The sequence below is a fragment of the Saimiri boliviensis genome, chromosome 21, assembly GCF_048565385.1.
Source record: "Saimiri boliviensis isolate mSaiBol1 chromosome 21, mSaiBol1.pri, whole genome shotgun sequence".
In the NCBI taxonomy this organism is placed as follows: Eukaryota; Metazoa; Chordata; class Mammalia; order Primates; family Cebidae; genus Saimiri; species Saimiri boliviensis.
Window position 1 is genome coordinate 3,488,300 of NC_133469.1, and position 282,378 is coordinate 3,770,677.

A 282,378-nucleotide genomic window follows, 5' to 3' on the forward strand; every position below is an offset into this window, starting at 1 on the left:
ATCAAAATGAAAATGGAAGTAGAGGCAGAAGAAGGCAGTGCTGGGATGTGAGAAGGATTCAGCTCACCAGTGTGGGCTGTGAAGGTGGAGGGAAGGGTACGTCAACCAAGAAATGGGGGCAGCCTCTAAAAGCTGAAAGACGGGAGGGATTCTCTCCAGGAGCCCCCGGAAAGGGACACAGCCCTGCAAGCATCTTGATTTGAGTCAGCGAGGCCCGTGTTAGACTTCTAACCTTCAAACCCGCAGAGAATACACTTCTGTTGATTGAAGCTATTACGTTTGTAGTTATGTGTTACAGCAGCTGCAGAAAATTGACACTGAACGGCAGGTCCTAATGGCTTCGCTGGTGAATTCCAGCACACGCTTCTTTTTTCTTGTTTGAGGTAGAGTGTCACTCCGTCACCCATGCTGGAGTGTAGCGGTGTGTTCTCGGCTCACTGTAGCCTTCTCCTCCCAGGTTCAAGCAATTCTCCTGCCTCACCCTCCAGAGTGGCTGGGATAACAGGTAAGTGCCACCATACCTGGCTGGTTTTTGTGTTTTTAGTAGAGACCCAGTTTTGCCACGTTCCCCAGGTTGGTGTGGAGCAATCCACCTGCCTCATCCTCCCACAGTGCTGGGGTTACAGGCAGGAGCCACCACTCCGGCATCCAGCACATATTTAAGGAAGAAATAATGTAACCGTTGGTCCTATAGAAACAGGAAGGGAGGGAGGGAGGAGAGAGCAAAAGAGAGAGGGGAGGGAGGGGAGGGGAGGGGCCGTCCGTGTGGAAGACGCTGGGGAGTCTACGAAGCCCACCCAGGACTTGGCTCCAGGGAGGAAGCTTTGAATTGGCGAAGAGAGTGTCCCAGGAACGCTGAAAGGGACAAGAGCTTCAGGAGCTGCCTCCACCCTGCAGGCCACCAAGGATGCCGAATTGTTGAGTTGCTTTAAGGCAGACCGAGCCTGGCTTCCCTACAAAGGCGAGGCTTGTTCTGCTGAGAAACCGGAGAGCAGCGATTGAAGGGAGATTGCTGGAGGGACTGCCAGGCCACCGACCTCGTGGCTGATCCCACTCCCCGGTACAGGGTGTTTGGGCTGAGCGCAGGGGCTCCCTGCCAGGTTCTGCACGGGAGGGGCGGGGAGGGGCGGCCGTGAGGCCAGAGCCGTTCCCACGGGGAGGGGGGACTGACCGTCCCCAGGACGAGGGCCCACTTCGCGGTGGGTGGTCCTGCAGAGATCATGCTCTCTGGCACCCGCCGCCTGAGGCGCAGACCCTCACAGGCAGGCAGCCGGCCCACCCGGAGCCCCTGAGCAAGGAGGGCCGGAGGTTCCGGGCTCAAGGGAGGCCGTGGGATGTGCGCTGCTCCAGGAGCCCCAAACCTGAGATCCGCTTTGTGAAAGACGCTTCTATTGAGCTACCGAGAGGAGAGGGGAGGCCTCCAGCTCCAGCTCCCAAGTTCCGGGCTCCACTGTTACAACCTTGGCCACACCAAACAGCAGAAACAGCTTCTGGGGCTGGTTTTCCTGGCCTGGAAGGTCGGGAAACCAAAGAGTGGAGACTGAACTCCGGTCCAACTCCCATCCGCACCCCAGCGCCGAACCCACGGCCTAGCACCCACGGGGCACCCAGCAAACGCTCCTCAGATGGAACCAAAGACTCAGCCCCTGTGGCCAGTGGGAGCTGGTCCAGCTGAAGACAGAAGGCGGCCTGGCTTTCCCCTGGGACGAGTAGTGGGAGCAGATGAATCTTGGCTGCAGCCTGAGCCAGTGGGACAGGGCCAGGAGGCTGGCAGCTCTTTGCTAGAGTTTCCACTCCTCCAGCCCAGCCTGGCAAGGCTGCCCACTGCCCAGGCCTGGGTCTCCTCCCGCAGCGAGCCTGCCAGATCCTGTCAACACGGGTATAGCAGCCGCAGACGGTCAGCTGGACAGCAGGCACAGCCACCAACCCGGGGCGCGAGCCACTCACGCCTCTCCTGCCCTCTTCCCTAGAGTCTGGGCGCAAGAGGAGGAGGCTGCCTCTTGGTGGCTCTGGAAGAGGCTGCCCACTGCCAAAGCCCTCCCTCCAGGGACCACCAGGAGCAGCCCTGTGGGTGGACACCTTGGACCTATCCCTGATTGCAGCGAGACAGAACACATGGCATGGGAGTCCGGGGCAGTTCAGTAAGGAGGCTGGGAGGGATTGGTGTGGGGTTTGGACTTGTGCTGGGCTGTTCTCCTTCTGGGGCTCTAAGAGAGACTCTGGTCATTTCTGGCTTCCAGAGGCGCCTGCATTCCTCGGCTTGTGGCCGCTTCCTCCAGCTTCAAAGCCACAGAGGGGGAATCTTCCAGTCTCTCTGTTTCCATTGTCATTTCACTCTTTTCTCTGGTCCTCCTGCCCACTTCTTACAAGGACCTTGTGGTGAGGCGAGGCCCCCTCAGAGAACGCGGCACCTTCTCCCTGCCTCAAGACCCTGATTCACTTCTGCAGGTTCCCTCCCAGCATGAGAAGTGCGTGAGGCCAGATACTCACAGGCTCCAGGGATCAGGACATGGACTGCCTTGAGGAGAGGGCCGTGATTCTGCCTAACACAAAGGTGTGGCCCTGGGTGAGTCACTGCACACTGTTGGGCCTGTCTCCCTGACTACAGTGACAGGGGACAGGGTGGGAGTCCCGGGTGCCCCCCAGTCACAGAGCCCTTGGACACGTCAGGTCTTCACTCAGTCCTTCAGTGGCACCAAAGGCCCTCTTGCCTAGGCCACACAGGGCCGTGGTGGGAGGTCCTCAGAATCCCCCCGTCGGAGAACTGCATTTCAGACAGGGCCTTAGATTCACAAAGCTCTCTGCTTAGGTGCAGGCAATAAACAAAGGCTCGTTCACCATGTCTTCATGGCTCCATCCACCCGTGGATAGACAAATACATGAAATATAAATTTGTTGCTGTAAATAGATGTTTGGTGCCACCCAGAAAAATCGGCACTGAGACAAAGGATCTTTCAGCAACCCAATTTTTACTTCCTGGACTGCAGGAAGGGACCCTCATTAACCATCTTGCCACAGAGTACAATGAACAAAGGAAAACACACACATTTATCCCTTACGCATTTGGGGTCGTCCTCACTGCTGTGTCTGCTCTCCGCTGGCTGGAGCCAGACCTCACAATCTAAACTAAATCCCGACTGGCTAACAACTTACAACTTTTCTAAACAGGTAAAAGCAGTGGAGAGCTGGGACAGGCCTGTGAGCACGTCCAGCACAGAGATCTTGGGTAAAGTACAAGGACACAGAATGTACCACGTGCCTGGAAGCATGGCGTGTCCAACGGCTACAGAGGACAGGGCTTCACAGAGTTATTAGCACACTTATTCTTTTTTTTTTGAGACAGAGTCTCCAGGCTGGAGTGCAGTGGCACAATCTTGGCTCACTGCAACCTCTGCCTCCCAGGTTCGAGTGATTCCCTTGCCTCAGCCTCCCGAGTAGCTGGGATTACAGGCTCGAGCCACGACACCTGACTAATTTTTTTTGTATTTTTATTTAGAGACGGGCTTTCACCATTTTGGTCAGGCTGGTCTCAAACTCCTGACCTTGTGATCCGCCTGCTTGGCCTCCCAAAGCGCTGGGATTACAGGTGTGAGCCACCGAGCCCAGCCAGCACACATATCCTTTAACAAGAAAGGAAACTTTAAAAAGGAATTTTTCTCCTTTCCACACTTGTAAAATTAGCGAGAGCAACGGTGGCCACTTCAGGAGCAAGGAGCCTGGGGTCCCTTGAGAAGGGACTCAGCCTTGGTATTGGAGTTACAGGGCCTGTGCCCTCTCCCCTCGATATACCGCCATGGTGCCCCTCACCCTCAGGTGTCAGGACGGTCCTGGCATGCGGTGAGTGCTGGCCACGTCTGCTCACTCAGAGAAGAAGGGAAGGAAATGTGAGGTCAGGCCGCCACTGTGGCTGGGGCAGGGGCTTCGCCTGAGCCTCCCGGCAGCTTCCCACAGCCTCACGTGACTGAGCAGCAGAAGCTGGGGTTTCCTGCCGGCCCCGGAGACGCGCTCAGCTCTCACGGTGTGGCAGGGAGGAAGAGATCGATGAGCTCGTGGTCACTGCCCAGAGCCATGACAGGCATCTACGTGCCTTCTAGGGGTCCAGGCCTCAGCTGCCTTCTGGGCCACCTGAGGCGCCTTCATCTTGACCCCAGTCCTGGGCCCCTCAGAGAAGAGCTCAAAACCCTCCAAAAGCCAGCATCATGTGCTTCAAGCCAGGGAGGATCACCTGAGGTCAGGAGTTCAAGACCAGCCTGGCCAACATAGTGAAACCCCATCTCTACTAAAGATATACAAAATTAGCCGGGCGCGGTGGCTCAAGCCTGTAATCCCAGCACTTTGGGAGGCTGAGGCGGGTGGATCACGAGGTCAAGAGATCGAGACCGTCCTGGTCAACATGGTGAAACCCCGTCTCTACTAAAAATACAAAAAATTAGCTGGGCACGGTGGCGCGTGCCTGTAATCCCAGCTACTCAGGAGGCTGAGGCAGGAGAATTGCCTGAACCCAGGAGGCGGAGGTTGTGGTGAGCCGAGATCGCGCCATTGCACTCCAGCCTGGGTAACAAGAGTGAAACTCCGTCTCAAAAAAAAAAAAAAAAAGATATACAAAATTAACCGGGCACGCTGGCAGTCGCCTGTAATCCCAGCTACTTGGGAGGCTAAAGCAGAATTGTTTGAACCCAGGAGACAGAGGTTGCGGTGAGACGAGATCGCACCATTGCACTCCAGTCTGGGCAACAAGAGTGAAACTGTCTCAAAACACACACACACACACACACACACACACACACACACACACACACACAGATTCCTTAACGTGAATTCCTGAAACATGCAAACCCACGCGTGTCCACCCAGGGCGCCCGGACTCCTGCCGTCCTGCTGCCCCTCCCTCGCAGCGTCTGCATTTGGACGCAAACCGCGTGTTCACCCTGGCTAGCCCTCCGCCTCCGCAGCCCTGCCATGGCGGCTCCAAGCTCAGCTCCACCACCTATGAGCTGTGTGGCCGTGAGCAAATTACTTCACCTCTCTGTGCCCCCAGACACCTGAGTTCTTAAATGAGGATGAGGCGATCTCCCACTTCATAGGTTCTTGCAGGAGTTAAATGGGGCAGTGCTTATGGAGCACCACCATGCCCCTGGCACACAGCAAGTGCGTGGTAGCCATCAGTTACCCTATGGCTACAGCTGGTGTTATTCTCAGGGACCTTACACCCCAAGTTAGGAAGGAGGGGGTCTCTCCACACCTAACTATAAGCAACCCCAAATCTCTCCTTGGGAGGTCACAGAGGGTACCAGGGGACTGGATACTCAAATCCCAGGTGTGCTGGGCAAGCCTGGCAAGCTGGGCCTCCCTTGGTGTCACTTCCGGCCTCAAGGGCAATGGTTTACTGAGACGACGCCCTCAAGGTAGGTGCGCAGAGCCCTGCTTCCCTTCCCCTGTGCTTGGAGAACCAGGCTCCTGAGAGGCCAGGCACGACGATCTAGGCTCCTTTTGTTCCCTGCAGAGGTCAGAGGGCAGCAGACGACACCCACATGGCCAATGTGGGGGCATGGGCGATCTGTCTGGGCTACAGTCTGAGCTGCCGCGTCCTCTGACGGGGCTCCATCCCCCACCGGGGCTGCCTCGTGTTCTGGCAGGAAATGGGAGACAGGATTGTTTCATAGAAGGAAAAATTTGCAATCAGACTCCATCGATATTAAAAACTTACGCTTTGCGAATACATCATGAAGAGGACAGAAAGATTGCCGGGCAAGGTGGTGCACACCTGTGATCCCAGCATTCTCGGAGGCCGAGGTGGGTGGATCACGAGGTCAAGAGATTGAGACCATTCTGGTCAACATGGTAGAACTCTGTCTTTACTAAAAATACAGAAAAAAAATAATAAGCTGGGTGTGATGGCACAAGCCTATAGTCCCAGCTACTCGGAAGACTGAGGCAGGAGAATCGCTTGAACCCGGAAGACGGAGGTTGCCGTGAGCCAAGGTTGCACCACTGCACTCCAGCCTGGCGACACAGTGAGACTCTGTCTAAAAAAAAAAAGAAAGAAAATGAAAAGACAAGCTACAGACTAAGAAAGTATTTGCAAACCAACTCTCCTTTTTTTTTTGAGACAGGGTCTCACTCCTGTCACCCAAGCTGGAGTACAGTGGCGTGATCTCAGCTCCTGAGACCTCGACTTCCCGAGCTCAGGTGATTCTTTCACTTCAGCCTCCAGAGTAGCTGGGACGATAGGCGTGCACCACCACACTCAGCTAAGTTTTCATATTTTCCTTTCTTTGAGACAGCGTCTTGCTCTGTCACCCAGGATGGAGAGCAGTAGCACAGTCTGAGCTCACCGCAACCTCCGTCTCTCGGGTTCAAGCGATCCCCCCGCCTCAGCCTCCCCAGTAGCTGGGACTCCAAGCGACCACCACCATGCTAGGGAATTTTTGTATTTTTAGTAGAAACAGGGCTTCATCATGTTGGCCAGGCTGGTCTTGAACTCCTGAACTCAGGTGATCCACTCGCTTCGGCCTCCCAAAGCGCTGGGATTACAGGCGTGAGCTATGGTGCCCAGCTTAATTTTTGGTATTTTTAGTAAAGACAGAGCTTCTCCTTATTGCCCAGGCTGGTCTCAAACTCCTGGGCTCAAGCAATCCCCATGCCTTGGCCTCCCAAAGTGCTAGGATTACAAGAGTGAGCTACCATACCTTGCCAAGTACTCTTAAAAATCAACTTTTTCGCCGGGCGCGGTGGCTCAAGCCTGTAATCCCAGCACTTTGGGAGGCCGAGGCGGGTGGATCACGAGGTCAAGAGATCGAGACCATCCTGGTTAACATGGTGAAACCCCATCTCTACTAAAAATACAAAACAAAAATTAGCTGGGCATGGTGGCGCGTGCCTGTAATCCCAGCTACTCAGGTGGCTGAGGCAGGAGAATTGCCTGAACCCAGGAGGTGGAGGTTGCGGTGAGCCAAGATCGCGCCATTGCACTCCAGCCTGGGTAACAAGAGCAAAACTCCATCTCAAAAAAAAAAAAAAAAAAAAAAAAAATCAACTTTTTCTCTGTCAACTGCTCATAGGGTTAAAAAAAATTTTCAATGAACATTTTTAAAAAAAACAAATCAAATTAGAAAATGGGAAAAAAAGCCCTAAACAGACCTACCACTGGCAGGATTTACAGATGGTAAATAAGCTCGTAAGATCGTTCTGAATCTTCCACATCCGTAGCCATTAGAGGAAGGCAGATTAAAACCATGAGATCTCACCACACATCTATCAAACACAGGGGCAAGAGGAAACACTGGTAAGGACTCAGAGAAACCGGATCGCCCAAGCTTCGCTGCTGGGAAGGCGCACAGTCACTCTGGAAAACAGTTTGGCAGTTTCTTAAAAATCTAAACATGTGACTCCCATACGACCCAGCAATTACACTCGTGGGCACTTTTCCCAGACAAATGAAAACTTATGTTCACACAAAAACCTGTACACAAATGTTTATGGCAGCTTTATTGGTAATAGCCCCAAACTGGGAATCCACCCAGATAGCCTTCAACAAGTGAATGACTAAAGAAATTCTGACTCACCCGTACCGTGGAACAGCCGCCATCGCAACAACACGGAGGTAACTTCGGACTCTCAGAGCAACTTGGAAGGATCTTCAGGGAATTATGCTGAGTGAACAAGGCAATCTCAAAAGGTAACCTACCGATGACTGCATTTATGCAACATTCTTGAAATGATAAAATTACACAAATGGAACCAATCAATGCTTGCCGGGGAACGGGGAGATGAGCCCATGAAAAGTCCACAGGAGGCGTCCTTTGCCGATGGACTCTTCTGTGTCTTGATGGCATCTATGTCAATAGCCTGGTTGGGATGCTGTAGCATAATTTTGCAAGATTTTACTCGAGGAGAAAACGGGACCCAAGACATCTGTCTTTCCTTTCCCTTCCTTTCTTCCCCCGGCTCCAACCCTTTCCAGAGTCTCGCTCTGTTGCCCAGGCTGGAGTGCAGTGGCACAATCTCGGCTCGTTGCAACCTCCAACTCCCGAGTTCAAGGGATTCTCCTGCCTCAGCCTCCCCAGTAGCTGGAATTAAAGGCACCTGCCACCATGCCTGGCTAATTTTTGTGTTTTTAGTAGAGACAAAATTTCACCATGTTGGACTAGGCTGGTCTCAAACTCCTCAGGTGATCCTCCTGCCTTGGCCTCCCAGAGTGCTGGGAGTATAAGCGTGAGCCACTTCGCCAGGCCTGTATTATTTTCTTATAACTGCATGTGAATCTACAATTATCTTAAAATAAGAAAGTTCGGGCCAAGCATGATGGCTCACACCTGTACTCCCCACACTTCGGGAGGCCGGGGCAGGCAGATCACCTGAGGTAAAGAGTTCGAGACCAGCCTGGCCAACACAGTGAAACCCCATCTCTACTAAAAATACAAAAGTTAGTTGGGCGTGGTGGCAGGTGCCTGTAGCCTCAGCTACTTGGGAGGCTGAGGCAGGAGAATCACTTGAACCTGAGAGGCAGAGGTTGCAGTGAGCCATGATTTCACCACGGCACTCCAGCCTGGGCAACAGAGCAAGACTCCATCTAAAAAAAAAAAAAAAAAAAAAAGTGTAAGTATAAGAGGGAGGAAGGAAGGAAGGGGGTCCTAGTGGTCACACAGCAAGAGGCCAGATTAGACCATCTCAAAGTCCCTCCAAGGCCAGGACATCCCTCATGGCAACACAGGGCTCAGAAGACCTCCACCTCCTTCTGGCACCTCTGGGTTCCCGTTTCCAGCCCTTCCCCAGTTCCTGATCCAGGCACTGTTGGTCTGGACGCCACCCAGAGACTTCAGGCCCCTCTGTCCAGATGCCGTCCCCTCACTGTGGGGTGCCCCATCCTGCTCTCCAGGCAGGGCTCACTCCGAGGGCCCTGTGGACCCCAACAGAGCGCCTGGAGCCTGTCTGGCCACTTGCCGTCCTGGAATCTGGTCACCAGGAAGGCTGGCCACCTGACCTGTCTCATGTCCACACTGTTTCTGGAGGCTGAGTGGCTGAGCCTCAAACAAACATGATGATGGAAGGGACAAGCAGGCTTTACAACTGAAGATGGACACAAACATTTGCACGATTGCTTTTTTTTTTTTTTTTTTTTGAGACGGAGTGTCACTCTGTCACCCAGGCTGGGGTTCAGTGGCACAATCTCGGCTCACTTTAACCTGCACCTCCTGGGTTCAAGCGATTCTCCTGCCTCAGCCTACTTGAGTAGCTGGGACTACAGGTGTGTGCCACCACGCCCGGCTAATTTTTGTATTTTTAGTAGAGACTGGGTTTCACCATGTTGGTCAGGCTGGTCTCGAACTCCTGACCTTGTGATCTACCCGCCTCAGCCTCCCTAAGTGCTGGAATTACAGGTGTGAGCCATCGCACCCAGCCTACAACTGCATCCGAAAACATTAAAACAATCACTGCACCCACAGACAATAACCACGGCCTGGCCCCGGTACAGAACCCCTTGGCTTCCACCCGGCACTGAGTGTCAATCCTGCCAGGGATTCCTGGTACAGACACCACAGCCACATGTCAACGGAGAAGGACTCAAGCAGGGTGAGGCCGTCTAAGCGAAGAGCGAAAAGCAGCTCTTTTCGAGACACTGGGGTGCGGGGTGCGGGGTGCGGGGTGCGGGGTGCGGGGTGCGGGGTGCAGGATGTGGGGTGTCGGATGTCTGCCCCAGGGCAGTTCTTCTCAGACGTCACACAACTTCGGAACCACCCAGGAGGCTGATTGGAATCCTGGGCCCGACGCCGAGCTTCGCTTCTGCAGGTCCGGGGTGAGGCCGGGCACTCTGCCCGCGCTCCGAGTCCCGCCGCCTGCCCCCGCGCCCCGCTCCGCCCGCGGCCGGACCCCACCCCGGGACGGGGACTGGGTCTCCTCTGTCCTCCCGGCTTCTGGCGCCCAGCTCGGGTCGAGGTCTGGGGAGGGGACGCTCAATGAACGTTTGCGGCGCGCCGAGGGGTGGGTGAGGGCGTCACGGGCTGATGCGGGCCGCCCCGGCGGGCATCGCCCACGGCCTGCGCAGCGCTCCGGGGAGGGGCCGGGAGGGCGCCCAGCGCCAGCCCCAAGCTCGGGTGGGCTCGGGTGGGCGGGGCGGGGCGGGGCGCAGGCTCGAGGGGCGGGGCGCGGCGGGGCGAGGCGGGGCGGGGCGGGGCGGGGCGCGGCGGAGCGGGGCTGGGCGAGGCGGGGCGGGGCGGGGCGCGGCGTGCTCGAGGGGCGGGGCGGGGCGGAGCGAGGCGGGGCGGGGCGGGGCGGGGCGGGGCGCGGCGGAGCGGGACGGGGCGCGGCGTGCTCGAGGGGCGGGGCGGGGCGGGGCGGGGCGGGGCGGGGCGGGGCGCGGCGGGGCGCGGCGGAGCGGGACGGGGCGCGGCGTGCTCGAGGGGCGGGGCGGGGCGGGGCGGGGCGCGGCGGAGCGGGACGGGGCGCGGCGTGCTCGAGGGGCGGGGCGGGGCGGGGCGCGGCGGGGCGCGGCGGGGCGCGGCGTGCTCGAGGGGCGGGGCGCGGCGGAGCGGGGCGGGGCGCGGCGTGCTCGAGGGGCGGGGCGCGGCGGAGCGGGGCGGGGCGCGGCGGAGCGGGGCGGGGCGCGGCGGAGCGGGGCGGGGCGCGGCGGAGCGGGGCGGGGCGCGGCGGAGCGGGGCGGGGCGCGGCCTCCGCGGCCCCTTCCCCCGGCCCTGGGCTCCGGCTCCGGCTCTGCGCGGTGGCAGCGGCGGCGGCGGCGGCGGCGGCGGCGGCGCGGGGACCGAGGTGAGCAGCGGCGACGGGAGGCCGGGCGGGAGAGGGGACCGCGTGGCTGGGGTTGGGGGGCGGCACGCGCGCCCCTGCGGAAGGGGTGCCCGGGGCGGTGCCGGCGGCGCGGTGCGCGCATGTGTGTGTGTGCGCGCGCGCAGCCGACTGCGGGGCCCTGGGGTGGGGTTGGGGTCGGACGGGAGCTGCGGGGCAGCGGCGGCCCCGTTGGATGGGGGTCCAGCCTCTCCCACCCCCAACCCCCGGGACCTCCCGAGCTCTTCTCTCCCAGCCTCTCGCGCGCACCCCCCGCCCCGCCCCCTTCTCTCTATCTCTGAGTTTGTCCCCGTCTCTATGGGGGCGTCTCTGTCCTTCCGCCCTGTGTCCCCATCTTCTTCCCCAACACCGCTCTCTCCCCAGGAGAGCTCTCCCCTCCCTCGACATTGCCCCCCTTAGCAAACAAAGATGGTCGAGGGTGGGGGACCCTTCCTTTCGGAGCCCTGCCCTGGCCCAGCCTGTGACCCCCACTCCTCTGGCCTCTGGCCTGGGCCTCCAGCCACTTCCTGGCTGGTAGCGGGCCCTGCAGAGTGGGTGGGGGCAGGCGGAGTCAACAGGCGGGCCCCAGGGCAGAGGGTCCAGGGCTGGAGGCTTAGGGGTCTGTAGGGTCAGACCCTGGGGAGACACCCTCGCCACCCCTTGGCAGGTGGCCAAGGGCCTGCACCTCTGACCCAATCAGATGGATTTCTGGACCCTGTTCTCCTGAGCAGAGCCTGGCGCTTTCTAAGATTTTTTTTCCCCCTAGAGCCAAGGCCGAAGGTTGGGAGTGGGTCGCGGGTCCAAAGGTCACAGGAAGTGGCCTCCACTTCCCTACCAGTGGCTTGGGTGGGAGTGACATCTGTGGACAGAGGCCCTGAGGACCGTGCAGGTGCCTCCCTGCAGGGCGATTAGTGATGCTCGTGGAGGGTGGTGAGGTGAGTCCCGCTCCCTGGACTGGATCCGGAGGCGGGAGCGCGCCGCCCTGTGGCCCCTCGGGCCCTCTACACTGGGCGCAGCCTGGAGAATCCTGGGGGCTCTCCAAGTGAGGCCCTGGACCCCCAGATCATCCTCTTGATGACAGTGCTTGATAAAATGCCAATTCCTGGCCGCATCCTGAGCGGCCAAGGGGCCCCAGGCCTCTGCATCCTCGGAGTCCTCCATCCTCGTTCTGATGCGCATGCAGGCGTGAGCACCGCTGGGTGGGCACGGGGACGAAGCCATCTGCCTCCCTCCGGCTGTCGGGCAGCGAAGAGGACCAGGAAGGGCCCAGCCTGGGGTCTACAGCTTTGCTGTGTCCCTGGGCCAGCCACCCCGCTTGGAGCCCCAGTCACCCAGCAGCCGGAGGAGGTATGACCTCCCCAGGGGACTGGAATTGGAAGCCCTTTGTTTAAACTGTGGGGCGGGGATTGCTTCGAAGTCAGGCAGGCCTGGGTCAGGATCCCGGCTCCAGCACCGGCTGGCTGTGTGGCCCTGGGCCAGTCACGTTGCTTCTCTGGTCCCTGGGTTACTCAGCTGAAAACTGGGAAGTGTCGTATTACCCCCCTGCATCCACCCACCCACAGAGGCCATCAGGGACGTCCACAGAAGTTCGGTGCCCCGCATCACAAGCACAGGGTGTGAGCAGGTCAGCCATGGGAATGGCTGGCACGTCTGTGTCTTGGCTGTTTTAACTGGGTGGTGATGGGGACACTCATGTGGACTTAATTCCTCATCAGCAGGGAAAGCAGCCTGTACAGAAACATTTGTGAGCTGATGGGTTTTTTTGTTTCTAATGGATGTCTTAAAAGGCCTGGGGACGGTAACGCAGAAGCGCCTGGCAGAGGCAGGCAGCGTGGGGTGGTGCCAGCTTTCCTTCTCACACCCAGCAAGCCAGGGCGCAGATACCAGGAGGGGCGGGTGATGAGAAGGAAGGAGGAATGCCAGGCCCTCTCCGGGTACCCCTTGTTGTGGACATTTCTGGACATGAACAAAACCATCTTCTGGGACATCTGTGAGAAGAATAGAGCTCTCATGAGACTCCCGTAGAGGAGGAGACTCACTCGTTCATTCATGAAGACCTTCTCCAGGCCCAGCAGATGGCAGGGAGGGCTCCTCAAGACAGAAAGACCCACACAGAAATGGGCAGGGTACTGATGCCAAGTGAATGTGCTGCTATCCAGGTCAGATGGCAGTGTGGGTCACCCACAGGCTCAGACAGCAGGGTCAGGGTGTCCTGCTTCAACACTCTCATCCTTAACCCCAGGAGGAGCCACAGGGGGCCAACGCTGAGTAGGCCCAGCCATCTCTTGGATTAGAGGCAAGAAATGTGAATCAGAATCCTGGGCCATTATGAAGACATGGTTTAGCTGAACAAAGAGGTGGCTTCTTGGTGACAAGACAAGCCCTTATTTTTTTTTTTTTCTTTTAACCACATCTCTCTTTTTCCTTGTGTCTTAAAATTGAATCTTGTTGGGAACCCCCTAGTGGCATAGGGGCTTGGAAGTCTGGTGAGCATGTTTCTTGGTGACCTCAGAAACCCTCAGTCTCGGCCGGGCGTGGTGGCTCACACCTGTAATCCCAACACTTTGGGAAGCTGACGCGGGTGGATCACCTGAGGTCGGGAGTTTGAGACCAGCCTGACCAACTTGGAAAAACCTCATCTCTATTAAAAAACGAAATTAGCTGGGCATGGTGGCATATGCCTGTAATCCCAGCTACTTGGGAGGCTGAGGCAGGAATATCTCTTGAACCCGGGAGATGGAGATTGTAGTGAGCCAAGATCACGTCATTGCACTCCAGCCTGAGCAACAAGAGTGAAACTCTGTCTCAAAAAAAATGAAGAAGAAAGAAAAGGAAAGAAAGTGGGGGGAGAGAGAGAGGGAGGGAGGGAGGGAGGGAGGGAGGGAGGGAGGAAGGAAGGCCGGCCTCCATCTCAGAGCGCAGCCCTGGTGCTGCTACCCAGTGGCTTGGCTGCAGACCCTCAGACTCTCTGCATTCACAGGGCATCGGGAGCTTCTGGCGTCCCAGCACCGGGAGCCTTCGGGAGCCAGGGAGAAGGGGAAGGCTGGGGATGCCAGAGTCAGGGCTGCCCCCGCTCTCTGAGCTTCGGTTCTCTTGTTGCAAGGTGCGGATTGGAAGCAACAGCTTGGGTGACCGACGGGGTGGGTTCTGGAGCCAGCTGCCTGGGTTGGAATCCGGCCCCACCTCTCAGGAGGTCTTGGCAAGTTACTTACCCTCGGTCTGCCTCTATTTCTTCGTCGATAAAACAGTGATCGCTGGAGCACCCGGGGGCTGTAGCTTGCTCTGAGAGTTAAGGGACTTCATGTCAGGCGCTTAGAACAGTCCCAGTTAGGAGGGTTCCCTGAGCCGTGTAAAGTCGCGATGGCTTTACCAAGATGACCACGTGGTCTTGCTATAGTGGCATGCTCTTCTAGTGGCATCATCTTGTGGTGTGTGTTATTTTTTACGGATTTTTGTTTTGTTTCTGTTTTGTTTTTGAGACGGAGTCTAGCTCTGTTGCCCAGGCTGGAGTGCAGTGGCACCATCTCACCTCACTGCAAATTCTGCCTCCCGGGTCCAAGAGATTCTCCTGCCTCAGCCTCTCAAGCAGCTGGGACGACAGGTACGTACGACCACGTCCTGCTAGTTTTTGTATTTTTAGTAGAGACAGGGTTTCACCGTATCGGCTAGGCTGGTCTTGAACTCCTGACCTCGTGATCCACCTGCATCGGCCTCTCAAAGTGCTGGGAGGTGCATAGGCTTCCGGTGCTGTGGTCTTGTAGCGTCGTGATCCTGTAATAAGCCTGCCTGGGCATCGGCCGTGGCGTCACTATTAATGTTCTGGTTGGGGTGCCCTAAGGGCACAGGCAGTGAGGTGAATGAATACAGTGCTCATTCTGGGCCTGGCACAAGGAAGCCCTCAACAGATGCCTGTGCCCCTCTTTCCCTGCCCCAGAGAAGTAGGGACAGAGATATAGAGTTTGCTATTGGGTTGCAGCCATACCCATAGGCTGAGTCAAATGGGGATAGGGCAGGGCCAGGTCCCTGTTTGAAAGATGTCAAGATGGCCAGGCACAATGGCTCACACCTGTAATCCCAACACAGGAGGGAGCCGAGGCAGGCGGATCACAAGGTCAGGAGTTCGAGACCACCCTGACTAACGTGGTGAAACCCTGTCTCTACTAAAAATACAAAAAAAAAAAAAAAAAAAAGAGTCAGGCATGGGGGCAGCTGCCTGTAATTCCTGCTACTCGGGAGGCTGAGGTAGGAAACTGTTGAACCCAAGAGGAGGAGGAGTTTCAGCACTCCAGCCCAGGCAACAGAGTGAGATTGTCTCAAAAAAAAAAAAGTTTACCTACGTGCCCTCATTTAACCCTCTGAGGGCCCTCTGGAGTCACTGTCCTGTTATGATCCCACCGTCCAGATGAGGAAGGAGGAACACAAGGCTATCAGTGTCTTGTCCAAGGTCACCTGCTGGTAAGGCATTTGGGTCTGATTTAGATGAACAGAAAGCCGTCCATTGTGGCTGCTTCTTGGTAGCTAGACACAGGGCTCCCTGCTTGATTATTCTCAGTAACGGGGAACTCACTACCCTCTAAGCCTCCATGACTGTTAGTTTAGGGCTCGGGTAGGTGGTGGTGATGGTCCCTGGTGAATAGACCCCATGTGGAAAGGGAAGACGAGGAGACCATCCTGAGCGTGGCTTTGGCCTCGCTGCGTTGGAGGGGCCGGGAGGTCTACCCATGCCCGGGAGAGGGTGGGCCCACGTTCCGCCTCGTGCCTTCCACACGCCAAACCTGAGGCTGCGAGAGGAGAAAGATGCTCCCCAAAGTGGGCCTGCAGCAGCTGCTCAGAGAGCCTCGGGGGGGGACAAACCCTGTTTCTAAGGGAAACTTTCAGTATGAAACGGACGTCGCCCTGTTGGACGGCGCGTGGAGAACGGGCCCTGGTTCCGCCTGCAGCCTGGCCCCTCCAGATTTGTCCTGTCGCACGGTGTCATGGCACACCAGCCTACAGTTCTCGGGTTCTGCGTCCTGCTTCTTCCGTTTTTCTTTTCTTTCTGCTTTTGTTTTAGACAGCGTCTCGCTCTTTCGCCCGGGCTGGAGTGCAGTGGTGCGATCTCTGCTTCCTGGTAGCTGGGACCACGGGCACGCACCACCACAGCCTGCAAATTTTTTTATTTGTTTCTTGTTTTTTGGTTTTTTTTAGCAGAAACGGGGTTTTGCAGCCAGGCGCGGTGGCTCATGCCTGTAATCCCAGCATTTTGGGAGGCCAAGGCGGGCAGATCGCCTGAGGTCAGAAGTTTGAGACCAGCCTGGCCAACTTGGTGAAACCCTGTCTCTATTAAAAAAAAATGCAAAAATTAGCAAGACGTGGTGGTGTGCGCCTGTAATCCCAGCTACTCGGGAGGCTGAGTCAGGAGAATCACTTGAATCTTGGGGGCAGATTTTGCAGTGAGCCTAGATCACGCCACTGCCCTCCAGCCTGGGCGACAGAGCCAGACTCCATCTCAAAGAAAAAAAAATGGGGTTTTGCCATGTTGCCCAGGCTGGTTTTGAACTCCTAGGCTCAAACCACCCTCCTGCCTTGGCCTCCCAAAGCGCTGGGCTACAGGCGTGACCCACCACGTTCGGCCTCTCCTGCTTTTTTCATGCCATGTAATATTATGAGCGTCTTCCCTGTCTGTAAGCAGCCCAGGAGCTTGGGTGCCGTCACGATGGGTTTTTAGCGGCTACTCAGTGTCTCTCCGGTGGATTTTCCGTGGGGCCTCTTTCAGTGGGGAGCCGGCTTTCAGTGGATATGCACAATGATGTGAAAAGCTGTGTGACCCCAGGCAGGGCTCTCGCCCTCTCTGCATCTCAGTTTCCTGCTCCACTAGCAAATGAGAGGAGCAAGAAGCAACCCACATCCCAGGGGTTCTGGGAGGAGTAAGCAAGGACATGGGATGTGACGCGCCCAGCGTGTGGCGGCCGGGCGCGGGGCTCACACCTGTCATCCCAGCACTTTGGGAGGCTAAGGCGGACAGATCACTTGAGCCCAGGAGTTTAAGCCCAGCCTGGGCAACATAGTGAGACCCAGTCCCTGCTAAAAGTACAAAAGATGAGCCGGGCGTGGTGGCACGCACTTGTGGTCTTAGCTACTCGGGAGGTTGAGGTGGGAGGATCCCCTGAGCCCGGGAGGTCAAGGCTGCAGTGAGCTGTGATTGTGCCACTGCTTTGCAGCCTAGACAACAAAGTGAGACCCTGTCTCAGGAAAAAAAAAAGAAGAAGAAGAAAGGAAGGAAGGAGGGAGGGAGAGAAAGAGAGACAGAGAAAAGAAAGAAGGAAAGAGGGAAGGAAGTAAGAAAGGAAGGACAGACACAGTCATCAGCAGAAAGAGGAATCCAGGAAAGCTTCCTGAAGGAGGTGTTAAGGAGAGGAGAGGGGAGGGGAGGGGGAAAGAGAGAAAGAAAGAAAGGAAAGAAGAAAAGAGAGTGAGAGAGAACAGACAGTCACACAGCAGAAAGGGGGGATCAGGAATGCTTCCCGGAGGAGGTGGCGGTGGTCCTGGGCCAGCAGAATGGTGGGGGGGGCGTGTTGACTAGGCCAGTGGGCAGAAGACTGGTGTTCCGGGGGGGTGAAGAGGAGGAGGGGCGCTGTCCAAAGGGCTGGCAGTCAGCCCAGCACCCAGCGCAGGGCGGAGCAGAGTGTGGGTGGGGCTCAGGGGCGTGTGCTGAGCTGACCTGAAGTCATCGGGGCTGGGACGAACCCTGTGGGCTCTGACCTCACCCTGCACCTTGGCCCCGGGCATTTCCTTCTGTCTGGGCAGGAAGGGGTGCTCTGTGGGCTTGGAGGCTGCAGGCACCTTCCACGGGACTCTGTGAGCCCTGATAAAATATTCATCAGCCAGCAGCCGCACGGGGTGCAGACGGGGGCCGCTCCCACCCAGCCTGCAGCCTGAGTTCTGCTGAGTCACCGGGGAGCCCAGTGAGCCACCTGCCCTCGAGCTCCTGGGCCCCCTCTGCCCTTTGGCCATGCGAACGCCTCCTAATGTGTAAGCCATTAGGGCATCCATCGAGCTTCGTGCTGAGAAGGGCTTCAGAGCTGGTTCCCAGGAGGGTGTGGAGCCCAGCCAGGGGTGCAGGGCGGAGGAGGACAGTGGGCCGGGATCCCGCCTGTGCCCACCCTGGCAGCGTCCCTCCTCCTGAGTCCTCTCAGCGCCCAGCAAGGTAGGTCCTCTCTGCGTCTGGGCTTGGCGGTGGGGACGCCTAGGTGTGGAGGGGGCCGCGGCGTCGGGTCACAGCCCTTAGTGGCCGAGTGGAGATTTGGCCCCGGTCTGTCCGACGCCAAGGCCCTGCCCTGGAGGGCCCCCACTCCGTTTCAGCCCTGCCTCGTGTCTGTCCGCCCTGATGTGACACCGTGCTGTGACTTTGGGTTTGTGCTTTTGACTTTCAGAGCAGCAGCAGATGGCCATTTCCGAGCAGGGCTTCAGAGCCTCTTGTTCACTCATTCATAAAAAGGGTTCTGGGTGCACTGGCCACAGGCTGGCGCTCAGGGCTCCGGGGACCAGTGGGGAATGTGTCAGATGGACTTGCCCTGGTCCATGGACCTGCCTCACCACCTAAGGAAACTGTTGGCTCTCATTCTGCAGGGCCTCCTGAGGACTCTCTGAGCCCCCTAGGGAACGTGCCCACTGTAGTGGGTGGCCTGGACAGTACTGTCCTCCAAACACAGATGTGTAGGGGGGCAGGGCTATGGAGAAGACTTTGGTGGATTAGTTCACCCCGGGAAGGGTTCTGCAGGATGAATAGAAGTTGGCCAACCAGACCAGGCTTAAGGGAAGATCATCCCAGACTCAGTGAAGGGTGAGTGTGTGCGTGTGACCTGAGCCTGGTCTCTAAGGACAGCAGCGTCCACCAGGAAGCCGGCCTCTGCCTTCATTCACTCAGGAGGCTTCAGGAGGCCCCTGGGTCCCCTGCCCCTCCTCTCAGACACTGTGGCAGCTGATGCCCAGGCTCCCTACAAGAAGCTGGGAGCTTCTAACCACGTGGCCACCCTCCTGCCTTACCCCTGCATGAAGCCCTGGAGAGCCCCTTCCTGTCGTCTGCCTCTTGAGTCTGGGGAAATCCCCATGGGCCAAGCCAGTGCCTGGGGAGCGACAGAGTTTGTAGTGGAGATAGTCACCCCCCTTGAGGGCCACCTGGCAGCCCCCGCTCCTAAGGAAGAGGCTTCTTGCCTCGGCCCCCACCCCATCTGCCACCCACGCCCAGAACCACAAGACAGAGGGCCCGACCTGGGTTACTCAGAACCAGAAACTGCCGCGAAGATCTGAATGAAGAGCCCCCTCGGGGGACAGGGCCAAGTGGCTGGGCAAAGCTGTCCTCCCACGCCCAGTGCCCCCAGGAGGGCGGGGGGAGGGGGAAGCCAGGAGGCCGTGTCCACGCTGCCAGCCCGCCCCGCCTCATGTCCGACAAAGGGCAACTCATGGACCCTTGAGGACCCCCCAAGGCAGGTCCTCTAGCCGGCCTCAGATACAGTCCCTCTGGGGTCCCAAGCCCCCTGGCTGCAGAGTCACCCCCCCTCCCCTCCCCATGGCTCGTTAGCTGCATCCCGAGCCTCAGTTTCCCCGTCAGTAAGATGAGAAACCTATTCCTGAGCCAACCAGGGGATGGAAGCAGCTTCTGCAGATGAGCAGCTGTGTCGGCCCCGTCCTCTTGACAGGCTTCATGGATGGCTGGAAAGCGCCATCCCCAGCCTTTGTCAGAAGCCCTAGCTCAAGGACAGTGGCCGGGCCCCCTCATGGGGGTTGGTTTCATTGGCTCTGACTGCAGTGACAGGTGGGGTGTGTCCCCCAGACTGGGTTGGGTCAGCAAAACCAGGACTTCCTGAATTGATTGAGGGTCCAGGAGGGCCCAGGCCAGAGGGGCAGGCTGAGGAGGGGTCTGGGGCTTTTCAGTTAAACAAGCCACCTGAGCTGGGCACGGTGGCTCACGCCTGTAATCCCTGCACTTTGTGAGGCTGACGTGGGTGGGTCACCTGAGGTCAGGAGTTCAAGACCAGCCTGGCCAACAGGATGAAACCCCGTCTCTACTAAAAATACAAAAAATTAGCTGGGCGTGGTGGTGCACACCTGTAATCGCAGCTCCTCAGGAGGCTGAGGCAGGAGAATTGCCTGAACCTGGGAGGTGGAGGTTGCAGTGAGCGGAAATTGTATCGCTGTCCAGCCTGGGCAACAAGCAAAACGCCGTCTCAAAAAAAAAAAAAAAAAAAAAAGCTACCATGACCACCCCAACCTCAGGGCCTGAGCTGTGGGTCCAGTGGGGCCAGGAACTGGAAGCCAGGCTGACCCAGCCTCAAGAGTGGTAGAAAATGTGCTTGTTATGGCCAGGCATGTTGGCTCACGCCTATAATCCCAGCACTTTGGGAGGCCGAGGTGGGGGTGAATCACCTGAAGTCGGGAGTTCGAGACCAGCCTGGCCAACATGATGAAACCCTGTCTCTACCGAAAAAATACAAAAATTGGTGGGTGCCTGTAGTCCCAGCTACTTGGGAGGCTGAGGCAGGAGAATCGCTTGAACCCAGGAGGCGGAGGTTGCAGTGAGCTGAGATCTTGCCCCTCCATCCTGGGCTACAGAGCAAGACTCAGTCTCCAAAAAAAAAAAAAAAAAAGAAAGAGACAGAAAATGTGCTGGCGATGATGGGGAAGGGCAAAGAGCACAGCGAGGGGGCGGTCAGGAGGCCCGAGGCCACCTCCCACCTGCACCCCAACTGCCTGTGCCACCTGGCATCACCCAGCGTGCACCCAGCCCCTGGCCCCTGCCCAGGGCACCGTTGTGAGGGGCAGACAGTGGGTGTGGGTGCAGGGCACAGGGCCGGCTGCGGCCATCATCCACCGCAAGAGGGGCAGCCCCTTCCTGTCGCTCTGCTCTGGGCCCCGCTTGGCCCTGCTGGGTGAGGCCATCCTTGCAGGCCCGGGTGAGATGTCACCTCTGGAGGCTCAGGCCTCCTCCCTCTGCAGGCCTCCCTTGCCTGCCCTCCCGTGGCTCTCTGGGACTCAGGCCCTGGCACGCGGCCGGTGCTCCTGGAGCGCGGGACTTGTGCGGTGCAGGGCGGGGGTGCTGTGGGAAGCCTGTGGCTCCGGAGTCCCAGCTGGGCTCCCGTCTCAGCCCTGGCACTGGGCTCCCGTCTCAGCCCTGGCACTGGGCTCCCGTCTCAGCCCTGGCACGCGTGCACCCTGCAACCCGGCAGGTCAGCTTTCCCTCAGAGCCTCCGGTTCCTCTTCTGAAAAACGTGGGCCGCCCTGCGCGTGTGTCGTTAACCCCATGCTTGGGGACCGTCCTGCCCGGCCGGTGACCTTGTTGCAGGACGAGCCGCTGACAGGACCCCTCAGACGCTGCAGTAAGGAAGAGCCTTTACTCAGCTGCCTGTGGAGCACCCGCAGACTCGCGTCCAGAAAGCCAGCTCCCCGAAAAGCAGTTTCTCTCCTTTTTAATTTAATTTTATTTATTTATGTATTTTTAAGACAGAGTCTCTCTGTCACCCAGGCTGGAGTGCAGGGGCGTGATCTCCGCTCACGGCAGCCTCTGCCTCGGGTTCTAGCGGTTCTCAGCTAGTTTTTGTGTTGTAGTAGAGACGGGGTTTCATCACACTGGTCAGGCTGGTCCTGAACTCCTGACCTCAGGTGAGCCAGCCGCCTCGGCCTCCCAAAGTGCTGGGATTGCGGGCCTGAGCCACCGCGCCCGGCCCGTTTTTCTTTCTAAAGATGTACAACCCAAGGGGCAGCAGAGGAAAGACCGTGTCCTCGCTCCTCGGCCGGACATCTGACCTCACAGTCTGTGGCTTTCGTTGATTTGCTCATCTCCGTGGGAGGGGAAGAGTCACAGAAGTGGAGCAAAGGCAGCCCCAGCCGGGGAGGTCTGGCGGGGACCGCTGACTCAGGCAAGGTCCTTGGGCGGTAAGAACAGCTGCAACCTTGTCAGGGCTGGAAGAGAACTTGGATGCCAGTTACGGAGAGGGGGATTATTTCCCAGTGCCCGGGCCCTGCTGCCCTCAGGCTGGTGGGTCAGCGTCTGGGCTGACTACCCACCTGAACTCTGTGCTGTCTTCTCTGCCCTCCCGTCTTCCGAGATGGTCTCCTCTCTGAACCTTACACGTCCCACCTCTGCGCAGTACCTCAGTCTTGCCATCTGTAAAATGGGCAGCAGGGACCGAATGAATAGAGCCAGACCCTATCATAAAACACACAAGAGGCTTTCTCCTCTGTCTGGAATACAGCTAGGTGTATTTAACCACAAAAATAATGTTTTCCTCCCCAACCCGAAGTCTGTGGATGTTCCATGGCTTCTCCCTCAGCTTCTCCTTAAGGTGGGAGCCCTGCCCTTTCAGGGAAGGCAGTGAAAGGCACACTCAAGCCACTGTGACTGCCAGGCGTGGGCTGCGGTGCCTGACACCCTCCCAGACATGCCCAGGCACCACTAGCTGGAGTTGCTCAGAGCTTTTTTTTTTTTTGAGACGGAGTTTCACCCTTGTTGCCCAGGCTGGAGTGCAATGCTCAATGGTGTGATCTTGGCTCACTGTGACCTCTGCCTCCTGGGTTCAAGTGATTCTCCTGCCTCAGGCCTCCCGAGTAGCTGAGATTACAGGTGCGCACCACCACACAGGGCTAATTTTGTACTTTTTTTTTAGTAGAGACAGGTTTCTCCATGTTGGCCAGGCTGGTCTCGAACTCCTGACCTCAAGTGATCCACCAGCCTCGGCCTTCCAAATGCTGGGATTATAGGCACGGGGCACCAAGCCTGGCCCCAGAGCATCTACACAGAATACCGAGCACCAAGGGAGGAACCAGGAATCAAAGTTGAGACTGCAGGATGCTCCTCCTGCCTAGCTTTGTCTCCTTCTAACCCAGATAGTGCCCGGAAAGATGGTTCTGCTTGCAGGCCCTGTGCCCAGGGCCCTGGCTTCCATGGTACTTTTCCTTCTCCCTGGGGGAGCACCATGATGATACCACCCATCAGAAGTTCCCCTATTAGGGCCAGGTGCAGCGGCTCACACCTGTAATCCCAGCACTCTGGGAGGCCAAGGCGGGCAGATCACTTGAGGTCAGGAGTTCCAGAGTAGGCTGGCCAACATGGTGAAACCCCGTCTCTATTAAAAATACAAAAATGAGCCGGGTGTGCTGATACACACCTGTAATCCCAGCTACTTGGAGGCTGAGGCACAAGAATCCTTGAACCCGGGAGACAGAGGTTGCTGTGAGCCGAGATCTCACTGGAGTGCACCGTACTCCAGCCTGGGTGTGAGACTGTTTCAAAAACAAAGGAAGAAAGAATTTCTCCTATTGTGCACCTGGCTTTTACAACATCTTGTTCTATTCTTGTGGGGTTTTCTTGGTTTTTTGTTTGTTTGTTTTGAGACAGGGTCTCGACCGGGCGTGATGGCTCACGCCTGTAATCCTAGCACTTTGGGAGGCCGAGGCGGGTGGATCACCTGAGGTCAGGAGTTCAAGACCAGCCTGGCCATCTTGGTGAAACCACATCTTAAAAAAAGAGAGAGAGAGAGAGAGAGAGAGAGACAGGGTCTCGCTGTGTCGCCCAGGCTGGGGTGCAGTGGCGTGAACTCCCAGGTTCAAGAGATTCTCCTGCCTCCGCCTCCCGGGTAGCTGAATTACAGACGCACGCCACCATGCCCTGCTGAATTTTGCACTTTCAGTAGAGACGGTGTTTTGCCATGTTGACCAGGCTGGCCTTGAACTCCTGACCTCAGGTGATCCACCCGCCCTCAGCCTCCCAAAGTGCTGGGATTGCAGGCGTGAGCCACCACACCCAGCCTATTCTTGTATTTTTGATTCCTTCTTTTACGTCTTTAATTGTGTGAAGCAAATTTAATTGTACAACCTCTTTCCAATCGTGTCTGCGGAATTGCCTCCTGGTGTGTGGGTGTTGCTCTGTCCCTCCCTCAGGGTGGTCTGTTCCTGTGTGCTGTGTAATTTGGGATCATCAATTTATCTCCAGCAAGACTTTATCTGTGAGAATCGTAGCTCACAGCCATGCCTCCCAGAGCATGTTAATTGTTACCGATGTAGAACATTCCTACATCCTTCTGGGGTATGTGTGATATTTCGACCCCTGCACACATTGTATAGTGATTCAATCGAGTAATTGGGAAAGCCATTACTTCAAACATTTATCTTTTCTTTGCTTTTTTTTTTTTTTTTTTTTTGACAGAGTTTTGTTCTTGGGGACCAGGCTGGAGTACAATGGCAGGATCTCGACTCACCACAACCTCCGCCTCCCGGGTTCAAGCCATTCTCCTGCCTCAGCCTCCCAAGCAGCTAGGATTACAGGCACGTGCCACCATGCCTGGCTAATTTTGTATTTTTAGTAGAGACGGGGTTTCTCCATGTTGGCGAAGCTGGTCTCAAACTCCTGACCTCGGGTGATCCACCCGCCTCAGCCTCCCAACGTGCTGGGATTACAGCTGTGAGCCGCTGCGCCCGGCCCTTCTTTGCATTTGGAACCTTGCAATTCTTCTAGCTACTTTGAAATATATAATAAATTATTGTTAATGACAATTTCCCTATCCAGAGCATTTTTTTTTTTTTTTTTTTTTTTTTTTTTTTTTTTTTTTTTTGAGACGGAGTTTCGCTCTTGTTACCCAGGCTGGAGTGCAATGGCGCGATCTCGGCTCACCGCAACCTCCGCCTCCTGGGTTCAGGCAATTCTCCTACCTCAGCCTCCTGAGTAGCTGGGATTACAGGCACGTGCCACCATGCCCAGCTAATTTTTTGCACTTTTAGTAGAGACAGGGTTTCACCATGTTGACCAGGATGGTCTCGATCTCTCGACCTCGTGATCCACCCGCCTCGGCCTCCCAAAGTGCTGGGATTACAGGCTTGAGCCACCGCGCCCGGCTCCAGAGCATTTTTATAATTGCTCTCCCGAGCAGCCTAGGGCTGTCACGGGCCTGGGGCCACTTTCGGGAGCTTTATAAATTTCAAACCCAATCCTAGGCGAGGCTGACCCATGGCTAGAGGTTCTCGGGAGAATGGCATTTTTTCCTACCTCAAGCTCAGGAGGAGTCAGACAAGTTGTCTTGTCATCTCGTATTGTCAGTGGGTAGATGTTTTTCTAGGCTGCATTTTATTAAGATTGCAACCCCTTGAGCCAGGCATGGTGGCACGCCCCTGTAATCCTAGCTACTTGGGAGGCCGAGGAAGGAGAATTGCTTGAACCCCAGAGGCGGAGGCTGCGGTGAGCCGAGAGCACACCATTGCACTCCAGCCTCAGTTACAGAGCAAGACTCCGTCTCAAAAAAAAAAAAAACGGTTGCAACCCCTCGAGCCCTCTGGCATCCTATGGAGAACTCAGTTTCGCCTCTCAGCATCCCACTTGCTTTGTGCCTGATTGCCTGGCTGCTGTCATGGTGTAAGAACCCCTCTGTCTCAACACCCTCTCTCCAGCCCACAAGGCTGCCACAGTTTCACTTAATGTTTGAGTTTTTTGTTTGTTTGTTTTGTTTTGTTTTGAGACAGAGTCTCGCTCCCTCACCCAGGCTGCAGTGCAGTGGCACCATCTCAGCTCAACTTCCGCCTCCCAGGTTTGAGCAACTCTCTCGTCTCAGCCTCCTGAGTAGCTGGGACTACAGCAGGTGCCTGCCACCTGCCCAGCCAACTGTTGTATTTTTGGTAGTGACAGGGTTTCACCTTGTTGGTCAGGCTGGTCTCAAACTCCCGACCTCAGGTGATCTACCCACCTCGGCCACCCAAAGTGCTGGGATTACCGGTGTGAGCCACCACGCCCAGCCTGAGTGTTTAGTTCAAAATATTTTCCTAGCTGGGTGCGGTGGCTCACACCGGTAATCCCAGCACTTTGGCAGACCAAGGCGGGCAGGGGGTGATAATAAATGGGAGGGTTATTATTATATTGCCTTCATGACATGAAGATCAAGAGGCTGGGCAATTCAGAGAACTGGAAAACCTGAAGTTTTCCAGTTGAAGTCAGGGGTTCTAGACCAGCCTGGCCAACATGGTGAAACTCTGTCTCTACTAAAAATACAAAACTTGGTCAGCCGTGGTGGTGGGCACCTGTAATCTCAGCTACTCAGAAGGCTGAGGCAGAAGAATCACTTGAACCCGGGAGGCGGAGGTTGTAGTGAGCCAAAATCACACCACTGCATTCTAGCCTGGGTGACAGAGCAAGACTCTGTCTCAAAATAAGTACATAAATAAACTCCTGCAATGTTACTATTATACTATTTAGAGTTCAATTAGTAGAGCGTAATAGTTAAGAACACAGACTCTACAACCAAACTGCTTAGGCTTGAAACCAGCAAAGGGAATGGTCAGTTTCTTTGTCTGTGAAATGGGCGGCGAAACAGCCAACCACGTGGGATTGCTGCCATTCTAGAAGGCTTGATCCGTGAAGGCAGTGAGAATATCACTCCATATGTGTAACTGCACACGTCAAGCCCCGTGCTGGCCTTCGGTAATATCAGTATTAAATGTACTATTACATCTTCTATGTGGTCGAGCTCAGTGGCTCACGCCTGTAATCCCAGCACTTTGGGAGGCCAAGGTGGGTGGATCACTTGAGGTCAGGAGTTCGAGACCAGCCTGGCCCGCATGGTGAAACCCCATGTCTACTAAAAATACAAAAATGAACCAGGCATGGTGGTGCATGCCTGTGATCCCAGCTACTCGGGTAGCTGATACAGGAGAATTGCTTGAACTGGGAAGTGGAGGTTGCAGTGAGCCAAGATCTGTCCACCACACTCCAGCCTGGGCAACAGAGCAAGACTCTATCTCAAAAAAAAAAAATGTTTTTAATGTGGTATTTCATCATATGTCTTACACGTTATAATATTATAATATAAATATGTATCTTAAGGGGAGTTATAATGTCATCATGCTGGCTCCTGATGTTCCTTACTTTCTTACAAGCTTGATTGTAGAAGACGTTTATAATTTCATTTTTTTTTGAGATGGAGTTTTGCTCTTGTGACCCAGGCTGGAGTGTAATGACACGGTCTCGGCTCACCGCAACCTCCACCTCCTGGGTTCAGGCAATTCTCCTGCCTCAGCCTCCTGAGTAGCTGGGATTACAGGCACGTGCCACCATGCCCAGCTAATTTTTTGTATTTTTAGTAGAGATGAGGTTTCACCATGTTGACCAGGATGGTCTCGATCTCTCGACCTCGTGATCCACCCGTCTCGGCCTCCCAAAGTGCTGGGATTACAGGCTGAGCCACCGCACCCAGCCCTATAATTTCTTATCTAGCATTTCTAAGACATAGGCAGGAAGGGCATTTTCAGGTTTTCCAGGTCTCTGAATTGCCCAGCGTCTTGCTCTTCATGTGATGAAGGCAATATAATAATAACCCTCCCATTTATTACCACTTCTTACCGGGACCTTACCAAACCTGACCACCTACGTCCAGTCATTCTGCTAAACCCCAGGCCACCTTCGGCGTTCTGAGGAAACCAGCCGAGCCACCTGCGGGCTTGGTGTCTCATCTTCCCATCTGTACACATCTTTCATCCCTTATCAGACACCCCCAGGGCCAGATGTGGCTTGGGATAATCCCTGCAGCATCTGGGCGGCAGGTGGGAACCACACTCCGGAGACTCTCTGCAGCCAGATTATCCGAAAGGGGTAAACAGAGACTCTAAGTAGCCGCCCTTAGGGACCAAGTGTGCTCAAGGGCTGAGCTCCGTGCAGGCTGGGGCTTCACCTTTGGATTTCACACCATGGAAGTCACAGGGCTTGGGCAGAGGGGCCACGGAAAAGTGATGGGGACGGGAGCTCATGTCAGAAGTCTGGTTTGGTTTTGTTGAGATGGAGTCTTGCTCTTTCGCCCAGGCTGCAGTGCAGTGGCACCATCTCAGCTCAACTTCCGCCTCCCAGGTTTGAGCAACTCTCCCGTCTCAGCCTCCTGAGTAGCTGGGACTACAGCAGGTGCCTGCCACCTGCCCAGCCAACTTTTGTAATTTTGGTAGTGACGGGTTTTCACCTTGTTGGTCAGGCTGGTCTCAAACTCCCGACCTCAGGTGATCCACCCGCCTCGGCCACCCAACGTGCTGGGATTACAGGTGTGAGCCACCACGCCCAGCCTGAGTATTTAGTTCAAAATATTTTCCTAGCTGGGTGCAGTGGGAATAGGCCTTCCTGCCTCCCAGCGCTGTTTGGAAGAGCAATGAAAGAATGAGTGAAAAAGCGCCGCCTAAGCCCCCAGATCCCACACACCCCAAATCCTTCCGCAAGCCCACGCCCGTCTCCTCCTCCTCCCGGGGCTGTGTCAGGCCGGGCTTCACGTCGCAGCGTGAACTCTGACACCCCAAGTGGCATTCCTTCCCTCCGAGGGTCATCAAAGAAAAGGCTGCCAGCCAAGCCGGTGCCTGGGAAAGGATACAGGCGGGAAGTCAGCTCTGCTGCCTGCCCTGGGGAGCCTCAGTTTGCAGGTCCGCACAGTGGGGACATTCCCGGGGCCTGCCTGGCAGGGTGGCTGCAAACAGGAAGGTTAGGAAGTGCATGAGCTCGGCCAGGCGCGGTGCCTCAGACCTGGAATCCTGGCACTTTGGGAGGCCGAGGCGGGCAGATCACTCGAGGTCAAGAGTTCGAGACCAGCCTGGCTAATATGGTGGAACCCCGTCTCTACTAAAAATACAAAAATTAGCCAGGTGTGGCGGCGGGCGTCTGTCGTCCCAGCTACTCAGGAGGCCGAGGCAGGAGAATCGCTTGAACCCAGGAGGCGGAGGTTGCCATGTTGGGGTGGGACCTTTCCCCATCTGGACATGGGGTTTCCTGGAGGTCAAAGCCAGAGCCCAAGAGGGCATGGGCTCTGTTTGGGGAAAGGCAACATGTTTGTGTCCTGGGACTGCCGTAAACAGTGACCGTAGGCCAGGCGGCTTATAACAGAATTTCGTCCGCTCACAGTTCTGGAGGCTGAAAGTCTGAAAGCAGGTGTGTTGGAGGCCAAGGCCGAGGTGGTTGGGTTGCTTGATCCCAGCAGTTCCAGACCAGCCTTGGCAACATAGCAAGACCCTGTCTCTACCAAAAATATAAACTAGTCACGTGTGGTGGCGTGTGTCTGTAGTCCCAGCTACCAGGGAGGCTGAGGTGGGAGGATCACCTGAGCCCAGGACGTCAAGGCTGCAGTGAGCCATGATCCCACCACTGCACTTCAGCCTGGGTGACAGAGTAAGACCCTGTCTCAAAAAAAGGCCAGGCGTGGTGGCTCACACCTGTCATCCCAGCACTTTGGGAGGCTGAGGTGGGCAGATCACCTGAGGTCAGGAGTTTGAGACCAGCCTGGCCAACATGGTGAAACCCCATCTCTACTAAAAATACAAAAATTAGCCGGGCATGGTCGCGGGTGTCTGTCATCCCAGCTACTTGAGGAGGGCTGAGGCAGGAGAAACGCTTGAACCCAGGAGGCAGAGATTGCAGTGAGCTGAGATCACACCACTGCACTCCAGCCTGGTGACAGAGTAAGACTCCGTCTCAAAAAAAAAGAGAAAAGGTGGCTGCTGGCCTGGCATGGTGGCTTATGTTTGTAATCCCGGCACTTTGAAAGGCTGAGGCAAGCGGATCACTTGAGGTCAGGAGTTCAAGACCAGCCTGGCCAACATGGTGAAACCCCATCTCTACTAAAAATACAAAAAAATTAGCCAGGTGTGGAGGCAGGCACCTGTAATCCCAGCTACTCGGGAGGCTGAGACAGGAGAATCACTTGAACCCGGGAGGTGGAGTTTGCAGTGAGCTGAGATCGCACCACTGCCCTGTAGCCTGGGTGGCAGAGCAAGACTTCATCTCAAAAATAAAAGGAAAGATGACTGCTATCCCTGCACAGACACTCTGTGCTGGGTCACTGCCAGACACCCACGGTCCTCATTAGTGTAGGGAGGAGCCTGCCCACCTGAGTTTGAATCCTGGCCCAACTGTGAGACCTAGAATAAGTCACCTAACCGTTCAGAGCCCCAGCTAACCCACCTGTAAACTAGGATGATGGGAGTAGCTGCCTGCCTTGGAGTGCTATGGAATGCAAGGGTGGATGCCCCTCACCGGCCCATAATGAGTGCTCACTAGCCCCAGGAGGTATGCGGTCTTATCTCCCCACTCCAAGGACAAAGAGCCTGAAGCTAGACAGAGAAGGAATTGTAGATAGCAACCTAAATAACAAGCAGAGGCCAGGCGCTATGGCGCATGCCTATAACCCCAGCACTTTAGGAGGCTGAGGTGGGCAGATCGCCTGAGGTCAGGAGTTCAGAACCAGCCTGGCCAACATGGTGAAACCTGTCTTTACTAAAAATACGCAAATTAGCTGGGTGCAGTGGTGCATGCCTGCAGTCCCAGCTACTCGGGAGGCTGAAGCAGGAGAATTGCTTGAACCCGGGAGGTGGAGGTTGCAGTGAGCCAAGATCATACCACTGCACTCCAGCCTGGGCGATAGAGTGAGACTGTCTCAAAAAATAACAATAAAATAACAGGCAGAGAAGAGCTGTCTGCAAGAAAATGATATTTCTTCGGGAATCGGGCATTGCGGTGGGAATGCATGTACCACGGTAAACCATGTGTGTGTTCAGGGATCTGAAGGAAGACAGAGGTTTTTAAAAGAAAAAGGAGGAGGATGACATTGTTTTGAGATTATTATCCCTGGATGTGAAGATCAGTAACAAGGGTGGCACCAGCCTGAGGCTGGACAGGCAGTTCCTGAGCAGATGTCCTTGCAGAGGAATTTTGGTTATGGTTGCTATGGCCTTTGTGCAAGGTTGTGGTTTTTGTAGAGCCTTTTGTGATCACTCTCTCTCTCTCTCTTTTTTTTTTTTTTTCTAAGTGACAGGGTTTCTCCATGTTGACCAGTTTGGTCTCAAACTCCCAACCTCAGGTGATCCGCCTGCCTCGGCCTCCCAACGTGTGCCCAGCCTGTCAGGGTTTTTAAAACACAAGTGACTCCATTTAGATTCTGACAACTTTTTTTTTTTTTTGAAATGGTGTCCAGCTCTCTCAACCGAGGCTGGAGTGCAGTGGCACGATCTCAGCTCACTGCAAGTCCGTCTTCAGACCTCAAGGCGGACATAAACAGATTGATTGATTGATTTTGAGGTGGAGTCCCACTTTGTCACCCAGGCTGGAGTACAATGGGCGGATCTTGGCTCACTGTAACTGCCACCTCTGGGGTTCAAGCGATTCTCCTGCCTCACCCTCTCAAGTAGCTGGGACCACAGGCATGTGCCACCACACCCGGCTAATTTTTTGTATTTTTGGTAGAGACAGGGTTTCACGGTGTTGGCTAGGGTAGTCTTGAACTCCTGACCTCAAGTGATCCACTCTCTTCAGCCTCCCAAAGTGCTGGGATTACAGGCCTGAACCACCGCGCCTGGCCAGGATGTGAACATATTAGAGCCAGGATGGGACGGTGGGCTCACCTCATGGTGGCAGGGACTGTGTCTTTCTTGTCCCTCTCTGTATTCCCCACGCAGCCTCAGTTTCCCTATCCATGAAATGGAAATAATAACAGTTGATCCTGGCTGCAGGGCCACCAGAGGGGAACATTTTCTCTATAGGAACTTGAGAGAGGAGGAGCCCGCCCAGCTGTCGGCGCACCCACCCTAACCTGGCACAAGGGCGTCTCTACTGGATTCTCCCATTAGTGAAACACAATACATCTTGCTTCTGACGGGCCTCACACCCTACCTGCCCTGGGCGCTGACTGGCCACAAGGCCTTGGGACCGTCGCTGAGAATCGGTGCACAGAGAGGGAGGGGCCTTGCCTATTTGGGGCTGGAGTCACCGCGGGTGCCCTGGGCTCTCGGAGTGTAGCAGCCCTGACTCCAGAATCTCCTGCCATGCGACCGCCCCAGCAGTGGTCCCCAGGCCCTTGGTGTGCCCGGTGACCGCGTGAATGTTTTCTGTGCCCTCGTAGGGCAGTGGCGTCATCCTCCTCGCCTACCCCGGGGACGGGATGGGACGTGCCTGGATGGCAGAGACCGTGGGGACAGAGCCAGGCAATCTCCACGACTTCCTGTGCCCGGCACGTTGCCAGGCCTCTCCCCCAGTTGTCCAGGACTGACCAGGCTGCCCCTCCCGGTGCCAGAGGGACTTTCTCGGGTCGGCTTTGAGGGAACGCCAGGCTTTGCCACCAGGGGGCAGAAGTGCCCCTCCAGAGCGGGCAGTGCCCGGGACGCGGGCAGGGCGCGGACAGCTGAGATCAGCACCCGACGGATGGCAGCGCCCCCGGAGAGTGGGCAAGCTGGAGGCTATCTGTGTCTCCGGCTCGGCCGGCCGGGCTCCAGCCTCAGCTCCGCCACGTGCTGACTCGGACCTTGGACAGGAGCCTTGGCCTCCCTAAGCCTCCGGTTCTGTCTGTAAAATGGGACTGGTCTCCCACTGGACGGCCTTGTGGGGACAAGATGGGGCAGTAGGTTTAGTGGCCGCCTGTACCCTGCCTCCAGTGCCCCTCCCTGGGCCCCGAACTGGCCCCTTCAGGACTACGCTGTCTGCCCCCTTCGGTTGGCTGGTGTCCCAGAGGTCACGATGTCACTTGTATTGCTGGTGGACTAGAGCTCAGACTCCTGGGGTCATGAACTGTCCAGACTTACTGGTCCGTTCTGGTCCCTGGGTGTCCAGTGGTTAGTCTGTGAGTGAGGGGCTGAGCCAGGCTTAGGGGTTTCGGCCCTTCAGAAGGGTAGTTCTGAGGATATTGGGGTCCCCCTTGGTGACCAGGGTCCGCTACTGGCTCCCTACACCCCACTGGCCAGGGGATTTTGGAATGAGTTTGGGTGCTGGGGAGGAGAGGATGTGGTTGATGCCATCGGGCCTGGCACCTTCCTGGAGCGGGAGTCACTCTGGTGGCTTTGGGGGTGTGTGAATGAGTCCGGAGTGGGGGTCACTCTGGTGGCTTTGGGGGTGTGTGAATGAGTCCGGAGTGGGGGTCACTCTGGTGGCTTTGGGGGTGTGTGAATGAGTCCGGAGTGGGGGTCACTCTGGTGGCTTTGGGGATGTGTGAATGGGTCCGGAGTGGGGGTCACTCTGGTGGCTTTGGGGATGTGTGAATGGGTCCGGAGTGGGGGTCACTCTGGTGGCTTTGGGGATGTGTGAATGGGTCCGGAGTGGGGGTCACTCTGGTGGCTTTGGGGATGTGTGTGAATGAGTCTGGAGTGGGGGCACTCTGGTGGCTTTGGGGACATATGAATGTGTCCGTTTGTCTCTCATTTCCTTAGCGGAGGGGCATTTCCCTCCCCTGGATCTCAGACACAAATGAGTCCTGCCCAGGGGACCCCTCTGCAATACAATTTCTGGATTCCCCAGCCCCCTCATCAGACCCGGAAAGCCCCGTAAGTGAGAGTCGGTCTGGGTGGGCACCCGGAGTCCTGGGGCCTGCTGTCACGCGGGACTCAGGCCCCGCAGGCTCGTCATCTGATGATTCCAGGGTGGCCAGAATCCGGGTTTCTGTGTCAATCTCTGTTGTAAAATGTTGGCTACATGCAGTTTGGTTTTTTGGGGTTTTTTTCCCTCCAACACTGCAGACCACACAGAACACACTTAGGGGCTGGACTCCGCTCTTCGTTCCCTGATTGTCCCCTCCTCTGAGGGTTTGTGACAGCTCTGTCCCCTCCTGGCCTCTGCCTGAGCCGCCCCCCCCCCCACTCCTGGCGCTGGGCTCCTGGGCGGAGACGATTTTACACATCTGTGGCGGGGGCCAGCGAGAGGTTACAGCTAATTCCTCAGCGCTGACTAGAGGTGCCTTTTTTGAAAGATAGCTTTAAAATTCCTCAGCCATCCCCACCTCCGGAATTTCTGGCTGGTCACTTCTCCCAGATGCCTGCGGCATTCCAGCCCCCGCCAGCCCCGCTTCCCTCCTCCCGCCTCCCACCTCCGGCGCCCATTTCTCCCTGATTTCTGACCCCAGGCAGTCAGGCCTCCCTCCCTCTCTGGAGCCGGCCCGTCCTGCCAGCCATGCCCTGCCCTTGGCCAGCAAGCTCTTCCCACAAGGCTCGGCTGAGCCCACAAAGCCAGCCCCCTCCCGAGAGCCCGCCTCCAGCATGGGAAACATTTCATCCCGTCCGGATCCCATCGGGCTCTGCTTTGCTGTGTTGGAGCTGGTTTTTTTTTTTTTTTTTTTAAAGAGTCTCACTCTGTTTCCCAGGCTGGAGTGCGGTGGTGCGATCTCAGCTCACTGCAACCTCCGCCTCCCGGGTTCAAGCGATTCTGCTGCCTCCACCTCCCGAGTAGCTGGGGCTACCGGCAGGTACCACCACACCCGGCTAATTTTTTTGTATTTTTCGTAGAGACTGGGTTTCACAGTGTTAGCCAGGATGGTCTTGATCTCCTGACCTCAAGATCTGCCTGCCTCAGCCTCCCAAAGTGCTGGGATTCCAGGTGTGAGCCACCGCACCCGGCCTAGCCTGGGCACTTTTGTGAGTCATTTTCACCAATGTGGTCCAGTGTAATCCCTTTACCCATGAGATAAATGTTCATCCATCCATTAAATCAAGTGTCTGTGAAGCACCCGTTCTGCGCTAGGCACAGGACTGTAGCAGCCAACGAGGTAGGTTATGCTATGCTCCTGGTTAGCATAGCACAGGATGGGAAGAAAGTCATCTGGTGGCAAGAGGACAATCCCTGAGCCTAACTGAGAGTGAGGGCGGTCAGGGACAGGGAGTGCTGACTTCTCTAACTTCTGTGAAGGACGTTCTGGGAGCGGGGAGGGACCTGCAGCCGGAGGGCAAGCAGGTCTCAGAGGCCCCTCTGAGGAGTCGCGGGCCTGGGCTGATCCTCGGTTTTCATTCTTTTCAGAGACAATTCAGTACCTGCTTTAGTTATTTTATATGTTTCCTTTTATACCGATAAGGTGGGGAATCCTCGTCTGGCTATGAAGTTTGGTTTGAGATCTAAGGTACAGTGTTCCCGTGAGTTTGAGAGCACGGGCTGGGTGCAGTAGCTCATGTCTGTAATCCCAACACTGTGAGTGGCCAAAGTGGGAGGACTGCTTGAGTCCAGTAGTTTGAGACCAGCCTGGGCAACATAGCAAGACCCTATCTCTATTTAAAAAATTAACCACCGGGCGCGGTGGCTCAAGCCTGTAATCCCAGCACTTTGGGAGGCTAAGGCAGGTGGATCATGAGGTTGACAGATCGAGACCATCCTGGTCAACATGGTGAAACCCCGTCTCTACTAAAAATACAAAAAATTAGCTGGGCATGGTGGCGCGTGCCTGTAGTCCCAGCTACTCGGGAGGCTGAGGCAGGAGAATTGCTTGAAGCCAGGAGGCGGCGGTTGCGGTGAGCCGAGATCACACCATTGCACTCCAGCCTGGGTAACAAGAGCAAAACTGCGTCTCAAAAAAAAAAAAAAAAAAAAAAAAAAAAAAAAAACAGGGGGCCGGGCGTGGTGGTTCACACCTGTAATCCCAGCACTTTGGGAGGCTGAGGTGGGAGGATCACCTGAGGTCAGGAGTTCGAGACCAGCTTGGCCAACATGCTGAAACCCCATCTCTACTAAAAATACAAAAATAAAAATAAAAATAAATAGCCTGGCATGGTGGCGGGTGCCTGTCATCTCAGCTACTCGGGAGGTTGAGGCAGGAGAATCGCTTGAACCTGGGAGGTGGAAATTTGCAGTGAGCCAAGATCGCGCCATTGCACTCCAGCCTGGGCAACAAGAGCAAAACTTCATCATAAAAAAAAAAGAAGAAAAAGAAAAGCAGCCAGGCATAGTGGCACCAACCTGGTAGTCCCAGCTGCTCGGGAGGCTAAGGTGGGAAGGTTGCCTGAACCCAGGAGGTCAAGGCTGCAGTGACTGTGATGGTGTCACCGCTGCATTCAATCTGGGCCACAGAGTGAGAATCTGTCTCAAAAAGAAAAAGAAAACATGTCCCGCACTTGACAGTGTATAAAGCAGCTGTTGCTGCCGGTGGCGTGAACCGACCCATCCGTCGTCTTTACTGATGAGCGAGTTTGTGTGTTTACGGCTCTGTCTCCCGAAGACGATGCTATTTGTGCCTGGAACACAGGAGGTGCTCAGGAGACACTGGTTGATTTGCACTAAACAAAGACTCTTCACAAGGCTCTCTTCCATTTTATTTTATTTATTTATTTTTGTTTTATTATTATTATTATTATTATTGAGACTGAATTTCCCTCTTGTTGCCCAGGCTGGAGTGCAGTGGGGCAATCCCTGTCACTACGACCTCTGCCTCCCAAGTTCAAGCGATTCTCCTGCCTCAGCCCCCCTGTAGCTGGGATTACAGGCACCTGCCACCCACCACGCCTGGCTAATTTTGTATTTTCAGTAGAGATGGGGTTTCTCCACATTGGTCAGGCTGGTCTTGAACTCTGGACCTAAGGTGATCCACCCACCTGGGCCTCTTACATTTTCTATGGGGCTCTCCCAGCTCCTGGAGCTATCACTGTTGCCCCCTATCTGATGGAAGGGTCTGGCAAGCCTTGTGGGAATCCCAGAAGCTGCGGACTGAGGAGGGCCCTGTGCAAAGGGCCGGACGCTCCGTGTGGTGAGGCTCAGGTGTGCCATTTGTTGATTGCACAATGTTGGGCAAGGTATTTCACCCTGTGAGTCTCAGTGTCCTCAGCTGGAAAATGGGGAGACGAACCTCTGCCTGACCGAAGTAGCTCGTGTGAGATCCGCCATCTACAGGTGCTCTACAAAGCAGGCGGGAACACCAGCTGTGCCCTCCTTCACCGGGCTCGCTCTGCTCCCCCCGCAGGGACGCGGGAGACTGCTTGGTTTCCCCATCCAAGAGACCTGGGGTGGCGGACAAGTAGCAAACCCTTTCCTTCTTCAACCCGCCACTCCCGCAGATCCTCCGGGCAGCCAGGCAATGCCGAGGTCCTGCCCGAGGGGGTCTCGGCAGAGCCCGGGTGGCGTGGGTTCTTGAGCCGAGGTGCCTCTACCCAAAGTCCTCATGAGAACTGGGGGGCCGGGGGGTGCAGCCTGTGTTCAGGTGAGGGGTACCGGGGCACCTCTGTGGCACAGCCTTGGAGAGGGACGTGGAGGGAGAGACCACGGGGGTCGCTGGACATCGTGTGGGTGCGACCGCAGTGCTGGGCGGGGGGCGGCGCTTGGGCTCGGGCCGGGCGCCGTCTGCGTGTTGGTTTCCTGTGGACACGTGGGGCCCTCGGAAGGGGGAGGAGGGTGAGCGCGACCCCAGAGGGCGCGGCGTCGGGGCAGCCCAGGCCGCGGAGACGCCGGCCCCGCCCCTTGTGCACGCCCCCTCGCCGGAGGCCCCGCCCCTTACACGCGGCCTCGCCGGAGGCCCCGCCCCTTGTGTGCGCCCCCTCGCCGGAGGCCCCGCCCCCCGCACACGCCCCTCGCCGGAGGCCCCGCCCCGCCCACCATGCCCCGCCCCCGCCCCGGTCCCGCCCCCGGTCTCCGTTTGCGCCGGGCCGGAGTGGCCGCGCGCGTGGCGTTCCGCGCCGAGCGGCCCCGTGCAATGATTAACCCGGCGGGGCGGCCGGCGCGGGACCGGGGGCGGAGGCGCGGGGCCGGGGCGGGACCCCGCGGGGCCGCTCGGCTTCCTGCTCTCGCCCGAGTTTCCGCGTAGAGGGCGCAGCGCCGGCCCGGGGCCCTCGGCGCGGCGTGGCGCAGGGCGCGGCGCGGGGCGCGCGGGTCACCATGAGGACTCTCCGCAGGTTGAAGTTCATGAGTTCGCCCAGCCTCAGTGACCTGGGCAAGAGAGAGCCGGCCGCCGCGGCGGACGAGCGGGGCACGCAGCAGCGCCGGGCCTGCGCCAACGCCACCTGGAACAGGTAAGGCCGCGCCCTCCCGGCCCGCCCGGGGTCCCGGAGCCGGGGGAGGGGGCCCGCGAGCCTGTCCGCGGACGGCGGGCCGCCCCGAGCCGGGAACGGCGCCCCACAGTTGGCGGAGAACTCGCTCCTCCGGAGCGCGGCGGGCCTGGAGCGAAGTTGGGTGCCGCGTGGTTCCAGAGCACGGGGCCGGGAGCGAGGCCCAGAAGCGCCGCGCGGTGGGCGGCGGGGTGGGCCTGGAACTCGCGTGCCCGCCTCCCACCCGGGCTCTTTCCACGTCCCCACTCCGGTGCTCGTGACAACCCGGGAGGTTAACGGAGCAGGAAGTATTTTTCCCGTTTCGCAGTTGAGCACGGGAGCCCCGGGCGCAGTGGGTGGGTCGCTCGGGCTTCCTGTGTCTCTTGGAGGTTCCTTACGCTTTCCCTGGATAGGCCTCCTGTCCTCCGGCCGTCAGCAGGGGTGCGGCGCCGCGCGGCGGGCCGTGGGGGACCCTCCTCCGGGGGTGACTCCCGGACAAGCAGGGGCCCGGGAAGCCCCCTCCCCCAGCGGTGTTTGAGGAGCGAGGCTGGGATCCGGGAAAGAGAAGGCTGATTTAGTGGAACTCCCCAGCGGCTGTGCTCTCTAGGAAAATGGGGGCCAGGGGAAAGTGAGGCAGGCTGTTTGGGGAGGCTGCGGACGCTGCCCCCTCACCCCCACACCTGGCAGTGACATCTTGCCAGATGCTCCCCCGGCTGTGGTCTCGGCCACCAGGAACCCGGCTGACACGTTTTTTTCAGTTCATTGAATGCATTGTGAGCGTCATGGTGGGTGCAGGGCTGCCGGCGAGACCCTCTGCAAACATCTTGTCTTCTGTCTCTGAGTCGCAGACTGCTCGAGAGCTGGCTCTTGCCTGCCTCTGTTTCCCTCTCCATCAGTGGATATTTGCCTTCCTCCCTATGGGGAGGGCTGGGGTGGGAACGGTGAGGGAAAGACTCCTGTTGGGAAATCTCACTGACCCAGCGACTGCACGGTGTCTGAAGAGTTGTGTTCTCCGCCTGGCACAGCGGCTCACACCTGTCATCCCAGCACTTTGGGAGGCCAAGGCGGGAGGATTACTCGATCCAGGGAGATCGAGGCTGCCACGAGCCCGCTGGTGCCACTGCACTCCAGCCTGGGAGACAGCAAGTCCCTGTCTCAAAAACAAAGAAGAGAGAGAGAGTCCTGTTCTGGGCCTCCAGTATTGCAGTAAAAGCCGTCTCTCTCTTTGTTCTCTGCTGTGATTTAGAGGAAAGAGCTAAACAGACTTATTCCAAATCCCAACTCTGCCCCTTCCCTACTCCGTGGTCTTAAGCAAGTCACTTCATGTCTGTGCTCCTCAATTTCCTTATCCATAAAACGGGTTGATAACAGTGCCCACCTCACGGGGCTGCTGTAGGGATGAAATCTGACCATGCAGAATCAAGCCCTCAGCACAGTCCTTAGCACACAGTAGGTCCTCTGTACCTCACAGCTCAAGCCCAGACTCACGCAGGAGACCCGTGTCAGGGTGTCCCTGTAGGGTTGGCATTTGGAGGGCCCTACAGGAGTCAGCCAGTTCCTGAGCACCCACCCACAGCCACTGGTGAGCTCCCTCCCACCCCCGAGCTGGTGCATCGTGCTTCAGGTCCCCAGATAGGTGGGGGCACTGGCTGGGTGCTGGCTCTGAGGGCTTACACACTGCCCTCACCCCACCTTTTGTGACCCTGGAGTGGGCTCTGAGTCTCAAGTGTCTTCTCAGAGCTCAGGGAGGCCTTGCAGGGAGAGTCTGCCTGAGTCCCTCCGTCCAGATTTCACTCAGCAGCCTGGCAGAGTGCAGAGAAATGCCAGCCCCTCCCCGTGGCACTTGCCAGGCTCTGGGTCTGGGTCTCCCAGCCCTTAGGCCCGTGTCAACTCCAAGTGCCCCGGCACAGCCATTTCTTGCACTCCTTTTTTTTGGGTGGGGGGGAGATGGAGTTTTGCTCTTGTTGCCCAGGCTGGAGTGCAATGGCCCGATCTCAGCTCACCACAATCTCCGTCTCCCCGGTTCAAGCGATTCTCCTGTCTCCGCCTCTGGAGTAGCTGAGATTACAGGTACCTGCCACCACACCCAGCAAATTTTTGTATTTTTAGTAGAGATGGGATTTCGCCATGTTGAGCAGGCTGGTCTCGAACTCCTGACCTAAGTCAGTCTGCCCACCGTGGCCTCCCAAAGTGCTGGGATTGCAGGCGTACACCCAGCCTCCTGCACTCCTCTTATGGGCCAGGTCCTGGGCCAGCCCCGTTCACCCTTAACTGACTTTGCCACTCTTACAGCCCAGCGGGGGAGGTATTCCCAGCATCCCCTACCGAGAGGTGCAGAAGGGCAGAGAGCACCCAGGAGACCCGCCCAGGTCACCCGTCACCTGCACAGGAAGCAGCAGAGCCTTGAGCCCTGGCTGTGCTCCCCAGCAGCTGTGGGAGATAGAAAAGAAGGCAAAGCACCTTCCCCAGCCCAGGCCCTGCGTAGAAACCGTGAGGGCCAGGGCACCCCTGCTGGTACCTGGCTGGCTGCTTCTGCTCCTAGCAGGGCCCCACAGGACAACAGGTCTGTGCTGTGCTGGGTTGGGTGCAGCTGCCCTTCTGTGGGGCCTGGCTTTCTAAGCTGTGGGCTCATTGTGAGTCCAGGATACACCCCATTCTATCTATGTGACCGTGTTAGCTTCCCAGAGCTGCTGTAACAAAGGATCACAAACTTGGTGGCCTAAAACAGCAGAAACGTGTTCCCTCACAGTTCTGGAGCCAGACTCTGAAGTCCAGGGGTCACAGGGCTGCGTCCCATCAGAGGCTCTAGGGGAGGAGCCTTCCCGGATTCTCGAAGCTTCTGGTGGCTCCTTGGCTTGTGGCTGCGTGGCTCCAATCTGTGCCTCCCCTTCATTTGCATATTGAAGTCTGCCTCTCCTTTCTCTCTCTCTTTTTTTTTTTGAGATGGAGTCCTGCTGTGTCACCCAGGCTTGGCTCACTGCAACCTCTGCCTCCCAGGTTCAAGTGATTATCCTGTCTCAGCCTACGAGTAGCCGGGATTACAGGCACCTGCTACCACACCCGGCTATTTTTTGTATTTTTAGTAGAGATGGGGTTTCACCGTGTTAGCCAGGATGGTCTCGATCGCCTGACCTTGTGATCTGCCTGCCTCGGCCTCCTAAAATGCTGGGATTACAGGCATGAGCCCCCACACCTGTTTTTGTTTTTTGAGGTTTGTTTTTGTTTTGTTTGAGACAGAATCTTGCTTTGTCACCCAGGCTGGAGTGCAGTGGCATGATCTCGGCTCACTGTATCCTCCATCCCCACAGGTTCGAGCAGTTCTCCTGCCTCAGCCTCCCGAGTAGCTGGGATTACAGGCACCCACCACCATGCCTGGCTAATTTTTGTATTTTTTAGAGAGACTAGTTTAGTTTCACCTTGTTGGCCAGGCTGGTCTCGATCTGACCTCAGGCAGTCTACCCACCTCGGCCTCCTGAAGTTCTGGGATTACAGGTGAGACCCACCACACCCAGCTCCCTCTCCTTTCTCTTGTAAAAACGCTGGGTACTGCATTTAGGGCCCACCCTAAGTCCAAGATGACTTCATCTCCAGATCTTTAATTAGACTCCAGAGAGTTGCTGGAATTACCCCTGCAAAGACCCTATTTCCAGGTCAGGTGTGAGGCTTGCTCTGTCATAGGAATTGAATCTAAGTCATTGATCCATTCATTCATTGACTGCTGGCACTGGGCTGTCCAGGGCATAAATTCAGCAGAGAATAGCCTCCTGGAGCTTAGAGTTCCCAGAGGGAGGCGCTGGTAAATAAACAGAGAGGCGAGTAGCCGGAGGTGGGCTTGGTATGGGAAGATGGTGAGCCGGGCACTCGAGGGCTGAGCGCTTTGCCGGGGCCCGCCTTCCACTCTTTCCTCCAGGGATGTTGATTCTGTAGGCAGGAAATGTTTGGTTTTTTTTTTTCTTTTGAGACAGGGTCTTGTTCTGACACCTGGGCTGGAGTACAGGGGCACAATCATGGCTCACAGCAGCCTCGACTTCCCAGGCTCCAGCGATCCTCCTACCTCAGCCTCCCAAGTAGCTGCAGGTGTGTGCCACCACTCCTGGCTAATTTTCCTTCTTTTTTTTGGTAGAGGTAGGGTTTTGCCATGTTTCTCAGGCTGATCTCGAACTCGTGAGCTCAGGCACTCCACCCACCTCAGCCTCCCAAAGTGCTGGGATTACATGCATGAGCCACTGCACTCAGCCCAGGAAATGCTTGTAAGGGAACTGTGGATGCCAGGCTGGCCTCCCTAACAGAACCTGAACCGGGACCCCAGAGCTTGTTTCCTGAGTGCCCACTCCTCATCTCTCGGTGAGGTTTTGCCCCCAGCCCATGACAGGTCTGCCACCCAGTGCCAAGGCTGCAGAGACATGTCCCCATCGGGCTCTCCCAGGTGGGTAGGGTGACAGATAAAGACTCGAAGGCTGACCTGCCACTCCCCCTGCCCCCCATCCTAATCCCCTTCCTCCCTCTCTCCCTCCGTTCTCAAGGCCCCTTGTCCCTGTTCCCTGCCGGCTCCCAGGCAGCTCCGGGTCGCTCCTCACTGGGTCTGGCCCCTGCACCCCTGTGGGGCCTCGAAGGCCGCGCTCCTGGGCTGCGGGGCCAGGCAGGCTGTGCTTCACATCTTCCGCCTGGAGGAGGAGGCGGGACATGAGTGGCCTCGGGTGTGTGCCCTGCAGGCAGAGCTGAAGTAGCCCCGGGGGAGGGCCTGTGTGGAGAAGGGCCTGCGCCAGCCTCAGGAGCTGGAGCATGAGGGTGTCCAGCTTGGAGGCTCCGGCGGGGACAGGCGGCGCAGTGACCCCCCGGGCCCTAGCTGTTAACATGCCCTCCATGGGCTCTGTGCTTGTGCCCTGGGCCTGGCCCCAGCCTCTGTCTCCTGGCACCCGAATTCAGGAGTTCAGGGGATGCACCTTGCCATCCCTTCCTGCCCCTCCCAGCCCCAGAGGCTCAAGAGAAACTCCCAAAAGATGCCCGAGATCCAGAGCAGGCCCCAAAATGCCACGAGGGCACATGGGGGTGCCCAAGCCCTCTGAGCCAGCACCCCGCCAGTTGCCCTCACCTCTGGGATCCCCGTCAGGGCCGACCACTGCAGGACACCCCTGCTGGGCGTAGGAGGAGCTCCCCCAGCCCCACCCCTGCAGTCCGTCCCAACACAAGCCCCTCCATGTGTTTGGGCTGGAGGGCCTCAACTGTGATGGGATGCTTCCTTCATGCCAGGCCTGCGTCTCCCAAAAGCTTGAGGCTTTAGAGAGCTGGGCCCACCTCCCCCTTGAAGTGGAGGCACAGGCAGGCAGGAGCCGTGCCGGGCCCCCAGACGCCCGCTTGGCGCAGAGCAGGCGATGTTTCACTCCACACAAATCCACCTCCAGGCTAGGGTGACTGTCTTCAGCTTACAAATAGGGAAGCCGATGCCAGAGGAGGAAGGGAACTCGATCAGGATCCATTGCTAATGTCAGGGTCTGGGGTCTGAACCCAGGTCTGACATGGGGCCAGGACACAGGGATACCCGAGGGTGCACGTCCTGGCTGGGGCCAGGGCGAGGTGGGTGTTGGTGGCAAGAGCTGGCTTCCATAGCTAGGATCGGAGCACGGGGCAGGACCCTAAGGGACCCTGTCTGCACCCTGCTGGTCCTGGACAGGAGCCAGCTGAGGCCGTGACCACTCCAGCCACCCGCCCCAACCCTGCCTCTGTTTCTCCCCAAGCAACACCGTTCCACATTCACAGCAAGGGTACTACCTACACCCCGGTCTGTGCTGGGTTCTATGGATGACGTTTCATCCCCACAGCAACCTTTAAGGTGAGCTCAGTGCTCCCATTTTTCAGATGAGCAAACTAAGGTTCAGAACTGAGGCTCAGAACAGGGCAGCTGGGCGCGGTGGCTCACACCTGTAATCCCAGCACTTTGGGAGGCCGAGGCCATAAATCACCCGAGGTCAGGAGTTCAAGACCAGCCTGGCCAAGACGGTGAAACCCATCTCTACTAAAATTACAAAAATTAGCCAGGCGTGGTGGCAAGCGCCTATAGTCCTAGGTAGTCGGGAGGCTGAGGCAGGAGAATCGCTTGAACCCAGGAGGCAGAGGTTGCAGTAAGCAGAGATCTCGCCGTTGCACTCCAGCCTGGGTGACAGAGTGAGACTCTGTCTCAAAAAAAAGAAAAAAGAAAAAAAAAACAAACGGTACAGGGACTGCCCAGGTGAGCTGGGGCGGAGGCTGGGACTCAACCAAGGTCTCACAGGACGCACCTGCCCTCGGGGGCCTCTGAAGGCCAGAGGATGCTGGCTGAAGCCTCAGGCTGGATGGGGGTCTGGGACAGTGAGGGGCCCCGAGTTCGGCTCCCCACCACCCCTGCCTGCTTGCTCTGGGTCCCGAGCTCCCTGCCCCTCGGAAGCAGCCTGGATGTGATGGGCCTGTCTCTTGCCCTGGTTCCCAGAACCTGTGAATTTAAAGCTTTATGTGTTGAAAAGGACATTGTAATCACAAGGGGCTGCGTAAGGGTGGGGGGGGGGGTAAAGAGACGGAGTTGCAGTGACGAGGGCAGAGAGTTTGGAAGGTGTCACGCTGCTGGCGGTGAAGATGGAGGAAGGGGCCCCAAGCTAAAGAGTGTGAGCACCTCTGGGAGCTGGAAAAGGCAGGGACAGGTATTTCTCCCCCTTGCTGAGCCTCCAGAAGGAACAGCCCCACCAACACCTTGACTTTAGCCCAGGGAAACTGATTTAGAACTTCCCGGCCAGGCGCAGTGGCTCATGCCTATAATGCCAGCACTTTGGGAGGCCCATGCAGGCACATCACCTGAGATCAGGAGTTCGAGACCAGCCTGGCCGACATGGTAAAACTCCGTCTCTACTAAAAATACAAAAATTAGCAGGGCGTGGTAGTGCACGTCTGTAATCCCCGCTACTTGGGAGGCTGAGGCAAGAGAGTTGCTTCAACCTGGGAGGCGGAGGTTGCGGTGAGCCGAGATTGTGCCACTCCAGCCTGGGTGACAGAATGAGACGCCATCTCAAAAAAGCAAACAGAAAAAAGAACTTCCGACCTCAGAACCGTGAGGGACTGAATTTGAGTTGCCGTCAGCCACTGAGTCAGGCATAATTTGTTCCAGTGGTCACGGAAACCCACACCCTGAGCAACTCTCTTTCCCTCGAGTGTGTGTGTGTGGGGGGGGCATGCCACTCCGACCCCCACTCACAGCCCCTCCCCACCCTGCCTCATGCTGGGGAGGGGAGCGTGGAGGTGGGATGTGAGCCACAGGGGCCGGAGGGTGGGCAGGCAGCTGCAGGAGGCGGAGGACTCACCACTGTCCCCCTCCAGGGCCTGTTTCGGGCAGGTGGGGCGGAGCCTGGCTTTGCCATTTGGGCCTAGATACCCCCACACAGCCCGACGGTGGCCCTAGCCAGGGTGGCCACAGGCAAGTGCCCCCAGATCAGCCCCTAGGGCCTCAGCCGTTCCTCTTCAGGCCAAGCCCCAGCGGCAGCCCGTCTCAGCCCCGTCTCAGCGCTGCCAGGCGCCCTGGAGCCTCCCCAAGGGTCCCGCCCTTCTCTCCTCCCCTGCCCCCGCCCAGCGCTCGGGAGGTGCTGACCCCCCTGCTGGGACTTGGCCTGGCCCTCCTGAGATGGGGAGCCCTGCCCCGGAAGGGCTCTGCCTGCTCGGGCTGGAGGACTTCCTAGAGGAGGCAGTCCACGTCTGGAGAAGGGAGGTCACGGGCCATTTCCACTCAAGGCCGCATCCAGAAGCCATGGCAGAGTCCCCTGTGGTTTCCAGGGGACACTGACACGTGCCCCAGTGGGCCTCTCTTTGCTGACAGGAGGGGCAGCTGGGGTTTCGCTTCTGTTTTGGGAGATGCTGGGTCACATGAGGGCCTCCTACCCTGGCCATCCTTCCTCTGTCCCCGAGTGGCCCGCAGCGAGTCTTGTTTACCAAACACCCTGACCTCTCCCGAGGGTTGGGGTGGGGTGGGGAGGAGCAGAGGTCCTGAGCCCCCGGGGGTGGGGGAGGGGCCTCTGCGGGTACCAGCCTCTGAGTCTGGACACGTCCCTCTGCGTCTTCTGGTGTAACTTGGGGGCTGGTGGTTAGACACTGAGAAGCCACAGAGTAGGTGGGCCCAGGCCGGGTGTGGGCAAGGTGTAGAGGTGAGCCCCTCCCTAGAGCAGGGCAGGGCAGGGCAGGGAGGGCGTGCTGAGCTCACAACACCCCGGGGGCAGGGCTGTCCCGAGAAGTCCATTGTCCGGAGGGACACGGAACCACCGAGCGGTTAGGTGACGTGGCCGAGTTACCGGGCCGGGAAGCGTAGTGCTGGGGTTCCAACCCAGGCCTGCACCCTGGACTGACCTGCGGATGGGAGGAAGGTCGGGGTCCGCAGAGGGAGCGGGCGGGCGCGGGGAGTGTGGCTCGGGGGACAGACGACAAGGCGGGGAGCCCGAGGGGTGCTCAGATCTCTGCGCGGGGAGGGCGCGTCCGGGGGCTCGCAGGCGGGTGTCCCCTGACGGGCTCACTGGGTTCTGCTCTGTGCAGCCGGAGTGTGCCAGGCGGGGCACGGGGAGGTCAGCCATAAGCCTAAGAGAAGACGGTGGTCAGAGCAGCTGGCTGTCCGCACAGCCGTGAGGGAGGGCGGTGGAGGGACAGCCTCTGGCAGCGGGGACACTGGGACGGAGGTCCCCGGCGGGAAGAGGCCAGCGCGGCTCCAGGGGCCTCGAGGGATGGTGAGGAGGGTGGTGTGAGTGACGCCAGAGGCCCCGTGGTACAGGGTCACCTCAGGCAGGGCTCCCAGAGTGGGCTGGAGCCCCCCGGAGGTTTAATGAACAGGAAGGAAGGACGTGGGCAGCCCAGGGCAGGTCACGGAGGACAGCAGGGCCAATGCCAGCCTTGGACGCTCCGGCAGCCCTGGCTACACCCCCGTCGCCTCTGCGTGACTTGGGTCCCACAGTGGTGCCACCATCCGCTTTAAGGGAGGCCTGGGCCGCGGGGGAGAACTCAGGAAGGCGACCCTGAACCTCCAGCTGGGGTCTGGGGATAGTGGCCAGGAGTCCCGCCACCCCCCATGCCCCAGAGGCCCTCCCGGCAGATGCAGGGCTGGGTGGGGCTGGCCCGGGCATCTCCACTAGCTCCTACCCACCCAGCAGCTGCCACGGGGCTGGGAGCGCATCTGCAGCCGTCAGAATTCCGGGTGGCTGCCATCGGAACAGCTGGTTTCCTAGCGGACTTCCCTCCGGAGTTTCAACTTTTTTTAAGTCTGAAAATGAGGGGGCGGGCAGCTCTACGGTGACATAGTTGTAGGGCTGGGGACACCTTAGGGCTTCTCACAGCGTCATCCCAGCCAGGAGGGGTGACCGGCCACCAACCTCTCCCCTGGGCCGGGGGCTCATCCTTCCCGCTCTCTGGGGGTGGCGCAGTCACTATTCTCAATTTAGCGAGAGGAAACAGGCGGTAGAGAGGCTGCGTCCCCAGCCACGGGACTAGGGAGCGTTTCGGTGCAGTCGGGCACCCCAGGCCAGCGTGATCTTGGCCGGTGCCCGCTGAGAAGCTGATGAAGCCCTCGGCAGCGCTGGGTCTCAACCTGCCACTGGGCAAGGCCAGGCAGCAGCTGTGGAACCTGGCACAGCCCCCGCGCTGCCCACAGCCTCCTGGAAGCATGTGGACTATGAAGCCTGTGACCTAGGCCTGGCTCCGTGTGGGGACGCTGCCCAGGAGAAGGGGCACAGGGGAGTTCGTGTGCACAGGGTCCAAGATGCCGGCTGCTCTGTGACCTCCGGCAGAGGACCTAGCCACTTGGGCCTTGGTTTTCTTATCTGCAAAATGGGTGCCCAGTCACAGGGAAGGGTGGAGTTGAAGCAGATGGAAACGGTGGGAGCGTGGTGGCGGCTGCCCGCTGTGCGGTGTGGGCAGCCGTCCCCTCCCAGGTGAGAAGTGTGATGCCGGTCTGCATGGGAGCCTGAGAGCTGCAGCCACATCCTGGATGGGAGGTGCCTGTGCCACCCAGACCTGGGTCTCACCCTGAGGACCTCTGGCCAGCAGTAGGTACTCGTGACCCGGAAACTGAATCAGCAAAGTTCTGGCAGGAAGAGGAGGGAGTCCTAGGGTTTCTTGGGGACGATGGCCTCTGAGTCAAGAGGAGTCGCTGCTTGACTGTAGACGGGAAGGAGAAGGGCCTTCCAGACAGGAGGGGCGGCACAGACTGAGACCCAGACACGGGCCGGGCGCGTGGCTCCCACGGGCAGCCCCAGCACTTCGGAAAGCTGACCCGGGCGATCCCGAGGCTCCGGTGTTGGGAGCCGTCCCGGCCAACATACTGCAACCCTGTCTACTACATAACGATCAGAGACGAGTCAGTCGGCCGACCACGCGTCAACACGAGGTTTCCCCCTGACAAGTTTTGTAAAAATACAAAAAAATCAGCCGGGTGTGGTGGCGCGTGTCCGTAGTCCCAGCTACTCAGGAGGCTGAGGCCGGAAAATCGCTTGAACCCGGGAGGCGGAGGTTGCAGTGAGCCGAGATCGCGCCACGGCACTCCAGCCTGGGCGACAGAGAGACTCCGTCTCAGAAGCCAAAAAACGCCCAGAAAGGTGGCACTGCCCAGAGGCTCCGGCTGTGTGGGGCAGAGCGCAGGATACCGGGGAGGGAGGACCTCAGGCCGCAGAGGCTGGGCGCCGTGGGGGGCGGCGAGAGGCCGGCTCGTGTCATCGGAGGTCCAGGCAAGCCAGGAAGGGGTGCAGGGAGAGCCCTAGGAGGCGAATGGGCCAGACTTCAGGGTCGGTTGGATTTGGAGGGTGAGGGAGGTGAGGGTGAACTTGCACCAGATGCTCACCAAGCTTCTGCCCTGAGCCCGGGACCGTACAGAGCCTCGGCACACGGGGCCTGAACTCGGAGGCTGACACACGTGGAGACGGGTCGATCAGCTAACCACGCCAACTCGAGCTCCCCACTGACAAGTGCCGACCAAGCCAATGGCGGCTTCTCCTTTGAGGGAAGGAACTGGGGACGTGCAGGTCGGAGCTGGCGGGGAGCCGAGCGGAGGCAGGGGCACATGCAGGGGTCCCGTGGCTGGCGGCTGCGTCCCCAGCCCAGCTGGGTGCAGGTAGTACCGGGTGTGGAGCTCTCCGGGAGGCGTTAGCAGGGGGCCTGGCCCAGGGGCACCGTGAAGCTCATGGGGAGCTTCAGACCGGGGAAGCAGCAAACTCCAGCCTACAGGCCAAATGCGGCCCACGGCTTGTTTTTGTAAATAAAGTTTTATTGGGACATTGCCGCGCACATACCTTTGTCTATTTGCTACAGCTGTATGGGTTGGTTCGTTTTGTTCATGTTTTAGAGTAACAGTTCTTACTGTGTTGCCTAGGCTGGTCTCCAACTCATGGCCTCAAGTGATCCTCCTGCCTCAGTCTCCCACGTGCTGGGATGATAGGTGTGAGCCACCAATCCGGTCTTGGCTTTTTGTTTGTCCTGTTTTTGTTTTTGTCTTCCAAGACGGAGTCTGGCTTTGTTGCTCGGGCTGGAGTGCACTGGAGCCATCTTGGGTTACTTAGTCCCCTGAGTAGCAGGACTACAGGCACGCGCTACCGCCTCCGGCTCGTTTTGGGGTTGTTTGGTTTTTTGGTTTGAGACAGCGTTTCGCTCTTGTTTCCCAGGCTGGAGTACGGTGGCACAATCTCTGCTCACAGCAGCCTCCACCTCCCGGGTTCAAGGGATTCTCCTGCCTCAGCCTCCTGAGCAGCTGGGATTACAGGCGCCCACCACCATGCCCAGCTACCTTTTTTTTTTCTTTTTGTATTTTTGATAGAGACGAGGCTTCTCCATGTTGGTCAGGCTGGTCTCGAACTTCTGACTTCTGGTGATTTGCCCACCTCAGCCTTCCAAAGTGCTGGGATTACAGGTGTGAGCCAGCACGCCTGTCCTCATTTTTGTATTTTTAGTAGAGACAGGGTTCTGCCATGTTGGCCAGGCTGGTCTCGAACTCTTGACCTCAGGTCATCCACCTGTCTTGCCTTCCCAAAGTACTGAAATTATAGGAGCGAGCTACCATGCCCAGCCTGTTTTTGGATTTTGTAGAGATGGGGTCTTGCTCTGTTGCCCAGGCTGGTTTTGAACTCCCAGCCTCAAGCAGTCCTCCTGCCTTGGCCTCCCAGAGTGTTGGGATTACAGGTGTGAACCACCGTCCCCCGCTGCCACAGTTACTTCCCTTCACAGCAGTCAAGTTGAGCAGCTGTAGCAGAGACTGGTGACCCATGAAGCCCAAAAGATTTGCTTTCTCTCCGTCTGCAGAAAGCATTCGCCAGCTCAGAGAGTTTTAACAAGCAGGGACAGGAAGCATGAGGGAGTCGGGAGCTCCGCAGCTGGCTAGGGACGCAGTGATGCTCCTGAACTCGGGTGCCCATGGAGGTGGAGAGGGCAGCAGTCCACAGGACCCACAGGACCTGGATGTGCTGGGGGTGGGAGAGGTGCCGGGGGGTTCATGGTTTCTGGCCTCGGCAGGGCGGGCTTAAGAACCCAGAATGGAAGCAGAGCCGGCTGAGTTTGGCCACACAGTGTGTGTGCAGAGGGGATGGGGGCGAGGTCCCGGGGTGGTGACCAGGAGGCCCCTGTTGATACCGACTGGGCTCCAGCGGGGCCAGGCCGGGGGTGCAGGGCCTCGGAGTTGGCATGGGTATCAACAGGGTCCTCCAGTGATGGCGATCCTGCTCTTCTAAGAGAGAGGGAAAGAGGAACGGGGTTCTGATGGTCAGCCCGGGGGCCCCCAGACCTGGGGACTGCAGTGTTCTCTTCCCTGTGCCCGCAGCATCCACAACGGGGTGATCGCCGTCTTCCAGCGCAAGGGGCTGCCCGACCAGGAGCTCTTCACCCTCAACGAGGGCGTCCGGTGAGTGCCTGTCCCACCTCGGGCCGGGGTTCCTGAGCCGTAGAGAGGGCTAGACCCGGAGTCAGAGGCCCCGGCCAGGCCCCTGACCCACCGGCCACACCTGGGCTTCCTCCCAGAGGCCATCTGTCAACAGGAGAGCGAGAAGTTAGCAGGGGCCACATGAGACCAGGATGTGGCTTCCCGAGCTGCCATATGGGCCGTGACCTCTGCCCCCCACTTCAGGCCTGGTGGGCCTGCGCCCCCACCCTCCAGAGAAAGGTCTTGAAGGGGAAGTGGGGTGGGGCCTGGACAGCAGCTGGAGATGTCGCCCACGGCCCCCACCAGTGCGGGGCATCATGAAGGATATTTATTCTGTGAAAGAGGAAGGACCCACCTGCCTAATGACGGGAGTGTCATTCCCGGAAAAGCACGTCCAGCCTGCCAAACGCCGCTGTTTCCTGTGACTAGCCGGGAAGTGAGGATCGCGAGCCGCGGGCTGGACGCACACCCGCTGAGCTGCTGCCCCGAGCCAGGTGGCGGGAGCTTCAGGGGAGCCTACGGTTGCCGTTTGTAGTGGAGGAGGCCAGAGCTCGGAGAGGTCAAGAGACTCGCCCCAGGTCACACAGCTGCTCCAGGGAGGCGGTTCCCAGCTGAGCTGTTTCCCTTGGCCCTGACCCTGTTACCTTGTCCCTGTGTCAAAAGAATGCTGGACCTTGTCCTTGTGTCAGAAGAATGCTGGCAAAATAGGCAGTCCCCCTTTCCCTTGTTATTCAGGAGGAGAGTCAGTGGCCAGGCCAGATTGTCACACGTAGGCACCCCACTCCACCCTGTGTGCCGGAGCTGAAGGGGCCCTTACATGTGGGTCAGCTGAGGCCCAATACATGCCACTCGCTCAGGGTATCCTGCTTGTCTCTGGCTCATGTGGCCAAGACAGGGGTGGGGCTCCAGGAACTCATTTTCCTGAGGATCCTCTGCTTGCGAAATAGGAGCCTAAAGGATCTGCTGGGGGTTTTGGGGTTGGGTTTGGGTTTGGGTTGGTTTTTGAGACAGGGTCTCACTCTTGCCCAGGCTGGAGTGTGGTGGTGCAGTCTCAGCTCACTGCAACCTCCGCCGTCTGGGCTGAAGCGACTGTCCCACCTCAGTTTCCTGAGTAGCTGGGACTACAGGTACGTCCTACCACGCCTGGCTAATGTTTTATTTTTTGTAGAAAGAGGAGTCTCATTACCCAGGCTGGTCTGGAACTCCCGGACTCAAACCATCCTCTAGGGATGCTGACCTCCGGCCTCTCAGTGTTGGAATTAAAGGTGTGAGCCACCATCCCCGCTAGCTGCGTGTTTGAACAACCATAGAAGGAATTATTTTTAAAGTTATAACCCAGCGGTAGGCGCCGTCCCCAGCTTCGGACACCCTTCTCCCCTGACCCTCCTTGGTGTGAACAGCATTGGTAATTGGCTGATTCTTGCTGCTGCTCTCCATGGGGCTGACTCAGAGCAGGCGGCCTCCCCAGGAGTATACATGGGGGCGCGGGCACCGAGAAGCTGCCCTGGGCCTCAGTGTCCCCTCACCAGCCCCAGGCTTCTACCCAAGAAAGGGGTAAAAATCGGGTATTGTGTAGGACTTTGAGTTGCTGGGCAGTTAGGTTATTTGGAGCAACTTCTTTTTATCCAGTTCAGAATTAAGTGCTGGAATGTTTAAGTCATAGTACCAGGGTTTTTACTAAAGCCTTGCTCTGTCCGAGCCTTGGATCAGGAGTTTCCACACCAAACCCATCCACGGCCTGGTGCAGTGGCTCATGCCTGTAATCTCAGCACGCTGGGAAGCCTAGGTTGGGGGATTACTAGAGACCAGGAGTTTGAGACCAGCCTGGGCAACATAGCAAGACCCCTTCTCTATTAATAAGTATTAACTTTTTTTTTTTTTTTTTTTTGAGGCGGAGTCTTGCTCTGTCGCCAGGCTAGAGTGCAATGGCGTGATCTTGGCTCACTGCAACCTCCACCTCCCAGCAATTCTCCTGCCTCAGCCTCCTGAGTAGCTGAGATTACACAGGTGCACACCGCCATGCCTGTAGAGACGGGATTTCACATGTTGGTCAGGCTGGTCTCAAACTCCTGACCTCATGATCCACCCACCTCAGCCTCCCAAAGTGCTGGGCTTACAGGCATGAGCCACCATACCCGCCCTGTATTAACGTTTTTTTAAAAATACTCATCCACTCTTCACTGCAGCACTGAGGAGTGGATGCCTTGTTATCTCCATTTTACAGAGGAGAGACTGAGGCACAGAGCAATTGATCAAGGTCACAGGGCTAATAGTGGATAGAGCTGGAGCCCAGGCCCCTGACTTCAGGGCCCTCAGGTTGTTCAACCCTTCACCCTACCCTGGCTCTTCCCAACGATGTGGCCACATTAAGTTAAATGACTTTAGCTTGCACGGAGTGGCTCACCCGGTAATCCCAGCGCTTTGGGGGGCCCTGGCGGAGGGATTGCTTGCATTCAGGAGTTCAAGACCAGCCTACGCAACGTAGCGAAACCCTGTCTCTACCAAAATACAAAAAATTAGCTGGGCAACAAGAGCAAAACTTAATCTAAAAAAAAAAAAGAAAAGAAAAGAAACTGAGTCTTGATCTGTGGCCCAGGCTGGAGTGCAGTGGGGCAATCTCGGCTCACTGCAACCTCCACCTCCCAGGTTCAAGTGCTTCTCATGCCTCAGTCTCCCGAGTAGCTGGGATTACTGGCATCCGTCACCACACCTGGCTAATTTTTATATTTTTAGTAGAGACAGGGTTTCCCCGTGTTGGCCAGTCTGGTCTTGAACTCCTGACCTCAAGTGATCTACCCGCCTCAGCCTCCCAAAGTGCTGGGGTTACAGGGCTGAGTCACCACACCTGGCCTCATTTCTCTTAGGTTCATACACCTAGCAGTGGAGTTGCCGGGTCCCTTGATAATTCTGTGGTTAGTCTTTTTGGGTCACTCTCGCCTTTCCCACAGCAGCTGCACCGTTTCACTGTCCCACTTAGCAGGGTCTGAGCAGGTATGAGAGTTCAGTTTCTCCGTGTTCTCACCAACCCTTGTTAATTTCCAGTGCTTTCATTCCGAGAAGTGGCGTCTGTCTGTGGTTTTGATTTGCGTTTTCCTGATGACTGGTGATGTAGAGTATCTCTCCAGGTGTTCACTGGCCATTTAGATACCTTCTTTGGAGAACTGTCTGTTCCCACCCCTTGCCCATTTTTCATTTGGGTTGTCTTTGTGTTGTTGAGCTAGGAGAGTTCTTTCTGTGTTCTGGTTCTAGACTCTCCTTAGATACTGGTCTGCAAATCTTTCCTCCCATCCCTTGAGCTGTCATTTCACTTCCTTCCTGTGTCCTTTGAAGCACAAAAGGTTTTCATCTGGATAATGTTCAGTTGTCCAGCAATTTTCTAGATCTCTTCTTTAATCACCTTTCTTTCTTCTTCTTTTTTTTTAAAGATGGGGTTTCTCCACGTTGGCCAGGCTGGTCTTGAACTCCTGACCTCAGGTGATCCACCCACCTCGGCCTCCCAAAGTGCTAGGCTTACAGGCGCAAGCCACCGCGCCCGGCCTACCTTTCTTTCTTCTAAGGTACAGAAATGGGCACACGTTGCTTCATTCTTATGCCACCACACCTGGCAAATATTTATATTTTTAGTAGAGACAGGGTTTCATCGTGTTGGCCAGGCTGGTCTTGAACTCCCAACCTCAAGTGATCTACCCACCTCAGCCTCCAAAAAAAAAAAGTCTTTTTTCTTTTTTTTTTTTTTTTTTTTTTTTTAAAGAGACTGGGTCTCAATCTGCTGCCCAGGCTGGAGAGCAGTGGCGTGAACATAGCTCACTGCAGCCTGCAACTCATGGGCTCAAGTGATCCTCCTACCTCGGCCTCGTGAGCAGCGGGAACTGCAGGTGCCCAGCACCAAGTCCAGCTAATTTGTTTTATTTTTTGTAGAGATGAGGTCTTGCTGTATTACCCAAGCTGGTCTCAAACTCCTGGGCTCAAGTGATCCTCTGCCTCAGTGTTGGGATTATAGGCATGAGCCACTGCACCTGGCTGAGAAAACAAGAAAAAAATCTTAATGATTAAGTCACTCTCCGTCCAGAGGGCTGCTGGTTTAAGGACCCAAGCATTTTTTTTTTTTTTTTTTTTTTTTTTTATGAGACGCAGTTTCGCTCTTGTTGCCTAGGCTGGAGCACAATGGCGCAATCATGGCTCACCCAACCTCCGTCTCCCGGGTTCAAGCAATTCTCCTGCCTCAGCCTCCCAAGAAGCTGAGTTTACAGGCATGTGCCACCACACCCAGGTAATTTTGTGTTTTTAGTAGAGACAAGGTCTCTCCATGTTGGTCAGGCTGGTCTTGAACTCCTGACCTCAGGTGATCTGCCCACTGGGACTTCCCAAAGTTCTGGGATTATAGGCGTGAGCCACCGTGCCCAGCCCACAAGCCTCTTTTTATCTTGATGGCTTTGGATAATATTATCCCTAACAATGTCATGATGCGACCCACCCTCTTAGATGGAATCTGAGGCCCCGCCACTTGTGCTCAGTTATGAAGGCCGTTCCCCCTGTGCTCAGTGGCCTGGGCTGCTGTTGCCGCCTGTGTTGTGCCAGGGTGTCCATCTGGGGCAGCCTCTCTTCCAACGTCCCATGTGGCTGATACTGGTCTGTCTTGGACGGTGAGAAGTGCATCTGAGTCCTCAGGGTGGTGCAGGAGCTCATGGCCAGGAGCTCGGCCACTTGCTCTGGTCCCTGCAAGGCCTCTCCTACTGGCTCCTAGCCAAGTCGCAGATGCTCTGTCCCTGCTCAGCTCCAGCACCAGGTCCTGCTGGCGCGGCTGCTCCCAGGAAGCAGCAAACCCCGTGAACGGGTGTCCCAGCCTCTGCCTTCGGACCCCACAGCTGTCTCTCTTGAGGCTGACGTCCCAGGTGACACCCAGCCTGTCCCCTCTGTCACCTGCTAGCCCCTGGGGGCCCGGGATTTGCTGCAGCTTCATCCCCTGGGCTCCCCTCCTGTGATCTGAGGATACCCATGGCCCCTCTTCTCCCTCCCTGGCATGGTTTTTCTTTATTCCCAGCAGGCATGGGGCTGGCTTGGGGTTTCCCTTAGGGTGTGGTCCCAGCCCTCGTTCAGCTCAGCTCCGGCCATGCGGCCTTGCCTGCAGCCTGTCAACAGCGGGTCTCATGTTCAGGGCAGAGGTGCTGTTTGAATTTAAACTGCTTGACTGTTAAGTTTCCCACAATGCCGGAATGGGCAGGCCGTCGTCTCATGTCCTATAGGAAGGATGCCTGTTTTTAATGCTCAGGACTAGGGCTCCAACCTTGAGTTTCCTGGTCCACCCTTTGACTTCATCATTGCACTCCCAGAGCCTCCGTCTCCCCAGCTCTGGAATGAACATGGTTCACATCTTGCAGGGCTTTTGCATGGCTGGAGCTGCTGTCCCACCCCTCCCCTGCCTGGAAGGGGCCTCACAGGTCAGGAACGAGGGCATTCCAAGTGCTGGCAGCTGCCAGGTGGAAGTCACCTGTCCATTTAGCATTCGTTGTGAGCACCATCCACCTGCAGGCTTGAAAGGTGGAGGCGGCGGGCGGCAGCATTCCTAGCCAGAGACAGTGAGGCCCGAACTGGCCGCTCATCCTCAGCCTGTGGTCAGTTCAGATCTGAGGCTGTGTCTGTGCTCTCACTGGGGTCCGGGACTGTTGGTGGGCTTAGTACAAATGCACGGATGCTCAGCCAGTCGTGCCCCTCACCCGGGCCCAGAAAAAGGAGTGGGCTGAGTCCATTCAGTGTGAGCTGCTGGCTGAGAGGAACATCACAGGAGGCAAGGGGAGCCCGAGGGGTGGCCGGTGGATCGGAGCCACCCCAGGTAGGGCTTCATTAGGGCCACTCCGGGATTTCCAGCCCTTGGGAGCTGAGGGGCCTCTTGGTCCTGAAGAAGACATTTATTCATTTATTCCTTCATCAGCATTCACGCCCATACTCATCATGGGCGGGGAGAGGGCGAAGAAGGCTTTTCTGGGCTCCAGCTGCTGCAGATCCCGGCTAACCCCCAGGACCCTCTGTTACAGATGGAGGGTGTCTGGGTTCTTGGCCCTTTGAACAAAGAATTGGACAATACACACAAAGAAAGCAAGGAAATAATTAAGCAGCAAAAGCAGAGATGTCTTGAAACAGAAAGCACACGCCACAGAATAGGAGCAGGCCAAGCAAGCGGCTCAAGGGCCTAGTTGCAGAATTCTCTGGGGTTTAAATACCCTCTAGAGGTTTCCCATTGGTTACTTGGTGTACACCCTATGTAAATGAAGTAGTGGCCTGCAGTCAGTCTGATTGGTCGTGGAACGCGACCAATCAGAAGCTGAAGTGAAGCACCCTGTGCGAATGTTCGATTGGTCGTGGAACGCAACCAATCAGAAGCTGAAGTGAAGCACCCTGTGCGAATGTTCGATTGGTCGTGGAACGCAACCAATCAGAAGCTGAAGTGAAGCACCCTGTGCGAATGTTCGATTGGTTGTGGAACACGACCAGTCGTTTTACTGTTTGGTTATAACCAGATAGAGAAATGAAAAAGACTGTATGGTAAAATGAATAGGGCACTACAATTTAAAACGTTGGGGCCAGGTGCAGTGGCTCACACCTGTAATTCCAGTACTTTGGGAGGCCAAGGCGGGTGGATCACTTGAGGTCAGGAGTTCGAGACCAGCCTGGCCAACTTGGTGAAACCTCCATCTCTACTAAAAAATACAAAAATCAGCCGTGCCGGTGGTGCACGCCTGTAGTCCCAGCTACTCGGGAGGCTGAGGCAGGAGAATCACTTGAACCCAGGAGGTGGAGGTAAGATTTCTGGTGTACTTGTTGGGAGTCATGTCGAGGGCCTCCGCGCTGACAGTGCCCGTGTGCTTTCAGCCTGGCTGGTGTGGAATGTGATGCTCCTGTTCTCTCGGGCCCTGGAGGTGTGCAGGGAGGGAAGGAGGAATTGTCAGCATTGAGTGTAAAGGACAAGAGTCAGATCTCAGCGCTGGCATGTCCCATGTGGCCCTGGTCTGGTCTCTTGACCTCTGCGAGCCTCTCTCACCTCCCCTGCAGTAATAGGGGAGCTCCAATTCATACCTGCAGCTGGGTTGGTGACTGAATGAGCTTCCCTGGCATAAAGAGGAGACGCTTGGGAAGAAGCTCTGCAGGGGGAGAGAGGAGGAGCCCTTGGCATCGGGGATTTGGGCAGGTGGAAGGCGGGAACAAACCAGGCGTTGCAGGCCCAGCCCCGCCAGGTGTCTCTCCAGAAGGTGTGAGACACAGAGGCCACTGTTGTCCCTCTGAGGACCCCTCGGCTTGCTCTGCTGTGAAAGGGATGCAGGGACCTAGTTGATGAGCCATAGCTGCGTCCCATGGAGGCCTGGGATGTGTGACCCAGCCCCTGCAGGTCTGGATGGGTGGGATTTGTCCACTTCCCATGTTTTTGGGCTGAGCAGGCTGGTCTCCCGCTGCCCAGGAGGCCCCTACCCCAGTCCCTGGGTCTCCCATCCAGTGCCCTGGGGTCTGGGACTCACTCTTGTCTCCCTTCCCACCCACAGGCAGCTGCTGAAGACAGAGTTGGGGTCCTTCTTCACGGAGTACCTGCAGGTAAGTGGGTCTAGCCCCAGCCAGGCTGGGCCTGCCTGACGAGCCGGCCAGAGAGCACCGGGGTTCGCCTGTGCCTGGGGGTGTGGTGGGCCGGCTCTTCTGCTGTCTTCCTGTGGTTCCAAGGACCTGCCTGGGTCCCTGTCTAGCCACGTGGATTGTTGTGGGGGTTAAATAATAAGACATGCTCTATTGCCCAGGCTGGAGTGTAACAGCGTGATCTCAATTCACTGCAGCCTCCGCCTCCCGGGTTCAAGCGATTCTCCTGTCTCACCCTCCCCAGGTGCTGGGATTACAGGCACCCACCATCATGCCCAGCTAATTTTTGTATTTTTGTAGAGACAGGGTTTTGCCACGTTGGCCAGACCAATCTTGAACTCCTGACCTCAAGGCAATCCGCCCGCCTCAGCCTCCCAAAGTGCTGGGATTACAGGCGTGAGCCACCGCGCCGGGCTAAGGCACAGTGAATTGTTAGCTCTGTGCCTGGCACATGATTGCCTCCCACTGGTTGTAATTATGTCCCTCCCCCCAGACCCCCAGGATGTCATTCTAGGTTTGGGGCGTGCGTGGCCCCAGTGACCTGAGCTGCATGGTGGTGATGGTGGTGGTTGTGCCATCAGCATCACCCACAGCGTCTGTCGCGGGTGCTCAGCAGCTCACCTTTGCTGCGCCCCATCCGGCCAAAAGGCCTGCACTGTCAATGCACACACAGGCAGTATGGTGGAACGTGGCACTCAGAGAGGTGATGCCACCTGCCTGAGGTCACACAGGGAGAAAGGGCAGCCAGTGAGGCCTGGCCCAGTGCCCCTTCACCTGTCAGGGCTGCCATGGTGCTCAGGGCCCTGCTCACTGCAGGGACATCTCGTGCAGGCTGGGAGCGAGGCACCTACCTTGCCCATTGGGTGGGATGAGGATGTGCCTGTGGTCCTTCAAATCATACTGTTGTAGGGGTTTTTAAAAAACATTGGCCAGGTGCAGTGGCTCATGCCGGTAATCCCAGCACTTTGGGAAGCTGAGGCAGGTGGCTCGTGAGGTTAGGCGTTCCAGACCAGCCTGGTCAACATGGTGAAACTCCATCTGTATTAAAAAAAGAAATAGAAAAATTAGCTGGGCCTGGTGGCAGGTGCCTGTAATCCCAGCTGCTCAGGAGGCTGAGGCACAATTGTTTGAACCCAGGAGGTGTAGATTGCAGTGAGCCGAGATCACGCCACTGCACTCCAGCCTGGGTGACAGGGCAAAGCTCCGTCTCAAAAAAAAAAAAAAAAAAAATTGTTCTTTAACAGCTTTATTGAGGTATAATTTACGTGCCATACGATTCACCTATTTAAAATGTACAATTTTTTTTTTTTTTTTTTTTTTTTTTGAGACGGAGTTTCGCTCTTGTTACCCAGGCTGGAGTGCAATGGCGCAATCTCGGCTCACCGCAACCTCCGCCTCCTGGGTTCAGGCAATTCTCCTGCCTCAGCCTCCTGAGTAGCTGGGATTACAGGCACGCGCCACCATGCCCAGCTAATTTTTTTTGTATTTTTAGTAGAGACGGGGTTTCACCATGTTGACCAGGATGGTCTCGATCTCTTGACCTCGTGATCCAACTGCCTCGGCCTCCCAAAGTGCTGGGATTACAGGCGTGAGCCACCGCGCCCGGCCTGTTGTGTCTTTTGAGACAAGGTCTTGCTCTGCTGCCCAGGCTGTTGGGTGTGACAACGGCTCACTGCAACCTCAACCTCCCGGGCTCAAGAGATCCTCCCACTTCAGCCTGCCGAGTAACTGGGACCACAGGCACGTGTCACCACCCCTGGCTAATTTTTCAATTTTTTGTAGAGATGGGGTCTTACTCTGTTGCCCAGAGTCTAGTCTTGAACCCCTGGGCTCAAGCGATCCTCCTGTCTCGGCCTCACAAAATGCTGGGATTACAGGTGTGAGCCACTGCGCCTGGCCAGTTTTTACCATATTCACAAAACGGTACAACCATCACCCCATCTAATTCTGAGACTTTTTCATTACGCCAAAAAGAAACCCTGCACCCATTAGTAGTGTCTGCCCTTACCCCCCGCTTAGCACGAGGCAGCCGCGCACCCACGGTCTGTCTCTGCATTTGCCAATTCTGTACATTTCCTTTTTTTTTTTTTTTTTTTTTTGAGCTGGGAGTCTTGCTCTTGTCGCCCGGGCTGGAGTGCAGTGGTGTAATCTCGGCTCACCACAAGCATCTCCACCTCCCGGGTTCAAGCAGTTCTCTTGCCCCAGCCTCCCAAGTAACTGGGATTACAGGCATGTGCCACCACACCCGGCTGATTTTAGATTTTTAGTAGAGACAGGGTTTGTTCATGTGGTTCAGGCTGGTCCCAAACTTCCAGCCTCAGGTGATCTGCCCACCTCAGCCTCCCAAAGTGCTGGGATTGCGAGCCACCGCGCCTGGCCAGTTTCGTACATTTCGTATCAGCGACACCACACGGCGTGCCGACTTATCTGGACTCTCACTTAGCACCAAGTTCTTTCTCGCTTCGTTTTTTTGATGTGGATGGGCCGCATTTTGTGGTCCATCATTTCATTGCTGGACACTTGGATTGCTGAGACCACACACATGGTTCTCAGCTGAGCCGCCCTAGGCAGTGTGCACAGGGTCCCTGAGGTGGGGTGCAGCTGGTGGGCCCAGCCTTTGGTCACCAGAGTCCTCTCTTGCTGCAGAGTTCTTTCTTCACTGTGGGACATGCCAGGCATCCTCCTGCCCAGCTGAGCCTAGTGCAGGGGGCTCTAGGATCTGCCCACCTGGTGGGATGTCCCTGTGGCCACCTCCCGTCTCGTGACAACCCGGGGTTGGGTTGGGTCAGTTGTTGCCCCCGGGTGAGCCGACACTCAGGCCCTGCGGCAGGTGAGCTGCGGGAACTCGCTCAGTCTCCCCCCGCTTTAAGCCTCAGCTGCTCGCTGGTGGACGGACTCTTGGGGGCCCTGCCGGCCAGGACACCCCAGGGCACCCACCCACAGGGGCGGTGACAGCCCCTCTGTGTTTACCTTCAGAACCAGCTGCTGACAAAAGGCATGGTGATCCTTCGGGACAAGATCCGCTTCTACGAGGGTGAGTTCGGGCCTCATGATGGCGGGGCTCTGGGTGCGAGGTATGGCTCTCTGGTCTGGAGGGCTGAGAAGGGCCACAAATAGCCTCAGGGCAGCAGGGCCGGGACCCCTACCCAGAGGGGACCCTGGGGGAGAGTCTGCCCCTCAAACTTGCTGGAGCCCAGGAGGGCTGCGAGATGTCAGGGAGAGGTTCCCCGCTTCCAGGGGCTTCCGGCCCCAGTGAGTCCTGTCCCCGAGGCCTGGGAGAGGCCCGTCCAGGTCTTTGGGTGTCGGAGGAGAAGCATGTTAGGGCTGAGGTCACCAACACTCACAGAGGAGTGGACAGGAGCCGTGCTCTGGAGGGATCCCCAAGCTGAGCCTGGCCATGGGGGACTCAGCTGAGTTTCCTCTGTTGGCTCACAACCACCCGCTGGGGCCTTCGGGTCATTGTTCCTAAGTGGGAGGGCACAGTGATGATCAGTGATTTGCCCACGGCTACAGTGCACGTCAGGGGTGGAGGCGGGACTCAAAGCCAGGTCTGCCTGGCCTTAGGGCACATACCCTTCGGCCTTCTCAAGGCCCTGGGGTCCCCGCCGGCCTCACTGTGCTGCTTGGGCTCCCTGTGGCCAAGAGCCTCGGGCAGCCCAGGTGTGGGCCTTGCAGGAGTGAGCTGTCCCGGGAGCAGGGTCCGGCGACGGGGGCCGCTCCACTCCGCGGAGGCTGCTTTGCCCGGGCTGAGCAGAGCGCCCAGCCCCGTGCTGGGATCGGGCCTGCGCTGTGCCCGTGTGTTGAGCACCGGTGCGCTGGACACCAGGCGTGTGCGTCCTCTCTGCCGGACCGTCCCGAGGGTTTCACATCTAACTCGTGACTTCCACAACCCTGTGCAGAGCCACCGTTGTTAGCACCGCTGAACGTGTGGGGGAGGTGAGGCACGGCGTCCTGCCTGGGCCACATGGCTGCTCCGTGGCAGAGCCAGGGTGCCACGCAGGCCACACTCTTCACTCTGCTGACCCTGGGAAGAAGGGCTGTTAGCCCAGTCCACAGAGGAGGACACAGGCCCGGCGGCCTCGCACGTTCTGGCTGAGCCTGGAGCTGCCTGTGGCGGTCCGTCCTCCCCCCCACTGCACCTGTTGAGTGCGGCCAGCCAAGACGGGAACACTAGGAAGGCTCTGAGAACCATCAGACGGCTGGGGAGACACAGGAGGTCTGGGACGGCTTCCTGGAGGAGGCAGCATCCAGGCTGGCAGGACAGGGCTGTGAGCTTTTGGCACCAGAGGAAGATGCCCGCCCACGCCCCTCTCCTGACATGGCACATTCCGACAGTGCCTGGGCTTCCCACCAGGTCTGGCCCAGGGGAGCCGGGGCTCTTGGAGAAGGGAGCTTTGTGTGGCTTGAGTGGAGCTCGGCCCAGAGCAGCCAGGTCTGCCAGCCCTCCCAGCAGAAGGGGCAGAGGGCAGCCCTGGGAGGCCCCGCCTAGGAGCCCAGCATCCCCTCCCACCTCACCAGCCCTGACTGGCCTCCCCAGGCCTCAGGGACGGGCACTGAGCTCTAGGCTGGGAGTCCAGGGCCCTGACCTGCAGTTCCTTGTAGCTGCGGACCCAGGGTTTCCTCTCCGGCCTCGGTATCCCTGTCGTAGCAACGTGAGGCTGAACAGGCTCGGTCCATGTCAGTGCTCCGTCCGTGCCAGGCCCAGGGGTGGAGGAGACCCAGGCCCTGCCCTATCGGGTCTCACCGCCCAATTAGGGACACAGACACGGACCAGAGGGTGACAGTCCAGTGTGACGAACGTCATTGTGAAGGAACGTCCTGGGGAAGGAAGGGTTTATCCCACCTTGGTGGTCAGAGAGGGCTGCATGGAGGCAGCGGCCCTTGAAAGTAGGGCCTGAAAATGTGGTCTGTTGAGGGGGATGTCTGGCCCCTTTCGGCCCGCATGCAGTGGTGCCATAGCCAACTCCACTCCCTAGTGGGCGGCCTCAGGAGCGCCCGCTTCCTGCCCCCCGCCCCTGCGTGGGTTCCGGTGGGAGCTCTTCCCCTGGAGCCTGCTCCTTGCAGCTGTCCCTGCAGAGCGTGTGACTGCCAGAGGGGGTCAAGGCTCCCCATGGGGCAACCCCAGGACCTTGCCCCCTGCCCATTCTCAGCCTCCAGCGAGGCCTTGGACTTCAGCCCCTGGACAGAGCAGGTCCTAGAAATGGAGATCCTGGAGAGCAGCCCGGAGGTGGAGGGTCCCCTCCCTCGGAAGGGGAGGAAGGCTGGGCCGAGGCTGGGGTTGTGGTTTGACGGCCTCTGCGTGCGGCGTAAGGGAATCGCCTCCAGCTGCGGCCGGGCAGCTCTGGGGAGGAGCTCGTAGGCCTCTGCCGGGCCCTGGGATCTGCCGTCGCTCATCCGCCGGGGAATCCGAGCCCAGTGTGGGTCACGTGGCCCAGCCGTGCTGCCGGCAGCCCTGCACACTTGCCTCCGCGCCTGTGCCTCAGCCGTCCCCGCGCCAGACACCCCTGACCTGTGCCACCCAGCTCGTGGCTTTTGTCACGGCCCCGTGGTTCGCACTGTTCCTGGGTCTCCCGATGGGCTGAGACTGGCGTGTTCATTTCCAAGGCCTGCACAGGTACCTCAGCACTTGGATAAAGAAAGAAAGGCGGGTGGATCACAAGGTCAGGAGTTGAAGACCACCCTGGCCAATCTGCTGAAACCCCCGTCTCTACAAAATGGACAAAAATTGGCCATGCATGGTGGCAGCCACCTGTAATCCCAGCTCCTCGGGAGGCTGGGGCAGGAGAATCACTTGAACCCAGGAGGCGGAGGCCGCAGTGAGCCGAGATCGCACCATTGCACTACAGCCTGGGCGACAGAGTGAGACTCCATCTCAAAAAACAAAAAGGAGAGACGGACGCTGGCCTGCGTCCACAGTGAGAACCCCAGGGTGGGAGCCGGCGCGGAGCCGAGGCTACTGCGGGCCACTCGTCTGCACCATCGGCCCCTGCTGCTGCCGGGCTGGAGCCAAGACACGGCGCCCACCCCTGTCCCGTCCCGGCGGCAGCCGACGCCCGGCGCTGTTTCATCTCGGCTTTCAGCCTGCCCACGTGGGGACATGTATCATGCCTGTCAGAGCGGATGCCACTGACTCCGCCTGGAGGAACTTCCTGGGGTTGCCCCATGGCCCCGACTAACCCTGGCCAACCCCACTGCCCCACAGAGGGGCCCCCACAGGGCAGTTCCTGGCTTCTCGTCTCCCTGTGGCTCCGGCTGGGACAGAGATTCTCTTTTACAACATCTGCTTTCCACAGCATTTCCGCCCCGTGGGCTGGAGGACGGGCTGGACGCAGCAGAATGCGGGCCTGGCCAGCGCCCAGAGCCACCCCCAGGCCAGCCCGGGACTGAGCCGGCTCTCTTCCCGCCGCGGCAGCGGAGGGGAACTGAAGGGACTGTGGGAGCACAGCTCGGTGGGGCGGTGAGCATCCGCCTGTCCCGGGCATTCCTGCTGGCCCCCGGTGCCCTCGGAGCCAGGTGTGGGCTGCCCAGGGCAGAGGGCTGGCCACCTGGCTGGGAGCCAAAGATGGGGCCCAGTCCGGCTCGCCCCCAGCCCGCTTAGCCCCTGGGGCTGCCCCTGGCTGGGTCCTGCTCCTAGTGCCCTCGAACCTGGGGGCTTTCAGGAGTGGGGACAGGGCCCAAAGAGTGAGGGAAAGAGGCAAAGGTCCCTGTTCAGCTTCTGCGTTGCCACGGAAACCTCGAAGAAGTTCTGGCTGGGGGTGCAGCCTGAGAGACGGCCGGCAACTCAGGCACCCACACCAAGCTCTCTCTCACCAGTTGCTCGTCTGGCTTCCGGGGAACAGCAAAGGCCTTGGGGACATGTCCTGGGACTGCATCCCTGGACCCAGCAGCCATCATCCCAGCTCCGCTCGGTCCAGGCAGAAAGGCCAAGGGTTCTGCACGCCGCCCCTCCCACCGGAGCCCAGAGCCGGGTCGGGCAGCCGTCCCCCTCCCACAAGGCTCACTCGCCCAGTGGATGGCACCATTCCTCCCAGAGCCAGCAGAGCTCGTGCCAGTGTCTGCTGCCTACACACCTTCAGGGGTTCACCTGTCACAATGTGTCCCCACACCATTCAATCTGGCAAGCCCAGCTCCTGTAGCCAGCTTGGGTCACACAGGACCCTCCTGCAGGAAGCCCTCCTGGCCTGACCCTCTGCACCCTCTCCTCCCTTGGACGTGGTGCTGCTATTGGAAGTGGTTTCTGTGGCTCCACAGACAGCCTGGGCTGGGCTGGTCCTCCCAGCCGCGGACCGCGGTGCACCCTTTGCTCGGAGGCTCAGCCTCTGTCTGCTCGGTGGGGGTCGGGCACTCCTAGCCACTGCCCTTATGATCCTGTTCAATGTCCCACTTCCCTGCCATGTGATGGATGGACAGCCGTTTGGGTCCCCAGTGCCCAGCATCAGGGCTGGCACAGAGTAAGTGCTCTGTGAATGTTTGCTGGAGGGGCAAGCAGGGTGGGGGAAGGAGGGACGGGGCCGGTGGGTAGGTGAACTCAGTGCTTAGCCAGGTCGTTAGGAGGATCTGATGAGACTAGGACATGTCCTGCCAGGCGTACCTGTTGGGGGGCTCTCACCTGTGCCGGGCGTACCCGTGTGTGTCTCACCTGTGCCAGGGGTATCTGTGTGTGTCTCACCTGTGCCGGGCATACCTGTGTGTGTCTCACCTGTGCCAGGGGTACCTGTGTGTGTCTCACCTGTGCCGGGCTCACCTTATGGGTCTCACCTGTGCCGGGCACACCTGTGGGTCTCACCTGTGCCAGGCGTAGCTGTGCGGGTCTCACCTGTGCCGGGCACACCTGTGTGGGTCTCCCCCATCTGGGTCTCCCCTGTGTGGGTCTCACCTGGGCCAGGTGTACCTGTGTGGCTCTCACTTGTGCGGGTCTGGTATGTGATAAGGCCTGGGAGATGCCCGCTGTACCTTAGTCTCATTTTCATGCCCTCAGCTCTGGGAGGCTGACCCCATTACCTCCGGATTTTATAAACGGGAAGACTGAGGTTAAGCACTGGGCCCAGGACCACAGAACTGCTGAGCTGTGAAGCCGGATGTCGACCTTGGGCAGGTGCTTCCAGGGGCCTAAGCCCAGGCCCTCTGCTCCTGCGCCTCCAACACCCCATTCTGGGGGAGTTGAGGCGTCTGCTGGAGCCAGTTCAGGCCGGGTGGTGACGGCCCCCATGCCCACAGGACAGAAGCTGCTGGACTCGCTGGCAGAGACCTGGGACTTCTTCTTCAGTGACGTGCTGCCCATGCTGCAGGCCATCTTCTATCCAGTGCAGGTGGGCGCCTCAGCCTGGGGAGGGAGCCCAGTGCCCCTGCTGTGCCCACCCTGGTCTCACTCTAAGGAGACAGCTGCCAGGCTCAGGGACACACGCACGTGCTCTCCCCTGCGCTGCCCTCCCCTGTCCTGCCCTCCCCTGTGCTGCCCTCCCCTCCCCTGCCCTGCCCTCCCCTGCCCTGCACTGCCCTCCCCTGTGCTGCCCTGCCCTGCCCTGCCCTGCACTGCCCTGCCCTCCCCTGCCCTGCCCTCCCCTGCGCTGCCCTCCCCTGCGCTGCCCTCCCCTGTCCTGCCCTCCCCTGCGCTGCCCTCCCCTCCCCTGCGCTGCCCTGCCCTCCCCTGCCCTCCCCTGCCCTGCCCTCCCCTGTGCTGCCCTGCCCTGCCCTGCCCTGCACTGCCCTCCCCTGCCCTGCCCTCCCCTGCGCTGCCCTGCCCTGCCCTGCCCTGCGCTGCCCTCCCCTGCCCTGCCCTCCCCTGTGCTGCCCTCCCCTGCCCTGCCCTCCCCTGCGCTGCCCTCCCCTGCCCTGCCCTCCCCTGCCCTGCCCTCCCCTGCGCTGCCCTGCCCTCCCCTGCCCTCCCCTGCCCTGCCCTCCCCTGTGCTGCCCTGCCCTGCCCTGCCCTGCACTGCCCTCCCCTGCCCTGCCCTCCCCTGCGCTGCCCTCCCCTCCCCTGCCCTGCACTGCCCTGCCCTCCCCTGCCCTGCCCTCCCCTGCGCTGCCCTCCCCTCCCCTGCCCTGCACTGCTCTCTCTGGGCCACCCGAGCTGCTCAGAGCCTGTTTCCACCCCTACAAGCTACAGATATGGACGCCTCCCTCCCTGTGAATCCTCCAGCAGCCAGGCACAGAACAGGGGCTCTGTGACAGTAACCCTTTCCCTGCCAGAGGAAACTGAAGGGATCCACTGTCCTTGGGACAGGGTCATCTGGGGAGAATGGGGTCAGGGGGCCTGAGGGCCAGCAGGTCTCTTCCCCCGTGGGGTCCCAGGGCTGGGAGAGGTGAGGACACGTGTCACCACAGCAGGTGGCGTGGGGCGCCTTCTGTCCGCAGGGCAAGGAGCCGTCAGTGCGTCAGCTGGCCTTGCTGCACTTCCGGAACGCCATCACCCTCAGCGTGAAGCTAGAGGACGCGCTGGCCCGGGCCCACGCCCGCGTGCCCCCCGCCATCGTGCAGATGCTGCTGGTGCTGCAGGTGGGTGCCGTGGGCACGGGGTTGGGCATGGGGACCGGGCTCAGCTCCCCACTGCCAGAGCATGAGACGAGGAGTTAGGGGCACAGACTTAAGGGGGGTCCAGTCAGAGGAGAAACCTGTGAGGGCGAGGCACAGAGCAGCCGGTCAGAGCTGTGGGTTAGGGAAGAGCACAGGCCGCAGACCTGCTCCTCCTGCTCATAAGGCTGAGCCTTTACCCCCTGGGCCAGTCAGCCTGGGGCTGTGCCCACCCCAACACACACATGTGCACGCACATGCACACACTACACACATGCACGCATACACTAGACGTGCATACACTACACACGTGCACACACTACACACATGCACGTACAGTGGCCCTGTCGTTTCTGTCCAGAGGGCTTTCGTCAGCGGGCCCAGCTCTGGGGAAGACACTCCGAGAGCTGTTAGCCCCCCCTTACAGCAGGTGGGGAGAGGGTGCCTGCCCCAGATCGGGGAGTGGGGGTCCCCAGCGGCGTCCACCACAAGCCAGGGGTTTCCGCACACAGCCCTTCCCCAGCACTACGCTTCACCGTTGGCCAGCTCGTCTCACTGTCGCAGGACCCTGCAGGCACCACCGGCCACCCCATTTTACAGATCGGGAAACTGAGTGCTTGCTGGGAGCTAATAAGGGTAGGAGCCTGGCTTTCGCACGTGCAAAGTCCTATTTATTGTTCTGGATCCCCATGAAGATCTTTTTTTGAGACGGAGTTTCGCTCTTGTTGCCCAGGCTGGAGTGCAATGGTGCGATCTCGGCTCACCGCAACCTCCGCCTCCTGGGTTCAGGCGATTCTCCTGCCTCAGCCTCCCGAGTAGCTGGGATTACAGGCACGCGCCACCACGCCCAGCTAATGTTTTGTATTTTTAGTTTAGTAGAGACGGGGTTTCACCATGTTGACCAGGATGGTCTCGATCTCTTGACCTCATGATCCACCTGCCTCGGCCTCCCAAAGTGCTGGGATTACAGGCTTGAGCCACCGTGCCCAGCCCCCCCACCTTTTTTTTATTTTTGTCTTGTTGCCCAGGCTGGAGTGCAGTGGCGTGATCTCGGCTCACTGCAGCATCGGCCTCCCGGGTTCAAGCTATTCTCCTGCCTCAGCCTCCCGTGGGATTACAGGCATGCGCCACCGTGCCTGGCTAATTTTGTATTTTTTTTTAGCAGAGATGGGATTTCTCCATGTCGGTCAGGCTGGTCTCCAACTCCCGACCCCCGGTGATCCGCCTGCATCAGCCTCCCAAAGTGCCGGGATTATAGGCGTGAGCCACCACACCTGGCCTCCTTGAAGATCTTTTAAAATCAGGGTTTCTGGGAACACTGGGGACACTCACGGCAATCACAGCAAGGAAGGGACGGCCAGTGTGGATCCGTGCAGGGCAAGGCTGCCCTGGGAGGCGGAAGAGCCCCCCGCCTGCCTCTGGGAGTTGAGAGTGTGTAGGCCGGGCCTGGCTGGGTGGAAGCGGGGACGCTTGAGAGACTCTGCTCTCTCAGCTTCAGTTTCCCCGTCTGTGTGACAGACGAAGACCTCCGCCCTGGCAGGACAGGCGAGGACAGGGTCATTCACAACCAACTCACTGCTCCTATAGGCAGACAATTCCACAGACACATGGGGTCCCCTGCGTGATTGTGGGTGACCTTACTGAGGGCCCCTGTGGAGTCCCACCCACTGCTTGTTGAAACACAGACCAGGACCTAAGAGCCTGTACCAGCCGTGCAACCCAGAAGTTCAGGCAACTCTGCTGACCTCCCTCCCTGCCTGGAGAGGCCTCCCACGCCCATCCCAGTAACCTCTGGCTGGCCAGATTGTCACTTAGAATTCTACCTGGGTGCGGCTGGGCACGGTGGCTCACACCTGTAATCCCAGCACTTTGGGAGGCTGAGGCGGGTGGATCATGAGGTCAAGAGATCAAGACCATCCTGGCCAACATGGTGAAACCCCATCTCTATAAAAAGTACAAAGAATTAGCTGGGTGTGGTGGCGCGCACCTGTATTCCCAGCTACTCGGGAGGCTGAGGCAGGAGAATCGCTTGGACCCGGGAGGCGGAGCTGCGATGAGCCGAGATCGCGCTACTGCACTCCAGTCTCAAAAAAGAGTTCTGCCTGGGGCGTCCTGTCCCTGAACCACCCGACAGCCTCTTGAGGTTCATTTGTTAGCTCATTCATTCACTCATTTATTCTCTGTCAATGAGTGCAAGCTCTTGCTGTAAGTGGGCTTTCTCCGGCCTTCGGCAGGGTGCTGGGGTCCCAGGAGGCGGGAGGCAGAGGACAGGCTGTCTGGTAGGTGGGACATATGGCTGAGAGCCTGGGCCACCAGGTTCAGGTGCATCACCCCCCGCCCCCCACCCCGCTGTCCTGCAGGGGGTGCACGAGTCCAGGGGAGTGACCGAAGACTACCTGCACCTGGAGACGCTGGTCCAGAAGGTGGTATCGCCATACCTGGGCACGTACGGCCTCCACTCCAGCGAAGGGCCCTTCACCCACTCCTGCATCCTGGGTAGGGGTCCACCTGGGCCTTGAGCTGGGGTGGGGGGTGATCACGGACGCGGACCATTGTGAACAGATGGACAGACTGGAGCCCCACGGCTGGGCCGTGGCGGAACCAGGGTCTCACTCCAGGGTAGTTCTCAGCTGTGGCAGCCCCCAGCCCGCCACGTGCGTTGGGCGGTGATGTGACCACACCCCGGAGAGCCCCACGGGGACTCTGCATCTCCTAGGAGGCCCTTCCGTGTGCGGACTTGAACGTCAGAAGTTGGCCGGGATGAGTGCTCAGAACGTGCAAATGCCTGAGGACTCCTGGCTCCCGTAGGGAACCCAGGCTGAGGGGGGACTCGGGCTGGGGGTGGGCAGGCTGAGCCCTGTGGGCTGCGTCCGGAGGCTGCCACTCCGGCACAGCTGGCCACGTTGCTCCCTTGACGAGGGCCTCTGGGTTCCTGTAGCAATGTCCCTTCATTACCTGCTCCGCACCAGCCCGAGGCCACCTCTCTCCCCTCCAGCAGGGGAGGCCGACCAGTGAGTCCTCTCCACACTCGCCGCCAGCTGGAGGCTGGTAGCCTCCCAGGCAGAGGGGACAGAGCTGGTGCAAGGCCCACTTGGGACTAGGCCCCCTCATCCAGAAGGGCTCCCCTAGCCACCTGCTGGCGTAAAACCCGCCCACCAGTATGCCTCAGCTCAGACAGTGCCCCGGCCGCCGAAGAGCTTTGAGGCACCGGGGTCGGTGCCCTCGCCCGGGAAGGGCCCCCGAGTCGCTCGTGTGTGCTGCCTGCCGCCAGGTGGCCACTCTTGGAACTGCAGAATCCTGAATGGGAGCCTGAACCCTGCCCCACACCCGGCCTGAGCCACCGCCTCCTGCCCAGATGACCCAAGGGGCCTCCTCTCCAGGTCCCCACGTCTGCCTGTGTCCCCCGAAGCCTATTCCTCTCCATACTACAGCCAGTGAGGTCTGTTTACTGCTGCCCGGCCACAGGTTCCCCGGGATCTGGCCCCATGGCTCTCCTGTGGTGGGCTTTTTGACTCCCCCACCCCCTTGGACACCAGCTCTAGTGGGGCAGGGGCCACGCCGGCCTGGGGAAGTGCAGGCGTCCAGCGGGTGCCAAGGTCCGTCTACTTCCACCAGTGGGGAAACTGAGGCACGGGGTTACAGAACTTACCTGGAGTCAAACACAGGTCGCTGTCAGGGTGCAGGTTCAAACCCAGGCGTTTGACTTGAGATCCTGCGTGTTCAGGGCTGGGGCTGGATGGAGAAGACAGACTGGACCCTGAGTTAGTGTCCGGGTGCTTGGCGGCGGGAGGCCTGCCGGCTGGGCCCCCACCCCCGGAAGCTGCCCCTGCCCAAGGACGAAGTGGCAGCAGGGAGCAGGTGCTCAGCCGGGCGGGGACGTTCAGGTGGCCTCTGGCGTGTGACGGTGTCCGCGTCTCTCCCCAGAAAAGCGCCTGCTGTGCCGCTCCCGCTCGGGGGACGCGCTGGCCAAGAACCCGGTGGTGCGTTCCAAGAGCTACAACACGCCGCTGCTGAACCCGGTGCAGGAGCACGAGGCGGAGGGCGCGGCGGCCGTTGGCACCGGCGTCCGCAGGCACTCCGTGTCCGAGATGACGTCCTGCCCCGAGCCCCAGGGCTTCTCCGACCTGCCCGGCCAGGGCCCCGCCGGAGCCTACAGGTCCTCCCCCGTGCCCCACTCAGGGCCATGCCCCAGCAGACTGCACCCCACGACCCAGCCCCCCGAGCAGGGCCCGGATCCCACCCGCAGCCCGCTGCCCGGCTCCAGCCCCGAGAACCTGGTGGACCAGATCCTGGAGTCCGTGGACTCCGATTCCGAAGGGATTTTTATTGACTTTGGCCGGGGCCGGGGGTCCGCCACGTCCGGCTTGGGGGGCCCCGGGGGCCGGCAGAGCGTCGTGTGAGGCCTCACGGCCGGCCTGGAGTTTTTACTGACACAGCCCCTTGGGGGGGGGTGTCCACGTGGTGTGTGTGCGCGTGGGACTTTTTTACTCTGTCCGGCCCCTCCAGCCGCCGGCCTGGCCGCGGTGACCTCGTACTCCTGTCTGTGTTAGGAATCCCGTCAGCCTCCCTTGCTCGGCCCAGGTCTGTGTCAGGCATGTGAGTCAGTGTTACCTGGGGACCCGGGTCCGGGACGGGGTCGGCCCCTCACTCCTGTGCTCCCCCTGCCCCGGCCCTCTGTGTCCACACCCGCCCACGGAGAATGTGAATGCAGGGGGCTCTACCCACGAGGGACCCCGGACCCCGGACTGACCAGACTCCAGCACACCTGCCTTCTCCTGCCTGGGGTGGCCATGGGGATGGAGAGGGGCGGAATAAAACCTGTGACCCCTCCTGTCCGCAGTGCCTGCCCTGAAGACCCCCGCTCAGGGTGTTCGCCCTCAGGCTTTGCTCCCTCCTAGGGAGCCCAGCTTCCCAGGGGCAGACCCGTGCCTGGTGTCCGGACGTCCCTTCCTTCCGCTACACGACGGGAGGCCCGAGAGATGATGGAAGGAAGGGCTGGGATGTCAGGGAGTGGGGCTGGCCCTGACTTTGCCCCTGTCGGGAATGGAGGGGAGGGAGGGAGGAGGGGGGATGGAGGCGGGACCTGTCAGCCCCTCCCGTGCTACAGAAGCGCCCAGGCAGCCTGCGGGGTGGGGTGACCTGCTGGAGGCCACCTGGCCGGGGAGGGACAAGCAGACACCTGCCCTCGCCACCCCTGCAGCCTCACTGCCTGAGACACTTTCCCCGAGCCTCAGGTGGTCAGGGCACCCCCTCAGCCGCAGCGGGCAGGGCCCACTCCCTGTCCCCCCATCAGTGGGGCTCAGTTACTGTTTCTGAGAGCCACAGCGAGCTCAGCACCGCAGGCACCCCAACTTTCAGGGGGGAGCTGAGCCTGGCGCAGGCTTCCCTGGCCACCCCACTTTTTAAAAGCATCAGGCAGTGTGGCCTCCGTGGGGAGAGGGTGTGGGGGTCTCTAATGGCGGGCACCTTTCCACACCCCGTTCACCTGCTTATCCGCCACCACCACACCCTTCCAAGTGCCCGCCTCTCGTGGCATTGATTTTCTTGGGGTGGGGAAGGAATGCTGAGCAAATGAAGGGCAGGGGACCCGTTGTGGGCAGGAGGACATCACCCGGCCCCTGAGTCACAGCTAGAGCTGGCCCAGGCTGTCTACTGGCAAAGCCTTGTGGATGGAGTTTTCCCTTGTGGTGGGAGAAGCAGTCCAGGCACCCCTGCTTCTGCTCAGGACAGGGTGCGTGGAGGTGGAGGCAGGGGGAGCTCCAGCTTCCTGACTCCGCTGAGCCTCAGCTTTGTGGTCTGTGATATGGGTGCATACCAACCCCGTGGAGCTCTCTGAAGCTACTCTGGGAACGGGTACTCTGCCCCAGGCAAGGCTCAGCGGGGCACGTAGGGGAGCAGGAGCAGCCTCAGGCCCTGGGCCTAGGGGTCGGGTGGGCATCGCACAGGAAGCCAGAACCTGGTCTGAGAACCCCACTGCCAGGCTGATGGGGCTGAGATCCCTCAACCAACCTCTTTGGCTCCTGGCTCCATCATGGAGCCTGGGGTGGGGAGTGGTGGGTGACCGTTAGCAGCGGGTTCCCAGAGGCCACTTGGAGGCAGAAGGAGCAAAAATCAGAAGCCGGGGCAGGGTGTTGCTGTCTGGGCTCTGTCCACACGAGGGTGCTAGACCCCCTGTTCTCCCCGCTGAGTGGTGGGGGCTCCATCATGGGGGGGGGGGGGGTCAAGCATCCCTGGCCCCTGGATGCTGCCGGGCCTGGGGTGGCTCAGGGACTGGTGGTCTCTTCTGGCTTGCACTTGGGCCCAGGGAAAGGTGGTCCCTGAGCTCTTGGTCCTCCTGCCCCGGGGCAGGAGGGGAGGCCCTTGGACGGCAGCCAGCAGTGTCCCCACCCACAGATGAGGGGCTGCAGCCCAGGAGAGTGGGTGCTGGCCCTGGGCCCTGCAGAGTTCAGGGGTCTCAGTGGGGGTCCCAAGGAGATGAGAAGACTGCAGTCCCACCCCCGGAAAGCAGCAAGCAGCAGCCCAGCAGGAGGCTGAGAGAGAGAGAGAGAGAGTGTGTGTGTGTGTGTGTGTGTGTGTGTGTGAGAGAGACCCAGCCTCGTTCCCAAAGATGTCTGAGGTCATCTGCATTCAGACATCTTATAAATTGGTAAACTATCAATGAAGTCCAGGGACGGTGGCTCACTCCTGTAATGCCAACACTTTGAGAGGCTGAGGTGGGTGGATTACCTGAAGTCAGGGGTTTGAGACCACCCTCGCCAACATGATGAAACCCCGTCTCTACTAAAAGTACAAAAAAAAAATTAGCCTGGCATTGTGGTGCACACCTGTAGTCCCAGCTACTCAAGAGGCCGAGGCAGGAGAATCGCTTAAACCCAGGAAACAGAGGTTGCAGTGAGCTGAGATCGCACCGCTGCACTGCAGCCTGGGCAACAAGAGTGAAACTCCGTCTCAAAAACAAGAAATGCAGTTACTAACCCCATCAGACATTATGTGTGGGAAAAGGCAAGAACGGGATATTTTCTTTTACTTATTTATTTTGAGACAGGGTCTCTGTTGCCGAGGCTGGGAGGGCAGTGGTGTGATCATAGCTCACTGCAGCCTCGACCTCCCAGACACGAATGATCCTCCCACCTCAGCCCCCCAAGTAGCTGGGACCACCGGCTCGTGCCATCAAAGCCCGGCTAATTTGTTTATTTTGTAGAGACAGAATCTCCCTATGTTGCCCAGGCTGGGCACAAACTCCTGGGCTCAAGAGATCCTCTTTCTTGAGCCCAAAGCCTCCCAAAATGCTGGGATTATACCAAGTCCAGCCTTATTTATCTTTTTTCCTTTTTTTTTTTTTTTTTTTTTTAATGAGACGGAGTCTCACTCTGTCACCTGGGCGGAGTGCAGTGGTGCGATCTCAGCTCACTGCAACCTCTGCCTTCTGGGTTCAAGGGATTCTCCTGCCTCAGCCTCCCAAGTAGCTGGGACTACAGGCATGTGCCACCACGCCCAGCTAATTTTTGTATTTTTAGAACACACGGGGTTTTACTGTGTTGGCCAGGCTGGTCTCAAACTCCTGACCTCAGGTGATGCACTTGCTTCAGCCTCCCATAATGCTGAGATTACAGGCGTGAGCCGCCGTGCCCGGCCCTTCCTTATCTTTTAAGGAATAGAGTGACTCAGGAAAGAGACATGGGGACCGTGCGCTCCGGGCTCGCATCCTGCTTGGTCTTCAAGACATCCTCCCGGAGAGCTGCACCTTGTCACAAAGTCAGGACTTGGTGAAATTATGTTGCTGGGCGTGGTGGCGCATGCCTGTAACCCCAGCTACTCGGGAGGCTGAGGCAGGAGAATCGCTTGAACCCGAGAGTCAGAGGTGGCACTGAGCTGAGATCATGCCACTGCAGTCCAGCCTGAGTGACAGAGGGAGACTCCGTCTCCAAAAAAAAAAAAGAAAGAAAGAAAAAAGTAATAGCTCACAGCTAGGCACGATGGCGTACACCACTAAATCTAGCACTTTGAGAGGGCGAGGTGGGAGGACCGCTCGAGCTTAGGACGTGGAAACCAGCCTGGGCAACAGGGTGAAACCCTGTCTATAAACAGTATTTTAAAAATTGGCGGGGTGTGGTGGCACGTGCCTGTAGTTCCAACTACTCTGGAGGCTGAGGTGGGAAGATCACGTGAGTCTGGGACGTTGAGGCTGCAGTGAGCCATGATCACGCCACTGCACTGAAGCCTGGCCAACCCAACCAGACCCTGTCCCCTGCTCTCCCCACCCACCGCCGAAAGAAGAAAGTTGGTCTATAGTTAAGACTTCTCGGTCTATCCCCAAAAACATTGAAAGCAGGATCTGGAAGAGACACTTGGCACACCAGCGTCCACAGCAGCGTTCCTCACAACAGCCGAAGGGTGGAAGCCACCAAGCACCCGTCGTCAGCTGAATGGATAAGCGATGTGGTCATCCACACAAGGGAACATTCTCCAGCCTCAAAAAAGAACGGAGTCCGGACACGTGCTACAGCATGAAGACAAAACCCTGGCCGGGTGTGGCGGCGCACACCTGTCGTCCAAGCACTTTGGAGGCCAAGGCGGGTGGATCACCTGAGGTTGGGAGTTCAAGACTAGCCTGACCAACTTGGTGAAACCCCGTCTTTATTGAAAAAAAAAAAAAAAAAAAGTTAAAACCCTGATGTGAAGTGAAAGAAGCCAGACGCGTGAGACCACATGCTGGATGGTTCCGTTCCTCTGAGGTGTTCAGAACAGGTAAAGCCACAGGGACAGAGGGTAGAGCGCTGGTCGCAGGCCCTGGGGAGGGCGTTTAGGGAGTCGTCGATGGGATTTGAGTTTAGTTTTGCCGATAAGAGTTCTGGAGATTGGTTCCACGACGATCCGAATGAACTTTACTGAACTGTACACTTTATTATGTGGGTTTTACCGCAGTAAACACAGACAAAAAGAAAGTGGGAAGAAGGTGGAGAGGGGAGGAGGACGGGAGTGGGGGACGGACGGACGGACGGACGGACGCAGCTGTTGGCTGTTGGGAAGAACGTTGCTGTGAACACCGGTGTGCCAATACCTCTTTGAGATCCCGCTTTCAGGCCGGGCGCGGTGGCTCTCGCCTGTAATCCTAGCACTTTGGGAGGCCGAGGTGGGTGGATCACCTGAAGCCAGGAGTTCAAGACCAGCCCGGCCATCATGGTGAAACCCCATCTTTAAAAAAAAAGAAAAAAGAAAAAGAGATCTTGCTTTCAGTTCTTTTGGGTATAGACCCAGAAGTCTTAATTATAGGCCAACCTCCCTCCCCCACCCCACCAGCAGGGACAGCGTTGTCTCGCTCTATTGCGAAGGCTGCAGTGCAGTGGCGTGGCCGTGGCTCCGGGCCACCGTGCAGTGGCGTGATCGCGGCTCACTGCAGCCCTCAACCTCCTAGACTCAAGTGATCCTCCCACCTCAGCCTCTAGAGTGCTTGGGACTACAGACACGTGCCACCACACCTGGCTAAATTTTTTAATAAGGAAGGGAAAGAGGGACGTAGGAAAGAAAGGCAAGGGAAGGGGAAGGAGAAGGGAAGTAAGGGAGGGAGGGAGGGGGGGAAGGGGAAAGCAAACGGAAGGAGAGAGGAAAAGGCAGAGGTGGCAGTGAGCCAGGATGGCACCGGGACGGTTCCTTGCAGCTGCTTTCCTTAGGGAGCATGGACTGCTGCTCTGGGCCCCTCTGCCGAGACGAGTGGAGGGACACAGCGCTGCAGCAGGGCGGCCATGGTCCCCAACTCCAGGACTGTCCAGCGGTAAAGTAGGCGGCAGCCTCAGAAATGCTGGGAGGAGTGGGCAGGCCGCTGGGGGACAGGAGCCCCTGCCAGGGATGCAGCTGGCACAGACTGGAGGTGAGCCCCTAAGAATCGTGATGCTCTTCCCGGCCCTCATGTCATTGGGGTGGTGATGTGACCAGCCCTAGCGGAAGTGATGCAGGGCGCTTCAGCAGCCCAGCAGAGGCCCTCCAGGACTGTCCCCGCTCTGCCACGGCGGTTGGCAGTGTCCCAGGCAAGCCTGCAGCATGGAAGTGCAGCTATAGGCCGGGCGAGGTGGCTCACACCTGTCATCCCAGCACTTTGGGAGGCCGAGTTGGGCAGATCACGAGGTCAGCAGTTCGAGACCAGCCTGACCAACATGGTGAAACCCCGTCTCTACTAAAAATACAAAAATTAGCCGCACGTAGTGTTGCACACCTGTTATCCCGACTCAGGAGGCTGAGGCAGAATTGCTCGAACCAGGGAGGTGGAGGTTGCAGTGAGCCTGCACTCCAGCCTGGGCAACAGAGCAAGACTCTGTCTCAAAAAAAAAAAAAAAAGTGTGGCTGTGGTGGCGGTGGAAGGCCGTGTGATTGAGACGTGCTTGTTGCTCGGCACAGCCAGACTTGACTGGATGCCACACTCCTGTGTCCCAGTATTCTAGAATCGTGGAGTCCTCGAGTCGGGGGAAGGCTATCATGGGCTATTTCCTTGTAGGTTTTATGCGTGTAATACACCTTCATGGGCAAAGCCAGGTCTGCCACGGTCTGACCCTAAATCGGGCACTGTGTGACACTGGGCAGGTCACCCATCTCTAGCCAGGATCGTCCCAGCTGTGAAGTGACCCCGGCCGGTTCTTTGCCTGTGTGTGCCCTGTGGACTCACATGCAGAGCAGGGCTGTTAAGAGTGTAAGCTCCACCGGCCGGGCGCGGTGGCTCAAGCCTGTAATCCCAGCACTTTGGGAGGCCGAGGCGAGTGGATCACGAGGTCAAGCGATCGAGACCATCCTGGTCAACATGGTGAAACCCCGTCTCTACTAAAAATACAAAACATTAGCTGGGCATGGTGGCACGTGCCTGTAATCCCAGCTACTCAGGAGGCTGAGGCAGGAGAATTGCCTGAGCCCAGGAGGCGGAGGTTGCGGTGAGCCGAGATCGCGCCATTGCACTCCAGCCTGGTAACAAGAGCAAAACTCCGTCTCAAAAAAAAAAAAAAAAGAATGTAAGCTCCAGACACCAGACATCTCTGACGAAGGAGCTCTGTGCACGGGACAGGCACCGGGCAGACGCGTACTTACTGGGTTTTGACCCGAACGCGACAATGGCTTAATAATAAACGGATGATTTTAGCCCCAGAACCCTTCCCCTCATCGACTGATGGGTTTGCAGAGCGCTCAGAACTGCTCTCACGGGCTGTAAAAAGCTGTAAAAATGTAAACTGTCATCAACGGCATCTGCGAGAGGAATTTCTCATGGTGACATTTCTCTTCTCACTGCGGGGATTCGCGTCAGCCTGGGTTTGGCCGGGAGGAGGCCCGGGGGCTGGAAAATACGAGGACAGGGGAGCAGGCGGGCTCCTACCTGCAGGCGGCCGAGGCAGACACGGACGAGGTTATTGCAGAATGTCGCCGGCTCCCAGGGCTGTCAGGAGGTGGGAGAGCCAGGCCCACGTCCAGGACCAGTGTCCCAAATCGCCTTGCACGACAGCGGGCCTGATGGGAACCCAGCACCGCAGCCACTGCTCCGGGAAGGCTCCCACCGCACAGCGGGGCTCCCTCAGATACTCCCACAGCACAGATGCTCCCACCGCACAGCGAAGGCTCCATCCTGTGGGGATGCTCCCACAGCACAGATGCTCGCATCACACAGAGAAGCGTCCATCATACAGGGATGCTCCCTTTGCGCAGATGCTCCCCACAGAGGTGCCCATCATTTGGGGATGCTCCCGCTGCACAGACACTCCCATTGCACAGTTGCTCCCCAGGCAGGTGCCCATCCCATAGGGATGCTCCCACGGCACAGATAATCTCATTGCACAGATGCTCCCACCACACAGAGGCTTCATCATATGGGGATGATTCCACTGCACAGCTGCTCCCCACGCACAGGCTCCATCACGCAAGGATGTCCCCACTGCACCGCTGCTCCCCCTGACACAGAGACGCCCCGGTTACACTGGACCGAGCCCAACTGCCACCAGCACCAGTGCTCACTGTGTCGCAGTCACTTCACTTTGTAGCCACTGTGTCCTCCCTCGCTACCCAAGCCTGGCATTGCCAAAGCCACCCTCTCCTGGTTACGAATTCTAGGGCAGCCTCCTGTCTTAGGGTGGACATCACAGTGGTGCAGCCTGTACTGTCCGGGCCCTGGTGGCAAAGGAGCCGGGTAAACCCGTCGTCAGGCCACCTTGGGGCTGTGAGATGTCTGTAAGGTCGGGAGTGCCAATATGGTAAAGGCACCGGAGGGGTGGGGAGGTCGGTGCACAAGATTGGCACCCACCCTGCTGTCAACCAGAGGAGCAGGAGCATGGCCTCCTCAGTGGCGAATCAAGAGAGGTTTTCATTATTAGACCCAAAGATCCCAGAGAACACGGTGGAGAATGCAGGCATCTTCAGTTTGCAGGGGGTACTAACCACACATTGCATTCGCTCTGACACGGGACCAGGGCGAGGGGTAGACCCGCAGGGGTCAGGTGTTAAGCACGTTCTGAATGAAGAGACCACCTAAACAGGCTTTGTGTGAGCAGCAAGGCTGTTTATCCACTCGGGTGCGAGCAGGCTGAATCTGAAAAGAGGGTCAGTGAGCGTGGTGGGATAGGAGCTGGTTTTCTAGGGTCAGCTTAGGCAGTGGAAAGTTACAGTTCAGGGTGGTTTTTGCAAGCTGGGGGGGTTGTCACAGGGGCCAATGTCACAAGGTTAGCTTATCAGTTGAGGCAGGAACGATGGCAGCTTGTCGCAGGGTTGGTTAATCAGGTGCTGCAGGAACTAGCGATTCTTCCTCTTTTGCAGTTTTCCTGTTGCCTCGGACTTTCCGGCTCCAGGAGACCATCTGGAGGTGTACGTGCGGGTCACAGGGCTCGCCAAGGCCTAACTATGGTGTAGCCCATGGTGCTGTCAGTTCAAAGGACTTTGCATCAGGGAACCTGGCTGGAGTTCTGGGCCTGGATACACGGAGAAAGCAAGCCCCGTAATCAACTGGCTCCCAGGATCCTGGCCCGTAAAGGGAGAGGGTTGGAAGATAATCTTCTATGTCCCTTTTGCCCTAACCCGGCAGTCATACCCCCCAGAGGGGGCAATGGTGGGGGTGGGTAATGTTGGCTTCATGGTTTTAATAAGGTTAAAAGCAGGCCAAGTCTTAGCTCAAGCAGCTGGCAGGCTGAGTTAATTTGGGAGAAAACAAATGTGAAGCCCAAAAGCTTGGACACAGATCTTTTATTCATTCCCTCCTCCTTGAAATTCTTCATCCCCAAGCGCTTATTAATGTGGAATTTGCTGCTTGCGGAAGAACCAACCCTCTGACTTCATAAACGTTAGTAAGAGCAAATTTAATAAAGCTGAGAATAATACCATTCAGAGGTAATGCCTTTATTTTGCATGATGATTCTTTCTTTTCTATTGCAAGGCGTTTGAAATGCAACGGGTTATTGTGATAGCAACAAAAGGCAATGGCTAACTGGTTGATTACTGATGAAACAGTGCTTGGGAAAAACAGAAGAAAACTGGAAAAGGGAGCCAGCCCTGTTGCAGAGCGCTTTGTATTCGTTTCTCCTTTGAGTGTGAATGTCGGAACACACCTGCATTCTTTGCCACACAATCATTCAGTATTGTTGCTTTATTGTATGTATTTTAATGTCGCTAAGCTACGGTTGTGAAATTTGTATGAGATTTTCACAAAACACAAATGCAAGGAGGGTGGTCTATTCCCCCGACATCTCTTAATACTGTGAAATTATTCTGCCAGCCGTAGAGCGACGAGGGGGTGTTTTCCTTTACTCCAGTCCAAAGTCGCTTTTTACAGAAACTCTGCAAATTGTCCCCCTTTCACGAGGGCCTGATCTTACACCGGTAATACAAAAGAGGTTGACGTTCCACAAGAGGAAAAGAGAGCCCTTCACCAGCGCCAGATGAAAGCCATCAAGTGTGTGTACATTGCTGGAATAAGACATGGTGACTTCCTTGTCCTGTTCGGAGAGCAGTGAACTGTTTGATGTTATTCGCGTCCAATCGTACTGAATACTAAATGCATTAATAAAGAGATCTTCCAAACCGGCTTTGTGTGGGCAAGAAGGCCGTTTTATTTCTCACTTGGGTGCAAGCGGGCCAAATCCGAGAAAGGACAGGGGAAGGGGGTAAGGTGGGAATTGGCTTTATAGGTTGGGGTAGTTTTTTGTTTTTGTTTTTGTTTTAAAGACGGGGTTTCACCATGTCGGTCAGGCTGGTCTTGAACTCCCGACCTCGGGTGATCCGCCCGCCTTGGCCTCCAAAGTGCTTGGATAACAGGTGTGAGCCACCACGCCCGGCCTTGGGGTAGTTTTTTTGGGGGGGGCGCGGGTGTTGCAGGGTAAGATCAGTTACAGCGGTGTGGGGTAGAGCAAGGAGTACACGTGACCACAAGTTCAGTTACAATGGCGGGTCGGGGTGAAGCCGAAGAGCCGTTCAGATGGCAGGATGGGTGAGAGGTAACGCATATTATCATAAGAACAGTTAAGGGCCGGGCGCGGTGGCTCAAGCCTGTAATCCCAGCACTTTGGGAGGCCGAGGCGGGTGGATCACGAGGTCAAGAGATCGAGACCATCCTGGTCAACATGGTGAAACCCCGTCTCTACTCAAAATACAAAAAATTAGCTGGGCATGGTGGCACGTGCCTGTAATCCCAGCTACTCAGGAGGCCGAGGCAGGAGAATTGCCTGAACCCAGGAGGCGGAGGTAGCGGTGAGCCGAGATCGCGCCATTGCACTCCAGCCTGGGTGACAAGAGCGAAACTCCGTCTCAAAAACAAGTAAAAATAAAAAAATTAAAAACGGGGAAATGGACCAGCAAGACAGTGCCCGCCCCAGACAGGGGTGCCTGGTGGGAGGGGGACGCAGCCCGGGCGGGAATCGGGGCTCCCCGGGTGCGCGGTGCGAGGGGCTCCTGAGCGCGCGTGCGCCGCCGGCCCCCGCCCTGTTACCCCCGCCCCCCACACCCAGGTGGACCCCGGGTCGGCCCTGGCACCTGGGGCTGCGTTCCCGCCAGGTGGCCCGGGCGGAGGGGCGGGGCGGGGCGGGGCCTGCCCGGGAGCCACGTCCGGGGCGGGCCCGGCGAGCGGAGGACCCGGCGCTGCAGGTGGGGCCGGCGGGGTCCGCGGCCGGGTAAGGCGGGCGCCCGCGGGGGGAGCGCGCAGGGAGGGAGCCGGGCCCCGGGTGGGGCGGCGCGCGCGGGGACGAGGGGCCCGTGGCCGGGGTGGGGACGCCCAGGCGGGCGCGACGCCACGTGCGGCCCTGGGGAGGGCGCGCAGCCTCCGCGTCCCGGCGGACTGCAGACCCCCTCCCTCCCCCGGGTTTCCCTCCCCGCCCCCCGCCCCGTCGGGTCCCCCCTCGCCCGGCGCGCCTCCCCGCGCCCTCGCCTCTCTCTGCCCGTGTTTTGCTCGGGTCCGGTCGTGATTCGTTCGTGTTTATGTTGCAACGGAAAACACTCGGGGTAATGGATAATGAGCAGCAGGGTGAGAATGGACGGAATGAGGAGGAGGGAGGGTTTGCTTAGGCTGCGGCCATGGAGGCTGACGTTCGGGTCTGTGAGCTGGGCTTTGGTGTAGACCTTTCCCGTCTCCTTAGGTCTGGTAGAGGCGAGGCCAGATTCTGGCCTGTGAACGGGCTTGAGCGGGGCTGAGCGGGGACTTGTGGCTGAATGCAAACCTGGTATAGGGGAGAAGCCTGTCGTGGGTGCTTCAGTTGAAGGACGTTAGTGACAAGGTGAAGCTCTGTGGCTGCTGAGAGGCCTGACTCAGGTGGTCACACCCAGGGCTGTGAGCTTTCCGTAGAGGGGGCTAGTTTTTTTGGGGGGCGAAGCTGACTGTGTCAGCTCCAGTGCTCCCTTGGGGTCTCAGGTTGGGCCGGTCAGTGCCTGGGACAGCACCCCCCGAAAGGTCCCTCACACCAAACCCGAGGTAGGTGGAGTCATTCTGGTTTCACAAAGGAGAAAACAGAGGCCGGGGCAGGTGCTGTGTTGATTCAAACTCAGGGCCTGGGGTCTGGGCGGTTCGACACGCGGAGTGGAACTCCCAGGAGTTACAAGCACGGACTTTAAACCGAGCCACCAGCCGCCTTGGAGCCCCCCAGCGCGGGGAGTTCCTGCCGTTCCCTGTCCCTCAATCCCGGGGGACCTCCTGAGAATCGCCCCGGGCTCTGCCACACCCTAGCCTGGAAGTTCCCGGCCGCCTGGGGAGGAGTGTGAAGGCCTCGAGAGGAACCACGCAGTCCGCCCGGGGGGCAGGAGGGTGGGATCGTTTGGCGGGGTGGGGACAGTGCCTTGGCCACCACCCACTTAGGGGTTTTGTGGAAGCGGCTGTGTGGACTCCGGAGGGCTCCGTGCATCCCTCGCTGGCCTGTGAAGTGCGGTGTTGACATTTGTCCAGCTGAGAACTGGACACAGAAGCCCTTCGCCTTTGATTGGCCTCCCTGTTGGCAGCTGTGGGATCCTGTTTGTGGGCTCCTGTTCTGATTCGCTGACTTAACCATTCCCCGGACCAACACAGGTGAGGGCGGTAGGGCAAAGAGGGGTATGGAATGCGGGCCTGAGCCCAGCTAATTCTCTGGACAGTCAGCTGGCTGGTCCCTGCCCTCAGGGTCCCAGAGTCTGGCTTCTGTGCGATGGAGAGAAGCCAAGGACTTGTGGGAGCTTAGGGAGGGCTTCCTGGAGGAGGTGGCCATTGAGCTGGAAGGTGGATGGGAGGTGGACGGGAAGGGCTTGGCATGCACTGGCTAGGGATACTTCGCTTGAGTTACAGGTGGGAAAGTCCGTGGAATGCCTAATGCAGGTGGTGGCAATTTACTTGGATAACTTCATTGGGTCATTGAAACTTTTTTTTTTTTTTCTTTTGAGACGGAGTTTCCCTCTTGTTACCCAGGCTGGAGTGCAATGGCGCGATCTCGGCTCACCGCAACCTCCGCCTCCTGGGTTCAGGCAATTCTCCTGCCTCAGCCTCCTGAGTAGCTGGGATTACAGGCACGCGCCACCATGCCCAGCTAGTTTTTTGTATTTTTAGTAGAGACGGGGTTTCACCATGTTGACCAGGATGGTCTCGATCTCTTGACCTCGTGATCCACCCGCCTCGGCCTCCCAAAGTGCTGGGATTACAGGTTTGAGCCACCTCGCCTAGCCAAAACTTTTTTTTTTTTTTAGACACAGTTTCAGCTCTTGTTGCCCAGGCTGGAGTGCAATGGCACGATCTTGGCTCACCGCAACCTCTGCCTCCCAGGTTCAAGTGATTCTGGTGCCTCAGCCTTCCTAGTAGCTGGGATTAATTACAGGCACCTGCCACCACATTCAGCTAATTTTTGTATTAGTAGAGATGGGGTTTCACCATGTTGGCCAGGCTGGTCTCCAACTCCTGACCTCAGGTGATCCACCCACCTCAGCCTCCCAAAGTGCTGGGATTACAGGAGTGAGCCACCGAGCCCAGCTGAGTCATTGACACTTACCTGACTTAAACATGCCTGGCACATCCTGCCATCCACCTAATAAGGCAGTTCCAGGCTGAGCCGCTCATGGGCACGCGTAGGTGATGGGGTTAAATTAAGGCAGCTTCGGTTAAAGAGATGAGAGCAGGGAACTCAGGTCCTGGAGGTGCCTGGCAGAATCTTTCACCTCATTTTGAAAAACCCATCCCAGTCTGGGCGTGGTGGCTCATGTCTGTAATCCCAGCACTTTGGGAGGCCGAGGTGGGCGGATCACCTGAGGTCAGGAGTTCGAGACCAGCCTGGCCAACATGAAGAAACCCCATCTCTTAAAAAATAAGTAAAAAGAAAAGAAAAGAAAACCCATTCCATTCCCTGATTTTACCTTCATTTTACTGATAGGGAAACTGAGGCACGGGCCACATGAGAGTGAGCAAGAGAGGGTGAATGAGTCAGGAGACCTGGTTTTTGGGCAGGTCACTCTCCCTCTGGGGCACTCAGCCTCCTCATTTGCAAAAGGAGCCATTGGCGGTTCTTCCCCATGGCGATGGTGGTCACCACATGGCCATGATGCCCTTCCCGCACGTTTAGCTGCTGACTCCTTGCTCACGTCCTGAGGCGGGGACTCACGTTACTGCCCCTTTCACAGATGAGGAAGCAGGCAAGGAGGGTTAAGGTCGCATGGCTAGTGATTGGAGAGCCAGGCTTCGAAGCCAGCTGTGCTGTAGCTGCAGCGTCCCCCCCCCCCCCGTCCCCACCCTCCTCCCACACGCACTGTGCTGGGCCACCTCCCAGGGCACTGAGGTGCGCCTCCCACGGGGGAGCTGGTGGCTGGTGGAAGTTGGCGCCGTTCGGAGCCTGCCAGTGACTACCCTTCAAATCTATGTGAAATTAACATGGGGAGAGAAAATAGATGTTTTCCGGCCTGCGCAGTGGCTCACGCCTGTAATTCCAGCACTTTGGAAGGCAGAGGCGGGCAGATCACGAGGTCAGGAGTTCCAGACCAGCCTGGTGAATGTGGTGAAACCCCACCTCTACTAAAGATACAAAAAATTAGCCGGTCATGGTGGCGAGCACCTGTAATCCCAGCTACTTGGGAGGCTGAGGCATGAGAGTTGCTTGAACCGGTGAGGCAGAGGTTGCAGCGAGCCGAGATGGTGCCATTGCACTCCAGCCTGGGCAACAGTGTGAGACTCCGTCTCATAAAAAAAAAGGAAATAGATATTTTCCATTTCTTTCCAGATTATTTCACCTTTTCCCCTTGGTCCCTTGATTAAAACTGTCGCTCAAGGAAGGTGCACCGCGTGTATCCAGATGCTTCCCCGGGCTCGCTGAGGTGCACTTGAGGGAGCCCCTCTGGGGCCTGCTCCGTGGGTGAGGGTACCCTTGCAGGAGCATGTGTGGGGTGTAGCTGCAGAGTCCTGCCCTGCTCCAGAGTCCTGCCCCAGCTGCCTTCACAGGGAGTCTCCCTGGAGCTTCTGACAGCCTGTTGTGTTCAGATTTCTGTGTCCCTGGAAGGCAGAGAGGACCTAGCTGAGCGACTCTCTCAAATGGGTGTCATAAACCAGCGTGTTGTGGCTGGGGAAGTAGAGGCTGGGGACACCCTCAGGGCTTGGGAGGGGCGGGCCCTGCAGTGGTTAACAACCAGGATGGAGGCCGGGTGCTGGCGTCTCATGCCTGTGATCCCAGCACTTTGGGAGGCCGAGGTGGACCGGATCACCTGAGGTCAGGAGTTCGAGACCAGCCTGACCAACATGGAGTAACCCCATGTCTACTAAAAATACAAAATTAGCCGGGCATGGTGGCACATGTCTGTAATCCCAGCTACTCTCAGGAGGCTGAAGCAGAAGAATCACTTGAACCCAGGAGGCGGAGGTTGCATTGAGCCAAGATCGCGCCATTGCACTCCAGCCTGGGCAACAAGAGCAAAACTCTGTCTCAAAAAAAAAAAAAAAAAACCACAAAAATCCAGAAACCGGGATGGGGACTGACTTCCTCTCCCTTGACCTGGAGTCAGTTGCTGGCCACTTTGCTGGGGTTTCCTGTCTGTGGAAGGGGGGCAGCGTCATATTTACTCATGGGGCCATTGGGAGAGTTAAATGGGTTAGTTTGTAACTGCAGGGTTCCCATTTGTCGGTATCGGTTCTGTGTCCTGACCTCGGGGGAGGATGCTGCATGGGGACAGGAGAGAAGAATACACTTTGTTTAGAGCCTGTGTCTTCCACGCCGAAGGCCAAGGCCACGCAGCTCTTTCTTCGGTGGCCTGGACGGAGCAGTGGCTTTCCGGTGAGGGGTGGAGAGTGGAGCAGTGACTGTCCAGAAGGAACCGGTTGAGCAGGTGTGGATTCCAGAGACTCCTGGGCAGCTCCCCCTCCCTTCCGCCACCTGGCCATAAAATGAAAACAAGCAAGGCCGGGCGCGGTGGCTCAAGCCTGTAATCCCAGCACTTTGGGAGGCCGAGGCGGGTGGATCACGAGGTCAAGAGATCGAGACCATCCCGGTCAACATGGTGAAACCCCGTCTCTACTAAAAATACAAAAAATTAGCTGGGCATGGTGGCGCGTGCCTGTGATCCCAGCTACTCAGGAGGCTGAGGCAGGAGAATTGCCTGAACCCAGGAGGCGGAGGTTGCGGTGAGCCGAGATCGCGCCATTGCACTCCAGCCTGGGAAACAAGAGCGAAACTCCGTCTCAAAAAAAAAAAAAAAAAAAAAAAATGAAAACAAGCAAAGGAAACTGGGAAGGTGCCGGGGTTGGTCTGGGCTGCCGACCTGCTGTCTACAGGACAGGTTGGCCCCTGTGGCACTCGGGTGGGGCTTCCTGAGGTGCCTCTGTGGCCCCTGTAGTTGGGGCTCCCACCTGACCCTCCAGAGCAGGTCCCACGCTGTTGTCATTCCTTGCATTTTATGTAAGAGGGTTTATTTTTTCATTTATGTTCTTTTTATCTGTGGAGAAGTGTAGACACTCAAAGGGTGTTCAGTGAGCTGCCACCATGGCCACCCAGCAGCCAGGCACGCCTGCGGTCACCGTCCCCACCCATCCCTACCCCAGCCTCCCCCAACTCTCCTCCACCGTCCCACCTTCTCTCCCCTCCCTATTCCCTGGAGCGTTTTAGAGCCTCTCCTAGACCTCATACTCCCTAAATACTGCAAGGTGAATCCTTTTTTTAAGAAATTAATTATTTTGGCTGGGCGCAGTGGCTCACGCCTGTAATCCCAGCACGTTGGGAGGCCGAGGTGGGCAGATCACCTGAGGTCAGGGGTTGGAGACCAGCCTGGCCAACATGGTGAAACCCCGTCTCTACTAAAAATTCAAAAATTAGCTGGGCGTGGTGGCGCGTCTGTAATCACAGCTACCCGGGAGGCTGAGGCAGGAGAATCACTTGAACCCGGGAGGTGGAGGTTACAGTGAGCCATGATCACACCACTGCACTCCAGCCTGGGTGATAGACCAAGACTGTCTCGAAAAAAAAAAAAAAAAAAAAATACTGGGCCGGGCGCGGTGGCTCAAGCCTGTAATCCCAGCACTTTGGGAGGCCGAGGCGGGTGGATCACAAGGTCAAGAGATCGAGACCATCCCGGTCAACATGGTGAAACCCCATCTCTACTAAAAATACAAAAAATTAGCTGGGCGTGGTGGCGCGTGCCTGTAATCCCAGCTACTCAGGAGGCTGAGGCAGGAGAATTGCCTGAACCCGGGAGGCGGAGGTTGTGGTGAGCCGAGATCGCGCCATTGCATGCCAGCCTCGGCAGCAAGAGCGAAACTGTCTCAAAAAACTCTTCCAGCTTTATTTAGGCATAATTAACAAAAACAGTACACGTTGACAGTGTTCAGTGTGGTGTTCCGATACGTGTGCGTTGTGGTGTGTTAAATCAAGCTTCAGTCTCCCCCAACTTTTTTCCCATGATTGCAATACTATTATCATGTTTAAAACACTTAGCAACAATGTTTTTATTTTTTCCTGTTTTCCAGACAGGGTCTCCCTCTGTTGCCCAGGCTGGAGTGCAGTAGCACAATCTCGGCTGACTGCAGCCTCTGCCTCCCGGGTTCAAGCTGTCCTCTTGCCTCAGCCTCCTGAGTAGCTGGGATTATAGGTGCCCGCCACTACACCTGGCTAATTTTTTTTTTGTTTGTATTTTTAGTAGAGACAGGGGTTCACCATGTTGGCCAAACTGGTTTCGAACTCCTGACTTCAACTGATCTGCCCGCCTTGGCCTCCCAAAGTGCAGGGATTACAGACATGAGCCACCGCCCCCAGCCCGTGCTGACTTTTCATGGGCGCCAGTAGCCTCCCCTCGGGTACAGAGGGATTGGGAACAGGTGGGAGGTGCAGGGCCACCTGAACTTCTCTGGGTACCCGTGGCCGTTTCTTGTCTGGCTGCAGGGAGGGTGGGTCTCTTTGGCCTGGCTAAAGCATAACCAGATCTTTCTGTCAAGAGGCATCTGAAGGCCAAGGCTGGGTGTATGGGGGCTTCGTGAATCCCACTTTGATTTCCCAGGAGGTAGATTTTAATTGAGACGGTCACTGAAGTGAACGTTACCCCATGATGATGATCATTGGCCAAAACCGTCTGCGGAGCGCTTCGTGCGGGACTCTGCGTGCGGGGTGGGGGTGGGGCGGGGGAACGGGAACACAGCGTGCGCCGAGGCCCTGCGGTGGCGGTGGGGGGTGTGTTCGAGGGGCAGCGGGGAGGCCTGTGTCCCAGGGCCGAGGGAGCGGGGTGGGGTGAAGGCCACGCACTGTGGAGGGCGGCCGGTCCAAACCACAGACTCTTTCAGGCTTGTGCAGGGGTTGGAATTTTATTCCAAGAGTGGCAGGAAGGCCTTGGCACAAACAGGGTTGTCGCGGAGGGTTGAATGGGCACTTGGGATATTCAAGTCAGAGCTGGGAGAGAGGTCAGGCCTGAGATCCAGGTTTGGGGGTGGAGGACACGGATTTACACCCCTCCTTTTTTTTTTTTTTTTGAGACGTAGTTTTGCTCTTGTTACCCAGGCTGGAGCGCCGTGATGTGATCTCGGCTTGCCAAAACCTCCGCCTTCCGGGTTCAAGCAATTATCCTGCCTCAGCCTCCCGAGTAGGTGGGATCACAGGCGTCACCACGCCTGGCTAATTTTGTATTTTTAGTAGAGATGGGGTTTCTCCGTGTTGGTTAGGCTGGTCTCGAACTCCCGACCTCAGGTGATCCACCCACCTCAGCCTCCCAAAGTCCTGGGATTACAGGCGTGAGCCACCACACCCAGACGGATTTACCATTTTTTAGGGAGAAGAGAGAGCCCAGGGTCACCCCAACATGCCCAAGTGTGGATCGTAGGGCTCCTGGCAGAGGCCCAGCTGCGACCACTTCAGGGACAGCCTGGGATGCATTGCAGAGAAGGGGTGGACGAGGTGGATGGTGGGAGGGACCCCGGCGTGCGGGTGGAACCGGGCCAAGCTGGGCCTTGGATCCGGGACTCTGCCTCATGCCCTCTGCTTGTTCTCTTCTTCAGCAGACCTCCCAAGGGTTGCTCATGTCTGCGACCCCAGGCTGGCTGAGTGCGGGACTCAGACGTGAGTCACATGACCCCGCTGTCGGGGCACACACAGTGAGGGGTCAGGAAGAGCATACAGATACGTGGTGCAGCCTGATGAGGGCTATGGTGGACCTAAGGGCTGCCAGAGCCCGCAGGAAGCCCCTCCTCCAATCTGGGGTAGGCAGGGCACCTGGAGCATCAGGACAGTTTTGGCTGTAATGAACAGAAAACAGAACTCTGAACTGGCCCAAAGTCAATAGGGATGCAGTTGGCCCATGTAGCTGAAAACGTCTGGGGATAGGATGGAGATCAGGTATGGCTTGATCAGGGCTTAGCTATGCCCTGTCTTCTCTGTGGTCTGCTGGGTCTGCAGAGGGGCGGCAAGTCGGCCACAGCCCTCCAGGTCTCATCTGCCTACCCGGCTTCCTGGAGAGACTCCCCCAGTGGTTCTCTCTTGAGAAGTAGGATCTTCTGTCTCAGAAGCACCCGGGAAACTTCCCGGAGCCGCAGGGACCCAACGAACCCCCGCACCAGCCTGAAAGAGCCTGTGGTTTGGACCTGCTGCCCTCCAGAGCTCACGTCCTTCATCCGCACCCGATTCCCTCTGCCCTGGCACACAGGCCTCCCGGCTGCCCCTCAGCATAGCCCCCACCGCCACCTCAGGGCCTTTGCACACGCCGTGTTCCCCCACCTCCCCGCTCCGGACCACACAGCCCTGCACGACGTCGGTGATCCACAGCCGGTTTCCATGACCGTCATTGGCCTCGTGCTGAAGAGCTCTGGCTTGCGTTCCTGAATTAAGCTTTGAAAAGGGAGGTACAATTACTCTTAGCCTCATCGGCTGGGCCCAGGGAGGTAGGACAGACTCACCTCTTGCAGCTGGGGGGTGTGCAGGTGAGAGCTGCGCACCTGGATGGTCGCCTGGGTGCCCTCGCGCAGGGCAGCAGAGATGCTTGGCGTTCCCTACAGGCTTCTGGGGGAGCCCTGAGTCTTGACCCACAGGAGAGCGGGTGGCTCGGCAGCTCTTTAGAGACCTCCTCGCCCTTTCACGGCGCCGAAGGTCTCCTGGGGTTTGTGGGCAGGCCTCGGACGAGGTCCTGATGCAGGTCACAGTGTTTGGGGTTCTCATTTGTCTGCTGCTTGGACGAATGGCCTTGCACATGCTGTCTTGCCAGTGCCGGGGACCCGGTGGTGGCTGTGGTGAAGACTGGGCCGTGAGGATTAACAAACTCATGCATAGCTGAGACAAAGGGGTGGAAGTTTGGGCCGGGCACAGTGGCCCACACCTGTGATCCCAGCATTTTGGGAGGCCGAGGCGAGTGGATCACGAGGTCAGGAGTTGAAGACTAGCCTGACCAATACGGTGAAACCCCCTCTCTACTTAAAAAAAGAATACACAAGTATGGTGGCTCATACCTGTAGTCCCAGCTGCTCGGGAGGCTGAGGCAGCAGAATTGCTTGAACCTGGGAGGTGGAGGTGGCACTGGGCCAAGACGGTGCCCCAGCACTCCAGCCTGTGGGACAAGAATGAGACTCCATCATATTAAAAAAAAAAAAAGTGAAAGTTACTTTTTTTTAAAGACAAGATTTCACTCTGTCACCCAGGCTGGAGGGCAGTGGCACGATCTCAGCTCACTGCAATCTCCGCCTCCTGGGTTTAATCTATTCTCCCCCCTCAGCCTCCAGAGTGGCTGGGACTACAGGTGCCTGCCATTACATCTGGCTAATTTTTGTATATTTAGTAGAAATGGGGTTTTGCCATGTTGGCCAGGCTGGTTTCGAACTCCTGAGCTCAAGTAATCTGCCTGCCTCAGCCTCCCAAAGTGCTGGAATTACAGGCGTGAGCCACCACACCCAGCTGGAAGTTACTTTTTATGGGATGCCACTGGCATCCTGGCTCAGTAGTGACCCCCACTCGGCCCCCATCATTCCCGGACTTTCCCGGGAATCTCTGGTCAGCGTCTGTCTCAGGTACTCAGGTGTGTAAGCTTCTTTGTCTCTGGGTCTTGGAAGCTTAGGCCTGGATGGCATCAGACCCATCCCCTCCTCCCAAGAGCCCTTTATCAGAACACCCAGTTCTGAAACGAAAGCCTGCATTGCGTCAATACCACAGCGAGCTCTTCCTCTGGATGCCTTGCACATCGGACGTGCCACTGACATTAAATTTGGTGCTAATTTGCCCGAGGTAAGTAGGTGCGAATTTGTAGCTACAGCATTAAGATAATTGCTGTGAGGGTTTATTTATGTAACGTGCAAATATATTTTTACAGCAACAAACCGTTTTGCTAGGAATTATAAGTACAACAGTTGGGTGATTTGAAATCTCCTGTGCGTCGCATCCACTCTGCAGACACGCCTGTTCGGGTCCACGTCTCTAATGAAGGGCTGCAGCTGGCCAGCCCCACAGATGCTGGTTTCTCTGTGCCCCTGTCCCCCTCCCTGGTGGAGGCTCCGAGGGAAAGGGCCTGACAGGGAGGGTCGAGAGGGAGTTGAGGCGTGTGTGGACTCACATGTAGGGCGAGGCAGGCTTGAGGGGATGGAGCTTCTGCTCGGGAGAAAGGTCCCACTTGTAATGTCTGGCTGCTTTTCCCTTCATTTTGATGATTATGGAGCATCTGCACGTGTCGGGCCCTGAACTAGGCACCACAAATAACTGAGCAAGTTCAGGCTGGGCTTGGTCCTCATGAAACTTTAATCTGCTAAAGGAAGCCCATGTTAACATTAGCAAAAGGATCACAGAAATAAGTGTGGTCAGCCTTCCATATCCGTGGCCTCTGTATTCATGGCCTCCGTACCTGTGGCCTCTGTAACTGTGGGCTCCGCATCCATGGCCTCTATATCTGTGGGCTCTGCATCCATGGGCTCCACGTGATAGGTTCCTCATCTGTGGATTCAGCCAACCACGGATTTGATGTATTGGGAAAAGAAATAAGTGGAACTTACATAGACTTTTCTCACTGTTAGTATTCCCTAAACAACACAGTGTAACAACTATTTACAGGCATTTACCTTGTGTTAAGTATTGCAGGTGATCTAGAGATGATTTAAAGCATACAGGAGGGTGTGCATAGGTTTATACAAATACTACACCCTATTACAGCAGGGGCTTGAGCATCTGCGGATTTCGGTGTCTGCTAGGAGTCCGGAAACGAATTCCCCATGGACACCAAGGGACATCTGTAAACTCGCACGTGGTTGAGCGCCATAAGTTGTGCATACAGGGGGTTAAGAGCATGTGAAGCATGTGGACAGGGGCCTGACATGCCCCTGTTTGGAAAGAGAATATATGAGTCCATGCTGCTGATAAAGACATACCCAGGACTGGGTAATTTATAAAGGAAAGAGGTTTAATTGACTGACGGTTCCCCGTGGCTGGGAGGCCTCACAATCATGGTGGAAGTGAGGGAAGAGCAAAGGGACATCTTACGTGGTGGCAGAAAGAACGAGAGCCAAGTGAAAGGGGATTCCCCTTATAAAACCATCAGAGCTCTTTTTTTTTTTTTTTTTTTTTTTTGAGACGGAGTTTCGCTCTTGTTACCCAGGCTGGAGTGCAATGGCGCGATCTCGGCTCACCGCAACCTCCGCCTCCTGGGTTCAGGCAATTCTCCTGCCTCAGCCTCCTGAGTAGCTGGGATCACAGGCACGCGCCACCATGCCCAGCTAATTTTTTGTATTTTTAGTAGAGACGGGGTTTCACCATGTTGACCAGGATGGTCTCGATCTCTCGACCTCGTGATCCACCCGCCTCGGCCTCCCAAAGTGCTGGGATGACAGGTGTGAGCCACCGCGCCCGGCCTCATCAGAGCTCTTGATACTGATTCACTGCCATGAGAACAGTATGGGGGAGCCCGCTCCCTTGATTCAATTCTCTCCCACCGGGTCCCTCCCACAACACGTGGGAATTATGGGAGCTACAATTCAGGATGAGATTTGGGTGGGGACACAGACAAAGGATATGAGAGAATTGTTTTAACAGACGTCCGAAGGGCAGACAGGAGCCGGCCCACAGGTGGGGGCTGTGGTGTCATGAATTTTCGCTGAGTGTCGTGGTTCATGCCGGTCATCCCAGTGACCCGGAAGGCTGAGGTGGGAGGATCACTCGGGGCTGGGAGTTTGAGACCAGTTTGGGCAATATAGTGAGACCCAATCTCTATGAAATGCATAAAAAAGCCAGGCACAGTCATGTGCCCGTGTAGTCTCAGCTACTCTGGAGGCTGAGGCAGGAGGATTGCTTGAGGCCAGGAGTTCAAGGCTGTAGTGAGCTGTGATCATACCACCCGACTCCGACCTGGACAACAGCGTGAGACACCATCTCTAAAACCAAAAAGTCTTCATTGGGTCTTTGTCGCTGGTTCCTGGCACAGCCCCTCAAACCCTTGGAAGAGCATCTTTTCTTACTCATTATGAGCTTTTTTTTTTTTTTTTTTCTTTTGAGACGGAGCCTTGCTCTGTCACCCAGGCTGGAGTGCAGTCACGATCTCGGCTCATCGCAGCCTCCACCTCCCGGGTTCAAGCAATTCTTGTGTCTCAACCTTCTGAGTAGCTGGAATTCCAGGCACCCACCACCAAGCTCAGCTTTTGTTTTTTTTTTTTTGAGACAGAGTCTCACTCTGTTGCCCAGGCTGGAGCGCAGTGGCACAATCTCAGCCCACTGCAACCTCCACCTCCTGGATTCAAGCAGTTTTCCTGCCTCAGCCTCCCAAGTAGTTGGAATTACAGGCATGCGCCACCATGCCCAGATAATTTTTTTTCTTTTTTTTTTTTTTTTGGTAGAGACAGGGTTTCTCCGTGTTGGTCAGGCTGGTCTCGAACTCTGGACCTCAGGTGATCTGCCCACCTTGGCTTCCCAAAGTGCTGGGATTATAAGCATGAGCCACCATGTCCAGCCTATTTCTGTGTTTTTATTAGGGATGGCATCTCACCATGTTGGCCAGGCTGGTCTCAAACTCCTGACCTCATGATCCACCCGCCTCGGCCTCCCAAAGTTCTGGGATTACAGGTGTGAGCCACTGCGCCCGGCCGGAGCTCCTTGACCATAGCTGAATTTACACTTCGATAAGATGACTCAAGGCCGGGCCTAGATAGCTTCAGGATGGGGGCTGTTTCAGAGGAGCCAGCCATGTGATTGAAGTTTGGAGCTGTCAGTCAGTCCCTGACAACCTGTGGGGAGGGGACAGAGGCTGGAGAGTGGATCACCAGTGGCCAGTGATGTGTCCAGTCACGCCTGCATAACAAAATCTGGGTAAAAATTGTGAAACAGCGAGGCTGAGAGCCTGCTTTCTTGCTGGTGTCTCAGGTGGGGAGAAAAACCCCTTTCCTTCGTTCAGTGCCTGCTCATTCTACGGGCTAGGTGCCCAGAGCAAACTTAGAGCAGAAGATAACCTTCAGGCCAGGCGAGGTGGCTCACAGCTGTAACCCCAGCACGTTGGGAGGCTGAGGTGGGCAGATCATCACCTGAGGTCAGGGGTTGGAGACCAGCCTGGCCAGCATGGTGAAACCCCGTCTCTACTAAAAATTCGAAAATTAGCTGGGCGTGGTGGTGCGCGCCTGTAATCACAGCTACCCGGGAGGCTGAGGCAGGAGAATCACTTGAACCCGGGAGGTGGAGGTTGCAGTGAGCCATGATCACACCACTGCACTCCAGCCTGGGCGATAGACCAGAAAAAAAAGATGCTTGGCCGGGCGCGGTGGCTCAAGCCTGTAATCCCAGCACTTTGGGAGGCTGAGGCGGGTGGATCACGAGGTCAAGAGATCGAGACCATCCTGGTCAACATGGTGAAACCCCGTCTCTACTAAATATACAAAAAAAATTAGCTGGGCATGGTGGCGCGTGCCTGTAATCCCAGCTACTCAGGAGGCTGAGGGAGGAGAATTGCCTGAGCCCAGGAGGCGGAGGTTGCGGTGAGCCGAGATCGCGCCATTGCACTCCAGCCTGGGTAACAAGAGCGAAACTCCGTCTCAAAAACAAAACAAAAAAAACAGATGCTTTTCAGAAAAGGGCAAAATTGTGACTGTCATACGGTTGTAAAAATGAGCACATTAACGATTTAATTTAGCTGACGAGAGAACCAGGCAGATGTTTTCAGTGACTGCAAAGGGAATCTGAAGGACGGAGGCATTTATAGATGGGGCGTATTGAAATGGAAATGCAAATGGAGGCAGATTTGGGGTGTCCTGGCAGGAAAAGGGAGGAAGGGGGAGGAGGCAGCCGCACTTCCGCCAGCCGGGACGGAGTCTCCGGGTTTCTGGGCATCATTTTGCACGGCTCCAAGTTACCCACGGCTTGCAGAGTTGTAAAGTAACTCCCCAGGAGTCAGAGTCGGAGAACCTAGAGGAACGTTCTCTGGTCGTCATGATGCAAGGGCGATCCACTGAGTCACACATCTGTCACTACAGTGACGAGGAAGCCCCTGCGGGGGCGGGTAGCAAATGCTGGAAAAATGGATTGATGGCATGAGATTTAAAAAATAGTTCAAGGCAGCCGAGGAGGGAGCGGGGGCGGTCCATGGCCAAGACGGGCCTGAGAGTGACAGCCACGTCCTGGTGCCACACAGAGCAGCCCCTCAAAGGAAAGGCAGGAAAGCCGGGTGCGGTGGCTCACGCCTGTGATCCCAGCACTTTGAGAGACTGAGGCGGGCGGATCACCTGAGGTTGGGAGATGGAGACCAGCCTGACCAACATGGAGAAACCCCGTCTCTACTAAAAATACAAAACTAGCCGGGTGTGGTGGTGCATGCCGGTAGTCCCAGCTACTGGGGAGGCTGAGGCAGGAGAATCACTTGAGCCCGGGAGGCGGAGGTTGCAGTGAGCCAAGATTGTGCCGCTGCACTCCAGCCTGGGAGACAAGAGCGAGAGTCCTCAAAAAAAAAGGAAAAGCAGGAACGCGCCTGCTGCGGGGGGCCGGGGCAGTGGCCCACAAGGGTGGTTCTTCCTGTTCGCGTTCCTTCGTGTGTCCCACATTTCCTGCATGTTCTGAGTCGTTCAGTTTCTGGGCTGGAGCCAGGAGACCTGGGCTGCAGACACAGTCCTCTGCTGACTTGCTGTGTGCCTTTGGGCAAGCCCTCACCCTCTCTGGGCCCCTGTTTTCCTGCTTTACAATGTCAGTTGATGGCACAAGATGCTCGCTGGGGTGGTCCTGGCACCACTGTCTGGGATTCTGGCAGTTCATGAGAAGGAGAAACCTGAGTGTAGGGAAAAGTCCTGAGTCAGTCACAGCTCTGCAGGCAGGGGTGTGGGTGTGTGTGTGTGTGTGTGTGTGTGTGTGTTCACACACCCCCGCTGGAGAGAGCCAAGAGTACTGTCAGCTATAAGGCTGCCGGAGGGGCGAGGGGCTCCCGGGGTTCACCGTGGCGCGCCCCACTTCCCAGTGTTGCTACACAGGCCTGGATTATGTGGCGCTCACACTGAGCGAGCAAACTTCAAAACAAATCATCCAGTCTGTGCTTTTTGAGATAGGCGAGGGGGCAAAAGGCTTTGTCCTTGTTTGGATGAAACAGAGGCTGGAGGGAAAATCAAAGGCTTCTTTTTCGTGGACCGTCCGGGACGGGTAGGCACGTCTGCCCGGGGGTCTCTCGACCTGCAAGAAGGTCCCAATACCTGGAAGAGGGAGTGCGCCTGGAAAATTAATAAAGACAGAGAGAGAGAAAGCGAGGCGTCTGGAGGGCTGATAGGCTGTGCCTAAACAGCAAATTTTATTTTTCAAAGGCCAGGAATAAATACACTTTCTTGGCTCTGGTTTATGTCATAGCAAGAGGAAATGCAAATGTATGCCTCACATGGCCTATACAATAGAGAAGTCAGATACACAATCAGTGATTGTAAAAAGTAACAGAATTTCCTGTAATCACAAAGCTTGTTTACATCCAAACATTATTCACAAAGCTTGTTTACATCCAGACATCATTCCTCCTGGCTGCAGGTATTTCTGGTTTGACCTCGTTTTAGAACTGAGATGTGAAAAGGTTTTCTGGTTTTGCTCATCAGAATATCTTTTAATCAGATTCTCCTTTGTCTACTCCTGACTCAACTTAACTCAACTTCCCCATTCAGGAATCTTTGAGTCAGGAATCAAAGCCATCCCTTATGGTGGCATTTGCTTTGCAAATATCGACAGTTAAACCATTAGGCAGTCAGGTAAGTAAAGAAAAGGTTAAAACTTATTCTTAAAGAGAGTCATAAAAAGGTTAAAAGCAGGAACTGGTTGCTGGTAGGGGGTTACTCGGTCTAGCAGCAAGGCATAGTTTTAGGCCCAAACGATATTGTGGTTGATATTAGAAACTGATCATTCATCTTTCAGTTCCTATATTTCCGGATAGCTCGACTGTCTCCAGTAGGAAACTGTGTTTGGGATCAAACTCACCGTATAGTGAGACTCACGCCTTTTAGGGGTCTCACACGGGAATGTTCCCCACACTTCTTGGCTTCGGAGGCGCTGGGGTCTGGGCAGGCTCCTCAGCCCTGTGGCCTGTGTTTGGCCCTGGGGCCGAGGCTGGCACAGGGCTTGCAGTGGGGTTGGCATGTGGCAGGGAGGCCTGCTCCCCAAGGACAGGAGAGGGGGCCGGCCTGTTTTGGCTGCTCCGTCAGCTGTCAGTGTCTCCTGCAAGGCTTTGAAGCAGGAATGCTGTAGCTGTGTGTCTGCGCCCTGGGAGGGGCGGGTCCCTGAGGAGGTGCCCCTGCATTGCCAGGGAGGGGGATGTGTCCAGGCGGGACCTGGTGCCCTCAGAAGTTTGCTTCTCAGCCGTTTGCTTGGCTTGTTACAGGTTTGTCACGGAGGCTGGGTCGCTAGGGCGGGCCAGGTTTCCAGGCTAGCCCACAAGGTGGGTGTGCGTGGGGGCCCTGGGAAGGGGTGGGACGGAGTTGGAGTGGGCTGGAGCCTGCCCTGCAGTGAGGTCCAAGCAGTGGGAGTGGGGACGGGGTGGGGCTGTCCCCTGCCGGAACCTGCCCTCCTCCCATGATCAAAATCGGGAGCCCCCCCATGCCTGCCGTGAAGTTTGAGTGGCATGACAGGGTGGCAGGGAGTCCCCACGGGCCAAGGGCAGGAGCAGCACTTGTCACCTCTGTGCCCGGCAGCCAGGGCTTGTTGGGCGACCGGGAGACAGGTGGCTGGCATGCCCCAAATTCTCACCTCGCGGAGCAGCCCTTCCTTCTGACCAGCTGCCTGTGGTTTGGCCAGAGCTTTGGGTGTAGACAATTGTGTTTCCCTTCTCACTGTCACAGCAGGCAAGGAGCGGTCCCTGAAGGGTGTGAGCGCGGGGTGGCAGCCTCGGTCTCACTGCTGTGCTTCCCCCCAGTCCCTAGGAAGCTGCCCCCTGGCCTGGGGAGGGCTGGGAGGAGGCACCAGGGCTCCTCCCGGAGAAGGCAGGCCCGTGGGCCTCAGCTGGGACATGCCGGGCCTCCCCTGCCTGGCACCCCGGGCCCTGCACCCTGCCAGGGAGGCCAGCCTGATCCTGGGTCTGCACCTGGAGCCCTGCCAGCTGGCTCCACCACCGCCACCCATCCGCCTCCTGCCCTCAGAAGCCGTGGTGTGGTCGCCCGGATCAGGTGATTGTGGAAAAACGCGGAGGACCGAAGCCCAGGGGAGGCTGTGGGGGGGTGGCTGGCAGCAGGTCCTGCCCCTGGTGTGAGAGGTTGTGCGTCCGTGGAGGGTGCAGTGAAATCGGTCGTCTACACTGGAGTAGGAAGGAGGAAGGAGTGTCCACGAGGAACTTGCTGGAGTCTGACGGCCCCAAAACGGCAGGTGCAGAGGCGACAGGACTGGTGTGGGCACACGTGTGCATATATGTCTGTGTGCACGTGTCTTTGTGCCTGGGAGGCTGAGGCAGGCGGATCACGAGGTCAGGAGATCGAGACCATCCTGGCCAACATGGCGAAACCCCGTCTCTATTAAAAAATACAAAAATTAGCTGGGCGTCGTGGCGCACGCCTGTAGTCTCAGCTACTTGGGAGGATGAGGCAGGAGAATTGCCTGAACTCGGGAGGCGGAGGTTGCAGTGAGCCGAGATCGCGCCACTGCACTCCTGGTGGCTGGGAACAGAGTGAGACTCTGTCTCAAAAGAAAAAAAAAAAAAAGACATCCCAGCCTGGCCAGCACGGTGAAACCTTGTCTCTACTAAAAATACAAAAATTAACCGGCATGGAGGTGTGTGCCTGTAATTCCAGCTAGGCGGGAGGCTGAGGCAGGAGAATCGTTTGAACCTGGGAGGCGGAGGTTGCAGAGAGCGGAGACCGTGCCATTGTACTCCAGCCTGGGCGACAAAGTGAGACCTTGTCTCAAAAATAAATTTAAAAAAATAATATCAGGCCAGGCGTGGTGGCTTACGCCTGTAATCCCAGCACTTTGGGAGGCCAAAGTGGGTGGACCGCAAGGTCAGGAGTTCAAGACCAGCCTGGCCAACAAAGTGAGACCCCCACCTCTACTAAAAATACAAAAGTTAGCTGGGCGTGGTGGTGTGCACCTATAATCCCAGCCACTCAGGAGGCTGAGGCAGGAGAATTGCTTGAACCCGGGACTCAGAGTTCAAGGTGCAGTGAGCTGAGATTGTTCCACAGCACTCTAGCCTGGGCAACAGAGCAAGGCTACCTCTTGGGGGGTGGGAAAAAAAAAAAAAAAGACATCAACATTGAAAGCGACCAGGCCAGTTGTCCTGTAGACCGTCTCTCCTAGATTTGTCAGATTTCCTTCCACCATGATGTCATTTCTTTCTTTGTTGTTTTTGAGACACCGTCTCAGTCTTTCGCCCGGGCTGGGGGGCAGTGGTGGGATCATGGCTCACTGCAGACTCAACCTCCTGGGCTCAAGTGATCCTCTCCCCTCAGCCTCCTGAGTAGCTGAGACTACAGGTGCACACCACCACACCTGGCTAATTCCCCTCCCCACCCCATCTTCTTGCAGAGACAGGGGTTTTGCTGCATGACCCAGGCTGGTCTCTAACTCCTGCCTCCTGAGTAGCTGGGATTACAGGCACGCACCACCATGCCCAGCTAATTTTTTTTTTTGTATCTTTAGTAGAGACGGGGTTTCACCATGTTGACCAGGATGGTCTCGATCTCTTGACCTTGTGATCCACCCGCCTCAGCCTCCCAAAGTGCTGGGATTACAGGCTTGAGCCACCGTGCTCGGCTTTTTCTTTCTTTTTTTTTTTTTTTCCGAGACAGTCTCTGTTGCTGGGGTTACAGTGGCGCGATCTCGGCTCACTGCTGTCTGCTTCTGCTGGGTTCTAGCGATCCTCCTGCCTCAGCTTCCTGAGTTGCTGGGATTACAGGCAGGCACCACCACGCCTGGCTAATTTTTGTATTTTTAGTAGAGACGGGGGTTTCACCATGTGGGCCAGGCTGGTCTCAACCTCCTGACCTCAGGTGATCCACCCGCCTTGGCCTCCCAAAGTGCTGGGATTACAGGCGTGAGCCGCCGCACCCGGCCTAAGCCACTGTGCCTGGCTGCGTTTTTGCCTTTGAGCAGCCTTGGGCCTTGTGGAGTGTCCTGTTCTGCATCATCCTTCCTTCACCTGTGGCCCCATCATCCACCCACCATCTTGGCCTGAAACATTTCTTGAAAATCAGCCGAACATACATGTGGGGCTGTTTGGGGCTTTCTGTTCCATCCCACTGACCCGTATGTCTCTCTGCGCCAAGCCCCACTGTCCTGATGAGTGTAGTTTTATAATCAGATGGTCTTCCAACTTTCATCTTTTTCGAAACTGTTTTTGCCCTTCTGGGCCCTTTTTCGTTTCAAATAAATTTGAGAATCAGTTTGTTCATGTCTGTGAAAAAGCCTGCTGGGATTTTGGTTGGGTTTGTGTTTCAATCTATAGATGGATTCGGAAGAATTTGACATTGTAACAATGTTGTGTCTTTTAATCCAGGAGTGTGATGTATTTCCCTGTAAACTTAGGTCCCTTGACTTTTTTTCAGGAATGCTCTGTAGTTTTCTGTGTAAAGGTTACCTCTTTTGTTCTGCCCCTCAGTATTTTGTCATTATTGGTACTATAGTAATCGTCTGATGGGTTCTACCTGCCCGCTGCACAGAAAAACCAATTCACTGAGACCATGGGATTGCAGTAAAGAAACAGTTTCACTGATATGAGGCCAGCCCACACAGAAGTGGAGTTATGACTCAAATCAGTCTCCTTGAAAATTCAGAGGCTAGGGTTTCTCAAGGATATTTTGGCAGGCAGCGGGGCTAGGGAATGGGTGCTGTTGATTGGGTGAGGATGCAATTGTAGGACCGTAGAAAATGTGGAATTCACACGTGGCACCAGAGTTTTCTTTGAATTTCTTTTCTCTTTTTTTCTTTTTTTCAAGGCAGAATCTCCTTGTGTTTCCCATGTCTCCCGTGATTGTGCAGTGGTGGAATCATGTCCCATGGCAGCCCTGACCTCCTGGGCTCAAGCAGTCCTCTCATTCAGCCTCCCAAGTAGCTGGGAGTACAGATGTGCACTCCCATGCCCAGCTAATCTGTATTTTTCGTAGATATGAGGTCTCATACGTTGCCCAGGCTAGTCTCAAACCTCTGGGCTTAAGCGGTCCTCCTGCATTGGCTTCTCAAAGTGCTGGGATTCTAGCTGCGAGCCACCAAACCTGGCTAGGAGGCTTTTCTTAACAAATCTGACTTTTTTTTTTTTTTTCCATACTAAGAAACATTAAAATTTTAAAGAATTATAACCAAATTCTTGCTCATTTGTTCTAAATTGATACTTACATCTTTATTGTTAATTTCTTTTTTTTAAATTGCATTTTAGGTTTTGGGGCACATGTGAAGAACATGCAGGATGGCTGCATAGGGACACACGTGGCACTGTGATGTGCTGCCTTCCTGCCCATCACCTGTATCTGGCATTTCTCCCCATGCTGTCTCTCCCCAACTCCCCACCCCCCACTGTCCCTCCCGTATTTCCCCCCTACAGACCCCAGTCTGTCGTGCTCCCCTTCCCGTGTCCATGAGTTCTCATTGTTCAACACCCACCTATGAGTGAGAACATGTGGTGTTTGATTTTCTGCTCTTGTGTCAGTTTGCTGAGAATGATGGTTTCCAGGTTCATCCATGTCCCTACAAAGGACACGAACTCATCGTTTTTGATGGCTGCGTAGTATTCCATGGTGTGTATGTACCACATTTTCCCTGTCCAGTCTATCATCGATGGGCATTTGACTTATGTACTAGATAGTGGGCTGTTCAGGTTATCAGTTTCTTCTTGACTGAGCTTTGGTAGCTTCTGTCTTTCAGGAAGTGTATCGGGTTTTATCTCGATTGTTGAATGTCTTGACTTAAGGGCATTTGTAATATCCCTTCATTATCCTTTCAATGTCTGTAGTATTTGTAGCGATGCCTCCTGTCTCAAAATGTAGATTTAGCTTCACCTTTGTATTTTAGGACATTTAATTTGTAAACTTTACTGTGTTCTGATTGGTGAGTTGAAACATACATGCCTTTATATAGGAATAACGCCTTTCCCAAAAGACCCTAAATAGCTTGGTTTTTACTAATTACACTATGTGTCAGCAGGATATTAACATACGTCACAGGACAGATGTTTTATGACACCCAGATGATAGGGGATTTGCAAAACGATGTGAAATGAAGAATTTTTCTTTCTTCTCTTTCTTTTTTCTTGAGACAGGGTTTCACTCCTGTTGCCCAGCCTGTGGTGCAGTGGCATGATCTCGGCTCACTGCATCCTCCACCTCCCAGACCTCAATCTCCTGAGTAGCTGGGACTAAAGGTGCTTACCACCACACCCGGCTGATTTTTGTCGTTTTAGTAGAAATGGGGCTTTGCCATGTTGCCCAGGCTGGTCTTGAACCCCTGGCCTCAAGTGATCCGCCCACCTTGGCCGCCCAAAGTGCTGGGATTGCAGGCATGACCCACCACACCCAGCAAAAGGTAGAATTTTTAGCATGCTCTTTTTTTTTTTTTTTTTTTGAGACAGAGTTTCGCTCTTGTTACCCAGGCTGGAGTGCAATGGCGCGATCTCGGCTCACCACAACCTCCGCCTCCTGGGTTCAGGCAATTCTCCTGCCTCAGCCTCCTGAGTAGCTGGGATTACAGGCACGCACCACCACGCCCAGCTAATTTTTGTATTTTTAGTAGAGACGGGGTTTCACCATGTTGACCGGGATGGTCTCGATCTCTTGACCTTGTGATCCACCCGCCTCGGCCTCCCAAAGTGCTGGGATTACAGGCTTGAGCCACCGCGCCCGGCAGCATGCTCTTTATACTGTAATGATGATGGTTGTGAACATTTACTGCTTACCAGTCACATGCCAGGTGCCATCCTGGGCACTTGACTGCATCGTCTCTCTAAATCCTACATTCTCTCTATGAGGAAGGTGCTGCTGTTGTCCGTATTTTATAAGCTGAGGAAAGGAGACACGGGTTAGACAGGTGCCAAAGGCTCTCCGGGTGGTCCGGCTGCAGGATGCACACACGCTCTGCTCCGGGGACTTAAATGTATGCCCTTCTAACTCCAGCGCCTTTCCTTCCACACCAGGCTGTTTTGCAGCAGTCGCGGGGTTAAAGTTAAGGATGGACACTGTTGATAGAGATGGATTTTAGTCTTCGCTAGGGGAAGAACGTGTTAGCAGTCACTCCTGAGCCAAGAGAAAGTGAGCTTCCTGAGGAGATCGTGAGTGTCCTGTCACTGCAGGTGTGTGGCCTGAGGCTGACAGTATTGCAGTGATAGGACAGGGTCGTTTGAATGGAATTTATCCAGCTACCAACAGCAACAACAAAATACCTTTATAATGTAGTATCTTTGTAGTGGCAGAGACTGCATGACATTTGACCATTTTCTTGTTTATTGGAATTACTTTGGGGGATTTTTTTTTTTTTTTTTGAGTTGGCGTTTCACTTTTGCTGTCCAGGCTGGAGTGCAGTGATGCAGTCTTGGCTCACTGCAACCTCTGCCTCCTGGGTTCAAGCAGTTCTTCTGCCTCAGCCTCCTGATTAGCAGGGACTACGGGTGCTCGCCACCATACCTGGCTAGTTTTTTGTTTTTAGTGGAGATGGGGTTTTGCCGTGTTGGCCAGGCTGGTCTCAAACTCCTGACCTCAGGTGATCCTCCCACCTCGGCCTTTCAGTGTTGGAATTATAGGCATAAGCCACTGTGCCCGGCTTTTTTTCTGGGGTGGGTGGGGAACAGATAGTCTCACTCTGTTGCCCAGGCTGGAGTGCAGTGGAGCAATTGTGGCTCACTGCAACCTCCGCCTCCCGGGTTCAAGCAGTTCTCCTCCCTCAGCCTCCTGATTAGCTGGGACTACAGGTGCCTGCCACTATGCCCCGCTAGGTTTTTTGTTTTTTTTTTGAGACGGAGTTTCGCTCTTGTCACCCAGGCTGGAGTGCAATGGCGCGATCTCGGCTCACCGCAACCTCCGCCTCCTGGGTTCAGGCAATTCTCCTGCCTCAGCCTCCTGAGTAGCTGGGATTACAGGCACGCGCCACCACACCCAGCTAATTTTTTGTATTTTTAGTAGAGACGGGGTTTCACCATGTTGACCAGGATGGTCTCGATCTCTTGACCTCGTGATCCACCCGCCTCGGCCTCCCAAAGTGCTGGGATTACAGGCGTGAGCCACCGCACCCAGCCCAGTTTATCTATATTATGTAGCCTCTTTGCATTTTGGAAAACTTAGCTTCCTTGGGAATAAAAGGACTCCTCCTGTCACCCAGATGGGCCCACGTTTCCAAATTTGCTTGGTGTTTCAGCTCGGGCTTTGCCTCTCCGGAAACTAGTAGCCTTCCTGGTTCTGGCTGCTCATGGAATAAATCCTCTGCTCCCAGGTGAGTCAGAAACAAGTGATCCAGCCACCGAGTCGTAGTCTAGAACTTCAAGGAATGTCCCATCCCCTGAACATGTCCAAAGTACAAGTTGCTTCCAGAGGCTTCTGTAACCCTCATTCGTATGCAGGCATGAGGCCAGGTGGCCTGTAATCTCAGCACTTTGGGAGGCCGAGGTGGGTGGATCACCTGAGGTCAGGAGTTTGAGACCAGCCTGACCAACATGGTGAAATCCTGTCTCTACTGAAAATACAAAAAATTAGGCGCGCATGGTGGCAGGTGCCTGTAGTCCCAGCTACTTGGGAGGCTGAGGCAGGAGAATCGCTTGAACCTGGGAGGCGGAGGTTGCAGTGAGCTCTGATCGCTTCACTGCACTCCAGCCTGGGCGACACAGTGAGACTCCATCTCAAATAAAATAAAATAAAATACAAAAGAAGAGAGGGGCCTCAGTGAAGTCTTTCTTCCACCCCATCCTCAGGCCTTGCCCTCACTCCCACCGCTGGCCACTGCCATTTGTCACCATTTTATCTTTGTAGACTTCCTTTATGCAGACTTAAATAAAGCCCTGGGATGAGGGTCATTCTCCCGGGTTGTGAGAGTTTATTGGGATAACACCCTCATTCACGGTATAGCTGCCCTATAAGGTGCTAGGTTCTGTGTCCCATTTTACAGAAAAGTAAACTGAGGCTGAGAGGTACTGAAGAACATGCCCCAGGGGACCAGTTGACAAGGGCCAAGCTAGGAGGAGAGGCTCACTTCCGGGCATCCCCTGGGCTGCAGGGACTCCCGTGCATGTGTGTCCAAGTGAAGGGTAGTGACTGTCACTGTCACGTGCACTGCTAGGGGCCGCCCAGCCGAGTTCTCTTCTGGGTTGTCTGTCTGTTTGAGATGGAGTCTCGCTCGGGGCTGGAGTGCGGTGCTGCAGTCTCTGCCTCCTGGTTTCCAGCGACCCTCCTGCCTGCCTCAGCCTACAGGGTAGCCAGAATCACAGGCTCGTGCCACCACACCTGGCTAACTTTTGTATTTTTAGTAGAGACGGGGTTTCACCATGTTGGTCAGGCTGGTCTCCATCTCCTGCCCTCAGGTGATCCACCCGCCTCGGCCTCCCAAAGTGCTGGGATTCCAGGCATGAGCCACCACACCTGGTCTTCTCTTCTGGCTTTGAAATAACCAGAGGACAGAGGAGATCTTAAGAACCTCCTGCAGGCCGGGCGCGGTGGCTCAAACCTGTCATCCCAGCACTTTGGGAGGCCGAGGCGGGTGGATCACGAGGTCGAGAGATCGAGACCATCCTGGCCAACATGGTGAAACCCCGTCTCTACTAAAAATAAAAAAAACTAGCTGGGCGTGGTGGCACGTGCCTGTAATCCCAGCTACTCAGGAGGCTGAGGCAGGAGAATTGCCTGAACCCAGGAGGCGGAGGTTGCGGTGAGCCGAGATCGCGCCATTGCACTCCAGCCTGGGTGACAAGAGCGAAACTCCATCTCAAAAAAAAAAGAACCTCCTGGAATAAATCGTTTACCGTTCTGCGTCTAGCGTGGGCATTTCACACCCAGAAGCAGGACGTCTTGGCGGAGTTTTCCACACGCTGCTCGGTTTGCTTCCAGGCTCTCGTGACCTTGCCTTCTGGTTTACTCTGCTTAGCGCTTAGGGCGTGCGGCGATAGGAGCCCACGTCTCGCTTGGGTCGCTGTGGCAGCAATGATGGTAATGCAGAGTCGGGGGATTGCAGGATGAGGTTCCAGTGTGGGCTGCGTTTAGTTAGATGGGGTCCCTCGACCTGTTTCCTTACCACTGTGTGTTCCCCATGTACCGTAGCAGTTTTTTCTTTTTAAAATGGTGTGTTTGATTTATCTTATTTTTTTTTTTTTTTTTTTTTTGAGACGGAGTTTCGCTCTTGTTGCCCAGGCTGGAGTGCAATGGCGCGATCTCGGCTCACCGCAACCTCCGCCTCCTGGGTTCAGGCAATTCTCCTGCCTCAGCCTCCTGAGTAGCTGGGATTACAGGCACCCGCCACCATGCCCAGCTAATTTTTTTGTGTTTTTAGTAGAGACGGGGTTTCACCATGTTGACCAGGATGGTCTCGATCTCTTGACCTCGTGATCCACCCGCCTCGGCCTCCCAAAGTGCTGGGATTACAGGCTTGAGCCACCGCGCCCGGCGATTTATCTTATTTTTAGAGACAGGATCCTGCTGCGTTGCCTAGGCTGGAATGCAGTGATGTGAAACTGACTCACTGCAGCCCCAGCCTCCTGGGCTCCGTCGATCCTCCCACCTCAGCCTCCGGAGTAGCTGGGATTGCAGGTGCACACCACCGTGTCTGGCCCTTCTTTTTTTAATTGGAGTGAAATTCATGTCACGTTATATTAACTACTTTCAAGCTGGGCGTGGTGGCTCATGCCTGTAATCTCAGCACTTCCGGAGGCTGAGAGGGGAAATCACTTGAGGTCAGGAGTTCGAGACCAGCTTGGCCAATGTAGTGAGACCCCATCTCTACTAAAAATATAAAAAAGTTAGTTTGGCATGGCGGTGCGTGCCTGTGGTCCCAGCTACTCGGGAGGCTGAGGCAGGAGTATCACTTTAACCTGAGAGGTGGAGATTGCAGTGAGCCAAGATCATACCATTGCACTCCGGCCTGGGCAACCGAGTGAGACTCCATCTCAAAAAAAAACAAAAAAAAGCTATAAAAATTCTTTATATAGCATTTACATTGTATTTGGTATGATCAGTAATCTAGAGGTGATTTGAACTGTACGGGAAAATGTGTGTAGGTTCCATGCAAACACTGTGCCATTTTCTGCCAGGGCCTTGAGCGTCCAAAGATGTTGGTATCCCTGAGGGGTGTCCCGGAACCAGTCCCTCCAGAATACTGGGAGACAGCTGTGCTTTGGGCCCAACTAGAATCCATGATAATCCACTTATCTCAAGATTCTTTTTTGTTTTGTTTTGTTTTGTTTTTGTTTTTTTTGTTGTTGTTGTTGTTGTTGTTTTTGACACGGAGTTTCGCCCTTGTTACGCAGGCTGGAGTGCAATGACGCGATCTCGGCTCACCGCAACCTCCGCCTCCTGGGCTCAGGCAATTCTCCTGCCTCAGCCTCCTGAGTAGCTGGGATTACAGGCACGCTCCACCATGCCCAGCTAATTTTTTGCGCTTTTAGTAGAGACGGGGTTTCACCACGTTGACCAGGATGGTCTCGATCTCTTGACCTCGCGATCCACCCGCCTCGGCCTCCCAAAGTGCTGGGATTACAGGCTTGAGCTACCGCGCCTGGCTTCTTTTTTTTTTTTTTTTTTTTTTTTTTGAGACAGAGTCTTGCTCTGTCACCCAGGCCTGAGTGCAATGATGCCACCTGGGCTCATTGCAACCTCCACCTCCAGGGTTCAAGCTATTCTGCCTCACCCTTGAGAGTAGCTGGGACTACAGGTACATGCGACCATACCTGGCTAACTTTTGTATTTTTATTAGAGATGGGGTTTCACCATATTGGCCAGGAAGGTCTTGAACTCCCGAGGTCATGATTTGTTTGCCTCAGCCTCCCAAAGTGCTGGGATTACAGGCATGAGCCACTGTGCCTGGCCTCAAGATCCTTAATCACACCCGCAGAGTCCCTTTTGCCACCGACGGTCACATGCATGGGTTCCCGGGAGTAGGACGTGGGCATCGCTGGGAGGCCTCTGTTCTGCCCCACACAGGGGTTTTGCCTCTGTTGCTTTCGGGTCCTCACTGAAAGTGTTCTTGGCACATAGTAGGTACTCAATGCAGATGTGTTGACTGGAAGGAGGAGGGGCGTTCTGTGGCACCTCCTACTCACCCCACGCTGGGACAGTCACACCTGTTGATGAACAGGGTTCTTGGCCCTATCCCCCACCCCATGCCCGCAGAGTGGTGCTGAGTAAATACCCCAAGGACCGGGACCGAGTGGGCAAGGAGGCGCAGGAGGCAGCTTCCAGACCGTGTGGGGCAGCCCTCGGGCCCCGCCTTACGCTCCCTTCTCGATGGGATGTTGGTCTGGATGAGTGAATCTTAAACCTGCCTTTGCGCTAGAATCACCTCCAGAACTCGTTAGAAAAGCCAGTGCTTCCTCCTGGGCACCCTCACCGGCCCCATCATGCCCTGGGCCTCCTAATTCCACAGAACCTGATTCTACCCATCTCCTCGGGCCACCAGCCAAGTGCCACAACCCTGTGGCTTAAGACAGCAGGTCACTGTCTCGGTTCTGGAGGCCACAAGTCCAAAGTCAAGGTGAAGGCTCCAGGGGAGGGCCCTTTCTGTGTCTTCTGGTGGTTCCTGGTGTCCCTGGCTTCCAGCCGCAGCCCCCCAGTCTCCGCCTCCATCCTCTCACGCTCTCCGCTTGTGTCTCCCGAGTCATTGGATTCGGTGCCCACCCTGACCCAGCTGACCTCATCTTAACTAATTACATCTCTAAAGACCTGACCGACTTCCAAATAAGGTCACATTCTGCGCTCCAAGAGGCATATTGGGAGGGATACTCTTCAACCCCCTACCCGTGCGGGTCCTATGTCTACTCTAACCTCGAAACTCAAAATGCCCATTAATTTTTGTAACTGAAAACATTTTCTCTTAAAAACGCTGATTTGTGCCGGGCGCGGTGGCTCAAGCCTGTAATCCCAGCACTTTGGGAGGCCGAGGCGGGTGGATCACGAGGTCAAGAGATCGAGACCATCCCGGTCAACATGGTGAAACCCCGTCTCTACTGAAAATACAAGAAATCAGCTGGGCATGGTGGCACGTGCCTGTAATCCCAGCTACTCAGGAGGCTGAGGTAGGAGAATTGCCTGAACCCAGGAGGCGGAGGTTGCGGTGAGCCGAGATCGCGCCATTGCACTCCAGCCTGGGTAACAAGAGCGAAACTCCGTCTCAATAAAAAAAAAAAAAAAAAAAAAAAAAAAAAAAAACGCTGATTTGTTCTGCATAAGAACCTTCCCTGCTAAGATTCTGCTCAGGAAGGCAGCCTTTTCCTTCTTCCTCACATGGCGGTGACCCCAGTGCCTGCCTTCACCCCCAGCCCACCCTGGCACTTTGGGCGGCACTGGCGTCCTGCTGGCTGCCAGTGCCAGGGTCTCTCATGGAGGGCCTGGGTTGGGATTTGGAGCTGGAGGTTCAAGGTTTAGTCCGCACCCTGCTGGCAATGAGCACGTCACTCTCCGTGTCTGAGCCTTGCTTGCCACTCCTGTCACTGTGGACAGTATCCGACCCTTCGATCTTTTTTCTTCCCTCCGTGGTGCAGGATACTGGATGGGCACGTAGTGGGTACACGATCGAGAGAGAATGCTCAGTGGGTGTGTGGCTGAGGGGATGCTTAGTGGGTACGCAGCTGAGGTAGGGTGCATAGTGGGTGCGTGGCTGAGGGGATGCTTAGTGGGTACGCAGCTGAGGTAGGGTGCATAGTGGGTGCGTGGCTGAGGGGATGCTTAGTGGGTACGCAGCTGAGGTAGGGTGCATAGTGGGTGCACGGCTGAGGGGATGCATAGTGGGTACGCAGCTGAGGTAGGGTGCATAGTGGGTGCGCGGCTGAGGGGATGCATAGTGGGTACGCAGCTGAGGTAGGGTGCATAGTGGGTGCGTGGCTGAGGGGATGCATAGTGGGTACACAGCTGAGGTAGGGTGCATAGTGGGTGCGTGGCTGAGGGGATGCATAGTGGGTACACAGCTGAGGTAGGGTGCATAGTGGGTGCGTGGCTGAGGGGATGCATAGTGGGTACACAGCTGAGGCAGAGCGCATAGTGGGTGCGTGGCTGAGGGGATGCTTAGTGGGTACGCAGCTGAGGTAGGGTGCATAGTGGGTGCGTGGCTGAGGGGATGCTTAGTGGGTACGCAGCTGAGGTAGGGTGCATAGTGGGTGCACGGCTGAGGGGATGCATAGTGGGTACGCAGCTGAGGTAGGGTGCATAGTGGGTGCGCGGCTGAGGGGATGCATAGTGGGTACGCAGCTGAGGTAGGGTGCATAGTGGGTGCGTGGCTGAGGGGATGCATAGTGGGTACACAGCTGAGGTAGGGTGCATAGTGGGTGCGTGGCTGAGGGGATGCATAGTGGGTACACAGCTGAGGTAGGGTGCATAGTGGGTGCGTGGCTGAGGGGATGCATAGTGGGTACACAGCTGAGGCAGAGCGCATAGTGGGTGCGTGGCTGAGGGGATGCTTAGTGGGTACGCAGCTGAGGTAGGGTGCATAGTGGGTGCGTGGCTGAGGGGATGCTTAGTGGGTACGCAGCTGAGGTAGGGTGCATAGTGGGTGCACGGCTGAGGGGATGCATAGTGGGTACGCAGCTGAGGTAGGGTGCATAGTGGGTGCGCGGCTGAGGGGATGCATAGTGGGTACGCAGCTGAGGTAGGGTGCATAGTGGGTGCGTGGCTGAGGGGATGCATAGTGGGTACACAGCTGAGGTAGGGTGCATAGTGGGTGCGTGGCTGAGGGGATGCATAGTGGGTACGCAGCTGAGGCAGAGCGCATAGTGGGTGCGTGGCTGAGGGGATGCATAGTGGGTACACAGCTGAGGCAGAGCGCATAGTGGGTGCGTGGCTGAGGGGATGCATAGTGGGTACGCAGCTGAGGTAGGGTGCATAGTGGGTGCGTGGCTGAGGGGATGCATAGTGGGTACACAGCTGAGGTAGGGTGCATAGTGGCTGCGTGGCTGAGGGGATGCATAGTGGGTACACAGCTGAGGTAGGGTGCATAGTGGCTGCGTGGCTGAGGGGATGCATAGTGGGTACGCAGCTGAGGTAGGGTGCATAGTGGCTGCGTGGCTGAGGGGATGCATAGTGGGTACGCAGCTGAGGCAGAGCGCATAGTGGGTGCGTGGCTGAGGGGATGCATAGTGGGTACGCAGCTGAGGCAGAGCGCATAGTGGGTGCGTGGCTGAGGGGATGCATAGTGGGTACACAGCTGAGGTAGGGTGCATAGTGGGTGCGTGGCTGAGGGGATGCATAGTGGGTACACAGCTGAGGTAGGGTGCATAGTGGCTGCGTGGCTGAGGGGATGCATAGTGGGTACACAGCTGAGGTAGGGTGTATAGTGGCTGCGTGGCTGAGGGGATGCATAGTGGGTACGCAGCTGAGGCAGAGCGCATAGTGGGTGCGTGGCTGAGGGGATGCATAGTGGGTACGCAGCTGAGGCAGAGCGCATAGTGGGTGCGTGGCTGAGGGGATGCATAGTGGGTACACAGCTGAGGTAGGGTGCATAGTGGGTGCGTGGCTGAGGGGATGCATAGTGGGTACACAGCTGAGGTAGGGTGCATAGTGGCTGCGTGGCTGAGGGGATGCATAGTGGGTACACAGCTGAGGTAGGGTGCATAGTGGGTGCGTGGCTGAGGGGATGCATAGTGGGTACGCAGCTGAGGCACAGCGCATAGTGGGTGCGTGGCTGAGGGGATGCATAGTGGGTACGCAGCTGAGGCAGAGCGCATAGTGGGTGCGTGGCTGAGGGGATGCATAGTGGGTACACAGCTGAGGTAGGGTGCATAGTGGGTGCGTGGCTGAGGGGATGCATAGTGGGTACGCAGCTGAGGCACAGCGCATAGTGGGTGCGTGGCTGAGGTACAGAGTATAGTGTGTGTGCAGCAGAGGCGGGGGCACTGCCTTCTGAAAGGGCATCAGGAGGCTCCCTCACTCCCCTCCTTACTGCAGAACGCACTGACTTCCTTTAATGTTCCCTGTCTGCCGCAGAGCTGCAGAGACGAGGCAGTGGCTGCTGTGCTGGCTGCCGGGAGGAGGAGGCCCTCGGTGGTGCCCATGGCTGGCCAGGACCCCACGCTGAGCACAAGTCACCCGTTCTACGACGTGGCCAGACATGGCATTCTGCAGGTGGCAGGTAGGGCCCCAGCTGGGCAGTCCCCAGGACCCTGGGCAGTGCTGGCCTTCTTCTCGGCAACTTTGGGTTGAAGTGGGCTGGTCAGGGGCTGCCTCACTGCGGCTGGCAAGATTGACAACTAGCTGGAGCCAGGTGCGGTGGGACATACCTGTAATCCCGACTCCCTTTGGGAGTCCAAAGGGTCAGATCGCGTCAGCCTAGGAGTGCCAGATCAGCCTAGGCAACATAGTGAGACCCCATCTCTACAAAAAAGTGTTAAGAGTCAGCCAGGCATGGTTGGTGGTGCACGCCTGTAGTTCCAGCTGCTTGGGAGGCTGACGTGGGAAGATTGCTTCAGCCCAGGAGGCAGAGGCTGCAGTGAGCCAAGATCACACCACTGCACTCCAGCTTGGGTGACAGAGTGAGACCCTGTCTCAAAAAAAAAAAAAAAAAAAACCCGGCTGGGCGCGGTGGCTTTCGCCTATAATCCTAGCACTTTGGGAGGCCAAGTGGGGTGGATCATCTGAGGTCAGGAGTTCAAGACCAGCCTGGCCATCATGGTGAAACCCCATCTTAAAACAAAAACAAAAACAAAGACAAAAACAAACAAAAAAAAGTAATTGGAACAGGAGGGCCTGCTAGTGTTTTGAGAAATAAATTACGCACTTGCCAAAGCGTTATCCGAGTGCTCCGAGAAGCCCGCAGGCAGCGTCCTCCTAGTCTGTAAAGAGCAGAGGCTGCGATTTAATGAATTGTTTTATTCATCAAGGGCACTGTTATGTCTCATCCAGAGCAACACACGTCTGCAGAGACGGAGACCACGCGCCCCTCCGCGCCCAGCAGTCGGTGAGGGGAAAGCGTCTTGTAGGACTTTTGTTTCGTTTCGTTTTGTTTTTTGAGATGGAGTCTCACTCTGTCGCCCAGGCTGGAGTGCAGTGGCGCAATCTCGGCTCACTGCGACCTCCCTCTCCCGGCTTCAAGCGATTCTCCTGCCTCAGCCTCCCGAGTAGCTGGGATTACAGGCGCACGTCACCACACCCAGCTGATTTTTGTATTTTTAGTAGAGACGGGTTCTCACCATGTTGGCCAGGCTGGTCTCAAACCCGTGACCTCAAGTGATCCACCCACCTCAGCCTCCCAAAGTGCTGGGATGACAGGCGTGCGCCACCACACCTGGGCAGAGTCTGATTTTTCCGATACTCAGGGGCACAGTAAACAGAGGACTGATGTCATCAGATGTACAGTTTAGAAGCCTCTTTCTTGAGGTGGGCTGGAGAGGAAGGACAGCGGATACTGGAGTCAGGGAGACCGAGAAGAGCAAGAACAGAGGTTCAAGTGAGTGCCGTGGCCGTGGGGTGCAGAGGAGGGCGTGCGTTCGCGAGATGTTTTTTAAAGTGTTGAGCTGGTGGCCTAGCTGAAACCAGAAACCGGGAGTGGTGGGGGTTGTCACATGGGATGAGGTTCCCAGGGGTGCAAAAGGAAGAGTTTAAGAGAACGGGTGGCTGGGCCATGTACAGGCTGTGCCTCACGCCTGTAATCCCAGCACTTTGGGAGGCTGAGATGGACAGATCACCTGAGGTCAGGAGTTCAAGAACAGGCTGGCCAATGTGGTGAAACCCCATCTCTACTAAAAATAAAGAAGTTAGCCGGGCGTGGTGGTGCACACCTGTAGTCCCAGCTACTTGGGAGGCTGAGGCAGGAGAATTGCTTGAACCCAGGAGAAAGGAGGTTGCGGTGAGCCGAGATCACACCATTGCACCCCAGCCTTGGCAACAAGAGCAAAACTCTGTCTCAAAAAGAGAGAAGGGGGAGCCGGGGAAGTAACTTGGTCTCTTCTTCAACACGCCTCCATCCACCTGCTCCCCCAGTGGGTACCCAAGGGGCTGGGAACCTTCCAGATTATCCATCCTTCTCCCAGCAAAAACGAAAGTAATTGGAACAAGAGGGCCTGCCACGGTTAACCCTGCAGGGATGTTGGGGGCTGTGGCGCGGTGTACTGTGGGGCCTTCTGTGTCATGAGGGGCCTGTGGGCTGTGCTGGGGTTGTGTGCCCCTCCCGGGGAGTGTATGAAGTTGTCAGAGTTGACAGCTGAGCCAGGGTATCGATGCTGCAGACTTGAGTGGGAGATGATGGCTCGGGCAGCAGTCTTCAGCTTCTAGATAGTTCTCTCGTGTTGGAGCAGAGTTTTCACTCATTTAAAACCCAGCTTCGCCGGGCACAGTGGCTCACGCCTGTAATCCCAGCACTTTGGGAGGCTGAAGTGGGAGGATCAGGAGGTCAGGAGTTAGTTCAAGACCAGCCCTAGCGAGATGGTGAAACCCCGTCTCCACTAAACATACCAAAATTAGCCAGGCGCAGTAGTGGGTGTCTGTAATCCCAGCTACCCAGGAGGCTGAGGCAGGAGAATTGCTTGAACATGGGAGGTAGAAGTTGCAGTGAGCCAAGATCATGCCACGGCACCCCAGCCTGGGCGACAGAGTGAGACTCCGTCTCAAAAAACAAAAATGAGCCAGGCATAGTGGTGGGCACCAGTAGTCCCAGCTACTCCGGGGCTGAGGCAAGAGAGTGGCTTGAACCCGGGAGGCAGAGGTTGCAGTGAGCCGAGATTGTGCTGCTGCACGCCAGCCCGGGCAACAAGAGCAGAACTCCATCTCAAAAATCAAACAAAAACCCCCCAGCTTCTTGAGAAATTTAACCACATCAAGAGACCGTGTGCGGGGCTCAGCCATCCTGAAAAGGCGCTGGCCTTACCCGGAAGTCATGGGGAACACCAAGGGCGGAGGTGCCTGGAGAGGAGCTAAGGGAAGCCACTCTACACTCGGGTGACATCGAGTTTGCAGGCGAAGAGCCAAAGCCAGGCAGATGAGAACATTCCACAGCAGATGCTTCCCAGCACTTCGGGAGGCCGAGGAGGGCGGATCACGAGGTCAGGAGTTCAAGACCAGCGTGGCTCACCTGGTGAAACCCCGTCTCTACTAAAATTACAAGCAATTAACCAGGGGTGGTGGTGCGCACCTGTAGTCCCAGCTGCTGGAGGCGGAGGCAGGAGAATTGCTTGCCTCTTTCATGCATGCAAAGCATTAATAGATATGGATAGAGAACATTATTAGAGCAAAACTTCTAATTGCCAGTGGCTTTTTCAGCTGGGAAAACCAGCAGAGGATACTGTCCCGTCCCCGCATGGTCCCTCGCTAAGGAATGTTCTTGGCAGAAAAGGGGCCTCTCCCCTTCCTCCTCCTGGGCCTCCCCTTGGCATCAGCTTTGTTCCCTTGCCCCCCAACTGCAGTTCATGCACCTGAGTTTCCAGTGGACCCAGGGGCACAGTTCAGGACCAGGAACCTCCTTTCCTCCCGCTTCTCCAGCGCGTGGCATGGCCCACTCCAGGACTCCTTCAGCCACGGGCTCTCCTGCGTCCTTTGGGGGTGTCTAGATGTCCCTCCCACCAATGCGTTTCTGAATTTTTGTGTCCCAGATGCTGCTTCCCCCATGACCAACGTCTAGAAACACAGCCAGAAACCAGATTCTTTTCAAAAAGGAATTTTGAATGATCTCTCCTTATTGAGTGACTATATATGTGTACTTGGCTAAATGGAAGCTTTGTCGAATTTTGACGCTAAAAGTAGTGGGGTTTTTTTGTTTTGTTTTTTGAGACGAAGTCTTACTCTGTTGCCCAGCCCGGAATCTTCTGTTGCCCAGGCTGGAGTGCAATGGTGCGATCTCGGCTCACTGCAACCTCCGCCTCCCAGGTTCAAGCAATTCTCCTGCCTCAGCCTCCCAAGTAGCTGGGATTATAGGTGCCCGCCACCATACCCGGCTAATTTTTGAATTTTTAGTAGAGACGAGATTTCACCACGTTGGTCAGGCTGGTCTCCAACTCCTGACCTCAAGTGATCCTCCCACCTCGGCCTCCCAAAGTGCCGGGATCGTATGCACGGGCCACTGCATCTGCTTAGAGTAGTGTTTTGTAAATAGAGTTGACTTCAGTATTTTAGGAAGCGGTCATTGTAGGGCTAAGCGTGAGTTTTGGGGTCTGAAGCTCCGGTCTGGGGCTGAGGCTGTGAGCTCAGAGTGGAGGTCCGTCGGGTGATGTGAAGCGGGATTGTGCATGGAAGACTCTCTTCTTTCTGGGTCCACAAGGGGCAAGAACTTCCCAGCACCATGCACCTGCCCGCTCCCAGGCCTCTCCATCCGGGAGATTTAACGGTTTCTGTTTTGATTTTTGAGGGCTCAGGAAAGAATCAAAAGTCAGTCACTCTAGCGGAAGTTTAAAGGAATTCCTTTCATTGGCCAGGGGACTTGGAGAGGGAGGGAGTTTCTCGCAGGTGCAAAGTCCCCTCCTCCCACACCCCTTCGGATTCCATGCTTGGGTCCCCTTCCACACTCTTCACGGAAGCGTTTTTCTCTCTCATCTTTTTCTCTCTCCTTTTTCTTTCTCTGCCTAAATAAATCGCTTTCTATAAAACCTTTTTGGGGTCCGGTATTGACAAGTGTACCGTGCCGGGCGTGGTCCCCTGTCCTGTTCTTGGATGAGTGAGAGACCAAGACCCTGGAACAACGTCTTCTTCTCTCAGGAGCGCTGAGCGCTCCCGTGCACCCCAAAACCCGGCAACAGTTCCAGGTCTGAGGACCAGAAGAGGCAGAGGTAGAAGCTCAGAGACGTGGAGGGTGGTGAGGGGCAGGGGAGAAAAAGAGACGTCCACGGCGGGGGTGGCCCCGCAGGACACACGCGTCCGCAGCCCTCAGTCCGGGTGTTCCGATGCCGGCTCGGCTTTCCCGCAGCGCTCGACCTAAAGGGCACGTCAGCTTTTGCAGATGTGGTTGGCAATTTCAAACAAAAGCCGGAACAAACTTCCGACCCCCTCCGGATCGATCGCTGCTGGCTTTATGATGCGGTTTAATCGCCGTCCGCTGGGAGGAACGATGAGGCGCCCTGTGTGTCCTGTGGGTCACGGCTCTGGGAATCATTTCTTGATTCATAAACCAGGCTTCTCCCGTTGCAGAGACAGTGAGTGATGTGGGGCTGTAAACAGCGAGGGGGAGAAACGGGTCATGAATGCATCCGACGCCTTGCAGAATGTGCATTTTACTGATAGTTTTCATTTCCGTATTCTGTCATGTTGAAGTCTGCTTTTGATGTGCTGGCCTGTGTTCCCGGCGAACAGGGAAGGGCGTTTACTCATATTGACGGATGGCATGGACGGCTTCGTAAGTGGGAAGGTGGAAGGTTCCGGGGTTCCTCCCGGCTGCTGGGGAGACCGAGGGAGCGAGGAAGGCTGGCCTTAGTGTCAGGCAGGCACAGGGTGGAGGAAGCTGCGGAGGCTTGGCTGGGAGTCAGCCTTGGCCAGCTGCCTGTGCCAACCCACCTTGACTCTAGCCTGGCCTCTGAGCCTCAGTTTTCTCACCTATAAATGAGAAGATGGGACGCACCGCTCCTGGAAGCACCGAGCATCTTTTTTTTTTTTTTTTTTTTTTTCTTTGAGACGGAGTTTCGCTCTTCTTACCCAGGCTGGAGTGCAATGGCGCGATCTCGGCTCACCGCAACCTCTGCCTCCTGGGTTCAGGCAATTCTCCTGCCTCAGCCTCCCGAGTAGCTGGGATTACAGGCACGCGCCACCATGCCCAGCTAATTTTTTGTATTTTTAGTAGAGACGGGGTTTCACCATGTTGACCAGGATGGTCTCGATCTCTCGACCTTGTGATCCACCCGCCTCGGCCTCCCAAAGTGCTGGGATTACAGGCTTGAGCCACCGCGCCCGGCCAAGCACCGAGCATCTTACCTGGTCCGTGGTAACAGCTTACAGTGCACTCACTGGGTTCTGGGGCTATGCCAGGACTTCACGCAGGCTGTTGATTTAAACCTTCCTGTAACCCCTCCAAGTCAGTTTCATTATTATTCCCACATTGCAGATGACCAAAGAGGTGCCAGCCCAGCTGAGCCAGGGATTGGGCAGAGGAGGAGACTCTACCCTGGCGAGCTGAGGACACGCAGCCCTTTGCGTTTTCTTCTTTCTCTCTTTTTAAACTTTTTACTGGCTGAGCATGCTGGCTCACGCCTGTAATCTCAGTACTTTGGGAGGCCAAGGCAGGTGGATCACGAGGTCAGGAGTTTGAGACCAGTCTGGCCAACATGGCGAAACCTCGTCTCTACCAAAAATACAAAGAAGTAACCAGGTGTGGTGGTGTGTGCCTGTTGGTCCCAGCTACTGGGGAGGCTGATGCCGGAGAATTGCTTGAACCCAGGAGGTGGAGGTTGCAGTGAGCTGAGATAGGGCCATTGCACGCCAGCCTGGGCAACACAGCAAGACTTTGTCTCAGAGAAAATAAGTAAATAAACTTTATTATGGAAATTTTCAACTGCTTCAAATGTAGGAATAACAGTGTAAGGAACCCAGCTTCCCCACTACGGCACTGCTGTAAGCTTCATGCGTTTATCAGATCTGAATACTGCTGCGGTGTTTGTTTGGAAGGACATTTAGACATCTGTTGATACGAGCCAGGTGCTGTGGTGCATGCCTGTAATCCCAGCTACTCGGGAGGCTGAGGCAGGAGGATGGTTTTAGCCCAGGAGGTCAAGGCTGCAGTGAGCTGTGACCATGCCACTGCACTCCAGCCTGGGTGACACAGCCAAACTCTGTCTCTACCAAAAGAAAAACAAGAAGAAATCCGTTGGTATGAAAATACGAAAATGAAATACCGAATGGGTTGTCCTGGTTTCGGAGGGAGTAAAAAGCCTTGGGTGGCACTTCACTTTTCAGAGCTCAGTCTCCTGCAAGGTTGTGGGGCTCTGCAAGCAGTAGGTGCTCACTAAGTGTTTACTGAATGGATGAGTCAGCACTGGATGCAAGCAGGAGGCTTGTGAGGAGCAGGCCGCTCCCTCGCGGGCCTGGCTTTCCTGAATCCTGCAGACCTAAAGAGGACTCGGCTCCCCTTCCGCCTCTGCAGGTGTGGTTGGCAACGTCACACGTGGTAGGTAATTTGACCAGAAAAAGATCAACTCAGCCAGCATTGTAGAGGGCGCACTGTGCCCTCAGCTCTGGATAGAAAGATGAGGCATAGCCCCTGCCAGGCCCCAGTCCTGGAGAAGTGGGAGGTCTGTGCCCAGCCCCGCAAGCCACACCCATCATTTAAGTCTGCAACGGCTTTTATCTGGGGTTAGATCGCCCTTCACATGGTGGGGGCACCCCCATGAGAATGCCACCCACGCATCTGACCAGCTGGCTACAAACCTGGGAGTTCCCATGACCCTCTCACCTTTGACAGTTTGCTGGACCCACCGCGCCCAGCCTTTTAAAAAATGTTTGATGCTGATGTTAACTTTGAACCCAAAAGTTAGGCATTGATTTGACTCCTTGTTTCTTCAGTTGCCGTATAAAGGATTCGTAAGGTTAGGAGCAAAGTTGTTATTTCCCCTTCCGTCCTACAGGAGGGGGGCACAGGCCCCCGGTCAGCCCTGGAACGCTGGCCTCCTAGGTGGTTGGCACAGCGTCTGGGCAACACTCTCCTTTCCCGCATAGCCGTTGGAGATTCTGGGCCTCAGCACTCCCAGTTGGCAAGGGAAGCAAAGAAAGGCGTGGCTTGCAGTGCAGCCCTTTAAAACAGAAGCTTGCTGAACACATGCAGAGCGTGACCAGGATTCTTAAGGAACTGTGAAGTGAAGAGGCTGCTGCCTTTGGAAGCTGTCAAAGTGCTCTAGGACTCCAGACCTCAGAGAAGCTTCCAGGCTGCTGGGAAGAATCACATGCGTGGCCTAAATGAAAAACAGCCCCCTGGCCAGGCAGCCAGGGCGGGGATGTCAGAGTTCACACACTGTGCGTGTGTGTGCATGTGTGTGTGTGTGCTCATGCCAGTGTGCATGTGGGGGGGGGGTGTGTGCACGCAGAATTGTAATTCTCTTTTCAGGAGACAGGGTCGGTCTCTGTTGCCCAGGCTGGTGTAGTGGCGTGATCCTAGCTCGCTGCAGCCTCAAATTCCTGAGCTCCAGTGAGCCCTCCACCTCAGCCTCCCAAAGTGCTGGGGTTACAGGCATGGGCCAAGGGTGGAATCTTGATGCATGACCTTTCAGAGCTGAGGGCTGAGAACGCTGTGCCCCCCTTCCCATTCCAAGCACACACTCCGAGAACAGTTGTAAAGACTTTGTTTTTCCTGAGACAGGGTCTTGTGATGTCACCCAGGCTGGAGTGCGGTGGCGCGATCACAGCTCACTGCGGCCTCGCCCTCCCAGCCTCAGTGATCCCCCCACCTCGGCCTCCTGAGTAGCTGGGAGTAGAGCTACCTGCCTCCACACCTGGCTAATTAAAAAAAAATTTTTTTAGAGACAAAGAAGATCTCATCATGTTGCCCAGGCTGATTCTGAGCTACTGAGCTCCAGTGATCCTCCCACCTCGGCCTCCCAGAGTGCTGGGATTGCAGGCATGAGCCACCGTGTCCCGCCAGCCATTGGGTTTGAAGCCATTGATCCTAAATCCAGGATAATCTTCTCTTGATCTTTAGCCAAGTTAGATCTGCAGCAACCCCGTTTCCAGTGTCACATTCTGAGGGTCCAGGGGGACTTGTGTTTTCTTTTGGGGGGACTGGGGCACTCCTCCCGCCCTACGCAGGTTAAAGGCACACTCAGCAGCCCTGTGGCCCCTTCCCTGAGGTCCACGCCCTAACCTGCCCCCTCAAGGTCAGTGCTGCCCAGTGGAACGTTCTGTGGACTGGACACCCTCCATCCCTGCCTCGTCCAGGGCAGCCCCTCACCGTGCTTGACTGCTGGACACCTGGAATGTGGCTAATGCCACTGAGGGGCTGGACTTTGGAAAATGGGAATGCTCTCGTCCTGGAAGGCGCTGGCGTGGGCTTCCCCCTCCTGTGGAGGAAAGGAAGAGGGAGCGGAAAGTGCTGGGAGGAGGGTCTGCACACTGCTCCGGGCTTCCCACCTCCAGCCCCCACCCTGGGCACCCCAGTGTCCCCTGGGAGATGAGCACCCTCACAGAAGCCCAGGCCTGGGTCGCTTTGCACAGCGCCCAACCCCTGCGCCGGCCGTGGAACATGGGCCGAGGAACCCTTCCTGCACTGAGCAGAGCCCTTTGAAGGGATGAGCCCGGGGTGCTCAGTGCCATCAAGGCTGCGTGTGCCCTCTCCCTGTCCGTTACCCCTCCTGGGCCTGCGCCACGGGGGTTGAAGTTCATGGTGTGGTGGCATGAGCCTCTAATCCCAGCGACTCGAGCCTGCAGGTCAAGGCTGCAGTGAGCTGTGATCGTGCCACTGCATTCCAGCTTGGTGACATCGCAAGACGCTCTCAAGAAGAAAAAAGTCTTTACAAGTCTTCTCAGAGTATGTCCCTGGAACGAGCCCAAGGCCAGAGGAGCTGCTCCTATATGCAGGCGGCTGCCCACCGACCGGCCTGGGGGCACTGTGGATGGGGCGGGGGCAGTGGCTTTCCCTGCAGAGGTGGGGTTTATCGGGAAGCAGTGTACAGTCAGGGAAGCCAGGGAACATTCCAGGTGGAAGCCCAGGCAGGAGGGTGCTCTCGCACAATTGAAGGAAAGAGGCTATACCAGGTCCCCGGGGGGAGGGGGGCAGACATGGGAGGCCTCGTGGACCAGCAGTGGAGAGATCTCCATGTTCCACTCCTCATGACTACCCGATGTGGAGCTGGGCTCCCTCTGCACTGTGCCCCGTTTTTACCCTTGGCAGGTGTCGCGTGCAGGCTGTTCTTACCTGTGTCTTGGTGTGTTTAATTGTAATAAGGAAACTGTGGGTGCTGGGAAACGGGGCGGCCCTTCTGTTCTGTGTCTCTGAGCTGTGGCTGTGGAATGAGAAACTGCTGAGAATCCAGAGTGGAGGGAGCGGGGACACGGGCGGTGACATTAGACTGCGCCTGAGTCGCTGCTGGAGCCTTCCAAAGGGTGTCCTGCGCGCAGGGGCCCCTCTGTCTCAGGGCCCTGGGCAGAGACAGGAGGAAGGTCTGAACCATGGGGTCTCCAGCCTTCTCTTCTGGCCACTCGTGGGGTGGGGCAGGCCGGGGTGGGGAGCTGGGAGAGGAGGGGCGACAGTGGCTGCAGGCAGGGAGGGTGGTCCGAGGGTCCTCTCCTTCAGGAGTCTGTTCTGTCTTTTTTTTTTTTTTTTTTTTTTTTTTGAGACAGAGTTTCGCTCGTTACCCAGCAGGCTGGCGTGCAATGGCGCGATCTCGGCTCACCGCAACCTCCGCCTCCTGGGCTCAGGCAATTCTCCTGCCTCAGCCTCCTGAGTAGCTGGGATTACAGGCACGCACCACCATGCCCAGCTGATTTTTTGTATTTTTAGTAGAGACGGGGTTTCACCATGTTGACCAGGATGGTCTCGATCTCTCGACCTCATGATCCACCTGCCTCGGCCTCCCAAAGTGCTGGGATTACAGGCTTGAGCCACCGCGCCCAGCCTGTTCTGTCTTTTTATCTCACTAAGCTCCTGGCCTGGAGCCTGGGTTCTGGGGACAGAGATGAGCAGACCCAGTCCCAGCTCTCAAGGGGGACCCCTCCCCACAGCTGTCTATGTGGGGTGGGCACAGATGTGTCTAAAGACCATTGCAGTACAGGGTGGGCCGGGCCATGACGGAGGGCGGGGCTGAGCACCTACGCTCCTGACGGGGCTCCTGTACCCCAAGATGTGGCCATGCCCGGGAGCCACTGCCCCCCAGGCCACGCTGGCCCCCACCTTGGCCCAGAGTCCTGGGTAGGGGTTGGAGGAGGTGGCAGAGTGGCCACACCCTGGCTTTGAAGTCAGCTGTGTCTCGATTCAAGCCCTTGGTGCTGCCTGCCGGCTGGCTTTGCACTGGTGACTTGACCCTGCTGGGGCCTCGGTTTTCTCTCTGTAGAGTGGGGGGGATTATTTCCAGTGCATGGCTGGTCAGGAAGACGAACTTGGGCCACGTGCATAAAGCCACGGGTGGTGGATGCTCAGGTGGCTGCTGCCTGTGCCCGCCCCCCGCCGCCTCGGGCTGGGCTGGCCCGGGAGGCCGCGTCTTGCTGAGTGCCTGAGGGTTTTCTAGGAGAAGGTGGTACAGAGGCTCACCTGTGTCTGCTCCTCCAGGGGACGACCGCTGTGGAAGGCGTATTGTCACGTTCAGCTGCTGCCGGATGCCGCCTTCCCACGAGCTGGACCACCAGCGGCTGCTGGAGTGAGTGCCCTCCCTTTCTGCCCGTCTCTCCGTGTTCCTTGTCCCCATCCCTTCACGCCACCTCCCTCTGAGTCACCTGCTCTGTTCTGGGGCCTCCTTTGTGACTTGCTGGTGTGCGGAGCTCCCGTGCTCATGAGCCTACCCGAGGGCCGGCTGTGGCCCCCCTGGGTCCCTGGCTTCCGGGCACCGTTCCTTAGCACAGTGGGAGCTGCGTTTGGCGTCCTTTCAGCCACCTGAGCTGTGGGTGCCTCCCTCTGGAGCTGGGGACAGTCCCCTGGTCCTGTGTGCAGGCCAACCTTGCAGATGAGATGGCTGCAGAGGGTCAGGCCTCCCCCACGTGCTGTCCCTTTGAGACCTCCTGGGCCTCTCTCCGGGAACATCTTCGGAGCTGTGTGAGTTTCCTGGAGCTGCCGTACCAAATGACCACACGCCTGGCAGCTGAAAATGCTCTGAGCGGATCCTCCCTGGTTCTGGGGGGCACCAGTCCCCAAGGTCAGGCCAGCGGCAGGGCTGCACTCCCCCTGGAGGCTGCAGGGGTCCCCAGGTGACTTGTGGCCACGTCGTTCCTGTCCTTGCCCGCATCTCCACGTGCCCATTTCCCTCCCTCATAAGGTCACCAGCCGCTGGCCTAGGCCCGCTCTGATCCCATCACACCTCATCTGAACCGATTGCACCAGTGAACACCCTGTTTCTGAGTAAGGTCACGCTCGGAGGTTCTGGGTGGAACCTTTGGGGGTGCCGTTCCAACCCAGCACCGAAGACGAGGGCCTGCTGCCACCGCCGCCACAGCCGTCATTGGCTCAGCAGGCATCTATTGAGCACCTACTGTATGTGAGGCATTGGCTAGTCACTGTCTCAGGGCCCACGTGTGAACTGAGGAGATCGCCCCTCAGTCCGTGGTTGGGGGCGGGAGAGGCAAGGCCAGGAAATGGCTCTGAGACAGAAGGTGGCAGGACATGGCAGACGCCGAAGCGGGGGGCGCCTGGACCCCTGCACCTGTGTGCTCCCAGCGCTGCCCAGGTGTGCCTGGGCTCCACGGCTGGGACGGGCTGGGGACTGTGGAAGATCGAGGTTGGTGATTTGCCACGTCAGCAAGCGTCAAGAGCGTTGAAAAGGGGAAGCCTCCGGCAGCTCCCAAACCAGCCTGGCCAAGGAACTGTTTGCCACGTCGAGCAGAGCCCTTGGAAGGGATGAGCACAGCGGCCCCCAAAGCCACCAAGGCTGCGTGTGACCTCTCCCTGTCCAGAGCGGTCCTGGGCCTTCACCTCTGTCCCCCCAGCCTTTGTATGCAGCACCCCAAACACCCTCCCTTGTGCATGACCCCTTGTGTGCTCAGACCGCTCCTGTGCCAATCCCCTGCTGTGGCTGTCGTCCTCCACCCCCCACCGCTATGCAGACATCCCCTCCCATGCACACAGCCCCTACCATGTACACACCTCCTCCCATGCACACACCCCCCTCATTCACACACCTCCCTCATTCACACCCCCCTCCCATGCACACACCCCCCTCATTCACACACCTCCCTCATTCACACCCCCCTCCCATGCACACGGCCCCTCCCGTGCACACACCCCTCTCCCATGCACACAGCCCCTCCCTTGCATACACCTCCCTCCCATGCACACGGCCCCTCCCATGCACACACTCCCTTCTGTGCACACACTCCCCGTGCACACCCCCCCTCCCGTACACACACACCCTCCCTTGCACACACTCCCTTCTGTGCAAACACCCCCTCCCATACATGCACCCCCTCCCGTGCAAACACACCCTCCCTTGCACACACTCCCTTCGTGCACACGACCCCTCTCTCGTGCACATGCCCCCTTGTGCACACACTCCCTCTTGTGCACACACCCCTTCCCTTGCACAGTCTCTACCATGCACACACCCCCCTCATGCACACAGCCCCTCCCATGCACACACACCCCTCCCATGCACACAGCCCCTCCCTTGCATACACCCCCTCCCATGCACACACCCCCCTCCCGTGCACACACTCCCTTCTGTGCACACACTCCCCGTGCACACACCCCCTCCCGTACACACACCACCTCCCTTGCACACACCCTTCTGTGCACACGACCCCTCTCGTGCACATGCCCCCTCGTGCACACACTCCCTCCTGTGCACACATCCCCTCCCTTGCACACTCCCTCCTGTGCACACACCCCCTCCCTTGCACACACACCCTTCTGTGCACACGCCCCCTCGTGCACACACGCCCCCTCGTGCACACACGCCCCCTCGTGCACACACTCCCTCCTGTGCACACACCCCCTCCCTTGCACACACCCCCTTCTGTGCACACGCCCCCTCTCTCGTGCACATGCCCCCTCGTGCACACCCTTCTCCATCACTAAGTCGTATGCTCAGCACAGACTGGGTGTTCCGGGTGGAGAGCCAACCTAAAGTAGATGGACTCATGGCTCCTCAGATGGCTGTCACATGACCCCCAGGCCGCCAGACCCACCTGCAGGACTGAGCCTTCTCCAGCCCAGGGTGGCTTTGGGTCCACAGTCTTAAGCTCTGGCCTGGCCTCGGGCCCTCTGAGGTCTGCCCACTTCCTTCCTTCCCTCCAGCACCCTCCTCAAAGCCACGGGAGCCTCCCGCCTGCACCTTCTGCCCTGGCTTTCCCAGTGTTCCGTAGGAAGCACCGGCCCCTCACCTGCGTACAGCCTTGGGCATCCTGCACCCTCTCCGTCTGTCCCTGTTGCTGGCCACATTGCCTTCCTAGGGTGGCCACTGAGCCTTCTTCCTGGTGAAACCCCTGGGCCCAAGCGAGCCGCTGCTGGGGGAGAGTTGCAGAAATGGGAAGAGCAGCGCCTCTGCCGGAATCCCTGTCCGGGTTAGTGAGAGTCCCCAGGCCCAGGGGAGCAGCTCCGCGTCAGGGAAGGGAAGTTCGGCGCTGTGGGCCTTGGCATCTGCTCTCCGACAGTGAACCGGTTGGGCTTCATTCCTGAGGCCAAGTCCTGGCCGATTCCCTGGAAATGTTTATGTGCCCTTGTGAGGTGGTACCTGGCCTGCCGAGGACTCCCTCACTGCTGGGGACAGCTCAGGACATGACCCTGGTGGGGAGGCTGTGCCCACCGCCACTTCCAGATGCTAGCATCTAACTGTTAAAGCCAAGGGGCGCAGGGAGGAGGCTTTGACCTGGAACCCCCAACTCCAGATGCACAAAGGCACGGCCGGATCATAGCAGCACCCAGAAGACTTTGGGCCGGTTGCTGCTTGAGATTTCTCCCCATATGAGCATTCCATCTGGTTTGTTCAAGAATCTTCCGACCACAGCTGAAACGGCCGTGGCAAAGGCAGAGACCTCTGGGGAGCAGGTGCCAGGAGCGACGTCCGCCAGGGCTGCTGCTGCACGGTGAGGCCGGCGGGATTCGTGGGGTAACCTGGGATCCTGGTGCAGGTACCCCAGACGATGAGGCTGGCCTTCCCCGGGGCTGCTCACCCCAGTGACGAGCAGATGCCAGCCTGCAGCCCACCTTGGTGTTTACCAGGCACACAGGGAGGGACGGATGCCAGATCCAGAAAGAGCTGTCCTCTTGAGAGCAGAGGTGCTCTGCGAGCTTCTCGGCCTTGATGAGAAGAGCTGTCAGGCCTAGCCTTCCCTGCAGCCTTAATGAACACCCACGCGTGATCCTCCCTGTCCATTCCAACTGGATGGCTTTCCTGTGGCCAGACGCGTGCTCCTATTTTTGAAGTGGGTGAAGAAACAAGTCCATGTCTTTGAAGCCCGACTGGTAATTTAGTTAATGACGTCCTGTGCTGAGCACACAGACAGATGCGTTGACACCCGGAGGATTTCAGTGCGTCAAACGGAAGCCACCCCAGGGGAGCCCAGCACCAGGGCCAGAGGAAAGGTGCCTGCTTTTACGAGGAGGTGTCCAGCGTGGGAAGATGAGCCATGCAAAGACACTGGCCTCAGTTTTCCTTTCTTGAAAAAGAGTCTTGCTGGGCGCGGTGGCGCAAGCCTGTAATCCCGGCACTTTGGGAGGCCGAGGCGGGTGAATCACGAGGTCAAGAGATCGAGACCATCCTGGTCAACATGCTGAAACCCCGTCTCTACTAAAAATACAAAAAAAAAAAAAAAAAATTAGCTGGGCATGGTGGCGCGTGCCTGTAATCCCAGATAGGAGGCTGAGGCAGGAGAATTGCCTGAACCCAGGAGGCGGAGGTTGCGGTGAGCCGAGATCGCACCATTGCACTCCAGCCTGGGTAACAAGAGCGAAACTCCGTCTCAAAAAAAAAAAAAAAAGAAAAAGAGTCTTTTGTGAAATGCAAACATGACTATCCTGAGAAGCGATGAGGCGTTCTCTGTGGTTCAAGGACCCTTCCACCCTCTGTGTTCAGGTGGAAGTCTTGACCTGGGCTCTTCTGAGAGAGCGAGTCAATGAAGGGTGACCTTGGTGAAGTGTGCCCCAGTGGCTTAGCCCACGTGGCGCTCAAGACGATACGCTGGAGCAGCAGCGTCGAAGTGACTTCCACAGCGGGTGAGCTGAAATCATGCATGTGTGACGTCAGATGTGTGTGATTTCTCTACATCAAAGCAGATGATGGGATCGGAGCAGGCGTGAGTGACAGCTCACAGCTCTCAGAGACAAGGCAGCATAGACGCTGGAGCCAGGCGGCTTGGTTTGAAGCCCAGCTCTGCTCCTTGCTGATTCACCTCTGTGAGCCTCAGTTGACTTGTCTATAAAGTGGAGCTAATAGTACCTGCCTCATAGGGTCATTGGGAAAATCAAATGTGTAGAAGGCGTGCAGTTCACATGGTTCAGGGTTTTGACAGAGCGCACTCTGACGTTGCTTAGAAATGAAACGCACAAAGGAGAAGCTGGCATCCTTGGTCTCTAGGCTTCCGGGCAGTGTAAGACCAGCCAACCGTCTGCAGGTGGGCACGGGCTGCTGGGCTTTCAAGGTGGTTCTGGGAGCATCTGTCTGCAGAACACCCCTCCTACAGGCTCAGAGAGTGGGGCCACCGGGGTGGATTCATCACTGGATGAGCTCCAGGTGAGAACGTGGACAACCTGAGAGGGACCGTCGCCTGACCGGCTCCATGTCGGGCCCTGCCGCGTGCTGATGGGGAGGTTGGGGGGTCCTGCAGCCCTTCCTCCTGCAGATGGCAAGGCCAGCCCTTTCCCGCAGGTGACTTTAAGACAGTGCTTCCTAGGTGTTGGGGGCAGGATGGAAAGTGGTCCATGGGAAACGAGTGAGCCTACACCAGGTGTCCCCAAACTACGGCCCACGGGCCGCATGCGGCCCCCTGAGGCCATTTATCCGGCCCCCCGCCGCACTTCAGGAAGGGGCACCTCTTTCATTGGTGGTCAGTGAGAGGAGCGCAGTATGTGGCGGCCCTCCAACGGTCTGAGGGACAGCGAACTGGCCCCCTGTGTAAAAAGTTTGGGGACGCCTGACCTACACCACAGGGGGTGGCAGCTGACAGACAGCATCAAGACTCTGCCTCTAAAAGCAAAATGTTGGGAAGCTCATCTGGAAAGAAGCAATTGCTTGCCCTAGAAATGCAGCGAACAGCAGGGAATCTGCGGCGGAAGGGCCTGTGGTGTTGGGGTTAATGGCGAGGGTTGAGAGGTCAAGCATTCCTGGGTTCGAATCCCAGCTCATCCTCCCTGTGAGTTTCCTGGGGCTGACGTAACCACGACCACAGATGTGGTGATGTAAAACCAGAAATGTATTCTCTCACAGTTCCGGAGGCCAGAAGGTCAAAATCAAGGTGTGGGCTGGGCCACGCTCCCTGCAGAGAGGATCCTTTCCTTTCATGTCCAGCCCGTAAAGGCTGTTGGCAGGCCTCGGCCTTCCGTGGCTGGTGGCTGCGTCACACTCTGCTCTGCCTCTGTCTTCCCGTGACCTCCCCTCTGACTTGTCATCTTTGTGTCCGCTTTATGAGAACACATGTGGTTGCACTGAAGGTCCACCTGGGTAGTCCAGGATGAATGAGCTCCTCCTCTCAAGGGCCTGTATGTGATTGCACCTGCAAAGACCTTTTTCCCGGATGTTGGTAGCGGATGCTTGATGTGCAAAGAAAAATGAGCACTGAGACAAAGGATCCTTCAGCAATGCAGCTTTTACCTCCTGGACTGCAGGAAGGGGACTTCCCGTAGCCATCGTGCCACAAGAGTACAGAGAACAAAGGGAAACGCACACACTTATCCCTTACGCATTTGGGGTCATCCTCACTGCTGTGTCTGATCTCTGTTGGCTGGAGCCAGACCTCACAATCTAAGCCAAAACCCGATTGCCTGACAACTTAAAACTTCTCTAAACAGGTAAAAGCAGTGGAGAGCTGGGACATGCCTGTGAGCACGTCCAGCTCAGATATCTTGGGTAAAGTATGAGGACATAGAACATACCACGTGCCTGTAACCATGGCATTTTTCCTACAGCTACGTAGGATAGGGCTTAACAGTTATTAGCACACTTATTCTTTAACAAGAAAGGAAACTTTAGAAAGGAACTTTTCTCCTTCCCACACCAGATAAGGTCATATTCTCGGGTTCCACAGATTTGATACGGGTGCCTTTCCACAGCGCACCTTTTGGCCTGCCACATCCACTTACTAGCCGTGTGACCTCAGGTAAGTCACTTAACCCCTCTGAGCCTCCGATGCCATCCGGTAAATGCAGACCAGGGCCCGTGACGCATGGAGTCTCCCTGTGGCCTGGCGCTGACACCCGCTGGGTGACCACAGCTTCCTTTAGAGAGAAAGCACGTTTGGTTTCAATAGTGAGCAGTTGATTTTCGTAACTGAATCTTACGTGTTGTGCCCAGGTATCTGAAGTACATGCTGGACCAGTATGTGGAGAATGATTATACCATCATCTATTTCCACTACGGGCTGAACAGCCGGAACAAGCCGTCCCTGGGCTGGCTCCAGAGCGCATACAAGGAGTTCGACAGGAAGTGAGTGCCCGCAAGCCTCCAGGGACGTGGGTGTGGGCTGCATGTGGCGGGAGGAGGCGTGTGGCCACAAGGGGTCACCGAGTGTGCCGTGGGGGAGGGGTGTGGCAGGGTGGAGGGTGAGCAAACGTGGGGCAGTTGGGTTCACTTTCCTTCTGGACCAGTCTGGAATCCCAGGCAGGGGTTGACATTCTTGTTCTCTCCTTTGTTTTTTTTTTTTGTTTTTTTTTTTTGTTTTTTTTTTTTTTTGAGACGGAGTTTCGCTCTTGTTACCCAGGCTGGAGTGCAATGGCGCGATCTCGGCTCACCACAACCTCTGCCTCCTGGGTTCAGGCAATTCTCCTGCCTCAGCCTCCTGAGTAGCTGGGATTACAGGCACGCGCCACCATGCCCAGCTAATTTTTTTGTATTTTTAGTAGAGACGGGGTTTCACCATGTTGACTAGGATGGTCTCGATCTCTCGACCTCATGATCCACCCGCCTCGGCCTCCCAAAGTGCTGGGATTACAGGCTTGAGCCACTGCGCCCGGCCACCATCATTATTTTAAAGATCAAATTGTCCCAGACATGCCCGTGCAGGGGCCCTGTGAGCACTGCTGGCTCCGTCTGGCTCCTCATCACTCTTTGAACGCTTCCTCTACTTTCCGGCACAGGGCGCGTTTTCTTGCTCCCGCCGAGGAATTGGCCCCTCTCCCAGGGGCACAGTAGCCCTGGCTCCCTGTCGTGGAGAATGCTGGTGGAGGCCAAGATCTGGACAGGGGGAGTGCTTGTTGCTTTTGGGGTGTTACGGCTCCTAGCCCCTTTCAGTGGAGAGTTAGGGTGTGTGTGTATATGTACACATACTTACACTTACACCAACACACACCGACACGTACATACGCTTACACACCCCCCTACATATACATACACTTACCTACCCCTACATACACACACACCTGCACACACATATACACACATAGCACTCATACGCCTACACACACTTACATACACCGACACACACCGACACGTACATACGCTTACACACACCCCTACATACACATACACTTACCTACCCCTACATACACATATACCTGCACACTCACACACGGATGCACATACCACTTACATACAAATACACCTACATACACTTACATGCACACACACATGCATACACATGGCACTTACACTGACACACCTATGAACACATACCTACATACACACACCTACATATACTTACACCTACACACACATACACCACACACACACCCCCCTACATATACTACACACACCTACATACACCAACAGTCATACACATACACCTGTATACACACACACCCCTACACACATGTACATTTACATATGCCCACGTATGCATACACACATATCTACATACACCTACATAAACACACATACACCTACACACCTATGAACACATACATACACACACACACACTGACACCTACATATACTTACACCTACACACACCTACACACACCACACACATACACCTACATATACTACACACACCTACATCCACCGACACACAGTCATACACATACACCTGTATATACACACACCCCTACACACATGTACATTTACATACACCCACGTATGCATACACACACATCTACATACACCAACACACACATACATGCATACACCTGCACACACACATACGTCACCATCAGGATTTATGTTTATATCCGCCCGCACGATTGGGAATCATGCATTCACACCAGTACCCACACCACAGGGCTCGCTCCTGGCAGGGTGGCTGGTACCATTTTCACATTTCCGTGGCGTAAATCCTGCCGTCCTAGCCGGTTTCAAGCTACCAATGTGACGTCCCTGAACACAGGGCTGGGAAGAGATGGGTGGGCAGCCGCGTCGTACAGACGTGCAGGTACAGAAAACCTCAGAGCGTATAGTCACAGGTAGCAGAAGAATTAGGAAACGGTAGTTTTGAATTTTTAGTGACTTTGTGTTTAATATCACTTACTTCATTGTAAGTTTCCAGTACTTCGTATTTAACAACGGCTCTTCTCCACACCTGGCTTCCAAAAATCCCTGACATTTTGACAATCAGCGTGTGTGTGCCTAAGAGCTGGCTTTGGCGGCCTGCGGCTGACCCCACAGGGGCCATGTGGATGCCCCTTCCCCGCTCCTGGGCTGTGTCTCCCCAGCAGGACACACCGTCCCCCGCCCGCCCTCTGGAGCCCCGGCATGTCAGCTGCCCCTGTCCCCACCCCACCCGCTGCCCACCTTTCTTGCCCAACCTGATGGCTTTGGACTGAAAGATTCAAGAAGGAAGCATGGAGACTGGGAGGGAGGGAGAGACGGACGCTAACGTGGTGTTCCGTTGTGTGTGAGGCTGTAATTCATTGAACCGGCCTCTGGCCGGCTGATGTTTCGGTGATTGCCGGGTGTTTTGCCGTCATAACCAACACGGTGAGCTCCTTCCGGCCCGGGTCAGCTTCTGGCAGGGGAGGCACGGCCTGAGAGGCTCTGGTGTTTTAATCCTGAGAGCTGTTGCCGAATTGCCCGTAGGTTGCGCTCCAGACCCCCACCCCACCTATAAACAGGGCTCCGACCGGCGCGTGCCTCTGCGAACTGTGAAGTGCTGCAGGCGCGCCTGGCGGGCGCGGGGGCTCCGGATTTCCCCCGAGTTTATTTCCTCCTTTGCCGGATGTCCCTAAGTCGGTCCTGTTGAGAGAAGTGACATGCTGAGACTCACAGCGGAGGCCGCTGCTTTGTGGTGATGGGGCTTGGGGTGTCTCTCGGGGCCTGGCAGCCTGAAGTCGCCCCCATTTCCCTCCTCAGATACAAGAAGAACCTGAAGGCCCTCTACGTGGTGCACCCCACCAGCTTCATCAAGGTCCTGTGGAGCCTCTTCAAGCCCCTCATCAGGTACGCGTTGCTCTGGGAGAGGACCCTGCTGGGGTTGGAGGTTTCCCGCCTCGGTGTCTACGAGGTGGCCTTCCCTATCCATGCACCACAGAGGGCCCGTCTCCAGGGTGCCCGGGGGTCTTCGGTGGCTCACAGGGCCAGCCCAGGTCATGGACAGGAGTTCTGGCCTGTGACTCCTGTGGGGTTTGCACCTGGTATTTAAAATCCCCCCTTGGCCTGAACCCCCACACTGTGGAACCACCCTCAGGTTCAGTGAGTTCCTTTTTTCCTTGAGACTGACTCTTGTTGCCCAGGTTGGAGTGCAGTGGCTAGATCTTGGCTCACTGCCACCTCTGCCTCCCAGGTTGAAGCGATTCTCGTGCCTCAGCCTCCCAAGTAGCTGGGATTATAGGCACCCGCCACCACGCCTGGCTAATTTTTGGGGTTTTTTTGTAGAAACAGGGTGTCACCATCTTGGCTAGGCTGCTCTCGAACTCCTGACTTCGTGATCCGTCTGCTTCAGCCTCCCAGAGTGCTGGGATTACAGGCGTGAGCCACCGCGCCTGGTCAGGTTCAGTGATTTTCTGGAGGGACTCTGTTACCTTCACTCTCGTGGTCTGTCACGGGGCACAGATTTAAGTCCGCAAAGGTGAAAGGCGCACGGGGCTGAGGCCAGGAGGACCAAGCACACGCTCCCAGCTGCCCTCTCCGGGCGGGTTCGTGCAGATTCATACAGACCACACTCGATTCTCCCAGCAAGAGCGTGTCATGGAGGAGGGAGCCTGGCTGGCCTGGGCAGCTCACCCAGCCTTGGTGCCCAGGGTGTTTGCTACGTGTCTATCATGCAGACGTGGTGCACCCACCTGGCCGACCTCAGCCCCTCGGTCTCCAGCCCCTCCTGAGATGAGAACACAGCCCAAGGCCCCCACCCCAATCACATTGTTGGCGCGAGCTCTGTGGTGTTGGCCCAAGGCCACCGGTGTGCAAAGACCTCACCAGGCAGACACTTGCAGGGGCTGAGAGCTGTCCACCCCGGAGCAGGTCGCCCAAGGCCAGGCTTCTCTGTGGAGCGTGCAGGGCTCGGACACCCCCAGCCTGCTGAGTGAAGCCTTTAGTGCACGGCAACCCTCATGAGCCGCCGAAAGAGAGGCAGCCGCAGCCTGTGCAGGTGGCGACCTCGGTCAGCTTCGCCCAGATTTAGACTCATTCCCGCTGAATGATTTCTGCCTCAGTACTGGGAAGCAAGAGCTCAAGGGGCTGGTGAGGACTGGGAGGCTCTGCCTGGGTCATGTGGGCATCTTCTTTCTTCCATTTTGGCTGTATACATCAGGCACAAACTGTGTGCACGGAGCCCCATGACGGGGGTAGCATGGGGAAGAGACCGACAGATACGGTTCCTGCATACTGGCCCCGGCCCGGCCCGGGTGAGTTCTGCAGGTGAGGGAGGGGCTCGGTGCAGGGGAGCCCAGGTGTGCACAAGGCGGGTCAGGATACTCAGGTGAGGTCGTTGCCTCTGTGAGAGGTGGGAGGACTCCTGGAGGGCCTCCCTAGGAAGAAGCATTTGGTGGATGGATCACAAGGTCAGGAGTTCGAGACCAGCCTGGCCAACATGGTGAAACCCCATCTCTACTAAAAATAGAAAAATTATTGGGCCATGGTGGTGTGCGCCTGTAGTCCCAGCTCCTCGGGAGGCTGAGGCAGGAGACTTGCTTGAACCTGGGAAGTGGAGGTTGCAGTGAGCTGAGGTCACGCCACTGCACTCCAGCCTGGGCGACAGTGTGAGACTAAGTCTCAAAAAAAAAAAATTAAAAATTAGCCAGATGTGGTAGCACGTGAGCACATCCCTGGAAGGATCGTCATTCTTCCCCAGATGTTCCAATCTCTCTCTTTTTTTTTTTTTTTGAGATGGAGTCTCACTCACTCTGTGGCCCAGTCTGGAGGGCAGTGGCATGATCTCGGCTCACTGCAGCTTGCGTTTCCCAGGTTCAAGTGATTCTTCTGCCTCAGCCTTCCAAGTAGCTGTGGCTCCAGGTGCGTGCCACCATGCCCAGCTAATTTTTTTATGTACTTCTAGTAGAGACGATGTTGGCCAGGCTGGTCTCGAACTCCTGACCTTGTGATCCACCCGCCTCAGCCTCCCAAAGTGCTGGGATGACAGGGGTGACCCACCGTGCCCGGCCCGATGTTCCAATCTCACAGGCCTTTGCCATCCGCCCCCTTAGCTCGTTCCACCTGCTGAAGCCCCCCCACGTGTCTCTGAGGCTGCTGCTGGCAAGGGTCTCTTCCTTATCCCCCGCAGCCTCCGTGCACTTGGGTGTGATGCTCCCTGCACAGGAAGGACTCGGCCAGAGCTGGAATGCCAGCTGGGACCTCAGAGTCCACACTGTCTCCTTCCCATGTCCCCATCGATCCCTGAGAAGCATTTCGGTCCCCCGGGAGCACGGACAGCTCGGGCTGTAAGGCACCGGCCTGTCTCCCCACCAGCCCACTCTTGTCCCGGTGTCCCTTTGTCTCTTACCGTGCCTGACACTTGGAGGAACGTTGGCAAGCGCTGGTTCTTGGGGCACGTCGGGAGCTACTTTGCAGCCAGGCGCAGTAGCTCATGCCAGTAATCCCGACACTTTGCGGGGCCGAGGCAGGAGGGTCACTTGAGCCCAGGAATTTGACCTCAGCAAGAAAGTGAGCCCCGCCTCTATAAAAAATCTAAAAACGGCCGGGCGCGGTGGCTCAAGCCTGTAATCCCAGCACTTTGGGAGGCCGAGGTGGGTGGATCATAAGGTCAAGAGATCGAGACCATCCTGGTCAACATGGTGAAACCCCGTCTCTACTAAAAATACAAAAAAGTAGCTGGGCATGGTGGCGCGTGCCTGTAATCCCAGCTACTCAGGAGGCTGAGGCAGGAGAATTGCCTGAACCCAGGAGGCGGAGGTTGCGGTGAGCCGAGATCGCGCCATTGCACTCCAGCCTGGGTAACAAGAGCGAAACTCCGTCTCAAAAAAAAAAAAAAAAAAAAAAATTCTAAAAACAGGCCAGGGGCAGTGGCTCACGCCTGTAATCCCAACATTCTGGGAGGCTGAGGGGGGTGGATCATGAGGTCAGGAGTTCGAGACCAGCCTGGCCAACATGGTGAAACCCCGTCTCTACTAAAAATAGAAAAAGTTAGCCGGCTATGGTGGTGCGCGCCGGTGATCCCAGCTACTCAGGAGGCTGAAGCAGGAGAATCGCTTGAACCTGGGAGGCGGAGGTTGCAGTGAACCGAGGTCACGCCATGGCACTCCAGCCTGGGCCACAGTGTGAGACTAAGTCTCAAAAAAAAATTTTTTTTTAGTTAGCCAGATGTGGTAGCATGTGCCTGTGGTTCCAGCTACCTGGGAGGCTGAAGCAGGAGGATTGCTTGGGCCCAGGAGTTCAAGGCTGCAGTGAGCCCTGTTTATGCTGTTGCATTTCAGCCTGGACAACAGAGCAAGACCCTGTCTCAAAACAAAAAGAGAAACCTGTCATGCCAGACAGCTCGGAGCCTTCTTTTCCCACCAGTGCTCACGCTGTCATTCCAGGGACTGAACGGTGTGGCCCTGAGACGCACTGGAGAATTCCCATAGCAGCAGACTCAAGTCAGCTCCTGGCTATATAGGGAGAGTTTTGTGGTCAGAGAGCTCCTTTCATGTCACTAGAATTTCCCGCCAGCTTTTCTCATCTGCTGCCTGTGCTGCACGTATCCCCCACCGGAAGGTGAGATTTGGTTTGTGCTGGCTTGTTTGTTGTAGACAGACTCTCACTGTCTTGCCCAGGCTGGAGTGCAATGGCGTGATCGCGGCTCACTGCAGCCTCTCCCTCCCGGGTCCCAGCAGTTCTCCTGCCTCAGCCTCCCGAGTAGCTGGGACTACAGGCATGCGCCATCACGGCCGGCAAACTTTTGTATTTTTTAGGAGAAGTGAGGTCTCATCATACTGGACAGGCTGGTCTCGAACTCTGACCTCGTGATCCTGACCACCTGCCTCGGCCTCCCGAAATACTGGGATTACAGGCGTGAGCCACCGCGCCCAGCCTTGCTTGTGTTTAACCAGGCCCAGCATCCTGGCTTCCTATGTGACATGTGACATATTTGACATAGCAAAAAAAGCTAGTCTCGTCACTTACCTTAGAAAAGTCCTCAGAGGGCCAGGCATGGTGGCTCACTCCTGTCTTCCCAACACTTTGGGAGGCCGAGGCAGGTGGGTCACTGGAGCCCAGGAGTTCAAGACCTGCTTGGGTAACATGGCAGAACCCCATCTGTACAAAACATACAAAGATCAGCCGGGCGTGGGGGCACACAGTTTAGTCCCAGCTACTCAGGCAGCAAGAGCAAGACTCTTGTCTCAAAAAAGAAGGAAAAAAAAAAAGTTTGCCTGCTCCTGCTGTTTCCGCGTGGCAGCTGGACAGCGTGGTGATGGTGCCAGGCTGCCTGGGCTCGGCTTCTCTGCCCCTGGCCATCCATTACTCTCAGCAAGAGGGGCAACCCCTCGCTGCCTCAGTTTCCCCATGTGGCTGACAAGGCTGCTTAAGTCATCCCATTGTCACAATAATTCACTGACTTGATAACCCGTAAAGTGTGTATCTTCCTTTCTTCCTTTTCTTTGTTTCCCAGGCTGGATTTCGGTGGCTCACTGCAGCCTTAACCTCCTGGGCTCAAGCGATCCTCCCCCCTCAGCCTCTCACATAGCCGGGATTACAGGTGTGCACCACTGTGCCCGGCTCATTTAAAACAATTATTTGTTGAGACAGGGTCTCCCTGTGTTGCCCAGGCTGGTCTGGAACTCCTGGCCTCAAGTGATCCTCCTTTCTCAGCCTCCTAAAGTGTTGGGATTATAGGATTGAGCCACCAATCAGCTCCATGTTGGCTGTTTGGATAGGGCCTGCCAGGCACTAGCCGATACTCCGTGTTGGCTGCTAGGAGTACCGTGTTTTTGTGTCTGTGGTTTTTGGTTTTGTTTCATTGCTTTGAGACAGGGTCTCAGTCTGTTGCCCAGGCTGGAATGTAGCGGCACGATGACAGCTCACTGCAGCCTCGATGTCTTGGGCTCAGGTGATCCTCCCACCTCAGCCTCCTGAGCAGCCGGGACTACAGGCACGCCGCCACGCCCAGCTAAATTTTGTATTTTTAGTAGAGACAGGGTTTTGCTCTGTCACCCAAGCTCGTCTCGAATTCTAAGCTCAAGCGATCCTCCAGCCTCGGCCTCCCAAAGTGCCGGGATTACAGGCGTGAGCCACCACGCCGGGCCCTGTTTTAAAATCTTTTTAAACTGGCCAGGCACAGTGGCCCATGCCTGAAACCCCAGCACTTTGGGAGGCTGAGGTGGGCGGATCACCTGAGGTCAGGAGTTGAAGACCAGCCTGGCAAAACCCCGTCTCTATTAAAAATACAAAAAATTTAGCTGGGCGTGGTAGTGGGCACCCATAATCCCAGCTACTCGGGAGGCTGAGGCAGGAGAATCGCTTGAACCTGGGAGGCAGACGTTGCAGTGAGCCGAGATGGCGCCATTGCATTCCAGCCTGGCGACAAGAGCGAAATTCTGCCTCAAAAAAAAAAAAATCATTTTAAACTCCCCTTTTGTGATTAATCTGATTCCAATATTGTATGCACCTCATGTATGCTTATGTGCCAGACACCGCAAAACTGCGCTGTGAAGTCAGCCACATTTTCCCCGTTTCAAAGAAGGGAAGGTTGATGCTCAGAGAGGTTACACCTGGGGTCGCTCGAGGAGGGGGACGTGGCTGGGACCCTCCAGCCTGAGCCTGTGTGGTTCTGCCCCTTATCCTGCCTCGTTCCTGCCGGGAGAGAACCACAGGCACCGGGCTGGGGCTCTGGAGCCGGGACTAGACTCCGCTGCCTGTTGTCTGTGAGGTCGTGGGCAGCCACATAACCTCTCTGTGCCCCAAGACCTCATTTGGAGGAGCTCTGAGGCTCTCAAATGCCCACACACAGGAGGGCCTTGGGTCTCACCCAGCCCTCCTGGCTCAGCTGTGCCTGTGGCTGCAGCTCTAACAGGAACCCCAGTGATTCCACCGCACGCACGCTGTGTTGGGAGCACCTGACTGAGCTGGCCTGGGCATCCTTTCCCGGAGCCAGAGGCCAGTGGCAGGGTCCTGTCTGCGCCTGCCCCCAGAGTCCGCGTTTGGCAGAGCCTGGCCTGCAGGAGGGGTCGGGGAGACTGAAGAGAGGAAGGTGAGGGGCTGGCACGGGAGGGCTCCCTGCAGCTCTGAAGCTGGCACCTCTGTCCCAGAGAATGTCCCACGAATGGTTCCTGCAGAGGGGCAAGACTCGCTGTGCCCTTAGCGGGTTCCTCCCATCTGTCACGCAGCCCTGGGGAGACCCTCCGGCATCCTCCCAGCAGAGGACAGACTGTCCCCCAGTCCTGTGGAGTCGGTGGGCAGGCGGTGAGGACACTCCCGCAGGGGCTGGAACTAAGGCCCCACTTTCCTCCCTCTCCTCGTCCTTGGGGTGACGGGCACACCGCACTTGGGTGGCTATTCTGCAGCCCCAGGCTTCGGCCCGGGTTCCTTGGCTTCCTACCTGCCAGCGTCCTTAAACGCAGAAACCTGGCAAAAGTCCCCTTCGCCCCGCGGGTGACCGAGGGGTACCGGCACCTGGGTTCGAGTTTCCCTCGCCCACTAGGGAGAGCCAGTGTGTGCACAGCTCAGCCTCCCTTGGGTCTCCTTTAGGACCCACCTGGCGTTGGCGCTGGGCTGAGCCCCGGGCGGCAGCTGTCCCTCCTACCTGCCTTGATCTCCGGGTTGGTTTTTGTTTGTTTGTTTTTTTTGAGACAGAGTCACTCTGTTGCCCAGGCTGGAGTGTAGCGGTGTGATCTTGGCCAACTGCAACCCCTGCCTCCCGGGTTCAAGCGATCCTCCTGCCTCAGCCTCCTGAGTAGCTGGGATTACAGGCACGCGCCACCACGTCCAGCTAATTTTTGTATTTTTAGTAGAAATGGAGTTTCACCGTGTTGGTCGGGCTGGTCTTGAACTCCTGACCTCGTGATCCTTCCGCCTCAGCCTCCCAAAGTGCTGGGATTACAGGCGTGAGCCACCACATCCAGCCTACGATCTCCGTATTTTTTGTTTTGCAATGGTAACTTGAATTATTTCTATTTGACAAACTAAACAACAATGAAAATACGTGAATACTTATTTCAAGGCTTTCAAATTGTCGTAAAAATAACAAAATATCTTCAGTTTGGCAGAATACATAACTTCCCTTTTCCGGTAACGATACAATTCTTTACCCACATTAATAGTTGTATATCTTGGCCGGGTGCGGCGGTGGATCACAAGGTCAGGAGTTCAAGAGCAGCCTGGCCAACATGGCAAAACCTCATCTCTACTAACAATTCAAAACTTAGCCGGGCGTGGCGGCCTGCGCCTATACTCCCAGCTACTTGGGAGGCTGAGGCAGGAGAATCGCTTAAACCTGGGAGGCAGAGGTTGCAGTGAGCCGAGATGGTGCCACTGCACTCCAGCCTGGGCGACAGAGTGAGACTCCATCTTGGGGGAAAAAAAAGGTTGTGTCTTAAAGATAGACAATAAGGAAATAATACTGTCCTACAAACTGAAACTTGAATGACACATTGATGGCAGAAACCGCACCTAGACTGTCGTAACGTGAGGCTTGCAGGCTCCTGTGTCAAGGCGCGCTCACGTCCTGTCGGTGGTCCCCACGTTGCAGTTCACGCGGAGCCTTGCCGCTGTTCGGAGTCATCACGGCGAGCGTGTCCACCGGGCGTCGGCGGTGGGCCAGGTGTGGACATAGCCTTGCGTTGTCTTCCGCCCTCGCTTCGGGGGGACAACCCCGCTTTCAGATCCAGGCCCTGAGAAGGAGTGAATTCTCGGGCACGGAGTGGCTGCGCCTGGCCAGCGCGTGTCTGGCCTTGCGGCTGCGCTGTTCTCTGGGGTCTCGGAGACTCTATCCTGCAGACAAACGTGGAGGCCCTTGTCGGTCCCTGTCCTTAGAAGAGGTGGCCAAACGTGAGGCCACCACTGACCCCAAGACCACCAGCAGCTGGGGCTCCCCTGGGGCAGGCCCCACCCTGAGAGCTGCTCTCTGTGCCAGTGGCCTCCTGCCCCCCGCACCCCTCCAGCCTGCATCCCCCGCAAGGATTCTTGGCACGTCCACACTGTCTCCTATGTCTGTGCAGATTCAGGGTGGATTGAAATTGGAGGCAGATCCTGATCTGTATGCAGGGGAGCCTCTCCAGAGCGTTTGGTGCATTGGCGAGCTCGTGAAAGCAAAATACCTCCCGGTGTGCGCTGCTCCTGTGACGTTCGGGTTTTAAGTGGCGTCAGCGTTGATTTTCTTCATATGAAAAATGCTCCCCCCGTGCAGCCCCCCGCCTCTCCGCCGGCGCCTAATCGGTTTTTATTCTGTTGCTTCTGCTTTCTTAGTCACAAGTTTGGGAAAAAAGTCACCTATGTCAACAGCCTGAGTGAGCTCCGTGAACACCTGAAATGCGAGCAGCTGACCGTCCCCCCCGAAGTGCTGCGGTGAGTGCCGGTGAGACCCCAGAGGCCGCGTAAATCCGTCTTTGTGCTTCCAAGGGTCTCGGTTCAATCCCGCGAACGCTGAGGGCTTCATTTCCAAAGGCGCGCTGGGCTGGGCTGGGCTCGGAAATCTGCGGCCTCTGCAGAGACGCGGCTGGAGGTGCTAACTGCTGACTCAGGCGACGTGGCAGAGGCCGTGCGGGACGGGATGTGTCGCTGCAGAACGGATTTAAAACATGAGCCCTGTGTGGCAGCGGCCGCGTGTTGCCTTGGGGTTTACCATTTTTCCTTTTGAGCAGAAAATGAGGGGAATTTCCCAGGCGTGTGAATGACGCTGCGTACAGAATACAATGTTCTCGGGGACGTGACAGGGGCGCTCGAAAGGGACCTGTGTGCTGGATGCTGGAAGCCTGATTGGTCTGTCTGCTACGAGGCTTAAATGTAGGACCAGATGAGTAGAGGCTGCCCGGGAAGGTGCGTGCCACGCAGCCGGTGCAGCGTGGGGCCAGACCCAGCCCGGGTCCCTGGACGCCCAGCCTGGCTTCCCTCTGCCCCTGGTGTCTCCCTCTCTGAGGGGCTCCTTTGAAGGAGTACGTCCTTGCCAAAGCACATGCAGGTGAGGCTGGTTGCCTTGCAGCGGTAGTGGAGATAAAAGCCAAGTCCCATGCCAGGCGCTGGGTTGTAGAGATGTCTAGGAAGCGTGGTCCCTGCCCTCAGGACACTCTCAAGCTAGTAAGGACCGCAAATCAGTGACGGCAGGGGCCAGAGGAAGCACTGAACCCAGCTGGGGAAGGGACTGGTGTGTGTGAGAGGGGGAATCCAGGAAGACTTTCAGGTGGAGGTGGCTTTTTTTTTTTTGAGATGGAGTTTTGCTCTTGTTGCCCAGTCTGGAGTGCAATAGTACAATCTCAGCTCGCTGCAGCCTCCGCCTCCCAGGTTCAAGTGATTCTGCTGCCTTAGCCTCCCGAGTAGCTGGGACTACAGGCATGTGCCACCACGCCTGGCTAATTTTTGTATTTTTAATAGAGACAGGGTTTCTCCATGTTGGCCAGGCTGGTCTCAAACTCCCAACCTCAGGCGATGCACCCACCTCAGCCTCTCAAAGTGCTGGGATTACAGGCATGAGCCACCGCGCCTGACCCAGAGGTGGCTTTTTTTATTTTCTCCCCCAGAGAAAGAGTCTGGCTCTGTTGCCCAGACTAGAGTGCAGTGGTGCAATCTCGGCTCACCACAACCTCCACCTCCCGGGTTCTAGCAGCTCTCCTGCCTCAGCCTCCCAAGTAGCTGGGACTACAGGCGCACACTTCTACGCCTGGCTGATTTTTTTGTATTTTAGTAGAGATGGGTATTCACTGTGTTGCCCAGGCTGGTCTCGAACTCCTGAGCTCAGGTGATCTACCTGCCTTGGCCTCCCAATGTGCTGGGATTACAAGCGTGAGCCACCACGCCCAGCTCAAAAGTGGCTCTTAGAGTTTCAGAGGGACAGTTGGGTAGCTTAAGAGGCCAGGAAGCCCATTTCCAGCGGAGGGAAGCCCTCCTGCAAACATGTGGGTGAGGTATTGGGAGATTTGGAGGCAGCCGGAAGACCCACATGATCAAGCCAGAGTTGCTGGGCTGGGAGCCCTTGGTGCCAAGCAGAGGAGAGTGAACTGGACCCGGAGCTCATGGGAGGATGATGGGAATCCCTGCTCTGCCATGGGCCTTGGCGAGACCCGACTCCCAGACCTCACTAGAGTGACTTGGGGGAGTCATGGACACGGCTCGGATGTATTGTTAGCTCTGTGGTGGAAGTGATTTGTCTGGTGACAAAGGGTAACTTCACGTCCTCCTGCGTGGCAGAGCGATTGGGGATAAGGTGGATGGCATCTGTGAAACACCCAGCTCTGGCTTCTCAGGGGCTACTAGGTGCCGTCTGGGGCCTCTGGAATGTGCAGGTGGCTGGCATCACTGAGGGTGCAGGGTCCTGTGGGTCAGAGGGGGACAGTGTTTGGGAGAGGGGTGTGGGCTTGAGTATTAGGAGCTCCTGAACTTACTCAGTGGGCAGCCAGCACCCTATTCCATAGCCATGAAGCAGAACCCCAGAGGACGTGTCCAATCCTGATGCTTTTAACTGAGCATTTACTAGGCTGGGGCAGGGGTCCAAGGCTGGGTTTTTTTTTTTTTCTTTTTTCTTTTTTTTCAAGACAGGGTTTCACCATGTTGGCCAGGCTGGTCTTGAACTCCTGACCTCGGGTGATCCGCCCGCCTCGGCCTCCCAAAGTGCTGAGATTACAGGCATGAGCCACCGCGCCCCGCCCTAAGTCTGGATTTTATCCACCCCCACACACTCCCTGGTGGTGCTGTGAGATCCGGAAGCTGAGACCCATTGGCTTAGCAGCAGGGCAGGGCCTTGGGGTCCTGAATCCTGGCTGTCGTCCCAGCTTGTGGCCTAGGGCATGTCACCAGACCTGGACAAGCCTCAGTTTCCCGATTTGTAAAGTAGACAAAATACCTCTCCACGGTGGGCCCTTCGGGAGGGACAGAGACATCTCTTGGGAGCCACCTGGGGCGCAGAGCACTGCGATGAACTCACAAAGTACAGCTGTCCGTGGGAGCGGCTCCCACCTGCTTGGCTGGCCAGGCTCAGCCCAGCACCGCCTTCTCCACAGACCTTCCCTGACTCCGTTTCCCTGCCTGAAGTGTTGGGGGTGCCTCTGGGTCATGTGCTTGCACTGTCTTGACTCCTGAGGTGCTGAGTAATGCTCGTGTGCTCCCCATCCTGTGGCCGGGCCATTGCCGTATGCACAGTGCCCAGCACATAGTAGGACCTCAATACATGCTTGCCTGTGTTAAGGAAAGACTGTTACCTGCTGCTGTTTGTTTGTTTGTTTGTTTTTGAGACGTGGCCTCAGTCTGTTGCCCAGACTGGAGTGCAGTGGCGTGATCTCGGCTCACTGCAACCTCAGCCTTCTGGGTTCCAGTGATTCTCCCACCTCAGCCTCCCGAGTAGCTGGGATTACAGGCGTGCACCACCTCTCCCAGCTAATTTTTGTGTATTTGGTAGAGACAGGGTTTTACCATGTGTCTAGGCTGCTCTTGAACTCCTAACCTCAAGTGATCTACTTGTCTTGGCCTCCCAAAGTGCTAGGATTACAGGCATGAGCCACTGTGCTCAGCAGAGAAGCTCCTTTTACCCAAAAGCTTTAACCGCCTCCTTCACAGTTATCCATCCTCTTCCTGTGTTCATTCATGAGTTTCTTCATTCATTCAATAAATATTTTAATTGAGCATTTAATATGCAGTAAGCCCCTTCCAGGCACTGGAGATAAAGTAATTAACAAAAGGGGCAACGTCCCATTAGCATTGGGAGCCAGCTCTTGTCTTAAATTCAGACTCTGGAGAGCTGAGGGTGGTCACGCCCACCTCAGGACAGACCGCCTGGCAAGCAGGTGAGGCCGCTCTGCTGGTGGGGGCAGGGCCGCTGGCCAGGGGTTGAAGGAGGGACTGGACATTTGCTGGGGGTTGGACGACTGCGTCTAGTGAGAATGCCCACAGGAATGGGGGATGGTGACCTGTGTGCGTGTGTGTGTGAGCTGGTGGTGTGGCACGTGTGCCCAGAGGGATGCGACACCCAGGTGTCCTGCAGATGTGTGGGGCATCCAGCCCCACCCAGCGCCTCCGTGGCTGCCAGCTGCCCTGCCAGGTGAGAGCCCAGCCTCTGTGGTGTGTGCAGGTACGACGAGAAGCTCCAGCGTCTGCACGAGGGCCGGCCGCCACCTTCCGCCAAGACCCCGCCGCCGCGGCCCCCGCTGCCCACCCAGCAGTTTGGCGTCAGTCTGCAATAGTAAGTGAGCCGGGGACGTGTCTGCTCCTCCGCCCGGGGCCCTGGCAGCTATGGGCGCTTCCGGGTCTAGAGACATTTTCCCCAGACCTTTGCTTCCAGCAGCCGAGCTTAACCCTGTGGGAAAGATGAAGCCTGAGCCCCCCACTGAGGCCGCACGCTCGCTGCTCCGTGCCTGCTGGGGACGGCCAGGAGTGGGTAGCAGAGGGGGATCCCTGAGTTTCCCGCCCCAGCCTCCGTCACTGCTGCTCTCTGTGCTCCAGGTACACAGGGCACCTCCCGCCACCTCAGGGAGGCCGTGGTCATGGGATGTGCTTAGGTGCGGGTGCGGGTGTGGGTGTGTCGTGCTGGGACAAAGCTTCCCGAGCCAGCGGGCAGCGGCCTCTCGTGGTGATGTACAGGCCGCGGTCAGGTGGAGATGGTGCCTCGTCACTCTGCGTCCCTGATCCCCACATCACTGTGTGCTCTGCTAACACCCAGGCTGGACACGGGCATCGTGAAGACAGGCTTGTGTTGGGTCCAGCCGCTGAGATGTGGCGTCACTGTCACCGCAGCATGACCTGTCCTTTATCAGCCACGTGGCCTTTGTTGGAAACAGATGCTCGGTGCCGCAAAGAAAAATCAGCACTGAGACAAAGGATCTTTCAGCAACGCAATTTTTACTTCTAGCCACTGACCCAGGAGAGTGCAATGAACAAATGAAAACACACACATTTATCCCCTACGCATTTGGGGTCGTCCTCACTGCTGTGTCTGCTCTCCGCTGGCTGGAGCCAGACCTCACAATCTAAACTAAAACCCGATTGCCTGACAACTTAGAACTTTTCTAAACAGGTAAAAGCAGTGGAGAGCTGGGACATGCCTGTGAGCACGTCCAGCACAGAGATCTTGGGTAAAGTACAAGGACACAGAATGTACCACGTGCCTGGAAGCATGGCGTGTCCAACAGCTCCAGAGGATAGAGCTTCACAAAATTATTAGCACATTTATTCTCTAACAAGAAAGGAAACTTTAAAGGAACTTTCCTGCTTCCCACAGCCTTGAACTCACCTCTTCTCTCAGCTCTTTTCCTTTTTTTTTTTTTTTTTTTGAGACAGTCTCACTCTGTTGCCAGGCGCCAGGCTGGAGTACAGTGGCTCGATCTCAGCTCACTGCAACCTCTACCTCCCAGGTTCAAGCAATTCTCCTGCCTTAGCCTCCCAAGTAGCTGAGACTACAGACGTGTGCCACCACGCCCAGCTAATTTTTGTATTTTAGTAGAGACGGGGTTTCACTATGTTGGTCGGGATGGTCTCGATCTCTTGACCTCGTGATCCGCCCACCTCGGCCTCCCAGAGTGCTGGGATTACAGGCATGAGGCAGTGCGCCCGGCCAGCTTGTTTCCTTATTTCTGTTATACGGTCTTTTTGGGGGGATGGCGGGGACAGGATCTTGCTCTGCTGCCCAGGCTGGAGTACAGTAGCCCCGTCTCAGCTCACTGCAGACTCTGCTTTCTGGGTTCAAGCAATTCTCCTGCCTCAGCCTCCCGAGTGGCTGGGACTACAGGCACACCACCATGCCGGGCTAATTTTTTTGTATTTTCAGTAGAGACAGGGTTTGGCCATGTTGCCCGTCTGGTCTCAGACTCCTGACCTCAAGCAATCCACCCACCTCAGCCTCCCAAAGAGCTGGGATTACAGGCCCCCACCATTATGCTCAGCTAATTTTCGTATTTTTAGTAGAGATGGGGTTTCACCATGTTGGCCAGGCTGCTCTCGAAATCCTGCCCTCAAGTGATCCACTTTCCTTGGCCTCCCAAAGTGTTGGGATTACAGGCGTGAGCCACCGTGCCCGGCCTGTGATTTGGTTTCTTTAAAGTCTGATGATTCTTAAGGCCCAGGCTGGAGTGCAGTGGTAAGATCTCAGCTCACCACAACCTCTCTCTCCCAGGTTCAGGCAATTCTTCTGCCTCAGCCTCCCGGTTAGCTGGGATTACAGGTGCCCACCATGATGCCCAGTTAATTTTCATATTTTCATAGAGATGGGGTTTCACCATGTTGGCCAGGCTGGTCTCGAAATCCTGACCTCAAATGATCTGGCCCCCTCGGCCACCCAGGGTAGATTTTGCAACATTTTGAAAGGTTTTGAGAACGGAGGCGGCTCTGGCAGCATCTGGGGAGCGGGTCCACTGTGTACCTGCCCTTCCTGAGCCACGTGGGCAAAGCCATTCCTGGGGTTCGAGGAAAGTGGATTCGGCCCTGGGGACCTGCCTGTTTCTTGGCCAGGAGTGGTGGAGCTCAGGGAAGGCAGGGTGGGAGGCAGAATCACGCCCTCATTCTCAGAACCCGTAATTAGGTCACCTTGCGCAGCAAAACAGACTTTGCAGAAATGATTAAGTGAAGGATCTTGGGATGGGGGATTGTCCTGGCTTCTCTGGTGGACCCAAAGCAGTCGCCAGCGTCTTTGCACGCGGGAGGCAGGACGGTCAGCGTCGGAGAGGAGCTGTGGCCGCGGAAGCAGAGGCCGGAGGGGTGCGGGGCCGGAAGCCAAGGGAAGCCGGCACTCCTGGGAACTGAAAAAGGCAGGAGTGGGTCCTCCCAGAGCCTCCAGGTGGAACAGTCGGCTCAGCCCCTTCTCGACTCCTGACACCTCCGGATGTAAGATAACACATTTGGGGGCTGGTTTTTGTTGTTGTTGTTGTTTGAGACGGAGTGTCACTCTGTCACCCAGGCTGGAGTGTAGTGATGTGAGCTCAGCTCTCTGCAACCTCTGCCCCCGGTTTCAAGCAGTTCTCCTGCCTCAGCCTCCTGAGTAGCTGGGACTACAGGCGCACGCCACCGCCCCCGGCTAAGTTTTGTCGGGAGGCCGAGGCAGGAGAATTGCTTGAACCCAGGAGGCGGGAGGCTGTAGTGAGCTGAGATCGCACCACTGCACTCCAGCCTGGGTAACAAGGGGAAACTGTCTCAAAAAAAAACAAAAACAAACACACACACACACACACACACACACACACACACACACACACACACAAAACGAGCACAGCTCACAGACTTCCAAAGCCGTCGACCTGAGTGAAGTGTGGGCAGACTGCTGCCCAGGGGTGTGTAGGCCTCTCGGCTCCTGGACAGCCGTCAGGGACGCCGTTAGCCCTGCGTTCCGAGCAGGTACCTTTCAGAACACGCTGACGCAGGGCTGTTGGCTCTGTCACCTTGCCACAGTCCATCCCTATCCAGGGCCAGTTGTACCTGTAAAATTCCAGTCCTTAGCTGCTTTTGGGACAGTGCCACACCGGCCCACCTTTGAACAACCCTCTGCACACGCCGCATAGGGAGAGTATGCATGCAGTTGGTTCTTCACATTAATATTTTAGGTTGTTTCATTGCCAGTGATTGTAATAAAATGGCAATAAACATTTTAAAGGAAGCACTAGATAGGTAATTTGTTTGGACTGTGAATGAATGAAAGTCATGAAAATTCATAACTGAATCCTATTCACAAATGTTAATTTGCCGAGTTAACTTCAGAGGCATACAGCAGAAAGCTTATCACCTTAGAATTCGCTAGTTAATACAGTAAAGGGAAGTCAACGTTTCAAGAGGCCTTTGCTTGCCATCCCTGAAGAGGAAAAATGGAAACAGGAGGGCCATGTGGGCAGCTGGGGGGCAGGGCGGGTACAGGGAAGAGACTGATGTGTCCTTAGGGCGGGGTGGGGCAGGACATTGCTGAGCTCTGGCATTTTCTCTTTTGGCTCGCTGCAACCTCTGCCTCCCTGCTTCATGTGATTCTCCTGCCTCAGCCTCCCGAGTAGCTGTAATTACAGGCTCACGCCACCACACCCAGCTAATTTTTATCTTTTGAGTAGAGACGGGGTTTCACCATGTTGGCCAGGATGGTCTTGAGCTCCTGACCTCACGATCCACCTGCCCCGGCCTCCCGAAGTGCTGGGATGACACGCGTGAGCCACCACGCCCGGCCTCGGCATTTTCTTTCTTTTCTTTTTTCTTTTCTCTCTTCTTTTCTTTTGAATCAGAGTCTTGCTCTGTTGTTCAGTCTGGAACTGCAACCTCTGCCTCCCAGGTTCAAGCAATTCTCCTGCCTCAGCCTCTCGAGTAGCTGGGACTGCCGGGGCACGCCACCATACCTGGCTACCTGGCTGATTTCTTCTGTATTTTAGTAGACACAGAGTTTCACCGTGTTGCCCAGGCTGGTTTTGAACTCCTGAGCTCAGGCAATCCACCCAACTCGGCCTCGCAAAGTGCTGTGATTACAGGCATGAGCCACCAAGCCCGGCTTTTTTTTTTTTTGAGACAGTCCTGCTCTGTCGCCCAGGCTGGAGCGTAGCGCGCTATCTCGGCTCACTGCAACCTCTGCCTCCCAAAGCACTGGGATTACAGGCGTGAGCCACCGTATCTATTTTTTTCTTTTGTCACTTGTGCTTTTCGTTTTTATCTAAGAAACCATTGCCAAATCCAAGGTGATGACGTGCCTATGCTTTTTTCCCAAGACTTTTACAACTGAGCTGTTAGATTTGGATCTTTGATCTATTTTGAGTAGATTTTTATATATGTTGTGAGGCAAGGTCTGATTTATTGCAGCAGCATTTGTTGAAAAGGCTTTTCTTGGCCAGGCGTGGTGGCTCACACCTGTAATCCCAGCACTTTGGGAGGCTGAGGCAGGTAGATCAGGTAGATCACCTGAGGTCAGGAGTTTCAGACCAGCCTGGCCAACGTGGTGAAACCTCATCTCTATTGAAAACAAAAAAATCAGCCAGGCATAGCGGTGCACACCTGTAATCCCAGCTACTCCGGAGGCTGAGGCAGGAGACTCTCCTGAACCTTGAGGGGCGGAGGTAGCAGTGAGCTGAGATCGCTCTACTGCACGCGAGCCTGGGGCAACAAAGTGAGACTCCATCTCAAAAAAAAAAAAAAGAAATGATAGCTGATTTCTCTGCAAAAAACTTTTAAAAGTAAATGCCCAGTAAAAACTGTTTCAGATAAACCAAAAAAGCTGAATGTGTTTTCGGCAGAACTAAACTAGACAGAATGTGAAGAGAAGAGCGGCAGAAGAAGAGAGCACCAGATGGAAATGGGGGCCCTTACAAAGGAGTGACGTGTGCTGCAAATGGCATGTGTCAACAGGAAATCAATGATTTTCCCATTTTAAGAACATCTTGAAAAGTGAATTGACTGTTTAAACAAACATAATAAAGTACTATGAGGCTCAACACGTGTTAGAACAATGGATCATGTATTAAGAAGACGGGCCAGGCACAGTGGCCTATAATCCCAGCACTTTGGGAAGCCAAGGCAGGTGGATCACTTGAGCTCAGGAGTTCAAGACTAGTCTAGGCAACATGACAAAACGCAGTCACTACAAAAAATTCAAAAAACTAGCTGGCAGGGCATGGTGGCATATGCCTGTAGTCCCAGCTACTTGGGAGGCTGAGGTGAAAGGATTGCTTGAGCCCAGGAGGTCAAGGCAGCAGCCAGCCAGGATCACAGGGCAAGACCCTGTCTCCAGAAAAAAAAACACACACACACACAAAAAGAAGGCAGAGGATGGGATGGGAGACTTACGCTGTAAGTAGAGTGGTGTAATAGCGTCTGAAAATTGAAAATAGACTGTATTATATTAAATATGTAAAACCAGGCTCACCACAAATAATACATATATATAATTTACATATATAATATATAAAACGTATGTATCATATATATAGATATTTCTATATCTATATATATATATTTTTTTTGAGTTGAAGTCTCACCACTGTCCCCCAGGCTGGAGTTCAGTGGTGCAATCTCGGCGCTCTGCAATCTCTGCCTCCCAGTTCAAGTGATTCTCCTGCCTCAGCCTCCAGAGTAGCTAGGATTACAGTTGTGTGCCACCACACTTGGCTAATTTTTGTGTGTTTATTAGAGATGGGGTTTCACCATGTTGTCCAGGCTGGTCTCAAACTCCTGACCTTGTGATCCACCTGCCTCGGCCTCCCGAAATGCTGGGATTACAGGTGTGAGCCGCCGCGCCTGGCCACATCTAATATATTAATAGATGTGGGATCTCTATTAATCCCACCGTGCCCACCTAATTTTTGTATTTTTAATAGAGACGGGGTTTTGCCGTGTCGGCCAGCCTAGTCTTGAACTCCTGGGCTCAAGTGATCTGCTCACCTTGGCCTCCCAAAGTGCTGGGACTACAGGCGTGAGCCACCACACCTGGCCAAAATGTCTTTATGTGAATCTCTGTCTCAAAATAGCCCAGTAAGAGACAGGATAACCCAGATGACATGCTGGGCTTTTGTCAGCAATGTTTGTTAACTGGATCGGCATCCAGTCCAGGGCTTCAGGTTCTGCCGTCACAGCCAAGCCATCTCATAGCTCTGAGACTTCCAGGTATGTCTTCCCTGTCTAGAATGCCCTTCTTTCTTATGTCCTCTGGCAGGCTCCTACGCATCCCTCAAAACCCCGCTCTGAAGTTGCATCCTGGGGAACTCCTCCCCAACCCCCAGGTCTTTCCTGTCTCATAAATATCCCTCTCATGGGGTTCTCAAACACTGCACTATCATTTTATCAATGGCCCCAGACATTCTGCTTCCTGAGGGCTGAGCCTGCCTCTCCCTGGACAGTGCTTGGCCCTGTGTCTTCGCAGGGGTGTGCAGAGGGCCAGCAGCCCTGCACGTGGTGATCACCCATCAAGCTCAGGTACAAACTGTCCCTTTCTGTTCCCTTTTCTCAGCCTCAAAGACAAAAACCAAGGCGAACTCATCCCCCCCGTGCTGAGGTTCACAGTGACGTACCTGAGAGAGAAAGGTGAGGCTGGGCCGGCTCCGGCTGGGCGACGTGAGGGCTGCTGGGTGCACCTCCCTGGGTGGGTTGTCTTGGATCCTGAGCACCCCACAGGCCAGGAAGGGAGGGCACAGTGGCTGCAGGTCTGGGATCTGGCTTCGGATGGTCCGGGTTTGAATCCTGTCTCCCCTGTTGACTAGCTGTGTGACCTGGGGCCCGTTACACACCCTCTCTGGGCCTCCATTCCCTCATCTGTCCTGTGGGGTTAATAACAAACAGTATGTGACTCGTAGGATTGTCACGACCCCTAAATGAGATGTTGCCTGCAAAACACTTCAGACAGTGCCAGCCTGTAGGAAGCCCTCTTGAAATGGGGGCTCCTCTGACGGGATCAACTTTGATTTGCCTGCAACATTGCCGGTGGGGCGGGTGCAGCCAGGATCTTGGAATGGGGTGAGCCTTGTGGGCTCCCCACAGCTCCTGAGGCTAGAACTGAGGTCCGTGGAGGTCGTGTTTACCCTAGTTGGGGGAAAGAGGCTCCCATGGAGGAGCAGGCACCAGGGAGGCTCACCTGGGACCTCCGGTGCAGGCTCACCTGGGCGGGGTGCTCTCCAGCCTGGGTGCTGCAGCGCGGATGTGGGGGTGTCAGCCAAGAAGTGAGAGTCACTGCTGCCAGGGCCGTGGTGGTCTGTCCCTGTGTGCCCCAGAGATGGCACGTTCTGATCACAGAATGTTCTATGAGACGCGGCTGCTGTAGCTGAGGGACTGTCATTTCGAGCTGTCTCTACTTTGACCAGATGTCACGGTAGCATTTTCCATTCTGTCGTGCTTATGAGAGGTGTGCATACAGACTAAAAATCAGAAGCTGCAACAGGGAGTCTGTCTCTCCCTCTTTAAAAACGTATCAGTTCCTTTGTTGTCGTTATTATTGAGATATCACTCTGTCACCCAGGCTGGAGTGCGATGGCTTGGTCCCCACTCACTGCAACCCCCGCCTCCCAGGTTCAGGCGATTGTCCTGCCTCAGCCTCCTGAGTAGCTGGCATTACAGGCATGCCCCACCAAGCCCAGCTATTTTTTTTTTTTTTTTTTTTTGTATTTTCTAGTAGAGATGCGGTTTTACCATGTTGGCCAGGCTGGTTTTGAACTCCTGACCTCAGGTGATTGGCCCACCTCAGCCTCCCATAGTGCTGGGATTACAGGCGTGAGTCATCAGGCCCAACCCACACAACACGAGTTTATTATCTCCATTTCTGTGGATCAGAAGTCTGGGCACATGGGGGCTGGGTTCTCTGCTCAGGGTCTCACACGCTGAACTCCAGGTGCTGACCGGACTGGGCTTCCTCCTGGTGGCTGGAGGTACCGGGGAAGAGTCCACGTCCAAGTTCGTTCAGATCCTTGGCCTGGTCTTGTTCTTGGCAGTTGGCATTGTGAGGTGCCCACTTCCTTGCCTGTCAGCCCGGGGCCTGGCTTAGCGGCGACCGCCCCTGCTTTCCCTGCCAGGCCCGGCCCCTCTTCCCGCAGACCACAGCTCGCGTGAATCCCCTCCCCGGGCTGGGTTCTCTGTCATTGAAAGAACCTGGGTCCTTTTAAAACTCACCTGTTGGAGGCTGGAGGGGAGTCAGCCCTGCCTGGGTGGTGGGGATTCGGCGGGGGCAGACCCCTGGCTGGAGAAGCCACAGGGTGAAAGTCGGGCGCCTGCGAGATCATCTCTGTATCTTAAGGCCGACTGGCTTGGCGCCTTGGCTGCAGGACTAGCTTGTTTGACTGACCACCTGGGAACCCGCACGTACATGTTCTCTAGGGGCCAGGAGGCCAGGGGCCATCTCAGAATTCTGCCCACGGCAGTCACTCAGCAGAAAGGAGAGGGACCAGCCACCGGGCCAGGTCCGGGCCAGGAAGGCACATGGAGTCACTGGGCCCTGGACGATGGGAGCAGAGAGGTGGTGGGGGAAGTGAGAGGGGGCGGCCAGATGGTGCAAGGCTGTGGTGACAATGAAGGGAAGCACTATTGTTTCTTTCTTTCCTTTTCTGTTTCATAAAGCACATTCCCATGAAGCTCTGTACTGTGACAGGTGGCAGACACTGAAGGGCTCGATGCAGGGTGTGGCTGCTCAGAGATCGGAGTTCCCTGAGCTTCAGAAAGGAGAAGAGGCTTCGGGAGGGGTCTGAGGACGGGGAAAGATGACAGTGGCTTCCCCGGGGAGAGTGAAACCGTTTGACAGGCGCCATTGCCTTCTTCACCCTCGAGAGCGGGCCCACTCCGCCCTCAGCCTGCAGCGGACGGGCACGTGTTGAGACCTACTAAGTGCAGGCCCTGGGAGGAGATCCAAAGTCCGATTCAGGGCACTCGGCGTTTCCTTTAGTAAACCTTGTAGGGAGCGATCACCTTTTCTTCCTGTCCCAGGTGGCCAAGGCCAGGCCTCAGGAAGTGCGGGAGTCCCTTTCCCAGCCGCTGTCCCAGCCCTGAGGCTTGGCCTGGCCCCTCCTGGGTCTTCCCCCTCCCCGGCCTGTGTGCCTTTACCCTGTGGTTTCTCCAGCCAGGGTTTTGCACCCACCCCCCATCCCTAGCACCCAGGCAGGGCTGGCTCCCCTCCAGCCTCTAGAGCTCAGCTCAATGGTTGCTTCCTCAGGGAATCTCCCCAACGTGGCCAAACCCCCAATGCAGACCGCAGCTCCTCCACAGACTGCACCGTGGGCCCCAGACCCCGCCACCTGTGGTCCCTCGGCCACTGCCCTTTCTCATGATTCCATCTGGCGATGGCGCTGAGCTCTGAGGCCGGGGAGAGGCTGCCCATGCTAGCTGGCAGAAGGACCCCAGAGAGGAGCCGCATGTGCAGAGGCCCACGGCCATGGGGGTGCATGATCGCGTGGGGCCTCAAGGAAGAGGGGAGAAGGGGAGGTCACGCCTTGCAAGTCCCAGGAAGACTTGGACCTCCAGATGCTTGCACCAGGTCCTAGGTGCTGGCGTTGCAGGGCACCCCCACCATCCACCGCAGGCTCCCCAGGGCAGGCTCAGGCTTGTTTCTCTTCCTGGCTCTGAGGCCAGCAGGGGCCTGGCCAGAGGAAACCCTTGCCTCCACCCCAGGCCTCAAGAGGCCACATGAGTTGCTGCCTTCATGAGCCAATTAGAAGCGCTGAAAACTCTGTATAAATTGACAGTGGAGACAAGTGTTCTTCTTTGATATAATCAACTTTTTTTTTTTTTTTTTGAGATGGAATCTGGTTCACTCAGGCTGGAGTACAGTGGCGCGACCTCAGTTCACTGTGACCTCCGCCTCCTGGGGTCCGGTAGTTCTCCTGCCTCGGCCTTCTGCGTAGCTGGGATTACAGGCACACGCCACCACAGCTAGCATTTTTTGTATTTTTAGTAGACATGGGTTTCACCATGTTGGCCAGGCTGGTCTCAAGCTCCTGACCTCAAGTGATCTGCCTGCCTTGATCTCCCAAGGTGCTGGGATTACAGGTGTGAGCCAGCGCGCCCAGCCCACAATCAACTCTTTATCAGAATTGCCCAGTAGAACTTGACATCATCTGTATCTCCACCGTCTAAACAGCAGCCACCAGCCCCTGTGGAGTAGCCCTGAGTAGCCAGGACAGTTCACATGAGGCTCATGTAATTGAGTGACTGGATTTTTCATTTTAAGTTAAATCCCCACGTACAGCTACTGGCTGCTGTGCTGGACAGCGCAGCCCCAGCCCTCCTGGGAAGCGCGTGTCTGGAGGCCCCTGGGTGCCAGGCACGTACCAGGCATCACCTTGTCCAGTCCTCTCTGCAGCCCTTGGAGACAGGAGCTCGTGGCCTCACTCTGCAGATAAACAAGGCAGATAGGCTCAGAGAGGGTGAGTGTCTTCTCTGAGGTCACACAGCTGGTAGGTAGAGCTGGACTGTCCAAGTTCAGAATCTGTCTCTGCCTTCCCTTTCCATGGACCACAGAGGTGGGAAACCAGGTGGGCTGGGGAATATGGAAAAGATTTGAGGAATAAATAAAGGTGGGGGTCAGCTGTAGTGAGGGAAAAGCCGGAGACCAGCACAGTTGGGTGATGCAGCGGAAAAGGGGGCATCCTAGAATGTTCTGGAATTCCAGTGGGCTGGGATCTGTGAGATACCCGGCAGCTCCTCTCCTGCAGGCCTGCGCACCGAGGGCCTGTTCCGCAGATCCGCCAGCGTGCAGACCATCCGCGAGGTCCAGCGGCTGTACAACCAAGGTGAGTGCGCCCCGCAGCCTGAGCCCCCAGCCACGGCCTGGCAGCGACCGCAGGGCTCCCGGGCCTCAGAGCAGAGGCAGCGTAGCGCCCCCGAAACCCATCCAACTCCCAGAAAACGCTCAGGGCGGGGGCAGCTTCCCAGGAGCCACTGAGGAGCCCACTGGTAGTCCGGAGTGGGGACCCTTTGTCCAGACCCCCAGCCCCTGCTGGGACAAGGTGGCCGCACGATGCCATTTTGCCTTTAGGTTTCTCCATCCGCACCAGGTGGGCACGTGCTTTCAGGAGACACCCTGCAGTGCAGGGAAGCTGGTATTTTGTCTGACAGCTCCCCCGAACTGGCTCAGCGTGGCTTCCTGAGCTGCCATGTGTAACCTGTGGGCAGGGGCAGTGGCCTCTGAGCTGAGGACGCGTTGCACTGATGCTAATGAAGCTGCTGTCTTGCTGGCGAGACTTGCCCTCTGTCCTGCTCGCTCCCACAGTCGATTGTGCATTATGCAATCATGGAGCGTCAGGGCCACACAGGGCTGAGCTCAGGCCTGCAGTGCCATCTCTGCCAAGGCCCTGGCCACAAAGAGCTGGCATTGTAGCCGGGAGTAACAGCATGCCACAGAGAAGCCAGCAGCCCGCCCCAGCCTCCACGGGGAGCCCACGAGGAGGCAGTGAGGGCGGAATCAGGACTGATGGGGCCAGAGCCACCCCCCTTTCTAGGTGGGGACAGCATCCTCCCCAGGACACGTGGCTCCAGCATCAGGCGCTTCCCCTCTGGACCTGTCACACCACACGTCCGAGAGCTCATTCTGCAGCGGCAGTGCCGGGGCCGGGGTGCAGACCTCAGCGGTGCTGTGTTCCGTGTACAGGGAAGCCCGTGAACTTCGACGACTATGGGGACATTCACATCCCTGCCGTGATCCTGAAGACCTTCCTTCGAGAGCTGCCCCAGCCCCTGCTGACCTTCCAGGCCTACGAGCAGATTCTTGGGATCACCTGTGAGTAGCTGCCTCGGGGCGGGGGTGGCGAGCCTGGTCTTCAAATGCTGTTCCCCAGCTACTGGCCCAGGGTCAGGCTCTGGGGTGGCTGAGGTGGCGTGCACCCACTCTCATCTTGTTGCCACCTGGCACTGCAGGGCAACAGAGGGAGTCCTTGCGGCTGCTGCAGCAGGCACAGCCAGGCCCCACTATCTAAGGGCAGAGGAGGTGGGCTCGGTTGGCGTTGGCCCGGCTAGTCTCAGGTGCAGCTGGACCGGGAGGCAGAGTAATGGAGGGTCTCTCTAGATTTGGGGACATCATCCCGGTCAAAGTCCTGCCTGTACCTGCTCCCAGCCCCTCAGCACTCTCATCTAGAAAGGGACTCTCAGTGTTTCTCCCAAATCACTGTAGGATGCCAAGTATGTGTGATACAAACTAAGCAGTTCTAGGGTGTGATCCTGCAGGTGCTTTGTGATTGGTCAGATGATCCTGCAGGCGCTTTGTGATTGGGCAGATGATCCTGCAGGCGCTTTGTGATTGGGCAGATGATCCTGCAGGCGCCTTGTGATTGGGCAGATGATCCTGCAGGCGCTTTGTGATTGGGCAGATGATCCTGCAGGCGCTTTGTGATTGGGCAGATGATCCTGCAGGCGCTTTGTGATTGGGCAGATGATCCTGCAGGCGCTTTGTGATTGGGCAGATGATCCTGCAGGCGCTTTGTGATTGGGCAGATGATCCTGCAGGCGCTTTGTGATTGGGCAGATGTTCCTGCAGGAGCTTTGTGATTGGGCAGATGATCCTGCAGGCGCTTTGTGATTGGGCAGATGATCCTGCAGGCGCTTTGTGATTGGGCAGATGATCCTGCAGGCGCTTTGTGATTGGGCAGATGCTCAGGTTGGCTAAGCACAGGTGACTGAAAAACAACTCCGTAACAGCATCTCAAAATACTGGCGAGTGCTAGGAAAGCTGATGCCTCAGAAGAACTATAAAACCACTCAGGTCTTCATTTAAGGAATCACGCACGGTCTTTTTTTTTTTTTTGGAGACAGAGTTTCGCTCTTGTTTCCCAGGCTGGAGTGCAATGGCGCGATCTTGGCTCACCGCAACCTCCACCTCCTGGGTTCAGGCAATTCTCCTGCCTCAGCCTCCCAAGTAGCTGGGATTACAGGCACGCGCCACCATGCCCAGCTAATTTTTTGTATTTTTAGTAGACACGGGGTTTCACCATGTTGACCAGGATGGTCTCAATCTCTTGACCTCATGATCCACCCGCCTCGGCCTCCCAAAGTGCTGGGATTACAGGTTTGAGCCACCGCACCCGGCCCCACGCACGGTCTTTTCAAATGGGATGCTGCTCCCAGTCCCCTGGGGAGAAGGACCCAACTCTGGCTTGCACCACTGTCTCCTGTCATGAAGATAACACACCTTTGTTCTCTTCCAGATAAGCACCAATGAACAAACCAGAGAGTGTAGTCATGTTCAGCATCCTCGGTAGGGAAGGAAGACATCCTTTCCTGCTACCCCTCTTGGGTTCCTTGGCGGGAACCCTCTAACTTGTTATTCTGACAAAAGACAGATTCACAGGAGAAAAGCATGCCAGTTTGTTTAATATAAGTTTTACTGGCACAAAAGTAGTCATGAGTTGGAAAAAAAAAGACCCAGGCTGGGCACGGTGGCTCATGGCTCTAATCCCAGCAGTTTGGGAGGCCAAGACAGAAAGATCACTTGAGCCCAAGAGTTTTAGACCACCTTGGGCAACACAGTGAGACCCCCATCTCTACAAAAGATTTTTAAAATTGACTGGGCTTGGTGGCATGTGCCTGTATTCCCAGCTACTCAGGAGACTGAGGTGGGAGATGGCTTGAGCCTGGGAGTTTGAGGCTACAGTGAGCCATGCTCATGCCACTGTACTTCAGCCTGGACAAAAGAGCAAGACCCCGTCTCCAAAAGGGAGGGAGGGAGGGAAAGCAAAGACCAGAAGGAAGGAAGGAAGGGAGGAGCAGGGGAGGGAGAGGGAGGGAGGAAATGAAATGAAGACAGGAGGCCGGGCGCGGTGGCTCAAGCCTGTAATCCCAGCACTTTGGGAGGCCGAGGCGGGTGGATCACAAGGTTGAGAGATCGAGACCATACTGGTCAACGTGGTGAAACCCCATCTCTACTAAAAATACAAAAAATTAGCTGGGCATGGTGGCGCGTGCCTGTAATCCCAGCTACTCAGGAGGCTGAGGCAGGAGAATTGCCTGAACCCAGGAGGCGGAGGTTGCGGTGAGCCGAGATCGCGCCATTGCACTCCAGCCTGGGTAACAAGAGCGAAAAAAAAAGAAATGAAAAAAAAAAAAAAGAAATGAAGACAGGAAGGGAAGGAGGAGAGAGAGAAAGAAAAGACCTGAAGACATCCTTAGGCCTAAATGTTTTGATAGCAGCTTGGACGAAGAGTGGAAAATTAGGGAAATGTGATGGACAAAAGGGGTTCAATTCCTTTTGGCACCCCTCCATCTTTAGAGATAAGGGTGTTCCTTCCCTCTGGGCATACGGCGGACCCCTCCCATGAGAGAATTTTAGGATCTGTCACAGACCAGTCTGGGGAGGTAGAGAGCCCTTCCTGCACCTGCCGTTTCCTAGATGCCTTCAGCTTAATCACAGAGTTTACATGCCCAGGGGCCATCTTTTCGAGAGTAACGTTCTGAACCCCAGCATTCCCCCATCTGAAACTTTCCCCGAGACGTCTTAACAGTCCAGTAACTCCGTTGGTCATTGTCTCATGTTGCACCGAATCCTCCTCTCATTGCCGTCACTGGGTCACTCCGGGTAAACGGTTGTGTCTCATTTCGGGAGGCAGCGGTGGACGTGGGAGTAGGGGGACTACCTAAGTCGGCCCTTTAATAAGGGGCATTTCTGTGTCAACAAACACAAAGTTGAATGCTTTGAACAAACCATAACCTCCAATTTTTGTAGTTGAGAGAACGTTTAGTTGGGACAATTCCTAGATGTTGGCTTGAAGAATGGGAGTGGCAGCAGCCCCCCAGTAGATTTTGTAGTTTGCAATGTAGATGGCTTTGGTGATGACGCTTGGTGTTCCGGTGACCTTCGAGTGGCCTGTGCAGCAGGAGACATGAGGACTATCTGTACGTCATCTGCTCTGATGATCTCTTCGAAGTGGATCTCAAGTCTTCCAGCATCAGCTTTTGGGGCTTTGGGTAGATGGCCTGAGGGCTCACAGGCCTGTGCGCTGTTTACCGCTGGAGCGTGACTGCTCCCCGCGGTTGCTTCCCTCTTCATTCTCAGTTACAAATACGTCTGGTCTTGAATGGGAATTGACCGATGTAGGCTCTTTTTTTTTTTTTTTTTTTTTTTGAGAAGGAGTCTCGCTCTGTCGCCATGCTGGAGTGCAGTGGCACAGTCTCGGCTGACTGCAACCTCCACCTCCTGGGTTCAAGCGATTCTTCCTCCTCAGTCTCCCGAGTAGCTGGGACCACAGGCACGTGCCAAACGCCCGGCTAAATTTGTATTTTTAGTAGAGACGGGGTTTCACCATGTTGGCCAGGATGGTCTCAATCTCTTGACCTCATGATCCACCCGCCTCAGCCTCCCGAAGTGCTGGGATTACAGGCGTGAGCCACCGCGCCCGGCTATGTAGGCTCTTTATAAGTGTGCTTTGCTAGACTTTTAATAAGAAATCTCAGATTCACTTTTTAAAAACCTCTTGAGGCTAGAAAGCCAAGCCAAAAATTGGCCATCAGGGCCTGGCGCAGTGGCTCATGCCTGTAATCCCACCACTCTGGGAGGCCAGGGTGGCTGGATCACCTGAGGTCACAAGTTCAAGAGCAGCCTGGCCAACATGGTGAAACCCCATCCCTAAAAAAATACAAAACTTATGATAAGTGCCTGCAGTCCCAGCTACTTGGAAGGCTGAGGTGGGAGAATCCTTGAACCCAGGAGGTGGAGGTTACAGTGAGCCAAGATCTCACCATTGTACTCCAGCCTGGGCAACAGCAAGACTCCGTCTCAAAAAAACACAAAAACTGCCACTGGATTTTGCCTGTAGAATCTGTACATTTGCGTGAATTCTTCTCAAAGTTCTCAATCTATTTGAAGTTTCCTGGGCCTGCCAGGAAGTGACCTTTCTTATTCACTGTAATGCCTTACATAGCACTGAATAAGGCTAGTCATCATCTCAAGTAATTTCCCCTTTTTTTTTTTTTTTTTGGAGACAGTCTTGCTTTGTCACCCAGGCTGGAGTGCAGTGGCCCAATCTTGGCTCATTACAGCCTCTACCTCCCAGGCTCAAGCGATCCATCTGCCTCAGCCTCCTGAGTAGCTGGGATCACCGGTGTGTGCTACCACACCCAACTAATTGTATTTTTAGTAGAGACAGGGTTTCACCATTTTGCCCAGGCTGGTCTCAAACCCCTGACCTCAAATGACCCGCCCACCTCAGCCTCCCAAAGTGCCATGAGCCACCTGGCCCAGCCCCTGTTACCTATTTTTAACCCTACTTGACTAGTCAACCCAACTATATAAAGATGTATGCCTGGATTATGCTTAATATGGATAACTCAGAGCATGCAGCTGTTTTGGTTTGGGTTTCGTTTTGAGATGAAGCGTCACTCTGTCACCGAGGCTGGAGCACAGTGGTGCCATCTTGGCTCACTGCAACCTCCACCTCCTAGGTTCAAGTGATTGTCCCACCTCAAGCAATTTTCCTGCCTCAGCCTCCTGAGTAGCTGGGATTACAGGCACTGGCCGTCACCCTCAGCTGATTTTTGTATTTTTGTAGAGATGGGGTTTCACCATATGGGCCAGGCTGGTCTTGAACTCAGGTGATCTGCCTGCCTCAGCCTCCCAAAGTGTTGGGATTACAGGTGTGAGTTACTGAAGTCACATGAACTTGAAAAGAATATTTGATTTAGTTTCTCTATTTCTGAGAGCTTTAGAAATATTTAATTTATATAAATGCTCATGTTATCTTGAAGCCAATTTGAATAGAACTCCTTTAAGGGATTTTATAAATTAACTTGGTAATACCATCAGAGGGAGAAGAATTTCATGTATACGTAACATACATGCATAAAGATCTGCAAACAAAAACATTTTAAGACGGGGTCTCCTTCTGTCACGCAGGCTGGAGTGCAGTGACATGCTGTTGGCTCACGGCAGCCTTGACCTCTGGGATCAAGCAGGCATGCCCCCTCAGCCTCCCAAGTAGCTGAGGCATGCGCTGCCACACCCAGCTAATTTTTAAGGATTTTTGTGTAAAGACAGGAGAGGGGGGTCTCACCACGTTGTCCAGGCTGGTTTCAAACTCCTGGGCTCAAGTGATCTGCCCACCTCGGCCTCCCAAAGTGCTGGGGTGACAGACATGAAGCAACACAGCCAGTTGTAAACCCAGATCTTATAACTTTCATACGTAGTTTCATACAAGTTAAGATGACCTGTTAAGGGTGAAAGCTTTTCATCACTATTTCCATGGAAGACCCTAAAGGTTTTTTTAATTCGTCCAGTTGGTTTCCAAATAGTCCTTTTAACCTGGTTTTTTTGTTTGCTTGTTTTTAACCAAAGGTGTATCTAATGCATGTCACTCCAAACCAGTAAGCCTTTTGTGGCCATGGAGGCAAGAGATGTTTTCAGAGTCCCCCACTATCCAGAGTTACCCACAGATAGCCACAGACAGAGCTGGTGGTGGTTGGTGGGATGTGAGTTGTCAATACCTGCGGCTGGGTAATTTATAAAGAAAAGAAGTTTAATTGGCTCCTGGTTCTCTGGGCTTTATAGGAAGCAGGCTGTTGGCATCTGCTTGGCTTCATGGGAGGCCTCAGGAAACTTACACATGGCAGAGGGTGAAGGAGGAGCAGGCATCTCACGCAGTGTGAGAAGGAGCAAGATGGGATGAGGTCATGCCACACACGTAAGCAACCAGATCTTTTTTTTTTTTTTTTTTGAGACAAGAGTGTCGTCTAGGCTGGAGTGCAGTGGCACAATCTCAGCTCACGGCAATCTCCGCCTCCTGGGTTCAAGCGATTCTCCTGCCTCAGCTTCACACCCAGCTGAGTTTTGTAGTTTTAGTAGAGATGGAGTTTCACCATATTGACCAGGCTGGTCTTGAAATCCTGACCTTGTGATCTGCCTGCCCAGACCTCCCAAAGTGCTGGGATGACAGGCTTGAGCCACTCTGCCAAGCCATAACAACCAGGTCTCTTGAGAAATCATTCACTGTCATGAGAACAGGACCAAAAAGAGGGTGGGTGTGGTTCTAAGAGTAAGTGGGGGTGGGTCTCAGTGTGGGCCAGTTGCAGCAGGTCCCTGGAGGGCGGGACAGTGCCCTCCCCAACAGCAACAAAGCAGGAGGGATTTGTGGTGTGGAGAATCAGGAGCAGGCAGTTCATCTAGAGCAGGGTTGCAAACGTTTTCTGTAGCGGGCCACGTAGAAAATATGTAGTAAATATTTCAGACTTCACAGTCTCTGTTGCAGCTACTTAGCTCTGCCCGAAGGCAAAAGCAGCCATAGGCAATGTATGTAATGCCGTAGCTGTGTTCTAAGAAAGCTTTACTGGGCCGGGCGCAATGGCTCACGCCTGTAATCCCACCACTTTGGGAGGCCGAGGCGGGTGGATCACAAGGTCAAGAGATCGAGACCATCCTGGTCAACATGGTGAAACGCTGTCTCAACTAAAAATACAAAAATTAGCTGGGCATGGTGGCGCGTGCCTGTAATCCCAGCTACTCAGGAGGCTGAGGCAGGAGAATTGCCTGAACCCAGGAGGCGGAGGTTGCGGTGAGCCGAGATCGCGCCATTGCACTCCAGCCTGGGTAACGAGCGAAACTCCTTCTCAAAAAAAAAAAAAAAGCTTTACTGACAAAAACAGGCAATGGGCCAGATCTGGTCTAGACTGTTCCTGTTTATAAAGTGATTGAGCTTTAGCAGCTTCCTGGAACGTGATGTTGCTGGGTGAGAAAGCAGAGGAACAGAGCTTGCAGAATGGAAGGGCCGTGGCCTGGTGGGAAGTCCCCACGGTGGCTCACATTGAGCTGTAACCCTCAGTGCTGGAGGTGGGGAGGTGATCGGATCCTGGGGGTGGATCCCTCATGGGTGGGTGCCAGCCTCACGAGTGAGCACTCACCGGACCTGGTTTAAAGGCGTGCGGCACCTCTGGCCCGCACTGTCTCTTGCTCCTGTTTTTGCCATGTGACACGCCGCCTTCCCTTTTACCTTCTGCCATGACTGGAAGCCTCCCGGGGCCGGCGCCATGTTTTACAGCCTGCAGAACCATGAGCCCGTTAACCCTCTCTTCTTGTGAATGGCCCCATCTCAGGCATTTCTTCATAGAAGTGCAAGAACAGCCAAGCACACACAGGGTTTGCCGAGCACAGCCACACAGCCAGGGAGTCAGCGGGGGGCCCTCCTCCCGGGCCAGGACGCAGGGCCACCCTGGCCACTCGGGAGCTCAGCAGGGAGGCCCGTGCCGTTCCAGGTGTGGAGAGCAGCCTGCGCGTCGCCCGCTGCCGTCAGATCCTGGGGAGCCTGCCCGAGCACAACTACGTCGTACTCCGCTACCTCATGGGCTTCCTGCACGCGGTGAGTGGGCATGGGGGGCACAGGGGGGAGGCCCAGTGGCCTCTCTCGCCGTGCCGTGCCTGCATGGACCCTGGGTCTGGGGTCACGCCCTGCTCGGCCCTCGGAATACCACTCCCTGGCCAGCAAGGACCTCACGCGGGCCCACCGTGGGCCCGCCGTCCTTGGGCCACTGCTAATGACCTTCATGAGTGGGGTCCCTTGCCCCCCACGTCATCCGTTTCGGCCGAGTCTCAGAGGTGGGAAACTGTCCACCACAGGCACAGAGCCTGATGCGTGACCGGCCCTCACTGTGGACTGAGCTGACCCTTCCTGCGGAGGGGACACACCCAGTAGGTGCTTGTGACCGCACGGCGGGTGGTGTGAAACCATGGAAATTGACCCATGTCACGCTTCTGCGAGGCCAGACACCCAGAATGCAGGTGTGCTGGGCTGTGCTTCCTCCAGACACTCTAGGGGCAGGTCCTGGGCACTCCAGCCTCTGCCTGCCCTTCCCTCATAAGCTCGGGCCCCTGCCACCATTCGTTGGATTTAGGACCCATCCAGAAGATCCAGGATGATCTCATCTTGAGATCCTTCACTTAATGACCGCTGCAACAACCCTCCTTCCAAATGAGGGCACAGTCACAGATTTTTGGTGGCCTGTCTTGGGGGGGCCACCATTCCGTCTTCTGCACCATGCTAAGCAAATGAACAGAGAAAACCTTCGCCGCTCTGGGCCTGCCCTGACTGCTCTCTCCTCCCGGGGCAGGGATGCATGTGGACCAAAACCCTGTGCGGTCAACAGAGGAAGGCTCCACACATCCAAACGGGTCCAGCCCCAGCCCCACAGCCCTGTATGTCTAATCTCCATCTCCCCAAGCCTTCGCCCCAGGCTGTGCGGGGTGCTGGCAGTGCCCCCTGTGGGGGAGGGGAGTGCCTGGGCAGAACAGGTATCACGTGCCAGAGTCCGTCAGAGCGTGCCACCTCTGGGTTTTACAAGTTTTTTTCTCCCTATCACTTCATATAATTGTCAGAGGCCCCAAACTAAAATTTGTTCTCCTAATCCTCTCAAAATGTTTCTACTTTTTTTTGAAACAGTCTTGCTCTCTTGCCCAAGCTGGAGTGCAGTGGCTCAATCTCAGCTCACTGCAACCTGCACCTCCGCCTCCTGAGAAGCTGGGATTACAGGCGAGCGCCACCACACCCAGCTAGTTAATTTTTTTTTTTTTTTTTTGAGACGGAGTTTCGCTCTTGTTACCCAGGCTGGAGTGCAACGGCGCGATCCCGGCTCACTGCAACCTCCGCCTCCTGGGTTCAGGCAATTCTCCTGCCTCAGCCTCCTGAGTAGCTGGGATTACAGACACGCGCCACCATGCCCAGCTAATTTTTTGTATTTTTAGTAGAGACGGGGTTTCACCGTGTTGACCAGGATGGTCTCGATCTCTTGACCTCGTGATCCACCCGCCTCGGCCTCCCAAAGTGCTGGGATGACAGGCTTGAGCCACCGCGCCCGGCCTAGTTAATTTTTCTATTTTTAGTGGAGACAGATTTTGGCCATGTTGGCCGGGCTGGTGTCAAACTCCTGACCTCAGGCTGATCCACCGGCCTACCGAAGTGCTGGGATGACAGGTGTGAGCCACCATGTCCGCCCTACTTCTTTTTCAGTGGGAGAGACTGATTTATCTCTATAGCCACCTCCTCCATGAGCAGTGACGGGACGTGGCGTTACCCCTCCAGTGGCACCTGGGGGCTTCGGCTTAGGGAGGGGTGGCCTCCTGTTGGCCTGGCTGGTGGACAGCTGGAAGGGACTGTCAGGCAGGGGAAGCCTCGACCGCCCCTGGCCGTCTCCCAGAAGCAGGGCTTGGGCATGTCTGGGCATCCTCACCAGATCTGTGAGGTGCCACCTGGCTACGCCCCCCTCCAGTTCTCTGCTCCCAGCCTCACGATCCCCGTTTCTAACTCTGAGGTTCCCCCCAGCTTGGATCTTGTACAGCGACAAGTAGAAGAGAACAGGCCCTGCCCTCATCAGGGCCACACAGGCCTGTCACGTGACCTTGGGCAAGTCTCCTGTACCCTCCGGGCCCCAGATGCCTCATCTGTTAGATGGGGAGGAGTGACCCCCACCTCCCGGGGTTGCGGTAAGCGGTGGCCGAGAAGGACCGTGAGCCCTTCTGGGACGCAAGCTCTTTACACTCTCGGCCCCCCTCGCAGTGAGCCTTACATGCTGGCTGGTCCCCATCATGCCCAGTTCGCCACCCACGGCACAGAGGCCAGAGAGGTCACCTAGTTCGCCCGTCCTCAAGAGCGTATCTCCCCAGACGCTGCAGTGGAACAGGAGAGGGTGGGGTGTTGAGACTGTCACAGGTCAGAGCCTGAGAGTCCTCCAGGACAAACCCTTCCTGTCAGATAGGAAAACTGAGGCCCGGGGTGGGGAGGTGGACGCACGGAGCCCCTGTACTGCCTGCTGGGGGTGGCCCTTCCACAGCTGAGGAGGGGTGGCCCATGGTGTTGACTCCCCTTTCCTCATGTATGATTTCCTCCAGGTATCTCGGGAAAGCATTTTCAACAAAATGAACAGCTCTAACCTGGCCTGTGTCTTCGGGCTGAATTTGATCTGGCCGTCCCAGGGGGCCTCCTCCCTGAGTGCCCTCGTGCCCCTGAACCTGTTCACTGAACTGCTGATTGAGTACTATGAAAACATCTTCAGTGCGCCAGAGGCACCCAGGGGCCATGGCCTGGCACCGCGGGAGCAGGGGGGCAGGGCCGCCCCTTTGCAGGAGGCTGTGCTGCAGATACAAGCCACGGCCCTCACCAAGCCTTCCCTACCTCCAAGTCCCCTGACAGCAGCCAGAAGACGCTTCTAGTGTTGCAAACACTGTAGTTCCAGCTACCTCCCACGCCTGTCTCTGCACTGTGTGTTTTATAAACTTGCCATCTGAGGCATTACATGAACTCAGAACCTTTGAATTAAAATTCCGTGCTTCCGGCCCCTGGACTCTTCTCTGTGGTACCTGAGCTACGGACCGATAAAATAATGCATTTGCTAGGATTAATGTTTCTAAGCATCACCCAATGTGGTTCCGCTGAAAACGAGAATGTGGTGGCTAAGGGCACCGGACGTGGCAGCTCCCGCCTGTAATCCCAGCACTTTGGGAGGCTGAGGTGGGCAGATCACCTGAGGTCAGGAGTTCAAGAACAGCCTGGCCAACATGGAGAAACACCATCTCTATGAAAAATACAAAACTGCTGGGTGCGGTGGCTCACGCCTGTAATCCCAGCACTTTGCGAGGCCGAGGCGGGTGGATCATGAGGTTTAGAGATCGAGACCATCCTGGTCAACATGGTGAAACCCCATCTCTACTAAAAATACAAAAAATTAGCTGGGCATGGTGGCGCGTGCCTGTGATCCCAGCTACTCAGGAGGCTGAGGCAGGAGAATTGCCTGAACCCAGGAGGCGGAGGTCACAGTGAGCCGAGATCGCGCCATTGCACTCCAGCCTGGGTAACAAGAGCGAAACTCGGTCTCAAAAAAAAAAAAAATACAATTAACTGGGTGTGGTGGCGCATGCCTGTAATCCCAGCTGCTCAGGAGGCTGAGGCAGGAGAATCTCTTGAATCCAGGAGGTGGAGGTTGCAGTGGGCCTAGATCATACCTTTGCACTCCAGCCTGGGTAACGAGCGAAACTCCATCTCAAAAAAACAGCTTGCCCAGCTGCTGCCACCCAGCTGTGTAAGCGCCACCACTGAAAGCAGTGGCTGTTCATTACTGCCCACGAGTCAGTGGGTCAGCTGGGCGGTTCTTTTGCTCCTTTGGGGGGATGGCTTACACATCCTGACATACCCAGGTGTCGGCGGGGTGACTTCTACAGGTATCCTGGCAGTTCAGCAGGGCACATTCTCACAGCACAGGGCCAGATGCACACATACGCGCCAGTGCAGTTTTCGTGGTTGCATTGGGTCCTGTTCGCTCACATCCCATTGGCCAAAGCCAGCCTGGTGGCTGTGGCCAGGGTCACAGGGGGAGGGTACTGCAGAGGCGGCGGATACCGGGAAGGTAAAGAGCTGGACCTAAAGCCGAGCGGCCCGACGGCTCCGGGGTGTCGGGCAGGCTGGGCAGGCTGGGCAGGCTGGGCCCTGTGCGTCCATCAAACGTGCCGGAGAAGGATGCCATGTCTTAGTTCCACTTTCCCAGCAGAAAAGCCCAGATCCACCGAGACGGAACAAGCTTAAGTCAATGCTCACCCTGGACCGGGGCTGCAGTGAGGGAAGGCTCCAGTCGGCTTAGGCCTGAGCCCTCTGCCCCACCCTGGAGCTGGGATAAAGCCCCACCCAGACCCGGCAGAGGGGAGGAGTGACCGGCGGCTCCAGGGGTTACCCACCAGTCCCAGGCTGCCAGCTCTTGTTGTAGGGAGAAGTGGGGGAGGTTCTGGGGAGCAAAGAACAACAGTCCCCTCTGCAGACCCCCATGGCGGCCCCTCCGTGCCAGTACGGGGTGTTGACTAAAGCTGCACTGGGACCCCAGGTGCCCGTTCAGATGCTTGGGGGTCACTGGCCACCCTAGGCCAAGCCTTGGACGCCCCGGGCTCTGCGCTGGAAACTGACGGGTGCAGGCTCCTCCCTGGGCCCCTCGGTCTCCACTTGTATCTCCCCAGTATTCTCCGGCCCTCGTCTGCCACTGTGTTTTCTGCCTTGCTAGGGCTAGCTGTCTTTAAGGGAGGGGCCGTGCGCAGTGGCTCACGCCTGTAATCCCAGCACTTTGGGGGCCAAGGTAGGCAGATCACAAGGTTAAGAGCTTGAGGTCATCCTGGCCAACATGGTGAAAACCCGTCTCCACTAAAAGTTCAAAAGATGAGCAGGGCGTGGTGGTGGCAGACACCTGTACTCTCAGCTACTCGGGAAACAGACAGGAGGACTTCAAAGAAAAAAAAAAAAAGCAGGGGGCTTTATGTGTTGGCACGTGTCTGGGGTCTGCGTCCCTTCTCCCCGATTCCTCCCTGGGGGTGGGCTGTCTGCAAGCACAGTGGCCCGCCAGCCCTTTGAGAAGGGAGCGCACACTGTGTTTACTGGACTTGCCTGCAGGCTCACCGAGGGGTTCTTCCCTTACAAGTCAAGTGTCCCCATGAGGTTAAATACAAGCTAAACACACCACCACCACCTGAGCCCACGTGTCCAATGCCTGAGATTTTTTTTTTTTTTTTTTTTTTTGAGACGGAGTTTTGCTCTTGTTACCCAGGCTGGAGTGCCATGGCGAGATCTCGGCTCACCGCAACCTCCGCCTCCTGGGTTCAAGCAATTCTCCTGCCTCAGCCTCCTGAGTAGCTGGGATTACAGGCACGCGCCACCATGCCCAGCCAATTGTTTTTGTATTTTTAGTAGAGACGGGGTTTCACCATGTTGACCAGGATGGTCTCGATCTCTCGACCTCGTGATCCACCCGCCTCGGCCTCCCAAAGTGCTGGGATTACAGGCTTGAGCCACCGTACCCGGCCAACGCCTGAGATGTTTATCAGGAGAAGCTTATTATCACCAGCTTCAGGTGATTGTTAGGAGACCGCTCCCCCTCCGCAGCCAATTACTATTTTAGAGAAACAGTGTAACCACCTCACCTGATGGTCACCAGGAATCTCCTAGTGGGGGTGGGGGAGCCCTCCCTGCCCTGCTCAGGTCTGACTAGCTACTGTAACAAATTGACAAATAGTAGCTGCTGTAACCTTCTGTAGCACATGGACACAGTGGTCTCTCAGGAGTCCCACGGATGGAAATCCAAGTCCCCCTAAAGCTGCCTGGAGGCCTGCCTCTGACCCGTGCATGAGGGCCTCTGCTCCCTGCTCACTGTCATTCAGACGGACTCACGGCCCGGTCACTGGCCCTGCAGACAGCTGGCTCCCGAGGACTGGCCCAGCCAACCAGGCTCGGCTTCCTCTCTGGGAGTGCCAGTCAGAATATTCTCTCCTCTTCCCATGGGAGTGGGGAAGGGGAGGCCAGGAGTATGAATCCCACCCGATGAGATTCTCCCACGAGGACGCTGGAGTGGGTGTGTGTGCCCTGTGAAATTCTCATCTCCAGTGTGCAAATGAGAATCCGCAGGCCCCCCACAGAGAAGAGCACACACCTAAAGTCACACAGCTAGCGAGTGGCAGAGCTGGGACTCGAACCAGGGCAACCCCATCCTCTTGCATGGAGCTGTGGGAGCCAAAGGGAGGCACCTGGGCCTTGGGCTTCCCTTCCATACAGTGGGTTTTGTTTTTTGAGAGAGTCTCGCTCTGTCCCCCAGGGTGGAGAGCAGCGGCACAATCTGGTCTCACTGCCACCTCCTCCTCCTGGGTTCAAGGGATTCTCCTGCCTCAGCCTCCCAAGTAGCTGGGATTATAGGCACACACCACCACGCCCGGCTCATTTTTTCAATTTTAGTACAGATAGGATTTCACCATGTAGCCCAGGCTCAAACTGCTGAGCTCAGGCAATGAGCAGCACTCCACTCCTACAGTCTCAACCTCCCGAGCTCAGGCAATCCACTCACCTCGGCCTCCCAGAGTGCTAGGATTACAGGCATGAGCCACCGCACCTGGCCCTACGTGGGTCTTTTACACTGCCAGTCAGAGACCGTGAGTCCTGAGCTAGGATCAGCCCCACCTGCAGTGACTCTGAGCAAGTCTCATCACCGTGCGCCCGTTTCCCGCCGGAACATGGGCCGATGGTGAGAGCTGAGAGCCCAGTGTGGACGTGGAAGTTGTATCTGCCGCCCTACAGCATCTTGGACCTTTCCTAGTTGTACTAGGACCACCTCGATCGTAAAGATGTCGAGTTGAGAGTAGACTTTGGTCCTCTCAGATGGCCATCCACACTCTTGGACCCTGTAAGGCCCACTGGGCACATTCTTACAGCTGCAAGCTGCCCGATGCAGAGGGAATTGATTGGCAAACGCCCCGGAGTGTGCAGCTGGCTGGGGCCCCTGGCAGCCTCTGCACTGAAGTCCTTTGAGAGGCTCCAGGCCCCTGCTCACCCCGCACCAGCCCTCACCCCGAGGGCTGCAGCTCCTGCCCTCACCACCCCGGGGGTCCAGGGAGCAGGGCTGAGGGACCCAGCCCTGAGCCTGAGTGCTGGGAGGAGCCAGCGGGGCCTGTGGGCCTCAGTGGGGCTTTCTGGACCCTTCTCTTCCCCTTTGCCCACCTGGCTCCTCCTTCCCCACGGGTCTCCTGCCCAGCGTCTGCCTCCACCTTCTCCTCCCTTCGCTCATGCTTCCACTCCCTCCCAGCAGTGGGTAGTATCTGTGCCGGGTTTCTTATTTCTAATTGCATTCTTCCTGCCTCACATCCCCAAGTCACTATGCCCTACTATATCAAACTTACAGCCCTAGGCACAACTATTTTAGGACTCCTCCTAGCAACAGAACTCAGCCTTATGACTAACAATGTAAAATTAAGCACCCCAGTACAAACTTACTACTTCTCTAACATACTAGGCCTCTACTCAGTCACTACTCATCGCCTAAAACCCCACTCAAGCTTAACAAGTCAAAATCTTGCCTCCACCTTACTAGACCTACTCTGACTAGAAAAATCTATGCCAAACACAGCACAAACTCAAGCCTCAATCTCTACAATTACCTCCACCCAAAAGGCCTAATCAAACCGTACTTCCCATCATTCCTTATCACACTCATCCTAGCGTTACTCCTAACCGTCTAGCCCCCACCCCGAGTTAACTCAATCGCAATATGCATACCTATAAACAACGCCCAACAAGTGACTAAAACAACTCAAACACCATAATTATATAAAGCACCAGCACCTGTAGGATCTTCACAAATTAATCCTGCCCCTTCTCCCTCATGAATCATTCAACTAGCCACAGTCTTATAATTAACAGTAATTTCCACCGTCTGTTTAGGGTCACCACCCAGTGCTATCAACATTATTGTTTCTATTGTCAGACCCAACACAAATATTCCTAAGATATTAATGCTTGATACCCATGACTCAGGATGCTCATCAATTGCCATCGCTGCAGTATAACCAAAAACAACCATTATACCACCTAAATAAATTTAAAAAACTATAAGCCCTATATAAGACCCATCAAAGTATAGTGTAATCACACAACCCACAGCACCACTAAAAATTAACACCAAAACCCCGTAAATAGGAGAGGGCTTAGAACAAAACCCTACAAATCCTATCACTAAAGTAATACTTAATGAAAATAAAGCGTATGTCATTATTCCCACATGGATTATAACCATGACTAATGATATGAAAAACCATCGTTGTACTTCAACTATAAGAATTATAGGCCGGAGCCGGGCGCGGTGGCTCAAACCTGTAATCCCAGCACTTTGGGAGGCCGAGGCGGGTGGATCACGAGGTCGAGAGTTCGAGACCATCCTGGTCGACATGGTGAAACCCCGTCTCTACTAAAAATACAAAAAATGAGCTGGGCATGGTGGTGTGTGCCTGTAATCCCAGCTACTCAGGAGGCTGAGGCAGGAGAATTGCCTGAACCCAGGAGGCGGAGGTTGCGGTGAGCCGAGATCGCGCCATTGCACTCCAGCCTGGGTAACAAGAGCGAAACTCCGTCTCAAAAAAAAAAAAAAAGAATTATAATGACTTCACCCCGCAAAACACACCCTCTAACAAAAATCATTAACAACTCATTTATTGATCTTCCTACACTGCCCAACATTTCTTTCTGATGGAATTTTGGCTCACTCCTAGGAGCCTGCCTAATCATTCAAATGACCACGGGCTTATTCTTAGCCATACATTACACTCCAGACACCTTAACCGCCTTCTCCTCATAGCCCACATCACCCGAGACGTAAACTACGGATGAATAATCTGCTACCTGCATGCCAACGGCGCCTCCATATTCTTCGTATGTCTCTTCCTTCATAGCGGCCGAGGCCTCTGCTATGGATCTTTCCTTTCCCGAGAAACTTGAAATATCGGTACAATTCTACTTCTTACAACCATAGTCACAGCATTTATAGGCTATGTTCTTCCATGAGGCCAAATATCATTTTGAGGGGCTACAGTAATCACAAACCTCTTATCAGCCATTCCATATATTGGGTCCAACCTTGTACAATGAGTCTGAGGCGGCTTCTCAGTAGATAAGGCCACCCTTACACGATTTTTTACCTTCCACTTTATTTTACCTTTCATCATCGCAACCCTAGCAACTATTCATCTCTTGTTTCTGCATGAAACAGGTTCAAGTAATCCATCAGGGATAACATCTAACCCTGACAAAATCACATTCCACCCCTACTATACAATCAAAGATATTCTAGGGCTAATTCTTCTTCTATCTCTAATAAGCCTAACTATTTATGCCAGACCTTTTAACCGACTCAGACAACTACACAGTAGCAAATCCCCTCAGCACCCCTCCCCATATTAAACCAGAGTGATATTTTCTATTCGCATACGCAATCCTACGGTCTATTCCTAATAAACTTGGAGGCGTCCTAGCCCTTACGTTCTCTATTTTAATTCTTATCATCATTCCTACCACACACCTATCCAACCAACAAAGCATAACATTCCGACCAATTACCCAAATCATATTCTGAGCGTTAGCAGCCGACCTACTCACACTTACGTGAATTGGAGGCCAACCAGTCGAACACCCATTTACAATCATCGGCCAAACTGCATCTATCATATATTTTCTGATTATCACTGCCCTAATCCCCCTCTCAGCCTTAATTGAAAACAAGCTACTTAAATGAGAAGGTCCTTGTAGTATCATCCAATACCCCGGTCTTGTAAACCAGAAAAGGAGACACACCCGCTCCCTAGGACATCAGAGAGAGAACACCTAATTCTACCGCCAACACCCAAAGCTGAAGTTCTGATCTTGAACTACTCTCTGAGTAACGAATTGTACTAATTTATATTATTGATGGACCGACAACAATGTGTTTTCCAAGCACACATAACACTATTACCCTATGTAATTACTGCGTTAATGTTTAACCCTATGAATAATGCACAGTACTGAAAATGCTTAATTATACATAGTACATTACACCAAAATGTGCATAAGTCATCGATAAACATGCTTATAAGCAAGAACTCTAATTCCACAGAGGACTATAGTACATAACAATCCAACCCCCATTAAACCGTACAACATATGGATATCATCTAGCAATGTAGTTCATTAACCGTACATCCGTACATTAAGTCATTGATCGGACATAGCACATCTTAATTCTACAGTCCTTGTAACCATGGATATCCCCTTCCCTGTTTGGTCTCTTAATCTACCAACCTCCATGAAACCAGCAACCCGCCCACATCTGCGGCTCTTCTCGCTCCGGGCCCATATAGACAGGGCTTGGTTATACTGAAACTATACCTGGCATTTGGTTCCTACCTCAGGGCCATCTCATCAAAACTGTGTATACGTTCCTCTTAAATAAGACATCATGGCCGGGCGCAGTGGCTCAAGCCTGTAATCCCAGCACTTTGGGAGGCCGAGGCGGGTGGATCACGAGGTCAAGAGATCGAGACCATCCTGGTCAACATGGTGAAACCCCGTCTCTACTAAAAATACAAAAAATTAGCTGGGCATGGTGGCGCGTGCCTGTAATCCCAGCTACTCAGGAGGCTGAGGCAGGAGAATTGCTTGAACCCAGGAGGTGGAGGTTGCGGTGAGCCAAGATCGTGCCATTGCACTCCAGCCTGGGTAACAAGAGTGAAACTCCATCTCAAAAAAAAAAAAAAAAAAAAAAAAAAGACATCACGATGGTGTGGCGCTATCACCGTCTTAACCGCGTCACTGGATGCATGTAGTGCCTGGGTGGGGAAAGGGGAAGGGAGGGAAATCCTCAGCGTTACCGTAGGCTCCGGTAGGAGTCCCGCTACCCGTCCTGTGGGACCTGTCTGTGTCTTGCCAGACCTTATGCTATCATCGCACCTAAATTGAATGTCTTGGCCCCCAACCCACCCACTAAGGTGTTATTCAGTCAATGGTTTCAGGACACAAGAAGTAATTGACTAGAATTTGTTCAATCAGCTTCACACAATAACCTGTATTCCCATCTTTAACCCACCTCCATTTTCTGAGGCGCGTACGATAAAGAGAGATTTTACTATTAACATTTCACCATCCTAATCCCACAAGCTAAAATAGACAAGCACCCAGTAACAACCCACCCATTCAAATAAATAGCACTCAGCTTTCCATGCAATCGGCCCTCATCCTTCAGAAAACGTACTAGTACCAGTATAACAGCGGGCTGCATTTTAAGCTCAATTAACCTGCTGCTTACCAACTTAAATCAAGCCCAGTTAATGTAGCTTAATATTTAAAGCAAGACACTGAAAATGTCTGGAAGGGTAGCTACTACCCCATGAACGCAAAGGTTTGGTCCTAGCCTTTCTATTAGCTCTCAGCGAGATTACACATGCAAGCATCCGCAGCCCTGTGAAAATGCCCTCTAGAACGTCAGAACATGAGGAGCGAGCATCAAGCACACACACACGCAGCTCAAAACGCTTTGCTTAGCCACGCCCCCACGGGAGACAGCAGTGACAAACTTTTAGCAATGAACGAAAGTTCAACTAAGCTACGCTATCAGAGTCGGTCGATTTTGTGCCAGCCACCGCGGCCATACGATTGACTCAAGTTAATAAAGCCCGGCGTAAACAGTGTTTAAGATTTCATACCAATAAAGCTGACCTATGACCGAGTTGTAGAAAACCCCGGTTATAGTAAAATACCCTACGAAAGTGGCTTGAATATTCTGAACACACTATAGCTAAGGTACAAACTGGGATTAGATATCCCACTATGCTTAGCCCTAAACCTCAATAATTTAAACAACAAAATTATTCACCAGAACACTACAAGCAACAGCTCGAAACTCAAAGGACCTGGCGGTGCTTTACATCCGTCTACAGGAGCCTGTTCTATAATCGATATACCCCGATAAACCTTACCACCTCTTGCCCGCAGCCTGTATACCACCACCTTCAGCAAACTCCCTAAAGATCGCAGAGTAAGCAGGAGTATCATAAAAACGTTAGGTCAAGGTGCAGCCAATGAAGTGGGAAGAAATGGGCTACATTTTCTAAACTAGAAAACGACACGATAACCCTTATGAAATCTAAGGACACAAGGTGGATTTAGCAGTAAACCAAGAATAGAGAGCTTGATTGAAGCAAGGCCATTAAGCACGCACACACCGCCCGTCACCCTCCTCAACCATCACACAAAGTACATTAACAATTAAGCCACTATATACTGACGTAGAGGGGATAAGTCGTAACATGGTAAGCGTACTGGAAAGTGAGCTTGGATAAATCAAAGTGTAGCTTAAAACAAAGCACCCGGCCTACACCCGGAAGATCTCAAAATAACTGATCACTTTGAGCTAACCCTAGCCCAAATCCTATTTAACTTTACTATATAAATACAACAGTTAAACCATTTACCCTTTACAAAAGTATAGGCGATAGAAATTACACCCTAGGAGCAATAGACGCAGTACCGCAAGGGAAAGACAAACCCCCAGAAGCACAAAAAAGCAAAGATAAACCCTTCTACCTTCTGCATAATGAATTAACTAGACATGGCCTTATATAGAGAACTTCAGCAATGCCCCCCAAAAGCAGACGAGCTACCCAAAGATAGCTGAAAGAGCACACCCGTCTATGTGGCAAAATAGTGGGAAAATCTATGGGTAGGGACGACAAACCTACCAAGCCTGGTGATAGCTGGTTGTCCAAGACAGAGTTTCAGTTCAGCCTTAAACTTACCTACAGAATCACCCAATCCCCCTGTAAGTTTAATTGTTAGTCTAAAGAGGGACAGCTCTTTAGAGCAAAGGAAACAACCTTGATATAGAGAGTAAGACACTTGATCACCACAGTTGGCCTAGAAGCAGCCATCAATTAAGAAAGCGTTTAAGCTCAATATCCAATAATTCTTAATCCGACTCATACTGCCGAACTCCTAATATACATTGGACTAATCTATTAACTAATAGACGCAATGATGTTAGTATGAGTAACATGAAATTATTCTCGCATAAGCTTATCTCAGACCAAAACAATAACCACTAGTTAACAGCTAAATCACAAGACCCTACAACTTAAGATACCTATTATTCCAACTGTTAACCCAACACAGGGATGCATTAAGGAAAGATTTTTTTTTTTTTTTTTTTTTTTTTTTTTTTTTTTTTTTTTTGAGACGGAGTTTTGCTCTTGTTACCCAGGCTGGAGTGCAATGGCACGATCTCGGCTCACCGCAACCTCCGCCTCCTGGGTTCAGGCAATTCTCCCGCCTCAGCCTCCTGAGTAACTGGGATTACAGGCACGAGCCACCACGCCCAGCTGATTTTTTGCATTTTTAGTAGAGACGGGGTTTCACCATGTTGACCAGGATGGTCTCGAACTCTCGACCTTGTGATCCACCCGCCTCGGCCTCCCAAAGTGCTGGGATGACAGGCTTGAGCCACCGCGCCCGGCAACAACTATGCTTTTTTTTTTTTGAGACGGAGTTTCGCTCTTAAGGAAAGATTTTAAAAGTAAAAGGAACTTGGCAAACTCCACCCCGCCTGTTTACCAAAACCACCACCTCTAGCATTAGCATTATTAGAGGCACTGCCTGCCCAGTGACACAAGTTCAACGGCCGCGGTACCCCAACCGTGCAAAGGTAGCACAATCACTTCATCATCCAGTATCTGTCTTTTCTGTTCTTTTCAGCTCTCACTCCCAGCTAACCTAGGCCAGAATGATTCTTTTGTGCATCCTGAAAGTTCATTACTGTTTCTTTTCTACTCTGCTACAAAGCCTTTTGGTTTTTTTGGTTGTGTTTTTTTTTGTTTTTTGTTTTGTTTTGTTTTTTTGAGACAGTTTCACTCAGTGGCCCAGGCTGAAGTGCAGTGGTGCAATCATAGCTTATTGCAACCTCTGCCTCCCAGGTACATGTGATTTTCCTGCCTCAGCTTCCCTAGTAGCTGTGATTACAGGTGCTCACCAACATGCCCGATTCCCCCCCCACCCCCCCGCACCGTATTTTTAGTAGAGATGGGGTTTTACCATATTGGCCAGGCTGGTCTCGAATTCCTGACCTCAGGTGATCCACCTGCCTTGGCCTTCCGGAGTGCTGAGATTATTGGCATAACCCACCACGTCTGGCTAAAGCCTTTTTCTTTTCATTCACTCATTCATTCTTTTTTTTTTATTGCAACCCTTGGCTGACACAGTGGCTTATACCTGTAATCCCAGCACTTTGGGAGGCCAACATGGGCAAATCGCCTGAGGTTGGAAGTCAGGAACCAGCCTCACCAACATGGAGAAACCCCATCTCTACTAAAAATATAAAAATTAGCTGGGCGTGGTTGCAGGCACCTATAATCCTAGCTGTTAGGGTCACAGCAAGGCAAGCCCATAGACCCCCTCCCTGTTCTCCCCTGCTAAGCCAAGCTCATAACTAAAACAGCCTGAAGCCTTGTAAACAGGGCACCTACGTTCCAGGATATGGTCACACTCAGCTCTTGAACCCAGGATGCCGACCCAGCTAAGCAGAAGGTCACCCCCTAAGAACCAAGATGTGGTTTTTCTTAGAATAGCACCCAGCTACCTTCAATGCCCGTAGAGAACCCCCAGCATCTGTGCGCCAGGCTGCTCCTTCACTGCCTGTAGGGAGGCAGCCAGCCTGGCAGGTTTAAATAAACTCGCTAACCCTGACCCTGGGTCTGCCTCTCCATGCTTTCAGTCTACCTTACATTTTGGTGCCAAAACCCAGGATGGAAGTAGGTGCTGGTCTCTTGGTCTCCCCCCGTCCCCTGCTCCTGTGGCTGTCCCAAACCCCTTTCCAGAGCCAGGAAGGAAACCCCAGACCCTCCATTGCCAACTGCAGTTATCTCCATGCAAATTATCGCCTCCCGGGCAGTTAGTTGGATAGAGATTTGCCTGTCTGGGTTCCTCAACCTTCCGTCTTCTGTCCAAAATTCCCAGCGCTGGGCTGAGGACACCCTTCCGGCCCCAGGGGCCTCGGTCCCGTCATCTTGGGGATACGACTGTTGTGAATTCACTGTCTTAGGTGAAGGAAACAGGGCAGAGGACGCTCAATCGTGTCTTCTCCTAGGCAGCCTCAACCTCCCTGCATTTTACTGTGGGGTTCAGCCAGGCCGTCCCTTAGGATGTCTCCTCTGGAATCTAGACACCCTTGGCCTTTAGTCTGAAATCAGGCCCAAAAAACTAATTTTCTCTTGCAATACAGCCTGGCCCCAATATAAATTAGACAATGGTTCTTAGTAGCCTGAGAATGGTACTTCCAATTTCAACCTTCTCTGGGAGGGACATTGACAATTTCTGCCACTGCAAAGGTAAATGGCCTGAGGTTCCCTCCGTTCAGGCTTTCTTTACCCTCTGCAACTGCCCCTCTCTCTGCCAGTCCTGCTCCACTTTCCAAACCCTCCTTGCCCGCTCAAAACCCAACTCAGTCTCTCCCACAGCCTTGTCAGGTGATGCATCCTTTCAACCCGGCTGACTCCCGTCCTCTCCACCAACGCCCCAAGCCTCTGCCAGGAGGAATCTCTTGAACCCCCACCTTATGCCCCAGCTCCAGCCCTCCCCCTCTCCCCTCCCCTCTCCAATCCCCCCACTTCCAACTCTACCTCCTCCTCTCCAGCTCCACCCCACACTCGCTCTTGGACCGGCATCCCCCCCAGCCAGCTCCCTTACTCCCGCTTGGAGAAGAGGTGGGAATGGAAGGCATTGTCCGCGATCATGTGCCTTCTATCCAATCTCTCCCAAATCAAAAAGCACTTCGGGTCCTCCTCCAATCCAGACACTTACGGAGAATTTAAATATCTTACCCAGTCTTAGGAACTTAACTGGCATCATCTCTATATTATCTTCTCCTCCCCAAAGAGAAGGACAGAGTGTGGCTTGCGGGGCAGCTGCCGTTCCCCGAGAGGAATCAGCCTGGGAGTATCAGCCTACAGATCCTGGTGGGGCATCTCATCACCACGATTACTTGCCTCACGGCAGACCTTAACAAAGCTGCCCATATGGCTATAAATTTTGAAAAACTCAAATTTCCCAAAAGGCAAAAAAAAAACAAAAACAAAACAACCCTGCCCCCTTTCCCACCTCACAGAGGCCCTCCAAAAATACACCCATGTTTATCCTGTCCTCAAGAAGTCACAATTTTTTTTATTTTTTATTTTTTAAAGATGGGGTTTCACCATGATGGCCAGGCTGGTCTTGAACTCCTGACCTCAGGTGATCCACCCACCTCGGCCTCCCAAAGTGGTAGGATTACAGGCGTGAGCCACCGCGCCCGGCCGTGGCACCATAATATTTAACACTCATTTTATCTCCCAGTCTGCTACAGACATCCAGCATAAACTTCAAAGGCTGAAAATGGTCCTCAAACCCCACAACAAGGCCTCCTTAACCTGGCCTTCGAGGTCTTCAATATCAGGGATGAACAGAGTAAAATAGACAAGGCTCAGAGAGACCGGGGGGAAGTACCAGCCTCTAGCAGCAGCCGTTCGCCAACAAACAGCCTGGCTGTGGCACCCAGGGGCACCAAAACCCGATAGCGGTGCACCCCTGGGGGCATGTTTCAAGTGCGGCAAGGAAGAAATGTCCCAATCCATGGCGCCAAAGAGCGCTTGTCCCGTCTGCCGGCAGACACGGCACTGGAAGTCCAACTGTCCTCTCAACAGGCAGACAGAAGAGCCTGCATCCAGCCCACAACCCCTTCACCAAGAGAAAAGGTGAAGAATCGCTTGCCCTCCGGCATCTCCTCGGCCTAGTGGCCGAAAACTGACGGGGTCCAGGGCCGCCGTCGCTGTATCAGAGCCCAGGATCACTCTGTTGGCAGCAGGCAAGCCGATCTCTTTTTTTAATCTATACCAAAGCCACCTGCTCGGCTTGACCTGAATTTTCAGGACCATCTCATCCCTCGCGGGTCTCAGTGGTGGAAGTTAATGGATGTCTCTCGCAGCCCCGCGCCACCAAACCCCTCACTTGTTCCCTGTCCCACACCATTTCTCACACTCTTTCCTTATCATGCCTCACGTCCTCCTCCCATTCCAGGCAGGAACCCCGTCACTCATGGTCCCCTTATTTACCAGCCCCTCCGACCTGCACACCTCCTGGCTAAGGCAGGAGCTACACACTGCTGAGGACGACAAACGAAATCAGATCAGATCTCAAAGGGGAACAGAAGGGCCAACGAGGCGACAAAAAAGCCTCCCTTCCTCTGCCCCTGCCCCTCTCATCACCCCCGTAATCCAACCCCCGTACCCAGTATTCCTCCATCGAAAAAGCTTCTTTGTTGCCAAAAGCCTCCTTCCAAGGACACTGAAGAGTCAAAAATCAAAAACTCATCCTCCCCCAGAAACAAACCAAGGAAAATCTCGCATCTCCTGCCGTCCTTCCATGTCGGTGCACGCCCCCTACACCTCCCTCGCCCCTCTCTCCCCCACCCGCCGTTTACCACACAGAAAACACAACCTCAGACTGTCGTGGGTGCTGTCACTTCCTCTCACGGGGCCTCTGCTCTCCTCCCGTCCCTACACATCGCTAAAAGAAACAGCCTCTCCCCACAGCACACCAAATGTTAAAAGTCCTCTCCACTCCTCATTCCCACACGGACAAACAGGTCTCAGCTCACCTATTCCTTGCTCACCTGCAAGGAACCTTTACCCACAGGACTCTATCAGCCGCCACTTCCCAGTACAGCCCCTCTCAACTCCTTCCCCCAAATACAGACTGATTCTTCCTCAAGTTCCTAACTCTTTGAATAGTCAGCCCCACTGCCTCTGCTCCTTCAAAGTTTCTTTTCACTTCTACGAGGCTCAAACGATCTCTCGATCTCACTCACTCCTTGTTACTACGCTCCAACTCTAAGCTTGCTTCCCATGACTGGACCTGTTTTTCCCTTTTCTCTACTGCCTGCTCAGCTATCCCAATTTCTCAGCCCTGGGATCATATTCCCATTCGCTTTTCATACACCTTCCAAAAAGGCTCTGCCTTTGTAGACAGAGCCCTCACCCTCACTGGGAACTATCCCACTGCCCTCGCTAACAGAGCCACCAAACTTCTCACCACACACACTGCCAATTACAACCGCACAAAACTCCCCCACCCTGCTATCCGAAGTCCCATAACCTCCACACGACACTTGGCCAAGCCCCCTTATGTGTCACCTCTCCCAACAAACACACACACGCAGGCGCCATCCCTCCCTCCGCCTGGGGCTCAACTCAACCCACCTGGCTCCGACGAAGCAGACGGCCTCTTTCCCCAGCCCTACTGCGTTCCCTCCCTCCTGCCTCTCAAACACAAACCCCTTCCCCAGACAGGAGTTCTCAAAGGAGGGTCTCTCTCCTCCTCACTCTGCATTGCTGAAGCTGAACAAGTCCCTCCAAAAGAGGAACCTACACACTCCAACACCTATTCTCAATCCACCTGTCTGCATTAACACCGAAGGCATCTTCTTCCTCTGCGGATCCACAACCTACTTCTCTCTCCCTGCCAACTGGACAGGGACTTGCACCCTGGTCCACCTTACCCCCAACATTAACCTTCTCTCTCCAAACCCAGAACTCCGTGTCCCGGCACACCCCCGCCAACAAAACCCAGTGCAGTTTATTCCCTTATTAGAAGCCCGTCAAGTCACAGCTGGTGTCAGGGTAGACGCAGGAAGCCTAAAAACCTCATTCTCCTATTTCCAGTCACTCTCCCACAACTTCCAATTGTCGCTAAAACCCAGCAGACTATCACTCACCTCCGAAACCAGCCAGACTCTCGACAGCAGCCGCCCTACAAAAGCGACAGAGACCAGACCTCTTCACTGCCGGGGAAAAAACCGTCTGTGCCTCTTTTTAAATCAACAGTGCTGTTTCTCGCTCCATAAATCTACGTTAGTACAAAATCTATCGAAAGGCTCAAAAACCAAACCCAGAAAATGAAAAGAGCGATTCTACCTGCCGGTTGGTCTCAGCTCCCGGCCCGGTGGCTGCTCCCTCCTCGGCGCCATAACCCTCCTCCTAGCTCGGCCTTCCGCCCCGCCTCTTACACCTTTTCACTCAGGTTTTGCATAATTAATTACAAGAGAAGACAGGACAGTGTTCCAGGACCACCAGCCTGCAAGCCAGGCTCACCCCAACCAGTGTCCCCGCTCAGCACCAAGCCCCTAGGAATGACCGAAGCCCCCTTTCTGTTTCTTTTATATATATACAACAAAAGGGCTGGAAACGTTAGGGTCACAGCAAGGCGAGTGACCCACAAACCCCGCCCCATTCTCCCCTGCTAAGGCAAGCTCATAACGAAAACAGCCTCAAGCCTTGTAAACAGGGCACCTGGGTTCCAGGATATGGTCGCTCTCGGCTCTCGAACCCGGGATACTGACCCGATTAAGCAGGATGTCAGCCCCTGAGAACCAAGATGCAGATTTTCTTAGAATAGCACCGGGCTACCTGCAAACCCCCTTTAGGACCCCCATAGTCTGGGCACCAGGCTGCCGTCTTCACTGCCCGTGGTGACACAGCCAGCCTGGCAGGTTGAAATAAACCTGCTAAAGCTGACCCGGGGTCTGCCCCTCCTTCCTTTCCGTCTACCTTACGCTACCTACTCGGGAGGCTGAGGCAGGAGAATTGCTTGAACCTGGGAGGCGGAGGTTGTGGTGAGACGAGATGGCGCCATTGCACTCCAGCCTGGGCGACAGGAGGGAGACTCTGTCTCATAAAACAAACAAAAAATCGTTTCTGGGGTCTGTGTCCCTTCTCCCTGATTCTTCCCTTGGGGTGAGGTGTCCACCTGCCCAGCTGCCCGCCAGCACCTGAGGGGAAGCGCACGCGTGTGTTTACTGTTGTCTGCAGGTGCACCGGAGGCGTTTTCACCTGACCAGTCCAGTGTCAAGTACAAGTTAACCACCACCTGAGCCCGCTGGGCACAAGCCTGAGATCCTTACCAGGGGAAGCTTCTTATCACCAGCTTCGGGTGGTTCTATTAGGAGACTGCTCCCCCAATCACGACCTTAGAGAAACAGTGTAACAACCTCACCTGATGGTCACCAGGAATCTCCTAGTGGGGGTGGGGGAGCCCTCGCTGCCCTGCTCAGGTCTGACTAGCTACTGTAACAAATTGACAAATAGTAGCTGCTGTAACCTTCTGTAGCACATGGACACAGTGGTCTCTCAGGAGTCCCACGGATGGAAATCCAAGTCCCCCTAAAGCTGCCTGGAGGCCTGCCTCTGACCCGTGCATGGGGGCCTCTGCTCCCTGCTCACTGTCATTCAGACGGACTCACGGCCCGGTCACTGGCCCTGCAGACAGCTGGCTCCCGAGGACTGGCCCAGCCAACCAGGCTCGGCTTCCTCTCTGGGAGTGCCAGTCAGAATATTCTCTCCTCTTCCCATGGGAGTGGGGAAGGGGAGGCCAGGAGTATGAATCCCACCCGATGAGATTCTCCCACGAGGACGCTGGAGTGGGTGTGTGTGCCCTGTGAAATTCTCATCTCCAGTGTGCAAATGAGAATCCGCAGGCCCCCCACAGAGAAGAGCACACACCTAAAGTCACACAGCTAGCGAGTGGCAGAGCTGGGACTCGAACCAGGGCAACCCCGTGCTCTTGCATGGAGCTGTGGGAGCCAAAGGGAGGCACCTGGGCCTTGGGCTTCCCTTCCATACAGTGGGTTTTGTTTTTTGAGAGAGTCTCGCTCTGTCCCCCAGGGTGGAGAGCAGCGGCACAATCTGGTCTCACTGCCACCTCCTCCTCCTGGGTTCAAGGGATTCTCCTGCCTCAGCCTCCCAAGTAGCTGGGATTATAGGCACACACCACCACGCCCGGCTCATTTTCTGAATTTTAGTACAGACAGGATTTCACTTCTTACAGCTGCAAGCTGCCCCACGCAGAGGGAATTGATTGGCAAACGCCCCGGAGTGTGCAGCTGGCTGGGGCCCCTGGCAGCCTCTGCACTGAAGTCCTTTGAGAGGCTCCAGGCCCCTGCTCACCCCGCACCAGCCCTCACCCCGAGGGCTGCAGCTCCTGCCCTCACCGCCCCGGGGGTCCAGGGAGCAGGGCTGCGGGACCCAGCCCTGAGCCTGAGCGCTGGGAGGAGCCAGCGGGGCCTGTGGGCCTCAGTGGGGCTTTCTGGACCCTTCTCTTCCCCTTTGCCCACCTGGCTCCTCCTTCCCCACGGGTCTCCTGCCCAGTGTCTGCCTCCGCCTTCCCCTCCCTTCAAGCATGCTTCCACTCCCTCCCAGACCTTCATCATCCAGTATCTGTCCTGTCTTTTCTTTTTTTTTGTTTTTGAGACGGAGTTTCGCTCTTGTTACCCAGGCTGGAGTGCAATGGCGCGATCTCGGCTCACCGCAACCTCCGCCTCCTGGGTTCAGGCAATTCTCCTGCCTCAGCCTCCTGAGTAGCTGGGATTACAGGCACGCGCCACCATGCCCAGCTAATTTTTTGTATTTTTAATAGAGAAGGGGTTTCACCATGTTGACCAGGATGGTCTCGATCTCTCGACCTTGTGATCCACCCGCCTCGGCCTCCCAAAGTGCTGGGATGACAGGCTTGAGCCACCGCGCCCGGCCCAGTATCTGTTTCTGTTCTTTTCAGCTCTCACTCCCAGCTAATCTAGGCCAGAATGATTCTTTTGCACATCTTGAAAGTTCATTATTGTTTCAATTCTTTTCTACTCTGCTACAAAGCCTTTTTAATTTTTATTTGTTATTTTTTGAGACGGAGTTTTGCTCAGTGGGCCCAGGCTGAAGTGCAGTGGTGCAATCTTGGCTTACTGCAACATCCGCCTCCCAGATTCAAGTGATTCTCCTGCCTCAGCCTCCCTAATAGCTGGGATTACAAGTGCCCACCACCATGCCTGGCTAATTTTTGTGTGTTCATGTAATTAGTAGAGACGGGGTTTCACCATGTTGGCCAGGCCGGTCTTGAACTCCTGATCTCCTCAGGAGATCTACCCGCCTTGGCCTCCGAAAGTGCTGGGATTATAGGCACAAGCCACAATGCCCAGACTAAAGCCTTTTTCTTTTCATTCACTCATTTATTCATTTTTTAAAAAAATGCAACCCTCAACTGGACTCGGTAGCTCATGCCTGTAATTCCAGCACTTTGGGAGGCCACAGTGGGTGGATCACCTAAGGCGTGGAGTTTGAGACCAGCCTGACCAACATGGAGAAACCCCATCTCTACTATTAAAAAAAAAAAAAAAAAAAAAAAAAAAATTAGCTAGGCATGGTGGCCATTGCCTGTAATCCCAGCTACTCAGGAGGCTGAGGCAGGAGAAATGATTGAACCCGGGAGGTGGAAGTTGCCGTGAGCCGAGATGGTGCCATGGCACTCCAGCCTGGACAACAAGAGTGAAACTCTGTCTGAAAAAAAAAAAAAAAAAAATTGCAACCCTTCAGCTCTGACCAAACACATCCAGGCACGAGGCACCCAGGCCGGGCCTGAGTGGGATCCCCAAGAGTGGCTCGGTTTGGAGCCTGAGGCGATCAGCCACCTGTCTCCCTGGCCACAGCCTCTGGAAAAGCCACACCAAGCATCCGCACCTCCTCCCCAGGAAGCCGTCTTGTGCTCACACAATTGAGAACAACCCTAAAATGGCCTCAGAGTTCTGTTTCCAGGAAGAAAAAAAAAAACTGAAAAAAAAAAAGTGATGGCTCCCTGAAGAGCCCACCATTGTGAGCCCCAGAATTAACAATGACATTAAATCAAATCTCATGCATTATGCAGAGAGGTCTACAGCAAAATGCACGTCTGTGAAATAGATGTTTCAAATTTCCTGACTCCAAGAGGTGGCCCCAAAATGTTCTCCTGTGGCTTCTTTGATAACAGTTTCCTTCTACAAATGGTAACGTGGAATCCTAGCTTAGCACTGCGTGGCCTCGTCACCCTTCCCTTGTATCAAAGCACAATTTCCTGATCATTTCTACAGCAAAAGAAAGTGATTACAGAGATAATGTGTTGGAAGCACATCAGCGCATTTCAGCTTAAAACAATGAAATGCGATGCTGAAATGAGGACTCCAGGGTGTCTCTATTGACAGGACGCACAGAATAAATTGTCCAAACATTCACTTTTGCAGTAACGACAGAGATTTTAAGTGACTCCAGAGATTAGGCAGGCTGCCCAGAACTTGCAACTGACACGACGATGAATTACTGAATTCTGTCAAGGCATAACAGTCTGTAAACCAAGGAGTCAGTCTACCCCGAAGAAAGCCAGTCTGCTGTCATTGGAGGGGGAAAGACTGGGCACCCCGCTTCTGGTGCCATTCACGGCTGTGTGACCCTTGGCAAGTCCTTTAGCCCAGCAAGGGGAGCTGAAAGTGACAGGCTCAGCTTGGACTTCTGTCCTACGTGTTGAGTGTATGTTCTGTGTCAGTTCTCTAGGCTTTTTCTCTTTTGTGTGATGGGGAAGGTCAGCATCCACCCTGTGGATGTTGGAATCGTCAGCAATTCCCTGTGTGCCAGACACTGTGAGTTTCGTAATTACAGAGAAGAGTACGGTACACTGCCTTCCCTCAAAGGGCTTACTCAATAGCTGGGGAGAATATAAGACAGTAAATGCCTAAAATACAATTACACACACACACACACACACACACACACACACACACACACACACTACAGTATATATATAAAGTAAATACAGTTAAGTATTTATAAGAACTAACCCTGCCGGGCGCGGTGGCTCACACCTGTAATCCAAGCACTTTGGAGGCCAAGGAGGGTGGATCACCTGAGGTCGGGAGTTCAAGACCAGCCTCAAGCCAGGTGCGGTGGCTCAAGCCTGTAATCCCAGCACTTTGGGAGGCCGAGGCGGGTGGATCACGAGGTCAAGAGATCGAGACTATCCTGGTCAACATGGTGAAACCCTGTCTCTACTAAAAATACAGAAAAATTAGCTGGGCATGGTGGCACGTGCCTGTAATCCCAGCTACTCAGGAGGCTGAGGCAGGAGAATTGCCTGAACCCAGGAGGCGGAGGTTGCGGTGAGCCGAGATCTCGCCGTTGCACTCCAGCCTGGGTAACGAGCGAAACTCCGTCTCAAAAAAAAAAAAAAAAAACCACCACCACCACCACCACACACAAACACACACACACACACACACACCAAGAAAAGAAAAATCACTTGAAATGTGACAGATCTATGAAATAGGCACTCTCTTACACTGCTGGTCACAATGCAAATGGTACAGTCACTTTGGAAAGTCATTTAGCAAGCTGGTGAAGTTCAAGCATTCTCAGTCTAGATCATAGCCCAGAAAGTAGGTATAATAATATCACGGCAGCACTTCTGTCAGAGAAAATAATTAGATGCAGCCTAAATACCCATCAGTAGAAAAAATGACAAATCAATTGGGGGATATGTTCATAAGATTGAAGAGCGTCCTGCGGTTAAACTGAACACAATAGAAGTGTATATATCAATATAGATACATCTCAAAATATTATATTAAGAAGGAAAAAAGCTACAGAACAATAAATACAGCATGGCACCATGTGTGGAAAAATATTAAGCTACGAAGACAATCCTATATGTTGTTCATGGATTGAACAATATTTTTTTTTTTTTTGAGGCGGAATTTCACTCTTGTTACCCAGGCTGGAGTGCAATGGCGCGATCTTGGCTCACCGCAACCTCCGCCTCCTGGGTTCAGGGAATTCTCCTGCCTCAGCCTCCTGAGTAGCTGGGATTACAGGCACGCGCCACCATGCCCAGCTAATTTTTTGTATTTTTAGTAGAGACGGGGTTTCACCATGTTGACCAGGATGGTCTCGATCTCTTGACCTTGTGATCCACCCGCCTTGGCCTCCCAAAGTGCTGGGATTACAGGCTTGAGCCACCGCGCCCGGCCGGATTGAACAATATTATACACATTAACATACACACACACACACACACACACACACACAAGCATAAGAATAATTTTCTTTTTTTCTTTTTCTCTTTTTTTTTTTTGAGACAGAGTCTTGCTCTGTCACCGTGCTGGATGGCACAATATGGCTCACTGCCACCTCCAACTCCCTGGTTCAAGTGATTCTCCCGCCTCAGCCTCCCAAGTAGCTGGGATTACAGGCACACACCACCATGCCCAGTTAATTCTTTCGTATCTGTAGCAGAGACGGGGTTTCACCATGTTGGTGAGGATAGTCTTGATCTCCTGACCTTGTGATGCGCCTGCCTCGGTACCCCCAAAGTGCTGGGATTAAACGCATGAGCCACCGCCCCCAGCCACAAGAAGAATTTTAAAAAAGTGGTTGGGAAGGAGATATACCAAACCCTTCATAGAAGAAAGGAATAAGAGGGTCTTTACCTACAACTATAAATTTTTAAAAATTAATATTAGGGCTCACAATATGTTAACCTTAAGCAAAATGAAAGGTAAGGATGTATATTTTGATGCCTGGAACAAGTACCAAAAATAATATAAAAAGATATAGCTGGCCAGGTGCGGTGGCTCATGCCCGTAAAGCCAACACTTTGGGAGGCCAAGATGGGTCAGCAGCTCGAGACCAGCCTGGCCAACATGGTGAAACCCCGTCTCTACAAAAATACAAAAATTAGCTGGGCATGATGGTGGGTGCCTGTAATTCTAGCTACTTGGGAGGCTGAAGCATGAGAATTGCTTGATCCCGAGAGGCAGAGGCTGCAGTGAGCTGTGATCACCAGTGCACTCCAGTCTGGGCTACAGAGAGAGACTCTGTCTCAAAAAATACATATCTCGCTAACAAAAATTAAAAGTGAATTATTAAAAAAAAATTTTACCATCCTGGTCAACATGGTGAAACCCCGTCTCTACTAAAAATACAAAACATTAGCTGGGCATGGTGGCGTGTGCCTGTAATCCCAGCTACTCAGGAGGCTGAGGCAGGAGAATTCCCTGAACCCAGGAGGCGGAGGTTGCGGTGAGCCAAGATCGCGCCATTGCACTCCAGCCTGGGTAACAAGAGTGAAACTCCGTCTCAAAGAAAATAAAAATGTTTAAGCCAGAAAAAGGCTAGATAAGATAAACAGTGGAACAAGAAGCCAAATGGGACAAACAGGATACAAATATAAAGTGAGTAGCCGCATCAATAATTACCTCTAATATTATCCCACGAATTAAGAATAAACTCTAAAATTAAGGGACCGACGTCAAAATGGATATAAAAGCAAGAACTAAGTACATTCACTTTAAATACAAAGACAGGTCGAAGCTACGTTAATACAGAAAGATACATATGCACACAGTAGGCATCAGGAGTGTGGGGTGTCTACATTAACCTTAGATAAAACAAAACGCAAGATAAAAAGTCTTATCATTTAGAGAGGGGCTTCTGAGAGTGATAACAGGGTCAATTTATTCAGAAGATGTAACTACCAAATGTAAATGAACCTAGTAATAGAACTTCAAATACAGGAAGAGAGAAAACACAACAGAATTTAGAAGACAGACATTTCATAATCATAGTTGGAGATCAGCTGGACAGAAAGTAAAGTCACAGATAATCCGAACGACTATCAAGCACCTTGCCCTGAGTGACATTTATATAACGTTACAGACAACAACAGAAGAATACATGAATACTGATCACATTCCGGAACACAGAATGTTACATTTAAAGGGATTGAAATCATGTGAAGCCCATCATGAAATAAAATTGAAAATAAAAAATCAATGATATCTAGGTTTCCTTTTTTCTTTAAAAAAAGAAAAGAAAAAGAAACCACACTTCTCAATAATTCACATGTCCAAGAAGATATTATAATGGATGTGAGAAAATAATTTGAATTCAAATCCAAATTAATTTGAATATGTGTTAATACACTATGCCACCGTTTGTGGAACCGTTAAAACAGTACCTGGAGGGAAATCGAAATATTAGGAAAAAGAAAAAAAAATCTAAAATCAATAACTAGTCACTAGTAATTTTTAAGAAAAAAAAATTTGTGTATCAAAGTAAGCCCACATACGTAGAAAGAAATAATAAAAAACAGAAATCAACAATAAAACAGACAACAGAGAAAATTAACAAAGCCAAAAATTAGCCCTTTGAAAAGATAAATAGAATTCATGAACACATAGCTAGATAGATCAAAAGAAATCACAAATTACGAATAAAAATGATCACTTTAGAGTCAACAGATAGTAAAATAATAAGAAAATATTATGAACAGCAAAGATGACAAATTCTGTGAATAATTCAACTTAGCTGAAACCGAGTATCTGAATAGTCCTATATATTAAATACGCTGAATATTTTAAATGAAAAACCCCCTCTCACATGTAAAACTCTTGGCACAAATGGCTTCACTGGTGAATTCTAACAAATAAAAAGTGCTTCTTTCAGAAAATAGAACCTTTCCAACTTATTTAATACCACAATCTGACAATGATATTGCAAAGAAAAGATGTCTGTAGTTCCATATCCCTCATAAACATGAATAAGAAAATACTTAAATATTAGCAAATCAAATAAAGCAAGATGAAATACTGTACACTGACCAAGTAAAGTTTATTTCAAGAATTCAAGGTTGGTTTAACATTTAAAAAGCAATATAAACCATCTTATTTCCAGAATACAGGAGATACTCATATTGCTTTAAAAATGGATATAAGGGTTTGACAAAACTTTAAAACCATTTGTGGCTTCTAAAAAAATCAAAGCAAACTAAGAAGGGACTTTCTATCTACTAATTAACATACTTAATGGTGAAATTATTGAAACATTCTCCTTACAAAATCAGAAACAAGGCAAGAATGTCCAGTCTCACCTCTTCCATTCCACATTGTATTGGAGATTCTGACTCTTGCAATGTGGCCAGAAAACGAATAGGCATGAAGATGAGCAACAGGGAAATAAAACTGCCTCTACTTGCAGGGGACGTACCTGTTTAGATGGAAAGCGCGCCGGGGTTTACAAAACGACTACTAGAACTAATGAGAGGATTCAGCTAGGTTTCAGGATACGAGGTGATCAGTCAGGGTTCACGCAGGAAACAGAAACCACACAATAATTTGAAAAGGGAAAGTTGAGTGTCAACAATCAGTAACTGTAACAGGGCAAAATAACTACATATATATTTTTTTGAGACGGAGTTTCGCTCTTGTTGCCCAGGCTGGAGTGCAATGGCGCGATCTCGGCTCACCACAACCTCCGCCTCCTGGGTTCAGGCAATTCTCCTGCCTCAGCCTCCTGAGTAGCTGGGATTACAGGCACGTGCCACCACGCCCAGCTAGTTTTTTGTATTTTTTAGTAGAGACGGGGTTTCACCATGTTGACCAGGATGGTCTCGATCTCTCAACCTCGTGATCCACCCGCCTTGGCCTCCCAAAGTGCTGGGATTACAGGCTTGAGCCACCGCGCTTGGCCACAAAATAACAGGATAGAAACTGATCTCTAAAGAGTACCCTTGGGCTACGTGAGAGTATCCTGAGGAGGAAGGAATTGGAAGGGGAAGCCCCTCCCTAAGGCTGAGATACAGACCTCTTTGGAGAAGGAGCAGGCGGAAGCCTTCTGGGTGCTGAGGTTTGCTGAGTTGGCTGAGCTGGTCCACAGTCGCTCGAAAGTAGAAAACAGCCCTGTGTGTTGTGGGCACCAACGCTGGTGGGTGGGCACCCGGAGGCTTTCAATAATTAATAAGGTTTGAAAACACCAGTAAGCTGGTGCCCAGGTGGTTAAGGCCCACATGGGCCTCTCCTTAGTGCTGGATGCTTCTTTCCTGAGGGCACTGGTACAATTCCTGGAAAGGCCTCTTGCTGGCAAGGCTTGGGTCACGTGGCATGCTCATTAACAAATCAACTTGGCTTGGAGATGTGGTACTCGTATCGTACCATCAAGGGCTATGTGCCAGCCCCTAGAGTTCCTGGGGAAGCCCTTGGTGTGATGGTTAATTTCATCTCTCAGCACACTTGGTTAAGGGCCGGTAGCGCGTGATCTCTGGGTGTGTCTGTGAGGGCGTCGCTGGAAGAGATCAGCATTTGAACGTGTAGCCTGCATTACGAGCTGTCCTCGCTAAGGCGAGTGGACGTCATCCAATCCACTGAGGGCCCCAGGAGAGCAAAAAGGTGACTACTGGGGCCAGGTGGGTGCAGATTTCAATCCCAACTTGGCTGCCTCGGCTCGCCTTACTGTCTCCTCTGTGAAACCGGGGCAGAGCACTGAGCTGGGATTCCAGGCGCTCGCCACGCCCGGCTCTGCCCAATCACCTCTTAAAGGCCCCACCTCCTAATACTACCACATGGGCAACACCTGAATTTTGGAGGGGACGCATTCGAGCCGTAACAGAGTTAGATCATTTGCCCAGGGCTGAAGTCCTAACCCGCAGGACCGAGACCCTTATGCAGTAATCCCCACTTACCTGCAGTTTCAGTTACTGATGGTCAACTACAGTCCAAAAATATTAAGTGGAAAATTCCAGAAATAATTCAAAAGCAGCGTCCCGCCCTGGATAGGGAGTGCCCCTCTGCCCAGCTCCCTGCACATGAGTCGCTGGGCCACGATAACGCGACCATGGCAGCGTTCCTGTGTTTGTGTTCAAGCAACCCTCACCCCCTACTTGACAATGGCCCCCGAGCAGCAGAGCAGGGACGGTGGCAGTTCCCGTCTGCCAAAGAGAAGCTTCCTCACGTGCTGATGGCCTGCCCTGGACTGCCAGCCCACTCCGAGCCGGCGACCCTGCTCTCCAGGGGCCGTGTCAGGTGGAGCTGGGAGTGGGGGTCCTGGAGTGACCACTATCTTACACTTAGGGGAGTCCCAGGGCAGGGTCCCCTGGGTGTTGGGGGGTGGGGTGTGTGGAGCCATAGTCGGCAGATGTCTGCACATCACGGGAGCCCCCTTCTAATGGCAGCGCCGTCCCTGGGAGGGAAGGGCAGAGCTGCTGTTGTGTGGTACGGGGGCGCGGCAGTGAGGGGTGCTTTGGAGGGCATTCCCAGCATGATCCGGGAGCTGGAGGTCACAGGAGCTGCCCCTGAGCCCCGCCCCTCGTTGGGAGAGAGGCTGTGGTGGGACCTTGTGGGACTGCAGGGCAGGGGCCGAGCGGAGTCCGGGCACATCCACTCAGCACCTGCGGGCCTCGAGGCAACTCCATCCATTTCTCAGCCGCCCGACCATCCTCACCTGGCAGCTGGGGTGGCCTAAGGGACTCCTCAGGGGAGGGCCCTGAACCAGGACAGCACAGGCCCGAGGCCTGGCAGCTCTGTCTCTCCAAAATCTATGCTGGGTGCCAACTGTTTGCCAGGTACTTCTAGATGCTGGGGTTCAGAAAGAAAACCAACCAAATTCCCTGTCTTCTGGAGCAGACAGATAAAAACCTGCAAAGATGCACACAGCAGGCTGTGGAGGTCCAAGGGACCAAACAGCAGACGGGGCAGGCAATGCCAGGGCTCGGCGAGGGGCTGGGACGGAACAGCAGGCGGGGCAGGCAATGCCAGGGCCCGGCGAAGGCTGCACTGAGAGGGGACGGTGCTCAGCGTCAGGTCTTCAGGCAGCCGGCCAGGGAGATGGCTGGGGGCAGAGGGCACAGCACGTGCCAAGGCCCTGTGGTAGCAGCAAGCAAGGAGGCAGCAACGTAGGAGAGGAGCAGGGCATGAACCAGAGGGCAGAGCAAGCGGGGCCGGTGGGCCTGGAAGCACGAGTGGGGTGAGTCGGGTGAGGGGGTGAGTTGGGTGAGGGGGTGAATGAGGTGAGTGGGGTGAGTGGGCTGAGGGGCTGAGAGGGTGAGCGGGGTGAGCAGGGTGAGCGGGGTGAGGGGGGTGACCAGGGTGAGGGGGTGAGTGGGGTGAGGGGGTGAGTGGGGTGAGGAGGTGAGGGGGTGAGGGGGTGAGGAGGTGAGTGGGGTGAGCGGGGTGAGCGGGGTGAGCGGGGTGAGGGGGGAGAGCGGGGTGAGGGGGTGAGGGGGAGAGCAGGGTGAGGGGGTGAGTGGGTGAGCGGGGTGAGAGGGTGAGCGGGGTGAGCGGGGTGAGCAGGGTGAGGGGGTGAGGCGGTGAGTGGGGTGAGTGGGGTGAGCGGGGTGAGGGGGTGAGGGGGTGAGTGGGGTGAGTGGGGTGAGCGGGGTGAGGGGGTGAGTGGGGTGAGTGGGGTAAGCGGGGTGAGCCGGGTGAGCGGGGTGAGGGGGTGAGGGGGTGAGGGGGGTGAGGGGGGTAAGCGGGGTGAGGGGGTGAGCGGGGTGAGCAGGGTGAGGGGGTGAGGGGGGTGAGGGAGTGAGTGGCATGAGTGGGGTGAGAGGGTGAGGGGGGTGACCGGGGTGAGGGGGTGAGTGGGGTGAGGGGGGTGAGTGGGGTGAGGGGGGTGAGGGGGTGAGGGGGTGAGGGGGTGAGTGGGGTGAGGGGCTGAGGGGCTGAGAGGGTGAGGGGGGTGAGGGGGTGAGGCCTTGAGCTTTTGCTGAGCGAGGCGCAGGGTCATGGCAGGGTCTGGTTTTGTTTTGAGAGGGAGTCTTGCTGTTACCCAGGCTGGAGTGCAGTGGCATGATCTCAGCTCACTGCAACCTCCACCTCCCAGGTTCAAGTGATTCCCCTGCCTCAGCCTCCTGAGCAGCTGGGTCTACAGATGTGTACCACCACACCCGGCTAATTTTTGGGTTTTTTTTGCTTTTTTTTTTTTTTTTTTTTTTTTTGGTAAAGTTGGGGTTTCACCATGTTGGCCAGGCTGATCTCGAACTCCTGACCTCAGGTGATCCATCTGCTTTGGCCTCCCCAGGTGCTGGGATTACAGGCGTGAGCCACCGCGCCTGGCCAGATGGGAGGGTTTTCACACCAGGTGCTGGGTTAAGAGACTGCAAGGGGGTGCAGGGGGAGACAGCAGGTGAGCAGCACTGCAGGAATCCAGGGGAGATCATGGGGCTGGGACCAAGGTGGTGACGTTGTGGCCAGTGAGACTTGTCCCATGCTGCTTATGTCCTGAGGGCAGAGCTGATGGATTTGCCAAGGACCGGGTGTGAAGGGTGGGAGGGAGGAGCCGATGGTGACTCCCAGGCGCCGGCCCCAGCAGCCTGAAGCCCCTCTGAGGTGGGGAGGCGGGAGAGACTGTCCTGGCGGAGACTGTGTGGAGCGTGAGACACCCGCAGCCATGCGGTGGGCCTCGGGGCAGAGACAGAGCCAGGGGCAGGTGAGGCCAGCGTGGAGGTCAGAGCGCAGACCTGGGCCTCGGCCTCCGGCGATTAGGCAGAAGAGAAGCAAGTCTGGAGGAGAGACCAGGGAGCAGCCAGAGCGGCGGGAGTGAGGTCCCGGGAGCCTCCTTTGGCAGGGGTGTGGCCAATGTGTCCCTGGTTCTGAGGTCCGGGTGAGGAGGGGGACCGTCCCCGGGATCTGGCCACAGAAGGTCACTACTGACCTGGCACTCCACAGGAGCAAAGGGTGGGGAGCCAGACTGGAAAGGCTCTGAGAGGACAACAGTGGGCCGTGGATGCTGAGTGTGGTCTGTAGAGTGGACCCCAGGAGGGCTCAAGCAGAGCTGACTTGAAACCTGCTCCCTTCCCCGCAAACTATGCTCCCTAGGGCTGGCCGTGAAGCGGGATCATGTGGCAGCCCTGCATGCCCCCCACCTCTCCGTCCCCTGGGGCACCAAACCCCACTTTGGCATTAGACCCCAGCCTCTGGCCACAGCTGACTGCCCAGGGGTCAGCCGTGACCCACTTGGCCATCAGAGCCCCCCCCACCGTGCAATGCCAGGAGCTAGGATACAGCGGGGCGGATTCCCCGGTCTCCGGTCCCCAACCTCCTGAAAGGCAAGGCGAGAGCTCAGTGTGGCTGCAGGAGCATGTGCCCGCTGCCAGGGCAGAGAGACGGTGGTGATGTTGCCGGGCCAAGAGGCAGGACCGCTGGAGGGAGCAGAGGACAGCACCGTGGGCTCTGCACAGTGACGGGCCTGCCGCGGTTTTGAGACTTTACATCCTCGATCCTGGCCCTAAAAGGTCACCTGCTGCCTCCGAGGGCTGGGAATGGGAGTGAGTGAAGGGCACTGAGCTGTCTCCTGCTTCTCTCCTTCCATCCCTCCCTCCTCGGGGTGAGGCAGGACTCTGATTTCCAGCTTCTCCAACACCCGCCTGGCTGCCCTGGGCACCCCCAGGGGCCTCTCCACAAGGACACCAAAACCACAGGGTTTTGAAATCATCGATCGACTTTAATGCATCGTAAAGAAGGAAAAACTACATTGGCATATTTAAGACAAACACTTTTTCTCTATCCTCACTACCCACTGGACGGTCCTTCTTGGTCCAAAAAAAAACCCTAACAATCTCAAGACACGTTGGCAGCTACCCCTCCCGGGTCCAACCTTTCATATCCTCCCATGACACTGTTAAAACATTTAACTCAATCCATCCGAGAAGAAAACCAAACCAAACAGAAAGGAAGCCGAAGACATGGACACCGCCAGCCACGCGGTAATGCACACTTGGCACAGCGCAGCCGACATAGAAGACGTGTGCCTCACACGGTTCACTTTGTTCATCCATAAAAGAATATAAAAATCTTGTTCACCAGTGTGAAGTGTATTAAAATAGATCTGTATCATACAGCACAGTTTCTCCCGGAGTCGTGAGAATGACAAGAGGGACCTGGCGTCTGTGGGGCGTGCCGGCCTCCTCTCTCTGCACCTCTGCGTGTGTGCGTGCTCGTCTGTGGTCATGGCCGCGTGCGACGCACACACGCGTGTTCAGTGCAATTCGGCACCATGTGATATGCTCACGGTGGGAGCCCGTGGCTCCTGGATGCGTATCCTGTTGTGCTCAGCTCCTCAGGACGGGACGTGGGCATCGGGCGAGGGTGACAAGCTGGCACTGCCCACCCTGGATGCCGGAGCCCTTGGCAGCAGGAGTAGGGGACTCTGGTCCCCAAAGGCCGGAACCTCCCCAGGCCACCGCCCCTTCTTCCCTCCCCCGTCCTCCACTCAGTTCTTAAAAAACCGGCTGGATCTTCCAGTTTGGCCAGGCTACCCGAGGGGAGGTGTCCCCATTCGTACCTTGAAGCAGAGACTACGAGAAGTCCGCCCGAGTCCCCTCCCCACCGTTCACATTAAATATCTCACAATAAAAATACCATACAAAAGTGGGAAGTTATTTTTTGGCATAGTGTCTGTACTGGCAAGAAACAGGAGTGGAATACTTATCGGCTCTTCCAAAGGAGGCAAGAAAAGGCTTCGGTTGTAAGTTGAATGATTCAACCCCAAAGAGAAATCCTGCCCAATGCCCCCGCCCTGCACGCTGCAGCTCCACCCTGCCCAGAAACTCCATGAGAAAAACGGATCAATAGCAAACGGAGTCCAAGAGATTGGCAAAAGACAGCAGCCAGCCTTGAGGGCCCCAAAGACGGAGCAGGAAGGGCAGCGTCCCGGCACCCAGACACGCGGGCCTCGGCCAATGTCTTTCAAGTGAAACAGCTGCAATTCGTAACCCTAATAATACTGACAGAAAGGGGCCCGCGTTCTGCAAAGGCGAGGGGGTGCCCTAGGCCCGCTGGCCCCAGGGGGGCCTCCTAGGAGCGTGGGGCGTCAGGGAACTACCTAGACCCGCTACCCGCTTCTCGTCCCAACTACCTCTACCACTCAGCTATGTCCGTGCGTTCTCAGCTGCCCTCCCACAGGACACCAAGAGGCGGTGCCCTCAGCGGGGACCGTGTGCTTGTCCACAGCCTCAGCCCGCCCCTCCGACAGGCCAGAGGGAGGCCGTGGAGAGCAGGGCCCGGGAGCTGGAAGCTCAGGCGGCCCTGAGGTGGCCGGGGTGGGGCTGACTGTGTGCCCGGCCCGTCAGACCCCCACCTGGCCCCTAGGTGCCCCCTGTAAATGCGGAGGGCACAGGGCCGCATCCCCACCTGGTCCCTGGCTCTGGGCCTCTGGCCCAGCTCTTTCCATCTCCTCTCCTTGGTCTGGTTAATTTTTGTCTGAAATTCATAGTGTTTATGAATTAAGGCCGACAGAACCCCCAGGCTGTATAAGGGTCCCAATAACTTTCCGTGGGTGTGAAGACGGGTCCCTCGGGGTCAGTTGTGGCCCTGGGGGTGCTGGAGGGTGGGCTGTGTGGCTGCCACTGAGGGCTTGGTCCAGGGCCCGGCCAGCAGTGGGGCGGGGCTAGCGGTCGTCACGGTGACCTGCAGCAGCTGCTCGCCCTGTATCAGTCTCAGGAGGGCCCGCAGGCGGTCTAGGGATGACTGGGTGCCCCGCTGGCGGGCCAGCAGGCTTGTCTTCAACTCCAGGCATTTCTGTTGGGGGAGAAGGTCGGGGAAAGGGTCTTAGCATTCCGCTCTGCAGCCGTCCTGGGGCAGCCACCACCTGGGGCCCTCTCCCCTCCACTGCTGAGGCCTGCAAGAAACCAGGCTGAGGGCCTCACCGAAACCGGGCAGCGATGCTTCTTTTGGAATTTAGGGCTAGAAAAAGTGTGCCTGTGCCTGGCACGTCCTCCCTGGGGCTGTGATGTGACCTCCTCCTCCCCGCAGGCCGCCCACGCTCCTCCTCCAGCAGCAGCCTCGGCGACTTGTGGCTTCCCAGCCGCCTTTCTGCTCTTTCTCTTGCCCGCTATGCTGTGTGGTCTTTTCCAGTCTCTCTACGTACCACGACAGCAAGGAAAAGCAGTAAGAACTGACGCCTTGGGTCCCACATCAGTCTGCTCTGGGTCAAATACTGCTTGGGCAGATAACGACTTCCCTCAGACTGTTTCTAAAGTGAGTATAGGGACAACCACAAAGCCTCTCTATAGCATTATTGAAAAGATGTAATGAGACACTGCATTTAAAGAGCTTCACCAGGGCCTGTTAGCATCACCATCCTCCATCACATCTTCACCACCACCATCGCCACCATTACTGCGATCAGTACCATCATCACCATCACCACCGCCATGATCACCATTATCATCACTACCACCACTATCACTGTGATCAGCACCATCACCATCATCACCACCATCACCACCATCATCACCATCACCACCATCATCACCACCACCATCACCAACACCATCACCACCATCACCACCACCATCACTGTGATCAGTACCATCATCACCATCACCACCGCCATGATCACCATTATCACTACCACCACTATCGCTGTGATCAGCACCATCACCACCATCACCACCATCACTACCACCATCACTACCACCATCACCACCATAATCACCACCATCACCACCATCACTACCACCATCACCACCAACACTGTGATCAGTACCATCATCACCATCACCACCATCACCACCATCATCACCATCACCACCATCACCACCACCACCATCACCACCATCACTGATCAGTACCATCATCACCACCGCCATGATAACCATTATCATCACTACCACCATCACTGTGATCAGCACCATCACCATCATCACCATCAGCATTACCATCACCACCACCATCACCATCATCACCACCATTACTACCACCACCACCACCATCACTATCAGCATTACCACCTCACCACCATGATCACCATCATCACCACCACCATCTCTGTGATCACCATCATCACCGCCACTATCACTGTAATCAGCATCATCACCATCACCACCATAATCACCATCAGCATCACCATCATCACTACCATGATCACCATCATCACCACCACCATCTCTGGGATCAGCACCATCACCATCATCACCATCAGCATTACCACCATCATCACCACCATCACCGCGATCATCACCATCATCACTACCAGCATTACCACCATCACCACCATGATCATCATCACCACCACCATCACCACCATCATCACCACCACCATCACTACCATGATCACCATCATCACCACCATCATCTCTGGGATCAGCACCATCACCATCATCATTACAATCATCACCATCACCACCATGGTTACCATCACCACTACTACCATCACTGTGATTAACACCATCACTACTACCATCACCACCACCAACATCATCACCACAGTCACCATCACCACCATCATCATCACATCACCGCTATCATCATCATTGTGATCAGCACCATCATTACCATCACCACCACCATCACAACCAGCACCCTCATCACTACAATCACCATCATCACCACCACCACCCTCATCATCACTACCATCACCATCATCACCATCACTATCATATTCCCATCACCGCCATCATCACCATCACCAAACTACCATCACCATCATCACCACCACCACACCCATCAGTTTCATTATCTTGTCTATCACCATCCTACAGAGGAGGAATCATGTTCACTTCACACAAGACGAAACAGAGTTAGAAGTCAAGGCCTTGCCAAGGGGGCTGAGCAGAGGCACAGCCAGGGTGCTATCAATCACCAGATAAATATTTGCTGAATGAGTCACAGTGCTGCCTTCTCCACGTATTGGCTTGCTGGGGGATGCTTGATGAGTCTGTCTTCTTCTAGGGCTTTTTTTTTTTTAACGATGGGGTTTCACCATATTGGTCAGGCTGGTCTCGAACTTCTGACCTCAGGTGATCCGCCCACCTCAGCCTCCCAAAGTGTTGGGATTACAGGCGTAAGCCACCACGCCCGGCTCTTCCAGGGCCTTATAAATGAACAGTGAAGCTCTGGATCTACATCTGTGGTTCTAAGGACACATCTACCTGCCTCCCCCGAACCTCCTGCTGCACACCTAGACTGAGGCCAGCCTGGATCTACGCCTGTGGTTCTAAGAACATATCTGCCTGTCCCCCAGGCCCCGGGCCACACCTGCACTGCTGAGGCCAGCCTGGATCTCCACCTGTCATTCTAAGGACACATCTGTCTGTCCCCCACACCTCAGGCCACACCTGCACTGCTGAGGCCAGCCTGGATCTCCACCTGTGGTTCTAAGGACACATCTGTCTGTCCCCCACACCCTGGGCCACACCTGCACTGCTGAGGCCAGCCTGGATCTCCACCTGTGGTTCTAAGGACACATCTGTCTGTCCCCCACACCCTGGGCCACACCTGCACTGCTGAGGCCAGCCTGGATCTCCACCTGTGGTTCTAAGGACACATCTGTCTGTCCCCCACACCCTGGGCCACACCTGCACTGCTGAGGCCAGCCTGGATCTCCACCTGTGGTTCTAAGGACACATCTGTCTGTCCCCCACACCCTGGGCCACACCTGCACTGCTGAGGCCAGCCTGGATCTCCACCTGTGGTTCTAAGGACACATCTGTCTGTCCCCCACACCCTGGGCCACACCTGCACTGCTGAGGCCAGCCTGGATCTCCACCTGTGGTTCTAAGGACACATCTGTCTGTCCCCCACACCCTGGGCCACACCTGCACTGCTGAGGCCAGCCTGGATCTCCACCTGTGGTTCTAAGGACACATCTGTCTGTCCCCCACACCCTGGGCCACACCTGCACTGCTGAGGCCAGCTGCCGGTCCTGCTCCTCCAGCTGCTGGTGCTCATTCTGCAGCTCACTGCCTCGTTGCAGCAGCTTCTGTTTCTCCTCTTCTTTGACTAGAAAAGAGAAGGCCAGGGCCCGGAGGGGGCAGGTAAGGAGCGTCTGGGCTGCAGAGTAAATGGGAGAGGCAGAAGGGATGCAGCCAAGGCCTGGGCCATCCCCCTGCAGGAGCCGGTGGGTGGCTGTGGCCAGATGCACAGGACCTGGAGCCACTTGCTTGGCTGCACCTGCCCTGTACCCAGGACTAGTCCCAGGGTCCCACTTTTCAGTGCTCTGGCCTGGAAAGGCATGGACCCGCCTGTCCTCCCGCAGGGCAGGTACCCTGTCCCGCTCCCCAAGGATGCCTCACCTGTCTTGTGGGTGACATAGGAGTGCACGATGGCCAGCATCCCAGTCCAGGGCACACCCTCGTCTTTCTTTAAGGCCTGGGGAGCAGATGCAGAGATGAAAACGTGGACAGGCCCTGCGACCTGCTGGGACTGGCCACACCCTGGCTGCGTAATCCTGGGGAGGCCCGCCCTGTCTGAGCTGCAGGGTCCACACTCATGACCAGGGGATGGGGGCCACACCTGCTAATGGTCCGGCTCACAGGGCTGCACAGTAAGATCCGCCCCACGAGGCAGGAACATTCTGGGCCTCTCTCCCTGCTCATCACCACGGCCCTGGACAGGCAGCAGGCTCAAATACTTCTCAAATGAATGAATGAATGATCACTTGTCTTCTTCCCATGTCCAGAAGACCTAAGAGCAGTGGCCACAGGCCAGCCAGGGACAAACGGGGAGACCCAGTGCCCCCACACTGTGCTAAAGTGGGGAACAGAATTCTGTTCCCTCTCCAAATGCCGTCAAAGAGTTGTGATCAAGAAGAAATAAGACAGGCCGGGCGCAGTGGCTCAAGCCTGTAATCCCAGCACTTTGGGAGGCCGAGGCGGGTGGATCACAAGGTCAAGAGATCGAGACCATCCTGGTCAACATGGTGAAACCCCGTCTCTACTAAAAATACAAAAAATCAGCTGGGCATGGTGGCGCGTGCCTGTAATCCCAGCTACTCAGGAGGCTGAGGCAGGAGAATTGCCTGAACCCAGGAGGCGGAGGCTGCAGTGAGCCGAGATCACGCCATTGCACTCCAGACTGGGTAACAAGAAACTCTGTCTCAAAAAAAAAAAAAAAAAAAAAAAAAAAAAAAAGAAGAAATAAGAAAAAGGGAAGAAAAAGAAACAAGCAAAAAGGTTGGGCATGACGGCTCATGCTGGAAATCCCAGCAGTCTGGGAGGCCAAGGTGGGAGGATCACTTAAGCCCAGGAGTTCCAGATCAGCCTGGGCAACAAAGTGAGACCCCACCTCTACAAAAAATCAAAAAAATTAGCTGGCCATGGTGGCGTGTACCTGTGGTCCCAGCTCCTCAGGAGGCTGAGGCAGGAAGACTGTTTGAGCCCTGAAGGTCAAGACTGCAATGAGCCGTGCTGGGGCTTCCGCACTCTAGCCTATGCAACAGGGCAAGACCCTGTCTGCAAAATAAATAAATAAATAAAAGGATGCGACCCCCTCACACAGGCAGTCACAACGCAGGGCAGGTGGCCCCACAGGGAACAGCCACACAGCAGCACCCGCCCACCATATCCACGGCCCTTGATCCCCACAGAACCAGGGATGATGAGAACTCATGACAGGTAATGCTTTTTGAAATAAAGAGAACTCCCAGGCGGGGTGCGGTGGCTCACGCCTGTAACCCTAGCACTTTGGGAGGCCAAGGCGGGCAGATCACCTGAGGTCAGGAGTTCAAGACCAGCCTGGGCAACATGGTGAAGCCCCGTTTCTCCTAAAAGTTTAAAAAACTTAGCCAGGCGTGATGGCGCTGCCTCTAATCGCAGCTACTCGGGAGTTTGAGGCAGGAGAATCGCTTGAACCCAGGAGGTGGAGGCCACAGTGAGCTGAGATTGCACTATTGCCCTCCAGCTTAAGTAACAAGAGCAAAACTCCCTCTCAAAAAAAAAGCTCTTTGGGAGGCCGAGGTGGGTGGATCATGAGGTCAGGAGTTCGAGACTAACCTGGCCAAGATGGTGAAGCCCCGTCTCTACTAAAAATATGAAAATTAGCCAGGCACGGTGGCAGGCACCTGCAATCCCAGCTACTTGGGAGTCTGATGCAGGAGGATGGCTTGAACCCAGAAGGCAGAGGTTGCAATGACCTGATATCGCACCACTGCACTCCAGCCTCGGTGACAGAGCGAGACTCTGTCTCAAAAAAAAAATTCCCATAATACACAGGACAAAGTTCCACAACCAAGGATTATCCAGCCCCAAACATCAACTGTGCTGAGGTTCAAAAAGCCTGTCTACACCCAAGCCCCTTTTCTCCCCTCCTCTGCCCTGTCTCTGCCTACAGTGGGGACCTCCATGCCAGTCTGGGGTGAGCGGACCACACAACCCCCCGTACCTTCTGCTGGCACCTGGGGCACACCCACACACCCTTGGGCGCCGTCTTGAGGGGCGGGTCCAGGCAGCTGAGGTGGTAGGCCCCCGGGCAGGCCCCGCAGGGCTGCAGGTTGGCACCTCGCTTGCAGGCAGCACAGTGCTCATCGTGGGTGATCTCATTCTGGAAGAGAAGGGAGAGCAGGAGGCAGGTCAGCCAGAGTCGGGTCAGCGGGGGCCGAGTCGGCCAGAGCCGGGTCAGCGGGGGCCGGGTCAGCCAGAGCCAGGTCAGCGGGGGCTGAGTCGGCCAGAGTCGGGTCAGCGGGGGCTGGGTCAGCCCTGGCCGGGCCCAGGCAGCTGCGTCTGACCCACGTGTGGCCATTCTTCTGCCAAAGTTTCCCAGCAGCTCTATGGACAGAGAGGGTGACAGTGTGGGCTCAGGCCTGGGCCCCAGGAGGCAGGGGGGCATGGGGCGCTGAGCATTGGACTTGGGCCTGGCGTGACTCCCAGAGCCCAAATCTTCTGTGCTAAGACCTGGACCCCAGGTGTGGGCGACGGGGCAGGGTGTCGGGGTCTGTGTTGCACCAGAGGCCCATGTTCAGGGGTGGGGCCCGCAATGCGTACAGCGCTCCCCCCGACCCCCACTGCTCATGTGCGTACTGCCAGGGAGGGCGGTGTGGCCCTGGCCAAGACCCTGTACTCCTTGGCTCTCTGTTCGCCATCTATGGGGGCAACAGCATGCTCCAACTTCAGAGCTCTCCTCTTGGAAGGCCCATGCCACAGGGACACTGGATGTCCCTGAAAGAGGCGCGGCACCCTCAGATGAGACCTCAGAGATCCCCACCTCCGCCCCTTGTGTCATGCAAAGGCCCAGGGAGGGTGAGGCAGTTGTCACACAGCAAGCTGGAGGTGGGGCCGGGACCAGCATCCAGGTGGCCTGCCTCGAAGCCAAGGCCTTTCCAAGTCTGTGGGCTCTGTGGGGACAGGGCTTAGGCTCCAGGTATCCCCTGTCCCCATGCCCACCGTGATGAGCAAAAGGTGTCTGCAGGACAAACACTGCCAGGCCCCCCAGGACCAGCCTGTGCCACTGCAGGGATACTGTAGAAAATGACACCACCCAACCGGAGTTGACTGGAACCATCACCTACTACTTCTTAGAGGCTTGACTATTACAGGCATGCAAGGACTAGAACGTTCTTTTAGAATCAGAAATTCGGTGAAAAACACTGAATGAATTCTGAGGCCATCCCATGAATGAGATCACGAACAGCCAATCTCCTGGGAAGCAGGAATGTGGCGTTGTGTATGGGTAGGGGGTGGGCGTGGGGTCCCATGTGATCACAGAAATGTGGGCATGTGGGGCGAGTCCCTGGGGATTAACAAGTCCAGCCCTTTTTGGGGTGGGCAATGGAGGAGCAGGGAGGGCCAGCTCTGCCCAGGTCACACTGAGGCCAGTGGAGCCAGGGTGGAGGCCGGCGGACACCAGTGGTTGCTTCCAGCTGAGCCTTGGTGGCCTCTGGGGTCTCTGCATCCTCAGTCCGTCCTGAGCAGGGACAGCACCTGTTTGAAGCTGAGAGCGGAGGCCTGGGGCAGTGCCAGCCTCGACGCTGCCTGGCGGACTGGAAAGCTGGCTGGGTGTTGTACAAAGTTCTCAGCACCAAGGGCAGACCAAGAGGCCTTCTGTGCCACTCCAGGCTCTTTCCCTCTTTCCAGGACGGATCCTACCAGGACTGTACTGAAAACACTGTCCACCCCCCAGGCGTGAAGGAGGAGGGAGGGGACACATACCTTCCAGCAGGGGTCCTCATTGGCTAGCACGGGGAAGAAGGGCGGAGAACATGTTAGTGGCCGTTGGAGGAGCACAGATCAGGACTGGAGTCCATGAGGCCTCATGTGGCAGGGGCTCTCACCCCAGGGCATGATGGGAGTATCACGAGGCCCCCGTGACACCTGGGCTGTTGTCCCGGGGCATGATGGGAGTATCACAAGGCCCCCGTGACACCAGGGCTGTTGTCCCGGGGCATGATGGGAGTATCACGAGGCCCCCGTGACACCTGGGCTGTTGTCCCGGGGCATGATGGGAGTATTACAAAGTCTTGCTCCCGGGCAGGATGGGAGTAAGGATCTCTGCCCTGGTCACAGCTAGGAGCCTCATGGGAACAGGCGCATGTGGCCCCTGTGCTCACCGAGGCTGCCCAGGGAGCTCACTGAACCCCTCAAAGTTACTTATTTTCAACTCTTTTTTGGCTATAACCCACTCTCATTTTAGGAAATGATGCCAAACCACACATTTTAAGGATCGCAAACACAGGTATCTTTCAGGTTCTGAATCAGATCCATCTGCAAACAATGCTACCCAGTGGGAAGAGCAGCTCTGGCATCTGCACAGCCCTGGGCAGCTCACAAAGTGCGGTCATGCTCACCCCTCAAGTCCCTGTCCCAGCTCTGAGAAGCAGGAGCTACGGGCTACTTTCTAGATGAGTAAACCAAGGCTCAGGGAGGCATGGTGACCTGGCGAAAGCTCCACAGAATCCTAGGAAGCCGGCCGTCATTTCCTGCCCCTGGGACTATTTGAGGTTTTCTAACTGGGCACAGCTGGCGGCTTCCTGCTGCTGTCTGAATGCAAGGATGTGGCTCCCTGAGGTCTTGCACTGGGGCACAGCTGGCAGAGGAGGGAGGAGCCTGGCAGACTCAGGTGAAGGCCTTAGGCCAGGTCCCAGCCTGAAGATCTGGCTCAATGCCTTGTCCAGAAGGAGCCCTTGGCCCAGATCAATGCACACAGTGAGGCAGAAGCAGAGGCAGAGGCAGAGCTGGGTTGAGATCGCCGCCCCAGCCCAGCCTGTGCTCTCCCAATGCCCAGAGCAGGAACAGGAGGATGGGCAAGGTGTGGCACCAGCCCAGCGCAGGGGTATCAGAGGCTGCCCACGTGTGGGGAAGAAAGGTTCTCTCCAGCAGAGTCTGGAAGCAGCAGCACCTGGGCTGGCCCACACCAGCAGAGGCCACACTAGCCACACTCACACCTGTGGCCCGGGCTGTGGACCTCTCCTAGACCACAGCTCCGAGCTCACGCACAGGCTGCAGGAGGAGCGGGGAGGTGGGAGCACAGTGTCCTGGCCCTCCTCCGCCCAGGTCAGCCCAGTGGGAGGCAGACCCCACCCCGCCCAGGCCCAGGCATGGAGGACCACCCAGGGATGACGCTCCGAGGCGACGCCCTGAGCAGCTCTGGCAGGTCTGAAGCTGGTACATACCTCTCGCTGTGAGGAACAGGGGGTTGTTGAGATAGCTGGAGGCCAGCCGTTTCCTCTGCAGAGACAGAAAACAAAACAGCACACCCCATCGTCTGGAGGCTCTCCCCACGGACAGGGCAACCGCAGGGTCTGGAACGGACTGCCGCTGCACACGAAACGCCTCCCTCCCTCTTGAGCTCAGGTTCCCAAGACACGGGTTCTGGACAGTGGCTCCGACTAGTCCACATCCTGGGACGTGGGGCAGCACTTTGCTCACCTTCCTCCAGGTCTCACAGAGCTGGTGTCTGGAACACACTAGGCACTGACCTTGGGGGACGGCGCTTCTCTCAGGACAGCTGCCCCAAGCTCTGGACTTTGGGGCGCTAAGGAAACGGCTTCCATCCCAGAAAGAGACTCCAAGATCTTGCCCCTAAGAAAGCCCTGAGCCTCTGAGCGAAAGGTCCCGACAGACCCTGCAGAGCTGGCTTTGGGGAGATGATCTTAGCATTTTAACCTTAGAATTTTGGACTGTCATTTACAAGGGCAGGAAAGTGTCATTTCTGATCTGGTTTCTCCCTGGGGACGTGGTCATGGGAGAGGCCCCGCTGCTCCGGTATGGGATCCCAACCCTGCTGCACCAGACCAATTTAGGGGCAGGCCCTCGGTTCCCCACCCCATCCCTGGGAACAGATGCTTCAGCTGGGAGTAGGGAAGGGCACTGGTAACACACACCCTGCCCCTCCTGGGCCTCTCTTCGTGGCGCCCGCCCGCTCCAGGCTGCGCACATCCTCAGCCTCTCCCAGCCGTGAACCACCTGCACAGACTCTAGACGAGGTATGTGGTGGTCCAGGGAGGCCGGGGTGTCCAGCACTGCCTGTGACCCGGGATTTGCCTGCTAATTCAGGTGAGGAGTCGGGCGCTGGTGATGCCAGGACAGCCTCTATTAGGAATAAACGGACATCCCCTCTTCTGTGTCTTCCTGTCAACTGATTCTGAACTCGGAGGTGATGAATGAGATATTATTCACAGTCACCCTGAAGTCCCTCCCAGGAGGGACAGACAAGGTAGGGATTGGGAAAGTGAATGAGGGAGGCCCCGGGACTGTTCCTGGAGGCTGTGCACTGGGAACCCCCACCCTCCTGGCGGCACAGGGCTTACGGGTCCCCACCTCGGTCTCCAGGAGGCCGCTGTAGGCAGGGTTGGCCGTGCTTCTTCTCTTCCGCTCCTGTCGCTTGTTCTGGATTTCTGGAAAGGCACAGACACAGCAATTCCTGGGTCCTGCCTGCCCTGGGAACCCCAAATGCATCCTTACCAAGCCCTGGGCACCACCATCCCCTCCTGCTCTGAAGTCTGTCTGCCCAGCAGCCAAGGCCACAGAGTGGCCCACGGCAAGCTGCGACCTCCAGAAATCACTCACTCCATGGCAGGACTGCTCTGGTGGCCTCAGGCTGAATGACAGATTGGTGGGGGGGGGTGGCAGGTTCCCAGAATCCAGGTGCCCACTCAGCACGGGGTCCTCTTTGTGTGTCTTTATCTGGCCCATGGCCGTTATTTGGGACCCACAGGATGGCAGATACCCATGGGTCTGGCGATACCACTGGTCCAGTGAGCTGCAGGGTGAGGCTCCCAGCTCCCAGGAGACCAGGAGCAAGCCTCTACCCAGGCGGCCTTTGCCCCAGGGCAGCCTCCAGCAGGAATCCTCCGCGTGCGAGTGAGAGGGTGCCAGGCCACACTGACGGCGTTTTCTTCCCGTCTTTCTTTGCTTTGACCCCCAGGTGGGACCACGACCCGCCTCTCCGTGTGGAGTGTGCTGCCACCGCTTTCTCATCTCGGCCTCCTGGACCTAGTTTTGCTTTTTAAACCTATTTAATATTATTCAGCCTGTTTTCTCTAAGGCACTCAGATCTTCTGTGGAATAACACAGGGTCTAAAGAACGAAGTACTTCAGGATATCACAGCAGGGGTTGGGAGAGGTTTATAAATGAGAACTATTTATAAAACCGATAATGACACACCTATTAGGAAAGCACTTTTCACTCAGTCCCCTCGCCAACCCTACGATGTCTACAGACACAGCGTACCCTGTGTTGCACAGGAGGAAACCGAGGTTCAGAGGGGAGAAGGACCCTGCCCAGGGACACCCAGCCAGTGCATAGGCAGGACTTGGGCACAGGCTTCTGTTCCCACAGCCCCGCGCTGCCCCTGTAGTTCCATGGTTTCAGTCGGAGATTAAACCGTTCAGGAAGGCAAGCAGAGGGCAGTGGGATTCATCACACTCAAGCTCACACTGTCAGGCAGAGAGCTCAGAGAACACCTTTCAGCCATGCACGCAGAGAGGTGAGGGAAGCCCGGGCGAGGGTTACTTGCAGGAGGCTTCCCTGCCCAGGGATCTGGAAGGCTGGGCCTCTTCCCGGGCCCTCCCCACCCTGGCTACTGCCAGGGAGCAAGTCTGACCCAGGGGACACATAGAGAGGGCTCTCTTCCCAGAGCCTGCATGGCAGGCTGGGGTCCCCACGTGCTGGGCTCTGCTGAGCTCGCGAAGGCTGGCTCTGCTCCCGCTTGCCCTGGATGAGCTGTGTGAACTCAGCCAGCTCCCTCCCCTCCTCTGGGCTTCTCACTTGTTGTAATGGAGAGAAGCTCTAAAGACCGCTGGTGCCTTGGGCACTGTCGGGTTCACTTCATTCCCTGTTGTTTTTAAGGAGAGGAACGTTAGGCGAACCTCCCTGCAGCCAGGTTTACCAGGGCACATGCGTTCACGTTATAAAACCTCTTTGCCGGTGAAGCGGGTACAGTGGGAGATGTGCAAGGCTGGGAGTCAGGAGCCCTGGATTCCAGCCTGGGCCTGCTATCTACTGGCTCTGAGATCCACCTTGGGCAAGTGAATCAACTTCCTTGGGCTCAGCTTCCCCATGGGTGCTTCCCCAAGGGGGGCTGGTTTCGAGGCTTTCCAGGCCCTAAGATTCTAGGATGATGTTCAGGGCTCACCTTGGATAGCCCTCCTCATTCTGTGATGATGTCACAGCCCATGTGAAACCGCCCTCATCCGTAAGGTCGCATGGCCCCTTTGTAGAGTCACAGAGCCCCATCTGCTCAAATAAACGACTGTTTCCATTTTGACGGACACATTTGGTGGCAAACATGAAGTCCACAGGCTAGACTGACGGCAGGGGAGCTGGTGGGCAATTCTCCCACTGTGCTGGGCACTGCTTCCAGCAATCCCCCGAGGGCGGTTCAGCCATTACCCGCTTTACACATGAAGAGACGGAGGCACACAATAGCAACCCGCCCACATTTCAGAAAGTGGTGGAGTCAGGCAGTCTGCCTTTTTTTTTTTTTTTTTTGAGATGGGTTTTCATTCTTCTTGCCCAGGCTGGAGTGCAATGGCATGATTTCGGCTCACCGCAACCTCCGCCTCCTGAGTTCAAGCGATTCTCCTGCCTCAGCCTCTTGAGTAGCTGGGATTACAGGCACACGCCACCACACCCGGCTAATTTTGTATTTTTAGTAGAGACAAGGTTTCTCCATATTGGTCAGGCTGGTCTTGAACTCCTGACCCCAGGTGATCTGCCTGCCTTGTCCTCCCAAAGTGCTGGGATTACAGGCAGGAGCCACCACACCCGGCCAGTCTGCCTCTTGTCATTTCCCTGTGTTGCCTCCAGTTTGAGGGCAGGGAACCCACAGGGTCCCTCCGCTGAAACAAAGACGTGCCACAGTACGTTTTGTGCATAGTCATGGAGCCAGGTTGAGCCTGGAAGGTTTCTCTATCCTGTTTGTCTTTGATGACAGCCACCTAGCCTCAGGTACAAGGGGCAGACCTCCTGGGAGGTGGTTCACATTACAAACGCTGTCATCTGAGCCGGGACGTCCTGAGACCCACTGTAGTGGGGCCACACTCCATCCACACTGGCTGGTGCTGAAGCCCAGATCACCTGCCATCATCCCTGGCCCCCAACACCCTGGCTTCCAGCCAGTCCCAGCCCGACTTGCCGCTACCTGGATCCTTCCTTACCTTCCAAGTGTTCCGTGGTAACCAGGCCTAGCGCTACCATGAAGGCGATTTTCTGAGGGCAAGAACAGACAAAGGAGCATTAACATGACTGTCAGTGTTGATTCATACACTCAAAACACATCTGCTGCGGCAGGTGCAGGGCGACACCTCGTGGGTGCCCCAACCGCGGGGGCCCCCAACTCCAGAGGCCAAGTCAGTTTCTAAGAAACATGGCCAAACAGGATTCCCAAAAAGAACATCTACAGCTCCATTTGGAGGGGCTCCTTGGAAACACTGGATACCCATATTCAAACACACTTTAAAGGGCTAACGTGTACACAGCTGGGCTAATCCTTATGTGTGCCGTAACCGCTGAGGCCCCAACTCTAGACACCCAGTCCGTTTTTAAGAAACATGGGGAGACAGGATTCCCAAAGTGAGCATCTGCAGCTCAGTTTGGAGGCTCTCCTTGGAAACACTGGACACACGTATTCTAACATAGTTTAAAGAGCTAAGGTGCACACAGACGGGCTCATCAGTGACACCGGTTCGTAACACATCACTGGTTTGCAATGCATTTGCATCACTGGTCCTTTCATGGCTGCCTTTCATTCTGTTTAATAAACTGAACACCATGAACCTACTAACACATTCAAAACCCGACACTTGACCCATACGTTACATCTGTTCTGCGTGCCTCTGCTTCTCTCTTCATTTCGCCCTCCTTTCTAGTGATCCTAATCCTTATCCAGTTTTGTCATTACCATTTCCTTGACTTTGTCTACACGTGCATATACTTCTATCACTTACGAAACAGGATGGCATTCAGTTTTACCTGTTTTTTGTTTTGTTTTGTTTTGTTTTGTTTTTTTAAGACAGGGTCTCACTCTCACCCAGGCTGGAGTGCACTGGTGTAACCACAGCTCACTGCTGCTTCAATCTCTGGGGCTCAAGTAATCCTCCCACCTCAGCCTCCCAAGGAGCTGGCACCATAGGCGCACAGCACTGTGCCCAGCTACTTTTTGTATTTTTTTTGTAGAGATGGGGTTTTGCCATGTTGCCCAGGCTGGTCTTGAACTCCTGGCCACAAGCCTGCCTCAGCCTCCCAAAGTGCTGGGATTAGAGACGTGAGCCCACCATGCCCAGCCCTTACCTGTTTTTGTGAAAAAGTCATGACACTGTATTGTCCTGTATTGTCTGCAGAGCTCACCATGGCACTTTTTTTTTCATTCAACATTTGCCTGTGGTAGAAGGCAGAAATCTAGAATGGTCCCTGGGCCCCTACCCTGTGGTGTAGTCACCTGGTATCATTCCGTCTTGAGTGTGCGCAAGACTGAAAATACCTGGGATTAGGTAACATCACAGGTCAAAGGGGTGCTGGAGCCACTCCTGTGACATACTGTGTTAACTAAGACCCCTGTAGGTGACTGGAGTGAGGCCCTCTTGCTGGCCTGGAAAGAGGGCCTTCCAGGAGTTCTGTGGCCACCACTCTGTAAGAGGACTAGCCCCCGGAGCCTCACTCAGGCCTGGCCACAGAGGAGGTGCTCGTGAGAATCTGATGAATCTGTGAGTAAATATTTCCTTGTGTGTGATATGACTTGCAATGTATTTCCCCGTTTATCTTCTGGCTTTATATATGGGTCTGGCTTATTTATTGCAGAGTCGTTTCAGATTTATAGAGAAGTTGCAAGACTCATTCCTGAAAGTTCCTGTATACCCGACACTCAGTTCATCACAACTAAAGAACCAACATCAGTACATTATTATCAGCTAAAACCCATATATATTTTTGGATTTCTTTAGTCTTTTTGTTTTTTAGAGACGGGGTGTCCCTGTCAACCAGGCTGGAGTGCAGTGGCACAATCATGGCTCGCTGCAGCCTCAAACTCCCGGGCTCAAGGAATCCTCCTGCCTCAGCCTCCCAAGTTGCTGAGAGTACAGGTGCATGCCATCATGCCCAGATAATTTTTAAATTTTTGGTAGAGACGAGGTCTTGCTACGTTGCCCAGGCTACTCTCAAACTCCTGGCCTCAAGCGATCCTCCCACCTCTGCCTCTAGAAGTTCTGAGATGACAGGTGTGAGCCAGTGTGCCTAGCCCTTAGTTTTTCTGTAATGTCTTTTTTGGTTTTGTTTTTTGAAACAGAGTCTCCCCGTCGCAAGGCTGGAGCGTAGCGGCGCAATCTCGGCTCACTGCAACCTCAGCCTCCCAAGTTCAAGCGATTCCCCTGCCTCAGCCTCCCAAGTAGCTGGGACTATAGGCACGCGCCACCATGCCTGGCTAATTTTCTGTATTTTAGTAGAGATGAGGTTTCACCATGTTGGTCAGGATGGTCTCGATCTCCTGGCCTCAGCCTCCCAAAGTGCTGGGATTACAGGTGTGAACCACCGCACCTGGCCAATGCCTTTTTTCTGTCCCAGGACCCCCCGTGACATTTAGTCATCAGGCCTCCTTAAGACTCTTCTGGGCTGTGAGGGTTTCTTAGCTTTTTTTTTTTTTTTGGGATGACCTGGATAGCTGGAGGAGGACCGGTCTGGTATTTTGCAGAACAACCCTCCACTGGGATTTGTCCGGTATTTTCCTCCTGAGAGGACTGGGGTGGTGGGTTTCGGGGAGAAAGATCACAGAGGTAATGCGCCTTCTCATCACATCACAGCAAGGGTGCAGACCACCCACTGACTCATCGCTGCAGTGACCTTGGTCACTGGCTGAGGTGTGTCTGCAAAGCTCCACGTGGCAAAGTCACTCTTCCCGAGGCCCCCCGCCCCCATACTGTACGCTTTGGGAAGAAGTCCCCAGGCACATAGCTCACACTTAGGAGCGGAGAACCAGGCCACTTAGGCTGGGCTTTTTTCATTTTGTTGCCATGCATTTACATTTTTTTAAAAAATTTATCAATTTTTGGCTGGGCGCGGTGGCTCAAGCCTGTAATCCCAGCACTTTGGGAGGCCGAGGCGGGTGGATCACGAGGTCAAGAGATCGAGACCATCCTGGTCAACATGGTGAAACCCCGTCTCTACTAAAAAATACAAAAAAGCTGGGTATGGTGGCGCATGCCTGTAATCCCAGCGACTCAGGAGGCTGAGGCAGGAGAATTGCCCGAACCCGGGAGGCGGAGGTTGCCGTGAGCCGAGATCGCGCCATTGCACTCCAGCCTGGGTAACAAGAGTGAAACTCCGCCGGGCGCGGTGGCTCAAGCCTGTAATCCCAGCACTTTGGGAGGCTGAGGCGGGTGGATCACGAGGTCGAGAGATCGAGACCATCCTGGTCAACATGGTGAAACCCCGTCTCTACTAAAAATACAAAAAATTAGCTGGGCATGGTGGCACACGCCTGTAATCCCAGCTACTCAGGAGGCTGAGGCAGGAGAATTGCCTGAACCCAGGAGGCGGAGGTTGCGGTGAGCCGAGATCGCGCCACTGCACTCCAGCCTGGGTAACAGGAGCGAAACTCCGTCTCAAAAAAAAAAAAAAAAAAAAAAAAGAGTGAAACTCCGTCTCAAAAAAAAAAAAAAAATAATCAATTTTTAAGTTGTAGTAAAAATTTAAAGAAGCTTCTACTTTTAATTTAAAAAAAAATTTTTTTTTTTTTTTGAGACGGAGTTTTACTCTTGTTACCCAGGCTGGAGTGCAATGGCGCGATCTCGGCTCACCGCAACCTCCGCCTCCCGGGTTCGGGCAATTCTCCTGCCTCAGCCTCCTGAGTAGCTGGGATTACAGGCACGCGCCACCATGCCCAGCTAATTTTTTGTATTTTTAGTAGAGACGGGGTTTCACCATGTTGACCAGGATGGTCTCGAACTCCTGGCCTCAGGCGATCCACCCGCCTTCGCTTCCCGAAGTGCCGGGATTACAGGCGTGAGTCACCGCACCTGGCCTATAGTTTCATTTTTTTACATTTAAAGTTTTGGTCCATTTGGAACAGATCCCGGTGTGTACAGTGGGAAGTGGGGGCTCTTTGTTTTCTGCATGGCTACCCACTTGTTCCAAGACCATTTACTGAAAAGTCCATCTTTCCACTTCTCACTGACTTAAGGGGCCACTTTAATCATATGCTAAATTATCATAGATCTATTTGGGTCTATTTCTGGGCCTTCTATTTTGTTTCTTCAATCTGCCTCTCCAGGAGCTCCTGCCACATGTTCAGTTCTCAAGGCTTTAGGGTCTATTTTAATATCTGGGAGGATTAGAATATCCCTTCGCTGTTTTTCCTCTTCAGTTCCCCTGGCTCTTATTTTTTCAGGTGAAATTTAGAAACCATCTTAGAGAGCTCTGAGAGTGAAGGAATCAGTTGGTGGATTTACTGGAATGTTAAAATTATAAATTAACTTTGGGGATAATGACAGTTTTATAAGTTTTCCTACTTAAATCTATGACATGCCCCCTCTGGTTTTTTTTGTTTGTTTTTGTTTTTGGAGACAGAGGTTCACTCTTGTCACCCAGGCTGAAGTGCAATGGAGCAATCTTGGCTCACTGTAACCTCCGCCTCCCAGGTTCAAGCGATTCTCCTGCCTCAGCCCCCCAGGTAGCTGGGATTACGGCCGTCCACCACCATGCCCGGCTAATTTTTGTATTTTTAGTAGAGACAGGGTTTCTCCATGTTAGTCAGGCTGGTCTCAAACTCCTGGCCTCAGGTGATCCGCCCGCCTCGGCCTCCCAAAGTGCTGGGATGATAAGCCTGAGCCACCGCGCCCGGCCTCTTCTTCCTTCTTCTCCTCCTCTCCCTCCTTTTCTTCTGTCTTAAGGGATTTTAAATTTTTTCCTCAAATAGATATGGAATATTCTTACTATGTTTACTCTTGGCATTTAATCTTTTTGCTGCAGTTGTAAATGAGGTTGTGTGTAAAGCTTCTAACAGGTCGCTGTGTGTTGCTATGAAGATGAGAGATAGTTTTACATTCATTTTACACCCTGCTGGGATGCCAAATTCTCTTATTGTCTGCAGCTTCTTCAGCAATTCTCTTGGGTTTTCCAGATCATCTCAAATAGTTTACTCCTTTCTGATTTTTCCTTCTATGCTGTGAAAAATAGTTCTCTTTAATTTTTCAGCTTTAAATAGTAATTTCTTTTTTTTTTTTTTTTTTTTTTTTTTTTTTTTGAGACAGAGTTTCGCTCTTGTTACCCAGGCTGGAGTGCAATGGTGCGATCTCGGCTCACCGCAACCTCCGCCTCCTGGGTTCAGGCAATTCTCCTGCCTCAGCCTCCTGAGTAGCTGGGATTACAGGCACGCGCCACCATGCCCAGCTAGTTTTTTGTATTTTTAGTAGAGACGGGGTTTCACCATGTTAACCAGGATGGTCTCGATCTCTCGACCTCGTGATCCACCCGCCTCGGCCTCCCAAAGTGCTGGGATTACAGGCTTGAGCCACCGCGCCCGGCCTTAAATAGTAATTTCTGATTCATTTAAAGGCCCAGCTGCTACAGATAAGATAATCTGAGAACTCTTTCCACTACCTACCTTCTTTCCCTCTTTCTCCTCTCAATTTTACTTAAATGAATCTTTTACATATTATTGGAGCAGGTAATATTTAAATTCTATACTAACATCCTCACCCGTAAATATGTTCGATGCTCATCCCAACGCTGGTACCAACATTTCCCCCACGTCTCTTGGTCGCTTGGGCCTCTAGCAGTTTCTCATAAATGGCTCATTGAACATTTCCTGAGTTCTCCAAAGATTTACAACTTTTTTGTGTCGCCTAGGCTGGAGTGTAGTGGCACCATCTTGGCTCACTGCAACCTCCACCTCCCGGGCTAAAGTTATTCTCCTGCCTCAGCCTCAATAGTAGCTGAGATTACAGGCATGCACCACCATGCCCGGCTAATTTTCTGGGTTTTTTTTTTTGAGACAGAGACTCAATCTGTCACCAAGGCTGGAGTGCAATGGCGCGATCTCGGCTCACTGCAACCTCCGCCTCCTAGGTTCAAGCGATTCTCTTGCCTCAGCCTCCTGAGTACCTGGGATTACAGGTGCGTGCCACCGCACCCAGCTAATTTTTGTATTTTTAGTAGAGATGGGGCTTCAACGTGTTGGCCAGGCTAGTCTCAAATTCCTGACCTCAAGTGATCCGCCTGTCTTGGCCTCTCAAAGTACTGGGATTACAGGCATGAGCCACTGTGCCTGGCTAGATTTACAGCTTTTTATCTGCAGCCTTTAAACCTGAAGGGCAGCTTGGCAGGGTAAGAAATCCTTGGCTCATTCTTTCTTTCCTTTATTATCTTGCAGATGTTACTCTAGCGCAGGCGTCCCCAAACTACGCCCGCGGCCGCGTGCAGCCCCCCTGAGGCCATTTATCCGGCCCCCCGCCGCACTTCAGGAAGGGGCACCTCTTTCATTGGTGGTCAGTGAGAGGAGCACAGGATGTGGCGGCCCTCCAACGGTCTGAGGGACAGTGAACTAGCCCCCTGTGTAAAAAGTTTGGGGACACCTGCTCTAGCGTATCCTGGAATTGAATGCGGCTGTGGAAAAGCTGACACCAGCTTAACTGCTTTCCCTCTAAAGTGATTTTGATTTTTTTTTTTTTTCGGCCTGGACGTCTACAGGATTCTTTTGTTTCCACGGATAGTCAGAAACCTCACTGGGTGTGTCTTGGTGTTGCACACTTTCCCCCAGAGCACACATCAGCTTTCCCTGAGACCCGCTGTGTCAAGATGCAGATGAAAGTCTTTTTAAAAGATCAGGACGTTTTCCTTGAATTGTATTTTGGAAAGTGAAGCCTTGCCATACCATGAAAAGTGGGGTCTGTAGGACTCGATCCTGTGAGATGTGCACTCACCTGGATGCAAGGTCAGTGGAGCGGCTGAGGCGGCCAAGCAATACCAGTCTGGCAGCAGTCTGGTGCCGCCTGGGTGAAGTATCACATCTGGGCCCTGTGCCTACCTAACTGGACAGCGGCAGGGACTCTAGGATGCCCTGAGCTGCTGGCAGCTGTTTCACTGGCCTAACCTGGGAAGGCTGGGCTGGGAAAACAGTGCGAATGTCTCTGCTTCCTCACACCACCTGCCTCTCCCTGAGTCCCCCTTCACCCACACTCGTTTGAGGACGGGTTATGGACAGGAAAGAGGAGCCACTGCCAACCACAGGACAGCCACACTGACATCAGCAGGAAATTATGGAAACGTTTTTGCCCTTCTGGATTCCCGCTCCGATGTCTCTCATTCTCCATCTGTTCTCTCTTCTTTGCTTGCCTCCTGTAGGTTTCCCTTACTCTGAATCCTACAACCTCATTACTGAGTTCGCTTTCCCATCTTGCAAGATGCGGAGAAGTTGGATACCAAGGAGAAGAAACTTGAAGCCAAGAAGGCTGATGCTGGTGGCGAGGTGAAAAGGGGGAACCTCAAAGCTAACCAGCCCAAGAAGGGGGGAGCCCCATTGCAGCTGACATCCCGTCCTTGTCAGAGGAACTGGCAGATATCCCCAATCTGCTACGCATTCCAAAAAGGCCGTGCACACAAGGAAGTACTCAGCCACTAAATCCAACGTTGAAAATAAAGAGGAGGAGGCTCTTGCCACTGTTAGAAATAGCTGCTGGTCACAAGAGTGGTGGTACCCAGGTGGTTCAACTTCCCCCGATGCCTAGGTATTATCTTACTGAAGATGTGCCTTGGAAGCTATGAAGCCATGGGGAAAACCCCTTCAGGCAGCATGGGAGAAAACCACAAGCCAGCATCACCCCTGGGACCTTCTCATCATCCTCACTGGGTGCCGCAGAGGCAAGGCGGCGGGTTTCCTGAAGAGCCGCGCAGTGGCCGTTACTTGTGCCTGAATCTCTGGTCCTCAGCTGAGGACACAACAGAAATTTGCCATTGCCACCTCAACCCAAATTGGTGTCAGCAATGTGAAAATCCCAACACATCTTACTGATGCCTACTTCAAGCAGGAGCAACTGCAGAATCCCAGACACCGGGAAGGTGAGCTCTCTTGACACAGAAACAGAGAAGTACAAGATTACAGAGCAGGGCAACGCTGACCATTAGAAAGCTGTGGACTCACACATTTTACCGAATATCAAAGCTACGCCTCAGCTCCAGGGCTGCCCGAGATCTGTGTTTGCCTTGATGAGTGAATTTATCCTCACAAACGGGTGTTCTAAATTTCTTAAGAACCACCTAATAAATAATATATAAAAATCAAATAACTAGTTTTTGAATTTCATACACTTTCCCTCCCTTCTGCCTCTGCTGTCCCTTCTCGCGTCTTCTGCTGTATCCATAGTCCCCTCGTGTTCATTCAGCTATGCATCCAATTCTGGGACGGTTTTATTATTTTTTCCTGAGTAATTCCAGTTCATCGTTCATTCTCTCCAGTGCATTAGCCACTTAGCCATCTCTTCTATAAACTGAGGTTGTATTTTAGCTTTGAAGCTTCCTTCTCAGTGCTGATTGTTTTATTTTCTCAAAAAAATTCACAGTAGGATATCAGATTTTTTTTTCCTGGTGAGTATTCTTTACCTTATGGTGAAAATAGCTTCTCTTTCCTGTATTTTTGTTTACGGCAGTTTCATATTGTTTTGTTAAACATAACTAAATGAGCTGAATTTTCCTATACCAGCGATTTGTAGCTGGTGGGGAAAGGGATTACATTAGCCTTCTAGAAGCAACTCAAAGGCTCCACCTCTCCTGCCAAGGCAATTGACTTCACTCTTCACGCCTCAGATTTTCTGGTTAACCATGCCGCCTCTGCCTCTCCCCCACGGTCAGAGTGTTGCTGCCACCTTCCCTGTTCCTGGATGCCTTACAGACTGCAGGTGCAACCCTTCCAGGAAGTACATTTTGTCTGGCACTTTCTGAGACCTGACACCACTAAGCGCTCCCTCCTCCCAAACATTCTCTGCGCAGGCTCTCAGGCCCAGCTTCTGACTGACCCGGCCCGAAGCCAAGGCCAGCTCACAGTCCCTCCCTTTCCTTTTGCACTTCAAGATGGACTTCTGATCCTCAGGGAGGGCATGCCACTGACTTTTTCTGCAGCCTGTAGCTCCTTGGCTCTCTCTGGAACCCTTCACACCACCCCTGGCCACTGCTCACTGCACCACGGGCTTCCTGCACAACCCCGACCTTTGCTGCCTCTGGCAACACTGACACTCCTTGCCCAGTCTGCTGCTGCTCCGCTCATGTCTGAAATCCATAAAACGCGGAAAAAATTCTTCTGCTGTTAGTTTATAGGGGATTCGGCGGGGGGGTGGGGCGGGGGGGGTCTCAGTTCTAAGCAGCTGCCCTGTTCCTAACAGAAGCTCAGCCTAGTCTTTTTGCCCTGTGGGATTGACTGGCTTCATTCTGATAGACATGTGTTCAAAACCATTTTCTGTGGATTTGTCCAACTTGCCTTACGATTCTGTGATTAGGTCCCCACATCGCTGGGATGTTGCTATGGCGCACATGAGTTTGTGACTATTAAATTATCTTGATGGACGTACCCTTAGTATTGACATTAATATGTCTGTTGCATTCCTTTCAAGCTGTCTTGTGTTTTTTATTTAGGTATGCCTCAAACAGCATACAACTGGACTGTGTTGTTTTTAAGCCTGTTTCCACTTCTCTGTAAGTAGGAAGATTTCATTCGCATTTATTATGGTTACTGAGTTATTTGGACTTATTTCTGCCACTTTATTTTGCATTTTCACTGTATTTTTTTTGTTCGTTTCCTATCTTCTAGGGGAAAAAAAAGCTCGATATTCACTTTTTCCCCCTCTGCTGATTTAGAAATTATAGGTGGCAGTACATTTTTTTCACTGATTACACTAAATGTTTCGAGCACGTTTCTAACTATACACTTTTCTAATGAAGTCTGGGGTTATTTAATATTTCTATTCTTCTTCCCTAAACTACACTGTTCTTGGCATGTTCTTTTTTTTGAGATGGAGCCTTACTCTGTCTCCCAGGCTGGAGTGTGCAGTGGTGTGAGCCTGGCTCACTGCAACCTCTGCTTCCTGTGTTCAAGCGATTCTCCTGCCTCAGCCTCCTGAGTAGCTGGGAACACAGGCGTGTGCCACCATGCCCAGCTAATTTTTGTATTTTTAGTAGAGATGTAATTTCACCATGTTGGCCAGGATGGTCTCGAATTCCTGACCTCAAGTGATCCTCCTGCCTCGGGCTCTCAAAATGCTGGGATCACAGGCGCGAGCCACCGCGCCGGCTGGCATGTTTTAACTCCCTCTAGAACATCCCTTCCAACCAATTTGCTATTGTTGCCTAAAACGTTCCTTTTATCTGCTTGGTAAAACAAAACTGTTTTTTTCTTCTTCTTTTGCGGTCTACACTTAAATACATCTACCTGTAATTTAGCAGTCTCTACACGGAGTTGTTTCTTATACCCACTGGCTGTCTCTGGCTTCACCATCTTCTGGTTAAGGATGGTCTGTGGGTGATAAAACCCTTAGTCCTCCTATGTACAAAATGTTTTTTGTCCTTGTTCTTGAAAAACAACTTAACTGGGCATAAAATACGGCCTTGGCAGCACCTCCCTCTGCAGTGTGCAGACATTTACTGCTCTGTGGTCGCCTGGCTGAGGCTGCTGGAGGCCCCCTGCACATCTGGCATTCTGCTGCTTTTGCCCTGGTAGTTATGATGGTTTTTTCTCTTTGACATCAATTTCTAGCTTCCTGGATTTGCTTGTATTAGTCCTGCCTGAGGGACAGAGTCTACTTTTGATTTAAAAACTCAAACCTGGTGCTCTTCAATCCTGGGACATTCTTCAGCTTCGCCTCTCCACCTGCCCCATCGCCCCACACCCTCCCTCCTACTGAAATCCCCATGAGATGAAAGTGAGGTTTCCTGCTTGCTTTCTGTCCCTACCTGCTCCTGGGTTTTTCTCTTGCTTTCTCTTTTTTTTGAGGGGGGGGCGGGGGGAGTTTCGCTCTTGTTGCCCAGGCTGGAGTGCAATGGCATGATCTTGGCTCACTGCAACCTTTGCCTCCTGGGTTCAAGCAATTCTCCTGCCTCAGCCTCCCAAGTAGCTGGGATTACAGGCCTGCACCACCATGCCCTGCTAATTTTGTATTTTTAGTAGAGACGGGTTTCTCCATGTTGGTCAGGCTGGTCTCGAACTCCCGACCTCAGGTGAACCGCCTGCCTCGGCCTCCCAAAGTGCTGGGATGACAGGCGTGCGCCGCCGTGGCCAGCCCCAGGTTTTCTCTTACATGTTTGCGTCTGTATGCCACATGCATGGTGTCCTATTCCAAAGCACTAATTATCTCTGTTCCTGCTGTCTAGTAAGCTTTTCAAATTGCATCCAATCAGCAAGTTTCTCATGATCAGATTTTCAAATTTTTACGTTCATCTAATCTTATTTCCCTGATTCCTGTGCTTATTTTTTTATTCATTTTAGATACTACTCCTTTCTTTGAGCACCTTAAACACTTGTTTAAAAGCTGTTGCTATTTAGCATGACCGACTTCATCTGGGATAAATCCATGTTCCCAATGCTGATCTCATCGATCGACGCCCGTGGTGTGCCATCTCGTGTATGTTGGAATTCCGTTGAGACTCCTCTGGGCACAATTTTCTTTTGCTCTCCCTCACACTCACCTTCCCTTTCAGCAAGTTTGCAGTCGCCTCAGTGTTGGCTACCTCCCCAGCTCTGGCGGTGGCCCAGACCAGCAGAGGAGCCTGGTCCACTTGTCTCTTGCCCAAGGAATTCTTGGGACCCACTGCCCTGTGTGAGCTGCCCACCGTCAGGGTCACCCTTGTTCCATTCTGAACCTGGAGCCCGACGGCTGAGGACGCTGGTCGCTGGCTGCCGTGTTTTAGGGACACAGCAACATTCAGCTCCATCATTATCACGTCTCTCTGTCTCTCCACTCCATCTGTGGTTGCTGTGGGTTTGTAACACAGGGGTCCATTCATGTGAGAACCCAGAGCCTTCCTGATGGACTGGGTGCTTGGATGGATTTTAAGAGAGGGAGTGACTTAGTTATTTCTGAATTTTGGGAAGATCCTTGGCGGGGTGAACAGACAGGGCAGAACCCATCCAGGGGCAGGGAGGCCAGCCGAGGTCCACTGCAGCAGCCCTGGGCAGATATGAGACAGGAAGGAGGCGGGGAACAGAGATGAAACGTGTGGACAGGGCTTGTCCAGAGAGCTGCAGGGCTGGGCTGCGGTCCGGGCTAGCGTGGGGCTGGGACCGAGCTCTGACTGCCCCATGCAGAGCGTGTGCTGATCTGAGGGCAGCCAGGCTCATTCAGACGCCGGCTGCGGCCAGCACAATGGGTGGCCGTGGAGAGCGCTGCAGCTCTGCCCTGCAGAAGCCTACGGGGCTTGGGACAGGGCGGAGCAGAGAGCGCCCTGGGTCAGGAGCCAGAAGCCCAGGAAAATCAGGGAAGGATGAGAACTCAAGGTACCGGGCAGCCTCTTCAAGACTGAGCGGTTCGGGTCCCAAGCAGTCGAAACTCGCCCCAAATCTGACCTCCACTCAGCCCGACCAAGGGCAGAGGCGGCATCTCCAGTAGCGAGGTTTCACGGCACAGACTCTGAGGCCAGACACCTGGGTATGGCTCCCACCTCTGAGGATCAGTGCTTCTGGGCCCCCGCGTCCCCATCTGTACCACGGGCTAACAACAGTCCCTGATGCAGAGACTGCTTCCTGTGAGGCCTGAAACTGACCAATGCTGAGCAGGAACAGGTGGCAGCCAGCGCTCTCTGAGGTGGTCCTATCTCATTCTGCAGTTCCCTGCATGGACCTTGTGGGGGTTCAGAGCTACTGACATATTCCTTCCATGGTGAATGAGTCACTCTGGGACGCTGCTGGACTTGACATCCCCTTCTGCCACAACCCCTGTTGCCATTTAGCATGGCTCCAAGCACCTCCCAGGCTGGCCGTCCCACACCTGCCCTGCTGAGGGCGAGTGCCACTTCCTGGGGAGCCGCGTTGATGGCGAAGTCACCAATCATGTTTCTTCACAAAAATCCACACCCCTATCGGCTGACCCTGGGCTTCGGACTGGTTCATCCCGTGACGTTTCTGGGGGCAGCTACTGTTGTCGGGCTTCTAGGATCTAACAGACACTTCACTGACAGGTTGAAGGTCCAGCAGTCTGTGCAGCACAGCTCTTCTTGGTATTTATTTATGTATTTATTTGAGATGGAGACACGCACTGTCGCCAGGCTGGAGTGCAATGGTGGGATCTCGGCTCACTGCAACCACTGCCTTCCGGGTTCAAGCAATTCACCCATCTCAGCCTCCCAAGTAGCTGGGATTACAGGCGTGTGCCACCACACCTGGCTAATACTTTGTATTTTTGTAGAGACAGGGTTTCACCATGTTGGTCAAGCTGGTCTTGAAGCCTTCCTCCGTCCTTCCAGGAGAAAACAGCTCTCTCCCTCTGCCCTCACTTCCTGCAGCCCTTCATTTAGAATTCTCTCATGATACATGATGTTTTTGAACCCGTTAGAGTACTACGCTGTAGCTATCCTGACCTCAGGTGATCTGCCTGCCTTGGCATCCGAAAGTGCCGAGATTATAGATGTGAGTCACCACGCCCAGCTTCGGTCTTCTTTTAAAAGAAACTTTAATAAGGATTTTTATTCCAGGATGTGCTGTAATTGCAAGTTCTATCTACTTAAGTCATCGCATATGTTTACACTAATTAGGTAATTAGATGTAATTATACTAATTGTATAAATGCACAATAATTGACTAAGATGCATTAAATACTTTGAGAGAACAAAGAGAATCCACCCAGAATGCCTTCCCAAATATTAAGGATGCAGCTGAACCCCAAGAGAGGACAGAAGGGTCATCATGGGAGCCTTGGGCTGCACGCGGGGCCAGGCCTCACCGTGCACACGCAGGTGCTCAGACGCTGCCACAGAATAGAATGGCCTTTTTTTTTTTTTTGAGATGGAGTTTCACTCTTGTTGCCCAGGCTGGAGTGCAATGGCGTGATCTCGGCTCACTGCAACCTTTGTCTCCTGGGTTCAAGCAGTTCTCCTGCCTCAGTCTCCCAAGTAGCTGGGATTACAGGCACACACCACCATGCCTGGCTAATTTTATATTTGTAGTAGAGACGGGGGTTTCCCGATGTTGGTCGGGCTGGTCTCGAACTCCCAAACTCTGGTGATCCACTCGCCTTGGCCTCCCAAAGTGCTGGGATTACAGGCGTGAGCCACCACGCCCGGCCGGAACTGACTTTCTTGATGTGATTAGGTGCAGGGCCATAGAGGAGACTTGGTTCACACCGCAGCCTCACTTGGCAGCTCTTTGACTTCATTGGTTTTTGGAGATGTTGAAGGGCAGTAATCAAGTCATTCTTCTGCTCAAAGATATTCCATAGCTCCCCATTATCTGAGAATAAAGCTCCACTGTGGCAGTCTGCCTTCGGGCCCTCCAGGACGAGGTTCTGACATCTGTCTTCACCCCCTGCTGCGGTCCAGAAGCCCAGCTGACTGCTCTGGGTGTGTGGAGTCCTTTCCCACACCCACACCACTGCCCATGCAGTACCCTCTGGTTGGTGAGCTCCCCTCTGCCTCCTGTTCTCTCCTGGATCCTAGCAACTCCTCCACCCCTGCAGACCATGCCCCTTCCCTCCAAAGCGTTCCTCAGTCCTTCCAGGAGAAAACAGCTCTCTCCCTCTGCCCTCACCTCCCGCAGCCCTTCATTTAGAATTCGCTCACGACAATGACGTTTTTGAACCCATTAGAGTACTGGGTAGCCTTCTCTGTCTCTACCCATGGAAGTGAGTTTCCCGAGGGTAAGGATCATGGCTGCCTGCATCCCGACGTCCCCCATCCCTTGCCACAGATCCCGGCAGGGAGCAAACTCGAAGGCATGCTGAAAAACTAAAGGACAAAGGGAAGGGATGGAGACAGGTTTTGTTTGGTAACGACAGTACATTGATGGGAAGAATCGCTGGGAGCTGCAGGGGCCCGAGGGTCCGGGGTTAGGGTGCTGCTGTTGGGGACAGGGTGGTTAGAAACCACTGCTGGGGGACAACATGTTCCAACACAGTCTTGTGAAATGAAGGGCACAGCAGGGAGGGAAAAGGCAACTGAATCTGAGCTTGGTGGGTCACACTTGTAATCTCAGAACTTTGGGAGGCCGAGGCAGGAGGATCGCTGGAGGCTTGAGGCCAGGAACTGGAGACGAGCCTGGGCAACATGGAGAGATCCTGAGATATGGTACGGATGTGTCCCTGTCCAAATCTTATCTTGAATTCCTATATGTTGTGGGAGGGACCTGCTGGGAAGTAACTGAATCACGGGGCAGGTCTTTCTTTCCCATGCTGTTCTCGTGAGAGTGAGTAAATCTCACGAGATCTGATGGATCTAAAAATGGGAGTTTCCCTGCACATACTCTCTCTTTGCCTCCACCATCCATGTAAGATGTGACTGGCTCCTCCTTGCATTCTGCCATGCTTCTGAGGCTTGCCCGGCCACATGGAACTGCTGAGTTCTCCATTAAACCTCTTTCCTTTGTAAATTTCCCAGTCTTGGGTATGTCTTTATCAGCAGTGTGCAAACGGACTACTACACCCCGTCTCTACAAAACGTTAAAAAATTAGCCGTGAGTGGTGGTGTGCACCTGTGGTCCCAGCTACTTGGGAGGTTGAGGTGGGAGGATGGCTTCAGCCTGGGAGGTTGAGGCTGCAGTGAGCTAGGATGGTGCCATTGCACTCCAGCAAGGGTCAAAGAGCGAGACTCCATCTCAGAAGAGAAAAAAAAAGGAATAAAGAAAAAAAAGAAATGGGAACCAGCTGAGAAGGGCTGAATGGAAAAGACCCAGAGAGGAGGGTGCGGGGCTGGTGCTGGCCGGGGTGCCGTGGGTGCCGGGCTGCTGCTGGCCGAGGGTGCCGGGCTGGTGCTGGCCGAGGGTGCCGGGCTGGTGCTGGCCGAGGGTGCCAAGGGTGCGGGGCTGGTGCTGGCCGAGGGTGCCGCGGGCCAGGCTCCAGCACACCGGCTGCCACCACCGATTCAGCAAAGGACGGCCCTGAGTCAGTTGCTGTCCCTGTCAGTGCAGAGGCTGTGGGTCCACTGCATATCTGGATGGTTCAATATGAGCTTATTTATCTGGCCTCCTTCGGAGGCTGTGTGGGGGAGGCGGAGTTACAGCCAATTTCTGGCAAGTTCTCCAGGAAGGTTCAGGAGACAGCTGCACCTCTCATGCCAGCCAGGGACACAGCTACTTCTACAGTGCCCGGGGTCCTGCTCTGGTCACCTCTATACACTCAGAACTGGCCATGGCAGAGAAGACGCAGGGGCTGCTTCGGGGCAGGGAGCCCCTTCCCCTCCTGGACTCACGACGGAGGGTTCCACAGCCGGGGACCCTGGGATGGGGTGTAATGGCCAAAAGTCCTTGCCAGGTGCTGTCCAGGGGGCTCAGCAGACATGAACTCACGGAATCCTCCCAGCAGCCCTGGGAGGAAGGAGGCCCTGCCATTCCCACCTTACAGATGAGCAAACAGACGCGAACTGCCCACAGTCACACCGCTGCAAATGGGCGGTGCAGGACCCAGGAAGAATGGTTCTAGAATCTGCGCTAACCACCGCCCCACACTGCCGTTCAGCCAACATCTCCCTGAGACAGGACAGCCAAGACCCGGGTTTGTTGGGCGAGGCCCGACCCTGGGCCCCCACTGCACAGAGCAGCTCTGCCCGTGGCTTGTCAGGACCATCCCACAGTGAAGCTATCCCCGCTATGCACAGCAGCTCAGCACCCAAGTGCTGAGCAGGGCTTGGGCCCTCCGGAGAAGGCCATCCTACCTCAGGGTTCTCCTGGGTCGGGGGCCGGTCTTCCTTCTTCTTTTTGGTGGCCTGAGCTCCCTGAGATGGCTCCTCCGTGGGTGGCCGTGACTCTGCCGTGCTCTCGGGCTGCGCCTGCACTTGAGGCTGAATGATGATGACCTGGAAGATGCCGTGGAGGGGTGAAGGGGGCGGCGATGGGGAGGGAGGGGTGAGACGAAGAGAGGATGGGTGGAGGGGGCTGAGAGGGAGGGTGAGGGGCCCGGGGAGGTAGCTGGTAGGGCACGGGGCAGGGGTTGGGGAGTACAGAGCCTGGGCCCGGCTATCCTGCGAGGGCAGATCCCCGGGAACCGGGTGGTTTGCACCACGGTGTGTCCAGCACCTGCCCCTCCTGACACACCTTTTCCACCACGGGGAGAGTCTGCTCGAGAACCCGGCCTGGCTTAAGAATCTGGAAGTCCTGGGTTCCAGTCCTGCCCCACCGTTTCCCCGCGGTGTGGCCTCAGGGAAGTCACTGCTTCTGAGAGTCAGGCTGGTCATCTGAAACTGGCCACGCCTCTCCCCAGGGAGGCTTTGCACATTCAGGCAGCAAGGACTTCTCATCCCCAGCCCAGAGGCAGGTGAACCGAGGCCATGAGAGCGCAGACTTGCTCCTTGCCATCCGGTCAGGAGGCAGAGGTCCTGGGAAGTCCTCCAGGTCAGTCTGGCCCTTCTGGCACTTCTCCCTCCCCTTGTCACAGGGTCTGAGACACTCAAGCCTGGCTTGGGGGCACAGGTGGGAATAATGTTCTTTTTTTTAATTCCATGAGGCCCCTCACATGGTGGATGGGGGAGGGGACAGGGGTCTCCAAATACCACCCTGCAGAACCTCCCCCCCGTCCCCCCCCACCGCCACCAATTAGCCAACCTTCCTCAGGGCTCAGGGATGCTCTGGTTTAATGAAAGGGCGTGATGCTGAAAACCTGCCTGAAATGCACCCACCCAGCCAGCCTCTCCCGGGGCCGGACTCCACTCCATCTCTAGCTCTACCATTTTATTTCTTTGGACAGGAAACTGGGAAAGAACTGTTGGATTTCATGGCTCCGAGGAAGAGGAATTCTCCAGGATCCATCAGCCACAGTCTGGCTGCAACTAGAACTTGGGTGTTTTTCTGTTTTCCCCTAAGCCCAGGTGGTGACTGTCTTATGATTTGGAGGCTTTTAGGCACAAAGAGAAAACATGTCCCATTTTTCTGCTGGCTTAAGGGAAGCTCTGTCTTCCTCTTTCTATCACATTTCTAAAACCTCATAATCTCTGCACAGAAAAAAAATGTCTCTCTTTATATTCATGGGAAGAAAAACATTTAAGATCTCCAACAGAAAAAAAGGGCAGAGAATATTCTCCAGCCCCACATGAGAAGACTGGGTTCTTCAGAAGTGTAAGAAAAACATTCACGCTTAACAGCAACCAAGGGAATTCAACTTTTTTTCTTTTTTTTTTTTTTTTTTGAGACAGAGTTTCGCTCTTGTTACCCAGGCTGGAGGGCAATGGCGCGATCTCGGCTCACCGCAACCTCCGCCTCCTGGGTTCAGGCAATTCTCCTGCCTCAGCCTCCTGAGTAGCCGGGATTACAGGCACGCGCCACCATGCCCAGCTAATTTTTTGTATTTTTAGTAGAGACGGGGTTTCACCATGTTGACCAGGATGGTCTCGATCTCTTGACCTCGTGATCCACCCACCTCGACCTCCCAAAGTGCTGGGATTACAGGCTTGAGCCACTGCGCCCGGCTGGGAATTCAACTTTTAACCATGAGGCATCTGTGTGTGCCTAGCAAATGAGCAAAGATGGTGTTTAAATGGCCAACATGAAATGCTGACGCAGTTGCAGTGAAAGAGACACACTCCTTCCAACATCTGCTAAGCACCTAGCCTGGATCAGGCGCCTTCCTGGGATACACCTGCCATCCCGCCACGGACCATGACAACTCCTCAGACTGCGAATTCGAGAGTGGGTGGGAAGGCACTGGGTGCCACAGCACCGGGTCACATGAGGGTCAGCCGTCAACATCCAGGCTGGGGAGGCAGAAGGCACCCCAGCCATAAGCAAGAGAGGGGTGGCCTGGCAGACCCCAAATGAGGCACAGAGAGAAAGAGGCCACAGATAGGAGGTGGCAGGGATGAAGCAGCCCCGAAGACCTCAAACAGCATAAATAACCACCAGGAGCTCGGAGGTGGCAGCGGGAGGACCTTAGTTTTAGTTTTAAATCTTGGCAACGAAATTACGGGAAATTGTGCACTTGGGCAGTGGGGTAAAAACACCCTCGGCCAGGCGCAGTGGCTCACACCTGTAATCCCAGCACTTTGGGAGGCTGAGGCGGGAGGATCATGAGGTCAGGAGCTTGAGACCAGCTTGACCAACATGGTGAAACCCCGTCTTTATTAAAAACACAACAATTAGCTGGGCATGGTGGCACTCGCCTGGAATCCCAGCTACTCGGGAGGCTGAGGCAGGAGAATCACTTGAACCCGGGAGGCAGAGGTTGCAGTGAGCCAAGATCGTGCCACTGCACTCCAGCCTCAGCAACAGAGCAAGACTCTTATCTAAAAAACAAAAAAACAAAGCCCTTGACCGTCCAACTCCACCAGCAGAGACAATCAATATCTCTTCTAGTCACTCATTCAGCCACACGTCATTAATTGGTTAATCATTTCAATGAATTCATTCATTGACCAATCACTCCTTTTCCACTGGTATTAATTCCTTCAGCCACACTACCTTTGGATCACACGCTCATTCATTCGTTCACTGATTCACTCCCTTAGTCATGTGTTCACACTCCATTCATCTCCATTCCTTCACTCTCTCCTCTTGTTTCTGCCCCATTCATCCATTCGGCCCTTCCTGTATGATTGCCCTCAGCCTCCTGCATGTGGCTGCATGCCCTCTCTGGAGCCTGCTGTGGGCACTCACCCCCCATTCATCCATTCGGCCCTTCCTGTACGATTGCCCTCAGCCTCCTGCATGTGGCTGCATGCCCTCTCTGGAGCCTGCTGTGGGCACTCACCCCCCATTCATCCATTCGGCCCTTCCTGTACGATTGCCCTCAGCCTCCTGCATGTGGCTGCATGCCCTCTCTGGAGCCTGCTGTGGGCACTCACCCCCCATTCATCCATTCGGCCCTTCCTGTATGATTGCCCTCAGCCTCCTGCATGTGGCTGCATGCCCTCTCCGGAGCCCGCTGTGGGCACTCACCTTGTTGTCAGCACTGATGAGGAGGGGCTGAACTTTGATGCTGTCACTGACCACAGACACAGCGGTGCTGGGGGCCATGGCAGTGGCATTGCTGGGGGAAGTGGAGATGATGGCGTAGGCCACCCCAGCACTGGTCAGCGGAGAGGCGAGGGCGGAGGGCTCGGCGAGGGCCTGAGGCTGGCTGCCGGGCGCTGGCACATGGCTGACAGTGTTATTGGCAGTGGGGAGGGCTGGGCTGGGGTTCTTGACGCTGACCACGGTGGCCTTCTGGAATGTTGGGGGTTGCTTGGGTGGCCGGTCCCGGCCCGGGGCAACGGGGAGGCTGTCTGGGATCAGAGTCTTTGGCCTAACCTGGGAAGAAGGGATAGGTGTGTGGTCAGACAGGCGGACACACAGGAGCGCCGGGGAGGGGCCGCCCTGGCTCCGAGACTTCCTATATTCAAGGGGCGGGTGTAGCATTGGAAAGAGCAGAGCCCGTCACAGCCTCACAGTGGGTGAGACCTTGACCCCAATGCCTCCCTCCTCCTGGGCTTGCACCGACTGGCCACAGGGCTCAGGAAGGGCTGCTCTGGACCCCAGACCCTCCCAGCTGCACTCAGAGAAGACGGTGAAGAGCAGCGGGGTTGATGGACACGAGGGGACAGTCTGTGCAGTAAGATGCCCTGCAGATCAAGTCCCAAGCAGCAAAGCCCCCTTTGGCCTTGGAAGTCTAGAAAGTGCTGCCCCTCGGCCAGGACTGGGAGGGGCCCTGCCCAGTTCTGCTTCTCCATCTGGGTGGGGGCCACTGCCGTGCTCCCATGAACACCACAGAGCTGTGCACGAGTGACTGCTGCGGAGCTCTCCAAAAACAGGGAAGATGTACAGAGGGTGGCCATGGGCAGCCGGGTTCAGGCAGGACTCTGGACAGACTGGGGCCAATCCTGGCTCCTCTGGGGTCCTGGTGACACACCAGAACCGGGCCAGATCCCTCATGTGCATGGGGCGCTAAGACTGCTGTTCTCTCTGGGTGTCTGCCTCTCACTTCCTTCAGCGCCGCCTGGGTGGGGGGTCTCTCTGGCCGAGCTGGTACTTGGTAGAGGAGGAGAAGGGCCACGATCTGCCTTCTCATCTGAGCCCCGCTGTACCCGCACTGCAGAGCGGGCATCCTGTCCTATTCTACAGATGAGCAAGCTGAGGCATGCAGTGGAGACTCACTGGGAATATGAGGCTGCAGTCGTTATCAGGGCAGCGGGGCTTGAGCCAGGACTTGTGTGAGCCCATCTGGCATCAGTGAGGGCACAGAGGCTGTGCTGCCCCGCCCATCTCCTCCCACCCTGTGTCCAGGGAGTGGTCCAGGGTGGCTCTTACAGGGCCCTGTGGTCTTGGGGAGGTCACCAGGGCACAGCGGGCTCTTCGGTCGGGTGGCATCACGTCTGTGAGCTCCCCGCCAATGCCTGACACAGAAATGGCCCTTGAGTCTAGTGATCTCTGTGTCCCCTGCCGTTCTGAATCCTCAGCAAAATGAGCCTGGCCTCCCACATCAGGGCCCTGGCCACACCACAGGCAGGCGATGTGACCAGCCTGGGTTCCTGCCACTCTGCCCTCGGCAGCAGCGGTCAGGGCCCTCGGCCCCCGGTGCCAGGCTTATCGCCCAGCACAAACTCCAACGTCGAAGGCGGCAAACTTCAGAAAGAACCCTCCTTGGCCCTGCCAGCCCTCAGCTGCAGACACCCACCCGTTGAGAAACTGCTGCTCTCCGCCTCTGAAGAGGACTGGCACGGGGGCGGATGGATGCCCCAGTGGTGGTCGGTGAGGAGCTCAGCTGTGGCAGTGGCCACTCTGTGCTCTGTCGGCACCTCCCTGGTATCTGGGGTTTGCCCACATGTTCCGGTTGCCCCTGGCCACCCACCCTATGTAAGCAGACTCTGGGCATCAGTGAGCCAGTGCGAATCAGATGCCAGACACAGAACCGAAGCTCAGCTGGGATCTGAGGACATGGCCTGAGCCACCCCAGGGAGAACACCTACGGGGGACCCTGGAGCTCACAGCCTTTCCGCCTGTGTCCCCACAGCCTGTGTGCAGCCCCAGGCCAGAAAGCCCCGGGGGCCACCGTGTCCTCGCCCTGTCTCCTTTCTCTGGGTCTGTGGTCACCCCGCCAGGCTGGTGCCACCACAGCCTGCCTGCTCTGATCCCTGAGAGCCTCCTAGGACAGCAGCAGCCGGCAGCCGGAGCCGGCATGCACCGGACACCTTCTGGCCCGAGCTGACCATCCTGGAGGCCAGCAGGCCAATGGCGGGTGCAGACGTTTGTGGGGTGGGGACAGCAGGGATAGAACACGGAGACAGAGGTCCAGGAGGTGAAAGTGGGAGAGGAGGAAGGGTGGGGGTGCGGGGCAGAGGAAAACAGCACTGGCCCTGATTGGCAGCCTCTCCCCAGTGCCTCCCTTGCTCTGAAGCCTCATGTAGCTCCCTGCTGCCCACAGGTCACCAACAAGGGAAGCCTGGCTCTAAGGTCCCCAGGGGCCCCCGGTGGCCTCTCCGCCTCCGTGACTCCCTCAGTGGTTGGACTCAGGTCTCTCCCTACCACCTCTGCCTCTATTTCTCACCCTGCGCCCTCCTCCTGGGGGGTTCTCCCTCTGAGGCCTAACTCCAACGTCCTCTCACCCTGAGGCCGAGCTCAAGCACTGCCTCCTCCAGGAAGCCTTTCTTGATGCCCAGGTGTGCAGCAAGCCTCCTAAGGGCTCCCGCCACCCCTGTGTCTCCTTCTGGCAGGGCCCAATCACCCTGGACTCACAGTATCTGTTTTTCCCTGTCTGTCCTCCCTCTAGACCAAGCCTGTCCCACCCACAGGCCACATGCAGCCCAGGACGGCTTTGAATGTGGTCCAACACAAATGCAAACGTTCTTAAAACATGATGAGTCTATATTTGCAATTGTTTTCCCTTTATCTCATCAGCTACTCTTACTGTTGGTGTATTTTATATGCGGCCCAAGACAATTCTTCTTCCAATGTGGCCCAAGGACACGAAAAGATTGGACACCCTGTTCTAGACTCTGATTCGGCTCAAGTGGGCACCTGGGGAAAGTTGCCACGTGGATGAGATGCCCAGGGCAGCCACCTCTCACCATCCTCAAGCTGGGGGAATCTGTCCAGCCCTGAAGCCCCAGGACAGGCAGGGGCCATCTTGGTCTTTGCCACTGGCAGCCCCTGGCCTAGTATGCTGTATTCAGCAGGTGCTCAACAAAGGTAAGCTCGTGGTACTAACGGAATTGGTTAATAATTACCCGGCATGTGCTCTGTACCAGGCGTGGTTAAAAATGCTTTGCTCCCAGCCAGGCGCGGTGGCTCACGCCTGTAATCCCAGCACTTTGGGAGGCTGAGGTGGGTGGGTCACCTGAGGTCAGGAATTCGAGACCAACCTGACCAACATAGTGAAACCCCATCTTAAAAAAAAAAAAAAGAAAAGAAACAAACAAACAACAAATGCTTTGTCCCCTGACAACCCTCACGGCCACCGACGGACGGAGCCAGCACCAGTGCCAGTCCCTCTGCAGGTGAGAAGCCCCACCCCAGGAAGGGTGAGAGGTCAGGTGACTGGAGGAAAGGGTGGAGTCCGTCCGGGGGTCCCTGGACTAGAAGCCAGGACACCTGGCCTGCAGTCTGTGCTGCCCCTGAAATGAATCCCCTCTTCCAGAGTGTCTCAAACTTCTTGACCATAACCCATAGTCAAAAATACACGTTATGTAGTCACCCACTCTGGAAAAAAATTGTTCAAGAAATAACGCATAGGATGCATCTTGATATTTCCATTCTATTTCAGTCTGGCCTAATTTATTCCATTTTTAAAAATTCTGGTCATGACCCACTAAATTGATTTCCCAATTCCTTGCTGACAAAACGTATCTGGTCCAAATGTTGCCATTGAAGAAGGGGTTCAGGAGGTAAGAGGGGAAGGTTCAGCTGAGAGGGCGCGGGTTCCGCCTGTCCCAGTGCCCAGCAGAAACCCGTGCTGACAGGTTAGGAACAGAGACTGTAGGGACAGACAGACGGACGCCCCAGGGCCCGCACGAGGGCTGCTTACCTGAGGTAGCACCGCCGCTCCTTGCCCGGCCAACCTCTGCAAGGAACTGACCTGAGGACCCGTGACAGGCACTGCAGTGACCGCTCCCAAAGCCTGGAAGAGAGAGGAGGGCGGCGTTGGGCCCGGACGAACACGCAGCCCAGGCCGGACGCGTCGCCCCCAGCCTCGCCAAGCAGGGGCAGCTGCTTTGGAGCCAGCAACTTCTACTCTTCCCTTTCTTAATTATGACTTTTAAAAAAATCACCAGAGTCATCGATATTCCTTCAAGAAAGTTTGGAAACTAGAGAAAGGATAAGAGAGCACTGCCCGGAAACCAATTCCCCTTGGTTACACATTGGCTTCCTTTTCTAAGTGAATTTTTTACACAGCTATATATAGAATTTTTGTAACCTATTTTTCTACTTTCATTTAAGGACAAGGTGTGATGTCGCTCCAATCTTCATAAATCACTCCTTTAATGGCTATGGGGTCTTCCATTCAGCAGACATCACGGTATTTCTTCAGCCAGTCCCCTCCTCTTGGAAATTTGGGTTCTAGCCCCATCTTTTTCCAGTGAGTAAACAGCGCTGTGCTGAACATCTGTGTGGGTAAATCCATTTCCACATCACAGAGCATTTCTGTGGGAGAGTCTGAAAACAGGGATTCATGGGTCAAAATGCAGGAATATTTCTTAGGCACTGAGTACCTCAGGAAGGGGAAGGACCCGGGTATGCCCCGACAAGCCCCTCATCCCAGCCCCCCAAAATGGGGGTCTCTCCAACACACGATGGGATGCTAGCACCACTAGCAGGGTGCACATTTAGGGGAGGGAGAAGGGAGACGACACCCTCCCAGGAATTCCAGGCCCACACGCGTACAGGAGACGGGTTTTGGGGTGCCTTGTCTAAAGTCTCCTTTTGTGGGAACCACCACTACCCACAGCCCCTGATGGAGCAGTGATTATTATTTTTTCTTTGACATGGAGTCTTGCTCTCTCACCGAGGTCGGGATATAGTGGCGCGATCTCGGCTCACTGCAACCTCCACCTCCCAGGTTCAAGCAATTCTCCTGCCTCAGCCTCCCAAGTAGCTGAGATTACAGGCACACGCCACCATGCCTGGTTAATTTTTGTATTTTTAGTAGAGACAGGGTTTCATTATGTTGGTCAGGCTGGTCTTGAACTTCTGATCTCAGGTGATCCGCCCACCTCAGCCTCCCAACGTGGTGGGATTATAGATGTGGGCCACCATGCCCAGCCCTGATGGAGCAGTTCTATGCGGCCATCTTTGCACCCCATGAGACTGGTGCCTGATGGGGAGAGAGGGACCCCCCTCACTCAGATCCAGCCAAACCATCACTGGCCAGGGACAAGTTTCTCCTCTTGAACTCAGATGCAGAAATTTATAACAGAATGTCAACAAATCCATTCTAACAAAAATGAAAAGGACAAGACGTAATGAACAAGTTGTATTTACCCCAGGAATGCAACGCTGATTTGCCATTTGAAAGTCAGTCTGTGTAATTTGCTAAAATCACACATGTAAGAAGAAAAACCATATGCCAGCCTCAATAGATTTTTCAAAAGCTCTAAGGACTAGTAAATGAATTTAGCAAGGTTGCAGGATAGGACAATATACAAAAATCAGTTGTGTTTCTACACACCAGTCACCGACATTTACAAATTCAAAAAATTTTAAGTGCCATTTGCAATAGCATCAAGACATAAAAATGAGAAACAGGGATGAAGCTATACAGACATATAGCTATATAAGATCTGTATACCAGAGGCTTCAGAACACTGCTGAGAGAAATGTTTAAAGACTTAAGAAAGAGATAAACCCATACACATGAATCAGAAGCCTCAGTACTGTTAAGATTTCAATTCCTCCCTAATTGATCTACAGAGTCAACACAGCCTCAGATCAAAATCTCAGCCGGCTTTTTTGTTTTTTAATAGAAATTGACAAGATGATTTTAGAATGCATATGAAATTATAAGGGACCTAGAAGAGCCAAAATAACTATGAAACAAACAAAGGGAAAGACTTAACGTTATCTGACTCCAAGACCTGCTGTAAAGCTACAGTAATCAAAACAATGTGGCGCTGGTATTAAGATGCAAACAGATCAATGGGACAGAACAGAGTCCAAAGTAGACTTAACACATATATGGCCCATTGATTTTCAGCATAGCCCAAAAACATAATTTAGTATAAAAAAGAGAATATTTCAAAACGGTATTAGAACAAGGAGATCACACTAAAATCAAACAGAAAAGAACTTCAGGCCATACCACATACCATGTTTAAAAAAAAAAAGAACAAATGGATCAGAGAGATCTCAACGCAGGAACCAAAACTATGAAACTGCTTCAACAACATGTAAGAGAAATCTTTGGGATGTTAGGTCAGGAAAAGAATCTTAGATACAATACCAAAAACATAATCGATATAAGAGCAAAATAATAATTTCATTTCAACAAAATAAGAAACTCCCAAAGTTGGAAAGACAATGTTAGCAAAATGCAAAAAGTGGCCACTCGCTGGAAAACACACACACAAATCACCTATGTGATGAAAGCCTTGTATCCACAATCTGTGAAAGAACTCTCAAAACGCAATCATCTGGAAACAAAAAACTCAATCAAAAATGAACAAAATATTTGAACAGATCCTCCACTAAAGGAGATATACTGGGCCAGGCACAGTGTCTCATGCTTGGAATCCCAGAACTTTGGGAGGCTGAGGCAGGCCCATCGCTTGAGGCCAGGAGTTCAAGGCCAGCCTGTGCAATATAGTCTCTTAAAAAAAAAAAAATTAAAAATTAGTTGAGGCTGGTAGCATGTGCCTGTAGTCCCAGCGACTTGGGAGCCTGAGGCAGGAGGGTCCCTTGAGGCCAGGAGGTTGAGGCTGCAGTGAGCCATGATTGCACCACTGCACACCAACCTGGATGACAAAGTGAGATCCAAGAAGAAAGATGAAGAAGAAAAAAGAGGGCCGGGCGCGGTGGCTCAAGCCTGTAATCCCAGCACTTTGGGAGGCCGAGGCGGGTGGATCACGAGGTCAAGAGATCGAGACCATCCCGGTCAACATGGTGAAACCCCGTCTCTACTAAAAATACAAAAAATTAGCTGGGCATGGTGGCACGTGCCTGTAATCCCAGCTACTCAGGAGGCTGAGGCAGGAGAATTGCCTGAACCCAGGAGGCGGAGGTTGCGGTGAGCCGAGATCGCGCCATTGTACTCCAGCCTGGGTAACAAGAGCGAAACTCCGTCTCAAAAAAAAAAAAAGAAGAAAAAAGAAGGAAGAAGAGGAAGAGGAGGAGAAAGAGGAAGAGGGAGGGAGGGAGGGAAGGGAGGGAGAGAGGAGGGGAGAGGAAGGAAGGAGCGAAGGGAGGAGGGAAGGAGGAGACAGAGGAGGTAGAACAGCAACAGGAACAGAACAGCTGCTGATGGCGATTAAGCAGATAAAAATATACACAGAATTAGTTATTAGGGAAATGCAAATTAAAACCACAATGAGATACGGCTACAAGCCTATTCGGGTGGCTAACAGTACAAAGACGGACCGAACCCAGTGCTGGTGAGCAACTAGAGCTCTCAGTCGCTGCTGCTGGGAACGTGAGATGATACGATCACTTTGAAACACGGCTTGGCAGTGCAAAAGTTAATCATACGTATGGCAATGAACGGAGTGGATGTGTCGCCTCCCAGGTCCAAATGTGTAAATCCTAACCCTCAATGTGATGGTATTTGGAGGAGATGGGGCCTCTGGGAGGTGATCCGGTCATGAGGGTGGAGCCCTCAGTGGGTGCTCTTCTAAGAAGACACACGAGGGAGCTTGTGTCTTCTCTCTCATCCCCTTTCTCTCTCTGCTGTGGGCAAATACAGCAACAAGGTGGCCAGGAATAGAAGCCTCGTCAGGAACTGAGTCTGCTGGCACCTTGATCTTGGACTTCCCAGCCTCTAGAACCCTAAGAAATGGATTTCTGTTGCTTAAGACGACACCAGTCCATGGTATTTCTGTTATGGCAGCCTGGGCAGACTAAGACATTGACCATCTGAGGCAGCCATTCTATTCCTGAGCATTCGTCAAGAGAAGGGAGGGCACACGTTCATACAGAGACTCGTATGTGAATGTCCACAGCAGCTCTAGGCATCACAACCCAAACTGGAAGCAACCCGAACCCTCACCAACAAGTACACGGGTGAACAGGGTGTGGTGTCTTCACACGACAGAGTATTACTCAGCAATAAAAAGGAACAAATTACGGACACACACAATATGGATGAGTCACAAAATGACACTGCCAAAAAAAACCCAGACTCCGAGAAAAAAAATCCACACTGTATGACGCTAGTTACATGAAATTCTGAAAAATGCAAGCAACATGATAGAAAATAGAGCCCAGGTTTTGTGGAGATGGTGTAGGGATGACAGGAAGGGCTTACGGAAGGATCCCAGGATGTTTTCAGGGAGAGACGTGTTCACGATCTTGACTGTGGCCAGGGGCTCACATTCCTCAGACTTACATTGCACATTCTAAATATGCACAGCTTACTCTCCGTCAGTCACACCTCCACAAAGCTGTTACAAATTCCCTTCCCACTTCTCGCCTTATCTCACATCTCTCCGCCCCTAGAATGAGGATCATCCATCCCCAGATGACTCGGCAGACGGTCTCAGGTCCCACGCACAGAGCTGCTTCTCTGATTATGTTCGGACAGTTCCTGCCTCCTCTTTGCAGAGGCTCACGTCCACTGAGCCAGCTGCATGCCTCTCTGCGTGGAACCAAGTGACCCACATTTCCCCGGACATTCACTCTGGACATTTGTTGAAACGAAGCTTTCTATGCAATGCGGGGCACGTGACCAACAGCCTCGGCCACTTGATGAGGCAGCTGTCAATCCACAACACTGCCTGCTGCTCTTGGCCAGCACAGCCGGGCGAGCAGCACTAAGACCACCTCAAGGGCCACCTGACACCCACCTCTCCAAATGCATGTCTCAAAGACGGGGGGTTATGGGGACTGCCCTCCTTGTTACCTCGAATGCCACCACCAGCATCCCCCCAGCATCCACAAAGCGAGGTGTGTGGAAGGCTCTGATCTCCCTGCCCCAGTCTGCCAGCCAGTGCCACTTCCACAGCTGGTCAACAGTCAGGGCCCCAGGCCAGCCCAGACCATGGGGGTGGGAGGCCAGCAGGGGCGGCCATTTGATGAGCCAGCTTCCAGGTGATTTCACCTACCTGGGGGCCTCAGGCCCAAAGGAAGCAGGTTCTGTGGCGGGAGGGTTCACGCGCCACATCCCTGCAGTGGATTCCCAGGGAAGTGCATTCGGTGGTGGGAAGGCCCATGTGGCTTGTCCCTGTGGTGGATTCCCAGGGAAGTGGGTTCTGTGGCAGGAAGGCCCACACGGCACGTGAGTTCTGGGGGAAGCAGGTTCTATGGTGGGAAGGCCTAGGGAGCACGTCCCTGAGGTGGATTCCCGAGGCAGATTCCCCAGAAGTGGGTGCACGAGAGCCAAGCCGTGGGGCTCCTGGGAGGAGAAATTTCCACATGGATGGGGCTGGCCAGCAGATCTGATGGGGCCAGAGAATAGGCACCTGCTTTGCTGGGGCTTCCGTCCTCACTCTCATGCCTCGGATGAAGCCTCCAAGCGTGGTCTAGCCCATGAGGAGGTGTGGGGTTATCCTGCAGGCAAAGCGGGTGTGGGCTGTCATGTTTTCCAAGCCCACATGTGTCTCTGTGAGTCCTCCAGGGTTGCTGTGTCAAGCTGCTCCTGCAGGTGGCTCTGCACGGGCCAAGGACCGCTGTGTGTGTTTTCTGTGTTGCATTGTGGACCAAGGGTGGCTATGTGTCCGTATCTGGGTGTTGTCGTGTGGGCTGGGGGCGACTGTGTCTGTATCCGGGTGTTGCCGTGTGGGCCGGGAGTGTCCGTGTATCTGTGTCCAGGTGTTGCCATGTAAGCTGAGCGTGGCCATATCTGGGTGTTGCCGTGTGGGCTGGGTGTGGCTGTCTCCGGGTGTTGCCGTGTGGGCCGGGTGTGCCCGTGCCCAGGTGTTGCCGTGCATGGCAGTGGTGGCCATGTGCCCGTGTCCGGGTGTTGCTCAGCAGTGGCTGTTGCTTTCTCGGATACCCACTCGGGCATGCACGGCTGTTTCCACACGAGTTCTTCTCTGGAGCATCTTTGGCTCTGTGTCCACGTTTCCGAGCCTACATATCTGGTCAAGGCTCGACCCTCCCTCCTGACTTGGGACCTTGGCAACTCCTGTCCCCCCACTTTAGGAGTTCACATCTGGGAGCAGGGAAAGGAGGGGAGACCCAAAGGGAAGGGATGGGCAGAGGTGGCGGAGAGGAAGAGCCCCGAGAGCGGGGTGGGGAGAAGACGACTGGGAGTGCTGTTTCCGCGTGATCCGCCCTAGTCAGTTACCAAGAACGGGACGCGACCCACCCTGGGGAAATGTCCACACCCGCAGGAGGCTGGCAGAACAAACAGCACCTGGCCGTGCGCTTCCCCCAAAACTCCAAACCAACCTAAGGGCAACGTGTGTGCCCCTATCTGGGACTGGGGGTGCCCTGAAGCTCTTCAGGGAGCACCAGGTATGGGGTGTCCTCAAGTACCCAGCACCCCGAGCTCGGTCGGCAGAAAGAGTGGGCTCTGCACTCACGGCCCCACAGCCCCCAGCACCGAAGGAGGGACGATTCTGAGTCAAAGCCCAACATCCCCACAGTCTGGGGAAGAGCTTGCTGCAAACGGGGCTGCCGAGCCGGGGACAGTGGTTCCTTCCCCAACGCTGCCTCCCCTTCCACCAACCGTCCATTCTCCGCCGACGCTAAGCTGGCTTTGCGCTCTCCAATCTCGATTTGCTGCCTTCACTCCAAGCCCACCCGAGCGCGTTCTTCCACTTCCCAACGAACCTTTAATTAGCTAGCTGGAAGACATTTTATCTGGTAAGGGCTGACCTTTCTGCTCCAAGTTGGAATTCATCGACACCCGTAGAAACGATCATCTCAGAGGCGATTTCACCAGGTAGTTTACAGCTGCACTTCCTTCAAGATCAATGAGCCTGTGGCTACGTTTACAGCTCCAAGCATTTTAATAGGGGGGGAAAAGGCCATAAAAGTCAAAGATAACTTCAAATTCTTCCTGCCTCGGCTGAGTCGGGGGCAGCTGGGGAAATCTCCGGGAAGCTGAGACACAGGGAGACAGTGGGCAGGAGACAGGTGTCGGTGCAGACCCTACCACTTTCCAGGGCAGAAGCCACATGCGGCTCTGGAAAAATATGTCTTTAATAAATGCTTCTGAGTGCTCTGGGCACTTGGCTCTGGAGCTGTAGCAGGGCAGAGGGGCTCCACCGCTGGCTCTGTCGGCTGTGCGGGACCCCTCAGCTCTTCCCGCACCCACTTCAGCCCGCACTGCCAGGACCCACCCCACACAGCAGCACCAGCCTCACGCCCGCGGTCCTCAGTCTGCCAGGCCACAGTGTAACTTCCTGACTGTCCCGTTGCCTAGAAGCAGGACCCAGTCCAGGACAAGCCCTGTCACCGGTGGGTCTCTTCTGCCTCTTTCCATTGAGAACAGCCCCACAGCACCCCTTCTACTCATGAAGAAACTTTTTCTTTTTGAGACAGCGTCTCACTCTATTGCCCAGGCTGGAGTGCAATGGCATGATCTCGGCTCACTGCAACCTCTGTCTCCCGGGTTCAAGCGATTCTCCTGCCTCAGCCTTCCAAGTAGCTGGAATTACAGGCGTGCACCATCACGCCTGGCTAATTTTTGTATTTTTAGTAGAGACGGGTTTTCACCGTGGTGGCCCGGTTGGTCTCAAACTCCTGACCTCAAGTGATCTGCCTTGGCCTCCCAAAGTGCTGGGATTACAGGCGTGAGCCAACACACATGGCCGAAAGAAACTTTTTAAAGAAACCAGGACGATATTCGACAGACGGCACTGGGTTTCTGTGGCTGCTTCCTTGCAGGGTGCCATTTCCCGTGGAGACCCTCGCTGCACAAGAGTAGACAAGGCTCTCCAGAGTGTTCACCAACACGGAGGCCCTGGGGCTGCAGAGCACCCCCCGCCCTGCATCCCCCACCTCTGAGGCCCCACCGCCAGGGCTGAGGACTCCGAAGGCCTCCAGACACTCGAGCAGGCCCGGGCTTCACCAGGCTGGGAAGGTGAGTGGGGAGGCAGCCCCAGGGCTCCCAGAAGCCCCCATGGAAGGCAGCCTCGCCCTCCTCCTCTCCACGCGGCCCGGCCACCACACGCACAGCCACACAGCACAGAGGTTTAATTGCTTTCTCAAGTTGCAATTTTCCTTGCATCTTTATAGAACTGCCGTGATGTGTGGCAAAGATAACAAGTCAGTTCCAACATCAATAACCGCTGATAAATATTGATACGACGTAAGCCCCACTTTCACTGCCACGCAAAACCAGTTCATTACTCAACAGATGGAATCCAACGGCCGCCTTCATCACGGTCAGGAATGATCGAGCTGGTTCCACGGGCCGCCGCTGCTGCAGGAGTGCGTCGTTGGGCCTGACCTTTATGTCCCCATTTGGTGTCCCCCACTCCCATTCAGGCATCCCACCTTCAGGAACCCCAAAGCTCATCCAGGAGGAAACGGCAAGGGCCACGGGCAGCGCATGTGAAAACCCAGGAGAACCCCCGCTTGCCGCCGTCTCGGCCGGCTGCCCGGTAGCTCCTCCAGGCCATGTGCGCTGACAACCACATCTGGCCACTGCAGGGAGGCCGAACCGCCTGCGTTTGAATTTCACTCCTGGACTGGCCCGGGTCATGCCAGATGCATCGCTCCCTGAACCTCCAGAGCAAGGGAGCAGGATCTGCTGTCCCTGTTACAAGGACCAGAGCGGGGGTCCCTGTGCCAGCAGGCGCTGGGCCGCAGGTGCTCCAGGCAGCAGCGGGTGGCACTGGCACGTGAGTGGTTCCAATGGCGCCGCTGCCTCTCGGTCCTGGGCTCCTCTGTTGGCCGACGCGCACCCACAGGAGTGCAGCAACAGCGGGCAGGCCTGAGGGACCCACGGAGACGCAAGGGTCTGCTAGCTGGAGGGAGGGGAGGCGACGGGTCGCCGGATGAGGTGAGGCAGCGACCCGGGACACCTCTACTGAGCACAGGGTGGTCCCTGCAGTACCTGTAACCAGGAAAGCCAGGAACCGCCCACTGTCACTAGGAGGGAAAGGACGAACCGGAATGTTCTCGTACAATGAAAAACTTCCCAGCAGCCAGAGGGAAGCAACCAGACTCGCCTGGGCCACCAAGAGTGTGGAAGCATCCCTCGGGGTGAACAGCGTGAGTGCCTTTGTCTGTGCACAGCCTGACCCCACTCCTGTCATCCCAGCACTTTGGGAGGCCGAGGCGAGTGGATCACCTGAGGTTGAGAGTTCAAGACCAGCCTGACCAACATGGTGAAACCCCGTCTCTACTATAAATACAAAATTAGCTGGGCGTGGTGGCACGTGCCTGTAATCCCAGCTACTTGGGAGGCTGGGGCAGGAGAATCGCCTGAACCCAGGAGGCGGAGGTTGCGGTGAGCCCAGATCGCGCCATTGCACTCCAGCCTGGGCAACAAGAGCGAAACTCCGTCTCAAAAATAAAAAAAGTGATCAGAAGCAAACTGCCCAACCTCCCTATTGACCCACTTGGGTGGAGAACATGTGGAGGCTTATTACAGGGCCTTCTGCATGTTTTATAATAAATAGATATGCATAAAGGAGGCAGAGGGAGCTGTCTACAGCTGGATGCTGGAAGGCTTCCTGGAGGAGGGAGTATCTGAGTGGGACCTTGAAAATTGGACTGCAATGTTACCAGTGGGCAGTCAGGAAACTGCACAGGAGTGAGGAGGCAGGATAGGACGGTGATGGGAGGGGCAGAGGCACCAGCAGCAGGGGCGCCAAGGGGCTCAGAGCAGCGGCAGCTACAGCTCCCAAAGGTGGGCAGTGAAGGATGAGAGGAGGTTCAGGCAGAGGCCCTGTCACCAGGGGCCTTGAATGCCATGCCCAGGAGCCGAGTGTGAATCAGGCAGAGCGCCCTGGGGCAGGCACCGAAGGGCTCTCACCCTTTCCGTCATGATGGGTTGCTGGCCAGTGTCCCGAAAGGGCAGGGCACAGGGGCAGCACCCCCCAACCCCGAGGTGCAGAGGCCTGTTTGGAACTCGGTATCTTCTCCTGCCAGGACCAGCTGTCCAGGGCCCGCAGACCTTCTCCACCTGCATCCTGCTCTCTCCCAGGGTGCTGGGGCAGCCCCCAATACCCAACAGCTCCAGAGAGGTGAGCGACACCCAGGGGACTCTTAGGAGACCTCAATGCTGGGCTTTAAAACAGGAACCCTCTTCCAAAGCCAGCTTCAGCAAGCCCCACAAGGAGTCATTTTCTCTTTTTCTTTTCAGAGACCAGGTCTTGCTCTGTTGCCCCAGCTGGAGTGCGGTGGCACAATCATAGCTCGCTAGAGCCTTGAACTCCTGAGCTCAAGTGAGTCACCCATCCTGGCCTCCCAAGGTGCTAGAATGACAGGCATGAGCCACCATGACCAACCAAAGAGTCATTTTCTAAAGTTCTGACTCCAGGATGCTGCCGATGTCTCGCTCCAAGGTGATACTGCTTACTGAGAGCACTGCAGGAACAATGACACGTGGCCGCTGGGAACTGGCTGCCAGGCACAGGTGGCTCCCGCCCGGCTCGGTCTCGGTGACCCTGACTAAAGCCAGGCCGGCCGAGGCAGGCTGCCCAGGGCCACTTAACCTATTGCAGAGGCCGTTACAGGGAGCTGCTCTTAATCCAAAAGTGCCAGAAAACAGAAGTGACTACCGCACGCTGACATTTAAAACACCCGTTCAGCCCTCGGCGGTGCAGAGCTGTTTGATTACGCTGAAAGGATGTAATTTTATGCTATTTAGCAGGAAACACACACTCTGAATGGCATCATGAGCTAAGGATTGGGGGTTGTGATCTTGTGTGGGGGGGAGGTGCAAAAAAATGGCTTCAAGGTCCCCAGCAACCACAGGCGCATGTGTAGAGGTGTATTCTGGAAACTTCCACACCAAAGTGGGGGCCTCTGAGCCCACGCCAGTTCTGCCATGGAGGGTGTCCATGAGACCAGCTAAAATGGCCATGTCTGCATCTACTCAGCAGGAAAACACAGCATCTGGAAGAGACCTGGACTCCAGGCGCCCAGGAGTGCACTATGCCCTTGGAGAAGGACCCGCATAGCCAACAGCCTGCTGGGAATGACCAAAACCCAGGGAGGAGCCGAACAGGAGGGGGTCGTCTCTAAGCCGCATCCCCCAAGGCAGGAAGGCAGGGCACAGGGAAAGACGCAGCCTTGAGGCCGTGGAGAGGGCGGGTGAGGCCATGTCACTGCACGGAGGACCCGGGGCAGAGGCTGGGGGCCTCAAACCTCCACTGGGAAGACCCTGAGGTTAGTTTTCCCTCTGCCCGTCTGTTTCCTAAAGGTGCAGCAAAATCTGACCTTGAAGAGGGGCCGTGGGCTTGTCGAAAAGCGCTGCCAGGAGAGAGCAGATGGGCGGGAAAATACTCCACCCCAGAGAGCAGAAGGGCTGCGTCCCTTGAGCCTGGGGTAAGAGGAAACACCCAGGTGGTTGGTACTTACTCGTCCCTGTGTCCCCAGAGACTGATCACCCCCTTTTGAGTGTCTTTATTCCCTCCTAGGCAGGGGGCCCTGAAGCCCCGACCTGGACCCTCGGGTCTGGAGTGGCCACCACCACCAGGCACACATCTTCCAAACGGTTCACAGTAGCAGCCAAATCCAATCAACCGTAGTGCCTCCTAAAACTGCCTGTCCCTCCAGACCTCCAGACCGCTGTACAACAGACCATCACTGAGGAGGTCTCATTTCCACATAACATGGGCTCACACAGACTCCCGCTGGCCTCAGCCTCATGATCCCCACCTCCGACACCCTGGAATCTGAGGGTGCACTTCTCCGCCCGTACCACGGAGAGCTGGCACAGCCTAGCAGGTGCTCTTCTCTCTGCAGAGGCCTCCCAGAGCAAGCCTCGGTGTGGGCAGGGATGCGAGGGTGGGTGGACCCTGGTCATCCCCATCCACAACCCCTGGATCTCCAGAGGAAGGGCCCATTTTACTTCCAGTGAATGGCACAGCACGGAGGCCACAGCTCACCGGATCTGACAAATATCTACACCCAAGTAACCACCATGCAGACCAAGATACAGACCATTCCAGCACCCCAGAGGTGCCCGCAAGCCCCTCAAAGGAAGCCCGAATTCTAACAGGGCATTCGCCAAGGACAACAGGTCCTGTCCTCGGGAACAGGCTTTTGGTTGGATTGGCAAACGCTACTGCCCTGCTGGGAACGCAGCATCAGGTCTCTCTTCTATTTCCTTAAGCCATTGGCACCAATTCTACTCAGCAAGTGTTCACTGCACAGCTACTCTCTGCTGGGCCCCTTGTACACGGATGTGAGGTTCTGCCTGCCGTCTGGGGAAACGGACCAGAAGTGAGCATCAGAAGGCGCTGCCCGAGACTCAAGGGAAGTGCACGGGACGGTCTCGGCTACACGGAACGGGCAATGGGAGCATCACGCACCTTCGTGCCTAGTTCATCTCCATCCTGGGGGGAGAGAGGGAGAGAGGGAGAGAGAGAGAGAGAGAGAGAGAGAGAGAGAGAGAGAGAGAGAGAGGGGCAGAGAGAGGCAGAGAGAGAGAGAGAGAGAGAGAGAGGGAGAGAGGCAGAGAGAGAGAGAGAGAGAGAGAGAGAGAGACAGGGAGGCAGAGAGAGGCGCAGAGAGAGAGAGAGAGAGAGAGAGAGAGAGAGAGAGACAGACAGACAGACAGTGATTACCCCAAGCAAGTGGGGAATGAATCTGTGTGTTCCCTGCAACGCGAGCCAAGGGTTTTGTGGGCACAGTAACGAAATACAAATGATTTACACAATCACAGGGAACGTGCTGGCATTCCCTGGGAGACAGGCCATGGGCTCATGAAGCGCCCCTGTCTGTTTACTGAGATCCTGCCGCGCTCAGCAACGTCACCACATTTCCACGCAGTTGGAGGAACTTCCTGGTGAAAACTAACCAGAAAGTACACGGCCTGTGTCACCACCGCAAGACCACAGGGGACCATCTTGACCTCTGCTTCCTCCCTGCTGAGGTGGGCATGGCAGCCGCTCACCTTCTGAGGACTGCTGACCCAGAGGGTGGTCCTGGTGGCTGCTACCAGGCAGGGGCCTTTGCACGGGGGCTGAGTGCCCTCAGCCACTTCCTCCTGACTCCCAGGTGCTGCCAGCCTTCACCTGCACCTCGCCCGCCTGCTTCCCCCGTCCTGCAGGGTAGTGGCGAGGACCTTAGAACAGCCTGGTACCCAGTCACTCATCGCCGCACGTGACCTAAAACAGACAGGCACACGGAAGACTGATGACATCATGATGAGATCATCACAACGAACATGCATGAAACTCCTTCCAGACATCCACATCCAACAGAAGGGACTTCTATGAGCAGGAGTATTTTCAGGCCGAGAAGGGACAGCATCATCTAGGCAGTGAGGGACAGCCTAGAGGCATACTGGGACGGCGTGGTCAGGAGTGGAGACCTATCTGCCAGGGCGTTGGGTTCATCTGGAAACAGCCAGGCATCAGCACATGGACAGGCCGCACCCATCAGGCTAAGCTGTCTGGACCCTGCAGGTAGGCACTGGGGCTCCAGGGAGCTTCCAAGCCAAGGGGAGTGCCACGTGGGCCCGTAACTGGAGGGTGCAGGAGTCCTGGAGCCCCGAGCCTGGGGTTAGAAGAACTGAAAGCCCTCTCGGCCAGAAGCTTCTGATTCGCCCAAAGCCCCCACTGCCCCACTTCTGTAGTGTCTGGGATGGCCATGTCCCCCGCCCCGGTCTGGTCCTCACTCTTTCCTCATCAGGCTACTTAATGCCAGACCCACCGTAAGCTCGGCAGGCCCCACCAGGCCACCCTGGGAAGTGTCCCAGACCTCACAGAGACCTGCCAGGAGCATGCGCTAGGCTTTAGGGAGGACAACAGTCCCGCTCGGCTCCTGAGGAAGTTCCTGAGCCTCTGACATCTCCATAGCTGGTTAAACACACACACTCATGCAGTATAAATAAATATTCACTTTCATTAAGGGAAAAGGCATCACAGCAATCAGTCCAGTGGTCAGCCCTGTCCCTGACACACTCCCTCTGACCTGTGCCTAGCTGGAAGCTTCAAGAAACATAGCCCAGAGACCTGACAGCAAACCCCAGTCTTGCGCCTAGGCGCTACGAGGCTCCGCACAAGTTACTCAAACTCCCTGAGCCTCAGTTTCCCTCCTCTGCACACAGGGAGAACCAACGTTCACATAGGTTTGCCCTGGCAGTTAAAACTGAAGCACATGGCACACACCTGGAACCCTGGAGGCCCTGAGACACCGGCAGGTCTCATGGGAGAGGGCAACCCGGCCTTCTGCAGCCGTGACCTCAAGCTGTTTAACCTCCTGAGCCTCGGTTTCCTCATCTGTAAGATGGAGATGTTGAGGCCAGCTTCACGGAGGAGCAGAGTAAGTGACACTAGAAAAGTGTTCAGCTCTGTCCTGCGTCTGCGCTCCTCGGGGAAGCCCAGACCCCGAGTAAACCCACTCTGAGCTGAGGCCCAGAGCTGAGCCCGGCACCGCACCGTGCTGCCCAGGAGACGCACAACGTACTGTTCTCTCCACTGGGGTATTTTTAGAAGGAACGGCACTTCTAACTGTGCAAATAACATGTTGAAAAGCAGCTTTAGATTTTGACTTAAATGTACTAGGACAGGGGGAACATTCTTGTCCTCCGAATACCGTGGAGCACACCTCTCTGGAGGATTCTGAAGAACCCGGCTGCTGGCTTCACTCCTGGGATGAATGGGTACAGCCTCCTCCCGGGAGGGCTATGCAGCAGGGCTCTGGGGTGCACCTTGCCATCGGCGTGCGTCCTGGGCGCGCCCCTCAGGCTGTGGGTCCTGCCTGCTTCTGAAGGCAGCTCCCTGCAGAGCGGCCTCAGCCTCAGGCCAGCTGTCTCTCCGGCCCGGCAGAAATGCCCGCTCCCGGCCTATGGCCCTCATCTCTCCCTGTCCTACCACAGCCCCGTCGCCTCCTGCCCCCAGCCCCTCATTTGAGCTCCAGTTCTTCGTGTGACTGGATGCCTCACTGCCCCCTCGAGACCGACGGCCTCCTGCCACGCGTTACTGGTGAGCCCTTGCAAGTGACCACCCTGAGCTGAGATGTGCTTTAAGTGGACTCTACATGAGGGACCTCAGAGACTTCTGAAAAGAGATTAAAGCATCTCATTAGTATTTTTTTTTTTTTTTTTTTTTTTTTTTTGAGACGGAGTTTCGCTCTTGTTACCCAGGCTGGAGTGCAATGGCGCGATCTTGGCTCACCACAACCTCCGCCTCCTGGGTTCAGGCAATTCTCCTGCCTCAGCCTCCTGAGTAGCTGGGATTACAGGCACGCGCCACCATGCCCAGCTAATTTTTTGTATTTTTAGTAGAGACGGGGGTTTCACCATGTTGACCAGGATGGTCTCGATCTCTCGACCTCGTGATCCACCCGCCTCGGCCTCCCAAAGTGCTGGGATTACAGGCTTGAGCCACCGCGCCCGGCCCAGCATCTCATTAGTATTTTAAAACTTAAGTACATGCTGAAATAATATCTCGTACATAAAAGGGTCACATAAAATATTAAAATGATGTTCACCCTCTAAGTTAATTTCACCTATTTCTTTTTACTTTTTTAAAAATTGTGACTTACCAGAAGATTTAAACTTACACGTGTAGTTCTCACTATGCTTTTATTAGACAATGCTATTCTACAGGAAACTTACAACTTAAGACAAAAGTTGTGGACATCCACTCTTTTTTTTCTTTCCTGAGACAGTGTTTCACTCCTATTGCCCAGGCACAATATCGTCTCACTGCAACCTCCGCCTCCTGGGATTCTCCTGCCTCAGCCTCCCAAGTAGCTAGGATTACAGGTGCCCGCCATCATGCCTGACAACTTTTTTGTATTTTTAGTAGAGATAGGGTTTCACCATGTTGGCCAGGCTGGTCTCGAACTCCTGACCTCAGGTGATCCATCTGCCTCGGCCTCCCAAAGTGCTGGGATTATAGGCATGAGTCACAGCACCCAACTGAACATCCACTTGTGATAAGGAAGTGGAAGGATGAGAAAACTTTAACTCCATGGTGACATCAAGACACACCCAACAAAATAAAAATCCTCTCCATCGCCTGCCAGGTGCGGTGGCTCATGCCTGTAATCTCAGCACTTTGAGAGGCAGAAGTGGGCAGATCGCAAGGTCAAGAGATCGAGACCATCCTGGCCGACATGGTGAAACCCCGTCTCTATTACAAATACAAAAATTCGCTGCGCGTGATGGTGCGCGCCTGTAATCCCAGCTACTTGGGAGGCTGAGGCAGGAGAATTGCTTGAACCTGGGAGGCGGAGGCTGCACTGAGTCTAGATCGTGCCACTGCACTCCAGCCTAACAACAAAGCGAGACTCCATCTCAAATAAATATATATATCTCCTATCCATCACCAAGAGCAGTGAATACAAGAAAGCCTTGAGGGACCAAGTTCCAGGGAGAAAGAAGCCTCAAAGGCCAGGCAGAGAGGAAGACATCACAGCCAGGCGGCCACCAGGTGTGAACACAGGTCCACTCTGAGCATAGGCACAGGTGGCCAAGGACGGAGTCCCGGGTGGGCTGAGCTGGGCCATCAGGGAGTAGCCAGATCTCTCACAAACCATTGCAGGAGTGAGAGGTGGTACAGACACTTGAAAAAACAGTTGGGTCATTTCTTACAAAATTAAACACATGCCCGTGCTCTCTGACCCAGCAATTCCACTCTTAGATGTTTACACAAGAGAAATGAAAACCTGTCCCCAAAATGTCATGTGCATGAAAATCCAGAGCAGCTTTATTCATAACACCCCCAAAGTGAAAACAACTCAAATGTCCATCAGTCAGTGAGGGGACAAACCTATGATGGGACCCCCATGCCATGGGATGCCCATGCCACAGGATGCCACTGAGCAAGTTGCGGGGAAATAATGACGAATACCCTCAACAGCACGGAAGAGCCTCACCGCACCGTGTGGAATGAAGGGAACCCTCAAAAAGGCTGCAGGACTCCCTTGACATGAGGCTCAAGAACCAGCAAAACTAATCTATGATGATGAAGTCCAAACCGTGGGTGCTCTGGGGGACGGATCAGGCAGGTGCAGGAGAGAATCTTCTGAGGTGATGCAAATGCACTGTGTTAGAGTATAAGTTACCTGGGTGCACACAGCCATCAAAACATATTAAACAGTACAATTAAAATCTGTGAATTTCAATGTATGCAAATGTTTCCCAAATTTTATTATCTATTTTATTTCTGAGACAGAGTCTTGCTCTGTCACCCAGGATGGAACGCAGCAGATCAATCTCGGCTCACTGCAATCTCTGCCTCCCAGATTCAAGCCATTTTGTACCTCGGCCTCCAGAGGAGCTGGGATTACAGGTGCTAGCCACCAAGCCCAGGGGATTTTTTTTTTGTCTTTTCGAGGTGGAGTTCTGCTCTGTTGCAGAGGCTAGAGTGCAATGGCGTGGTCTCTGCTTACTGCAACCTCCACCTCCCAGGTCCAAGTGATTCTCCTGCCTCAGCCTTCCAAGTAGCTGGGATTACAGGCACCCACTACCATGCCTGGCTAATATTTTGTATTTTTAGTGGAGATGGGGTTTCACCATGTTAGCCAGACTGGTCTGGAACTCCTGACCTCAAGTGGTCCGCTTGCCTTGGCCTCCCAAAGTATTGGGGTTACAGGTATAAGCCACTGCACCCAGCCAAAAAAATCTATATATTTTATAAAGGACAACAGCTACAGCTCCAACCCCCATGGAAAGGCAGGGTCAAGGGTGTGGCTGGAGGAGCCTGGCTGGTGCCCAGACCTATGCCCTTTCACAGGCAGCACTGATGGCCCTTCATTTTGGCAGCTGAATGGCTAGGTTGCTTCATTTGGAATGGAATCGATATTCGTATTTATGTCAATGAGGGCCTGAAAAATAAGGGGCCATGTCTATGAGGGGACCCAGGACCCAGGACCAGGATCAGGAACAGCTTCTGGGTGGCACTGAATATGGAGCAGGAAATCTGCACGTGGCATTATGGAAATCAGTGCACCCTGGCCTCACTGATGATCAGGAAGGCATTCAGGAAGGACGTGTGTCTCGAGTCTCTGCTAAGAACTGAAAACACCTGGACCTGCGGAGAAATGGGAGTGGGCTGAGGACTGAGAAAGACCAGGAGCTTCACAAAACCTCCCCCGCTGCTGGGAGGCACGCACGTGTGCCTTCAGTGCGTGAGCTCAGAGCCATCGCCGACCATCGCAGCACCCGCACAAGCCCTTCCTGCCCTCTGCCAAGGCCTCTTAGGAGCCTCTGGGAGAAAAACCAAACTCGGGCCACAAGAGGTGGTGGTTCATGCCTGTAATCCCAGCACTTTGGGAAGCCGAGGCGGGCGGATCATGAGGTCAGGAGTTCGAAACCAGTCTGACCAACATGGGGAAACTCCATCTCTCCTAGAAGTACAAAAACTTAGCTGGGCGTGTGGCACGCACCTGTAATCCCAGCTACCTGGGAGGCTGAGGCAGCAGAATCGCTTGAACCTGGGAGGTGGAAGTTGCAGTGAGCCGAGGTCGCACCACTGCACTCCAGTCTGGGTGACAGAGCGAGACGGTGTCAGAAAACAAAAAGAAAGAAAAGAAAACTCAAGCTCGGCTCAGACAGGGCTGGGGAAAAGGGAGACTCCTGCTGAGCCCAAAGCAGGCTGCTGCGATGAGCCAGGGATGCGGGGACGCTGCGTGCCCGCAGAAGCAGGTGCCACTCCTTCACCCACGACTGGGGAGACTCCACAGCTCCAGTGAGGTAAGTGGAGAAGGAGAGAGGCCTCGGCCGTGCCCCAGGACTGGCATATGTGACAGGCCTCACCTGCCACCTTGCAAGGTTGCTGTGAAGTTTCAATGAGATGCACGAAGCACCACGCACCGAGCAAACACCAGATTCTCACCAAGGTCCTCCCGCTGGACCTCCCACGAGCTCCCCACATGGTGGCCACAGAAGGGGCTCAACACATCTGTGAGCACACTGGGGCCCAGGAAGGGGTGAAGGAGACGCTGGAGCTGTCTTGGAGGGTAAGCAGGATTCCTAGGCAAGGGGCGAGGGAACCACAGGACACCCAGCCTGTCCTGGCATCAGCAAGACCAGGAGAAGGTGGGAGCAGGACTAGGGAGGGGTGAAGGGGCGGGGCCAAAGGCAGCAAAGGCCACCTGCAGGAGGCTGGGTCTGAGGAAGAGGGAGTTGGGTAGAGGTGAGAGCCCAGCAGTCCAGGAGCTGCCCAGTGATGCGAGATGGAGAAGAGGCTGCCCAGGGAGGCAGGGAGGCCAGGAGGAGGCTGCAGAGGCCCAGGGAGAGGAGGACGAGACAGGGTCGGGCTCTGGGCTGTAAGCAGGAGAGTGATGTAACTATGAAAAACTCAGAAAGAGCCCGGGGTTAGGTGGGTGAGGACAACAATAAAGTCTCCATCCTCAAAATATGGCTAGAGGCCAGTGGGGTGGGGACTCGGGCAAGCTGCTGCCACCCTGACCCTCAGTTTCCCCATCTGTAAAAGGAAGCAATCAATGTGAAATGCAGAAGTGTTGAGATGCCGCACTTCCACCAGGGCAGGCACCACGGGCTTAGATCACCGGCTCTCCGCGCCTCCTATTGGCAAGAAGGCCTGTCTACACCCTCCAGCCACCTTAATTACTCCCACACTCCCAACAGGAAACCTGGCCCTTACATTCACCAGCAAGCCTGCACCCCACCCCCGTGCCACGTCCCTAATTACCAGCCTTAGCATTACTAATCTCCTGCCTGTCCCCATGCTGCGAGCGCCATCACAGGCACCCCTTGTCCACGCTGTCCTCCAGATGATAAGCCGGAATAATGAGGCCTCACTGCACAGTGGGACCCAACAGGATGGAGGAGGATTTTAATTTCAGATTTTTGGGTCTCAAGTTATAAGGCACAACTGGGAGGGGTCAGGGACGATTCCGGGGGCTGAAGGAGACCACCTGAGAGGTTCCCCTGGGAAACAGTGGAAGGTGGGGAAGGACGGGGAGAGGATGGGAGAAAGCTGCTCTCAGACTTTGGTAGATAAACAAAAATACCTGGGCGGGAGGGACTTCCGTGAGGCACCTGCTTCCCCACCTAGAAGGCGAAGGGGCCGAAGGAAGAAGCAGAGTTAGCTCTAGCAGCTGGGACCTTCCAGAGTCCCGGTCAGCTGGACAAGGCTCAGGGACTGGAGGCCAACTCTTGGCCCATGTGGGCAGGAGTGGGTAAGATGGGCGCAGGGGAGGGGCACCGACCCCCCTTTCCTCATGTAAAGGCACCCAAAGCTTGGGTTGGGGCTGGGGAGTGGGGGGGGCTGTCATTGCATGGGATATAATTTTAATTTCCATTAATAGATCAACTTCTAAACATTCTAACTCACTGCAGTTTTTAAAGGCTCAACAAACGTTCACTGCAGGAGCAGCGGGATTTGTGAACAGTAACGACCGAATCCAGAGAAGCCCTGCAGTGGTATGCGGTCCTGATGTCATCGACTTTCAGGAATCCTGTGCACGCTCATGATTATTCCTTTGACACCTGAGGCAATGGAGGATCGGAGGCTGAGTGACCTGCCGAGACCACCCGGCTAACCAGCCGGCAACACCCAGGTTCCAGAGACCTCCGGAGATCCTGGCAGTGCTACCTCCTGCAAGCCGCGCCACCAGCTCTCGGCGGGAACTTCAGCTGCTGTGCACTTTCCAGGGCTGTGTGCCCGTGAGTGGGTCAGGCCATTCTGTCCCTCTGTGACTCAGCCTCTCAATCCTACACCTCAGGCAGAGGCTCAGCCTCCTCCTCCAGAGGCCCCTTCAGCTCTGGCTTTCATCTCCACTGCTTAGAGTAACAGCGGGCGAAGGAGGTGACGCAAAAAGACCTGAAAACCACAGCTCCCAGCCCAGCTGGACGGCCTTGTTTCTCTGACTTTGCGGTGGACACAAAGCAAAATTGTGAGACGCCACCAACGCCACTTCTCACGCTAGCAGTGGAAATGGGGCGGGGGTGGATGGTGGCCACTGTCAGTCACTCTAAGCCTCTGCCTTGATGCTGCCTCGGGGTGGACCCACTAGGTGCTGAGCAGGGCCTTCATCCTGGTCAGGAAACAGACCTGCTGATGGTGAAGAGCCAAGGTGAGGGCAGCGGGGGCCACCTGTCACTGATTCATTCACTAACGCAGCAGCACCCACCCAGGGTTCTGAGTCAGAAGCAGCCCCATCTCCCAGGGACTCCCCCTTCAGTGGGCACAGACCCATCCCCCACCCCATCTGTGGGAGCACAGAGATGCCACTTCCCAGAGGAGGTGACAATCAGTAGGACCCTGAAAGAAAAGGCCACGACATGGTCAGAGGCCCAATGGGGAGGGTGCGGCCCTGGGGACTCGGAACAACCTGACATCGGACAGCGAGTCTGGGGCCAGAGGGCCTGGGATGCCATGCTCAGGATCTGCCCTTGTCCCAGCACCACCAAAGGGTCCAACTTCTCCCTTTTCCCAGCCAGACTTGGGACAGGGGCAGAAAATCCAGGGCCGACAACATCTCTCATGTGGTGTGGGGGCCTGGCACACAGAGCCAGGCCACCCGGACAATGAGTGCCAGGCACCATCTGGAGGGCAGAGGATGGGCCCTGCTGGATTTCTCAGCCACAGCAGGACCCTAGGGACACCCTCAGCCCCAGGACTCTGGAACACAGCCCAGGGACAAGAGAGCAACTGCAGGGATCTCGCCAACTCTTGAGTGACCCCACCCTAGGCCAGCCCCAGACTTCATCTCCAAGTCCCTTGGAAATGCACTCTTACCATCCACTGAACACACAGGGAAACGTGGCCTGCTGACGCTGGGAGGTGGAGGAAGCCGGGTCCAGCCCGGGCAGCTGACTGCAGAGCCCATGTGTGCTCCAAGCTGCCCTAGGAGCAGCTGCCCCACAAGGGCACCGAGGTGTGTGGCTTTGAGGACAAGGTCAGAGGAGGGTGCCTGCAGCTGGCCCACAGCCTGGCCCCTCACCTGAGACCCAGCGCAGGACCTGTCGGGGAGGCTTGGGGAGGGCAGGATCACCGAGGCCTCCCGGGGAGTGGCAGTCCTAGGAGGACACCGGGAGTGGGGCTGCAGGAGTTGGTTCAGCAGCAAACCCTTGCCCCGGCAGGACCTCAGTTTCACACATGTGTATGATGGGGTGGGCTGGAGAGTGGCTGATCCCTGGGGGCCAGGGTGAAGCCTGTGACTCAGTGAAGGAGGACGGATCTCAGAGCTTAAGACACAAGCCTGAGGCAGGGACCCCAGGCGGATCCCCAACGGAGAGTGACCCTCCATCCTCAGAAGGGCGGACACGCCAAAGCCAAGAGGACACAGGTAGATGGAAGATCTGGATGGAGTCCTGCTAGGCACCGCCTCCGCCCCCCAGTCAGTCCCTCGTGCCTACGATGCCTTCCACTTCTTCCCCAGCACCCTCCGGGGTTGCCTGCCTGGGGCCTTCAAGCCAGCATCCCCTCCACCGGAAGGAAGCCTGGAGAAAAGACTTGTACACGATCCCCGGGCTTGTCCCCAGGAGCACACGGTCCCTGTGCCTGTCCACCCCTAGCGCAGCCAGGGGCTCGGGGACACAGAAGCACAGGGGGCCGATGACACCAGCAGGGCTGAAACCCCTAAGACAGAGCTGCTGGCCTGGGACTCAGGGTGGGGACAGAAAAACCCAAGCCCCTGCTTCTGTTTTGAGCAGATCCCCGTCTGAGCTGGATCCCAGGGAGGTACCAGGGAACATTTGGGAATGACGAGCGTGTGGGGGGTCCCGGAAAGGGCCTGCTAGTGTTGGGGGTCCTGGCTCTCCAGTAGGCTTGGCTTCATCTCTGGCTCCTCCTGGGGACATGGGCAGCTCGAGCTTCCTCCAGGCCCCGCGGCCCCGTCTGGAGCAGGCCACATTTCCCTGCTTGTTTAGTGGGATGGTAATAGTGCCTTTCCACAGGGCTGGGGGATGAAGTCTGGGATGGGACTGGCCTAGGGTGGGGTCGGTCAGGAATTGGCGAGATCCCTGCAGTTATTCTCTTGCCCCCAGGCTGTGTGTTCCAGGGTCCTGGGGCTGACGGTGCCCCCAGGGTCCTGCTGTGGCTCAGGAATCTGTGGCTCTGTCTGGAGCTGGCTCACACAGGGATCCTTGACTGCTGTGCCCCAGGCACCATCTGTAGGGCAGAGGATGGGCCCTGCAGGGATCTCATCAACTCTTGACCGACCCCACCCTAGGCCAGCCCCAGACTTCATCCCCAAGCCCCTTGGAAACGCACTATTACCATCTCACCGAACACACAGGGCAACGTGGCCTGCCGACGCTGGGAGGTGGGAAGAAGCCGGGTCCAGCCCAGGCAGCTGACGGCAGAGCCCACGTGTGCTCCAGGCTGCCCTAGGACCAGCTGCAGCTGCTTCCCACTCCCTTTCTTTGTAAACTAGAGATTTAGATTTTGACAGACAGGTCTGGGGTCCACAGGGTCCACACTCATTGGCCGGGCACATGAAAGCTACTTCTGGGCCGAGTGAAGCTCACCCTCAGCTCTTGCCTTAGTCTCTACCAGTTTTGGTTTAAAAAGTGGCAGCAGCCCGTGTCCAGCCCAGTGGCAACCCTGGCACCATGCAGGCTCCTGGGGCATGGGGAAAGCCACCTGCAGCATTCCAGGCCCGGAGTCGGAGATCCTCCTAGCAACAGGGTGTCATGCAGGTGAAAACCCCTGGGCCTGGCACAAAGTAACTAACTGCTCAGTAAAATGTCTTCAGCCCTTTGGACTCAACAGCACACCTGGACCCTGAAAGAAGGAGCAGCACTGGGTCTGGAGTCAGAAAACCTGGCTTCAGTCCAGCTCCTTCCTCCACCCTCCTGCTGCTCCACCTTCAGTAAGAGGCGGAGCCCCTCGAGCCTCAGTTCCTCCCTCTGTAAAGGCTGTGGTTGTTCTGTAGACAGTGAAGGACTGTGTGCCCAGCGTGATGCTCCCCCAGCACCCGGCGGCGTCCACCTATGGCGTGTGTTGTCAGGCTCTAAGAACCGTGACCGTACCTGAGCCAAAGCTGGAAACCATGTCCTTTGAAGGACATTTGGGGAAGAAGTAAGGTTCCTTTCCACGTGCAGCTTATCTTCTGGGACTTCAAGGTGCTAGGGGCGGGATGCCTGCGCTCGCAGGGGCACCACGTCATGCTCACCTCTATGTCTGTTGCCATCCGTTCTTCCTCTCTGGCCATCTGCAGCACCCTCTGGATTCTGGGAGCTATTAAGACTTAATGAGGGCCACCTGGAGGCCCTGCCGTCAATAACACGGTTGATGGGCTGAGAAGTGGTAACACGTTTGTATCGCTGCCTTGGTATCTGCACAAATTAGGGACTCAACAGGAGGCATCTGCAGAGTTAGGGAATTTCCTTAAGATGCTAGGCCAAGCCCAGCCCCTGTCCACTCCTAGCTGAGCCTGCCCACCAGCAAATGACACATCACAGGGCCAGGCTAGCCCATCCTGGTTCCTGCACCCGTTGGACGTGGGTGGTGGGGTCCTGGCCTTCGAATGGGAATGGCTGCTTCAAGAACGTCCTCAGAGCCAGGAAGAAAAACAAGCTGATCAGGCTCCTGACAAGTGGGTGGGTGGATGGATGGATGGATGGATGGATGGATGGATGGATAAATGGATGGATGGATGGATGGATGGATGTAAGGATAGATGGATGGATGGATGGATGGATGGATGGATGGAGGAACAAACCCTCTGATGGATAGATGGATCCCTGCCCCCACCCTTGGCCCTGCTGATTCTCAGTGCTTCTGGAATGGCTGCCTCCAGTCTGTTACCATTCTGAGCACCTACCCAGCACCAAGCATTCTGTTCACGTTCATGATCCATTTAAAATGGACTGATGCATGGGCAGGTGATGGCCAGCCATGGATGCTAAGCTAGGAAGTGCCCGCTGGGCCTCAAATCCTGGCCAGTGCCAGGGCCCAGTCCCCTGCCCAGCAGAGCCTCTCAGCAAGCAACTCCCATGAATGGCCCAGCTGAGGGAAGGGCTCTGGGCCCTCCAGATGTTCTGGGTGCTTCTCCTGGGACAGGCTGGGCCCAGAGCATTCACTGCAGCCCCAGACGGCAACACAGCCACCAAATTCTGCCTCCCTGTCATGTCACACCTTCCACGTGGGACCCTGTGGGGACTGGAACGTAAACTCTGCCTTTGCACCTGCGGCTGCCACTGCTGGCCGTGAAAGGCCTGAGGCCAGGGCTCAGCTGGAATACAGGTCTCCAAGCGCAGGGCCGATGACCAGCGTGTGGCACTGGCTCCCGGAAGCTCAGATCTGTTTCATTTTGTCACTTCTGGCTTTGCTTGGTGGGCTTCCCGTTCTTTTTTACTTATCCAGATACAACTTACAAACAGCGATGCGTGCGGGTCTGAAGAGCACAGCTGGAGGGACTCTTCCTACATCCACACCCAGACAAGGACCGCTGAGTTCAGCACCCGGAACGCAGGGCGCCGGGGGCCTCCTCCCCGCTCTTGTCCCGTCCGGAAGTCACGCTACGCCGCCCGTTCTGTAATTTACATCAGCGATTCCCAACCTTTTTGGCACCAGGGACCAGTTTCGTGGAAGACAAGTTTTCCATGGACCAGGGAGGGAGACAGTTTCAGGACGATTCAGGCACATTACACTGATGGTGTACTTTCTTTCTGTTATTACTACCTTGTAATATACAACGAAAGAATCATACACCTCACCACGCCGCAGGATCAGTGGGAGACCTGAGCTTGTTTTCCTGCAACTAGACAGACCCATCTGGGGGTGACGGAGACAGTGACGCCCTAAGCGTGTTGCTTATGCTCAGTCTACTCCATACTCTCGTTCTGGTGCTGTCACTGCAGAAAACTCTGCTTCAGGCCGAGTGCAGCGGCTCACGCCTGTCATCCCAGTGCTCTGGGAGGCCGAAGCGGGCAGATCATATGAGGTCAGCGGTTTGAGACCAGCCTGGCCAACACGGTAAAACCCTCCTCTATTAAAAATACAAAACAAAACGTAGCCAGGTGTGGTGGTGCACACCTGTGGTCACAGCTACTCGGGAGGCTGAGGTGTGAGGATCACTCGAACCAGGGAGGCAGAGGCTGCAGTGAGTGGAGACCGCGCTACTGCACTCCAGCCTGGGCGACAGAGGCAAAGACAGGATGTTGGACATGGAAGCAGGCTTGTCCGTGCTTTCGTGGTAATCTCAGGATATTCTGCCTCGACTTTAATCCAGAATGTATGGAGATCTGAGGTTGTCTTAAACACACTTTGAAGGCCACTGTCACCTGCAGTCTCAAGCGGTTGATCCTCTTCTACCACAGGCGAAGTTGATGCACGTGATTCATCCACAAATGGGTCGTGGACACATCCCCTTTCAGTTTGGGGTTCCTTTGTGGTTGGGAAGAAACGTAACGGTCGGCTCTTTTGAAAGCTTAGGTAGGTGATCATACGCAAGCTGGGGGAAAGAAAGCCCTGGCTCCATCTCTTTCAAAATCTCTGCTGATGTCTGAAACATGTCAAAAATCCTCATGTTCACCGGCCACTCCCCATAATTCCAGCTTTGAATGCAGCCACTTTATCTGCTGACCTGAACACAGCTGCCCTTCCCTGAAGTGACAGATTGAGTTTGTTGAACAGGCCGAATATGTCAAGTAAGCAAGTTTTGCGACCCATCCCGTGTCACTGAAATGTACTGCCAGTGGTGACTATTTTTCTAAAAGAAATCTCTGGAGCAGCTCTCATAACTCAGAAACTCTGGCCGGTGATCTACCTTTAGAAAGCATCTCGCTTCTGCGTAGCAGAGAAGACGTGTGTGCTCTGCGTCCATCTTCACACTGAGCTGTGAGAACAGACCTCATGCATTAAAGGCATGCACTTTAATGTGGCTGATAATTTTAATCACATCCTGCAAAACGCTGTTCGGGTGACAAATTCTGGCACAGTGGCAAGAACAGACATGAGTTAAAGGCACATGCTTCAATATGACTGATAATTTTAATCGCATTCTGCAAAACAGCGTGAAGTTCAGGTGACAGTTTTTGGCTAGCGAGCATTTCTCCATGGATGACACCATGTGTGGACTCACATTCAGAAGTGACCTCTTTGACCTGAGTATGAAACCAGAGAGCTGTCCAGTCATGGCAGCCGCTCTATCTGTGCATAGACCAACATAAAGTGACCCATTCCGCTTTCCTGATACGTAACCAAAGACGAGCAGCAGCTGTGGTATTGCTCGGCAGCAAAAGCACACGTTACACATCGTCATGCACAACCTCCTGAAAAATGCACTGCACAAAACCAAACCCTGTTGCCTTGTTTTCAACATCGGTAGACTCGTCAACCCTGGGTTGCATACCACGGTGACTCAGAAATCCTCCCTAACAATTGTGCCTCAGTATCCTCTGCTATTCATCGAGGTATAGCGCTGGCTGAAAGAGAAACACGTGCCACCTTTTCAACTGCAGTCTCTCTTAAAAGTTCATGATGGCCGGGCGCGGTGACTCACACCTGTAATCCCAGCCCTTTGGGAGGCTGAAGCGGGTGGATCATGAGGTCGGGAGATCCACACCATCCTGGCCAAACCCTGTCTCTAGTAAAATACAAAAATTAACCAGCTGTGGTGGTGCCCGCCTGTAGTCTCGGCTACTCAGGAGCCTGAGGCAAAAGAATCACTTGAACCCGGGAGCCAGAGGTTGCAGTGAGCCAAGATGGCACCACTGCACTCCAGCCTGGCGACAGAGCAAGACTCCATCTCAAAAAAAAAAAAAAAAAAAAAAAAAAGAGTTCACAACAAATGTCCCTAGCAGTAGCAGGCAGGATCAACTCTTCACCAACAGTAAAGGGCTTCTTAGCGTGAGCAGTGCAGTTAGACACTAAGAATGACGCTCTCCGTGCAGACACAGTTGACTAAGTCTTGGCCTTCCATCATTGCTGCTGTTCTTCGTATTCGTGTTGTCTTTTGAAAAACTCGAAAGGCCTGTCTTTCCATGCAGGGTGCTTGGTCTCCATGTGGCAAAGCAGTTTTGAAGGCTTTATGGCTTCACTGGTCATCACACATGATACAAAGCGGGCTATGGGACTGTGAATCGCTTGTTGCAATGAACCCATAATTGAAGCAGGACTCTTGGTATTTCCTGTTAAATGAAGCCTTCTTTGAGTCTTCTGCTGTTTCATCATTGCCTTTCCCCCTTTTCAAAGGAGCTCTTCAGTGATGTTTGATTTTTTTTTTACTCATTTTGGCTAGGGTTAGCTGGTGGACTTACCAAATCTGTGACTGAGGCAGGTGCTGAGTGCGGGGGAGAGACACGGGCAGAAGTGGTAACGAACGTCACGGAGGGCCACACGCAGACTGAAACAAGTGTCGGTTTCTGACTGAAAACCTGCTGCCAGATGCAGCCTCGCCACGTGCCACTCACAGATACGGCTTCGATATGAGTCCGCAAGCCAATGACTTACTGTGGTCTCTGTGCAGTCAAACCTCTCTGCTAATGCTCATCTGTGTGTGCACCGCATGCCAGTGCCAGCATCACCATCAGCTCCACTGCAGATCATCAGGCGTGAGATTCTCATAAGAAGTGCACAGCCTAGAGCCCTCGCATGCACAGTTCACGGTAGGCTTCATGTTCCTAGGAAAATCGAATGCTGTTGCTAATCTGACAGGACGTGGAACTTCGGGTAACACGAGCAATGGGAGCGGCTGTAAACACAGATGAAGCTTCACTCACTCACCCGTTCGGTTGGCGTTAGGAATGCTGAGCCCTGTGTGCTGGGGCCTGCTGACCCAGCTCTTCCCCATTCCGCAGACCCTGGGGTCTCTTCTATAGCAGCCTGGGGATGGGGGGGAGGCAGGAAGTGGGCTGGAGTGGGCCAGGCAAAAGGAGCCTAACTGCTAGGCTGGCTTCAGCCCTGAGCAGCCCCTTCCTCCCTCTGAGGCCCGGGATGCCCATGTGCACAGAGCCAGAAGGAGAAGGTACCTACAGGATGTTTCTCTCAGACACTGAGGCCTCCAGCTGGGGCACAGATGGCTCTCACAGGTCTGGTTCCCAAGCCCTGGGCAGGAGGCACTAGGTAGCTGGGGTACAGTTTAAGCAGAAACTCAACCAATTTGATGCATCACACTGGAAATCAGAACTCGTAGCAATTCCCGTCTTTGAAGCTCCCGGAAGTGCCCCTCCCGACCCACCCTGCAAGGCTCATGCACACCAGCCAGTCACAGTTTCCTTGGGCTTTTGTGCTGTGATCACCTCTAATTTTCCACATTCCCTTTCATTTTATTTTTCTTGCTTTAATTTATTAATTAGCCTCTCTGCATGCAACACCTGCCCAGCCAGAGTGGAACTTTCAACACTGTGAACACCTCTGAATGTTTTCTCTGCTAGTGTGTCTCAGTGGGGGAGTCGAGGGGAGGCCCCAGCCCTCCTTCCTGAGACCTGCAGCTTCCAGGTGTGTGAGTGGGCAGAATTTTGAGGCATGCCCTGGACTTCGTCAGACCCAAGTGCACCTATTAGTATTACAAGCAAGCACAGCTAATAATACCTCACATCTCATGGATTTTTAGACACTAAATACTATTTTAAGCATTAATTAATCCTCAGAACAACTCTATGGAAAGGTATGATCATGATCATGGCCATCCAACTGACGCACAGAACAGTGAAGCCTGCTGCCCAAGCCCACCCCGCCAGGAGAGGTGGAGCCAGGCTCGGCCCTGGAAGGCAACTCAGTGTGCCCTTGGCCTGAATCACGGCCCCGCGCAGCTCTTCTTATGGAGTGCGGTGAGCGATCTTGGCTCACCGCAACCTCCACCTCCCAGGTTCAAGCAATTCTCCTGCCTCAACCTCCCAAGTAGCTGAGATTACAGGCACGTGCCACCAAGCCCAGCTCATTTTTTTTTTCTTGTATTTTTAATAGAGATGGGGTTTCACCATGTTGGTCAGGTTGGTCTCGAACTCCTGACCTCATGATCCACCTGCCTCGGCCTCCCAAAGTGCTGGGATGACAGGTGTGCACCACTGAGCCCGGCGAAGGATCCTGGTTTACAGGGAAGGAAAGTCGCCAGCTGACGCAGCTACAGGACGTGGCACTGCCAAGACCCTTTTCTCCTGAATGCATTGTACGTTTAGTTTCTTTCTTGTTGTTTAAAAAAAAAAAATCCCCTTGCAAAATACTTCTGCAAGCACCCAGTGCTTATCCTGCACTTTGTAGCCTTCTGAAAGAACGTGTGGTCACTGGGACACATCACTCCCTCTCTCTTCGCGACGCGGCTCAGGACAGGCAGGGCGCCCGCCCTTCAGGCCCTCTCACGCTTATCTTGGATTTTGCCAGACGCCTCTCTCCCTCCCTGGTGCCCAATGCCACGTCCGAGGAAGTCGTCTGATAAACAGCTACAGTGAATGAAGAAACGGCTGGCACTGACGGTCCAGCTGCCCCACCTGGCAGGTTTCTGTGGCGTGGAGCCGCCCGCACTGACCGAGTCGGTGTGAGCCACACACGGTGTTTCTGCATGAAGCCCTGCCTCCATTTTACCATTGTCTGTCCCATTTTACCTGTTTCTCTACAAAATCATCTGGCCTCTCTTGAGCAATTCAGATCTAGAGATCCACCAAGAGTAATTACTCACATGACAAAACCATCCTTTAACCAAAGGCACCAACGCCCGTCTCCAGGCACCAGGTGTATCGTGTTTGCCCAGATCAGGTTTGATGCGCCTGAGTCCCTCCCACCCCACGCTCCCAGGTCATTAACCAAGGAGCAGTCCGGCCCCACTGGAAGACAGGCTCTGGGCAGAGCTCTGGAGTCGGGCTTTGAAGGCAGGGCAGATCTTGCCAGGTGGCATGGGGGGCAGTCCTCCGGGGAGAGGGAACGGGAGAGAGAAGGCAGGCCGGGTGATGTTGGGAGCAAGCCGGGACAACAGCACGTCGGGGTGGCAGATGGGGTACAGCTTCCAGCCCCGCAGCCATGATCAAGCAAAGCCCAGAGTGACCACACTAGGGACCGCTGCCCAGCGGTGCAGCTGCGTCCAGCCTGAGTGGGCAGAGGGTGAGAACGGCCGATGAAGAAGTCAGCGGCCATGCCCTGAGTGTCTCCAGACGTCCGACGTCCCAGCTCACAGGAGGCTCCGGGGCAACACCACCAGCCCCACCTGCAGACAAGAGCTGGCACAGCACCCCGGAGGAGCACAGTGCCACTCCACAGCTGTGTGACCTCGGGAAGCTCCCTGAGCCTCACGGGCTTTAGCCTCCTCATCTGAGTAAATACCACCTGTGCTCACAGGGCTGTTGGGACCTCAGAGTAACAGGATAAACTCACAGTCCTGTGACTTTCAATTTCACATGGCTGCCTGACCCAGCTAAGGGGTGCCAGACAGCTGGTAAATATGCTTTCCAGGTATCTCTTGTGAGGACATTTCTGGAAGAGATCAGCATGTGAGTAGGGAGATCCAGGAAAGAGAATCCGTGCCACCAATTCCAATCCACTGAGGGTCCAGATAGAATAAAAAGGCGGGGACGGGCGGCTTCTCTCTTCCCGAGCAGGGACATCCTCCTTCTCCTTCTCCTTCTCCTGTTCTCGGGCCTCAGAGCTCCTGGTCCCCAGGCCTTCAGACTCTGGGACCTACCTCACTCCCCAGGCCCTCAGGCCTCAGACTCAGCCTGGATGACAGCACCAGAGTTCCGGAGTCTCCAGCTTCCAGGCGGCGGATCACGGGACTGCTTGGCTTCCACAACTGCAGGGGCCAGTTCCCATGATCAGTCCGCGTACGCCTCCACCTGTGTCCCACTGGTTCTGCTCTCTGGCGAGCCCTGATGACACACACGGGTGCTTGGAACTGAGCCGGGCCATGGTCGGCGCTGAGTTGCTTCCTTCACATTGCAGATGTGAAGAGAGATGCGCGGGGTGGCTGAGTACACACACTTCCCTAGCGGCTCTATATGAGCCCTGGCTCGTGACAGGGAGGCGTCGTCCTAGGCACAGCTCCGTCCCCTCCCACCTCACGGCCCATCAGCCCGAGAGGAAGGGGGCTGAGCACTCCAGCTTGTCGACACAGCAGTGGGAGCCCAGGGGAGATGCTCCGTGCGTTCTGTTCCGCACGAGCAACATTCCAGCAGGCTGGCCTCGATGGGTCGGAGATACAGGGTAGCCAAGGGAGGGGGCTCTCCGGAGAGGGGGTTCTGCTGGAGGGAGAAGCAGCTGGGCGTGAAGAGGAAGACTGTTTGGAGAGCAGCCCCCAGTCTAGGGCATCCAGTCTATGAGGCAGAGGCCAGACCCAGGGGCCCGAGAGTCAGTACCTTCTTACCCTGAAGAGTGTATCTTTTCCTCATTACTCAACACTTAACGGGGTGACAGCCGGGATTAAACAGTAAGTCATCTGCAGCCCCATTACCGCCCCAGCAAGATGGCTCCAAATTAAATCTAACAGTCAATGAAATCGTCAATATTTAATTTGCTCATTGCAGGTGGCAATTTAGCCCTTGTGACAGTATCATTTAATGGCAGGAAAACTGGGATTTATCACACGTCGTGGGACAGCAGAGCTGCCGAACTTCCTTCACGAGGCGGCCGCTGCCCGGGGAGACCTCAAGGGACCCTCCACAAGCTGCCCCAGGAGGTCGGAAGCCCAAGGCCAGCTGGACCATGAGGCCGGACAGACCCAGGGGCATCTCGCTGGGTCCACCCAAGGCAGTGCTTTCCATTTCTGAAATCCCCTTCGGACATAGGACACTTAGGGCTTAAGGACAGGAAGCCCCTCCAAGCGGTGGGCTCTCCTCCTCCTCCCACCGCCTTCCCTTCTCCTGGGAGCTGCACCCCAGATGCTCATGGCTGGCCCTGCACCATTCAGGAGCCGCTCGAGTGAAGAGACAATGGCCACGTCCGCCCCCGGCCCCACACACTCGCCAACCACAGGGAAAGAGGGGGCGGCCTTCACGCCTCAGTCCCGGGCTCCGTCCTCATCCCAGCCCTCCTGCTGGTGGTGGGAGCTGCACCCAGAGGTCACTGCCCACACGGCGGTCCCACGGCCACCCCCTCCTCAGCACGGCCCCCTCCCTCCTCCCACTGAGCTCACAGCTGCCTCGTCCTGCACATCCTTCTGTGCCTGTGGCCGCCCTGGCCCTGCGTGTCCACTCCTCGGCCACTGCTGTGGGCCCACGGCCTCCGCAGGGGACCGCAGTCTCTGAAGGCCACGCTGAGTACACGCCTGCACAGTGCTTATCCAGCCTCAGAGGGTCAGGCACCTGGACGGTGCACTTTACGACGCTCAGCGCTTCTGGAAAAAGTTGTTTGGGGTTTTCCCTGATCCTTTGCACGAAAAACCCTCTGAAAGTACAAAAGCACGTTCCCGAACTGACTGTAGAAGGAGTGAGAGCGACCAGGGGTGACAGGCAGGGCCGGTGTGCGGGCACTCACAGACTCCGTCTGGGCCTCGCCTCACGCTGCCTCCAGAGGGAGTTTTCAAATTCATTTTATTTGTATTTAAATAATGTACACATGGAATCAATAGTCAGCCCTGTCTTTCTTCTGTCACTGCTTTTTTCCCCCTGCCTTGAGTTCCCAGTTGTTTGGTGTTCTGTGTCCCTCCTGCTAATTATCCCTAAGTTCCCTGATAGAATCACAAAACCCTTTCCTCTGCAAACGCACCAGGCACCAGTTCCCCGTCGCTAACCTAGATGGGTTTCTCTCCAGGCCGCTGGGCCCCTCTCCTGAATTTAGATCCGCTGGTTTTCTGGGCTTAATTCCTTTATTTTAGCAGAATGCCTCACCCAGTAGCTTTCTGAGAAAGGCAGTGCGTGAGACAATGTTCTACACCCATTCAGGCCTTGCAAGTCTGAAAGCAGAACGCTAGGCTGGACCTGCTCACCCCTGGGCATTCTGAGGGCACAGCTCTGCTGGCTTATGGCCTCTGGGTCTGCTGCCTCCCTCCCTCCTTCGTGACTGGCCAGACTGCGCCTCTCCCCACATAGCGAGGGTTTGCTCAAATCCCGTGCTGTGGAATTTCATGGTGCTCTGTAGTGTGGACCTTTTGCTGTTAGTCGTGCTAAGAACTCCGAGAGCTTTCTCAACCCGGAGGCCTGTGTCCTTCAGGCAAGGAACGTACACAGTCCAGCGGTCTGGTTCTCTCTGCCGATGCCCGTTTTATCTGAAACTCCTTAGTTAGATAGGGATTTTCCAATTTCCTCAACTTCTCTCACCTAGTCGCATTCCAGTAGCATCCCATTCGACTTTTTGAGAGCTCTCCTCAGCTTCATCTTCCAGCCCTCCTTTGATTTTTTGTTTGTTTGTTTGTTTTTGAGACAGAGTCTTACTCTGTCGCCTGGGCTGGAGTACAGAGGTGCGATTTTGGCTCACTGCAACTTCCACCTCCGGCGTTCAAGCAATTCTCCTGCCTCGGTCTCCTGAGTAGCTGGGACTGCAGGTGCCCGCCACCACACTTGGCTAATTTTGGTATTTTTAGTAGAGACAGGATTTCGCCATGTTGGTCAGGATGGTCTCGAACTCCTGACCTCAGGTGATCTGCCCACCTCAGCCTCCTGAAGTGCTGGGATGCCAGGGGTGAGCCACCGCGCCCAGCCCCTCCTTTGATTATTTCACTGTGTCATCTACATTTTACTTCCAATGTCTCCTGCTGGTTCTAGGGCCGGTGCCCACTGGAGTGCCTGTTCTGGTTCCCAGATGAAGTCTACTGCCCAATTTCTCGGAGGATGAGAGAGTTTTGGAAGTCTTCTGCTTCCTGAATGGTCTCCCCGCCCTCTCAGGTCGGTTTCTATCTGTCGTGGTCTCTTCCTTGTTGGAAGCTCCCCTGGCACGTCCTGAGACCACCAACGATCTGCTCCCGTCCCGGGACGAGGCTCTCCGGCCTTCTGGAGGGCCCAGTGTGCTGGTGACGCTGAGGAGCAAACGTCTTCCGGAGAACGATGCCATTCTGCCCCGACCCATCTTCTCACACTCTCCACTTCGTGCTTCACGTCTTAACTGCTGGACGTCTCATATTTCCGGGCCTCTTTGTGCCTTGCTCTGGTGTGGGCCTTTGCTCCTGCTGACGGTGCCCTGCCTGGTCCTTCCTGCTCCTCTCTAACTGGTCCAGGTGAACGGTAGACACCAGTCCCAGCAGGTGCTCTCCTAAGACCCCAGGAGAGGTGTTCATGTGCTCAGCAGGTTTCACTCACACCTGCTGCCTCTGGCTCTGACCTGGAGACCGGGTCTCTGCTCCGACATGGAGAGGAAGCCAGTGATGGAGAAGATGGGCAGGTCCTTCAAGAGGGAGCCGGGCGGCCCAGGTGCTGCAGGGGATGTCTGAGCAGAAGCGTCTACGATAGGGAGCCGGCGCTACACGAGGGAGCAGTCTTCATGGAGGAGCCGATAACTGACAAGTAACGAGATGACCAATAGATAAACAGGAGGGAAGATATCCCCGGAGATGAAACGGCTTCCGCTGGGACCAGAGGTATGAAAGCAGCCCAGTAGCTGAGGAGGCGCAAACACAGGGCCCGACCAGAGCGACCGCAAGGGAGGCAGCAGAAGTGAGCTCGGCAGCTCAGGGGAAGTCGGGGCAGCCTCCAGGAAGGGCTGTGGGCAAGGCCAGCCTGCACCCCAGAGAGCGGGCCCTCCGCTGTGTGCCCGTGGCACCGGACGTGTCTCTAGTCCTGTAACCCTGTCTAGTCGCTGAAATCTGAGCATTCCTCACTGCACACCCAATGCTCACACAAGGCCTGGCACGCAGGAGATGCGAAGGAAACATCCACCTGAGAAGACCACCTTTCCACAAAAGCCCTGGACGTCAGATCCTCCACAAGCCACGGGACCCACTGCTGGGTCTACTTTTCCATTTCCTGCCCATCTCCGGTTGTCCTGGCCCTGCAGAGACACCCCCCTCCCTCCGCAGCTACCTGAGTTCAATGTCAGATGCCGGCTTTAAGAGATGACATCCAAACAACTATCCCTTTTTTCCTTCACTGCCTTAAAAATGAGAAAATTCAGGCTGGGCAGGGTGGTTCACGCCTGTAATCCCAGCTCTTTGGGAGGCTGAGGCAGGCAGATCACAAGGTCAGGAGTTTGAGAACAGCCTGGCCACTATGGTGAAATCCTGTCTCTACTGAAAATACAAAAATTAGCCGGGCCTGGTGGCACACGCCTGTAGTCCCAGCTGCTTGGGAAGCTGAGTCAGGAGAATGACTTGAACCCAGGAGGTGGAGATTGCAGTGAGCCGAGATCATGCCATTGCTCTCCAGTCTGGGCAACAGAGCAAGACTCCATCTCAAAATATAAATAAAAAAATAAAAGGGAAAATTTGGGGTTGACACTGTAGTCTGGTAGCACCAGGCAAAGCCCCCCCATTCTTGGCCCTCAACGACCACAGTCACCTGCTTCCCAAATCTTCCCCCAATTCTCCACTGGCTGGAAGTCACTGCTCACTGCACCTGTATTAACGGGCCGTGGGCAACGTGGGCTGCTGGCTTTTCCCAGGTCTGTCATCCCCAAGAGCTGTGTGATGGTGCTGACAGTGTCAACTGGACGGGACCACGAGGTGCACAGACGTCTGGCCAAGCGTGTCTCTGGTGTGTCTGCGAGGATGTTTCTGGATGAGATTCACATCGGAATTGGTGGCCTGAGTAAAGCAGGTAGCCCTCACCAGTGCCTGAGGGTCTCATCCAACTAGCTGGAGGCCTGAACACGGCACACGGGCTGAGTAAGAGAATTCCTGCCGTCTGCCCGCACTGAGCTTGCACACGAGGGTTTTCTTCCCTTCGGATGCAAGCTGAAGAGTCAGCCTTTCTCAGGTCTCCAGCTTCCTTGTGGACTGGAATTTACATCATCGACTCTCCAGGGTCTCCAGCTTGCCCACCGGACCTGAGGATCTGTCCCTTCATAATCACACGAGATGATGTTTCATATCATTTCAACTTTTATTTTAGAGTCGGGCGTACAGGTGCAGGAGTGTTACATGGCTATACTTCGTGATGCCCGGATTTGGGGTCCAACTGATCCTGTCCCCCAGATAGTGAGCAGAGTACCCGAGAGGTTTTCAACCCTTGCTCCCCTCCTCCCCTCTCTACTCTAGGAGTCCCTAGTGTCTACTGATGCCATCCTTAGGTCCCTTGACTCCAATGTTCAGCTCTTGATTCCAAGTAAAAACAGGTGATGCTTGGTTTTCTGTTCCTGCACAAATTTGCTTAGGATAATGGCTTCCAGGCCGGGTGCAGTGGCTCACACCTGTAATACCAGAACTTTGGGAAGCCAAGGAGGGCGGATCACCTGAGCTCAGGAGTTTAAGACCAGCCTGGCCAACATGGTAAAACCTGCCTCTACTAAAAATACAAAAATAAGCCAAGCGTGGTGGTGTGTGCCTGTAATCCCAGCTACCTGGGAGGCTAAGGCAGGATCATCATAATTGCTTGAACCCAGGAGGCAGAGGTTGCAGTAAGCTGAGACTGTGCCACTGTACTACAGCCTGGGCAACAGAGCGAGACTCAGTTTCAAAAAAAAGAAAAAAAAAAAAAGGATAATGGCCTCCAGCTACATTTGTGTTGTTGCAAAGGTCATTGTTTTATTCTTTTTTATGGCTGCATAGTATTCCACGATGTATATGTACCACATTTTCTTCATTCAATTCTATCGATGGGTACTTAGGTTGATTCCATGTCTTTGCTATTGTGAGTAGTGCTGAGATGTACCCACACGTGCATGTGTCCTTTGGATAGAAGAATGTATTTTCTTTTGGATAGACACCCAGTAATTGGATTGCTGCGTTGAATGGTGACTCTGTTTCAAGTTCTTTGAGAAATCTCCAAACTGCCTTCCACAGTGACTCAACTCATTTACATTCCCGCCAACAGTGTATAAACGTTCCCTTTTCTCTGCAGCCTCACATAACTTGTTAATGATCTGTAGCTGCGCCTCAACTTACAATGAAGTTACATCCCGATAAAGTCACTGGAAGTTGAAAATATCCTAAGTTGAAAGCACATTTGATAACCCTGGCTCACTGAACATCACAGCCTAGCCCAGCCTACCTCAGTGGGCTCAAACACCTCACATTAGTGTGGCTGATGGGAGCAGCAGCTCACATTCACTGCCCACCATTGCAAGGGAGTATCACACGGAGCATCGCTAGCCTCGGAGAAGATCAAAATTCAAAGTATGGTTTCTACCGAACACGTATTGCTTTTGCACTATCACAGAGTCCCAAAAGCGTCACAAAAGTGAAACCATCATCAGTCAGAGACCGTCTATACACCATACATCCTACCGGCCATGTTTCTCCAGGGAACTCTGACAAATACAAGCTGTCAGGTAACAGCTTACTGGGTCTCATGTAACCCAGTGTCTTGCTCAGAGGGAATGCTGGGTGCTGGATGGGCGCATGCCTGGAGGAAGAGCTGCCTGCAGGTGCCTCTGGAACAGTGCGGGACAGAGGCTGGGGCGGGGTCCGGGCGTACTCTACTTGTGATGTGGCCAGAGAACTCACCCCCGATGTATTTAGAGGCCCTACAAGAACACCTCATAGCACCAGGAAGGGAGCCGCACGGAATAGATTTCTCTTCCAAGCATCATGATGGCAAAACAGATCGCGGCTCCTTCCACCCGCGCATTCTTCCAAGGTTTGCGAGGTACTGGCTCGCCCCCACTTATCCGGTTCTTTCAACAACCCTGGGCAGACACTGCCCTCTGGAAATGAGGAGGCTGAGTTCTCTGGGGGCTCAGGGGCTCCCCTCAGATCCCTCCTCATAACAGAATCAAGGTCTCAGCTTCTCCGCAAGGACACTCTGCAGCTGTGACAAGGACTCCCCGCTCTCCCTTCTTCTGGAAACAGAGGGGAAACCTCTCATGGGAGGCCTGGCCTGGCAGCCACGCTCACACCATAGCAGTGGCCCAGAGAGCAAGACAGCACGCTGGTGAGGGAGGGCGACACATCACGCTCAACTGTGTTTCGAGGGTACTGAGGGTGGATCGGCCCCCGCTGTGTTAGTGCCAAAGGATTTTTGTTTAACCTGGAAAGAAAGTGAATTCTGTGAAGCAGGGTCTGAGAGCCCCAAGCTGGCGTGACCCATGGTTTCTGAAAGCTAACCCTCTTCATGGTCATCGTCGTCATCACCATACTCAGCAAGAAATAGGGCTCAAGGATGACGGAGGAGAACGGATACGAAGGTGCTTTGTGAACAGCAAGGTAGCATCCAGGCGCTCACCACAGACTTTAGGAGAACCCGAGGCCTTCCCTGGCTATACACTCCCTGGGGCAACGTGGAGCTGAGGCCCACGCCAGGCCCAGCACCCTGAACCTGGCCCACAGCAGTCAGGTGACATCTGCCAGGACAGACACCACCAGAGTTGGGAGAAGCAGGCCCACCCCGAGCCTCTGCTCAAAGCTTCTCGCCATGTGGGGGAACCCAAAGGCCAGCCACACAGGACATTTCCTGTTTGTGGACACACATGTCACCTGCCTTTGACTCCAATCATTGACTTCCTGGTAATGGATCAAAGCCTGGTACACAGAGGGCACTGAGGGTCACCTTTGGAAGGGCATGGGCTCAGGGCCTGCTGGCTGTGTCCCACCCTGACCTCCGCCCCGTCCAGCTGTGTGTCGGGAGGCCTGCTGGAAGCCTCAGCTTCCTCCTCGCTGGAGCGGACCCAGAACGGGCAAGAACACGTGTTTCCTGGGGCTGCAGGGAAGGTGAAACAGACAAATGTCTGTACGTATGTGCAGCCACTAGACAGTGACAGACACAGACAGTTCAACATACTAATTAATACTAATATTCACTGAGGCCTCCACCCTCTGCCCTCCCTGTTAACCATTATCTTCCCTCAACACAGACCCACTCAGAGACACACTCAGGAGTTAGGCCACTCTTCCTGCCGACAGCCTCGGCCCAAGGGAGGATGGGACTTCCATGGTGCACCCCGGCACCCATGCGCTAACTCTCAGCCCTGAACCTGGGGTCACCCACTGAGCAGCTCAGGCCTGGCCATTTGACAATCCCGGGGGCGCAGAGCACCCCTCCCAAACCTCCGATCTTCAGCAGTGAAACAACAGCCCCCAACTCGGTGGGAGACGATTTTACTCACTGCAGCTCAGCATTTAAATGACCCGATTATGCTAATTCCAGCTGCCGTGATTAATAACCACATTTTACAGGGAGCTGCCTCCCAGGGTGAGCTCTTCGGGGGAAAAAGTTGTTCCGCATGCAGCACAAGCTCTCTCGTGACTTTAGACAAGCATGGGTCTACTCTGTTCATTCATTCACTGATTTTCTACAAGGGATTTTAAATGCCTCCTTTTCTTTCCACCCCCAGTCTCAGGCTCAAGTCTCCCGGCCACCTGGAGGCTCACAGTAACCTAGGCCTGAAGCAGCCTCTCAGGCCAGCTCTCACGCAGCAGGTGTGGCCGGAATCCGCTCTGGCTGCCTTCTGCAGGGCGAGGCTGGGCAGCACGTAGCCCTGATCCTCAGCTTCTGTCCATACACTGGAGATGATGTGGCTGGAAAAATCATGCTCGTACAGTGCCCGGGGCAGAGGCAACTCAGGAGTCCTGTCTTGTGTGGCGGGTCTCCCACTAGGGCGCCTGCAATGTGGCGTGAACACCGCAGCTACTCTAAGTCCCACCCCGGGACTCCACATGGCTTGAACAGCAGCCCGAAGACTGGCTTTGCTAGATGTTCCCGCCTGGGCCACCTGTCCGGGACAGCTGCCAGGCCAGGCTTCCTGACCTCTGAGCACAGCGGCCTTTGGTCAAACTCGACTGCACAGCTGCTTGTATGTGGATGGCCATGTACGTCCGCCTTGAAACCCCTCCCAGCCTCTTCCCCTCTGCACAGCCCCGAGATGTGGGTCCTTTGGGGTCTGTACCTATCTCCCCGTCCCATCACCACACTAGCCACCTGCACCCAGCAGAGCTCACCATCTGTCCAGCCAGAATTCCGCCCCCCTGCCCCACCCTCCCCACCCTCCCCACATGCCACTGCCAACTTTTTCTGTCCTGCCTGGCCCTGGTCCTTCCTGCTCGGTCAGGGTTCTCACCATTTTCCCACTGTTTGGCTGAGGGGATTCCCTCTATTCTCCCAGAGGCAGCCTCTCCTCCCTGACTTCTTTCCCAGCGCTCTGGGCTGAGATGATCCCCTTGGCCCCGCAGCTGTCCTGGCTGTCTCGACCGTCTGTCTCCTTCAGCCTCCAGACCAGAGCTGAGAGGCTGGTGCCTGACCTGGGAAGAGCGGAGCAGGGTCACATTGCCCACTAGCTGGGAAGTCAGACAGCCAGACTGGAGCCACGGCCAGATGCCAGGCAATGGGGTGGACAGGGCCATCCCAGCAGCCTGGAGTGAGTACCAGCCACATAGCCACAGGGGCCCTGAGCAGGGACTCCTAGGCATATGGGGTCAGGACACCCCCCCGACCCCAACCACCAGCCCAAAGCTATACACCCCCTCTCCACCACTTCCTCCCCAAAGGAGGTGAGCCCCGTCCAGAAATCCCACTTCCAAAGGCCCAGTTCCCACAAGCCTGCTCACCTACCGGGCACCCGAGGTAGGGCCGTGTCTTCCTCTGGAGACAGGGGTTTCTCTAGCCATCCCTCCAGAGCCTGCCAGATGCCCTCTCACATCCTGGGCACTCCCTGCGTCCCTCTAGTCCCTCGCTCCTATGCTGCCCGGGCCTCCTAGACGGGCCCGAGGGCCCCGCACCAGCTTTCCAGCATAACGGGAGAGGCAGAGCCAGGGACAGCCCAAACCACGACGGGAGCCCTGCTGCTCACCGAGCCTCAGAAAACCCGGAGTCTCCAGCCCCTTTTAGAGCAAAGCCTGAGCCTTGTTGGGTGCAGGCACTTGCCCAAGGTCACACAATCTGCACGAAGGTCAAGGGAAGACAAGCAGAAAAGCTGGGCTCCCAAGCCCAGCTCTTGCCACACACCCTTGGGCAGGCCAGTGTCCACTGGGTGCTCTGGGGACACTGCAGCATCCCTTCGAGGACAGACTCCAGTACTGGACATGGAAGAGACCCAGCCACTGTCCCCAGGGAGTCCCTGGGCAGACAGGGAGACCACAGGTCAAGGCCAGGCAGGTGCGGTGGTGAAAGGAACCGGGAGGGGCCCTCCCCTCTGACCCTGGATCCTCCACCCATCTGTCACAGGTGGAGGCCAGGCCAACCCTGCCAGCTGCCATACGCATCAAGGCCCCAGCACGGGGCAACGGTGGCCCCCGCAGTAACCGTCAGCAAAGCCATCAAGACCTAGAAAAGTCATGATGGGTGACGGCTTTGAAACCGGAGGTCAGTCCAAGACGGAAAGGCGGCATGTCTGCAGAGGCTCGCAGAACAGCGCCCACACTCGAGTTGGTGCGTTATACAGATGAACAGGCTTTCTCGACAGACTTTGGAAGGCTTAAGTTATCTTTCTCTGCCACCTGCCCAGCCTTTCCATTCAACTCGCAATCTCCCCGAGAGCCCACTGGCCAGGTCCCCTGTGTGCAGGTTGAGAAAAAAACACTGGTAAAGGTGACCGCATCTCAATACCATTGCAAGAAAACGCAATTCTCTTTCTGCTTCCCCATGGAGAGCTGGAGCTGAATCAGGAACTTTCTCCAGCCACTGAGTGCCCTGAGGTGGGAGTCGGAGGCCCTCTCGCTCGGGCGGGGGCGGGGGGCACCAATGCACCCTGCACAGAGACCAGGGGGATGGGCTGCCACGACAGAGGAGTTCTTTTTACTTTCTTTTTTTTAGTGATGGAATCTCCCTCTGTCAACCAGGCTGGAGTCCAGTGGCGCAGTCTTGGCTCACTGCAACCTCTGCTTCCTGGGTTCAAGAGATTCTCCTGCCTCAGCCTCCTGAGTAGCTGGGATTAAAGGTGTGCACCACCATGCCCAGCTAGTTTTTGTGTTTTTAGTCGAGATGGGGTTTTACCATGTTGGCCAGGATGGTCTCAATCTCTTGATTTCATGAACCTCCCACCCCAGCCTCACAAAGGGCTGGGATTACAGATGTGAGCCAATGTGCCCAGCCCACGAAAGAAGAGTTCTTTCACTTTTTTAAAATGAACTTTTTAGGTCGGGCACGGTGACTCACACCTGTAATCCCAACACTTTGAGAAGCTGAGGTGGGCGGATCACGAGGTCAGCGGTTCAAGACCAGCCTGGCCAATATGGTGAAATCCCATCTCTATTAAAATACAAAAATTAGCCAGGCATGGGGGTGTGTGCCTATAATGCCAGGTACTCGGGAGGCTGAAGCAGAAGAATCACTTGAACTCGAAAGGCGGAGGTTGCAGTGAGCTGAGATGGCGCCACTGCACTGCAGTCTAGACGAAAGGGAAAGACTCCATCTAAAAAAAAATAATAAAAAATAAATAAATAAACTTGTGATTCTCAAATAGTTCTTGGTTAGAGAAAAGTTATAAAGACATAGCACAGAGCACTCCCATGTGGTCCGTGCTGTTTCCCCGACTGTTAACACCTGACACTGGCCTGATGTGTCTGCCCCACCAGGGAACCAACGTCACATACATATCGCTAACTCAAGTCCACACTGTATTCAGGTTTCTTTCCTATTTCCCAACGTCCTTTTCCGTCC

At 55.2% G+C, this 282,378-nt stretch overlaps 3 protein-coding genes and 1 non-coding gene across 14 annotated transcripts in view; 3 read left to right on the forward strand and 1 right to left on the reverse strand.

Annotated features, from left to right (window-relative positions):
• Positions 1-10,667: 10,667 nt before the first annotated feature.
• PRR5 (proline rich 5) lies at positions 10,668-72,576 on the forward strand. 4 transcript variants are annotated; one of them, XM_074391171.1, is made up of 10 exons: positions 10,668-10,764; positions 14,259-14,380; positions 37,381-37,497; positions 50,309-50,389; positions 57,940-57,988; positions 61,001-61,058; positions 66,242-66,333; positions 67,379-67,519; positions 69,895-70,030; positions 71,459-72,576. In XM_074391171.1, exons 3-10 carry the CDS (start codon positions 37,391-37,393, stop codon positions 71,932-71,934), a joined length of 1,140 nt encoding a protein of 379 aa, XP_074247272.1. In that variant the 5' UTR covers positions 10,668-10,764; positions 14,259-14,380; positions 37,381-37,390; the 3' UTR covers positions 71,935-72,576. The 4 variants fall into 4 exon arrangements, with proteins under 4 accessions (XP_074247272.1, XP_074247273.1, XP_039319082.1 ...); XM_074391172.1 differs by lacking the exon at positions 14,259-14,380; XM_039463148.2 differs by lacking the exons at positions 10,668-10,764; positions 14,259-14,380 and adding an exon at positions 17,510-17,965.
• Positions 72,577-82,597: 10,021 nt separating this feature from the next.
• On the forward strand, positions 82,598-169,935 carry ARHGAP8 (Rho GTPase activating protein 8). 7 transcript variants are annotated; one of them, XM_039463146.2, is made up of 12 exons: positions 82,598-82,656; positions 113,925-114,069; positions 125,101-125,188; positions 131,984-132,115; positions 134,912-134,998; positions 143,393-143,491; positions 147,201-147,311; positions 154,023-154,096; positions 158,203-158,280; positions 159,138-159,266; positions 166,715-166,818; positions 169,341-169,935. In XM_039463146.2, exons 2-12 carry the CDS (start codon positions 113,991-113,993, stop codon positions 169,659-169,661), a joined length of 1,302 nt encoding a protein of 433 aa, XP_039319080.2. In that variant the 5' UTR covers positions 82,598-82,656; positions 113,925-113,990; the 3' UTR covers positions 169,662-169,935. The 7 variants fall into 7 exon arrangements, 6 of the variants coding, with proteins under 6 accessions (XP_039319080.2, XP_010341603.2, XP_010341606.1 ...); XR_012515503.1 differs by lacking the exons at positions 82,598-82,656; positions 166,715-166,818; positions 169,341-169,935 and adding exons at positions 82,874-82,984; positions 165,018-165,150; positions 166,556-166,651; XM_010343301.3 differs by lacking the exon at positions 82,598-82,656 and adding an exon at positions 82,874-82,984.
• An 8,451-nt stretch (positions 169,936-178,386) lies between these two features.
• Positions 178,387-179,114, forward strand: LOC141582665 (18S ribosomal RNA). The gene has a single exon (XR_012515545.1). It is a non-coding gene; the product is annotated as an 18S ribosomal RNA (ribosomal RNA).
• A 20,772-nt stretch (positions 179,115-199,886) lies between these two features.
• Positions 199,887-282,378, reverse strand: part of PHF21B (PHD finger protein 21B) — a 117,324-nt gene continuing 34,832 nt past the window's right edge. Inside the window, exons 3-13 of one of the 2 annotated variants that reach the window (XM_039463275.2) lie at positions 238,717-238,809; positions 234,657-235,007; positions 231,446-231,586; positions 214,777-214,828; positions 211,936-212,012; positions 210,789-210,843; positions 209,329-209,351; positions 207,566-207,724; positions 205,480-205,555; positions 205,083-205,186; positions 199,887-201,982 (exon numbers count right to left, since the gene is read on the reverse strand). In XM_039463275.2, the coding sequence (XP_039319209.1) occupies positions 201,764-201,982; positions 205,083-205,186; positions 205,480-205,555; positions 207,566-207,724; positions 209,329-209,351; positions 210,789-210,843; positions 211,936-212,012; positions 214,777-214,828; positions 231,446-231,586; positions 234,657-235,007; positions 238,717-238,809 (1,350 nt within the window). In that variant the 3' untranslated portion in view covers positions 199,887-201,763. Of the gene's footprint in view, positions 201,983-204,442; positions 205,187-205,479; positions 205,556-207,565; positions 207,725-209,328; positions 209,352-210,788; positions 210,844-211,935; positions 212,013-214,776; positions 214,829-231,445; positions 231,587-234,656; positions 235,008-238,716; positions 238,810-282,378 lie in introns of both variants that reach the window. The other variant, XR_012515541.1, reaches the window with a different exon arrangement.

What these genes read in the sequence shown, in the direction of transcription:
- PRR5 (XM_039463148.2), top strand. Translation starts at nt 17,787, where the DNA reads ATGTGTAAGCCATTAGGGCATCCATCGAGCTTCGTGCTGAGAAGGGCT. An exon ending in GCCAACGCCACCTGGAACAG is followed by an intron (nt 37,498 to 50,308) that starts GTAAGGCCGCGC and finishes CTGTGCCCGCAG; the next exon opens with CATCCACAACGGGGTGATCG. An exon ending in ACCCTCAACGAGGGCGTCCG is followed by an intron (nt 50,390 to 57,939) that starts GTGAGTGCCTGT and finishes TCCCACCCACAG; the next exon opens with GCAGCTGCTGAAGACAGAGT.
- ARHGAP8 (XM_010343301.3), top strand. Translation starts at nt 82,961, where the DNA reads ATGTTGCAACGGAAAACACTCGGG. An exon ending in CTCTTCAAGCCCCTCATCAG is followed by an intron (nt 134,999 to 143,392) that starts GTACGCGTTGCT and finishes CTGCTTTCTTAG; the next exon opens with TCACAAGTTTGGGAAAAAAG. An exon ending in TCATGGGCTTCCTGCACGCG is followed by an intron (nt 166,819 to 169,340) that starts GTGAGTGGGCAT and finishes GATTTCCTCCAG; the next exon opens with GTATCTCGGGAAAGCATTTT.